Raw genomic sequence first — 288,358 nt, forward strand, 5'->3', positions numbered from 1 at the left:
TACTAGATATGGCATCAACTTAGAAACAAGCTTTACTCTGAGCATATTTGAGAGGGACCTTGTAATTAGGTCATGTGAAGTGGGAAAACCCATGCTAAATGTGAGTGGTGCCTTAGGTTAGCCACCCAGATATGAGGAATTACAAATAAAAACGTTTGGGGGTTTTCCTGTGTGCCTTCACATATCACTGGCAAGTTCGTTTGCCAATTGTTTTTGCCACTGATTCAGCTACTGCTGTGTGATGATATATTGTGTACCCTAATACAATCTGCCTGAAGATCAGAGGATAGAACAAGTCACTAGATTAAACATAGAAGCCAGACAGTGGTGACACACACCTTTAATCCTAGTACTCTGGAGGCAGAGATCTATCTGGGTCTCTGTGAGTTCAAAGCCACCCTGATCTACATGAGATTGACTCAGTCTAGGAGAGAAACAGAGCCAGGCAGTGGTGACACACACCTTTAATCCCAGCACTTGAGATCTCATGCCTTTGCTACCAGTATTTGGGAAGCACACAATGCCTTTAATCCCATCACTAGGGTGAAAGTAATATGTCTGGGCAGAGAAAGGTATATAAGGCATGAGGAGACAGGAACTAAACCGTTTTTTTGGCTGAAAAAGTCCTTTTGGCTAGAGAGCTTTTTCAGCTGAGGACTCAGAGGCTTTCAAACAGAGAATTTATGGAGTCGGCAAGGTGAGATGTGGCAGTGGTTTGTTGCTTTGTCTCTCTGATCTTTCAGCATGTACCTCAATATCTGGATCTGGGTGTTTATTAAGACCAATTAGGAATCATGCATCACTGCTGTTTCTATCCTATGGTGGCATCAGAATTCAGCCTCTTTGGCCTTTCATGACTGATTGGACTGCTAGTATGCAGATAACCATTGTCAGACTAGCCAAATCCTACAATGTTAATCAATCCAATAAATTCCCTTTTAATATTCTGGAGGTTGTTTTCCACTAGAGAAGTCTGCTATGCAGTCCTTCACACAGAACAGTTAAGCAAGGCATTTTTCTAATTGTTTAGTTTTGATTTTTCCAGAGGTGTTTTTATAAAAAGACTATTGTCTTTAAATGAGTAGTTTTTCAGGCTGACTTTTAAATTACCATTATATGGTTGTTTTATCCACGCCATTGCACAAATTAATAGTTTTGTTCTTTATATCAATGAAGAGTATTACCTTGTATGATGTAATTTTGTTTGTTCAGCCAGGTACATATTGAAGAACTTTATTTTGCTTCCAGAATTTAAAAAGCTGTGAGTAAAGCTTCTGTAAACATCCACAAGAAATGTACTGAATATATATATATTATATATATATATATATATATATATATATGTATATCATCTGCATATACAATTGCTGTATTATGTTCACATTTAATTTTTATTTTTCCAACAAAAAGTGTGTTATCATCTTATATGATTTTAAAGCTTGTGTATCTTGTATTGTAGGGTATCTGTCAATGTCCTTGAATTTTACTGATTTGTTCATAATTTCTGTTTCATTTTAATTTAGCCTGAATAGTTTACATACTCAAAATTGACCACAACACTGAACCTTTTATTCCATGATCTGCTTTTATGTCCTTGTGCCTTGCCATGATAACCTACATGATAATTTTTATTGCTTCTTTTATTTTTTGAGATTATAGTATAATTACATTCTTTATCTATTACACTTATAGGAGTGCTGTTCTGATGACTCAGCTCTGACTGATGGCAAAATCTTTGTAATTAGCAGAGTAATGAGAATCACAGGTAAAGGACCTATGCCAGATCTGATCCTTGGCCTTGGTTATATATCTCTTTAAGATCAATGACTCTGTAATGGTGACTTCATAATCACTGGGTTTAAAGCATTGCTGAATATAAGAATCTTACTCCTGCTATTTTTAATTGGGAATATTTCTGTCATATTATGGATATACTCAGTTATTTTTATTCAAGCAACAACTAAATCTAGGTAGGCCTCACATATTAGTAGCCAACTGAGTTGTAGTTATAAAAATTGTAGCTTGGTTATCATTGACATAACAGCTAATATTCACATACAAGTGAATACATGCCATATGTCTCTCTCTGAGACTGGGATACTTCAATTGGAGATTGTTTTCCAGTTCCATTCATTTACCTGCAAATTTCATGGTGTCATTTTTTAACATAATTTCTTTATTGATTCTTTGAGAATTTCACATCATGCACCCCAATTCCACTCACCTCCCAGTCGTCCCATATTCTCTCCTCATCCCTGCAGCACCACCAAAAAAAATGAAAAAAAAATCAAACAAAACAAAACAAAGCAGGCAAGCAAACAAACAAAAACAAGAAAAAGCAAAAACAAAAGCCTCTTCATTTTTCCATCTTTCCTTCTGGTGGCATTAAGGAGCCACGGTGTGTCACACAATATAGCCTCTTGTACAATCGGCTTTACTAGCAAATGTTCATTGCAATGAATCATTGATCTAGTTCAAGGCTCTAGCTCCTTGTACACCATCATCACTGGATCCTCACCAAAACTCCTCTGGGATATCCTGAGGACGCCCAGAGTCATGGAGATCCTGTGGGTCTCATTCCACAAGACTAATCCTTTCAAGAGCTCCCAGAGGTCCTAGACGGGGTAGATGTTAGAGTGGGTCAACCCCGGGCCAGCTGTGGGCTTTCGTGGTAGCTAGGCTGGTCAGTCTGCACCACTGGAGCCGCCTGCCTCAGGCAAGGGGGCTCAGCCAACTCCTCTACACCAATATCATCAGAGTCAGTTCTCTCTCACCTATAGTGAGGGGTGTGGCCATCCGCCAAATGCAGGGACCAACTCTCCCATGAGGGTCTGGGCAGTGTCCAACAAGAGGCAAGGCCAGCTTTCCCAGGGCCAGTAAACGGTGGTGCCAGATCACCATGGCCCTCTGATTTAATCACCCATGGTTCCTATGAGCCCTTGAAGTGACACAGGCTACAGGCATCAAACATAGACCACAGCTGCAGTTAGACATGGCCCTTGCCCCCAGCTCCAGCCTGGACAACATCTTGGCTCTGGGTAGAAGCACTGGGCACTCAGATCATGACAGCTCTGATCGCGGCCTGGCCCCCAGACACCAACAAGGCCACAGGTTTTAGCCCCAGCCCCAGGTTCCCCTGTGACCTTTGGTGACAAAATGAGCCTTGGACTTCAATGCAGAACCTAGCCTGGGTAGGACCACACACCCAGACATGGTCCTTGGCAGCAACCGGGTCTGGATGACATTGTGGCCCAGGTGGAAACATAGGCCACTCAGATGAGCATGGCCCCAACTTCAGCCCTTGTAGACACACCTACATGGCCACAGGTGGCAACCTAGACATTGTGGAGACATCCTTGTATCCTTCGGTCGCAACAGGGGCCATGGATATCTATACAGATTTGACTGTGATAGGACCACAGACCCAGACATGGCCCTTGGTAGCAGCCTGGTCTGGATGTCACCATGGCCCCAGGTGGAAAGCAGGCCTTACACATCAGTCTACTCCTCACAGCCTTCATTTCTTTCATTCTGCCTCCTTCCACAGCACTCAAATCATTCTTCTCTTTGTCTCCCATAATGGGACCCACTTTCCTGGCATAGCAAGTTACCTGGTGGACCTTTGGGTGTCTTCCTGCCAGCCCAGGGCCTGAGAGTCCAGGCTGGCCTGTGGGATGTTATTTTTTTTTTAATGCTGGAGTAATACATTCAATTGTGCAAATGTACCACATATTCTTTATCCCTTCTTCTGTTGAAGGCTTCTAGGCTGTTTCCCATTTCTGGCTATTATGAATAGTAACAATGAACATGGTGTACAAGTGCCTTTGTGGTAAAATGGAGCAACCTGAATATGCCCAAGAGTGGAATAGCTGGATCTTGAGGTAGCAGTCTCCACCTTCCTGAGCAGTTGCCACACTGATTTCCATAGTGACTGTACAAGTTTGTACTCCCACCAGCAATGGAGGACTGTTCCCCTTGCTCCACATCTTCACCAGCATGCACTATCGATTGTTTTATTGATCTTTGCCACTCTTATAGGTATAACATGAAATCTCAAAGTAGTTTTGATTTGCATTTTCCTGAAGACTAAGAATATTAAACATTTTTAAGTGTTTCCCATCCATTTGAGTTTCCTTTTTTGGTAAATTCTCTGTGTAGGTCTGTACCCCATTTTTAAATAGCTTGTTTCATATACATATATTTAAATCTTTGGTTATATATTAGCTCACTATCAGATGTGTAGTTGGTAAGATATGTTCCCACTCTGTAGGCTGCCACTTTGTCCAAATTACAGTGTCCTTTTCTGTGCAGAAGCTTCTCAATTTCACATGGCCCCTTTTATTAATTATTGATCTTATTGCTTGTGTTAATGATGCTCAGAAAGTATTTTCCTGTACCATTAAGTTCAAGGCTTCCATCATGCCCCATAAGTTTGGGTTTGTTATGTATTCATTTTCATTCAATTCTAGGATGTTCCTATTTCTTTATTAATTTCTGTCTTGACCCATTTTTTTCATTCAGAGTGGGTTGTTCAATTTCATTGATTTTGTACACTTTTGTTGCTTCTGTTATTGTTATATGTCTTGAATCCTTGGTGATCAGACAGTATACAGTGTGTTATTTCAATTTTCTTGTATTCATTGAGACTTGCTTTGTGTCTGATTATGGGGGTCAATGTTGGAGAAAGTTCCCTGAGGTTCTGAGAGATATACTTGTTTGTGTTTGGGAGAGATGTCCTGCAGTTACCTGTTCATTCCATTAGGATCTTTGACATTAGTTATCTCCAGAATTTCTGTTTTGTTTTTGACGGATGACTCGTCTATTGGCAAGAGTGGGATATTGGCTGGGTAGTGGTGGCGCACACTTTTAGTCCCAGCACTTGGGAAGCAGAGGCAGATGGGTCTCTGCGAGTTTGAGGCCAGCAGGTTCTACAAAGTGAGTTCCAGGACAGCCAGTATTGTTACACAGAGAAACTCTGTCTCAAAAACAAAACAACAGAACAAAAGAGTGGGATATTGAAATCTCTCCTATCAATGGATATGGGTCAGTATGTCATTTAAACCTCGAGCAGTGTTAACTTTTCAAATACTTCATTCAGATATTTTAAAATGTTTAATCAGGGTATTTATTTATTTATTTATTTATTTATTTATGTCTTTTTTTTCTTTATGGGTCCTTTGCAAATACATTATGGCTTCCATATTTGTGTTTATATGAGATTCCTGTATATGAAATGTGTATATTTATGGTCGATATCTGTTTCTTATGCTTTTTCTTTGGCTCTTTTTCTTTGTTTTATCTTATCCTGGTTCATTTATACCTGTTTTATCTTATGCTTCAGATGCCTATTGGTTTTTTAAGGAGAGTCTGAAAGGGGATGAACTTGAATGGGAGGCAAGGTAGGGAGGCTCTCTGAGGAATTAGGAAAAGGGAAACCATAATCAGAATATATTGAAGGAAAAAAATCTACTTCCAGAAAAAGAAACATAGAAAAATGAAAAGTAGCTAGCACATCCATTTAAATTCACATATATCTATATAACTATATAATTATAGTACACACATTTACGTATATGAAACTTCTGCAGTAGTAAGCGTCCGTGCAACTTTTAGAAACGTTTTTCACATTAGTCATCTCTCTGTGTTTCCTCCTCTACCCTGCCATTCTTTTACTTCCTGTCTCATTTAGCCCTTCTTGTTCCGTTATTCCTCCAAGGGGCAACAGAGCACAGTAGTAGAAATGCCGAACCCCTTTTTGTATGTGTGTTCTGAAAAAAATGTATTGTACATTTATAGCTTGCCGTTTCATTCTTTTAAAGGTTTTGTTTTATTTGATGAACAGATTTTCTTTAATTTATATGTATTTTATTGAGATTTCTCTAAAACCTATTTTCTTTAATGTTTTAGAAATCTTTGCCTCCTCCAGGATCATATATGTGTTCTCTTATGCTTTCCTGCAATAACCTCTGATTTTATATCAATGAACATGAACTATAACTATGTCATGAGTTGGTCCAACACACTGCCCAAAATGTTACTTGGTTTCCTTTTGTATTTCATTAATTCTAGACTGTCTTTATGTTTACAACTTTGCATTATGTCTCATTATTACAATACAAATTCCTTTGTTTGATGTTGTTTCCTAAGGTACCATGATATTATTTTCAGACTCAGACTCCTTTCTAAATACATTTTAATTGAGATAGAATTATGTCATTGAATCTTGCATACCTATTTATTTTTGCCTCCTTCATCTCAGCAATATTTTTACAGATATCACTGAGAAAAATTGTCATATATTCTATATTTTTCAAGATCTCTTAATATCCTGATGCCATTTCATTATATTATCTATTACACTTTCTGTATACTTATTTCTTCTTGTAAATAAAATCTGGAATTCTTTCCTTATATATAGCAATTTTATAAAATGAATTTTTCAACTTTCTTTTTACTTATTTTTTGTGTCTTTCACGTCATGTATCTCGGTCCCATTCATTTCCCTGTCCCTCCATATCCACCCTCTTCCCTTGCAAACCACCCCCCAAATAATAAAATTTAAGATTAAAAAAAGAGAAAGGAAAGAAAAAAAACAAAACAGGGAACTATCTTATCGTGGAAGCTGTAGTGTGACACAGTGAGCCACGAAGTTAACCCTTTTTTCCATAAATCTTTATTTGCAAGTGTTCACTGTAGACAGTCATTGGTCTGGTTTGAGACCTCTGATTTCTGCTACACTATCAATGCTGGGCCCTCACTGGAGCTCCTGTTAGATATCCTGTTTTTGCCCCATGTCGTGGAGAACCCACAGCTTTGGATCTATAGGACCAGCCCCTTCACTGCTCACACAGATCATAGATAGGGTGGCTGCTGGGGTGGGCCAACTCATTACCTGGGTTCTGGGTCTGGGTAGTTGCAGGGTTGGTCAGCCTGCCAGCTCTCTCTGGTCCTCACCACCGGGGTGAGCTCGCCAGAATTGCCTGGGCTAGTTCACCCCTTGCAATGATGAGCAAGGGGTGTGAGTCCAATTCTCATGCTTTCATGCCCTTAGAGTTGGTTCTCCAACACCTGGACCCTCAGGGCCAGTTCTATGGTATACCCAGGCGAGGTGCAGGGGCCACTCTCCCAAGTGCTACAGCTGGTGAGGAGCAAGAACAGCTCTCTCAACTCTTATGACCTCAGGGCCATATCTCTCTCCCATCCACCCCACGCAGCGATGGAGAGGGGCATCTCTCTCCTGCTCATACCGCCATATGGCCGATGAAGGGCAGAGCCAGATCTATAACAGCTCACGTTCTCCTGTGGTTCACCGGCATTCCTGTCAATAATGTTAGCTCTGTTGCTCTCCAGGAAAACTACAGGGCCATTTCCCAGAGTGCGGCAACTGATGGGAGGGAGCATCAGCTCTCTTGCCTACCACAGATGACAAGGGAGGCAATGTAGCACGAATTGTTAGGTCTTTTTTAACAAAAACAAACCTAGAGCCAGGTATTGGGGTGAATGCTGAAAGGCCAGAGAAACAGAACAAGCCACAGCCAATCTCACCTCACCAGTTCCTCAGCTGATCCTGTTTCCTCAGACTGAAAGCCTCTGAGTCCTCATCCAAATGGATCTCAGCTGAACTGCTGCTAAAAGCCTAAAAGCTTAAACAGGCTAAAAAACTTCTGGTTTCTGGTCCTCATGCCTGATATACCTTTCTGCTTCCTGCCATCACTTCCTGGGATTAAAGGCATGTGTCACCATGCCTGGCTGTTTCCAGTGTGGCTTTGAACTCACAGAGATCCAGAGGGATCTCTGCCTCTGGAATGCTAGGATTAAAGGTGTGTGTGCCACCATTCTCTGCCCTCTATATCTAGTGACTGTTCTGTTCTCTGACCCCAGATAAGTTTACCAGGGTGCACAATATTTTGGGGAACACAATACCACCACAAGGCAAATGCCAGCTAAGCTCCTCTCACACACTCGTAGCGGGCTCACCTGCACCCCTGTCTACAGGGTTAAATCTACTGTGCTACCCAGGTGAGGCACAGAGCCTGTTCTCCCGAGTGCTGCAGCTGGTGAGTGGTTGGGTCAGGTCAAACACCAGCTGCAGGTGGAGAGGGGTAAGGGGAGCATGGCATCTTTCCCTCATCCATGCTATCACATGGCGTGTGACCTGTTCTTCCATTTTCACACCCTCAGGGCCAGCTCACCCATGTCACTGCAAACAGGACAAGCTCTACTCTGCTGCCCAGATGAGGTGTAGGACCCTCTCTCCTGAGTGCTTCAGATCAGGGACAAGACCAGTTCTCCGTAGTGTTGCAGCCTGTGAGGGCAGGTCCCACTCTATACAGCCCCATCCTCTTGGCCTTTGGTGGTATAAGGAGTCATGGACATACATCAACAGAGACCGCAGCTGCATCAGAGCCATGAACGCAGACCTGGGCCCCAGCAGATGCCCAGACATCACCATGGCCCTGGGCAGTGATGAAGCCACTTACCTTCTCCCACCACTCTTCACTTCCTTTGTTTCTTCAGATCTGCCTCTCTCCACAGGACATGAACCATTTTCTCTCTCTCTCTCTCTCTCTCTCTCTCTCTCTCTCTCTCTATATATATATATATATATATATATATATATATATATATATATCACACTATACATTTGCTCACCAGAGTAGTGCCCATCTGCTTGGTGTCGGTGGGCCTGGCCGTGTTTTCTTTTAGGGGGATAGGGGGACCACCCCAGGCTTGTGTGGGTCTCCTTGTCCAGCTCAGTCCATCCTGGCACTGGGCAGGATCTTGCTTCCTCATAACAAAGATCATAATAGTGTGCAACTGCACAGCCAACTCCTGGTTGGTGTGGAGATGTTGCTGGAGTCCTCTCATGGGCCAGGACTAAAAAGCCTGGGCTGTGCCTTTGCTTGAGTTCTGCCTGCCCCAGCTGCATGGTGTGACTGGGAGCTGTTGGAGTCCTCTTGCCATAAAATGAATTCATAATTTTAATAAGTTACATATTTCTAGATACAATGCCTCATGTGACTAACAATAGTTTTATTTTAGCTATAGTTCATTTATTTATTCATTGGCAATTATCCTGGCTAGCATATATAGTAGCATGTTTAATAGAGATCATTGAGAAGGTTGCAACAATTTCTTAAATATCTCATCAGCTTTTTAAAAAAGTTTCAAGTAATTCACTGGTAGATAAGATATTTAGTGGTAATGGTTTTTTTTTTTTGTTGTTGTTGTTGTTATAATTTTGTCTGGTAAAAACTTATTATGTAAGTAAAACCCTCTTCCTTGGAGGCTGAATTTTCTTGATTAGGTGTTTGCAGAGCTGGAAACGTTTTGTAGCTATTGACTGTGACTTTCTTAAATATTGTTCTATTGCAAATACCAAAACCATAAAGCATTTAATCATGATACTGAATTATTTTTCAATTAAAGCTACTCAACTTTGCTTTTCTAACATTTACATATATACTCGTGGGTGCTGAGTACCTTCACTTTTTCTCAGTGTAAAATGACCATGTCAAATTTTGAATTAAATCAGCTCAAGACTTGGGGCTAAAGAGATGACACAGAAGTAAAAAAGAATGCTCTGGTAGGGGACCCAAGCTGGGTTTCCAACTACCCATGTCCAGTAACTCCAACTCCTTAAGAGCTGACGCCCTCTTCTGGCCCAACAGGCAGTCGTTTGCTGTGAATACCACCTGTCTTCACTGGGGTTTCTATTGCTGCGAAGAGACACCACGACCACAGCAACTCTTGTAAAGGAAAATATATAACTGGGGCTGGCTTACAGTTAAGTGGTTTAGTCCATTGTCATCATGATGGGAAGTGTGATGGCACCCAGGAAAATGAGGCTGGAGAAGTAGTTGATAGTTCTACATCCAGATCAGCAGGCAGCAGGAAGAGAGAGACACTGGGCCTGGCTTGAACATTTGAAAACCCAACGCCCACACCCAGTGACACACTTCCTCCAACAAGACCACACCTACTCCAACAAGAGCACACTTAATAGTGACAGTCCCTATGAACTTATGGGGGCAATTTTCATTCAAACTATGACACCACCCTTTCATATACACTTTATTTATTCATATATTTATTTATTCATTTATGTTTTTTTTGGGATAGGACCTGATTCAGTTCCAAGTACTCCCATGGTGACTCAAGAACTCCAGTTGTTTCAGGGAATCTGACACCCTCTTCGCACCTTGTCAGGCACCAGGCACACAAATGGTACACATACATCCATGGAGACAACTCAATCAGACACATAAAATACACTTATAATTATTGTTTTGACTTGTATAATCCTGACCCTGGAATTTGTTTTGTAGATCAGGAGGACCTTGAACTCAGAGATCCACCTGCTTCTGCCTCAGGAGTGTTTGACTAAAGGCATGGGCTATTATGCCTGGCATAAATAAATCCTTTATAAGAAAAAAAATATTTCTTTTGTACAATTAGAAATACATTTCCATCACAGTAAGCTTGTAATTGTATGTCTTTGTACATTGCACCACAATTATTCTGTATTTGATATTAACAACCTGCAGGGTCCATCTTGTAGCTTTAATCAATGCATTTTGGGGCATTTACATCAAACAGTGATGATGCGTTAATATTACAGACTTGTTCTCGTGTGAACTTTTCATTAATATTAACCCTGAAAAAAATCAATGGATTTCTCCACTGTAACATGCTCAACAAACACTTTTTCACTACAAATATCTTTATTTTAATATGTCCTAACTTGTCTCTGCAAATTTGTTTAACAGTCAATTCTTTTGTTTTCAATTCATTGTGATCTTTGCTTGTTGTATGATCAACATACCACTAACTGATACATGTTCACTGACATGCTGACCTGTTCACTCTTGGAATACAAAATTGAGACCTTCATTTTTTTCTTTCACATGATTTTTCTATTTATCACTATGTTCTGTCTACCACTTTTGGCATAAGACTTCAACAATGTATCCTTTTATTTTTCAGGTCATTTAGAGTGGCCTTTCAACACTGTGCTGGCTAATTTGTGTCAATTTGACACAAAATGTAGCCATCTGAGAGGAGAAAACTTGGACTGGGAAAATGCCTCCATAAGATCCACTATAGGTAAGCCTGCAGGGCATTTTCTTAATTAGTGATTGATAGGGGATGGTTCAGTCCATTGTGAGTGGTGCAGCCCCAGGGCTGGTGTTTCTGTGTTCCATAATAAAGCAGATTGAGCAAACCAGTAATCAGTACCCTTCCATGGTCTCTGCATCAGTTCTTGCCTCCAGATTGCTGCCCTGCTTGAGTTCCTGTCCTGGCTTCCTTCTGTGATGGACTACAACATGGAAGTATAAACCAAATAGATCCTTTCCTTCCCAGCTTGTTTTTTGGTCATGGTGTTTCATCACAGAAATAGTAACCTTAACCAGAACAAATACCATGCTCCTCTGCAAGATATTCCACACTAAAATTTCTCATCAGTTTATCCAACTGTTTGATTTTTGGTGTTATAGATAAAAATGTATCTGTCCTCAATTAAAAATGTTTAAATTTTGTGTGTAGTGCATATGTATATATAGGTATGTTTGCCCATGATAGAATATATGTATTCAAGATGCTGTCTTCAGAATATGTTCTTTCAATTGTTTTCCCATTTCATCTTTTGAGACACAGTCCATTAGTGAACTTGGAATTACCTTTGACTGGACTGGATGAACACCAGGCTTTTAAGATCAGAATCCCACAGGTCACACTTGTCAGGGAAGCAGGGAGCCTCCCTGGGAATCTTTACCTCCTCCCCCTTTCCCCTAAATCTAATTCCCTAGTCACATCCCCAACTCTGTAGCAGACTACCTGCTGTGGCTTCCCTCATCTGTCTCTGTCTCCAGGGGATGAAAGGGATCATCTTCTTCAACCTTCCTCTCCGCTCATCCTGTTCTCTCAGCCCCCAAATCCAGGAGGCATTCCCTGGGTACCAGTCATCCATGTCTGCCAATGAAGCAAGTAGGACAACAAAGAAGGCAGCTAGCGTTCAAAATATTCATGCTCCCTCCTCTCCTCCATATTCAATTCCCCAGTGTCATTTCCAGCTCTTTAGCAGATTAACTGTTGTAGTCTCTCCTCACTCAATGCCCCCAAAACGGACTATGCAGATCCTGGTGAAATCCCTGCTTGTTTGCTTCCAGCGGATTCCCTAAGCTCCCATTCCTAGCCCATACCCATTTTAAGTAATAGCCTCTAATACCTTGGAGCACATTTCACTAGGGACCCCCAGTAGCCCACCTAGCAAGATCCCAAAAGAATTACCTGCCAGGCAACACACAGCCAACACACCCTCCTAAGAATGGAAGTGTAACAGAACCCAAACAATGAAACTCTTACCCACAAAGGCAAGACTAGATATCCACATCTAGAATTACAGTCTTCCCAAACCCAGATGCACACACAGAAAATAGCATAAAAACATAATTGCTGTGGGATGTTTTGTATGCTGTGAATATGCGTTGCTCTGATTTGTTGATAAATGAAAAGCTGATTGGCCATTAGCCAGGCAGGAAGTATAGGTGGGGTAAACAGACAAGGAGTCAGGAGACACCAGCTGCCACAAACCCTTTGCCCTACCATTGGGTCCTGCCTGCAAGATATGCTAGTGCAACGGTGGCACAGAGTCTGGTTTGATTTAAGGTCCACTCCACTCCACAAGACAGAACCCATGCCCAACCCCACTTGAGTGACCAAGATCCTGACTCTAAACAGTCCAGTGAATTAGGATAAAACCAAATACTACTGGTCTAAACGAACAAAAAATAGCAATAAAATGTCTCCTAGTAACATTCTGCAATACGCATATACTCATAGATCAGATTAGTGCCTTGCTCGGCCATCATCAGAGAGGCTTCTTCCTGTAGTGGGTGGGAACAAATACAGAAGCACAGCCAGACACTGTGCAGAGAATGAGAGCCCTTAAAATACTCAGCCTTATCAAATCCCTTCCCTCGGGGCTCGGGGAACCTGATGGAAGAGGAGAAGAAAGGGTGCCCTTTGCATGTATATTATGGCCTCCAGTTTAATGTTTTTATGGAATTCCTGAGTGTGGGAATGAGTGGGTTTCTGATTTTATATCTGTTTTATTTGTCTTTTCTTTGTCTTGTCCTATTGTGATGTATTAGTTTTTGTTTTATATTTTATCATTATCCTGTACAAGTCTGTCTATTTTTGTAAGTGAGACAGAAAGGGAGTGGCTATGTTGGGAGGCAAGGTAGGGGGAACTGGGAGCTATGGAGTTAAGGGAACCAGAGTCAGGATATACTATATGAGAAAAAAAATGAGCTATTTTCAATAAAAGGTGCAAGAGCACCAAACAAAACTAAAAAAAGAAGATCTTTTATAGCTTAGTTGTGCATGATCCAAGGACCTAAAATGCTGACCACTTAAATCTAAAAACTAACCTAAGGCAATGGATCAGAGTGTGTTGTTTCATACTGGTGAAGATGATATGGATATGCATCTGAGGATGCAAAAAGGAGAAAGTGTGGTGATATATTGTGTACCCTAATAAACTTTTCTGAGGATCAGAGGACAGAGCCAGTCACTAGATTAGACATAGAGGTCAGGCACTGGTGGCACACACCCTTAATCCTATCAGTCAGGAGACAGAGATCTGTCTGAATCTCTGTGAGTTCAAGGTCACACTGGAAACAGAGCAATCCTAGGACTGGGGAGCACACACACCTTTAATCCCAGGATGTCTGGGTAGAGAAAAGTATATAAGGTGCGAGGAAACAGGAACTCACTCTCTTTATACTGAGGATTTCATAGAGGTAAGAACTAGTGGCTGGCTGTTCTGTTTCTCTGATCTTTCAGTTTTTACCCCAATATCTGGCTCCATGTTTTTTTATTAAAAGACCTTTTAAGATTCATGTCCAGGAAGGCGATTCTTTTGAGTTACTACAGACAAGTGGAATCTTGAGCAAAAGTGAGAAAAGGCTAAGTTAATGTCTATTAAGCTTGGCTGATTCTCTGGGCTTTATATGTTGCCAAGGACAATTATAAGAGCCATGCCATATTGCCTGCCTGAGTTAAGTTTCTATGTCCAGTATTGAGCCACTAACCAGAAACTTTTGACATGCCTAGACAAGTCCTGAGTTACTAGAAAATAACTTAACATTTCCTTATCTTTCTGCTACAGTGACCATTAGTAGCAATGTTTTGTGGTTGGCTTGACAATTCAACAGTCCCCTGATCTTTTCCCAAAGAAAGTTTCTTGGTCTGCTTACTATAAAACCCACCTGAGAAAAATAAAATTTTGCAGCTTGATTAGAATACTGTCTTGCTGTCAATTCTTTGTGTCTCTTGTCGCTTTCATTCACCATTCCCCCTTCTAGGGTCTCTACTGAAGATTCTGCTGGCCTGGACAATATGTCCTACCCTTCTGAACCAGGGTGGCCTGGAGTAGTTTGCTAGATGAAACCCTCTGTTTCAAAGTCACCCTTAAAACTGAATCTGCTATAGTTAGCAGTATGAAAAAGCAAGGATATATGAAAAGGCAAGAGTGCCTTACACATGTTCCTTGGAAGCTTTGTGGAACGTAGGGTGAATGGCAGCCAGCGGGCCAGCACTGGCGTAGTTGCCTGCCCATCTTCTGTTTTAAACTCCTATCATCTTTGGTTTTCTAGACTTTTCCCTGTTATGATGAGTATAATAAAATATATCTTTTAGACATACAGAAATATTTTAGTTAGGAATCCCACTATACTCAATAACTGATAACAACAATCCGGTTACATCACTTGCTCAAGATAACCAGACCTGCATGCAGCTGTGTAAGAACTCCCAAACACCTGCTTGACAGTATATAAGCAGAGACAAAGAGCAATACGTCACTCTTCGTCTCTTCAGGATTGCTGGAGACACCCGAGAGAGGCTGTCTTGATCTCCCTGCAGCTGGAAAGTCTCCCCTGGTATCCTGACCTTCACATTGGAGCCTACCCTTAGAAACTGGACCTCACCTTTAGCTAAAATAAGTTGCACAGGTGAGCAGCCTTGGGATGACAGCTTAGAACTGTATTTAGAATCGGAGTATGAACTTTGCATTTTATCTCTCAGAGTAATAAAACTATTCTTTCAATTCCACCCTGTGTTCTCACTGAACCATGTGAGCAACTTACAGTTTTCATCTTCTACTCTTTTCCCTTACTGTCTACAGAGGACAGCCTCCTCAATCACCAGCAAGCCTCTGCTATCCACATGCCTCTGTACCCTAGTTCTGGGGTTACAGACACTGGTGTTACAGAAACTGGTGCCATGACCAGTTTTTATGTAGATTCTGAGGATTGAGCCCAGGTCCTTATGATTGTGCAACAATTACTTAACTCACTGAGCCACCTCCCCAGGCCACTTCATTTGATCACTGTTATCTACTTAAGTTTCTAAAAGTCTTTGGAGCATTTTCATTCAATGTATTTACACTATGGAGTGAAACAATAAACAAACAAATCAAACTAGAAACAAAAAAAAAAAAAGGAAGGCAGGTAAGTTTGGCCTTCTGGGAAATATCTTGAATCTTGAATAGCCATTGGTATCTCTAGCTTGCATAGAGATCACCTCATTACCCTTTGTTGGTGTGCTTGCCACAGGCATTTGTCTTCCCATAGAGAAGGTATATTATAGTGTGAGAGACCCAGAATAAGCATTTCTCTTGGTGATGCTGAATAAAATGTGAATTGTATACCTGGATCTTGAATGAAACCCATCACAGGGAGTTTGGTGTTGAAATTTTGCATCAGTGTTCAAAAGTTTCAAATTGTGTTGCATTTCAACTATTGAATTTCAGGATATTTAACCTATATGAATTTTGACATGTGTAGCTCATTTTAAAATTATGTTTCTCACATATTTTTGTGTTTTTCATATACACCTGTGTGTTTGCATTTCTTGATGACTTCAAGTTCTTAAGAAGCAACAATTCTTTTTTTGAATATTATCCTAAGGAGAATGAATTTTCTTTCAAAGAAAGTTTTTCCCCTGCAAAGGAATCCTACTTGTATAAACAAGAGAATTTTTGGTCAGCAGTTAAATTCACTATGAATTGTCATAAACGACCATGTTTTCTCCATCTCTAGATCATCTCTCAGGTAGCTTTCGCTCCTATTTACTATATTTTTTCACTAACTAAAATTTGTTTTGTCCATGTGGGAACTTCTTTAGATCTTGCTAGAAGTTACATATAAAAGAATAATAGAAGGTCTGAGTAATATTACATTCTTTTTTACCAAGTTTTCAACAATGATTGATAACTTAAGATACATACCTTACAGGATTCTGATTGAGATTTGAAGTTGACTCTAGTATGGGGAACCATCCCTCACCCCCACATTTCCCCAGAGTACTCTTGAGTAGGAGCAGCAGGAAATATTACTTAGAAGAATAGAGGGGAGAGAAACAGATAGAAAATACAGGATAGCCTCAAGAGGGCGTAGATCCTAACCCATTGGGCCTAGACTGTCTTTGCCCTAGGGTATTTGAAGGAATGACAAGGGGTGGAGCAAAAGACCTACCCTGCAGCACAGCCAAGTGCAGACCATTTCAGACACCTGTAATCAGGCCCATGATCAAATCATCCTCTTTATGCAGACCTGCTGGGTAAAGCTACTAGAAAAAAATGAGCTCCAACACTCTAGTTGCTCAACTAGACAGTGAGTGAGCCCTGATGCTCAAAACTTCAAATATCATCAGTATGCTCATATAAATGGCAAATTCTGTCAAAGTAATATAAATCTAACAAAAGGGAAGTAGTTCATGCATTTCATGTATAGTTCCCTCCTAAATCCAAGAGGATTATAGATGTTTTTCCCTTAGAAGCTTCACCCTGTATCTTCAGCCTCCAACAGAAAATTTCAACTTTGCAAATATGACATGAGGATATTGATTTTGAAGTCTGACGCCAAAGCATTTTAAATTTATCAACCTTGTTGTCCTTTAGAACTCAATAGAGTAGCTCTGAGCTGGCAAGTTGTTTTCTAGCTAATATTCAAAGCCATCAAGTGTTCCAAGAGAAAATAAATATTAAAAATTCAGAACTTATTTCCTTCTTTGTCATTTAAAGTCATTTATAGACATTTCATATCACAATGATACCTTTAAAATACTGACAATATGCCCCCTCCAAGAACAGTTAACAGCACCCAACTCACTCACTGTCTAGTTGAGCAACTAGAGTGTTGGAGCTCATTTTTTTCTAGTAGCTTTACCCAGCAGGTCTGCATAAAGAGGATGATTTGATCATGGGCCTGACTACAGGTGTCTGAAATAGTCTGTACTTGGCTGTGCTGCAGGGAAGGTCTTTTGTTCCACCCCTTGTCATTCCTTCAAATACCCTAGGGCAAAGACAGGTAAAAGCATGAGAAAATATTTTTTTATTTGTTGATCACAGTTGTCCAGAAAGTCCCATAACAATACAGGCTATTGATGTTGTCCTTGACTGTCCCCTAGAGGTGAAGATAAGTTTTTAGTGCAGAAGATACCATGATTTTCAGACAGAAGGCACAAAGACTCCTGAGCTGGAACTGTCCTGAATGTCTCCTTCTTGAGCATTAGCTTTCATGGCACCAAAAGGTGTTATACAAACTTCCAAAGGAGGGAAGTGGCCAACAGTCCTGCAGAACTATGACTTCTATGTACCACAACAGTGACCACCAGGGCAGGATAACATTAAAGGTGCAGCAATGGCATGCATATCTACACAGTAACCAACAGCTTTCTAATAGGACATAAGACCTGCACAATAAGAGGTAAATCATGCCTGGTTTTGGAACCTAGCCAACTGATCAGGGATAGTGTAGTCACGAACCTTGGAGGTGAACATATAACTGCCACATTACGAAGCCAGCACAATTTCTAGATATATTCTAAATAGTTTTATAACAAAAGCTAAATGTAGTTCTCACCCCTTGTCAAGGAAAATTCTCATTGCCACAGATGAAAATTACTATAGAAAAACCATACCCAATCAAAATGCAGAGTTTGGGATCTAAGTCCTAACAGATGCATACACTTACAGTACGAATTCCACATCTAAGACTCAAGGGTCATTGTGGAAGAATGCGCAGAAAGATTGTAAGAGCCAGAAGAACAGGAATTTGTTGTGAGATTTTTTTCCTAAGAATTTCAAAAGCTAATACAATAAAGTTTCACCAATGATTGCCTAAACATGAGCTGAATAAGAACAACAATACATGCTAATGTGGTTAGGGGATGGGAAACCCCTGGGCACTCAACCCTACATGAAGAATTACAGGCAACTAAGAAATGCTGAGAGCAGGAGAAAAAAGTCTTCCTCAGAGAAGAGCATAACAATTGATTATCTAATACCAAGTAGTCATCCATGAAAAGAAGTAACATTATACAGACTGAGTAGGTGGTACTTGATGTGGAATAATCCTTTTGGAAACTGTGAATATGCATTACTCTCATTGGTGAATAAAAAGCTGACAGACTGGTAGCTGGGCAGGAAGTTAGGCAGGAAACCCAGTCCAAGAATGATAGGGGAAAAAAGGGCAGAGTCAGGAGAGATGCCAGCCAGCAGCTGAGAAAGCAGGATGTGTAGAAATGAGGTAACAAGCCACAAGTCATGTGACAATACATAGATTAATAGAAATGGGTTACTTTAAATTAAGAGTTAGCTAGTAACAATCCTGAGCTATTGGCCAAGCATTTGTAATTAGTATAAGTTTCTGTGTATTTATTTGGGACCTGACAGTTGGGATAGGAAAACTCCACCTAAATATAGTGCTTCAACATGGGGCTGGAATTTCCACACAAGACCCAACAAAGCTTACAGATGATTCCAAACACAGAGAAACAGAGCCAAGAGTGACTTCCTAGTCTTGTTTCTCTCATGCCTGCTGAGGTACATGGATGCATCTTCTGCAACTGCCAGCACTCCATGAGCTAAGCTGCATGGCAGGTTCCCACATTCTCACAAGGGCTGCAGTACAGAGAGGCATCTTCCAGCTGCACGCTTCATGATGGGTTTAGAGTTTTTGCTCATGCAGACAGAAAAGGTTACAGATGCACAGTTAGGAAAAATTCAGACAAAAAGAGCCTCTGAACAGTTTACAGTGTGTTTAAAAATGTACATAGGCTTGGGAGAGAGAAAAGAAAGAGCATATATCATCATAGATTAAAAATATAGTTTTAAAATAATAAAATAAAGTCCTTAAAAGGGGAGTAAAGTAATATAAAAGGAAAAAAGCCACATAAGGATGAAACATATACAGAGAGTTTGGATACTGTATATTATTGTGTTGTCTTTGAATGTTTTGACTGCTGAGGAAGGAGCAATAGCTGCTAAGAGACATTTGATTGTAAACGCTGCTGGATTAAGCCAACCCATATGTTTAAAAATGTCTTGACTTAAAAATGGAAGTCAAAAGATATGTTACTTTGGGAAAGGGGTTCTGCTTTTATTTCCATAGAAAATAAAAGACTGCAGATTCATTTCAAAGTTAAAAAAAATCAGGTTTGATGTATGTTTTACCTGCTCAAACACATAACAAGAAATCATCTTTGGCTGACTTGTGTGCAATACACAATCTATACTTGTTTTAATGTAGCCATGTATGTTACCTTTAAAAATTTATGTATTTTCAGAGCAAGGGGACAAGACACAATAAAAACAGATGGCCCATGTGATCCAGCATCTAGAACAGCTTTCAGGTTGTTCACGAAGGTAATCCAGGCTCGCAGAGTTCTACAGTCAAGACTTAACAAGTATCTGAATTTTCTCAGGGTCCAAAGATTGCCAATACTTCCAAAAGAAGTAGTCTAGTGAACTACATCCACATTGCCAAAAAATGAATGTCTTTGTTTAGGGAGGCTGATTACAAATTATTATTGGTCATGGGAAAAAAACACAAAGGAGTTAGATTCAAAGATCTCTTTCTGAAGGAAAAAAAGGAGGATAGGATATAGAAATGATAAGATAAAAATACCTTTTTGGTACTTTTAAATCTACTTTAATCCAAAAAAAACAATTATTATTTCAAATATTTTTACATTGGTGTGGATTTTGGTTTATTGATACAAATTTAAAGTTAATTTCATTATACTTTATTTTTTATTCTTGTTTGGAGTATTGTGCCTATGCAACTCATTTAAAAATATAATGTATAATTAAGAAATAGATCTATAATAGTCAAACTTATGTCATGTTAGGTATGCTTTCAAGGTCATACACACATATATTTAAATAGTTGCTCTTCAAACAATTCAAAGACCCACAGAATAAGGCATTTAATATGTTTAATAACCTATGGCTTTTCATGACAGTGAGACACATCTGCTTCTGGAAACACCAATCTACTTTAGAAAAGATAATGGGCATCAAAGAATTTGCTTTCTTTATGGCAAATGCTAGCCTTGTGGACAAAGAAACTGTCTTTGCCTCAATTGCTGGCAATTACTGTACAAACTGGACCAGCAAGACATAAAAAAGTCGATTACTAAACTTTGCCAAGACAAGGTAGGATAGTCCTTTAGAATTCCCTGCTTCACAGGAAAGTCTGCTTGGCCTGTACACCAGAGTTGAATTCCCCAATGTTACAGAACAACTTTGGGTAACTGTCCAGGCAGCAAGATATCCCTGTCATTAAGTAACTTTCCACTCTTCTGGGGTAATTGGCACAGTTGAAGACTAGATAGTTATAGTTATAGTTTTCTTAATTATGATAAAAGATAAATTAGATGTGAAACTTTAGACTCACCAAGATAAGATAAATAATTGAGTATTTTCTCTAACTTTGTCAAATACAAATGGACTGGATATTGTAATTGTAATTCTTAATAACTGTTTTTGTTCTATATAATCTTACTATGATAAAGTTAAAGCCTTCTTTTCAATTACACACAAAGGAGGAAATGCTGTAGAATAATCCATCTGCATACTGTTAATATGTATTACTCTTATTGGTTAATAAAAAGCTGAAAGGCTGGAAGCCAGGCAGGAAGTTAGACGAAAAAACCAAACTGAGGATGATGGGGAAAAGGAGGGTGAAGTCAGGACTGATGCCAGTCATCCACCAAGGACATGTAAAAATGAGGTAACAGCCACAAGCTACATGGCATTACATAGATGAATAGAAATGGGTTAATTTCAATATGATAGTTAGATAGTAACAAGCCTGAGCTATCAGTCAAGCATTTGTAATTAATATAAGTTTTTGTATGTTTTTTTGGGAACCAAGTGGTCAGGACATGAAAACTTCACCTATAGGTACTTATGTATTTAGGAGTGTGTGTGTGTGTGTGTGTGTGTGTGTGTGTGTGTGTGTGTACAAGTAACAAAAAAGAGGCCATACAGAGAATAAGGAAGGGTATATGGTAGAGTTTGGAGGGAAGAAAGGAAAGGATGAAATAATGTATTTATATAACTTCAAAAAATAAGAGTAATATTTTAAAAACATTAAAAAAAAATTATTCAGCATTTTACTGCTGTCACAGACTTAAATGTGTTTTTTCTTAACATGTTAAACATTTTCAAGCAAAGGACCTCTGAAGTTGAGCAGGCACTATAATCCCCATCAAATCTTATTTTGAAGTGAAATGCCTACAAATTTAGGTATTCTCCAAAGGTAGCAAATGGCAATGAAGAGGAAAAATAAAAGAACTAGAAACTAAAGCAAAATGATTTATAGTGCATATTCAATCTTCCTGTTTCAATCAAGCCAAGATTATTGTTATTTTAAATAGGGTTTAGAAGACAGGGGCAGAGAGAGGGAAAGAGGGAGAGAGAGATCATAACAATGATTTGGAAGAAAAAAATGTAAAGAACTGGATACAACATTACTGAAAAACAGAACAAGTTAAGAGAGATTTGTGCTCTTAGCTAATTATGAGTATCTAATTGCAGAAGAATGATTTCATATAAAGTCAAGGAACAAAAGAAAGAACTTGAGGTTACTTCACCTGTCAAAACTGTGTAGTTGTCTCCATGATCTTAGACTCAGAACTCTAGGATTATTGCTTAACTACTTGTGGAAATGCTCAAATTTCTGGGCTTCATTTCATTGGGAGTAACACCTCAGACAATTATTCTGGAATCTCTGAAACTCAAAAATAACATTGCTCTGCAGTGAATTTATACAAAAAATAAACAAACAAAAGAATCAGAGAGTTGAAAGCATGTATCACTGTCAATGTAAAAATCTGTTATTCAAGAAACCCTAAGATATCAGGAAGAGTATATCTTCCATATTTTTACTTATTCTCATATCTCAAAGCCCTATTACCCAATAGGAAGGAGCTTGCTATAACAGAAATGGTACTGCTACCAATCAAAGTGTATAAAATGGGATTATAGGGCTGATAGACAAGAACCTGAAAAATACCTACACCACCCATACATTTTTTTTTCCTGGAAATGTAAAGAACAAAGCTACAGAAATCAAGTTATTTAAAATAGTGAAGAATAAAGAGAGCCATATTAGTGATTAAAATTTATTTGATACTTTTTACAGAGGAAGTTCTTGAAGGTGGTACTGATGGTGCGTTTGATGATACTGATGGCACTTTTGATGGAGGCAGACTCCGGGAACCAGCTAAACTGGGTGGTTGGCTTAAATCTTGTTTTGTTTTCTTGGGTGGTTTGCTTAAATGTTGTTTTGTTTTCTCAGGTGGTTTGCTTGAATCTTGTTTTTCTTTTTCAGGTGTAGGCTTGACCTGCGGCTTTGGTATACTTTCTTTCCATGGATAAAGCAGCCAGCAAAGACAGAACAATAAAATAAGCAAAACAGTGATCAGCACTAGACACAGGTAACAAAACTTTTTCTTCTTCTTTATCTTGGGAGGTGGGCCACTGTCCACACTGCCTCCATAGCCTCTTATCACGCAGTTAGGAGGATCCCACAAGTAGTTGCAGTGGCAGTGGTGTTTATTGTTGCAAATGCCCCTCTTATGACAGAACGTAGGTGAACAATTGCTGTCCAGTACAGATATATGGACGCAACGCCTACCGATGCAGATGTGATCTTGACCACACTCTGTGCCATCTTTCACATCCCCAGTGTCATCGAGCTGGGTCCCACTGTGGTAATCAGTGCCCCAGCAAGACATGCCTTTGACAACAGTGAAGTGCAAAGTGTTGTGACTTTTCATACGGGGAATTACTGACACATTATCACACTGAAGTCTACCACAAAGGGCATCATTGTCTTCACATTTTTTGTACCTGTGTCCCTGAAGACCACAGTGGCCAAAACGATCCCCTTTAGAGTGTACTTCTTTGTAGCACTTTGCATTTGCAGCCTTTGCTTGCTGGCCAAAAATCTTCCTACAGTATTCGTTACGGTCATTGCATCGCTTTTCATAACAATAGGCTGAGACATTACAGGGAATTCCATCTTCCACATAAACATCATCTGGACACATATGGGATGTTCCATTGCACCACTCTGGGAGATCACACATATTAGCCTCTTTTCTACACATCACCCCTGATGGTAAAAATTGGCAGTCTTTACAACAAAGTCCATAGGCGCAGGAGGACCCCAAACTCAGAGTGCAATTTGCCATACAGCAGAGGTCTTTTGCACAACGCCGTAAAGATCCACAGTCACACTGCTCTTCATCTTCAACAACACCATTTCCGCAATACTTCATATTAAAAATATCCGTGGTGTACATGCTTTCCATCAAACAGTGTGTTTCCTTTATGGCATAACGCCAAAAAGAATCGTAACTACAGTTGCTAAATTTGGGTATTGGTGGGTTATCAATGTGCATTATGCATTTTCTGTATCTACACTTACATTCTTCTTCATCATGCCTCATGCCCAAATTATGACCTAAGTGATGAGCCACTCCAAGAGCACGGAGGTTTAGAGTTCTGTTTATGAAAGTAACGATCGCACAGCTACGATATGGGTCACACACACCTCTTGTGTTGCCTATGCCACTCAATCCTCTCAAGTGCCTGTATATGAAAAGATGGGTGGTGTCATGCTTTAACCGAAGGTTTGCGACTTTCCAATGGCAATACAGATTAAGAGATTTCCTTACATCATCTATTACAATAAGGCTTCTCTTATTCCAAACCTCCAAACCAACCAACAGTATATCAATACCAATTACGCGATAAATGGTGTCTACCATACTTATCACAGCATACAGGTCTGATATCATTATTGTCTGATTACTTTCATAGTGTTCATACAAAGTCTTATCCACCACCACTACTAATTCAACAATTCTAGTATGGGTCCACCAGCCTTCAAAACCACTTTGCTTTAGAGTGGAATTTCCAGTTTTTTGTAACTCTACTTGGCATGTTATGTTATCTTGCAGAAGGCTGGAACTCCTTGATTCTGTTTCATTAGTATCCATTTTATATACCAGATGTTCAAATTTGGTAGAAGACTTCTTGGGCATGATTTCATAAATAGTGTTATTTATCTCTAATAGTCCTTGAAAGCCCCCAAAACAAGTGTTCAGGGAAACTAAGGCTTCTGGGTCACCCTCCACATAACCGTGATAGTAGCAGTCATCCTGTATAAAAGGGTAATCTTCAAGCAGAGAACCCTGATCAGAGTAGGTGAACACTGGGAGGTTCCGGATTAAAAAAAGATTCTTGATCTTCATGTGGATAATACGCCTCTGGCCTCCAAGTTTCAAGCTGTAGGAGATCCAACCTGGAGGTTTCATGCCTCTGGATTTCCCCGTTACTTTCAATGGAATCACCACTTCTGTGGGACTGTGGTAGCGCTGATGTCCAGCCTGGGTAAGTCCAGGAAAAGTCAGAAAAATCCCAAACAGTTGTGTCAGAAACAATATCCTTGTGCATATTAGTGATTCAAGCACAGTCATTATAAATGTGTGCCTAAAATGTTGTTCAAAGAAGAATTAAGGTCTGGGAGTCATTGCTTCTGTGAATCCTTCTAGGCTGGCCAGTGTGCGGTGTTAAAAGTTAAGCATCTGTCCTCTGGAAGGGTCAGATCATTAGGTCTGTATCCCTGTAAGTAAAATAAAATAAAAACCAATATGGATGACAGTGCTTATGAAAACATCTTTGGAAGAAAGAGAAAAGCAAGGGTTAAAACTAGTTTGTGGTGTGGTCAAGGAGTAACAAGACATTGTTTGAGAGGCACGTGCCAGGAAACTCAGCACTTTAAGACAAGGAAGGAGATGGACATTTCAAAGATAGATTAAGATATATAGAAAAGACTCAGATCAAAAAAAAAAAAGAAGAAGAAAGAAAAACAAAGGTTGGGAATATAGATCAGTGGTAAAGGACTTGCCTAACATTTTCAAAGTCCTGGTTGCAAATTCTCAGCACCACAAATGAAAATAATATAAAAGAATGGAGGCAGGCAGGCAGTAAGGAGGGAAGGAAAGAAAGGAAATTGATTGGCACTTGTACTTAAATATTGAGAGTCAGAGCCCGAAGAGATGATATCTCAGCCGTTGAGGGCACTCCCCGCTCCTGCAGAGGATCCATCCTGCTTCCGTTCCCAGCACCCACATGAAAGCTCACAGCTGCCTGTCACTCCTGTTCTAGAAGATGTGATGCTTTCTTCCGGTCTCTATGGGCTTCTGTACACATGTGGTGCAGCTACCCTCATGGAGTTATATACGCACATAAATAAATAAAATAGAACAGCCTTAAAAAACAAGAGGCAACATGGGGCGGAAGGCACACAAAAATGAAAACTGGCTGTCAATGCACAGTTACTGCATTTGAGTCACCAGCAAAATGAATTACTTGTACCATTATGTAAGTATATAAACCTTTTGTTCTCAGATAACCCCAACTACATTTTGTCTAATTGGAGTGTTAGTGGCTTTTATTTTCAACTTTAGATGATAAATTACTTGACCATCCTACATAAAAGATTTTAAAAAACTATTCTCATGTCATTTTTAAATATATTTAATACTAGCTATCAAAATCCTCCATATGACACAATATTAAATTTTCATTTTCTTCTGTAACTTCCTCCTCTCATCAGAACTGAAGACAGTGAAAAACATCACTTGTTTTGCTTACACACACACACACACACACACACACACACACACACACACACACAATCTTTAAAATAAACAAACAGAATGTCTATCTGAAACTGAGTGCTGAATAAGGCTCAGCGTAAAAACTCCAAAAAAATCATAGACAAAAGCAAAAAGAAGTTGAGGAAATCTTGTCCATCTTGTCCATCTCAAATGACTAGGAACCCACAATTTCAACAAAGACTTGGTAGGTACTTTAGCACCTTGTCTGGAACTGGAACACATAAGCACTCTTTTTTTCATAGTGGCAAATTCAGAGATTTGACAACCGCAACTAGCTTAATATAAACTCCTCCTATGGATAAATAAAAATAGAGTTTCCAAACATTATGTATGTGATGGTATATAAACTATATGTCAATTTAAAATATAAATGAATTTGATAGAAAACAATTTAGTTGAGTTTCTTTTCTCTTTATTTTTTTTAACAATTAATTATTATTTTCTAAGGTAACAAAATAGTATTAATATCTATGTAAGGGCACGATTGTTAGAGACATGCCTGACACAAAAAGTCATTTGGAATATGTTCCAAAAGGAAAAATACTATCACTCCATGAATCCACTGGAGAATCTTAGCCTGTCCAAAAGTGAGAAAGCTAGTTTTTGTGCTTAAAATAAATATGAGGAACATAGAATCATCTATGAATTATCCCCACTAAAAAAATAAAGTCATCAAAATTCAAGAGTTAATTTCTATTTACATTGGAAAAGAGGAAATAGAGTAAAAATTAAATATTCTTCAAGAATAAAATGATACATTTATTCTCTAAGAATAAAATGGATACATCAAGATATGGTACTTTTTCTTGTTATGACACCTAACTTGTTTCTTTTTAATAGGTCAATGACACTAACAGAGACTCCAAAAAGGCAGAGGGTGGTACAGATTTAGTGTGCAAGTGTATATACAGGGCAAATTAATACAGCTGTGGACTTTTATGGCTCCAGCTAACATAAGCAAATGGTGTAATTATGGCATCAGAGATAAATGCAGTGAAAGAAATGCTTGATAAGTTTGTTTAAATAAGAACAGCTTTGGAATTTTATAAAGCACCCATGTATTAGAGCTGCAGTGACTAAATGCATATGTGGAAATTGCAAGGCCTAGCTAGGCTACTTGAGAATTATTTCCTCTGTTTTGTAGCTTCTAGAACAGGCTTGGTTCTTACTGTTCTGTCTCACATTAGCCACATCCTCAAAGATCTAAATACACTGCTCTCTGGCTTTTGGCAGTCAAGATCCTTTCACTTTATGTGGCTTTGTTTCTGTTACATACACATACAGAGAGGGTGAGAGAGAGAGAGAGAGAGAGAGAGAGAGAGAGAGAGAGAGAGAGAGAGAGAGAGAGAGAGAGAGAGACGTAGCCCTGATGGATAATTTCTGAATTTTCTTTGAAGTCATCCTCGTCTTCTAAGATGTACAGGCTGAGAATTTTCCAAATACTTAAGCTCTGATTTTTGTTTACCTTAGTAATCCCTTTTTTTCTAAATTTACCAGTTCTTCTATTTAATATAAGCAGTCTATAGGAACCAGACTGTTCCTTTGAAACATCATTTGCAGATATCATCAGATACTTATCCAATCACACCACAGGACACTAGATACATTTAAATACAAGATTTCAGCAAGTTTTTTTTGTCACTTTATAACAAGAATTGCCTTTCTTTTACTTTATGTTTATTTGTGTTTTGCCATGAGGGGTCAGCTGTGAGCTGCCATGTGGGTGATGGGAATTGAACCCGGGTCCTCTGGAAGAGCAGTCAGTGCTCTTAACTGCTGAGCCATCTCTCCAGCCTTTTAAGAATTGCCTTTCTATTAGTTTCTAATCTACTGCGACAAACATGCCTTTAAAGGCCCATATACCTCTATCAACAACACTGTTCATGATTGCATTTATTCCCCGAAGAAAAAAATGAAGGTTTCTGTCTAAGACCGCCCCCTTTGTCTTTCTGACATCACCAAATCACAATTGTTAACAGTCAAATTTCTGGCTCGTGCCTCAGAACTCTACTAGCTTCTAACTGTCACCCAATTTCAAATCAACTCCCATGCTTGGTTATGAAACAGCACTGCTTCTCAGTACTGAGATCTCATGGATAACATGAGAATCTCTGACAAAATGCCATTGACTAGGTTACTTAAGATGCAAAACTTTATTTTCTCATGGCTATAGAAACTGGAGAATCTAAGGTAAAGGTGCCAGTGTAGCTGGGCTCTGGTGACAGTATGCTTCCTGTCTAAGAGAAGCCACCTTGACCGAGCTGGGAAGGACGGAAATAAGAGGAGAAAGCGACAGGAACTAGAAGAGAAAATATGGAGGGGAAAGAATCAAAACAAGTCCCCTAGTAGCTTTTCCTAAGGCACAGTAATCCTGAGGGTCCCCCCAACAAGATCTCTTTTTAAACCTAATTCACTACCAACCGCTCATCATATTGGGCAGTAAGGCATTAGCTTATGGATTCTGAAGGACACAGTCCTGCTCCACAGCAATAGACCTGCTATTATTGTAACTCAGTATTTTCCTATGATTCTGGGAAGTTCATAGATTACAATATAAAGAAAAGGAAATCTCAGTTGCCTGTGGTAACAGGTTAACAACACTTGTCTAATGTGCATACAGTCCCTATTTAGAATCCTCAGAACCCAAGTAAAGCATAATAGCACTGTACCTACCAATAAGTGGCTTGATTTCTCTTTTTAAATCTCTCATTTAGAGCAGGAGTTGACACAGAATATGATTTTTTTAGGACTGTTTCTGTTTTATCTACTAGACAGATATTTGAACAACCAGGTTAATTTATGTTTTGTCCCCCAAATGGTAAGCTTAAGGGGATATGAGCATCTGTCTTAATGCAGACATAGCAATCACGTGCACCTATAAAAATTGGGGGATTGGGGCCTCGTGTGTAGTGTTTAGCATGTGTAAGCCCCCGAGATCAACTCTTAGAGGTAAAACATAAAAGAAAATGAAGAGAAGGAAGAGTGTGGAAAGGGAGAAGTGGGGTGGGATGGAGAGAAGACAGAAAAAGGAAAGTAAGGGAAAATGTGTGGATAATTCATTTAAAAAGGCAAAGTCAAAAGAGAATGGGTAAAAGTAATAGGAGCATCATAAGTAATAATGAGCATCATGCTCACTAAGGTACAGGTATCCAACAGATGTTACCAACTTATTATCAAAATATATTCATAACACAGGTGAAACAAATGTAACTGAAATAAAGTGTTCTTACAGTGAACTTGAATTTTTAAGAAAAGGTCCTTCTCCAAATCATAAAATTAAATAAGCATTAAATCGGCTGTCATATAGGAAGTCACTGTTATCTTTTAAATCTTTAAATATGTCATTGTTGACATGTGATATACAACTTAAATATTGTTTGCATATTTATATTCATGTAAGAAAGGAGAAAATCAGTTCAGCAGATAGTCAAACATTCAGAACTGCTTTATGTTTGGCTAAATTGATTGCAAAGCATTGTGGTATATGAAATAATGACATCTAAGATGTGCAGAATTAATTTCCTGGAATTCTTGCTTATAAATTTGCTTTAATTAATATAACAAACTCAACTTTTATGATGAGTCAGTAATATGATAAGTGTGTATTGTAGAATATGATATTCCAGGCTAGTTGCCTAAGCTCTCCATGCAACAGTGTTTTTGTTGTTGTTGTTTTGGTTTGTTTTTTAAGGTTTTATATTTATTTTATTTTGTAGATATTATGAATCAATTTTTTCTTGATTTCTTTCACAAATAGTTTATTGTTGTGAATTTAAAAGTTACTGATATTTGTGCATTAAGTTTTTATCCTGAAACTAATTAATTCATTATTTATCTTGATCAATTTCAATTTCAATCTGATGTTATAAAGGTGATTCAAAATACTCTCACCATAAATGTGATTTATCACACATATAAAATGAGCTCTTTCTTCTATTCTGTTAGTCAGTATATCTTCTTCCAAAACACAAAAATGGTGAAGGAATTAAGAGCTTTGGAAGTGAGATTTCAGGACACAATTTTTATTGGTCATAAAGAATAATTTCAAATGGTCAGCCCTGAAAACATGCCTATAAGTAACATTATAACTATAAATGAGCAAATTATAGTTGGAATTGTATATGTATATACATATACATTTGCATATGTAACAACAATTAATGAAAGAACGAGACATGAGTTTGAAAAAGAGCAAGGATGATTATATAGAAGTGTTTGGAGGGAGAAGAGAGAAGGGAGAAACATCATCAATATCTCAAAGAAAAAAATAATTTCAGCTCTCTTATCATCTTATGTATTTTCAATTACTTCCTACTTTATATCAATGTAGGGAGAAACAAGTAGCTTTTAACTACTAACACAGTGAACAGACCGATGTGGAAAAGACTTCACTGTATTGGGTGATATCTACACTAACCTGACATTTGTCAGACACACCAAGTGACTAGGTCATAGTGCACTGGGTGGTTATTCTAAGGAAACATTATTTTCAAATGAAACAAAACCAAAAATACCATCCTACCCCAAAACTAAAGACAGCGACCAGGAATTGTTGACTCTCAGAAGCAAATTATTAAAATTGCAATTTTTTTCCTGTTTGTTCCATCTTCAACAGGTCTATGCATTTTGCATCCCCTAATAATGAATATTTTCACGTTTCCTCATTATTAATAGGATGAGCATCTGTGTGTGTGTGTGTGTGTGTTTGTGTGTGTGTGTGTGTGTGTGTGTGTGTGTGTGTGTGTGTGTGTGTGTGTCGGGGGAGTGTTATTTAGCATCCCTAAAAATTTACTAAGATTTTTACCAGTGAGAAAGGGGGTACCTCAGACTCTATTGCCTGCTCTTGGTACTCCTTTCCTCCTCATTGCCCCATCCAGCCTTGATATGAGACTTTGTGGCTAGTCTTATGATTTTATTGCATCTTGTTATGCCACATTTGGTTGATATCACTGGGAAGCCTGCTCTTTTCTGAAGGGAAACAGAGTAGTGTATCTGAGGGAGAGGGGAGATGGTGGGGAATGGTAGGAATAGAGGAAGGGGAGGCTGTGATTGGTCTGGATATATTGTATGAGAAAATGATGATGATGATGACAATAATGATGATTACAATAATAATAATAATAATAAAAGAGTGACCAAGAAAAAATAGATTTCTAGTTTTGGATTAATGTGCTGATTCTATCTGGTAAGTATAGTTCTCCTCCCGCATCAAAGAGGCCTATTTTTGCAATAGGTAGAGATTATTAGAGAAATCTACAACGGTCTAAAATTCAAAGAACATCTGACCATGGTGTGCTTGGTCCCACTGAACACATCTACAACAAAATTCTTACACCTAAGGCTCAAGAAAAATAGAAGAGGAACGATCAGAAGAGATAGAGGACCAGGAAACCTGAATTGAGATTGTGTTTCCTATATAAGTCAAAGAAGCTGCACCTATGAAATGTCAATAGTGTGCTCCCCTAAATAAGCCCTGAACAATGGCAACACCAATTGACAGGCCAATGTGGATGGGGGAAATCACAGAAGACCCCGCCCCTAGGTGAAAAGTTACCGGTTAGTTAATGACTTCTGAGGGTAGAAGAATCAGTTTTCTCCAAGAATGAGGTCTCCTACAGGTTATCCAATGCTATGTAGTCACCAATAAATGTGTGCGTGTGTGTGTGTGTGTGTGTGTGTGTGTGTGTGTGTGTGTGTGTGTAACATTAAATGGAATCAGCAGATTGTGCATTGATATATAACGATATATGAAATAATAATAAAGGAAAAGACACCATGAACTTGATAAGGAGGGGGCACAGAATGGAGGAAGGATGCAAATATAACACTAATGAAGTTCTCAAAACTTAGAAAATGTTAAAATATATTTCTACTTTTGACTTAAGCTGCATTTCACAAATGAAGAATGAATATCTTTCACATATATATTTGGTATTCATGTTTATTCTTTATTAATGTGTCTGCTGAAATAGTCTCATTTCAATTGGCATTTTTAAAAATAAAAATGTTAAGAGTTTTCAATATAGATCAAATACAAGTCAGAGATCATTAGTAATAAGAAAATAAGGGCTGGAGAGATGGCTCAGAGGTTAAGAGCACTGGCTGTTCTTCCAGAGGTCATGAGTTCAATTCCCAGCAACCACATGGTGGCTCACAACCATCCATAATGAGATCTGGTGCCCTCTTCTGACATGCAGGTGTATATGCAGACAGAACACTGTATACATAAAAAATAAATAAATCTTTAAAAAAAAAGAAAATAAAACTATTTAATAAAAAAGTTATAGCCATATGTATCATACTAGTTTTAACTGTCAGTTTGGTACAAACCTAGCATCATCTGGGACAAGAGAATCACAAGTGAAGAACTGCCATGTGATAGGCCTGTTGCCATGTCTGTGAGGAGTTTTCCTGATTAATGATTGACAGATGAGGGGCCAGCACACTGTGCGTGCTGCCATCCTTGGACAGGTGGGCTGGGCTACAGAAAAAAGGAAGCTGGCTTCCCTTGATGACAACTGTAACCTACAAGCTAAATAAACCCTTCATTCCCCAACTTGATGTTGGTTAGAATTTTCTCAGAGCAAAAGAAAAGCAAACTCATACACAATATAAATTATAACATTACAGGACTTTAATTGAAAGTTACCTTGCCAAAATTGGAAAACAGCATTTTGTTGACTCAAGGTTATTAGTGCTGTTTTGTAGTCTCAGTACAGAAGTTAAAAACCTGTATTCTAATAGAAGGCCTTAACAAATCTCAATAACGACGTCACTTTCAGAGCTTGAGAAAATATTTGCAATACAACCCTATTGACATATAAGAAACGTGTCCTAGGACTGGGTAGCCCTGTTTACCTATGTCTAAAAGGTCATATTAAGAAGTGGGTCTGACCATATGAGAAGGGGAGGAAGCAGAGAGCTAGGGAGGCCCGCGGAGATCCACAAAGATACCCCCACAAAAGACTGCTGGCCATGGTCGAGAGACGGCAGGAACTGACCTACTCTGGTGATGGGATGGCCAGACACCCTGTTAGTTGTGCCATAAACCCCATCCAAGGAAGGTCTGAGGAATCTGGATGCAGACATCCACAGCTGGGCCCCTGGTGGAGCACTGGGAGTCTAATTAGTGAGAAAGAAGAGGGTTTATATGAGCGAGAATTGTTGAAGCCAAGGTTGGATAAAGCACAGGGACAAATAACCAAATGAATGGAAGCACAGGATCTATGAACCAAAGGCTGAGGGGCCCCCAACTGGATCAGGCCCCCTGAACGGGTGAGACAATCATTTGGCTTGATCTGTTTGGGAGGCAGCTGTGTGTTGGTGCCGGGTCCTGGGCTAGTTGCATGAGTTGGCTGTTTGAATCCTGGGACCTATGCAGGGACGCTTGGCTCGGTCTGGGAGGGGAGACTGGACCTGGCTGGACTGAGTCTACCAGGTCGATCCCAGTCCTCGGGGAGACCTTGATCTGGAGGAGGTGGGAATGGGGGGTGGGGTGGGGGGAGGGGGAGGGGGGCGAGAGTGGGAGAACAGGGGAATCTGTGGCTATTATGTTGAACTAAATGATGTTGTAAAATAAATTTACTTAAAAAAATAAAAAAAAAAGAAGTGGGTCTGAATATCAGTTTACAGTAATGTTGCAGAATTCCCAGCAACTAACACAGGATGTACAGAAAGCACTCTCAAATAATTGCTTGCTTCTTTTCTAACGGTGTGGAAATGCCTACTCACAGTGTATGTAATATGATGATTAATTTTAATTGTCATCTTGACATACTCTGGAGGCACCCAGGAAAGGTATCCAAAAACGGATTGTGTAGATCAGGGTTGCTTGTGGGTTTATCTATTGGGGGGGGAGTTGTCTTGATTATATTTATTTAAGTGGGTAGACTCCTGCCATTCCCTAGACGGGGATCCTGAACTGTGTATGAATGAGGAAATCAAGTTGAGGGCAAGTGTGGGAGTTTGAACATAAGCGTGTCCCATAGGCTCATAAGGAGAAGCATTATTAGAAGACATGGCCTTGTTGCAATAAGTATGGTGTTGTAGGAAGTGTGTTGTTGTGGGGGTGGGCTTTGAGGTCTCCTATATGCTCAAGCCATGCCAAGTGTCCCAGTTCACTTTCTGTTGCCTGCAATGGAGATGTAGGACTCTCAGCTCCTTCTCCTGCACCATGTCTGTCTGCATGCCGCCATGTCCTGCCATCATGATGAGAACGGACTGAACCTCTGAAACTGTAGGCCAGCCCATTAAATGTTTTCCTCTGTAAGAGTTGCTGTGGTCATGGAGTTCCTTCACAGCAATAGAAACCCTAGTTAAGATGGCAAGTATGCATGCAATAATTCATCCTCCTTTCTTATTTATGATGGGTATAATGTGGACAGTTCTTTCAAGCTCTGCCAGCTGTGCCTTTTCTTCAACAATGGGTTGTGACCTGGTGCTATGAGTTAAACCCCCTTCACCCTTGAGTTGATTTGGTTAGGGTATTTTATAGCAGCAAGAGAAACAAAACTGAGGCAGATGGTTTTGGTACTTACACAAGATAACCTACATTAATATTTAGTACAATGAATACTATATTAATGTACTTGATAAAATACTATTATCAAGAGAGCAACAAATGGGTTCTCAACTCTACAGCTCTTTTTAACTATGCAAAGACCTATGAATTATTCTTTTGTGTCTCGAAAAACTTACAATGAAGTACTTCTGAGTGTTTATTTTGCAAGGAAGAATAAATAATTTTCTCAACAAAGTGAATTTGAAGGAAAGCTGATTTTCATTTAAAAGACAGGGATCAAAAGCAACTTGTGGAAGTAAGATTTTGTTTTAGTTTACAGGTTAGAGTCCACAATTGAGGAAACCAAAGCTGGAACTCAAAGCAGGAACCTGAAATCAGAACCATGCAGGAGTGCTACTTTCTGGCTTGCTCCCCATCTCATGGCCAGTGAAAGGAAATGTATCCGCTCAGGACCTCCAAGACCAAGTTCACAGCACAGAAGAGATTCATTTGCCCCAGAGGTACAGAGAGCAGGGAATAAGAGAAAAAGCCAGGAGATAAAGGATGAGGGCGAAGGGAACAAGGGAGGGAGGGGTATTTATTGGGGCAGGGTGGGGAGACTGCATCTGGATCGAGAGGAAACAGATGTGGCCCATAGGCAAATGGTGGTTTATAAAGGTAAAGGGGAAACACTGTGTTAGGATGAGGTGTTTAATTTTAATTGAGAATGTTAATTAGGTGAGCCAAAGGGAGCTATTTTTGCTAGACTTCAATACTTTGATAGCTGGACCTTGGTAGTCAGCCACAGGAAGAGGGATTGGCTAAATAAGGGAATAAACCTTGGTGGCTAGTGTTAGGAATGTAACAGTTTGTTGGCAAGGCAGGAGAATCCTGGAGAAAGGCAGGGCCTACCAGAGCCACATTCGCCACACTGGGGCTGGCCAGAGTCCTTCAGCCAAGTACCTTTCTTGTACAGGCCAGGCTCACCTGTTAGTGGTGGGTCCACCCAGAGTGGGCTGCGTCATCCTACATTAATTAACAACCAAGAAAAATGTCCCACAGACATGCCCACAGGTCAATTCCATCAAAGCAGTCTCTCAGTTGAGTCTCCCTCAGATAATTCTGGACTGTGCCTAGTTGACAGCCCAAGCTGACTAGGAGACACTGAGTACACACCCTGAATATCTAGATATTTCTTAAGCCTTCTAAAACAGCTATTGGGCCTCGTTTTCATCTAACATCTTGTTTTCTATCTCATTTGCTCTCTGTTTCTCAGAAGCCTTGGTCTTTATGTAACAATCTGGGTAGCCACTTCCCTTTTCCTTTGAAATGGATACTTCTTCCTGGCATCTTGATTTTGGCACAAGAAAAAGAGATCTGAAAAATTTTTCCAGATTTAATCATGTAAAATGAATTCTGTTAGTAATGATTTGAATTGGACAGTTGTAAAAGAGAATACTGCGTAGATTGCTCTCTCTATCTCTCTGTCTCTGTCTCTCTCTCTCACACACACACTTTATATCATTATGAGTCACTTCATGCCTTCTTTCATAGAAGACAAACTTTGAACCAGCTTTCTTAGCTGTAGAGGCATGATTATATGAAAAAGAATTGCTATGACTATTACATAATTTTGTTGAAAATTACATAAATTTGTTGAAAAAGAAACTGTTTATCCAATTGGTTTAGATTTATTGAAAATATTCATGCAGAAGAGCTCTCATACCTCATAGTCATACTTTTTGGCATAATTAAAGGAGCAATGCTGCTATATACCAAATAAAACATTTTTCATATTTCTTTAAGTTTTACACAGTGCCTGATTTGGGGTCCAAAGGCACAGGATACCAAGTTCCAATCAGTTATTTACTCATTCCAGACTCCATTGGCTCCTTTCACCCTTGTTTTTGATGATACTAAGAATTCTGATGATCACAGCACAAACGGTTTGTAAGAAAGTCTGTCAATTCCTGTTTCTCTGATTTTATTTCATAACTTCACCGAGATACGCGTTTTTGGAAGAAAGGCCACAAGCATGAAATGGCTTGTCCTGAATATATATATTAGCTGCATTTATACTCTCAATACGCCTAGCACTATTGATCTTGAGATGGTCTTTCTTCAAAGTCTCCACTGTAAATTAGTTTGTCCGTGCTATGCTCTCTGTACAGGTCCCTTTTTACTTGACTCACACTGAGGGAATTGAAGAATTGTGTTTCTCCTCTGACAAACTTTCTTTGTTGTTGTTGTTTTTCGAGACAGGGTTTCTCTGTGTAGCTTTGCACCTTTCCTGGATCTTGCTCTGTAGCCCAGCCTGGCTTCGATCGAACTCACAGAGATCCGCCTGGCTCTGCCTCCAGAGTGCTGGGATTAAAGGCATGCACCACCACCGCCCGGCTCTGAAAAACTTTGAACATGCACATTTTTTTTTCTTTTTTACTTCCTTTTCTAGACTCTCGTATAAAATTAGACAGCACCAGGTTCCTTCGTTTAGCAATGTACGCTTCTTACCTTCATCTGTGGAGTCAAATCGCGTCAGTTTCGGCTATAGCTGCACGTAAACTTTATTCCTCTATCATTCTCAATCTTTTTTTCTTTTCCTTTCTTAGGCTTTTCTGGGGGAATCTCTCTCATCTGAAATATGAATCTCTTAGTGATTCCATTTATTCCATGTTGTACAGGAATCCTTATCAACAAAGTGCTAACGGGACAAAGGAAATTATAATTTTAAAATGAAATTTTAACTATTTAGTGAAACTTTGAGTATTACCAGTGACCTTCATGTGTATTCCTTGTCTCACTCACACTCTTAGGTGAACTAGGAAATGTAGAGACCCTCAATTGGGCAGGGGTGGGGGGGATATCTTCCTCTATGTGAGACAGGTCTGCCAAAGTCACTCCTTCTAACGTTCTGGCTTTATGTTTATGAAGAATACACTGGGATTATTTAAAATGCTTTCCCTCCTTCATGCCCTGATTTGAGCCATGAATGTGTCTGTTTAAAAACTCTTTACCAAGATAACTTGGTGAAGTTCATAGAATTAAAGTCAACAAGCATGAGGGAACACTCATAAGTGGCATCTGCCCTCAGGAGTTTCCTGCTCTCATAGGAGACTATATGTAGCTGCCAACAGCTCATCAGAATTATTCTATTCTTAATAGTTTATGGCTTCAACAACTTCTACTTCAGATAATGTGAATAAAGCTATGACATTCCATTAGTTTATCTATTTCATATTTCAAGGAGCAAGCTTGCTGTTTGATTTCAGTTTTCTGATTGGTCATGCAAGAGCATCCCACTTGATTGTCCATTGCCATTATTACAGTATAAGGAAATACTATGGATAATTTTCCTTATGTTATTGATGTTCCATGGTGACATAGTTTAATCCTTTGTTTATTTATATAATTTTAGAATGCACCCTCCTAGTTAAGAATTTTTGATATTTGTATTTGTTTCTATAAAACCAATTTCTAACATCCAAAATAATCATATATAAATTTAATAGTTGGAATTCCAGATGAGCTTGACCCTGAAACTGTTATTTGGAAAATATTTTAAAATTCAACTTTTTCATATATGTGTGAATATAACATATGCAAATATATGCACATATATACATAGTTTATTGTTGGGCATATTCCCAATTGTACTTAACTAGTATACCTTAGATGCATTACATGTCTGGTAAGGTTTTTTAAAAATTTAATATGCATAAGACTTACATAGAAAATATACTAGTCTCTTTTACTAAGAATACAGTTGAGTGGTGTCATCTCTTAACATTCAGGCATTAGTCATCCTGACAAGGAATATGTCCCATGCCAAGTTTAGATAACAGATATTTGGCTTCTGTGAGACTAATAGAAATTGGTTGTTAGAGACCACCTAAGGATCTGATTTGGGTCAAAATGCCCTCCAGGATTATCAAACAGCATCAAATTCTTTGGTATCACTTATCAAAAGAAGTGCCACAACAGACAAATAAATGTGTTTTCTCACAAGTGGTTGAAAACTGGCCAGTTTGCTCTGTGTGTATGGCTAAAGTACCATAAAACGTTTTTTTTTAGATTTCAAGTGAAGCCAGCAAGCAGCCCAGGAAGGGAGCCAGAAGTTATTTCCACATAACGAATACACTTTCTGCCTTTGAAACCAAAGACTGGCATTTGTAACATGTTTTACAATATTGTCTAAGGCTTTCTTCAAAAGTCTTTTGCAATATTTGAAGTACTGAGATTTGAGGCAGGAGAGTTTGCTTGCTATAATGGCTAGCCAGGACATTTCCCATGGTTTTGATGGTGTCTTTTTTTGCATGGACAGATTTCCTTCTGCTATCAACTCTTACAGATCTAATAGAATTTCTACAGTGCCCTGAATATTAAGTTTGCTATTTTAGCCAAGTATGGTAGTACACACCTGCTGTGGGATAATGCTCTTGTACACTGTAAAGATTTGTTACTTGAATTGGTTTAATAAAATGTTGATTGGTCAATAACTACGCAGGAAGATAGGCAGGTTGACTAGACTAAGAGAATTCTGGGAGGAGAAAGAGCAGAGTCAGGAGTCACCAGCCAGACTCAGAGGAAGCAAGATGAAAATGCTGGACTGAGAAAAGTTACCAAGTCAGATGGCTAAACAGGTAAGAATTATGGGTTAATTTAAGTGTAAGAGCTAGTTAATAATGAGCTAATGGTCGAGGATTTATAATTAATATAAGCTTCTGAGGGATTATTGGAAGGCTGGTGTGGGACAGTGTGGGACACAGAAAAGCCTCTTGCTACACACATATTTGATCTCAGCACTCAGGAGGCAGAGGCAAGAGGATCTCTGTGAGTTCAAGGTGAGCCTGGCCTATAGAAAAAGCACCAAGACAGCAAGGACTACATAGAGAGATCCTGTCTCTAAAAAAATTTGAATTATTCCATACATTATTATAAACTATTTATCATGTAGTACAATAGACCAATAAAAGTTATTCCCCTAGTGTAATTGAAATGTTGGAGCCCTTAATCAGTATCTCTCTATACTTTAGGAATCTCACTAAAAAAAAAAAATCAGCAGAGTGACTGACATATTAATTAGTCTGATGGAATTGTTTTGTGGTATAATCATAAACAAAAACATCAAACATTACCTCACACCCATATTAATATAAAACTTACTAATTGAAAATTAAAGATAAATGCAATCTGCTAGCCATTTATATTTGATGTTCCTATTTAATTTAAATCTATTTTTGTCTAAGGGTTTAAAATATCACAGCCTATTCCAAAACCTTTCTATTACTAGTTTATATAATCACCTTTCCCAGCATTTACAAAGTAAGCTACTATTGGGGGATATTTGATCACACTGAGAACCCTGAGATTGCATTTGCATTAATTAAATAAAATTAACCTTGGGTCATGAGGCTGAGTTAGCAATTAGTTGACAGAAAGTAATCATAGAGGATCAGAGGGCATTCAGGAGAGACAGCGCAACCCAAGAAGTAGAAGGGAGGGATTTGAAGTGGTGCGGCTTTTTCTGGTTTGGCAGAGAGGAAGTAAAAATCTTTTTGGAGAGGTCAGCAAGAAGAGTGGGTTAGCTAGGTGCTACTCTACCTCTCTGAGCTTGCAGGTTTTCACCCCAGCCTTTGACTCTCAAGTCTTATTTATAAATAAAGCAATAGAGATTTAGTTAAAGCTACTATAGTGGCAGTGTCAGGATCAGTGCCTATGGGAACAGAATTCCTGCCAAACTGCAGCCTGAGCGGCTGTGGATATCAATCTGTATAAATAAACACTGACTGGCCAGTAGCCAGACAGGAAGTATAAGCAGGACTAACAGAGAGGAGAATTGAGGGAACAGGAAGATAACGAGAGAGACTGCTGCAGCCGCTGCCAGGACAAGGAAGATGTAAGGTACCAGTAAACCACGAGCCACGTGACAAAGTATAGATTAATAAAAATGGACTAAATATAAGAGTAAGAGCTAGACAATGATAGGCCTGAGCTAATGGCCAAGCAGTTTAAATAATATAAGCATCTGTGTGTTTATTTTATAAGTGGGCTAAGGGACTGCCGCGGCTTGGTGGGACCCCGAGAAAAAATTCCAGCTACACTGGGCAGCCAGATCATTGCCAGAGAAGCAGACTGGTAGCTGTGGAGTTACAAATACTAGCTGAAACAGCAGTAGATTAGGGTGTAGTCACTGTGCAGAAGTTAAAAGAGCAAGCGACCAGGAACACAATGAATTCTGTCACATTAAAATTGGTCTTTTTTTTTTTTTAACAACTTGAAAGGTATATTATATGTTAGTGGCAAGTTAAGTCATATATATATAGTATATGCTTTCTGGAAATTGGTTGATAGAGCCCACCCTACAATCTGGTATGTATAAAAACACTCATGGATAGTCAAATGGTATTATACTTTATCTGATATTTGTTTGTGATTTTGTTTAGAATATGTAATCTACAAACATAAAAGATAAAATACATTTTTCTGTGCATGTTCTAATACACTGACTGGTGTATTTTTAATAGATACAATAAAGAATAGCAGTTAGGAAGATATGAACTTCCTTATCCCAATGAAAGAAAAGTAGCAACATGAAATCATTGCCATGATGAGCAGAAGACAGGGAAAAGGGATCAGCAAAAGTTTACATTTTATTTTGTTTGGAAACACTGAAGTAAATGTTGGCAAGCCAAGACACCAGTTGGAGTAGACTATAAAATTATGCCAATCATGTTAATAGATGCTTCTTTTGGCTCTCTCTGCTATCTTTAAATGTGAATGGGTAACAGGATTTACAAAGAGGTGGCTCAGCGGTTAAGAACACTGACTGATGTTCTAGAGGACTTGGATTCAATTTCCAAGTGGCCCAGTGTCTGATAACTCCAGAATAAAAGGAAGAAGGAAGTATGTGACCTCTGCTCTCCTCTCCTTTTAAGAGGTCATGTAGGAAAGCAAGAAGTACTACCTCCTTTCAGCCACATAGCCCAAGGTCATGGGCAGAGCAAATACTACTACATTAGAACACATCACAGGTTGTTGAGCTAAGTTTGAAGAGTGTAATGCCAAGGCTGGAGAAATGGATGGGGAGTTAAGAGCATATATTGTTCTTGTAGAGGACAGGAGTTCATAGTTCAGTTCCCAGCACACATGTCAGGTCAATTCCAACCACCTCTAATTTCAATCCACCTCTAAAACCCAAATCTACACATATAAATAATTTAAAATAAATAAATATTTAAATTGAAAAAAATGCCTTGAATTCATAGGCAAGAGATTTATTAAAGACTTTCTTAAGTGACAGATGAAGTGTCACTTTCTGAAAATGATGTTAAAATGAACTGTTAGACTTCCATGCTGTGAATGTCATTTCTAATTCCTCCTCTCACTTGTAGGCAAGGTCATTGACCTTGAGTGGTCAGATTATGTTACATGTTGGTGGTCTAATTTTGTAGAACTAATTTGATTAAAATTAGTTGACTTCAAATTATTTACAAGACACATTCGTTTGAGTGAGACTTACTTAATTATGTGAAAGTCATGAAAACCAGAGAGTATCCAGGTGACATCAAGAAGACACACGAGACTGTGTTGAAAATATCAGGACAGTGGCGTTGCTAAGAAACTCAGTGCTGTAACCACAAGGAAATAAATTCCCTCAGTATTAACAAGACTGCAATCAACATGCAATGTCAGAATGAATTGCTACAAGGGGGTTGGTTTCACTTTGCTTTTGACTTGTGAAACGGAACAGGGAACCCAGCCAAGTCTTGATTTACCTCTTCTCATTATAAAGAAACTATAACATATCTAACTATCGTATGCTCTTAAATTTGTGCTAATTTTCTATGCAACAATAGAAAGCTGATGCATCTGGGAACCTATTATCTGGTACAGCTAGTGTGACTCATGGACTCACCACTAAGATCTGTTTCACTACTACTACTCATGGTTATAATCTTCTAAGTGTAAGACATTTATCTCCTTGCAATAAGAAGTAATCAGGGTAGAAATATTTACCTTCTTGTGATAAACTATTACCAATAATACCCTATAATTTGACAATTTTTCTCCTTTTCAGAAAATTTATAGAAATTAGATATAAGTAGATAAAGCATGTTAGTCAGAGTGGACTCTAGATTAAAGTAACTCAAAGGGATGATTGATTATGTAATAAAATATATGGAAGTTTAGGGTGCTTGGGGTCCTGGCTGAAGTTTCCTTTAAAAATCACTGTGTCTCAGTAAAATTTAGGGTCACAATTATGAGTATCACCTATTTTTTATGAGAAAGAGATAAACAACTTTTAGCTAAAAGACACCAAAAGCACAGAAAAAAATTATAGCTCTAAAATATGCATCTTCATTATATTCTAAAGATAAAAGTGTATTTAAATTTAATATTACAGAGAAGTAGTTGGGCTAGATCCAGATGCCTGAAATTTGAACAAATTATTTGACCATCTTTTGAATTTTGTTCAAGGCATAGTTTGAAATTAATAACTTAACCCCATATAATATCACAAAACTACTATGGTATATCCCCAGAAGAATGGTTATTTCTTTTACCTTAGGTCTGTGCTAACAGTACAGGTATGTGTGTGTTAAATTAGCTATGGCCTGCTTATGATGAAAGGTGTCCTCAGGGATGTCCAGGAACAGACTGTAATGTCAGTTTCTATTTACACTGGATCTTTACAGCATCCCATGTGCTTAATAGATGTGATGTCATAAAAGAGGAAAGAATGTTCCATAAGTAAAGGTCTGAGGTTGGCAGTTAGGAGTCACCAACAATGATAAATATTTTACCATTACAGTTATCTTGGAGCATTATAGATTTGCATCTCATGATAAAATTGGCTAAAAGTGTCAGAGTCTACAGCAGATACCACCAAAATTCAGTGGACTATTTTTTCTATGTAGACAAATCTACCCTTACAATTTAATGGAATATTGGGCACTTAATTTTTCATTACAGAAACTTCATAATGATCTGGTCTTTTTTTGTTCACATTTACTGACTAATTACAACAGTGTAATTATTTTTCTAACACCCAATTGTCCTAATGTAAAAAAATACATATTTTTGAAGGGATTGTGCTGTTTAATTACTTAGATGAGAACATCATGTCACATTATCTTTGAAGCATCAATATACCCTGAAACTTATTCTCCTTTTTCAAAAGACTTTTTCAGATATTCAGCTGGGGGTTGATCTGCTAATCGGAAGGTTTGTTTGAAAGATTCTTATATAAAAAGGAATCAAAAACATCTTTAGGCTCGCTCAGTTGATAAAATTATAGGGCCTGTGACTTTACTTCCTATAGAAACTTGTTCTTAAATATTTGTAGGCGAAACAGGACAAAAACAATGATCAGAAAGAGAGTAGTGTCTTAGGAATGAGTCAGGCTTCCATCAAGGACAGAAGGTTTTCAAATATTAACATATGATTATAAGAAACCAAGATGAAAGCAAACAAATAATATTCAGTATTTGGGAATGCAACAAAAAAGTAGTTGGATATCAGTCTGTCAAAGAGACACATATGATTGATGCAAAATGGTGCTCTAAACAGTTTGCTGCCTCAACAAATGTCTGATTTCATAAGATCTGGAAGAGAAAAATTGTTGATTTCTACATATAGATTGACAAACCAAACTGTTTGAAAAAGAAAGCCAAGCCACTTCCTTGCCAATGTTAGGATTATCTTGGCAAAGGAAGTTTGGATGTTTAACATTATCTCAGTTAAGTACTGAAAAATCACTGAAGAAAACTACATAACTGAGTCCCAAGAATTCACCATTGATTTGGTTATTTGGGGTCTTTCTGGAGTAACATTCCACCATTATAACAAATACCTGAAATTCCTGTCTGAAAAGAGGAAAGACATTTATTTTGACTCCTAGTTTTAAAGTTTCAGGTCATAATCAGTTGGTTCTGTTGCTCCTAGGCCAGTGACAAGGCCCCACAGCAGGCAGGAAGGATAGGGTGTAAAAAATCCACCTCAAGGCCACGAATAGACATGACAAAGAGCTATCTCAGCCATCTCAAAGAGACTTTCTCTAAAAAACTAATTCCCATTAGATCCCACCTCACACAATTTCTGTCACCTTCTGTAAGTGCCAAGATGAACTTTTAACATATGGACCTTTGGCAGAGACTTTTAAAATCCAAACTATAGGAAGGTCTATTGTTATTCTATACTAATTCTAGTTTTTCAAAAATATTTCTGCAAAGAATGTCATTGATCAGGTGGCGTTGGAGCATGCCTTTAATCCTAGCACTCAAGAGGCAGAGACAGGTAGATCCCTGTAAGTTTGAGGCCAGCCTGGTCTACAAAGCAAGATCCAGGACAGGAATCAAAAACTACAGAGAGAAACTCTGTCTCGAAAAACCAAACCAAAACAAAACAAACCAAAAAACAAAACAAACAACAAGAACGCCATTGATATTTTAAAAGGATTAAACCAAACCTATTAACTGTTACAGTTGCCTGTCTCAAATATATTAACCTATGAATATAGAACTTAAAAATAATTATAACTTCTAGAATAACTAATAGGATAATTAATGAAAATAGATAAATTAAAAACCAAGGGGTGGGCATTTTAGTTTCTGTAGCTATTGTGGCAAGTTACCACAAATTTAGTGATATTCAAAATATGAATTTATTCTCTCGTATTTCTAGAGCCTCAAACTCTGGGTACAGTGATTGGCAGGATCTTATCCATCCATCATCATGACTCCATGGAAGAGTTGTGCCTTCCTTGCCCATTATCGACAGATTGTCCTTATTCCTTGTTCTACAGCTACATTCTTCTTTCCTGTAGAATATACAGTGCAATCTCCATGTCTCCATGTCTTTAACTAAATCTTCAGAGCAGTGTTTCCATGGAAGGCAACATTCAGGATTCCAAGGATTAGAATATAGATATATTTTGGAGGATTACTGTTCTGATGGAAGCTTCACCTGAGCTCTTGGCATCCATTTACTCAGAGTCTGGGATGATTAGGTGGAAGCTCCACTTCTCTTTCTCCCCAGATCCTCTGTGTTCTGTCTCCTGCCTTCCTGAGAGCCATCCAGGAGTGCTCTGCTTTGCATTGCCCTGTTTATTAAATCTAGATTTATTAATTTTGTTTGATTTGGCTTGTTATATCAGCAGTGGAGGAATGCAGCAACCTGGGATCCAATACTTACTAATTACCATTTAACCCACTAGGATGAGAGAAACAAATTAATCAAAAGAATATATTAACAATATTTTAGCAATGAAGAATTCATTACAGCCTTCTTGCTTCCAGAATTATAACAAATTTGTGTTTCAAAACTATTATGTTGCAATATGTTACAATATAAATAGGGAACTAGTACAATAAAGTACTTCATTTTGAAACTCTAATTATGGAAAATACCTTACAACTCATTTAATATGAGAATGTTATGCTGTTTGAATCTTAGATGGCCTTATAATAAAAAATCTGGTACCAGATGTTGGGGTAAAAGCTGAAGGATCAGAAGAGCAGAGCAAGCCACAGCCACCACCTATTAACCTCACCAATTCCACAAATCCTCTGACTGAAATCCTCTCAGTCTTCCTCCAAAAGGGTCTCAGATGAATTGCTTTAGTTTCTGTTTCCTCACACCTTTCTCTGCCCTGCCTACTGAGTGACAGAATTAAGGGTGTGTGCCACCACTGTCTGGCCTCTATGTCTTAATCTAGTGGCTGGCTCTGTCCTCTGTTGCTCATGCAAGCTTTATTAGGGTACACAATATATCACCATATTGCTATTTCTAAAGTTTTATACCACTCTCTTTCCATTCATATACATAAGTGTTATCAGTAAAGAAAATCAAATTGTAAAAGTAGTCTTCCCCCAGGAAAAGTCCCAAATTAGTTATCTCATACCAAGTGGTCAGCCCTGCAACTATATATATATAACTTTAAATGGTTGTATTTATATATTTAGGAATATATATATATATATATATATATATATATATATATATTTCAAAGAAAGGTCATGAATTTGATACAGCGCTAGAGAGTGAATGGGAACAGTTGGAGAGAAGAAAGAAAAGAGGGAAAGGATGTAATTATGCTTTAATTAGAAATCTAAAAAGCAATGTGAAATAATAAATATTAATATTTATCCTCTATTCTCTAGACAGAAACTTCAGTATATGTTTATATCATATGCCATCAAATTTCATGCAAGATGATTTTTATATTCGTCTAAAAATAGTTCAAATTAAAAAATATGAGGAATTTTATGCTGATATTAGTAGTTTCTTTAAGTGGTTATAATTATAATAAGCTTGACAGAATTCTATACTCTTCAAAGTCCATTTTTATTTATTTAAATATTTAATATTTAGTATACCTGGGAATCGGAAAAATCTTAAGACAGGATGAATGAACATTTCATAATCATTATAGAGTTCTTTCTATAGGTTTTTTATATGTTCAAAAAAGTACCTTTTAGAAGTATTTTACTTGTTTATTCTGCTCTGTATCATATTACACATTCATTTGTTGGTTTTTACTATGTAATGGCATTCATGTTGTTTCTCTTCAAAAGTAGGGTCTTGATTAAAATAGTAAACATATGCATTATTTAATCAGTTGAAAGCAGAAAAACAATATTATATTATAAACACTTATCAAATACATGACAAACACAGTAATCTATATGGAACATTAAATAAAGAAGGTAATAACTCATCAATTCTGCAACCTCATGTTTCTAGCCAGGAACAGCTTTGAAACAACAGGAACTATTTTTGATTCCTTTACCCTTAGTAGCATTATAGATATCTATGGCCCTCACAGGGACAGATCTTAGGGTGATGCTAAGGAGTTAGCACTACTCTATGACTTCAGAGGAATAGTCAGCACACCTTGTACCTCCCTCCACTCAGGTTGCTCCCAACTACCATCACTCTCAGACCACTGTGGCCCCAAGCAGGCTGATGTTTCCAAGTTAGCCTGAGAAACTGTTATATAATGTACTTTGTGTTACAGAAAAAAAAATGCATTAGAAATCCCTAGAACTAAGGGCATCATATTTTCCAAACTCAAATATACCATGATTGCTAATTAAATGACACACAACAATCAGCACAATAATGATAATAATTCAGTTTATGCTTACAGAACATACTTAAATGCATTCAAATTAGCATTTCAATATGATTAAATCAAAATTGGCTTTCCTCGTTTCAGAATGAACTATTGCCTTAGCAATTCCTCATTAGTATAATTCTCATTAAGATACTAGTTTTGAGCTGTGATTACATATTTTGCACTGAGCATAGCTTCATGTTGAGGTTATATTATTACATAATGGGAACACCTGTCAGAAACTGTTAGCTTTAGAATACAGCAAGCTTGCAGAACAGTCATACGTCTTCTACTTTGTCAATAATGTGATGTAATCTTTAAACACAGATTTGTGTAAAGGTTTTAACAATATTTGTATATCTGGAATATGATTACATAAGTACATAAGTACCCTCTTTTTATAATCTTTTATTTTTATCAGTTATAGTTATTCTATAGTTTTCAGCCAATATGAATCATATCTTGTCTTTTTCACTGTCTAAATTGGCACATTTACAAGATAAAACAAAATTTTGGTAAATCTGACTACTACTACCAGGCAAAACTGTTAACAGTATATTTTTTCATTTACAGTATCTACTTGAATTAAAACTTTCCAATGTCTATGGTGATTATAATATAATTTGCCAATTTGTAAGATATAATACTAAGGTACTACCAATTCTATGACCACTGGAAGCAAGGAAATGTATCTTTCCCTTTCTGGAAAAATGATAAAACATTACTGTACCATGGAATATAAAAGGAATATATCTGTGTGTTTTCATTTAAAATAAACTTGAACTGATGTTGATATGTACAGAATACTACTTACCTGCCTTGAAAGTATGACCTCATATGATCTTACATCATAAAACACATTTAAGTAGAAATCTATGATCAAAATTTCCTAGTTTCTCAGGTCAGGAATGAATAGGCTTTTGCATGAAGACTGGAAAGCATGGCAATGAGAATTAAAGACTATGAGTGTAAGCAATGCTTAGCTGCTTCTCAGATGTGAAGCACATCCACATCCAGCCCACATGACCCACTCACATCATCTACATAATATTTGCCTCAGTTTTGATTGAGCCATCTTGTAAAATAAGAGAGCTGAGAAAAGGACAAAGAAGGAATAATAAAAGCAAATATTTTTAATGAAAGATTTTTAGTTAATTTTATAATATTTTTCTTATGTTCCAGCATACAACTTCCTGTCCAAAAATTAGAGTGCTAACCTCCACCTTAATAATTTGGGGGATTATCTTAAATGGCGAAAGTTTTCCCTTCTGTAACATGAATCTTAAAAGGTCTTATTAATTTAAAAAAAAAAAAAACGATCCAGATATTGATGTGAAAGCTTAAAGATCAGAGAGGCAGAGAGCAAACCACTAGTTCTTAACCCTGGGGGTCTTAGTTGAACTGCTGCTTAGTTCCTGTCTCCTCAGCCTTATATACTGTTCTCTACCCAGCCATGTCACTTCCTGGGATTAAAGGTGTGTGGGCTTTCCAAGCAAAGGCATGGGATCTGAAGTGCTGGGATTAAAGGTGTGTGCCACCACTACTTGACTCTGTTCCCAGTGTGGCCTTGAACTCACAGAGATCCAGACAGATCTCTGCCTCCCAAGTGATAGGATTAAGGGTGTGTGCCACCACCATCTGGCCTCTAAGTCTAATCTAGTGGCTGGCTCTGTCCTCTGATCCCCAGATAAGTTTATTAGGGTACACAATATATCACCACATCCATTTATGCACATATTTTTATTAAATTACTTGATCTGTTTTTATCTTCAATCTTTGCTCTTTCTCATACCACTCACAAGTTTTTCTTCTAAACTTTTACCTGTTAATCCATCTGTAACACCCACAAATGAACTCTCTACTATTGTGACCATTTTCCCTCTTATTTTGTTCAATTCTGTCACTTGGCATCTTGACGTAGGTGAAATCTCAGCCAGGAGACTCATTGAAACTATTTATCCAAGCTGCCAAGGGGTCAAGCTATCAATAGCCCTACCCAACTGTGAAGCCTACAGACTACAGCTATGACCATTATGGCAAGATGGCCCCAAAGGCTCAAGGGTTTCCCTTATATCTTGTGGTAACCAGCAACCTTCTACTTAGATTTAAGGCTCACTCAGTAGAAGGGAATGCATTCATGATATAGTAAACTCAGTCTACTACCAGGGCTGGTGAGGCCACAGAACCTAGAGGAAGAGTCCATTACAGCCACTTTCATAAACCGGGATAACGTTTACCTGCATTCTAATGCCCACAGGCACATGTAGCTCTCATCTCTCATCAAAGAAGCATCTTTTTGCAGCAGAAAGAGTCATAACAGAAACCAGTAAGTGTTCAAAATTCAGAGAACAACTTACCATGGGTTGGCTGTCCCCAATTAATACATCTACAGCACAACATATATACCTAAAGCCTCAGAAACATGTTGGAAGAGAGGGCTGAAAGATTTTAAGAGCCAGAGGACTAGTATTGGGGTGAATTCTAAAAGACCAGAGAAGCAGAACAAGCCACATGGAACCTCACCTTGTCAAGTTCTCAGCTGTTCTTGTTTCCTCAGACTGAAAGCCTCTGAGTTCTCATCTGAATGGATCTCAGCTGAACTGCTGTTCAAAAGCCTAAAGGGGTTCTAGTTCCTGGTCCTCATGCCTTATAAACATTTCTTCTTCCTGCCATCACTTCCTAGAATTAAAGGTGTATGTCACCCACCATACCTGGCTGTTTCCAGTGTGGCTTTGAACTCACAGAGAACTGAATGGATCTCTCCCTCCGGAATGCTAAGATTAAAGGCATGTGCTACTACTGCCTAAACCTATGTTTAATATAGTGGCTGTTCTGTTCTCTGATCCCCCAAATAAGTTTATTGGGGTGCACAATATATCAACCACAGACTAGCATGACTTCTGTGAGACTGTCTTCTGTAAAGGACAGGAAGTTCCACCCGGGAGATCTCAACAGTATGGCTACCTAAACAAGACCTGACCAGTGATATTGCCAGTTGCCTTGCCAACATGGATGAGGGAAATCTCACAAGGCCCCACCCCTAGATGAAGAGCTATAAACAATGAATGGCAGCTGAGAGTGGGAGAGTCAGTCTTTTCCAAGATAAGCCTATATTGGCTATGCAATACTACATGCTCAGCAGTAAAAATGTACACAGAGGAACAATGCTAAAATAAACAAAGAGCTAATTTATAGGTAAATTTTTCCTTTTGTTTCTATTTCTCTTTGGTTGTATTCTGCAGAATTAAGAACACTAACTCTAACATGGATAAGGTAAGAACTATGAGCACTTAACTAATGAGCATACTGATGAATTAGAGACTATAAAGGTTAATGCATACAATAAATATTTAACTTTTTTAGAACATCTCATTTTCTTGTGATAATCTAAATGATTGACTTCACCTCAAAACTCAAAATGCTGCATTTGGTTTGTTTGTTTGCTATTTCTGGGGATGTTTTACTATATAGCATGCCATGTTTCAGGGATATTGGCATGTTTTTTCTCTGTCTTTTTTTTTATAAACACCTTTACATTTTATAAGTATGTGAAATAGAATTCATCAATACACTATAAAAGCCATATGCTGTGTTGAAATAATGTATTCCCTACCTACTAGATGTGTTATACTGGTAGGTTATCTGACTTGGTAATTAATGAAATTCTTTTTTTTTTTAATTCATTATGTATACAGTGTTCTGCCTGCATGCCAGAAGAGGGCACCAGATCTCATTATAGATGGTTGTGAGCCACCATGTGGTTGCTGGGAATTGAAATCAGGACCTCTGGAAGAGCAGCCAGTGCTCTTAACCTCTTGAGTCATCTCTCCAGCCCCTGAAATTCTTGCTAAAAGGAAAATTTAGGATATGAAGTTAATAAATACAATGGGTGCTTCTAATGTTTCCCTTATAGCAGTGGCTAAAAAAAATATTGAAAGGTAAAAATAAGCAGTTTAAAATCATAGATTTATGTAAAATTAGCAAAAGAAAGTAACAAGAGGTACACACAGATACAGATAACATGTAATTTAAAACTACATGTTTAGATTGATTGAAGCAGAATATTATATATCTGCCAAGAATAGGACAAAGAATACAATTGTGCATTTTGTTTGAACTATACCTATAATAATTAAGAAGGGAAAATATTTTGCTTGAAACAAAAAAATAAGCAACATTTTTAGCATTAGGCTTGTACCAAAACACTATGCTAATCATGAAGAAAAAATAGATCATAAAACACTCACACTTCAGATAAATATGATTTGTAATTAAATGTACAAAATGGAAAACAAACATCTCAAGTGCTCTTAAAATACCACCACAAGGAGATGCTGTGATTGTATTGATTAGGGCCAACATAATTAAATAATTTCCTATACATGGAAAGTAGTTAAAATCACACACACACACACACACACACACACACACACACACACACACACACCAACAATGGAAATGTTTACTTCAGTATGACACCAAACACCCAGCAGCTTTTATTCTAATGAAATGATTGGTCTATTTGAAGTAATACAGAGTACAAGACCCATTTTGTTTACTTGAGGCAATAAGTTTTTTTTCAATAATGAGAAATATGTCAATCATAAATTTATTTTTTACAAATCATTAAAATAAAATCATTATATTGTTTGAATTGTCTGTATGCTTCAAAATTTAGAAATGCAGAGGTTAGCACTTTCTGTACTTTATGGCTCTTAAGATACGTTCGTAGTCTTGCATTTTTGCATGAACTTATTTATTGCTCACAATTTGTTTCCGGTATTTTCTGGAAAGCAATGCTGTGGGCCACTCCTTGTCCATATGCTGTAGAATTTTCTATTTTTAATTGAACATAAGATTTTTTTCATACACTATATTCTGATTATAGTTCCCTCCCCCAGCTCCTCCCCACGTCCCCTAACCATCCAAATCCACATCCTTTCTGGTTTTCCCTCTCATTAGAAAGCAAGTATCACAAAAGAACTAAATAAATAAATACACAAACAAATGAATAAGTAAATATGATATTAAAGCAAACAAACAAAGGGGGAAAACATAATAGGACGTAACAGGAAAAAAAAATAGAGAGCCAAAGAAAAAGCACAAGAACCATACAGAGATGCCAAGAAACACAAATTCTTACACATAGGAATATCATAAAAGTACAAAACCGGAAATCATTATATATACTCAAAGGACCTGTCAGGAGGAAAAGCAAAACAAAACATAACAAAACAAACAAACAAAGGCCCTTACAAAGTATTATGAGACAAGGCACCTCCAATAATGCCAGCGAGTTCGTTGTGCTGGCTGGGGGAACTGGCCTTAAGAGTCTATTGTGTGTACAGTGAGACACCTTTAGAAAAAAATCAGTTTTTCATTTGCAAAGAGTTTTCATTTGGAGATAGCTTCTGAGTTAGGGAGGGGACCTTGTTCCCTTCTCAGTATTGACATCCCTTGGCAGTGAAGTTTTGTTACACCTAGAGCCCATGTGCCATAAGGAAGGAGAGAGACAACACTTATGGGTTCCAAAGATTTTAATAGTTGACTACATAAGCCTCTGGTCACTGATCAATCAGGGCTTCAGGACAAGGACTTGGGAGCTTTGTTTCTCCTGACAGCCCCATGCAGGGGCAGAAGTGGGGGTCGTAAGCATACAAATCACAAATATTTGTTGCCAAGCAACAGTTACAATTTTTACCAATCAGGATTTAGAGATTAGGGGCTTCCTTTAATGTTCTGTCATTGTCAACCAATATACAATGTAAGTCTTTCAGTTCAACCAATCAGATTCATTTGTTCCTTCTGTCGTTAGGAACAACCATAATGTTTCTAAAGAACTAAAGATGCGTAACAACTATTTCTGTGGTTTAGGGAGGAGGTTGATCAGCCACTGGAAAGTTCTCATCTCTCCGAGGGGTTGGGAACCTGCGCTTTACTTCACCCTGCAGGTAAAATGGAGTCTGAAGTAAAAATGACAGTACTCAGGCCAAGGTGCTTTTACCTGCTCCCTTCAGTTTAAAACACTAAGAATTCTTACAAACCCTTGTTAATCATATAATTTTCATGTTTCTTTCTATTTTTACTTCACTAATTACTGAAGCCTTTGTATTTTAAAACAACACAACCACCCATCTTCTTTATGCAAGATAAGTGTTGGATACAAGTTACCTAGGGCCTGTGCCAAGAGTCTCATTAGATTGAAAGTGAAGTGTTCCCCAGGACAGATTTCGCAATTGATTATACAGCCCTTCATTCAGAGTCACTCAGGTGTTAGTAGAATTTCATTCTTTAAAGTAGTGGCACTGAGCTCTTTCCCCTCCACACCTCTGTCTCTCTGTCTCTCTCTGTCTCTGTCTCTGTCTCTCTCTCTCTCTGTATGTGTGTAAGTCAAGGATTGCTCTTAGACCACAGGATATTTCTCTCTCTCTCCTCCTCTGTGTCTGTGTCTGTGTCTGTGTCTGTCTGTCTCTGTCTGTCTGTCTGTCTTCTGTCTGTCTCTCTCTCTCTCTCTCTCTCTCTCTGTGTGTGTGTGTGTGTGTGTGTGTGTGTGTGTGTGTGTGTGTGTGTGTGTGTGTAAGTCAAGGATTGCTCTTAGACCACAGGCTACACTTAGGTCCTTGTCAACTTCGCCTATGTTGGACATCATTCGGAACTCCTTATTTCTAAGATTTCAGGAAGGCCCAAATATGTTTTAGAGAATTGTCTGAATGGAACACCCCCACTGAGATAATCTGCCTTTTGATTAGCTCTAAGTCAAATGATTGATAATCTGGATGTCAGTGTGAACTCATATTTGTTAATACTTTCCATATTGAGGAGAAGGTGGTTAAGTAAGGGGGCACACACCAGGGCAAAGATACCTTCGAAGCTGTATCAGAACTATGCCAACTACAACTTAGGTAGTGTACTCCATATTACAAAATGTATACATGGGGGGTGAGTGGGAAATCTCCCTTAATAGATGTAACTCCTTTTTACACTAACAGGTTAAAAAGTTACCAGACTAATGAGTCTTTGCAATGAACACTTGCAAATAAAGATATATGGACAAAAGCATTTACTGTGTGACTTACTGTGTCACACTACAGCTTCCATGAGGAGATTTTTTTCTTTTTATCTTTTCTCTTAAATTTTATTGGTGGCGGTTGTGGAGGGTGCTGCAAGGGCAGAGGGCAGATGATACAAAGGGATGGGAAATGAATGGGATCAAGATGCATGAGGTGAAAAATACAAAGAATAAATAAAAAAGAAAAATAAAAAGGTTAAAACCAGACCTTTGTTTTGAGTGATTATAATGGTACCACAAATATGTATAGGAACTATTGCTTCATTTTTTCCCAAATGGTCTGCATTCATTATTCAAAGTAATTGTTTATTTTCAAAAGAGAGATTTGCAATCCTTCTTGAGCTGTTAGAAGTACAGTCTGAACCAGGGTTGGCATAGAAAAAGAAACACCATAACACACTAACCATTGGAGTTAGGGTGCAGATGCTGTATGACAGACTCATATAGCATCTATCTTTACACATTCCATAAATTTAATACTCCTTATTATTTTTGAAGTCCCCAATTGTGCTCACAGTGATTTACCCAGCTGCTTGTAGAACCACAGAATTACTTCTCTGTTGTGGAATGAGAACACTATTGTAGAAAAGAATAAACAGAAGTCTCCAATACGGACTTTTCTCCCTAGCCAGAATACAAATTCACAGTGCTTTAATCTGTGTCAATTATTTGAAAATGAAACCAGACTGAAAGAATTAAAATTTCACTTCCCTTCCAATTCACATATTTAATTAATTCATCAACAGTGGCTTCTAAAACAAAGTTCAGTAAGCTGTGGCATATGACAATACAAGTTATAGTATTTAATTAACTAGCATATCCACTTACACTTGACCATGATATATTTTCCTGGAAGAAAGCAACACAAATTCTTACTCAATAAGCAGCTATGGTGGCCACAAAAATGACCTCATAAAGAAGTACTTTTCCTAAGTCCCTAAACCAGTGCATACAGAAAATTAACAGAGAAAAAACAAACAAGGTCACCAAATAGCAATCTTATTAGTACAGGATAATTACTTTGGTTTATCGTGATGTGTTGAATGTAAGCTGGAAGTATATACCTGAAGGACACATAGAAAGGCACTCTAAGAATAACATTGATCACTATTGCTAACTAAGTAAAGTGTGGAGCCTACAAAGGTGGAAATGATGAATTAAGCCACTCTCTCCAAGAACCTACAGAAAGGAATACACCCTGCAATTTTTTTAAATCTTATTTTTGTGAGATGTACGTTAGACTATAGGATGACAAATTTATGTTAAGCCACTAACTTGGCAGTAATTAGCCACACTAAGGGTAAAAAAATTAATATAATCGCTATTAACCTAGTACATGAATTTCATTTCATGGACCATCAGGAATGAAAATCAAAAGCATTCATTGAAGCAGAAAATACATAACACATGATATTGCCCCAGGTCCAAATCTAGTCTGTCCAATTATGTCACGGCATGTTGGAAGGGATTCTGATGGCTTTGTTATTTTTGCAGACCATCTCCTCTGATGCTCTGTGGAGACCTTGAGAAGCAAAAATAACCAAATACTCTGTATATAATGTTGGAATGTTGGCTAATACAAAGGCACTGCAACACATGATATTTTGCTGTTTGGATTTTGTTTGTCTGCTTTATTTTTATTTCTTGGAGAAGAAGTCTTATCCTGCCTCCTGGCTTGCAATTTTTCTGCTTCAGTCTTCAAAGTGTTGCAATTACAGCTGGGCATTACCATGCAGGTTCTGATGAAATTTTTAATGAGCTAACCATCTAGTATTTTCTGGGACAGTAGAACTCCATGCCACTGAAATGAAGCCAGTACTTAAGAGATACTTTGTATTACTGAAAAACATATGTACCAAATCTGAGGATTCGTATATGGAGTGGAATAACTCTAGCAAATTACAATGAAGCTCAGAATACGAGCTGGCCCAGTAGCTTGTATTTGCTGTGCTATTCAAATCACATCAGCAGCAGATCAAAAAATACTATTGATCGAAAGATATTGTTGAGCTGAAACCAACAAGTCTTTTCTGGAAATGACTGACATGGGGAATATTTTAGACTTCGAGAGTCTTGGGGGTCTCTGCTGTAATTATCAAATGCTTTTGACATACTATCATTATAAAATTCTACCATCATAACATTTGAGTGCATATGCAGCCCTGTTATGATTTTTGCGAAGTGATCATGATGTCAATTTGACTTCTAAATATTTATTCTTATAGCCTTAGATCTGGGCTGCTGTCAACCTTGGTCAGAGGAGCTTCTTTTTGCAGACTCATAATTGGGGCAAGTGCTGAGAGTAAGTGATTGTGAGTGCCTAGCCATAAATAGTACATTCATATCAACCCCTATGTACAGATAATATCATAGAAGAGGAGGCAGAAAGATTGTAAGATGTGGAAAACAGGGAAGATTACTGTAAAATGTCATCTTTAGAGCATGCCATACCTGCTGTACTCAAGAACTCTCAAAACTGTGGTATATGCAAAAGACCTATTCAAGCACGGAAAATTCCCACAAGGGTGGGAAAGACTCATGAAGTTCACTTGTATCTGAGGAGCTATTTGTAGCTGATGGGAAATGGGGTAGATGATTATCTTTCTTTGAGGTTGTGACTAATGATAGGTTCATCATGTTGCAACTGATTGTCCCCCACTATGTGGGAAGCACTAATTAGGTATACTGAGATATACTGCTTTTAAAAAGAGAAAGACAAAGTTAGGAAAGGGATGTACTGGAGGGATCTAGGAGGAGTTAGATGGGGAAAATAGAGGGTGGATACAATAATAATACAATACACTAATAGATGGAATTCTCAAAGGACAAATAAAAATGAAATAAATAAAAATTATCAAGCAAATATAACTGTGTCCCAAAAGAACTTTACAAAAATGGTCCAGAGTCACATATTGCCATGAGCCACATTATACCCACCCCTGATATATAAAAATATCATTGTATGATGCATCTTTGAAAAACTCATACAAAAGAGTTAAGGCACAGGCCAATGAGATTTTGAGATGAGATATCTATATCTTGTAATACGATCTCTAAATTTGAAGACATGATAAAAACTGCTCATGTGGAGTGAATTAACTCTGTGATTCATAACTTAATTGGCTGATTTAATAACTTAATTATTGGCTGAAGTGTTGTGTCATAACAATAAACAATAAACCAGCAGAAGTTGAAGGTGGTATTGGGAGAACCTGCCCAAGCAAATCTAGACAGAATAAGTCAATTATATAAACAGATGACCAGACCTCCCTGCTACCTTATTTTTCTATCTACTTCAAAATATTTAGCCTTGTATGAGATTCCTGTGGCCACTTTATAGAAGAAAAAAAGGATGGAAAATGGGGGAGAAAGGTGAATAATGTGGGAGGGAAAGGACAGAGAAAGAGAAACTGCAGTCAGTTTCAGAGATTTTCTGACACATTTCAGTGATGATCAAGATGCAAGACAGTGGCGAAGGAAAATGTTCCCTTTGGAAACTGCTAAGCAATATACCTTATCACTAGCTTTTGTAGCAAATTTAAATGTAAGTATCATCATGGATTTCTGAAAATATTAACCTGCCAATTGATTGAAAAGTTCTGGAGTATAAGTTTAGGAAATTAAGAATCTAATATATGGAATCTAATAGAACATAGTATGCAGTGTCCAGCATGCCTTGGCCATAGAAACCTGACTAAGGGTAGCATGACAAAGGAATAAAGAGAGGACAGACACACAGACACAGATACACAGAAAAGCTGTGGTCAGGTGGGTTGTGTGCACTCTGACAGAGGAATGACATCAACTATAGCAACAATGGGAACCACAGAGTGAAGGGGTTAGCTAGTCTTAGTAGGCTAAATCTGTAGATGAGCAGTCCCAGGCTATAAAAATCCAGGAGGAGGAAGCTACAGTTGCTAGTTTTCCCATGTGCTGATCAATCAATTATAAATACTCTGTCAGTATTCTCACTTGGACCAAATGATTTTTGTCAGCTCCACACCTGACCTATAGGAAAGTGTATACAGTTTCCTGGGGGTCTAAGGCTCTGGTCCTTGCCAATAATACACATTCACTAAGAGTTTTCTTGCCTTTCCAAGGTATAGAGCACAACCTTGCATCCTTAGTCTTTTGTTGTTGGAGAATCTTGAATGTTGTGTGCCTCATATGAGCTTTGAGCATAAGAGAAAACCCAAACACATTGGTCTTGACCCCATATAGGGTTGAATGACTGAAATGTGGAGACTGTGGAAAACTTGGCAACAGGAAACATTTTCTGAGCACACAACAAGAAGGAATTAATTCCAACTTGAAAATATAATAAATCTGAGGTGTTTCCAAAAGCATGAAGCTATATTACCTGGTTTCAAAGTAGCCTTTATTATAAACACACAGCTTGCGCTCTGAGCATGCCATCAAATAAGACTGCCTAACCACCTCTGTAAGAGTCAAACCTGCTGTATATTATGAACTGTTGTGTATTTATTATATGTGCAATGTTCTCTGCCCTTACAGAAACATAAAAGTTTAAATACAGAAAACAATTACTTTTAATATGTTCATTCTCCAGCATATAAATATCAAATTAATATATCTTTAGGTTGCATTGTGTCAGAACATTTTATTTTAAAATTACTGTTTCAGTTTCTCACTCGAGTTTTATTAAAAAAAAAAAGTAATTTTGGAAATAGCCTGGAACATACTTTTGACATTTTATATTGTGTATTTATGTGATTGGACATTCTCAATATTGATGATTATAAAATCAAAACATATATGAACTTTGAAAAATGTTGAAGACATTTTGTAGTATTAAATGTTAAGCTGCACCTGAGACCATTTCCTAAGTAAAACACCAACAGCACAGACCCTGAGCACAACAATTAATAAATGGGACCTCTTGAAATTGAGAAGCTTTTGCAGGGCAAAAGACACAGTCAATAAGACAAAAAGACAGCCAACAGAATGGGAAAAGATCTTCACCAACCCCACATCTGACAGAGGATTGATCTCCACAATATATAAAGAACTCAAGAAACTAGACATCAAAGTACTGAACAGTCCAATTAAAAAATGGGCTAAAGAGCTAAACAGAGAATTCACAAAACAATAACTACAAATGGCTGAAAGACATTTAAACAAATGCTCAACATCCTTAATCATCAGAGAAATGCAAATCAAAATGACTCTGAGATACCACCTTACACCTGTTAGAATGGCTACGATCAAAAACACCAATGACAACCAATGTTGGAGAGGATGTGGAGCAAAGGGAACACTCCTCCACTGTTGGTGGGAATGTAAACTTGTACAACCACTGTGGAAATCAGTATGGCGGTTTCTCAGAAAATTAGGAATCGAACTACCTCAAGACCCAGCCATCCCACTCTTGGGCATATACCCAAGGAATGCTGATTCATACCATAAAGATACATGCTCAGCTATGTTCATAGCAGCACTATTTGTAATAGCCAGAACCTGGAAACAACCTAGATGCCCATCAACGGAAGAATGGATGAAAAAAAATGTGGTACATATACACAATGGAGTACTACTCAGCAGAGAAAAACAATGAAAGCATGAAATTTGCAGGCAAATGGATGGAACTAGAAAAAATCATCCTGAGTGAGGTAACCAAACCAGAAAGACGGTTATGTATGTACTCACTCATAGTGGATTCTAGATATAAAATAAAGAACAATCAGACCACACACACACACCAAAAAAGCAGGCTGAGCAAGCCAGAGAAAGCAAGCCAGTAAGCAGCATCCTCCATGGCCTCTGCATCAGCTCCTGCCTCCAGGTTCCTGCCCTGTGTGAGTTCCTGTCCTGACTTCCTTCAGTGATGAACAGCAATGTGGCAATGTGAGCCAAATAAACCCTTTCCTCCCCCCCCCAAAAAATGTTAAGCTAAGATTTAATTTTCTATGTAAAAAGAAACAAGTATATTCATCTCATTAGTAGGAAAATTTGTTTTCATCCTTTATAAAAGGTAAAATAAAATAAAATAAAAATTCTGATAAAGTATTGGCTTAAAATGATTTTTAGAGATTTTTTACCAGTAAATATTTGATTTTGCATATGTGTATATTTATGCATTATGTACTTATATAAAAAGCCTAATAAAATATCTCAGGTGAAAAGAGGTCACAAGAGGAAAGAAAAATTTAGAAGTCCTGCTCTAGAGGGTGGAAGAGGAAGAGCTATTGTCTGGTTATTAAATGCCTACCCTTACAAGGTCTCATGCATCAGATGCTCTTTAACAATATAGCAGCAGCATACAGCAGTGGCATCTGAGCAGTAGTAACTCTCAACAGAGATGGCATCTTAGGGAGGTAACTAGATTCTGGTGTCTCTGACCTTACCAATGTATTAACTTATCAACTGAATTGCAGATTAGTGGCCTTAAGGAATGCTGTTCTCAGAGCAAGCTGTCTTTCTCTTTGCTTCCTGGCACTAGGAGATGAGTGGTATTCTTCTACCATACACTGAGACGGACTGCCTTTTGTCCAAATGTAATTTAGCCAAGCTCCCATGAAGAAAATTCTAATCTGTGAAGCACAATGAGCCTTTCTCCTTATTACAATGTTTATTGTGTCACAGTAATGCAAAACTCACTAACACTAGTCATAAAAGGAAAAGGCTGCTTTGCAATATGGTATTTACCTGTTACTGATTCCTTCCTTCCTTATTCCTATTTTTATATCCCTTCATGAATGCTAATTATGTAGAATTTGAAATATATGGGGTGTCCTATAATAAATGAAGCAGATATTAGGCAAATGCAGATTAAGCGAAATATATATTTTAATTGTCATAAGTATTTCAAAAGGAAGCATAAAGAGAGAATTACAAAAGTTGAATTATGTAATAGTAGGACTTCTTGGATTTCTCTCCATCCTTGTTTGAACCAGAAAGAGCATCCTTACCAATGCCATGCCAGCACCTTCCTCTGAGACACTCAGCTTTTAGAATGATGAGAAATAAGGATGTTTGTTTGTTTAGATATCCAGGTTAAGATTTTTGTTATAGCAGCACACACTAGTCTATGCTTTGTTACTAATTACAAACTAACACAGGCATGTTATACAGAACAGAAATTCACTTGCGAACACAGTTCTAGTCCATGGGTAAGGGAGAACAATTACTGGTAGGTGACCTTCTGGATGGCCGAGTCTCAACTCACATAGCATAGATGAGAGTCAGTGAATTTACACACATAAAAAAATCTGTGTATAGTATCTGTCCTTACAAAGCCATTCATCAATCAAGGTTACTCCAACTCAGTGACCTTACACAATCTTAATCAGTTCCTGGAGTCTATACATCTAAACAGTATAGGCATTTCAAGATTTCTTCCTGTGACTAGAGATTAAAATAGAATATATGATGTCGTGTGCAATACACTGAGCTGTCTCCTTAACCACATCAAATACCATATAGCATGTGCTCAGATAAGGCTCATATGTTTCGCAGCAGTTTATTCCCAGTAGTGAACAAAGTGAAAGGCTTATTTGTCTGAAGGAATGAATAGTCCAGGATCAAAGGGCAGCCTTAGTTCTTACTTTCCTACCTATAGACTCCATACATAGCAGTCAATATGTGCTTACAGAGGCAATGGTGAAATGAGTGATTGGAACAAAAAACTGCTTCCTAATTTGTTGCACAGGAAGAAATACATTCCTGGTACTGCAAATCTGGTCCAAAGCATATGGCTAGGGAGATCATGGACTCTATGGGGATCTACTATTCGCATTGTGATAAATGGAGCTCACTAAAAGTAGTTGAACTGCTTCTAAATACTTATGTTTATACCTGTAGACTGGTAAAAGGTTCGGCGTTAGTCAGAGAAGCCTTTTTAGCAATGGATAACAGTCGAAGTAGAGACTTGTAGCTCCTGTTGAGAAAAAGGGACTGTTAAGGGCTCAGTCTTTAATGGAATATCAAGACCACCCACTCTGGGGTCCAGAGTATATTGTAGAAGATGATAGGGGAAGACTGTTAAGAGCTAGAGGACTTGGGAAGAGTATAAATTGTTTTCCTGCATATGACATGGCTGTTGCAGTCATAAACACACAATAATTTGGATACCTGTAAATCTTGCCCCCAAAATATAAATGTAAAATTGGAGTTGGAAGAAGATGAACATCATCTGGAGTGGGAAAAGGACAAGAGAAGGTAATGGCAGAGGGCAATATGATCACAAAATATTGTATATAAGAAACTCTATACTTCTTTTTGCTACATTATCATCTTAGATAGAATTCTCAACGGATAAATAAAAATGCAATAAATAAAAATTATCATCAAGCAAGGATGACTGTATCCCAATAGAACTTTACAATTTTTTTTTTTACAGAATGTAAAAAAAAAAAAAAATCACCTAATCTTTCATACAAAGATAGTAGTTATATTTGCATCCTCAGAATCAGAAGATTCTTCTATGGTAAACTAAATTTAAACATTATTGAGAACTTTACTTTTACAGTTTTGTGAATTTTATTTATCATTTACTCTAAATCTTATAAACACAAGGGATCAGAGGCTAAATAAGGCACAACTCTGGTGTCAGTGAACTCCTTATCTACTGGAAAAACCAGCCAGGGAGCACACAGGAGTAGTAAACATTTAAGAGTTAGCAGATAGGAAGAGATAGCAAAGCACACAGTTGAGCTCAGATGAGGAACTCAAGGGAGGGTCACAGAGGACAGTGGCAGCTGCATTATTAAGATTTAAGATATGAAGAGTCCTCTTTTTTATTTCTTTCAAGTCTTTAAGTAGCAGAGACTGGAAAGGTGAGGAACCCAACTTCTCACAAGACCACTCAATGCCTTGTGAGAGTTCATTACAGGACCCACCGGGATCCGTGACGTAATTTAAAGCAAATTTCAGTAACATAACTAATCGTGGGTGTATATTCCAGATCAAGACCCATGGGAGACAGAGTAGAACCGTATAGGAAGAGGAAGAGCAGAAGCAGAGGCAGTAAGAGGGCAGCTACAACCTCACCACCTACAAAAATAATTCATGTTTCTAGAGAAAGGAACAACTAAGGACTTATTAACGATCACATAATTTATGAGTGTAACAGAAGTGTAAACACCGACACTAGGAGTTTCTGAGAAAACAAATGAACGCGTTTTTAAGGTTAGAAAATAAGGATAACATGATGAGAGGAGTGACAGGCGAGGAGCTCAGTTTCAAAGAAGGGAGCATAAGATAGGTACATTTGCATTGGCTCAGTAGCAATTTTATGAGAATGTTAATTGGATAATCCACCCCCCTATTCTTCCTTCCCCCACACATCTTAGACTCCAGTCTTCTCTTTCCCTGTTACTAAGGCCGTCTACCTTCTACCTCTTGGTGTAAGACTTCTTTGTTGTACAATAGATGACTAAACATTTTCATCTTTGAAATAGTTTTCATGTATTCCTACATGACTGCACTTCAGGAGTCAGAATGGCTGGATTTGTTTTCTGCTTGGGGATAAACAAGGCTACAGCCCAGGCATTAGATATAGTGGGGATCTCATCAGTACATTCTCTGGGAGAAAATATGCCTCCACTGTCCCGGAAGTTGTTGCTGTTGTTATTATTATTGTTGTTGTTTTGGTTTTTTGAGACAGGGTTTCTCTGTGTAGCCCTGGCTGTGATGAAACTCACTCTGTAGACCAGGCTAACCTCAATCTCAGAGATCCATCTACCTCTGCCTCCCAAGTGCTGGGATTAAATGTGTGCACCACCACACTGCACAAGTTATTTCTTTGTGTTTGAAGGTCTGGTCTTCAATGTCATGCCGGAGACTCACTCAAGAACTAGAGGCCATGCATAGTTCTTGAAGCGACTCTTCTTTACCAGATTGTATCTTGCATCAAATGTATCATGCCAGAAGAAGTCCCTACCCTGAGTATGCTGGAATTTTGAGGATTACAACACAATTGACATCTCATCACGTTTGCTGAATTACATCATTCCAGGCAAGTTATGAGTTCTATTCACAATCAGTAAAAACAGATGATATAACGATATATACTAGGAAGGCCTCAGGCAGACCATCCTACAGTTTTTTATCCATAGTCTGTCTTTTGGCTTTCAGACTCATATCTCTTATATGAACAATGCACTCACAACTCTCAAAGCTATAAAGGGTCTTATTTACTGCAACATCAATCCCAAAGCTCCACATCTCCTCTTCTAAACCAGGTCCAGTTACAATTGCGGCTTCTTTCATAATTGGTCAATGACAATTCATAGAACATAATTCTCCATCTGTAGACATACGAAACTAAAAGGACATGTTATTAATCCCCAGGCCAGCAATATAAAACAGTGAGATGAGCATAGACTAATAAATATAAGCAGGGTTGGTTGAACACCAAGTAAAACGAGAGACCCAGAGTGGTTATAGACAGATTAGAAACACATGTGGTCAAATGTTTGGCATTGCTTGATTACTTTTCACACTATGGGGATAACTTCCAGTGGCAGCCAGCTTCACACTCAACAGTTCTCCTCTCTGGGAGAATGCTGTGGGGTGGTCTGTATGTCAAATGTGTGCTCTGATTGGTCAATAAATAAAACACTGATTGGCCGGTGGCCAGGCAGGAAGTATAGGCGGGACTAACAGATAGGAGAATTGAGAGAACCGGAAGGCGGGGAGGCGGGAGGAGGGGAGGGGGGAGGGGGAGGACTGCCAGCTACCGCCATGACAAGCAGCATGTGAAGATCCCGGTAAGCCACGAGCCACGTGGCAAGGTATAGATTCATAGAAATGGATTAATTTAAGAGATTAATTTAAGATGTAAGAACTAGATAGCTAGAAGCCTGAGCCATTAGGCCAAACAGTTTGAATAATATAAGCATCTGTGTGTTTATTTTATAAGTGGGCTGTCAGACTGCCAGGGCTTGGCAGGACCCAGAGAGAAAACTCTCCAGCTACAGGGGAAGGTAACACATTTCTTTGCAGCTGAATAGTTCATCAGCCTGCCTCTTCTTGTAGAATTTTAGGTATCTGACAACTTCTTTTCACTTTGCACATTGACTGCCACTTTCAGTCCAATTATCAGTATTTTCTTTCCTATTTTTAGCAGTTTATCCAAACTTGTATAGATCTTTCTCGAGTTTCAGTGAAGTTTATTCCATTTGACAAAATCCACTTTAGCAGATGCTTTCAAAATAACCTCTTCTCTCTCAGTCTCCTGATGAGAGGGATGAGGGTCAATAGCCTGAAGAACCCCAGAATTCCTATAGTTTAATTAAAGAGATCTGGGAGGCTCACTATTAAATGATTCAAAAGGCTTTTGTGTTATTGAATACTCTAGCTTTGGGGGCTTTTTGTGCTAATTTAACAAAAATTAACATAGTCACATATTGGACTTTCCCTGCCCCATGCCAGGATTTCAGATATGATATGTGAATTTCATCATTTTTTTGTACTTGCATGTTGAGAATTCAGAATTGTAACCCAGAGTCTGGCACATGCAAGGACAGTCATCTACCACTGATGTATAGAGTTTGATCAATCTGTTGTCAGATTAATAGTATAAGAATTTGCAAATTGATTGTGTTAGTTCATTCATGTCACTATGATATACAGCTGACATAAACAACATTAGATAAGTTTTTTGTTGTTGTTGTTCACATTTTCTTCTTTTTCCTTTCTGTTCCTTTTTGCTCATGGTCTCAGAATTTGCAGTCCATGGTTGGCTGGCTCCAGGATGATGTCCTGGTGACAATTCAGAATTTGATACTGATGTGGCAGAGAATGAAGCTCATTTTGTAGTGGCTGATAAACAAATAGATAAACAAAACCTGCAGGACACAAGGCACAACCTCTGTAATGAATGATTCACTGACACAATCCTTCCTATTATCCTTGCATCCTATCTTTTGCCAACTCCAATGAATTCTAGAGTTTGTGATTCTATCAGTGTATTTAGTGAATGGCACATGTCAGAGCCCTAATTATTCATCACTTTATAAGAATGCATCAGCTCTCAACCATCCTTTCAAAACATAACTCTTTTGAGGGGACAAGTACAACCAAAATCCAGTGTTTGTATGAAATATTTCAGAACTAAATTTATCTCAATGTTCATGGGAATGATAGACTTTTATAAGCAAGGGGCCACTAAGGGGAAGGGGATCTTGCTTCCATTCAGTATTCACTTTAATTCAAGGATTGGGTGCAGTGAAAATTCATGTGGGCGAAGTACTCTCAAGCTGACAGCAATCTTATAAAAATATAGTTTCTACCAACTTCTTACTCCCAGGGTCAAGTCATCATGACTGTATCTGCCAGTTTGCATTATGTGGATCTCTCTAACTCATCACTCGGTTGAAGAGGGAAGTATAACACTTTCTTCAAATTGCTAAGGAGTGGTTGTTCCTATGGTTAACATACTACAGTCTCCATGCTTAACAATTCCACATTGCTATAGGGAACTATGTTTAAATTTATGTTTTGATAGTGTATTATACTGAAATATATGGCAATCCACATAAATATTAATTCACATTTTATTTTGATGCATATATGATATAGTTCTTACAATACTGTTACTAACTTGTCCTAAATTTTAAGAAGATTTATATATTAATATCCTATACCAAAGACTTAGAGAAAAAAAACAAAGAAGGTTAAAAATTTATATTTTAATATGAGTGTAATTGAAAGCAACAAAGTAAGCAATTAATTATTTATGAAACCTTATAAATGAGAAGTAGTAGCTTATGTATCATTCTTTATAGGTTTATACATATCATTGCCATTTCCTTGTTAAACAAAATGTATTCCTAGATACAGTTTCATGAAATATTAAATGTGTAACATCATAGGTAGAAGAGAATGCAATAACTATGGTATAGTTAAACAGATGTGTACACACTCTTAAAGCAGTAAAAAGAAAATGTCTAAAAACATCAGCCATCAAATTTGATATTTCACAAACGCTCTTGAATTTTGTATAGATTGAATTTCCTCTCAAAGGTCACTATTTAATGTTAAATCGGATTTTAAATGTGCAATTGTAATTTTATTTAAAGCTACTTTAATGTTTTTCCAGCCTCTAAGTATTCTGAGGGTAAATACCAGTTTGAATACAATGTAGATCCATGGTATGTGAGTAGATGAAAAATTAAGTCTGTGTTTGAGATTCTAAGCCTTAAAAGTGAATATACACTTTGAACACTGTACCAGCAGTGTTCTGGTAGGTCATACCAACTACATTAAAGTAGTTGTTAAATAAAGTGTCTTCCCCATGCTATAAATTAGAAAAAGACATAATAATCCTTTGCACTGTTATTCACCAAGATATCTACAAAGAATCAAGAGAAAAATAAAATAGAACGATGTTCAAGACTGATTTTCTCAGTACCTGTGAAAGTCTATTTCTGAGGTGGAGCCGTTCTCTTACAAGCATGATAAAATGGATTGAGTAAACACTGGCAGCCCTTCCCATGGCTGATGAGAGACATTGCCAACTTTCAGTTCACCACAAGTGAATTAGAATTGCATTAAATTTCACATTGTGATGAAAAATACTTAAGATGCCAAATAGGTATTTGAATATGCTTTATAAGAGGAAAAAAACCATGTAGTCCATGAGAATGTTTTAAAATATGGGGGATAATATTTCCCATGATTTTCTTATATGAAGCCACAGATAACTTGGCTTTCTATTCAGAGAACTTGGGGAAAGAACTTAGCTATGCTAAACAAGAAGGTTTTTCTGTATTCTCAACCTGGGGAAGATGTAAAAGTTTGGTTTAGATTTTTGTATTTTCATGTGTACAGAAAATCTCTTGAGGTCATTTTGATTTTGAACTTATTTCATAGTTTCTCTTCTTTCTAAAATATTTACTTTTTAATTATTTGTGTGCATGCATGCCTGTGCATGCATGTGCTTCTGTGTACATGAGTGCTGGTATCCTTGGGGGCTAGAGGCTTCAGATGCTCCAGAATTGAGATGCAGCAGTTAAGAACGGTCTGATAGGGATGCTGAGAACAGATCTTGTATACTCTTGACAAACAGCAGTACATGCAGTACATGTCACTCAGCTGTCTTTTCAGTCCTTCATAGTTTATTTCTTAAATGATATATAAATAATGCTGATTTGTAGGAAAATATTTATTTGTAATAGCTCAATATAAACCTATTTATTTTTCAGGAAATCAAGCCACCTTCGATTTCTTAGTAGAAGATACTGAAAGGTCTATGAAAGTGTCTTATCTGATGGCCCCCAAAGTTAGCTGTCTCCATGGTAACAGCATTTTTTTAGGACATTTCTGTCTTCTTTTGTTTACTGAATATCTCAGTATATTGCTTCTCAGAAATGTCAGCTATGCTACCAACACTCACTAGAAACATAACTGCAGCTACCACTGCTACAGATTCAATGTCTGTCCCTGAGGCTGACCTTGGTGATAATGTCTGCACCAATTATTATTTATTACCATGTTGAGGACCCCATTGACTATACCAGGACTGCTGCCAAATCACCAGGCTTGTCTCCATCAATCAGCACAATGTTATCTCTGCTCTATGCCCTCAAATGTATATTATAGAAAAATCTCTCTCCTCTCTATTTCTTTCTCTGTCTCTGCTTCTGTCTCTGTCTTTCTCATATTCAGAAACTGTGAGTAAAAGAAAATTAATATCAATCATAAATTATCTCCACTTTCTATTCATATGTATATGATATAGAAATAGATAGATGATAAATGATAGATCAATTGATCGATCGATCAATAAATAGATAGATAGATGCTAGGCAGACACTTTGCCAATTGAATTATATCCCCATTCTTAAATATTATTGTCACTGTTTGAAGCACTTGGGATCAGATCCAAGGCTATATATAAGTTAGGTAAACAAACTGAGCCACTGAGCTATATCCATAGACTCTCAGCTCTAATTATAAATACTGATGTCTTCATCATAAGCTAATTGATATTCTTTCTATTTGAATTCAAATATATATATATGTATATATATATATACATATATATATGCTATTGTTATAAGCAACAAAAAATGCAAAGGGGTATTCAGCTTATAAAGGGGGGATCTAGCTCATGAAGCTTAGAAGTGGGACAGAAAATAAGGTAACAGAGATTATTCCTCAAGAGTTAAGCGAATGATCTGATAGAAAGTAGAACAAAGTGTGCACTTGTAGAGGACAGCCAAGAATACCTGCTGTCAGGATGGTTTAAGCCCAAATAGTAGGAGGGGGAGAAATTATCTTTGCAGATTGTTAAATATCATTGTTAGAGAAAAGCACAATTGCAAATGTCTAAAGAAAGTTAGCTAAGTGTTTTGAAGAACTTAGAAGAAACAAACTTATTATTAACGTTCACAAATTAACTCTGGAATATTTTTTTATATTCACTTATACATAAACATGGACCACTTTTTCTTCTAGAAATGCCTTAAAACATGCTTAAATTTTAAAAGTAATATGGTTTAAGCTGAAATTTTAAAAAGAAAACCCCCCCAAATCACCTTATTGTTTTAAAATACCTTAAATAATAAATGAGTTCCCATTAAATAGAATTATAAGTAGTTCTAGCTTGCATAAAGCATGCATGTGGTTTGGAAACCACCATTTTACTCTAACAGCAATTAAAATTGTGAGCAAATGAGAAAGTAACAGAGCAGGGGATATCACAAGACTAATTAGTGCACCCCAAATCCAACAACCAAGTCAGTCACACCTCAAGACTGGAGAGAAAGCTTGGAGATGACAGAGAGGACTTGTCAGTGGTAACTGCAATGGGAACCATCACCTGCTTAAAAATTTAAGTAGAAATTGAGAAATTGCTGGAGAGTTTGTGTGCACAAGTCTGAGAATTTAACACAATAGGAATCCGGCAGGTTCTCACGTGTTCAGCTCCTGGAGTCTACAAGTCACCACAGTGATCACCAGAGCAAAGCCCCTTCATATTTGTGACCAGGGAATGGGAAAAGGCACCATTTTCTATAGGATAGAACATGTTTTCTGAAAAAGTCTGTTTTCTATACTGAAAACTTAGCCAAGTCTAAATATGATGGGATTTTTTCAAAGTCTAAATGCTATAATTTTGGTCTGAATTGTTCCTGCAAACCTTATGTATTGGAAGATTTGTCGTCAGGACAGCAATAATCAGAAGTATTTGTGAAATTCATAGTTCAGGACACAAGTTTATAAAACACTGAAGCCTAATTATAGGCTAGAAATCCTTCCCTAGTTTCCAAACTTTACCACTTTATCAATGAAACCTGTTTATGGAAATTTCTTTTATTCTTATGTCAAGCCTACTAATTAATAGAATATTCACATTGAACATAATATGATAAACAGGTTCAAGAGCCAGAGAAATCAGACTCATATATGGCAGAGATTAGAATTATTAAAGTGGCTTAGAAATCAATATGGTGACTTCTCAGAAAATTGGGAATCAAATTACCTCAAGACCCAATGTTACCACTCTTGGGCATATACCAAAAGGGATTCAATCATAAGCCAGAACCTGGAAATAACCTAGATACCCCTCAATAGAAGAATGGATAAAGAAAATGTGGTACATATACAAAACAGAGTAATACTCAGACATAAAAAAACCAATGACATCATGAGCAGGCAAATGGATAGAACTAGAAAATATCATCCTGAGTGAGATAACCCAGCCTCAGAAGGACAAACATGGTATGTACTCACTCATAAGTGAATACTAGATGTAAAGCAAAGGATAACCAGACTACAACCCACAGCTCTAGAGAAACTAGCTAACAAGAAGGACTCTTACAGGGAAGCATGAATTGCCCTGGGAAGGGGAAATAGATGAGATCTCCTGAGTATACCAGGGGTGACAGGGGCAATAGAGGGGAGGGGATGGAGGATGAAAACATGAGAAAACAGGATGATTGAGCTGGAACAGGGGGAGTGTGGAAGAGCAATATGAGATGTTTTGCCAGGTGGTGGTGGTGGTGGCAGTGGCAGCGGTGGCGCACACATTTAATCCCAGAACTTGGGAGGCAGAGCCAGGTGGATCTCTGTGAATTCAAGGCCAGCCTGGTCTACAGAGTGAGATCCAGGACAGGCACCAAAACTACACACAGAAACCCTGTCTCGAAAAACCAAAAAAAAGAGAAAAAAAAAGAGAGAGAGAGATGTTTTGATAGAGGGAGACATTATAAGAATCGTGAGAAACCTGGTGTTGGGGAAGTTCCCAGGAATCCACAACAATGACACCAGCTTAGACTACTAGCAATAGTGGAGAGGGTGCCTGATCTTGCCTACTCCAGCAATCAGATTGGTGAATATTCTAACTGTCATCATAGAGCCTTCATCAGTAACTAATGGAAGCAAATGAAGAGATCCACAGCCAAGCGCCAGGAGAAACTCCAGAAGTTCAGTTGAAGAGAGGAAAGAGGGATTCTATGAGTAGGGGGCATCAAGATCACAATGGGGAAATCTGCAGAGACAAACAAACCAAACTAGTGGGAACTCATGAACTTCAGACCAACAGCTGTGAAGCCTCCATGGGACTGGACTAGGCCCTCTGCATAAGCAAGACAGTTGTATAGCTTGGTCTATTTAAGGGGTCTCTGGCAGTAGTATTAATATCTATCCCTGGTGCATAAGCTGGCTTTTTGGAACCTATGGTAAGACACCTTGCACAGCTTTGATGCAGTGGGGGAAGGGCTTGTACCTGCCTCAACTAAATGTACCAGGCTTTGCTGACTCCTCATGGGAGGACTTACCTTTTCAGAGGAGGGGATGTGGGGTGGTTGTGGGGGAATACTGGGGGAATGGTAGGAGTGATGAGAGGGGGATCTGTAGTTGGTATGTAAAATGATTAAAAAATTCTTAAAAAAAAGAATTATCAAAGTGGCAATGTAAAATATTTAATATGATGAGGGCTATAATAAATTAATTAGACTGCATGCAAAATAGGTAATATAAGTAGAGATTAAGAAATTATAAAAATCAAAATATGTTAATAATAAAAAGTATAACAGAAAGGAAAATTAGTTATTTTTGGTTGATTATTGTTTTTTGAGACAAAGTCTAGCTATGTTGTTCTGGCTGACCTGGAATTCACTATACACCAAGCAAACCTTGAACTCATTATACTCTGCCTGTTTTTGCCTTCTGAGCAACGGGATTAAAGGAGTTAAAAAATTGTAGAAACATTTGAACGAGTAATGACCCGAATTATCCAAAATCAATATCAGACACTAAACAACAGATCCAGGAAGCTCAGAGAACACCAAATAGTACAAATGCCAAAACAATTATACCCAAGCACATAATATTCAAATGCAGAATATCAAAAACAAAGAAAAAATATCCTGAAAGGAGCCATAGTTAAAACATAATAGAGAGGAGCAAAATAGAAATTACATCTGACTGCTCAGGATTCATGTGATAGAGTGCAAAGAATCATTAAGGTGTTATGGGAGAGAGAGAGGAGAGAGAGAGAGAGAGAGAGAGAGAGAGAGAGAGAGAGATAGAGAGAGAGAGAGAGAGAGAGAGAAAGGGAAGTTCAATAACCCAAATTCCTTACATCTCAAAAAACTACACTTAACATGTAATTGCACTTAACATGTAGAGGAAAACAGATTTCTCAAGAGACAGAAAGTAAGATTGTAGCCTTCTGTGAGGAGCTACCTTGAAGGAAAAGTTTTCAAAAGGGAAGTAAAAAGGGCAGTAATACAGTTTGATATTAAAATTGGAAGAGCATTTTAAAAAATAAATTAGAGTTTAGTATTCCTGTTCTTAATTCATCCTAATTATGTAAACATTATAAATATAGGCTTAGACATGCTTACATAAAAGTAAAGTTAAAAACAAATTGTGTAAGGAATGGGAGAAAGGAATTGGAACACATTGTTATTCTGAGATGCTCAAATGGTCCACAAAGAAGAATATTATCATTTGAAGTGGAATTTGATGCATTGTAAATATCAGTGCCCACCCCAGAGCAAACATGGAAAAATAGAAACATAAAAATAAAACAAATATAACCAGTGTTCTTCAAATTGAAAAAAGATTGAATCCCATAAAATATTTATGAAAATCTTTAGAAAGTTAAAGTACAATGGAAGACAAGGACAGGAACAAAGAACAAGTAAAACAAACAGAGGTACTAATTTAACCACATCTACATTAAAGATCATTTTGAACCTCAATAATGTGTGCATGTATGCTTATGTGTTTGCACATGTATGTAGGTGCACTTGCGCATGTTGGTATGAGGTATTGACACTAGAGGTCAATGTGTCTTCCTCCATCCTTTTCAATCTTGATATCTTCCTGAATTTGATTGGCTGGACTTGCTGACCAGAAGTCCCAAGGGTGTGTGTATGTGTGTGTGTGTGTGTGTGTGTGTGTGTGTGTGTGAGAGAGAGAGAGAGAGAGAGAGAGAGAGAGAGACAGAGAGACAGAGAGAGACAGAGAGAGAGAGAGAGAGAGAGAGAGAGAGAGAGAGAGAGAGAGAGAGAGAGAGAGAGAGAGAGAGAGAGGTGGAATGGTAGAAGGGATGAGAAGGGGATATTTTGATTCTTACAATTTCTATATCTCTACTATATCTATCATGGATCATGGCAACACTATTTCATAAAGCAGACACTTTCCAGAGAATAAATTTATTAGGAATGATAGAAATCACCAACTAATGATAATGGGATCAGTTTTCCACTTAACAATAATAATCAGTAACATGTATGAAGAGTCAAAAGCTTCAAAGTAGCTGAGACAAGAGTAAATTGTTAAGGAGAACAATGTCTTGGAGCCATAGTTATCAAAAGTGTAGTATTGACAACCTGAGAGACAAAGGGTCAATGAAATATTGAGTTTGAGAATAATGCATGAAGAACACATTTTAAAAAGCATAAAGAACCCAGTTAAGAAAGTGCAGTAGTTTTAACAAGTAGATCTTGAGGTGATTACTTTAAGGGTCAAGTTGACAAGATTAAGGAATTCCTAGAACATTAATAAAAGATTATTTTGGTGAGGTGTTTCCTAAAAACTGCCTTGTTGTTTGGTGGACTGAGTGGATAAGATCTGTCCTGAGTGTGCATGCACCAATCAATTGACTTGGTTTATTGACCAAGTATGCTTTTTGCTTCCCCTTTTCTGAAGGTGGAATACATTTTCCTTCTTCCCTTAGGCATCAGAATTCCAGTTTCTCTAGCCTTTGTCCTGGGGAGTTAAACGTCTAAGGTCTTAAACACCCTCAGATTCCCAGCCTCTGGCCTCAGACTGAGAGTGGTATCAGTTGCCTCCCTTCACACATGGACTGACGCAAACATTTGGAGTATTGGGGTCCCCAGAGCAGGTTGTGATTTTATAACCTCCAGAATTATATGAGCCAGTCTAATCAATCTTCTCTTCACCCATCTGCCTATTAAATCCTATCTATTTATAGCCCTTTGAAATACCTTCACCAATACAGTGGTGGAAGAGCTGGAATCCACATGCAGAAAAATGTAGATCAGAACAGACCTTAAGATCTTTGCAGCAGTTAACTCAAGATATAACTCAAAATGTAAAATTATGCTCTGTGAAAGACACTGTGAAGAGAATAACATCAAATCACATAGTGAGAGAGATTATTTACACAATATAAACCTCACCAGATATTAGTATAAAAAGTACACACAAAGATCTCAAAACTCAACAGGAAGATAACTACCCAATTTCAATATCAGCCAAAGGCCTCAATGGACATTTCGCCAAAATAAGGATGGGAGATAAATAATTGCACATAAAGATGTTCTACATCATGCCACCAGGAAAATGTATAAAATACAACAATGGATATCATTATACAATGCTAAGCATACCCCAAATCTTTCATAGAACCAAAGCTGGCAAATTATGGGATAAGAAGAACCTCCATTCTTTGCTGGTGGAAATAAAAATAAATAATCTCATTTTAGAAGTCAAACTGACAGTTTATTAAAAAGTACCAAACTATTTCATCCACAAAATTCAACAGTCATGATCAATATTTACCTAAGAGAAATGAAAGCTTTTATATCTACCAAATACATAAAGATATCTCTATTGATAATTTGTAAAGCATAGGAATAACCAGGATGAGGTTCAATACACTAATAAGCAAATGGTTGTGTTGTGCCCAAACAGTGCAATATTAGTTAGTTTTAAAAAGTAAAGGAGCTATAGAACCATGGAAATGCATACAGGAGTCCTAAACATACAAATTAATGTGAAGAGTGAAACTCGTGCATGGGATTCCAGAGAGGCAGCACATGGAAATCATGAGAAGTAGAGTGATTGTTACATAGTAAAAGAAATAAGGTATGACTAAGAAAGCATGAGGGATTGTGGACTTATCCAACCACACTATGACATTGTACAAAGGGGTGCATGCCACTGTAAAATTGTCCCCTCACAGATAATGTGAAAAAAATAATAAACTCTAATGTAAACTATGGCATTTGTGTGATAATGATGCTTTAATGCATTTTCATCAATATAAACAAATACATCATTGTATTATGGGATGTCAGTTATAGGGGACATTATGCATTTGTGGCACTAGTAATGCTTAGGACACCTCTAGGCATTCCACTAAGTTTTGCTTTGAGCCTATCTATATCTACTTTAAAATAATGTTGATTATTACATTTACATAGCTCACTTGGAGCAGTACTTGCCACACAAGAATAAAGACTTGAGTTCAATCTCTAGCACTCAAGAAAAAAAATGTCTGGAGCTGTGTACCCTTATAATCCCAGCGCTGGGAAGGTAAAGACAAGCAGATCCTTGTAGGTGATCACTGACCAGCCAACCTAGCCTAAGTCAGTGAACCCATGTTCCTGTCCCAAAGAGCAAGGTAGAACTGGTCTGTATATGCACAAGTATGTGCTCACACATTTGCATTGGTACACACACATAGTTGCATTCAGACACACACGTGCGCGCGCGCGCGCGCGCGCACACACACACACACACAACCCATAAGCATTTTTTAGATAGGCATAACATTTGAGAAATGTAGCTAGAGTTTTCCTGCCTTGCCCACAGTCAGGACAAATCTCTCTCACCAGCCAGTCCCACAGACGCTCAGACCCAACCAAGTAAACACAGAGACTTATATTGCTTACAAACCGTATGGCCGTGACAGGCTTCTTGTTAACTGTTCTTTTATCTTAAATTAGCCCATTTCTATAAATCTATACCTTGCCACGTGGCTGGTAACTTACCGGCATCTTTACATGCTGCTTGTCCTGGCAGTGGCTGCAGTGTCTCTCCCTCCTTCTTCCTGTTTCCCCAATTCTCCTCTCTCTTTGTCCCGCCTATACTTGCTGCCTGGTCACTGGCCATCAGTGTTTTATTTATATAGAGTGATATCCACAGCAGAGAAATCAAAGTATTTTCAGCCAATCTGAAAAATATTAAGGTATATTAAAGAAAGTGATATTTCTTTACCACATTTTGCATGGTTCCATTTATAGGAAATATGCAGAATAGGCCAATTTATGGAAGCAAAAATAGCTTAGTTCTTGTCAGAGGCCAGAGACAGAAAGGAATTAAAATGACTGTCAAAGGGTGTGAGGCTCATTGATAAAGAGTTTAAATGCTAGAAATTCACTAGCAAAAATTATATAGAAATACTTAAGAACTGCTGAATTGTAATTTCAAAGAGTAACTAGTGGTACAAAACCTATCTTTTTTTTTTTTTTTAGTAACTCTGTTATTTTAAAAATTGCATCAATAACAAAATTATCTTCTTCGGTCACTACATTGTTAGTCCTTTTCATGGATAAATTGAAAGATAAGAGCTACAGCTATCAAAAATAATAATGAAAATTTAAATAATTCTACAGGTGCAGAACTTCAGTGAAACTGGAAGCATAGAAAATACATAAAATGAATATAAAATAGATGAATAATTTTATAGATATGACACTGAAGCTCCCTAATAACACAATTTGAACCAGGTAATGGGAAAGTAGGTACTAGTATTGGAAGGTGAACTCAAGTCAGGAGAGGTAGTATGACAAATCAGCTGTTGACTCTTAAAGTCCTCCTAAAAACTCAGATATCTCAGCAAATAAATATCGCTCTCATTGTATTACTTCTAGGCACAAATAAAAAAATAAAATTAAAATATCTTCTTAAAATATTTTTCTTCAACAGCTACCACAATAAGCACAAAATTCATATTATATATTCCCAGTGACTAAATAAATGTTCAAAGCCATTCAGAAAACTACTTACAATAGTACTCAGGGAACAGCTAAAATTCTAACTACTGTGACCATAAATTTCTAGCCGCCATTGTGAGTCACCTGTTTCAGCACATGGGGTTTCAGGATCCTGAGAGATGTGCTTTGCCACCCAGTTCAGGAACATCTGGGCCAGTGGTTTATGTTTAATATGAAAAATACCCCTTGTTATCAAAACAGGCTGAATTAATATGTAGGTCATTTATCACCTTTATCATTACTACATGCAGGCAACTCAATCTTCCCAGGTAGAAGCTACAGCTGACAACAAAAGGTAACCCACTAAACGTTATTGAACTTACACAACTATTTTTATTTATTATTACTTTTTAAAATGTTTATTATTAAGAAATTTTCTATTTATTTTACACACCAACCACAGATACCCCCTCCTCCCTCCTTCCTTCTCCCGTCCCTCAGCCTCCCCCGCTCAAACCATCCCTCCCTTACCACATCCTCCAAAGCAAGTTCTCCCATGGGGAGTCAGCAGAGTCTGGTATATTCAGTTGAGGCAGGTCCAAGCTCCTCCTCCCTGCACCAAGGCTGTGCAAGGTGTCCCACAATTGATAGGCACTGGGCTCCAAAAAGCTGGCTCATGCACCAGGAACAGGTCCCGATCCCACTGCGTTCCTGGGGTCCCCTAAACAGTTCAAACCAAGCAATTGTCTCTCCTATCCAAAGGGTCTAGTCCACTCCCATGAGGGCTCCATAGCTATTGGTCCACAGTCCACTAGTTTGGCTGGCTGTCTCTGTACATTCTCCCATCATGATCTAGATGTCCCTTGCTCATAGATTCCCTCCTCTCTCTCATCGATCGGACTCCTGGAGCTTGGCTTGGCACCCTGCCGTGGATCTCTGTATCTGCTTCCATCAGTTACTGGATGAAAGCTCTACAATGACAGTTGGGTATTCACTAATCTGATTACTGGAGTAGGCTGAACTTACACAACTATTTACTCTCTCCAGATACTTATTTATCTTATATCCTCTATTAAGTCCTCCAGTAAGTTAGAAGCCTGTGATATACACTTGTGTTTAAGAGTGAATCTCTGGCCTTGTTGGCAGAATAGGATATAAATTAAAATCTCTAATATCTATGATAAATTCTGTGATATTATTTGTAATTACAGAGTTTAGACAAAGGCATTCTTTTTTTTAAAGATTTTATTTATTTATTATGTATACAGTATTCTGCCTGCATGTGTCCTTGCAGGCCAGAAGAGGGCACCAGATCACATTATAGATGGTTATGAGCCACCATGTGGTTACTGGGAATTGAGCTCTGGACCTCTGGAAGAGCAGTCAGTGCTCTTAACCTCTGAGCTATCTCTCCAGCCTGACAAAGGCATTCTAAACCTGTTGAAAAAGTAGACGTATGTGATGTTTCACAATAATTAAAATTCCCATTTTTCATTTACAGTAACAAATAGTTATTGTTTAAACTGCTACACATTCACCCTTTAAGTGAAAGCAATTGCCATTCAAAACCACATGTATATTGTATATGCTAAAATGAAACCAGTGTCATTTTACAAAGTTTGATCACAAACTTTTCATTTGTTTAAGTAGTTACATTATCCTTGACATAATGTGCTGTGTGTTTACAGGTGCATAAAATAGTTGGAAAATCACTTGAAGGTTGATACCATAGTAGTTTTTAATTAACACATTGACAGATATCTCTTAAGTGATAAATAACAGGAACCATGGAGATGGTCCAGCAAGTAAAAGCAGCAGCATATAAGCCTAATAGCCTGAGTTCCAGTGCCATACACAAATAAAGTCAGATGAGATCAAGATTACAACTGTGATACTCTAACATAAGGGAATAACCTATAGCTCTGATATAATGACTTAAGGAATTATACATCAAAATAATGCACCTAATGAGTTAAACATCAAAATAATATAGTGAGAAAATTGATTAAAGTTGTTGTGTTTTGTCAGAAATATTTTTAGATGAAGAAACTAAAGTATAGAGGCTATGACTTTTTGAATTTCAAAATGAAGAGAAGGTTCAGTATTCAAATTCAGATTTAGTTCTGAAAACTGTATCTTCAAGTTTTCTAAAATGATGTTTCTGTGGACCGCTATATAGCAGTTACAAGTGGATATAAAGATCTGAGAGGTAGAAAAAGAATCTAAACTTAAGATAATCATTAGTTTCCACTGTAACAAACTATCCTAAACTTACTGGCCTGAAGTTTCATGAGGAGGACAAATTGAGTGTAAATAAAGTTTTGTTGTCATTTTTGTTTTTGCTCATTTGTTTGTTTTCTAAGTCAGATGTGGTGACGTGCATCTAAGTCACAAGCCTTCTACAGAAAGATGGGAAGCAGAAACAGGAGAATTACTCAGAGGCTCATGGTCCAGCAGCCAAATACTCGAGAAAATGGCGGAAATAAGAACAACCCTGTCTCAAGTAAGGTAAAAAGAGAGAACTAACTCTGGAAAGATTGTGCTTTAATCTCCACAGGCATGTTGTACCATATGCACACTATATGCACACTTGCAAGCGCAACACACACACACACACACACACACACACACGCACGCACGCACACACACACGCACACACAGTGAGGGAGAATAAGTAGAACAGTGAAAAAGAAACACATAGGAAAATTATATTGCCAAACATAAGAAATTAAAGTTACTATAATATCTGACTGGAAAAAATACTTTTCAAGAAAGGTATTACATATTTCATCTGAAAGGAAATACATTAAAATATACATGGTTAAAATAAAACATAATGTAGTGACAGGAAAAATTTAGCTAAATGAACACAACAGGTTGTATTTATATAAATATGTAACAATAATAATTAAAGAAAAAATATCATAAATTTGAAAATGAGTGTGGGGGACACAAGAAGAGCTGTAGGCAGGAGGGTTAAATGGTTTAAATGCAGTACTATTGAACGAAATTCACAAAAATATTTTAAATATTAAAATGTTATTTCCATAGGACAATATAAAACACAATTGGTATTTTCATAGCATCTTTAAATAAAATATCTGTTTTAAATTAGTATTAAAAAGGCTAACTATAAAATATTTTAAGGATAATTCAAATGTAGGAAAAGTAAAAAAAAATACATGTTTTACCTTCAAGAATAAAAATGTTACATTTGAATGATTAGGATTTTAAAACTATTACCATTTTTTCATTGTTATAAATATTTACACAGCATGAGGTTTAGTCATATTATGTGACTTTTTTTTTTTTAAGTAAATTTATTTTACAACATCATTTAGTTCAACATAATAGCCACAGATTCCCTTTCTCCCACTCTCGCCCCCCCCCCCCCCCCCCCCCCCCCATTCCCCCTCCTCCAGATCAGTCTCCCCGAGACCGGATCGACCTGAGACTCAGTCCAGCCAGACCAGTCCCCCCCCCAGACCGAGCCAAGTGTCCTGCATATGTCCAGATTCAAACACAATCATGCAACAAGCCAGACACCAACACACTGCCTAAAAGATCAAAATGACTGTCTCACCGTTCAGCTGAGTCATGATGGAACAATGAAAGACGGTCGAGGAAAGAATAGATCTAGCTGGATAAAAAAAAAGAACAACGAATAGGAGACCATGGTAAATGAGAAAGCAGAGAGTAGAGGAGATCCATATTATGTGACCTGGAGAAATATGAAGCAATGTCTATTTACCCACACAGAACACTAATAGAACAAAAAAATGATTCCACCCAGGTTTAGCTAAGTGAACCAGTGAGTTTATCGGAGTTTCCTTCAGGAGTATGGATATCTCTGAATTAAGAGAAAGCCCAGCCCATCATGAGTGAGAATTCAGGAAAACTGCATCCCTAGAACTCCCTGTGTTGGTAGAAGGGTTCTTGGCATGTTGAAGTCTTCTCTTCCTCCTTTTCCTTCTCCTTCTTCTTCTTTTCCATGTTCACAAAACTTTATTGTCACAACTAATTATATACTTAACATCAAAAAAAAAAAAAGAGAGCTTTATTTTAAATTCTCCACTTTCTTAAATGCATGAAGTCTTTCATTAAGCACTCTATTCACTTTGGGGAGTGCACAGTGGCCAGAGCCAGCACACACTACCAAACCCTGACACCACATGGATTGTGAAGACTGAAGAACTGGGGATTTTATAAATTATCTTATACAGGTACAAGAATGTGATCTTAATATTAAACATACTAATAAGGCATTAATGTATTTTGTCCTTTCTACTTGAATATAGTCCTTAATCCCCTCTCTACAGTATAAAACTATTCTATTTTATTTGCTATAAAATGGTATTTCTTTGAAACTAGTCAAAAGACTGAGAATATTCTCATTCCTAAACGATATTCTATTTTACCTACTTTTAAAGTAGACAAAGGACTTTTCATTATTTTCTGTCTTTCATCATTCCTACAATCTCTAAGACACAGTAATATTAATAATGAAGTAACTTAAAACATTTGAATGAAATAGTTTAGAGCCTTAATTTAAACATAATAGTCTATTCAGCAATTTGAAAGTATTTATTACATTCAAAATTGTATTTTTCTGGTTTACTTGGAACTTTTTTACATTTTTATGTGCTTACCAAACTGAATAAATAATTTTGTGCTTAAATTCAATAACTTATTCTGCAAATTTATTTTTTCATTATTTTTGTTTCTTCTTTTCTTTTTAGTGCAAGATGTCAATATACAGATCATGTGGGCTAGAAGCTCTACATAGACCAGGTTTGTCTTTGTTTTGCTTCTGCCTTTCAACTTCTTAGAGTCCAGGCATACACCATGCCAGAATTCTCAGCTTTCTTTCTGTTCAGGAAGACCTGTCTCCTTAATATAAGATCTACTTTGTAATGAAATCCCCTTTTCCTGTGATAAGTTGCTAAATTCTTTTGCCTAATTTTTATTTTTTAGATTATTGGATTAAAACATCTGGATGAAAGCTAAGGGTAACTTATTATTACTTATAAGTGTATGAATTATATGAGGGTTTGACTATATTTATTTTCACTTCAAAATGGCCTATAACCTAGTAAGACTCATCACATTAATATTCTTAATTCTTCAACTCACTGAGTTATTTTATCATATATTGTATACTTCCTACATCCTAAACTTCCATCATTTCTTTCTTATTCAAGTCTAATTTTGTGATTTTATTTCATCTACACTTAAGCGTCTTGTTGTTTGTTTGTTTTTCTCTCGGAAGTTGAATCTCTGTGCTATGAAATGTTTCTTCTATTGTGTCTTCTTTATCACTAAATTGACTTGAGTTTATTATTAAGCTGGCCTTTAATTTTCCTTCTGAAGTTATTATTTGGCCAATCAGCATTACTAAATTGAGAAAGCATGTAGGACTGCAATGAAGTTAATTTTCATTGAGTTCTTGTTATTTGTTCAAATACTGTCTCGAAAAACAAATGTATTTTGCTAGCATGAGGTCTGTTTGTACAGAGGGATCTCTCTGGATGTTTGTTATTTCTCTATTAGCATTAAATTTGACTGTAGGAGTAAACAAGCAAAGGAAGTCTAGTTTCTGCAAAATGGTGTTTATGGTGCAGGAGCAAATGGGCTGCCAGCCCCTGCTGGGTGTTGGGATAAAGGCCCTTTGTTCCAGATCTCAAGTCATATTCTCAACCTTAGTGATCTAGGACTAAGTCCATTTCCTCCTTAGTCACTTATGCAAAATATCCTTCTCAGGGTTTAGGAATTTATGCGAACTCTTTTAGCATAAACTGTTGTTACATACAAACATAAGTAAATATGTAAGTACAACCTGCTCTGTCTATATAATGTTGATTGGATATGTGTTTTCAGGGCTGCCCATTTGTTATTCGATAACCAGTTTGTGTGCTCTTTCCTGGGGGAAGACAATTTCTCCCACTCTCAGCATCCTAAATTGACTACAGAACAAGGAGGGTTATATGGGAGAGTTTAGAAGGAGGAAAGGGAAGAGGGAAACGATGTAATTATATCATAATCTAAAAAAAAGAGAAAACACTTAGACAAACTAAATGGATACAGTAACTTTTATCTACATATTTCTGTGTGTGTATATACACATACACAAATCTTATAGTAGAATATACTAATACTAACAATATTAATACTAATAATGATGCCATGAATTTGAGACATAATGAAAAGGGAACTACTATTAGCTGATAAAAAAAAAACATTCTAAAAAATTATTCAAAACTGCTAGGATAGTCATCTTGAACACCAGAATGCAGAAAGTTCATTTCATTTGTTTAAATAGCTGCTGGAATTATTTTCTTCTTCATTCTCCATGTTTGGAGAATATATGCTTCATGACTCTACAAAGATTAACTTTTCCAAGTAGTAGATCTTATTTTTCAAGGAAGTTTTCAGAGATGCAACAGAGGCACTGTAGAACTCTGACCTAGAAACCAGGCAGATAACTCTAATCTTGTACTCCATGGTTTGAGTTTTAACCCTTAATTACAAATCAAGTTAACTATCATTAATTCTATCAATATTGTGCTGGTTGGTTTTTTGCCAACTGGACACAAACTTAAACATATCAGGGAAAGGAAATCTCACATTAAGATTTACTTCCAGAAGATTGATTCATGAGCAAAATCATGAGGCATTTTCTTTAGTAATGATTGATGTGGTTGACCTGAGACCACTGTGGGTGGCACCATACCTTTGGGCATGTGGTCTGGGTAGTATAATAAAGAAAGCCCGTAAACATATTTCCTTCATGGTCCCTGACTCTGCTTTAGTCTCAGTGATTAAGTGTGGTAGGACTTAAAGAATTGTTCTCTTTAACCATAACTAAAATAAGAAAAATTATAATGTAGATATCTTTTATTATGCTTTTCCTAAAGCTGTAATTGTTAACAGTTAGAATAACTAACTGAAAGGCATGCATGTGGTGTAATCTTTTAACAGATTCGTTAAAGCCTCTAGTTAATTGAGAATGGTGTCTTCCCAGTGAGAGTGAGATGGCTCAGCAGATAAAGGCGTTTGTTGCCAAGCTAGATGATCAAGTGTGATCTCAAACTCACAAGGTGAAATGACAGGATTGACTCTCTACAAATTATCTTATGACCTCCAAACAAAGCATAAGCATACCCATACATACATACATACGTACATACATACATACATATATGCATGTATACATACATACAAATGTAATACAGGTATAAAAAAGAGCGGTGTGAACATATGATTACTTCTTCTAGTTTATGATTTAAATTTAAAAAGTCACATGAAAAATGTCTTCTAAAGTAAAGATATAAATTGAGAAAACTCTTGACTGGATGAGAATAATATGATCTATTAAATAGAAGAGCTGCAATAAAAATATTACTGCAACTTCTTTTAGCATATTGGCACATGGTAACTTGTCTTTGTCCAGTTACATGAAGTGTGGCAGAGGCACCTAAATTGTGAGCTACACTTCGAATTCAATTATGAAAAATATTGTGAGACAGGTTAAGAATACATTCTTAATACGCAGCTTGGCTGTTGAAAAAGTTAAGAGTTGAAAGCAGAGCTTTCAGAATAAATTCCCGGTGGACTTCTGAAAAAGCCAGAATAGATGAACACTTTGATACTGGCCAACAGCAAACAGAGATTCTCTATTTCACACAGAAACACACGCACATGTGTGCACGCTCGCGCGCGCGCGCGCGCGCACACACACACGCGCACACACACACATACACTAGTGCTAGTTGAATGGGAAGAAGAAAGAGGGAGAAAGAATGGAGCACGGAGGAAACAGACTGAGCTCTGAATTGATGCAAGAGGAGATAAATCAATTAGTACTATATGCTAGCTCCCCCCCCCTTTAAAATCACCATGAAGCTTGGAAATCTGGGGCGCCCACAGGAGGTGGGGGTGGGGTGTCTCTATGATGTCTCTCCAGGAGACTTCATCCCTTTCTCTTTTCAGAAGTCTCATCAGCGCTGAAGTCGATTAACTGGCTGCAAGCTGGCCAGGCTCATGAGATGCTTCTAGAAGAAACTGATTCTGTTCCGCATGTGCACCGCATACCCAGCTTCCCAAGCTCTTCTCAAGGATGTGGGTTCACTCTAGCATTACAGTGTAAGCTGTCTTCACTAAATTGTGCCTTTTCCGTCAGGGAGGGAGCATCCCCGTGGAGTTCTGCCCCCTACTCCTGGGAACCGCTGGCTGAATCCCCATTTTCAGCCCAGAGGCTTCCTTCTCCATTCCCTCCAGGAACCTAGTAGGCTCTGCACCAATTCTACACTGCCCCTTCCTTTTTTAAGGGGCGAAAGGCTGAGCACTCCCTTGCATGGTAAGTGGTCTGTCACTCTGTCCCGCTGTGCAGCCGTGATTGGCGGGAAGGACAAGTCCTCTGGCCCCGCCCCCGCCTGTGTTTGCCGCGCTTGGTGGGGTTTTTTTGCAAAGGTGGAGAGCGAGATTCCGGCGCTTGGACCTGATGGAACAGCATTCCCAATTCTGACTGCTGTTATTCGTCCTCCACCAGTGAGTCAGAGCCAAAAGAAGGCTAGTCCTTTCCTGCTGAAAGAGCTTTGGGGAACTGTTGCTCAGGACCTAGGCACTCCTGACGCATCTTCTCAGTCTCACTCCTTTCTATGGCTTCGCTGTGAAATCACACGCACGTTTGTAGCTCTGTGAACCCCTCGGCTCTGTGCTCAGAGGAGGGGTCCAGGAAAACATCAAGTGTTGGAAAGAGAGGGCTTCAGGGTACTGCGGGAGCTGTCTGAGGTGCTGAAACCTTCCAAGCGTTTGTCTCCACCAGCCCCAGAAGGGGTTAGATGGCACGTTTTCATTTCTGCCTTTCTGGTCCCTCATGCCTTGGATAAGATTCTTTCCAGGATCGTGAATATCGCTCCGTATCATGGCCCACGTGAGACACTTTCGGACACTAGTTTCTGGATTTTACTTCTGGGAAGCCGCACTGCTACTGAGGTAAGTCCACTTACATTAACAGTCAGTCTCGTTAAGAGCTCAATAAGCCAGTGCACTTAGCTGCAACCACTTGTTAATGAGGAAGCTGATAAATGTGTGATTATGTACTGACTTACTGAAACTGTCGCTTAAATCACATTTTTCTGTTTAAAAGAGCCTCTATTGAGACCTCTAGAAACGTGTAATTTCCTGTTATTTTCACTGACTCTGTGTATTTAAGTAATTGAACCCTTCCTACATTACTGTTTAAAACCTAATGTTTTCAAAAATATACATATTTTTCCTCCTCCTATGTTTCTCTTAGAGTATTCTTTGGAATGGTGAATTGTGTGTTTTGAATGTTAATTTCTTTTAAAAAGTTACAAAACATTAAGAATTCAAAAATGAGGCATCATTAAATTAGAAAGAAAAATATAAAACATAGGTACTTACAGATCAGAGAAATGTCATTTTTAATATGTGCAGAAATTGAGTTAAAAGGGGACTTTAAGATACTACTTTGCAATGACCTAATTCAATACATGAAGGCAAAATCATTAATAAAACATCAGATATATTCCATGCCTACAGTTGTCTTTTGGAAGCAAGCAGCATAAAAGGCCTATCAACTTGTAAAATTGTTGTTATATGACATTTTTTTTACTATGTCCCAATCACGTTAGCTAAGCTTTCTACTTTATGGTTACTTAGAAGAGACTAGGAGAAGCTATGTAAGAGTTCAGATAATTGAGATTCCATTGTTAGTCCAATGCTGTATGAAAGCAAGATTGTTCATATAGATTTTTTAAACTAGCAACAATAATTTTAGGTTACTATTGTCACATAATTACTGTGGGATTTTCTCTTAATGGCTGAAAACCTTTTCAAGCATTCCAAACTTAAATAACTAGAACAACTGTGTTAGTTAAGCATATACTGATTTCCATCTGGTGTAAGAATTCTTTCTTGTGCTAGTAAATCTAGTTTTATTCTTTTGGCCACCTTAAAAGGTATGACTATCATGAGCTGCCTTACAGGAAGTCATACTGTTCTGGCATGCCTGTATGTAATAGTTGACATGGATGAGAAGAAAATTACATTTTGTCCAAATGTCGACTGCCTTCTATATTGAGAGCTTGAAACATTTCAGATCACAGTATTTTCAGTGAAAAGGGTTTTAATATGATTTTATAAATTTCTGTAATTTTCAATTTTTCAGAGGTTTTCTATGTAGGGAACATATCAAGAGTATGTAGAGCTTTCATGTATATGAAAATGTCATGGAAAGTGGCACAAAGTTCAGATTACAATAAACTGATCATTTTTCCATGATATTTTCTACTACAATCATTTGTAAATTTTGTATTAAAATATTATGCATTTTTAAAAAGCAAGAGTATTTATTTGATGTAAATTGTAGGTCAATAGTTAAGACATATTAGTCATTTAACTAAAATTTGTGTAATGACAATTCATCACAATATTTTTATTGTAACTAGATATATAAATTCTTCATCATTGGGTGCTCAGATTTGTGATATTTTTATTGAAATTTACAAACAGCTAATTTGATAATTATAATTTATCTTCAATAACATTAAATAATTAAAATATTTAAAAGAAGAATCTAATCATAAATTCTTAGAAAAAGACTTCCTACCAATAAAGAGCTAATTTCATACTTCTATTGTTCATCAATTTTCTTTCTTTTAAAGATCTGGGAAAACTATCCTAAATAGAAATTAGATGAGATTAGGTCATTGTTCTGTGAAAACTTTAATAACATACAAAAAACAGGTATTTTCACTCTTAGTGGTTGGCCTTAAAAGAATATTTCCATAGGAATGAAAGATTACCTTATTGAAAATGATGTATAATGTCTTCATGTAAATTATTCTTTGTTAACTAAATCTACTTGTATCCTATTACTAGAAAGGGAAAAGTGAAGCTATTTATTTGAAATACGTACCTTGTTACTGTTAGCTATAGTCACTTCACAGTCCTATTGAGCAGCAGCAATCATTATGATAACATAATTATATATTAGCAAACTCTTTCCAGGGCAATATAAAAGCAAGAGCATCAATCAAACAGCAAAATAGTTTATAGTGTTCTGATTCAATTAATTTTACAGGTTTTTAAGATTTTAAGAGTTTTGTTTAAATAGTATACATATTTCTAAAATAAACATATACATAAAATTTAGATAAAGTTTTCATAAAGGGAACATACCCAGGTGAATAAATCACAGACCAATAATTAGAAATATCAGTCAATACCACATAGGTGCACACACCAGCCACCACCTCCATCTCCCCCTTCAAAGACATCACCTTTTCCAAAAGTAATTGCTATCCTAATTTATGCCACAAATATGTTTTTCTTGCTTTTGCACATTATAAATAAAGAATAATTTTTATCCAATTCACTTTTTCAGAACACTATGCTTGTATGATTATCCATGGTGCTGTACGTAGCAGGAACTTACTCTAATTAAAGTATGTTTGTACCTTGTATGACCACATGACAATCAACTTATTCATGTCTCTCTTAATGAACTCACGAGCTACATTCATGGACTAGTTTGGGTTAATATAAATTTACCATGAATATCCTTGAATATCTTGTCATGTGATGTGATGTGTGTGTGTGTGTGTGTCTGTCTGTCTGTCTGTCTGTGTGTGTGTACTGTGTATGCCAGCCCTAAGATTTTTCTCTACAAGAATTGCTGGGTCATAGGGCAGGCATGAATCTGGTTAGACAAGTATATTAAACTTTGGTAGATGCTGTCATGTTCCCAAAGCAATTGTTCCTAATTCTATTCCTAGAAGTGACATCTGAATTCCTCTTGTTTACTAATATACAATTAGATTAATGATAAAATATTATAAGAATATCTAATGTTTTTCTTATTAACTATTGCAAGACTACAGTTTTTATATGATTTCTGCATTTAGTAATTAAGTTTAATAAAGCCAGTCAAAATTATCAAAACAAAATATTTATTACCACAATGCAATTAGAACTATCTATGAGGAAGACATGTCAGGTTTGGGATATTTTAAAGAAAATTTTAAAGAAGATGAATCTTTAAAAAAGTTTATGTTTCAAAACTGTATAGGCATAGAATATTAATTTTTAAGTATTGAAGGTGTCTTTTCATTTTGCTAAAATATTGCTGTTTTATTAAGCACTTTTTCATGAGTTTTAGTTTTTATCTTAATAAAACCAGGAACAAAACATCACTGTTTGGCTCTCTTTGAAATGCAGATAGGAGATGATTAAGAAGGACTTGCAGAATATATGCCCAAAGCATAAAACCAGAAACAAATTTTTCTTTAACATGGCGGACCACAGACTACACCATTTAACATTGTTTCTTTACAGAGGACCAACAGAGGCTTGCTACTTGAATAAATCATAACATTTGGTGGCTAAACCTGACTGTGTAAACTTCAGAGATCAATGCTAATGAGAAGTAAACATGTCTTATTGTATCACTTTGAAGTCTACCAAAATGTTATGTCATTTAAAATTTTTGGTTTTGATTTTTTATTATGCCCTAGAAGATGAGAACAATATTTTAAAGTGGCTTTTTGGGGAAATCTGTTTTCTTATGTAACACACTGAAAAGTATTATAAAAACTTATGGCTTGTTACATGAGGTTACATAGTCTCAATAATTTTTGTAGTTTTAGGGAATTACACCTCACATACATGAGTCTTCTGCTTTTGAATGAAAAAAATTATATAGAGATGAATCATAGCTCAGAATTCCAGTCTATCTATGTTGAAGATTACAGAGCAGATTATAAAACATCCCTTTCTTCTATAAAATTAATTCCTTTTTATTCACACAACTCTCTACCAAGGTATGTCAATCAACATTTGTGTTCCTATACATAAAATGTTAAGAATTTCAGTAGGATTCATTCACCAAATTCTGTACGTGTGTTTGTGCGCCAAGCATGGCTAGTTATGCTTCATTGGGGAAATATTACCTTCCCAAGCATAACTTAAAGCACAGAAGAGAGAGTGAGACCAAGTATCAAGAAATGTACAAACTGAGTTTTCTGGAACTTGAGTCAGGGAAGCTAGTGATAGTCTGGTAGTTATTATGGGTCAGTCATGTCAAATACTCGCTCAATGATTAGCAAAGAATATTTTCAACAATAGGTAGTTGTACAGTTATGCAGTGCATATTTAAGGAATGGTGATTGACAAAGTTACTAGAAGAAATCATAGTTATGTTCTATGATCATATTCTTATGCTTAATTATTAACAACACATAACAATTAAGCTTATTTATACATAATACAACTTAGAGATGGAGAGATGACTCAGGGCAAGGTGCTTGTTGCTAGGCCATATGACCCAAGTTATAATCACAGAAACAACATGATAAAATGGGAGAATGGACTCCTAAAAGTCTTCTGACTTCCACAAATGTGCTGTGGAATGTACATTCTCCAGTACACAAATACTTACAGAAACATAGACACACACACAAGTCGATAAACATAAATAATAATAAGCCCTCACTAGTAGGGAAATAATTCAATGGAATGGAATATGGATAAAATTGGAAGCAATCGACTTAATTATAACTCAGTAGTTACTATTGTAGGGATAGTGTTAGACTGGAATTTGGATCAAAATAGCTATGTATCTCTCTCCTCGAGAGACAGAGTTTCCTTCAAAATTATAAGCACTGACTGGGTGCAGTGTCATTCATGTGGCCTCAGCTACTCAAGAAGCTGCAGTAGGTAGGAGAGTTACTTGAAACAAGAGAGTTCATTTATGGTCAGCCAAATTAACATAACAAGACCCAGTGTAAAAACATGCATGTAATCTTAAAGTTGATAATAGAATCTACTATATCATGGTGGCAAAATCCAGTAATTGGAGCTACTCAGAAGTCTTAAGAAAGAAAGACTAAAAATTCAAGGCCTTCCTGGGCCACAGAGCATGACCCTATCTCAAAACTAACTAACTAACTAACTAAACAAACAAACAAATGTAAAATAAATAAATATATATATCGGGGACATAGCTCGCTAGTAGAACACTTCTATAGTAAGCATAGACCCTATGTTCAATCTTCAGTACAGAAATTTTAAAAAAAGAAAAGGATGTAAATACTGATATTAGTGAATTTTCAAGAAAAAAGTCTTTGCATGTATGCTTGCTTTATAGTTTAGAAACTACATTTGTTTTTTTTTCTTCAAAAGTTTGACTTAAATATCAGAATCCCATGAAATGTTTGGGTCATTTTTAGACAGGGATCACTGAAGTGGCCTAGAATGTTTGAAGTTGAGATTCAATCTTTGTGTCTTGCCACCCCTCAGGTATGTAGAGATGTGCAGTAATTTAACTGCTACTGATGTATATTTTAGCAGTGTATATAAAAAGAATACAAAAGAACATGCATAAAACTGTATAAACAATACAAGTACAGGGCAGAAAGATGGCTCAGCAGTTAAAAAGGCAAGAGCTCCAGACTCAGGTCCATGCACCTGCACTTGTGTGTGCGCGTGTGTGTGTGTGTATGTGTGTGTGTGTGTGTGTGTGTGTATGTGTGTGTGTGTGTGTGTGCATGTGTGTGTGTGTGTGTGCGTGTGCATGTGTGTACACACACATATACTTACATACAGCTTTTCCTCATACTGAGTTGCCTCATCCAGCCTTAACATGGGGCTTTGTGCCTACTCTCGTTGTAACTTGTTATGCAGTGTTCAGTTGATAACCCTGAGAGGCCACCTCTTTTCTGAAGGGAAATAAAGAAGTGGATCTGGTGTAGAGAGGTGCCCAGGGAGAACTGGGAGGCCAGGGAGGGAAAACTGTGGTCAGTATGTAATGTATGAGAGAAAAATTTAAAAAAAAAAAGACAAAAACAAGAAAGAATAAAAAATACATGTATGTTCAATCAGGGTGGAACACAGAGCATGGTGCAATCAAGAAGCTTTTAGCTTTGATCTCTTATATCATGTGAAATACATAATAGATCCCCACTGCTTCTCCCACCAAGCTTCTCTCTAATTCTTCTCCATATGATTTTCTTTCTATTTAGACTACCAATGCTCACTGAAAACAACTGCTACAGGCACATGTCTGCATAGAACTGTGATGTGATTATTCATTGGTTGTCTTTGCTTTGTTGCCTCTCATTCAAGAATGGTACAGCTTGTAGCCTTGTTTTGCTTGGAGAAGTAGCCAGGAAAGGAGAATAATGAGCTGCCCCATCTGGTCTTGGATTGGATGTGGGAAATCTATGAAAGAACCAACCAAGTGTGTGTATCTATTGAGCGGTTCAGACGCAGAGGTGAACCTATGCTGAAACTGCATGCCAACAAGATGAGTTTTCCAAAATTAGGGTTTTAATCCTCACATGCCATCATTAGAAGAAACTGATCTGTAGATGTGGCCCCAACAAGGAATATTTCTGAAATGCAAAATCTCCATGCTAGACATTCCTTTGGTGAAAGTAAGAGAACTGGTAACTCACAGTCAATTTAATCCACAGTAGTAGCCTTGGGGGTGCAGTTAAAAATGACATAAAAGCTAGGTTTATTAGTTCTATTACAGGGTTAACGGATGGAAGAATTTCAAAGGCAGTTGGTGAGGGCATGCAACCATGTGTATCTCCCACTTCAAATATAGCAAACCTTGAGGTAGTTCTGAAAGCATCACAAACTTACGGCTGGAGTAGTATATTAGGCTTGCCATGAGGGTAACGGGGCCATTCAACTTCTACCTAACGCTGGGAAGATCTGACAAAGGTTTACAATGGAGGGCCATTCCTGAAGATTCAAAAGTTCTCCACATTTAGACTTCTTTACTAGGAAATAATAAAATGTATTTGTTAAATAATTTAGTAATAAAAATTAAAAGGTGATTCTCTGACTGCTATCCAAAGTAAGCTGGCTTTCCCTATATACGTACATGCAAATATTAGACTCTGAGTTTAGGTTTTACTTACTTATTTTTGTTCTTCAGATATTTTACATTTTAGATGAAGTTCCTGCTGTATCTGAGTCACAATTTGAACAGGACCAGTTTCCAATCTGTTGTTCCATGCAGGAAGCTCAAGCACTCTAGGATAATATTGCTTTGGAAATTTTCCCTGGACCCCTCTATGATTCAAATTAAAATGTGTAGAATAATGTCTGCATTTTCTTTCTAGGGTGCAAAGCATTTGAACAAAACCTACATTTTGACAGTCAGTCACTTTACACACAAAGAATCACTATCATATTTGTGTTTTAGTTTCATTAAATTTTCTTTCACCTTAAAAATTATAGGTCCCTTGAGAATGGGCTCATTCCTGAACAATGCTTTACCTCCATAACATTTAATTCAATATTATACATGGAGTAGAAACTCAACAAACAATAAAAGATCCTGAGATGACATCTCCTTATCTACCATATGACATAAAGAGCAAGTTTTGTATTCAGTATCTCATATAAGACATATAATCAAACAAATTGCCATTAGAAAATATTACTTATTGTGAGATGAGGTTAAAAGAAATACATATAAACATTGGAAACATCTAAACTCTAGTAATGGATTTGTTTGTTTTTATTCCATGGGGACTTGGAATTTTGTTATGTAATGCAATACAAATTATTTTACAATTGTTCTATTATTATTATTAATTCTTTCTCAAATATTTTTATTATTGCTTTTTAAGTATCATTTTCTATATATTATTCTAATCATACTCCATGAAACTATGATGCTATAGACACATTGTATATCTCTTACTCATGTACTCTATGTGCTTATACTCATGTATTAATACTAACAGTTTAAGTCCCAGTACAAGTAAAAAAATTCTGCCTAGCTTCTTTGGGCTACTGATACGCCATAGTATAATGATTGCCACCCTGTTGTGATAGTTCTTATGCTAAAGTTGTACAGTTATATCACCTGGAGTCATAACTGAGAAATAAAACATACATTTGCTTGTTTTGGATTACTACATCTTTGCAGCTTTGACAATAAACAAATTGTGTAATTTAACTACCAACTTTGTTTAACATAAAGTAGTTCTAAAAACTCCCTAACTGTCATGGTAGAACTCTCACCCAATGACTGATAGATGCAGATGCAGAGATCCACGGCCAGGTCCCAGGTGGAGCTCCGGGAGTCCAACTGGCGAGAAAAAGGAGGGATTGTGTGAGCGACAGATGTTGAGGACATGATTGGAAAAAGCACAGGGACAAATAGTCAAACTAGTGGAAACACATGAACTATGAACCAACAGCTGAGAATCCCCCAACTGGATCAGGCCCTCTGGATAAGTGAGACAGTTGATTAGCTTGAACTGTTTGGGAGGCCCCCAGGCAGTGGGACTGGAACCTGTCCTTAGTACATGAGCTGGCTTTTTGGAGCCTGGGGCCTAAACTGGGACACTTTTCTCAGCCTGGGTGAAGGGAGGAAGGGATTGGACCTGCCTTGACTGAATCTACCAGGCTGAGCTGAATCCCCAGGGGAGTCCTTGCCTTGGGGGAGATGGGAATGGGGGGGGTTAGGGGGGAGGGAGGGGCAGGAGGGAGGGAGGAGGGAGGACGGGTGGCTGATATGTGAAATTAAATTATAAAATTAAAAAAAAAATAACAATAATAATAAAAATAATATTCTCCAAAAAAAGTGACAGGGATTAGCACCTTCTCTTTTCATAAAAATATGGTTTTTAGAAGCTGTTAGGTGTTCTACAAATACATTTTAAGTGACAGTTGCCCCCACAAATGTCACTATTGGATGACTGTCATAGTTGTATCTACATATGATTACGAAGGAACATTAGGGACATCGTAACTTACTGTATTTCTTTTTTATAAGTTAGACTTTTGGTTTTCATATTGACATTAAGCACATGTGAAATCTCATGTGTAAAGTTATAATGTCCTTATAAAGCAGAACCCCAGTAGTTAGTGTTGGTGTTTGCCCTAGAAAGCCCCCTGTTAGGTAAATACAGAAAATAAAGTATATCTATTACAAAAATTTTACAACTTATCCATAGAAAATTCTAGCAAGAGAAAAACTAGAAGAAAATATGAATTATCAGTAGCATGTGAAGAATCAGCAATGATGTTTGACTTGCAAAAAATTTCTTGTTCAGACTTTCCTAATAAGACTTCAAGTGTGAGCCTGGAAGAAGATAAACAATCAGAACACAGTGAAATGACATCCCATTCCTCCATGAAATGAGTGGGAGAAAATGTGAGTTCCATCTCTTTGCCTGGCTAAATTCTCCTCATTTTATGTGATCTTCTCTATGAAACCACCTCTGATCTCATCCCTAGTCTCAGTGAGAACATCTCTTCCATGTGCCAATGCCATGTGTCTCATGGCATGGTGGATGTTTGAGTATGACCCGTACTCAAAGTGTAAACTCTTTCAGAACAAAGACAGTGGTATATTCCTCGTCTCTCTCCATGGCTTACATGGATGTCTTGCACACAAACAGGTCTCTGTGACTTCTGGTAAGAAGTCCTGTGTTTTGTTTACTTTTCCTAAAAGTAAATTAACAGTTTCAAAAAGACTACTCTCTTCAAGCATGGCCATAGACAATGTTATCTTTCTCTTCCACCATTCAAGAGAAAATTTGTTGAGGGATTTAGAGTAATAATTTCCTTCATTCATATTCTTAAGTGATACTATTTACTACTACTGGGTGTGTCGCTCTCCATTCTTTCACCGAAAAGAACTTCCAGAAAATGTGTTGGCTTTTTCTCTTCCCCACCATTCCCTTACCTGTGCCTACCTTGTTCCTGCTGAGGACCGTCTCAGCCTGCCCTTCTCTATTACATGAAGCCTCTTGTGATAGTTTCCCTCTCAAGTCCCAGTCAAGCATAAACCACAGTCTCATTCACGGGATAGATCTTTACATCAATTTTGACTATTTGTCCTTTAGTGTCATTGGTCTTTGTGTTTGTGAGTGAATGTATGCATGTATTGAAGAGCAGAGGACGATGGGTGTCGTGTCAGCCATCACCTACCTTATATTTCGAGGGAGAGTTGTTGTTTTGTAATTGAACCAGAGTTCAAAGATTAACTGGGTTGGCCGGTCAGTGAACCTTGAGGTCTTGTCTCTGTTTCTATACTATTGGGATTGCAGATGTCTGCCACCGCACCTGGCCTTTTTATACGGAAGGGTTCTAGGAATTCAGACTCACACCCTTGTACTCGGATGTCACATGATTTACTGACTGCGCTATTGCCCTAAGCCCTCGTTAACTTTTATTCATGCATCTGCACTGGAAAGAAGAAACACAACCCAGAGACCACCCTAAACACAAGCCAGGTACTAATCAATTGTTAATTAACATATTGAAGGTCACACTTAAATTTCTGTCTTCTCTGTTACAGCTCTCCGTCACTGGCCTGTATCCAAGTCCCTAGATAAAGTGAGAAATGCTGACAGCATAGGATGTTTGTTTCTTCTTTTAATCTATTTATTTATACACATATAAAGATTTAGTTCCAAGAGACTATATTTATTTATTGTCAATAATCACTGAAAATTTAACCGTGGATAACTACCAAAAGTAGTAATCGTTACAAATGTTGAAAAAAGCAAGAAACATTCTTTTTGAGTGTATAAACAAACAGAAAGTCTTTCTAAAGAAAAAGGAAATTTAAGTGGACGCAGAGCTCCAGATGGGCCTGAGAAGGAAGCAAAGAGGGAGGACCATTTCAAGTGGAATCTGCTTCATTAGCATGGACGTTTCAGAAAAAAAAAAAAAAAAAAAAAAAAGGAGGGTTAGTTAGCATCACAGTGACATTTTAACCACAGGGGCCCCCATTTTCTTTTAAATAAATGCATACATTATGCTATTTTTGGACTACCTTCTCCTGCAATATCTGTAGGATATCAGCAAGTGCTTTTTAAAATAATGTTTTCTCTATTACAAAATGTTTTATTTGCCTTCCTTGATTGTAAGGGAAGATCATATTCCGAAAAGCTAATTCATCTGCATTTGTTTGCTATATGTATTTGTTGAGTCCTACCACTTAAAATCTGTTTACTTTGTGCATATGAAGTTTAAGGAGTGAACTTAAATTATTGGTCATTTAAAAAAAAAATCAAGAAAAGGGAGCTGCATTATGGCTGAGCCAGTCTAGTGCTTCCTGAGCAGTGAAGAGGACCCTAGTTCTATCGATAGGGAGCTATTGTAAAACCATGTGCTGTTGTTTGATCATAATCCCAGCACTAGGGAGGAAGAGACGTATGAATTCAAGGACTTATTATCCAGATAATCTAACTAAATTGATGAGATCCAAGACCCGGTGATAGACCCTGTTTCAAAAACACACTATGGCATTTGATGGGGCAACATCCAACATTTTCCTGTGGAATTTGCAGGTAAGTATACACATGTACACCCATAGAAACCTGCATGCAAATAGACTTACAATACACATCACACACACACACACACAATTACACATAGGCTTATGGATTTTCATAATGTTAAAAAAATGATTATTTTCTTGACCAGAGTTAAAAATTAGAAATACGTCAGGTAATCCTAATTCTGAGAACTTTTAAGTAGTGTTACTTTATAAACTACTTACTTGCTAATAATAACTCTAAGATGCATTGAATGGTCTATCTACTATTCATTCAATGACCCTTTAATGAGAGATTTCTCTTTTGTCTGCTGACTTACTAGAGAACCCTCCCTGGTGCAGCACATCCTGCTGTCTAATACAAATACATGGACTTCTTTGTGTCCTTTTTTGCCTCTTATTTCATGTAGTGGGAAAAATAGAAGCAGCAAGGATTATATAGATTAGACTCTTGTACATCTTACTCTTCTTCAAGTCGTTGCTTTGTAAGGATCTTAAGATACTTGAAACGACTTTTGAATCCTTCTTTTCTCCCTTAAGCCCTTGGGATTTAGGGTGTCTCTTTCTTCCTGAAAATCTTACACCGTGAGCATCATCAAAGACAGAGATTCTACTGCAGATCTCTGCTGGTATCTTCAAGATTATAGGAGACTTGAATCTTATTTCTAGCCCAAATATTTCTCCTTAACTCACATAATATAAAACTCAAATTTTACTTTACTTAAAAAACTCGACGTTCTTATCCTTTTCTCTGCATGTTTCATGTTTTCATATACGTCACACACAGCTGAGCCAATATTGGAAAAGTTTAATGGATATAAAAATATATCAAAGACCCAGAGAAAAATTAAGATCTAAGCTCTGAAAGCAGTATAAAATAGTAAGCTTTCCTTGGAGACAGCTATCTCATTTTAGACTTTTTTTTTTTCAAAAATAGCAAGTTTTACATTTTGTCTGCTCTCTGAATTCATTTGTGAGTACACATCCAAACAAGAAACGTGGAGACAATAATCTAGGTCAAACTTCCTTTCTTGTTTTGAAAGGCTCAGTGACCTTTCTATGGACTGAGTGATTGTTTCAACAATGCTACCTTTAAAGTATAATGTATACAGCTGTGTGAATCTATAGAACATGTTTTTTACATTGACATGATCAAAATGTGAAAAATCTTTCTTTAGCAGAAATTTACTGAGCATTGTAGCAATGACTCCATATTTTTGACATAAATAACCTGCCTTCTAAAAACTATTTTATAACTAACATCCACTGTAGCCATAGAGCTATTTAATTATAGCAAAAAATCATTATTTTAGTTCATATGGGATTAATTTTAAGGAATTCAAGGTGCTGAATAATATCAATTTAGGGAAGTTATATTTCTGTCACTTTTAAAGACAATATCTTTTTAGGAACCCATAGTCTGGAATTCTCCATGCTGACCAGGATATCCTAAGACTTATAGAGACCCACTTGTCTCTGCCTCTGAAGTACTGGAATTAAAGGTATACACCACCACACCCTGTAGCTAGAGTTTTCCTGCCTTGCCCACAGTCAGGACAAATCTTTGTCACCCGCCAGTCCCACAGCCGCTCAGACCCAACCAAGTAAACACAGAGACATATATTGCTTACAAACTGTATGGCCGTGGCAGGCTTCTTGCTAACTGTTCTTATAGCTTAAATTAATCCATTTCTATAAATCTATACCTTGCCACGTGGCTGGTGGCTTACCGGCGACTTCACATGCTGTTGGTCATGGCGGCAGCTGGCAGTGTCTCTCTGCCTCAGCCTTCCACTTCCCAGAATTCTCCTCTCTCCTTGTCCCACCTACTTCCTGCCTGACCACTGGCCAATCAGTGTTTTATTTATTGACCAATCAGAGCAATTTGACATACAGACCATCCCACAGCAACACCCAATTTTCTATCAAAATTTTTTTAGTGGGAAAAAAATCAGAGTATGTGGAGGGTAAGGAATATGATCAAAATGTAGTTTATGAACATTTTTAATTAAAAATAAATAAAAAAGAAAATCTAAGGATGCATGAACATCAAGACTAGCATGGTGCCTTTTACAAACCCTTCTAGTCTTTTCTTTTGCTGTCCTTGACATAGCATTGCTTCCTGAGATGTAGGATAAACCAGAATAGAAGAAGAGGCCCCATTTCAGAAACAATCCCAAAGCTCAGATGTTCCCATTTTCCAGTCAAGTATCAACTTCTAGCCAGTACAATAAATACAGAAATTGCATATTCACTTTTTTTGGAAGTACCTTAATGTACTAGAGTACTAGGTCTAGAGATTCTGCCTTGTGAAACTCAGTCTTTACCTAGAGAAAGAAGGATTTATGGATCCATAGGAAGCATGATTAGGTTGAGGTTCAGGTATCTCTCTCAGGAAAAAAAATAACTAAAGAAAATTGAGAAGAACGTGATTTCACCATTAGAAAGGGGTAAACTGAGTCTTAGAGGAATTGAAGTATGATTGATGCAATAAAATATTCTAAAATTAAAGAGGGAACCACATATATAAAGTAGAAGGAAAAACTTTATAGCTAATTGTATATGGGAAGCAGAGAGTAACATAGGATAACACACACATACACACACACACACACACACACACACATGCAACAGTAAATGATAGCACCCTAACAAAAGTAGTATATAAATAAAAGTAACAGTTGTGAAAGAAGGCTTGTAAATTAAGTTACACACACACACACACACACACGCACACGCACACGCACACACACACACACACACACACGCACACGCACGCACTCATGCACACACACATAGAAGGGGACTGAGAAAGAGAATTGACATCCACGACTTCCCTGGTTACTGGAAAACCTCACAAGTGATTATAGATCTGAAAGTATGCATGATTGGATAGCTAGTATTCTGAGGCAGAGCTTACAGCACTTTCATACTTAACAGTATACATTCAATTGCTGTAAGTGAAAAGCCTGGTGGTTCATGTAGAACCCTGGGTTATGGACTCTTCTAGTCCCATGTGACATCATATACACTGGGGGCTGAACTATGGGCATTAGCATAGCATACCTGCAATCCATCACGGCATGTAGATGAGAAAAAAATGAAAAGAGCCAAAAGAGAGAGTTCTTGATAGCTTTATTTTACTCTTAATTTCTATTTATTTTATTGTATTGTTTTTTTTTTGTTGAGAAATTTTTTATTCATTTTACATACCAATCACAGACCCTCCTCTTCCCTCTTTGCAACCTTCCAGTCTTCCCTCACCCATCCAGCCCCCATTTCCTCCTACAAGAAGGTAGTGGTAGAGGCAGGAAATGTATAGAACCACTCAGAATTTTCCCCAGTTCTGTCATGCAACTAAAACTGTATAGGATATGTAAGAAAAACTTACTAGATTAGAAATGGAAGGTTTGAGTCCGTTGTCTGTGGAGAAGAAGTCCACAAATTGGGGAAATGCTTTGCAATAGCAGGTAGGAAGATGAGGGGGGGCAAAGAGTCTGACAAAGGTGAAGACGGGCTGTGAGAGCCAGAGCTGAAAGGGTCGACTTTTGAAGCACAAGTAAACAAAGTCTTTGGAACTAAAACGGATGTTAGACTAGGTGCATCATGGCCTATAGAGAAGCGAGAGGTTCTAATTTTATAACTAAGACAGTTGAATGGCCAGTTGTTCTTGGGAAGGAGGAGGTCAGGTTATCAGCAGAGAGAAAGATGAATAGTAGTAAAGCAGATGAGTGACGGCTGCTCAACTAGCTACAGATGTAGCTCTGCTCCCTCTGCAGCACTGTGGTGAGGAACTGCTTACCCGGGCCAGCATTGCTGCACCTGCTTCATGGCCTCCTTCGTGGCCACTACAAAGGAGGAGGCTGAGGGTCAGAGGGGAAGGTCCGCATTAGGCCCTATGAATTTGGGTGGCAAAGCCATGAGTAGAGCTCGTGCCACCTGATTAACACCAACTGCTTGTTTTTCCTAATGAATGTCACCTGAGGCTATCCTAACAAAGGACAACAATAACAACAAAGGACAACCCTTCACTCTGTCAAAGATGATAGGCAGTCCAGGTGTGTGGCGCACCTCTAGTATCAGAATGTGGGAGGCTGGCAGAAAGATGGTCAGTCCGGACTGTGGAATAAGACTATTTCACAAAGAAAAACAAGATCAACATCAAAACAAAACAAATTAAAAAGGAGGGGCTTAAAATCTGACAGCGTTAATTAGAATCAAGTGTTTTGATTACTCTTTCTACTGGAAAACATGATATCCTGTTTCTAAATTTTTACTTTCTCTATACTATTGCATACCTGTGCATGAAAGCATGAAATATATGTGGGGCTATATTTTCACTCATAATCTTGAGTTATTTTTTGTTTAGTGTTTGTTTTGTTTGCATCTTGACATGAACAACCTATTATTGTAAAGCAGTCTGTATGAGGTGGGTAGATGACATGCTTTATTAAATAAAAACAAAATCTCTTAATGCTAAAGTAGATAATTTCTATAATATAGGGCTAAACACTTTCCTATCACCCCAGAAATTATGCATGTAGATCAAAATTTAAAAATCAGATGAGGGAGTAGAAGCAGGGGTGTAGATGAGGTCCTGGAAAAAAAAGGAGGTGGGAAGATGTGGAAGTTCGTTACTAACACTGTATGCTAAATTTAAGTATAAAGTGATTATTAGCTTGTAGTATAATGTGAGCATCCTTGATTGTGACTTTTTATTTCACTTTTACTTCTTAAAAGGAATGTAGTCCAATAAAAACCTTGAATTCTAGTATAATTTTAATTGTTGAGAAACTTAGTAATACCATATCAATTGTTACATATATGTCTTTGGCATTTTTAATTATAAATTCTTTTGTGGTATTATTGGATTAATGGCTTGTCTATTTCATTTTTCCTCCTTCAAAGAATATGATAATGAGGTAGATGTGAGACTGCCTGAACCACAGGAAGAAGTATCTTCAGTCTGTCTTAAACACACTCTAAATACAGCACTTTTACTGCAATGTACCATTCACATAAACATTCATAGTCACACAAATGGGAATATCTATGAAAATCTGAGTGTCAGTGTTCTGTTGACTCAGTGCTATTTACAAGACACATTTTGAGTATGATTCCATTTTAAATTCTCTGCACATCTCTTTCCTACATTAGGGATTTCAGAGACGAGTGCTTTGCTTTAAAGTATCCTGCTTTTATATCTTGAATTTTACTGCACTGAGAATTTATTTTTAAGATGTACTTTAAGAATATACATTGGTGTAAATTTAGTAGAAACAGGAATCAGTAAATTTAAAATAAAATAGTACTATTTCTGCTGTGTGTATTTCCTTGGTGAATTTCACTAATGGTTAAAATATAAGTAAAAAGTCATCCCGGATAGTCCAGGTCACTCCTGATTGGTGAGGTTAAGAATGTTTTTCTTTTGCAGTAGTTTTTGGTGTTTTGTATATGATCGACTTGGGTCATACTAAGAAGAAATTTACATTTTTTAAACAAATTGTGTATGTTTTAAGTCTCAGGGGTATGCTTTTAGATAAAATTCAAAACAAAGACATCGCTCTCAGACAATTGCTCACTGATGATTTTATGTAGCAGTTTTGACATTAGCCATTCAAAATGTTATTGAAACCATCTTCTAAGATCTTGTTTTGTAAAAAAAAAATACCCCATTTAATATGTACTAAAGAACAAAATTCTCTTGAGTTACACCTTGAGCAACCTACCCTTTATCAAACAGAATCTTAGAAGGTTTTTTGAAACTACAGCAAATAGTGTATTAGTGCTCTTTGTCCATCTCATTCCCCATGAAGAAAGTTACAAGAAGTTTCCAGTCTTCTGGAGACTATAATGGTACACTATATTACATATCATTAATGAACAGTGGTGACTGACAGAGCTATACGGCATAAGCTGTGTGCTGTAAGTGACAGGTCAAGAAGGAATCCTCTGGTTCAACTAAGCAAAGGAAATTTGAAGTAGTATGCCATTTAAGTAAAATAATTAATAAGATTCTAGTAAGCAAAATTCATAACCTAGATCCCAGTGATCAGGCCACACTCTGAACTGTGAGTAGTTGCTATTATAGTTTCAGTGGACCTTGTCCATATTCCATATTCCAGATGCAGAGTGTATCCTCTGTTCCTTTTTAAGATGCAACATTCATGAAGGTGGCGAAAACTTTGTGTATAGTGTGAAATTAGGTATATGTGCACATGTGTCTTAGCTGTGTGTGATAAATGAATGCAAATAGAATAAGCAGCTTTGAGAACTAAGATGAAGAGATGAGAGATCCAAATCTAAAGGAAGAAGTTTTTGTGTGTGTATGCCAAAAGGTAAAGAAAACTAAAATCCTTTCTCCCCAAAGGAAGAGAAAAGTCATGGTAATTATTAACAATATTCTACAATATGCAAGTCATCCTAAGAAGTCAGCAGTATTTCACACTTTTTTTAAAAATAAAAGTTAATGTTGACACACATTTCTCTGACCTTTTGGTAGGATATGAAATAAATCTGCCATTTTGTAGGTTTGAAGTTGTAGCAGCTAATGCAATAATTGTCACTATCCTAAATATGTATTCATAATTTTTGGTGCAATCACCATAAGCATTTAATTCAAAACCATCCCAAACTGTTTATTTGAATTTAATTTTGCTTTTTCAATAATCTTTTAGGAAATGCCTGGTTTGGTTGGTTGTCAGTACAGAAATCCAAATACTTCAAATAAATCTAAACTATTTTTCAGTATTGCCCTGGTCCTCTCCCTAGCATGATTAAAGAACCTGAATTGAAGCTTCTTTTCAGGTCATATTCCACACTTACAAAAGTGTACCTCAATATAAATAAGTTGGGGATTTTTATATTTTTTTCAAGACAAGGAAATTATTTATTAGTGGTGGCGTAACACTGCCTTGCCTGTCTATTGTGTTGGTTTTCTCTCAGAGAGAGGGGGGATGGGGAGGGTGTGGGAGAGTTCTACAGAAAATCTGGTCATTCTCCCTCTTCTAACCCACATCTACCACAGTAAAGATAAGGGAGACTTCTGTTTGAGCAGTTTAAGAGAAGAATCCAAGCCCACAGAGTTCAGCTCTTCTCCCTTATTTTCCACGAGCTTCTGAGTAAAGTGGGGTGTGCATGCCTCAGATAAACCACAGAATATCCCCTTAAAACAGCCAGAGCAATTACATCCATCCTGTGTTTTAGCACATACATTTCAAATAAAGTTATCTTTTACCCACTTACTCATCAATTTTTGATGTCAATTTTTTTTAGCCAATTTTAATGACATCTACTCTCTGTTGAAATGACACTGTCTGGTTACCACCAAATTTGAGAAAACTATTGAATGCTAAATGTGTTTATCTTGTATAAACTGCTCATTTATATACTCTATCCACTCTTCCATGGAAACTGTTTTCTAAATGATTTTAATTACTTCATATAGCTCAAATATTAATGTGCTGCTAGATATCTACTTTGCAAGTGACCTACTAAATTTCTTTTTGATGAAGCGTGATTTCTTAAAAAGACACACATTTTCAACATTTGAACTATTGTAATGACGTTACCTTCATTTGTGTCATGTGCCCTTTGTGTCGTGTGCTCGCCAATGTTTTCTCAAGTCCATTCAGTTTGACTTCCACCGATTTCCTAACAGTGCACCATTCAGCCGACACTGACCTCTATATTGAAGAATAGAGTGGTTAATTTTCAGTCTTCATCTACTTGGACTGTAACAGCTCTTCCTGATCTGACTCATTGCTTCCTCCTCTTTAATGTCTTTGTTTTCACTGGCTTCCAGGATACCTTCCTACACTGGTTGTTGACCTTCTACCTCACGTGTTCACCTTGGCTTGCTGGGCTGTTTTTGCCTCTAGCCTTCCATTTCTTCTGTCTTCTGTTTTGTTTAATCTTTTCATGACATTATTCAGTCTCAAGACTTCAAATACATTTATAACATAATATGATATAACATAATATAATAAATATCAATGTGGTAAAGTTCATGAATCCAGCAAGTGCCTTGACAAATATCATCTTCAAAATGAAGTTTATTTCTGGCTTATAATGCTCTGGTTGACTACAATATGAATTCTATGAGGTAGGCGATTTGTGCTCATTTTATTTATTGTAGAATCCAGAGTCCCTCAAACAGTACTTAGCATATTGAATATTTTCTAGGAATATTTTAAGGTGAAAATAAATAAGTGTAGGTATTAAAAACCCTTTTCACTTAAGACTTTTCAATTTTTCTTGTTTGTAAAAGTCTATTCTACAAATCTTAAGCAAACTCTGCTCTGTTTATAATCCTTTATTTTGAAATTCTTCCAAAGAATAATTTGTATATGGATTAAAATATCAAAAAATTAAAGAAAAACACCTTCATAGCATTCCTTGGTCCTGCATCCTATATGTTTGTGTTCCTAAAGAGGTGTATTTTCAAACGTTTGCTTTAACTCTGATGATTATTTTCATGCATTTAAATAACTTCTTATTGTTCATTATTGGTTCACATTTTGCTTGCCTTTAATTTTATAATTATTTTCTGTCTTTATTGAATAATTGTGCTGGGTAGGTTTTTATGTCAATTTGACACAGATTACACAGAATCCTTTCAGAAGAAGGAACCTCATTTGTGAAAATGCCTCCACCAGAATGGCCAGTGAGCAAGCCTGTGGTATATTTTCTTGAGTTATGGTGTGTGTTTTAGAAAATTATTGTGGTACAGCTGTAATAATCTTCTTCCCAGGGGTCCAGAAGAGAAGCTACAAATGGCATGAATTATTTTTGGGAAAAGAATCTAAGTACACCGAGCTCTTTTGTCCATCTACTTTATTCCTCTGGGATAAAATTGTATTTACACAGCTTCAGTTCTGTTCTCATGCCTAGCTTCTTGCTTGCCTGATTTCTCTCTACCTTTATCTGCTGTCCCCTCTAAGTTCTATCTTAATTCTCTCATCTTAGTTCTGCCCCATCTTGGTCTTTCTCATCTCATTCTTCCTCATCTGGTTTTTCCTCATCTTCCATCTCATTCTTCTAGTTCTCCATCTAGTTCTCCAGTCAAAATCCTCTCTGTCTCTGAAGTTTACAGTTATATAACCATGCAATAGCAGTGCTCTAGCTAAAACAATGTCACCAGTCTTGATATATATATATGAGATTTTCTAGTCATTTGACATATCAGCCACGCGATTCCCCTGTCCTCCCTCCTCCCACTCCCCAGATTTCCCCTTTAATCAACCCCCATTCCCACTTCCTCCAACCAGGCTTGAATTCTTACAGGGTCAAAAAGGTAGACAAGAGTTTTCCTCAGGCAGTGATCATCAGGCTTTCCTTTAACAACCCAAAAGGGGAGTGGTAAAGGAGGAGGTCAACTAAGCGCTAAAATTGGGAAAAGGGAATTTATATGTTCAAACTACATTGCTAGAGGTGGTTAGGAGGAGATTATAATGTTAGTATAAATACCCCTAAGGCTGTATAAGAAAGGAGGGTCTGAGCTTCATTTACCTTAATTCAGGAGATCGTTTGGCCTTGGACGCTTGATGGGTATTTTAGATAAAATACACTGTTACAAGTTCTTGGAAGCATACATAGCATACAAGAAAATCGTTGCAGAAATTGGTTAATATATATACAAAAGCTAAATATGACCAAGACTTCTTAAGCCATGGCTTGACCTTCAGAAAAGTCCTTGACCTTTCCAAGTAGTAGCTTTTGTGATCGTAGCTCAATTCCATTACATTTTCCTGCAGCTTGCAGCAGTGTGAGGCCTTATTTCACAGGAGCGATGTTATCCCTGTGTGGATAATCCTACATGGTCTAGGAAAGCAGGTTGCACAAGCCACTAGGAGCAAGTCAGTAGAAGCATTTTTTCGCCACCTCTGCATCAGCAGCCCTGACTTTAGGTTTCTGCCTTGAGCGTATGCCCTGTCTTCCCGGATGCTGGACAGATTACAAGCTGTAAGATGAAATGAATCTCCCCATTCCCTGTTTGCTTTGGTCACGGTATTTCAGAACAGCAATAGAAATTCTAATTAAGACACCACTCTTTCAGTATGCAGTGCTTTTCTCTTATACTCCAACCTGTCATTTTTCTTTGAAGTATAGTTGGTTTTTTTCCCTGAAATATGTATGTCAATATACTCCTTAGCAAATGGTTTTCGTGAGGCTTTTTGAGTTGATACTGTCTATGGAAATCACAATCTAGTTTTCTAAGTTAGGTAAGCTCCTTCGTTGATTCTTTTCCTTGGTCTGTATTGGAGAAATTATTTTGGCCACTCCACGTAGTTAAAAGGATATTTATTTAATGGCATAACTCACAAATTAAGTAATGGGTAGGTCGCAGGGTCTGGGGAAGGTGTAATGCAGTCCAGCGGTGTTCTCCGGAGCTCTGCACAGTCAGTCTCCACCAGTCAGCATTCCGGCACCGAGAGAGCACCCCCGAGAGAGCGCTGACCCATCCAGCTCCGGCGCCTCCCCTCGCCCCGCCTCGTAGGCGTGACAGTTGCCAGAGTCTCAATGGGGGTTGGAACTTCCAGAACCAAGCTGGAATGGCTACCCACTACATCTCCCCCTTTTTGTCTAAATAAGAAGGTTCTAAACTAATACAAGACTATATACAAAGACTATATACAAGACTATATACAAAGGAATGGTTATCAAATATTGTCCAGAAATAATGAGAGATAATGACCTAGATAAGATGTAACTACAACCAATGCAAACAATATCAAGCAAGAAACACATACTAAAATCCAGAGAAGTATAGAGCATAGGTAAACAGCATGTTATAAAGATCATTCAAAGGTGTCCTATCCTAAAGAACCTGAATCTAATACTTAATATGTTCTATCTAAGATATTATATATACTAAGTTGTAACTATAACTGCTAGAAGCCCTCCAGCAACAAATGGTGCCCAACGGCTCGAGTTTCCACCTTAAACCTGAGAATGTTTAATAACCAATTCTAAACAGAGCCAAAACCAGGTTCCTGCTTCTGGTCTCATACAGGCAGCTAGACGCCGCAAAACACGGGTTTGAACACTGGCGGGTTCCTGGCGTGTGCGTTTGACCGGCAGTATGGCGGAAATGAGGCGTCTGCCAGCGGCACATTAAGCTGTGTGGTAGATTTAGTCTTTACTATTATTTTAAAAAAAAAAAAAAGGTTTCTGGGCTACACGCTGCTTTGATAAAAGCTTAGACCCACTATTTCTGAGACTTGATGACTCCCAGAGCTGGCGGAAAATGTACCACTGCCATGTTGGGAAGCTGAAGTGGGCGGAGCCAGCAGCCACAGCGCCGTTTCAGTCTTAGAATGGTTCAGTTTAAAGCAATAGGCTCAAGGCTCAAGGTAATATAAAACATAAGCCACGTAACGATGGCTACCACACAGAGAATCTGGATTATGTTGTCTTTGATATTCGTAACTGAAGAAAAACATTTGATTGCAAAAGCTGTTGAGTTATGCCAAAATGTATATTTTAAAGGTACCTTGACTTCAAAATTTGGATTTAAGGATATGTTGCTTTGGAAAAGAGGTTCTGCTTTTGTTTCCACAGAAAGCCAGAAGCTGTGGATTTGTTCCAGATTAAGATACATCAGGTTTCACCAGCCAAGACCCCCTGAAAGGTCTCCGATGACACCATGGCCAGATGATCCAACATCCAGAGCGGTTTCAAGGCAACTGGTTCAAACAATACAGCCTCACGGACTACCCCATAGGTCTAAAATTTTCTTTGCATCCCCATAAGATACAGCGCCCCCTCCAGCAGGAAGTAGTAAGAGATGCTACGCCCAAATTCCCAAATATACCAAGCTGGCTTTAGAGGTGGAATTGGCTCACTCCCCTCTAAACCCAGACATATTGCTTTAAAAAAAAAAATGGTTAAGCGATTCTTGTGTCCCAAATCAGAAGAGCCCTCTGGTGTGGGACAGAGAAAACCAATATTTTTATTTAAAACAGGTTGATTATAAATGTGATCTCTTTCTAAAAAAGAAAAGGGGATATGATATAGATATTTAGGAGGATATAGAGATGATAAGATAAAAGGATAGATTAATGAACCTACTTTTAAAGAATAACTTGTTTAAAATGTTTTACATTGGTATAAATTTTAGTTTGTTGATACAAACTTGAAGTTAATATTGTTATACTGTGTATATATATATATTTCTATTCTTGTTTGAGGTATTATGTTTATGTAACTCATTTAAAATTGTAATGGATAATTAAAAAATAGATTAATAATTAGTCATCTATGATAATCATATCTGTAGCCATGTTAGTTAAGTCTTCTAGGTATACATAGATATATTTCAGATAGATAGGTAATCTTCAAACACTTCATAGACCTAGAAAATATGGCATTTAAATAACTTAAAATTCTGTTGACGTGAGACACAATTGCTCCTGGCTGCACCAATTGATCCTGAGAAAATGTTGGGCTTCTAAGACATTTCCATTTGGAAGTTTGTCTTTTTGGCACAAAATGGCCTACTGGGCAAAGAACTGCCCTTGCCTTGATGGCTGACAGTACAAATGCAATGCTGTCCTTTCTGGACAAGCGGGACACAAGGAAAGAGACCACTGTACTCTGCCAAGACAGGGTAAGATGGTCTTTCAGAAATCCTGCTTCTGAAAATGGTCTGTCAGATACTCTAGGCCTGTAGCCAGTTTGAATGCACCAACAATGCTGAGAAACATTAGGTGACTGTCCAGGCTGCCAGTTGTCTTGGTCTACTTTTGCAAGATTCCCAAAAGTTGCTTGCATCCATCTACCATTTCTCAGGTACCATTATGTTCCTTCTCAGGTCTTTGATGTGGTTGAAGGCTAGATGGTTGTAATTTCCTCAGTTATGATAAAAGATAAGTTAGATATAAAACCTTAAACTCACAAATATAAGATAGATAGGACATCTTCTTTAATATTGTAACTGTAATTCTTGCTCGATAATTGTTTTGTTATATGTACTTTTACCATGTTAAAGTTAAAACTTTCCTTTTTAAAAAAAGAAGAAAAGGGGAAGTGCTGTGGATATCACTCTATATAAATAAAAACACTGATGGCCAGTGACCAGGCAGGAAGTATAGGCGGGACAAAGAGAGAGGAGAATTGGGGAAACAGGAAGAAGGAGGGGGAGAGACACTGCAGCCACCGCCAGGACAAGCAGCATGTAGAGACTCTGGTAAGCCACCAGCCACGTGGCAAGGTATAGATTTATAGAAATGGGTTAATTTAAGATATAAGAACAGTTAGCAAGAAGCCTGCCACGGCCATACAGTTTATAAGTGATATAAGCGTCTGAGTGATTATTTTATACGTGGATTGTGGGACTGCGGGGCTTGGGGAACCTGGAGAGAAGCCCTCCAGCAACAGGTCTGCTTTCTCAGTTTACTCTAACACAGTCCAAAAGCTTTTTCCAGAGGGAGCTTTCACAGGGAACTGATAGATGACTTGTGTTATGGCTGCTTAATTGTTTCTCCACCTGATTTAAAGATTGTACAGAATTCTTGTATAAAAGTACTGAGCAAAAATAATTTTCAAACATATAAAGTTTAGCTTATTATCTTGTAACACCCACAAATGATAGTTAAAAAGATAAAGGCCATTCTTGTTTCAGTCTTTTGGATTTTTCTTTAAAAAAGTGTATTTTTTGCTTATATGATTGTTCTTTCTACATGGATTTTTATTTCATTTATATATTTTCTATTTACTTTTCTTTTATTAAAATAGATTTTTTTCATACAATATATTCTGATTGTAGTTTTCCTTCCCCCAACTTCTTTCGGATCCCCCTTCCTTCCCACCTAATCCACATCCTTTTTGTCTCTCCTTAGGGAAAAAAACAGGAATATAAAGAATAATAATAAAACAAAGTGAAATAAAGAAAGATAAAACAAACAAAACCACTAACATAAATAGGATAAAACATACAAACAAACAGAAGAAATACACAAGAAAGACATGTAGAAGCAGAGACACACATGTTAGTATATTTGTAGGAATCCCAGAAAACCATGAAACTGGAAGCCATGATACATACACAAAGGGCCTGCAGGATTAAAAACCAACCAACACACAACAACAAAAACATTGTGAGGAAAAGAATCTCCAAAGATGCAGCGGAGTTTGTTTGATATTGCCTATCTACTGCTAGTCATGGATCTTTCCTTTAAGAGTGGTTTATGTCCTTAGTGAGCTTCTGTTTTGAGAGAACTAATTTGTCATTTGCAAGATCTTTTGTGAGGATCTCTTTATTTTTAATGTTTGACAGTTTTACTAAAAGTAAGTGAACATTGTTCTCCATTAGCTCAACCTACTCTGAACGTAAATGAACTACTTTTACTCTAAAAAAAAATACGTATTTTATCTATTTCTTTATATTATCTACATGATAAGATGTACACATTCAGGGATAGATTATTTTCTGCTTTTTGTCTTCAGGAACTTGAAGGTGATTGTTCTTTGTGAGTCTTTTCTGTTGTTTTCTTAGATAAACTTACACCTCCAGTCACTTAATATTAATATTATTATTATTAGTTTTTGAGACAGGGTTTCTCTGTGTAGCTTTGCACTTTTCCTGGAACTCACTAGGTAGCCCAGACTGTCCTCGAACTCACAGAGATCTTCCTGGCTCTGCCTCCCGAGTGCTGACTTAGTATTATTTTAACGTGCATTTTAAAACAAAGGATTATTCATGCTTATTCTCAATGTAGTTCAAATATTTTATTTAACTATTTACTTGCTTTTAGAGCTTTTAAATTACTTGAAATTTACTTGTATCTGTGGTGTGAAGTAAGAGATCAATTATACCACCCTTTCCTATAGAGAGCTGAGTTTTCACAGCACCGTTAATTTCGAGTAGCCATTCCCTATATGTAGAATATCCTTCTCTCTATCCCATATTTGGCTCACAATTCAGTTCCTTATAAAACATTCCTTGAACATCTTATCAAATATAAACTCTCATAAATTTTCCATTTTATCACATTGATAGCTTTTCTTTGAGTCTTAGATTACTCTCCAATTTTCCTCTTCATTTATCTGTCTGCTTCATCCATTATAATGTACAGTCCCAGGCCATGAAGACTTTACTTTCTATTGCATGCAGAGTTTACATTAAAAGTGTTGATACCAGCCAGGCGGTGGTGGCGCACGCCTTTAATCCCAGCACTCGGGAGGCAGAGGCAGGCGGATCTCTGTGAGTTCGAGGCCAGCCTGGTCTCCAAAGCAAGTTCCAGGAAAGGCGCAAAGCTACACAGAGAAACCCTGTCTCGAAAAACCAAAAAAGTGTTGATACCGCATAGTACAATAATGTAAATATAGGCATATTTTTGAATATACACAAATGAATTATACATAAGAAGCCATATACATATATGCTATTTCAGCCAGATACATTTATGTTATTTACATCATGTGGAAACACAAACATTTTTGTTATCTTACCTATATAATCTTTGAATTTTTTGTATTTGTGTGTGTGTTTGTGTGCCTGTGGGTGTAGAGGCCTGAGGGAAGATGTAATATGTATGTATGACTCTAAAACTCTATACTTTATGTACTTTATGTTCCCCGCCTCTGTCTCTCTGTCTCTCTGTCTCTCTGTCTCTCTCCCTCTCTCTCACCCTCCCTCCCTCCCTCCTTCCTCTCTGTGTATGTATGTAACCACATCTGTGAATGTAGGCGTGTTCACACCACAACACTTCTACCACACTTACTTAGATCTCAGGAAGTAACTGTGAGTGTTGGTTCTTGCTTTTCACCTTGTTTGAGGCAAGGTTTCTTTGTTGTTTGCCCAAAAACTTCTAGGATGCTCTTGCATGCTTCCCATATCCCCATAGAAGCACTGGGATTATTCATACTCATTCTATGGCATCTAGCTTTGACTGAGATTCTGGGGATTCAAACTCATATCTTTACATCTGCATGGTTAAAACTATTACCAACTGAGCCCTCTCCTGAGGCCCCCACCACTGTGGAGACAGGGTCTTTGATTAAACAAGGATTGCAATGATTCTGCAGTGCCAGCTGGTATGTAGGCCCAAGGGGTATCTAGTTCTATTTTGTCAGCATTGAGATCATAGGCTTGTGTGTGTGGTGGTATTCAAACTCAAGTCCTAATGCTTGCACAGTAAATACAGACTAAGTCATTTTCCAAGTCCTCACATTCTAAGCGTTCATAGTTTTTTTTCTGTTTAGTTTAGTTTAAGAGTTTTGAAAATTTGTTTTATTCTGTAGGGAGGGTATTAAATATAATTTGAAAGTCTCACACATAAAACATTTAGTTTAATCGTATACTTTTGCAGAGCTATAGATTTAAGTTTATAATTTGATTTTGGCTTATGCTTTTCATTGTGAGGATTGAAACAAAGTATTTTTAGATTTTATAAATATGCTCTTCCATTGGTATCTCCAGCCTGTATTTATAAACTTTAATTTCATTATTGTAAAAATCCAATTAAAATTAATAAACTTCTTAGACAAAGAAAAATATAACTTCAAAAATGTTTACATGAAATAAGAACATGAGCCATAAACTTGAGTAGAAATCTCAAGAGGGAAGATAACATAACATTCAGACTTTCTGTCCTATCCTTCCAAATGTTCAGTGATGTTCTAACTCAAATAGCAGATGTTTTTATTGGTCTCTGAGACAGTACTAATTTTAGCATTTGAGTAATCATATTTTCAGAAGCATATTTGCAAGAACTGTGGTGATATTTTATTTGTGCACCCCAATAAAACTTATCTGGGGATCAGAGGAAAAAGCCAGTCACTATATTAAACCTAGAGGTCAGGCAGTGGTAGCACATGCCTTTAATCCTAGCATTCGAGAGGTGGAAGATTTATTCAGATCTCTGAGAGTTCAAGTCTACACTGGGAACAAAGCCAGGCATGGCGGCTGGCATTAGTTAACCACCGAGGTTTGGTAGTCTGTACAGACAGGAAGTGATAGAGCTGGATGGAAAGAGGAAGTGATGTAGCTGGGGGGGAGAGAGGAAGTAAGATGGCAGGACACAGAAAAGTATATAGATGTGAGTATACAGGAAGTAGTCCTCTCTGGAGGCTGAAGCCTTGGTAAGGTGAGGTTGGCTCTGGTTTGTCCTATTCCTCTGATCTCTCAGGTTTCACCCCAATATCTGACTCTGGGTTTTTTATTAATAAGACCATTTAGCAATTCGTCTTACAAAAAACTATATCTTTATTTGAGCAGTTCTCCTATAGACTAGTTGTTTGATTAAAAATATATATGTAACACCAAATCATATGATATAGTAAAGATTTATTTTCAATCTATGCCTCAACCTATTATGCTTACAAAGAAGTGTCTTGGTAATTGTTCATTACCCTTAATGTAAGTGGCTTAAAATAGCAACACATTTCTTTAGCCTCATAGTTTCTGTGGGTCAAGGTTGTTAAACTATTTAATCAGGTGTCTTAGCTTAATTTCTCTTGAAATTACATCAAATCATCAGCCACAACCATAGTCACAGGGTATCTTGGCTCTGGGTAAGACTCCATCTGGGGAGTTGCTAAGATCTCTGGGAGCAACTCTTAATTTCTTTCATCTAACTTATTCAGTATCTCTACAGCAGGATCCCCTGCTTTCCCAGAGAGAGTAATCCATCACTCTGTAGGGTAGAAGTAACAATACATTTCATGACTTAATCAAAATACTGTATGCCATCTTTCAGTCACTAATCCAGTCAACATTAAGATGGAGTAAATTAGGACAGCCAGTAAAAAGAATGACATGTCAAAAGTTACTTTTTAAAAAAAAAATACTATAATTATTAAAAAATTCCTCTTCTTCACATAAGGTAGAAATAAATTTTAATTTCTGTGGAAGCTCTTTATGAATCTCCTAGATTCTTCTCTTCCTTATGCCTGAGTAATTTAGTACTCATCACGTTCTCCAGCCTCTCTTGGCATTGTGCTGACACCTTTGCTCTACTCCAACTTCACTGACCTTTTTGGCCCTCTGGTATTTCTTATGTGTCTTTACATCTAGATGGACCGGTACATTTTTTTTCTTGTCATCTGTCCTTTAAAGCATTTTTCTGTCTAAAAATTCTGAACTACAGCCACCCTCCTTACATATATTCAGAGATTTATACAGAAAGATTCACTTTGAATTATTTAAGATATACTACAGAAGCAAAACCCATTTAAATCCATTTATTGAAAAAAATTCAATCTAAACTCAAAAATGTTTTTATATGAAGATTCAATCATTGAGTTATAGCAGATTCAATGTCATGAATGAGAATTTATAAAAAGGTGAGTAGAAAAGAATGTTAGTTAATGCCCATTTCGGCAGACCTCTTTTGAATGTGACTTTCAATCTTTCTTGCTGAAGCAGTTTCAACTACAAATTGCATTAATGGCCAGGGATGAGTCAATCTGATTATTTTTCTGCTTATGTTACTCATCTATTACTGAGATTTCTCTGCATTTTCTCTACTCAGGTTTCAAGATACCACTGTAGGCACCCAGGACATTTTACATGAATTAGCTTTAGTTGATTTCTCTTGATTTCAACCAAAGAGTCATGGTGCTAAATGCAAACAGACAACTATCATAATTTCTTGATGTTTTAATATGTTTTGCCATTTGTTTCATTAAACTTTTCTGAGGAGAAACATGTGTATTGCTTTTAAGTTACTGTTTTCATACTGGTAAAAGAATGTCTGGCTTGCCCAAGGCCCAACAACTAGTTAGTGACAGGAATGGAACACATAGAAGGCTCCTGGCTGTGCATCTGGAGCCTTTAATCACTGTTCCACGAGGCCTTCTGTTCAATTATCCCAGGCACTCAATACATAATAAGAACTGTTAAGCCGATTCTGAGCAATTTCTATGTACTCTGAAACATTTAATTAGTTTTCTTTAAAATAAATAAGTCATTAGGAAACTACAAATTAGTGAGTTAATTAGCTGTGTTATGGCCTTTTGATTCTTTCAGCTGAAATCAGCCCATGCCCAAACTACCAAGTATCCTATTCATTACCCATGAGATAATCAGCCTTCATGAAGCTACAGGCGTCAAGAAGAATGTGAAGTATAGAACTATTAAAATGCTTAGTAAAAATAAGTGATTGTATGATAAAGATATATTTTGTATATAAATGAATATTGTACAATTGGACTTTTTTTTTGTTTGTTTGTTTGTTTTGGTTTTTTTTTTTTTTTTTGGATTTTCGAGACAGGGTTTCTCTGTGTAGCTTTGTGCCTTTCCTGGGACTCACTTGGTAGCCTAGGCTGGCCTCGAACTCACAGCGATCCGCCTGGCTCTGCCTCCCGAGTGCTGGGATTAAAGGCGTGCGCCACCACCGCCCGGCTATGGACTTGTTACACTGTAGCTCAGTGGTACAGTGCTTTTCAAGCATGCTTGAGACGTTGGGCTTTATCTTCAACATAAATAATAATAATAATAAAATAGTAATGAAATTATAGTTTTCTTTCTCATGCCTGTTTTATGACACACTGCACATACATCAAGATTATTTGTAAATAGTCCTTGGAAATCTTAGTACATAGTGTGTCTGCATTTCAATATGCTTAGTTTCAGGGTATCTTCAGCAATGAATCCTTTAGTTACTGCTTCTGTCTGAGTTCTCCAGTTATCCTCCTTATTTTTCTATTTCATAGCTGTTCAGGTTCCTGGCAGTAATTCTCACTCTGTCCTCTTGTTGTCATTTTATTATCCTTCCATGTTGCCTTTTATACATTTTTTAATTCTGTTTTCCAAATGACTGATCCTCTTATTAGTTGTGCCTAATCTGTTGTTAAGACATTTGAGCTCTTAAACTTAATTTGCCTTAAAATTGTATCTTTTTAATTTGGTTGGTAAATAAAAGTAAACCTCTTGCTGGAATTATACAGTATACAGTATGGTGATATTATTATCCTGATTTTTATCATTAGCCTTTCTCTTAATCATACATATGCACCTCTTTAGATAGTTAGATAGATAGATAGATAGATAGATAGATAGATAGATAGATAGATAGATAGATAGATGATAGATAGACAGATAGGTAGATAATTGAAGACCTAGGGTGTTGGTTCATTATTTCTCCCTACATGGTTGTTACATTGTTACATGCTTTTACTTACAATGGTAGTTTGTCAGTATCTAGGATCACTGTATTCCAATATAATCTCAGAAATAGATGATTCCAAGGAAACTTTAAATACTTCTAGGATCTCTGTATTTCTGTTTATTTTACCAACAGTTATAATTCTCTGAGATCTTTAGTTTTTATTAATCTACACCTTTGATGAGTCTAGGATGTAACTGTCACATTAAGCTTACAAAACATCCAAAATCTGAACACTGTTGTTAAGTTCTCAGTTGTTGCTCCTAAAATTTATTGCTTTACACAATGGAAATACAAACCTTGTTGCCACATTCGCTTCCATAAGTTTTTTTAGCCATGACATTTTTCATTGTGTATTTTTTTTTTGTTCCCCAAGAAAAGATTTTTGTTCTCTTTTTGTTAAAAAAGAAATAACAGCATGGTTTCAACACCGAAAGAAATAATGCTATGAAGCTGGTATGTAGCTGGTAGAAGAGACAAGATTTTCTTATTAGCTAAGAACAAAAGATGCATCTTTATACTCATTTACATTACTTTGGAAAAAAAGTTTACTTTGATTTAAAATATGAGTTGGTGGTTTTTGTGTGTGAATAATCTGAGGATCATTGCAAACTCCTTTGTAGATGTGATCTTTTCATCTGTAATGTATAGTTAATGATACCTACCAAGGTTTCTGTGATTCCATTACAGAAATTCTGTGCCTAAGAAACCTGCAGGCTGTTGTCATTTCTTTTGGCAGTGTAGAATTCCCCACACTCATAAGATTGGCAGACAGGACTGAGATCATTTAAAAACAATACTCATTTTATTGATACATTGCCCAGTAGCAAGAATCAAGATCCCTGTAGTCCATTTATTTTTATTTATTTGTGATCTTGCACAGGTGTTTCAAATTAGTCTTGTTTTTATTTTTTCACTTTGGTCTTCTTGTTAATGGTTAATATAAAATATGAAAAATAAAATATTTACTTATAATGTCTTAATTACAATGAGATATAATTTTTGGTTTGGAATTATCAAAATGTCACTTATTTTAGAATAGACTAGGTTCTTTTTAGTTCTTCCTTCACCGATGCATAAAGAAATGGATAATATGCTGATGTCTTCTATCTGGATCTTATTTTTCAAACTGGGGTGTGTTTTATTCTCATTCAGACAGTGCCACACAGTAACAACTGGACTTTCTGTTCTCAAGGAGTGATAACCTGACAAGACTGGCTAATGGAGATGTAGAAGGCACAGTGAACTCTTTCTGTTTCACACTCCACATTTCTGCTTAGAACCTGAACATTCATTTGTTCCTCACAGGTCACCTTGTGCAAGTCAGCTCATAAAAATATATGCACTGAAGCTTGTGGCCACACATGCAAAGAATTCTGTTATATCTACATTACTTTTCCCCCACTATAAATTTCAGATTTCCTCTTAGGTTGTGAACATCCATTTAGCAAGGATAGATAAAAGAGAGTATGATGAAAAGTCATTTAAAAGTATTTATATTGTGTTATTGTTTTGTCCACCAGAAAAACTCTGTTTATATTATTCAAAGTTCTTGACAATTTTGATGTTTAGTTAAATTAATTAAGTGAATAGATTCTTCCAACATTTAAAAGGCTCCACTAGGGAGCCCACTAGTGTCATTCTGCCAAATGGACATACTATCAATCAGTCTTGTAAATTTAAAAAATAATGTAACTTTCAGTCCTTATCCAAGAAGTTTCTTTGTGCACTAGGTGATAGTTAACAGAAGCTAACAAATAATAAAAGTACAGAGGATGTGTCAGTGGAATGCTCATTCACAAATGGGACATGTGTATCACTTCTCCTTCACAAGGCTCATGGGCTATCTCAGAAGAGAGGATAGAAAGATTATAAGAGCTAGAGGTCATAGAGGACCAGAATGAAATGATGACTTCTGAACACAGCAGTATTGCTGTATCCATGAAGGCACAGAAACTATGGTTGCCTGAAGAAGACCTACACAAATTCAAGCCAGTCAACATTCTAGCATGAAAGGGGCAGAGACTCATGAACCCCCTACATAACGGAGGAGCTATGGATAATTAATGGTTTTTGGGGGTGGCGTAGCCAGTTTTCTCTAAGGATGTGGTCACTGATGTGCTGACTATGCTTAGATGATAGTTCCACTACCATGAGTGTACGGGCAGCACTGACTGGACTTGGTGGCTATTTACATAAAAAGAAGACACGGAGTTGAGATGAGATTCAAAGGTTGATTGTAAATCTGAGAGGCATTGGGGGATGATTGGGGGTGAATATAGACAAAATATATTATATTGAAATTCTCAAAGAATTATACTTAAAGAGCTTCTGAACTTTCTACTACTGTGTCTTTGTACAAGTAGTATGTAAAAAACTTACGTTTAAAAATAAAATTGAAGGCAATGTGTTTGAGGCCACACATAATTTCCAAATGAAGTTAATAGTAAGTGAGATTCTCAGTACATCACAGAAATGAGCAGCAGCCAAGCGTGGGAGGGAAGCTAATTAACACAGATTTTTGAGAAGATTCATAAGTAAGAGAGTCAAGTTTGCTTCTCTTGAAAGTACTGATCATGATAATTTTGCCCACAGCCATAGTAACTTGCTGTAAATACCTTAGCTTTGTGTACTGAGAGGTTTGAACAAAAAGTGGCCTTGATGATCGAGTTTATTTTCAGAAGAGCTATCTTAAATTAATCCTGTAAATTTTCTCGTTGCCTAGTTCTATCTTGAGGTTTTAAAAATAAAAAATATATATTCATATATATGTATATATACATATATATGAATGCACAGATGATGTTGACACTTTAAAAGAGAGAAATTTAGGATTAATTATGTAGAGCCTTATGTGTGTTTTTTCTCTGACAGCTAATGTTAATATGGTACCAAGCTCACATACAACTGTGTAAGAAGAAAATTTTAAGAACATGTAAGAGCAAGAATTAGAGTTGACAAAAAAAAAATCTCATTGCACGTGAAGTCTCTACAATTTTTAGAAAAAAAAAAGAGATATTTCATAGGCAATGATTCAATGGCATTTTTTGAGAAAAAATTCCTTTTCACTCAAAATTAAATTTATCAAAATAAAACCAGACACTTCTGTCCAATTCTGTGGCTCTGCATTAGCCCATTAAGGAAATGGTAATCAACTGTTGGTAAATGATGTCATATAAACAACAGAAGCTTAGTTCTTATAGTGCTACCATCTGAAAAGTCCAAGATTATGCCACACAAATATGTGTCTGGTGAAGTTCTGCTGGATCAAGGACCACTGTCTTCTCACTGGGACCTCATATTTGGAGGTGCTAAAGCAACCTCTGGGACCTCTCTAACCATGCCTTTGCTACCTGATTCTAGGCAGCTGCCCAAGGTTCCATGTTCTATCACCATCAGCTTGGAATTAAAATTCTAACATAGAAATTGAAGGCAGATACACATACTCAAGTCATTAACTGGAAGTAAAACCTGGGGTATTTCTCTGCCCAGGATTTTTGTATATTTTATAGTCATCAATCTGAAAATCTTGCTTTGTGAGTTTTATTATGAAATATAAACAAGTTTTTAGTTTACTTATTTATTAGTTCGTTTTACACCCCAGCCACACTTTCCTCTCCCTCCTCACCTGTCAGTCCCTCCTCTGAACCCACCACTCTGTTCCCACCCACCCACCCACTCCTCCTCCATTTCTGTTCAGGAAAGGGCAAGTCTTCTGTGGATATTAACAAAACATGGCATACCAAGTTCTAGTAAGACTAAGCACCTCCCCATATATTAAAGCTGGTTAAGATGTCCCAGCACAATGAGTAGCATACCAAAAGCCAGTAAAAGAGTCAAAGAAAGCCCCTGCTTCCACTGATAGGAGTCCCACAAGAGGACCAAGCTACACAACTGTAACATACATGCAGAGTGCCTAGGTCAGTCCCATGCAGGCTCCCTGGTTGTCAGTTCAGTCTCTGTCAGCTCCTAGGAACCCAAGTTAGTTGATTCTATGGGTTTTCCTGGGTTGTCTTTGACCCCTCTGACTCCTACAATCTTTTCCCCTCTCTTCTGCAGGATTCTCCCAGCTCCTCCTAATGTTTAGCTGTGGGTCTGCATCTGTTTCCATCAGTTGCTGGATGAAGCCTCTCTGATGACAATTGGGCTAGGAACCAATCTATGAATATAGCAGAATATCATTAGGCATCATTTCATTGCTATGTTTTCCCTCCAGTCACGCTTGGTTCTATCCTAGGTCTCTAGGTCATCCAGCCTGTGGGGAATCTTGGTGCTCCAGGCAGTGTCAGGGATTGGCTTACTCTCCTGACATGGGTTTTAGCCTAGACTAGTCACTGGTTGGCTACTCCCTCAATCTCTAGGCCACCCTGACCCCAGCACATCCCATAGGCAGGACAGACTGTAAGTCGAAGGTTATGTGACTGGGTTGGCTTCCCACTCCTTCCACTTGAAGTCTTGCCTGGTCACAGGAGATGGCCAAGTGAGGCTACATATCTGCTATTGCTAGGAGTCTTAGCTGGGGTCATCCTTGTAGATTCCTAAGAGATTCTCTTGCTCCAGGTTTTTACCTGGCCCTAAAATGACCCTCTCTGTTCAGTAATCTCTTACGATACTTTCCCCCTCACCCCTCAACCTGATCACTCATGTTTCCATCCCACCTGCCTGAAGTCCAAACACAAAATGCTTCCTATTTCTCCTTCCCAAGGAGATCTGGACATCCCTCCCCTTGAACCCTCTTTGTTACCTAGCCTCTCTGGGTGTGTGGATCGCAGCATAGTCATCCTTTATTTTATAGCTAATAATCCACTTATGAGTGAGTACATACCATGTTTATCTTTTTGGGTCTGGGTTACCTCACTCAGGATGATTTTTTCTAATTCCATCCATTTGCCTTCAAATTTCATGATATCACTTTTTAACAGCTGAGTATACTCCATTGTGTAAGTGTACCACAGTTTCTTTATCCATTCTTCAGTTGAGGGGCATCTTGATTGGTTCCAGGTTCTGGCTATTACAAATAAAGCTGTCACGAACATAGTTGAGCAAGTGTCCTCCCAGAGAAGCATTAGGTCATACTTCAAAAACCTACACTCCACAAAACTGGAAAATCTAAAAGTATTTGACAAATTTTTGATAGACACCATTTACCAAAGTTAAATCAAGATCAAATAAACAATTTAAAGTAGACCTACAACCCCTAAGGAAATAGAAACATTGATTAAAAAGTGTCCCAATCAAAACCAAGCCAGGGCCAGACAATTTTAATACATAATTACACCAGACTTTTAATGAAGAGCTAATACCAATACTTCTCAAATTATTTCACAAAATAGAAAGAGAAGGAATATTACCAAACTCTTTTTATAAGGCCATAGTTACCCTGATACCCAAACCACATAAAGACTCAACAAAGAAAGAGAATTACAGACCAGTTTTACTCATAAATATTGGTGAAAAAATTATCAATAAAATATTAGCAAACCACTGAGCCATCGCTGCCAGGCGGATCTCTGTGAGTTCGAGGCCAGCCTGGTCTCCAAAACAAGTTCCAGGAAAGGCGCAAAGTATCACAGAGAAACCCTGTCTCAAAAAAAAACAAAAAACAAAAAAAAAAAAATAGCAAACAAAATCCAAGAACACATCAAAAACGTCATCCACCATGATCAAGTAGGCTTCATCCTAGAGATTCAGGGATGATTCAACATACAAAAATCTGTCAATGTATTCCATCATATAAACAAAATGAAAGAAAAAAAACATGCGAACATCTCATTAGATGCTGAAAAAGTCCTTGACAAAAATCAAGCACTATTTTATATTAAAAGCCTTGGAGATGTCAGAGATACAAGGGACATACCTAAACATAGTAAAAGCAATATATAGCAAACTGATTGCCAACATCAGATTAAATGGAGAGAAATTCAAAGCAATCCCACTAAAAGTCAGGATGAGACAAAGTTGTCCATTCTCTATATACCTATTCAATATATTACTTTAAGTTCTAGCTATAGCAATAAGACAATTGAAGGAAACAAAGGGATACAAATTGGAAAGGAAGAATCAAAGTATCACTAGTTGCAAATGATACAACAATATATATATATATAAGTGACCCCAAATATTCTACCAGGGAACTCCTACAGGTAATAAACACCTCTAGTCAAGTAGTTGGATACAAGTTTAACTAAAAAAAACATCAGTAGTGTTCCCATGTACAAATGATAAATGGGATGAGAAAATAATCAAGGAATCAACACACTTTACAATAGCTTCAAATAGTATATCATGGTGTGACTCAACGAAGCAAGTGAGGTATTTTTTTCTTTTAGTACAAATGATCTGCAGGTAACAGATCTTTTCCTTCACTCCTTCTCAATTCCTAGTGCCTACTTACTTCCCACGGAATCCAAAGATAGCAGTGCATGGCACTTTGAACATTTCAAAGACTCAGAGAAGAGTTATATACACTCTAGTGTTCTTTAAAATTTTTCATTTAAATTTTTATACATTATATTTTGATGTATTATTTTCCCTCTTCCAAGTCTTTTCAGACCCTCTCTGCCTTCTTACTCACCCAACTTCATGTTCTCTCTCTCAGAAAAAGTAAATGAAAACAAAGAACAAAAATTTAAAGTCAAAACATACAAACTAAAGAGAAAGAAAACCAATAAGTCATAAAATGGCAAAACAAACAAACAAACAAAAAACAGAAAAATGAAGCCCATTTTATATTGGCCAGATGCATGGGGCCTGCCCAGAAGTGCGGTTGAAACCTCAGGTGGCACTCCATTAGAGAAAACTGATTTTCCCTGTTCCAGAAGATATCAATTATAAAGAGCTTCTTGACTAGGTGTGGGAATTGTGTCAGCTTCCAATTCATAATGTTGTGACTATCTGTTTTGAAAATGTGCGTGTCTTATGCATACTGCCATACTCTATGGGTGTTCATATGTGTATCAGACTCTGTTGCCTTGAAGCCATTCATCACCTCTGGCCATTACAATCTTTCCACCTCCTGTTTCCCCCAGATTCCTGAGCCTTGAGGAGAGGGATTTGATAAAAAAAAAAAAAAATTGGATTGAATGATCCAAAGTTTCTGACTCAACTGAATGTTGTCTAGTTATGGGTCTCTGTCAATTGCCATCTACTCCAAGAAGAAGTTTATTTGATGAGGCCTGAGCAAGACACTAATCTATTGTTATAGCAATATGCCATGAGGAATAATTTTGTTGTTATATTTCTTTAGTAGAATAGTAGTAGTAGGTTTTCCACCTAGTCCCATGACCTATCTATCTATTTTTAGGTGCTTAGCCATTTCAACAGTGTTGGCATGGGTTCCCTCTTACAGACTAGGCCTTAAATCCAATTTAAAAAGTGGTTGGTTGTACTGATAACATTCATACCACTGTTTTATCAATACATTTTTGTAGGCAGGTCTCTGATGTAGGTCACGGGGTTTGTAGCTGGCTAAAATTGATGATTAGTTTTCTCCAATGGTAGTGTACAAAGTACTTTTGAATGCGATGAATGCTATTTAGCATGGGTGAAACTGCTAGTTGGGGTTCAGATTGATTTCTTCACATTCAATGAAACTAACAGTTTGTGTCTTCAGCAGTGGGGCTCCACCATTATAGACAGTAATCAGTAGCCTTGGCAATGGACTGAGAGCTTTTTGAGGGGTCTCTGGCACCCCTTTGATCAATGAAATAACCCATTTCTGGCACTGGTGTTTAGGTGCCATAAAATGTCTATTTGGGACATTATCTCCCCCATTATGTGAATATTGGGAGGGACAATTAATATTTAAGGACTTTTTGAAAATCCATATTGAAACCTAATACTCTATAATGTTTCTAAAATATATACATATACACACATATATTATATATAATGCATATGTATTTTAGGAGTCACTACTTACTATTCTTAATGTAGTGAATCATATCTAGTAAATTATGCTCAAAATAAAAATTAGTTATATATATATATGCATATGCAACTATTTAAGTGTATTGTGACATATATTACATTTTATAAGTATTTATGTATTAAGTGTTTGGTCATTTTATTTTATTTTTTTTTTTTTTTGAGACAGGGTTTCTCTGTGTAGCTTTGTGCCATTCCTGGAACTCACTTTGTAGACCAGGGTAGCCTCGAACTCACAAAGATCCAACTGCCTCTGCCTACCGAGCACTGGGATTAAAGGCATGCGCCGCCGCCACCACCACCCGGCTGGTCATTTTATTTTTAATGAACATTTTCCTATGTAAAAGATTTATGAAATCTTACATTTTTAAAAATAATTCATCATCTCTTCTGATCTGTCTCTATCCCAACCCTGTGTGCATTTCATGTATTCATCATAAATTAGTAATTAACTTAGATAAATAATTGTATTAAATATTATGTGCTATATCAATGGAATCATGATTATTGTTTAATTTTATTTAGGATAAAATTAATGTTTACCCTACATAATAATGTAATATTTGACAATAAAATCCTTTTTTGCTTTTTAGAGAAAATAGATAGTTTTGATGGATTTTCTGATGTGCACAGAAAAAAGTGCACAGAAACATCTAAGATTATTTTGCAGAAATACATCCTTCATATTTCATACTAGACTATAGGAGACTAATGCAATATTTTCTCTTCAAATTGTTTTGAATATTAATTTTATAGACAATGAATGCCTTTATTTGGGATAACAGAATGCTGGTAATTTAAGTGATATGTATAAGTATGAGCATATATATATCTAACTTAATATATTTCTCTATTTATATCTGTTCTTCTTTTAAATTCTCTCAGGCATAATGCAGAGTCTTTGCCAGGCTTCAGTAATTGTTGCTTAATAAATAATTTATTGAAGTTCTTCTCACAAAATTCTTGTCCTTAACAAAAATAGATTTTTTACATGTTAGCATTCCTGGTGATCTCATGTTATGATATTTTATGGAATAAAGCTGAAAACACAAAATTCTGGGGCATATTCAAGAGCATATTTCAAGTTTAATTTTAGGGGGATAACTCAAATTAAATTTCATAAAAACACAATTATTGCAATATTTGACTTTTTGAAATGGGACATAAACTTAAACAAGATGCCTTATTTACATGTGTGAAATCCATTGTTTTTACTATATAGACTAATAGAACAAAATATCAAAAGAAACAAAATATTAAAGTATTTTAAATAATGAATTATTAACAGACAAAATGATCAAGGCTCATCTTAACATTGAAATAATAATAATTATACTTTCTCTTTTTAATGCTCCCAAAAGAGCATTTGAGATATTAAAAGCAGGTAGGTAGTGTTTGCTAACAGAATTTGAAATATTTAACCAGGAATTTGGGAGTGATAGTAGTATAGTGCATCTGTATGCTTTTTTTTATTCACTTTTTAAATTTATTTATTAAATTTAATTTTACATATCAGCCACGGATTCCCTTGTTCTCCCCCTCCCACCAACCCCACACCCGCCTTCCCCCAGCCCACCCCCCATTCCCATCTCCTCCAGGGCAAAGACTCCTTTGAGGATTGAGTTCAACCTGGTAGATTCAGTGCAGGCAGGTCCAGTCCCTCCTCCCAGGCTGAGCCAAGTGTCCCTGTATAAGCCCCAGGTTCCAAACTGCCAGTTCATGCACTGAGGACAGGACCCAGTCCCATTGTCTGGGTGCCTCCCAAGCAGATCAAGCTAATCAACTGTCTTATTTATCCGGAGGGCCTGATCTAGTTGGAGGCTCCTCAGCAATGCGAGTTACTTCCTGTTTACCCAGGTTTATATGCCTGTATGCTTTGTAGTCGACTCATAGATGAACTGTTGAGATAGCAGGGAGCTGTCTTGCTTCTGTTCAGATCATCAGCATACACACAAAAAACCTGCAGGTAGAACACACAGTTCACCACTCTGAACTGTAGCTTCTATATCTTGTTGATGTTTACATATCAGAACAAAATATTCACAGGTAGAAATATACTACATTAGCCAAATAAAATCTGTTTCATCATATTTATTCTTCAATGCATTTTCTTACTATAGATGTCTGGTTTTAAGTCATGTGATCACATACTCTAGACAATCAAGGTATCAAATGTCATTAGTATTCTAATACTAACTTATACTTGAGTTTGGAGAGATTTTTAAAGAAAAAATTTACATAGATGAGATCTTCATAGCCACTATTAAAACATTTCAGTATGTGAGTCTTCAGATTAATTCAAATGTCAAAGTACCATGATAATATGTTACAAAGAATAAATAATTGTTTGTTATGAGATGAAAGATGTATCTCTGGATCTAATAATATATTTTAAGACTGACATTGCATTGTAGTATTTTCAAAAGTTATTTTAGAAATAAGTCAACAAAAATATTAGGAAAACAGATGGATTTTTTTGAAAGATAAGTACAATGGAATAGTACTAAAATTTTATTTTTTAATCCACTAAAGAAATATAATTACTTTTGTCAAAAAATGAAGAAGACAGTATAAATTTTGATTTCACATCTTAGTAATATAACTTTCCATGATGCTATGTAATATTATTTTATGTATCTGGAAAGAACATGCAGTGAAATTTTCAAACACCCAAATATCAACAGCAGTTATTTTTATATAAAGAACCTCTTCTCATTTTCTGGTAGAGATATACATTGCTTGTGGAGGTATAGATGATAGCTGGGGAACTAGATGATAGATGATAGCTAGATAGATGATACATATTGCTTTTAATTCTGCCACTAGATTATAAATCAACTACTTACTAAGATGTGTTTAATTAATAGCTTTTGACTTCTCAATTTGAAAACTCAAAAGCATTACCAATGCCCTTTCTTTTAATATCAAATTTTGATGTTAGTTATGAGCTTCTAAAGTCTTAAAAATGGTATTAAGGAATTATCTGAGGTCATAAGTAAAAAATAAAATTATTCAGAAGAGAAAGGAACAGTAAGGTGGAGACATATGTGGGTTGGATCTTTAGAGAGAAAAAAATAAGACCAATGTGACAAGAGGTCTAGGAGATACAGTTTGGGAATGGGGGAGAACATAGGATCATAGGGACCTCTATCAACTCTCATGTCTAGAAACACTGGAAGAAAACTGTAATCTAACTTTTTCAAAACTCTGGCAGTTAATCAGAAGCTTGTAGCATAGCAATCTAGGAAGTTACTTAATTACTACAAACATCTAACTCTGTAAGAAGAATGAAACGTGTGACATTATAGCTTTCTGAGTTCCTAGCCAAACTTCTGAAGCTCTGTGGGAGCACTATAAAGCAAGAGCAGTCAATCCCAAGGAGCAGAATGGAGTTTCAAACTTCAATGCCTCAATCTCAGAGAGCTGTTGCTATTTTTCACACTTCAATGGGAAAATGCATTGGCACAGACCCTTTTATTTAATGTAACTTGCAACTCACCCATTGCAAAATGCCTTTTTCCTAGAGACGTTTATCAAAAGTATATATATATATATATATATATATATATATATATATATATATATGATGTTTAGTTTGACAAGTACCTGAGGCAATGTATATGTATTTAGTTTGACAAGTACCTGAGGCAATGTATAACCATGAGAACAAATAATAGACCAATATTAATTCTTAAAAGGAAAATCGGTGGATTTATCTGTTCATAGGGTCTAGGAAAACTTTTGTATGCTCCTAGACATCTATGGTCACATGTGTGTATGAGATTGTGAGTATACCATGTATGAGTGCTCAGAAAAGACCTAACAAGGCTTTCTGAACTCTATCTGGCTCACAAACACATTGGAGAGTTAGTCTAAGAATTTATAGATACCACTTCTTTTCTGAATAAGGAGATATCCCTATGATGTCAAATGAAGATTAATGCAAATATTGTGGATTTAGTCCATCAGTCAGCCTTACAAAATACAGTTAAAAAAAAAAGTGTGGTGGTGAAGAGTGAATATTTCCAAAACTGTCACATTAAGCCACTTTACTTGTCTAGTTTTCATTACAAAATTATAAAATATGTAAAGAAACAAAAAAAAAACATATCTCGGACAAAGACAAAAACTAACCAACTGAAACTTGGTAAGGAAGCAAAGTCGCAGGAATTGCTAAGTAAAGCCTTTAAATTAGTTACTTAAAACACATTAAAAGAAATATGTTGTTGTTTGTTTTACTCTTTGCTCTTTTGGGGGGGGGGCCCACCACCCAGCTCCCAAATAAATTGCACATGGAGGCTTATTCTTACTTATAAATGCCTGGCCATAGCTTGGCTTGTTTCTTGCCAGATTTTCTTAACTTAAAATTATCCTTTCTATCTTTGGTCTTGGGGCTTATATCTTTATTCCTATAAAACTTCTTTTCTTCCTACACCATGTCTGGCTGTGTAGCTGGGTGGCTGGCCCTTGGAGTCCTCCTCCTTCTCTGGCTACTTCTTCCCCACCCTGATTTCTCATTCTATACATTCTCTCTGCCTGCTAGTCACACCTATCTTTTCTCCTGCCTTGCTATTGTCTATTCAGTTCTCTGTTGGACCATCAGGTGTTTGAGACAGGCAAAGTAACACAGTTTTGCAGAGTTAAATGCAGCATAAGCAAAAGTAACACACCTTTAAATACTATTCTACAACAGAAATTGAGGAAACTCTGTTCCAAGAACTAAAAAGAAAAATCTCAAAATAAAAATACAACCAAATTGAAAATATTACCAGAGAAATGGTAATTATAAAAGAAAGGAACTAAGGAAGAACAATTCTGGGATAACAGGACCCCAAGAAAGACACAGGGATCACCCAATGACAGAGAAATGGATGAGATCTACATGAACAACCTGTATGTGAGGGGGCAGGTAATGAAGGGCAAGGTTGAGGGAAAGAGAGCTTAGGGGAGTGGGAGATCCCAGATGGATCAAGAACAGAGAGGGAGAACAAGGAATAAGAGACCATGATAAATGAAGACCACATGAGAATAGGAAGAGGCAAAGTGCTAGCGAGGTCCCCAGAAATCCACAAAGATAACTCCACAATAGACTACTGGCAATGGTCGAGAGACAGCCCAAACTGACCTACTCTGGTGATAGGATGGCCAAACACCCTAATTGTTGTGATAGAAACCTCATCCAATGACTGAGGGAACCGGATGCAGAGATCCACAGCCAGGCTCCAGGTGGAGCTCCAGGAATCCAATTAGCAAGAAAGAGGAGGGATTGTATGAACGATAATTGTTGAGACCAAGATTGGAAAAAGCACAGGGACAAATAGCCAAATGAATGGAAACACATCAACTATGAACTAATAGCCAAGGAGCCCCCAACTGGATCAGGCCATCTGGATAAGTGGGACAGTTGATTGGCTTGATCTGTTTGGGAGGCATCCAGACAGTGGGACCGGGACCTGTCCTCAGTGCATGAGCTGGCTGTTTGGAACCTGTGGCTTATATAGGGACACTTGGCTCAGCCCAGGAGGAGGGGACTGAACCTGCCTGGACTGAATCTACCAGGTTGAATTGAATCCTCATGGGAGTCTTTGCCCTGGAGGAGGAGATGGGAATGGGGGGTGCCCTTCGGGAAAGGTGGGGGGGGGGGCAGAGGGGGAGAACAAGGGAATCCGTGGCTATATGTGAAATTAAATAAATTATAAAATAAAATAAAAAGCATAAAAAATAAATAAAGAGTTCACTAGAATGCTGGCATCCACTTTCTCTGGATGTCATGGCAAAGGACTACAAGGCAGACCTTAGAACCACCTCACCCTTCTGAAAGACAGTTGTGATATTAGTGCAGTAGACTCAAACACAAGATGCTGTTTGGTCCTCACTCTTTCCCAAAGATCAAGGAGAAGTTTCCTTCATCAGCTTCATCAGCTCTTGTAGCTTTTGGCTGTTGTCCAGAGGCCTTGATAATGGTACTTCAATGCCTTCCTTTATTTCAAATTATCTTTGCTTTTCTGTCTCAGATGCTGTCTACCTCACCCTCCCTTTTATGAAGAAACTTGTTGTACCAAGACCTGACCTACATTATCTCCTCCATCCATAGCATGATATGAGGGATTTCAGTTCAGCCATGTAGTTTTTTTTTAAGTTTTTATAACTTTTATTAAAAATAGATTCTTTTCTACTTTTTTAATTAGAGTAAAGCAGTATTATTGACTTTTGCAGGTAATCTAGTTGATAGGAAAATGTAGAAGTTTATGTGTAGTCGGAAGGTTTCTTGGGTCCCGCACAACATACAGAATGACATCCTACAGCATTTATGTTCTTATACCTAAATAGAGGGATTTGTCAAAGGTCAAAGGACATAAAGGGAATGGCTGTGATATAGCAGTGTGTACTTATGGGAGTTCCAACACTGCATTTCTGCTCTGTGTTCTTATGCTTACAATATGAACAAATGTTATTATTGCAGCATAAGAACAGTCAAAATTGGAGAGTAAAATTCTAGAAACATTGATGAGTTAGCAGCTTTTCTCTCTTCATTTATTATATTTTTTATATTAGAAACATTCATTTATTATATTTTTTATATTAGAAACATTCTACATGATCACAGAAACAGGGAATAAAGTTGAGAAATGATAACTAGAGATAAGGATTATAAAATAATCTTAGAGTGGATATAAAAGGAAAGGGAAGGCTTCCATTTGCAGAAAAAGCAAGAATGGCAAAATGAAGGCCACCGAGTAAGAAAGAGACCAGAGAACACAGAACAAGGTGGAAACACTATACAGGTGATTTTAGACACCGCAGTGATACAGTGTTTCCATAGACATTGCTCTCATTGTCACTGAAATTGCATTTTGCTGCTAATCAGAATCACTACTTGCATCTATGTGGTACATACTTGATGGTGGTGCTCCAAGGCTGTTGGTTACTATGCACTGAAGTTCTGCCAGGAGAAATACAAGACATTTAACAAGTTCACTGTGATAAGACCTGGTGATGGCCAAAATGGTTCAAAGTTTGGCAATATTCTACATTGCTTGGCAGAGCTGAGAGACTATAAAAATGGTAGCTCTGAGGAAATAACACCAACTTGAGTCCATGATGTCCAGACACTATGTGTATTCACGGGTCACCTATATTTCTTCAAGTTTTGAGGATTAAGGAATCTTTTACACTCAGCTAGCCAACCCCAGTGAGGTAAATGAGAAGGGCAACAGCTCATTCACACTATGAGGTTCTAGAAAAGGACAATTACCTGAAAGGGAAAAAGTTTGAATAAGACATGGTGCCCATGGCTATAGTCCCAGTACTCAGGATGCTGAGGTAGAAAAATTCTAAGTTTATTGTCACCCAGGATAGGATCGTGAAGTCCTGTTTCAAAATGAAGTTCAAAATACAAATACAGGCTCTATCCATTTACTAGCTAGGTTCCCAAACCAAATTTATGGTAGGTTTTTCTACATTGACACATATTTTAGGTCTTTTCTCCTTTTTAAAAAAGTTTATTCAATGTGTCTTGCCATCATGCATCTTGATCCCATTCATTTTCTCATCCCTTTGCATCTGCCCTCTGACCCTGCAACCCCCTCCCCAAATTTTAAGAGAAAAAAAGGAAAACATTAAAACTGTCATCATGGAAGCTGCTGTGTGACATGATGAGTCACACAGTAAACCCCTTTGTCCACATATCTTTACTTGCAAGCATTCATGGCAAAGAGTCATTGGTCTGGTTCACGGCCTCTGGTTTCTACTACACTGTCTATGTTGGGCCCTCACTGAGACTCTTCTTGGATATCCAGTTGTTGCCCTCTGTTGTGGAGATCCTGCAGCTTTGGTTCTGCAGGTCAGGCCTCTTCACATGGTCTAGCAGATCATAGATGGTATGGATGTTGGGGTGGGCAAAGTCATAATCCTGGTTCTGGGCCTAGGCAGCTGCAGGGTTGGTCTGCCAGCCAGTACTCCCCTGTCCTCACCACCAGGGGGAGCTCTACAGCATTGCCCTGGCTAGTTCACCTCTTGCAGCAATGAAATAGGGGTGGGGCTAGTTTTCTTGCTCACACACTCTCAGGGTCAGCTCTCCCCACCTTCACCACCAGGGCCATCTCTACTATGCTGCCCAGGTGAGGTACAGGGGCCGCTTCTGAATGCTGCAGCTGGTGAGGGACATGGAAAGCCCTCCAGCTCTTCTGATCCCAAGACCAGGTCCTCCACCCTTCTCAGGCGCTGATCGAGGGGAGGCATCTCTCTTCTACCCATGCCACTTCACGTCAGATGAGCAATGCGGACAGCTCTCCCTTGCTCGAAATCTTGGGGCTCAGTCAACCACACCCCTGACAACAAGGTCAGCTCTGCTGTGCTGCCTAGGCGAGGAGTAGGGCCCGCTTCTCTGAGTGCTGCAGCTGGCAAGGGGGGGAGGTTCATCTCACTTGTCTGTCACAGGCAGTAGTAGAGGACATCTCTCTCACCCACACCACCAGGTGACAAATGAGTAGTGGAGACAGCTACCCCATGCTTACATCTTCGGGGTTGACTCATCCACACCTCCACCAATAGGGTTGGTCCGACTGTGTTGCGCAGGTGAGGTGCAGGGCCTGGTCTCCTGAGAGTTGCAGCTGGTGGGGATCCGGACAGCCCTTCTTCTCCTCTTAGGACCGCAGGGTCAGCTCTCCCTCCTGCTTCAGGCATTGATGGGTGGGGGTGGGGGAGGTGAGGGATCTTAACAAAATGTATACAACAGATAAGCAGCATACAAGCGCAAATAAGTGCATTTAATGGAAGTGTGATTAATAGAGGAATCATTCTAACTGAATAAAGAACATTGTTATTTATACATTTTATAGTCATTTTGTTACCGCTGAGCAAAATGCACAAAAACTAAAAGGTGGGAGTTTTTGTCTCAATAAAAGTAAATTACATACCAAAGCGACACTTTCGTATTTTTTATTCCTCAAGCACTAAGGATACTTTCAGCCAAAATGGCAATCTGACATCAAGTCTGAGTAAACAGATTTGGAAAGCTTAAAAATTTGGAAATAGATTTTTGTTCCCAGGTTTAGTACAACATAACGCCACCTCGAACAAATGGAGGAATAGCTGTGCGATTTTACAAACAAGGATTGATCATAAATCCATAAACATTTGTCTTGTATTACTCACTGTGTGATATTTACATTTCTTTCACATTGCGCTTTTCCAGGAGGCAATGTCCGATTTCTGTTTGTAAAGTCTCTCACTTTGTTCTCATTTGCAGTTTGGTTGCCACAAAGGAAACAAACAGTGCGAGATCTCGAAGTGCTCCAATGTCACCTTCCGATTTTCTGGACAAGCTGATGGGGAGGACGTCAGGGTATGATGCGAGGATCCGGCCTAACTTCAAAGGTAGCTGCTCTGTTGACTTCCTCGGGTGCAGGGTGCTTAAAGAAGTTAGGTTTTCAAATCGATTCCACCAGAAACTGGAACACTTACTTCAAATAGTCTTTGGTGTGCTGTATTAATAAGAATTGTGCTTGCAAAAGAAAAGCCCGTTTTCGTGTTCGGAGATAGCATAATGTGCCCACTGTGGACAAACAGTACTATTCTGTCCTAAATAGTTATTTGTTATTTGTTTGGTTTTGATTTTTCTGAGACAAGACCTTGTTATGTATTCCATGTAGCCCAAGCCAGCAACAAGCTCATGGCCGTTCTTTTGCCTCAGTCTCAACAATGTATTATAGGTGTACACCGCCATGCCTGGGTTCTAAACAGCTGTATTTCTTATATCAACTTTTTATTACAGGAGTGTGTGTGTGTGTGTGTGTGTGTGTGTGTGTGTGTGTGTGTGTGTGTATTAATGCCTATCTATCTGTTATCTCGCCGTCTGGAACAAAAAAAAGCTTGACATCTAGAGTTTAGGTTTTATTTATTTCTATCTATGTCTCTGAAAACCAGAAGCAACTAGAAAAAAGTAGTAAATTCCTTTTTTTTTATATTAAGGATGGGAATTACATGGACATAGTTTTTGAGCTCTGGTTTGCCTGGAGACCTTTGTTGTAAAATTAATAGGCACTTGTTATAGCAGTTTATGTTTCAGAAAACACTCATTATAAAATGCATATGCTTGCATCCTGATGGCTTGTCCACTATGGGCATCTTCTATCGATATGGTTAATTTATCATAATTAATGGACTCGAACCCCTCCTTTGCTCTAGAGATCTTTCTTTCTGTTGAACTGTTTTCATGGGCTATACGACGTCATAAAAGCATGTTATGTTTGTACCATTTCTACATTGTATAGCTTCACTGCACTAAAATTCTAAAATTTAAAATGATAGGAGAAATCATATTTATTAATATTTTTATTTATACCAAACCACCAAATTTTCTATGAGTGGTAGAATGCAATTTAGTTCAGAACAGTAGAGTTGATTTGTACTTCTCCCCCAACCCTTTCTCCTTCTTTTCACTCTGTCATTTTTTAAGTATATTTTCTCTCTTGAAAATAAAATTGGAAAGGAAAGGCTTTCCAAACCAGACCTTTGCTTGGTGTTGAGTGTTGACTTTTGTCATGTACAATGGCTTGGCTGTGAAATATTCCTGACAGACACAGGTGATTGAGTACTTGGGCTCCAGCTTGTGGGATGTGATATAACTTCCAGCTGGTAATATCTAGCTGGAGGAAACCTTGCAAGAATTGAAAAATATAGCCTGGCCTAAGCTTTCTGCTTCACTGCAGACTGTGAGGAAGTGAGGAAGTCATGCTTTTAGTGACTGCCACCTGGACCAAGCTAGTCCCAGCCACCATGCTTTCCTTGCCAGAATAAACTATATACCCTAAAACTGTGAGCCAAATAAATCCTCCTTCCCTTCCTTGCATGGTTTCCGTAACAATGAAAGTTCCTAATATACCCTGATTGCTAATGCAGGGAAGAAGGCTTTTAGTCTTAGGCACTGAAAAGTATTGTGATTGTCAACAAAGTTCTTTACAATGTTTCAAAGTTCCCCAAACTACCAGTAGGAGGCTTGTATCAAGGAAATGAGGAAGAAGGATGCTTCTGGGGTCCTTTTCATCATTCCTGCTCCATTCAGTCTTCAATTGTATTCATACTTTATTTTATCTGTCAATCATCCTTAACAGCCTTTTACTTCTTCGGCCATTAAACGAATTATGAACTTCCTCCCATTTTCTTTGGTACATTAATTATTTCTCACTTTTATTTGGCACTATCAACTTCTCTAGACAGAATGAAAACTGTTTTCAAGTCTTTATTGAAATAAAATTTGTCTGGTATCATTTGAAACTTAAAGATCTTAATACTACAATTGAATAGCAAATAAAAGTTTAATCATATTATAATAACACTATATTCAACTAAAATATTCTAGCAGCCACCTTTGGAATTTGCTTCTTTTCATTGTTACTAATTTTGGTCCCTTCCATTGGCCTTTCATGATCTTTAATATAAACTGAACTTCAACAGAGAGTGCTATGTCAATCACTCAATTCTGAAATCCTCAGAAATATTTATTTTATACTTGTTGCTCTCTTAGTCTATCTCTAATGTACATTCTTTTTATAAATAGAAATAACATGATTTGTTTTCACAGTATCCTTGTGTTTTCTTTCTACTTGCATTATTTCTCTATATTAATACCTTTCTGAACATATTACAAATCAATTAACACTGCTAGTGTCTATCTGACTATATTTACACATATGTAAATATACATAGATAATATTTTATATGTATATATATATAATCTGCATGATAACATTTAATGTATTGTCCCTATATATTTTAATATAAGATCAATATTTTAAGGATTTTATTTTCTTATTTTAACTATTCCTATGCACCAAGACACTATTTTTTCTTGCTACTTTGGGGAATTGTTTTCTATTTGCCTGTCTACATATTGTAAAGTCATTGTGACAGAGTCTGTTGAGCAAGAACTTTTATAAAATCATAAATGTCTACTTCTTCAAAGTATATTTTACTTTTGTTCTTTTTTTACTTTTAAAACGTATGTTTTGATTGAAATAGAATTACATCATTTTCCCATTACCTTTCATCCTTCCAGCCCCTCACAGATACTTATCACTTCTGAGCATCCCCCCACTTTCAACATGATAGACTCTTTTTCTTTCATTGTTGTGTTGCACATAGATTTGTACAAATACACTAACATTTAAATTACTGTTATTGCATGTAGATACACACACATGCACAAATATATAAATACAAATATAAAAACAAATAAAGTCTGTTATTGCTGATTGTGTATATATGGTTCCAAGGCCTGCGACTCTACATTTGACAAACATAAAGCAAGCTCACCCCAGGGAAATTCTGATTCTCCTCCCAGCAGCCATTAGTTCCCTCTAGTCCTTTGTGTAGGGGTGAGGCCACAAGAAATTCCCCTTTCTCGTTGTCATATCCATTGATATTCTAGGAAAAAAAAACAGTTTCACAGATAATGTGTTGGTCCTCTGACAATCTTTTTATCTTTTCCTCTATAATATTTCCCGATCCCTAGATGGAGGAGCTGTGATTTAGATATATTTGTTCGAATTGGCTCCTCACAGTCTTTTGATGTACTTTAAATGACTATTTATATAGTAATTATGTCATTTTAATTTCAAAACATTCTCTAACTAGCAAAATAACAAGTTCAATAAAAAAAAACTCACCTTTTTTCATTAAACTATTTCTATGTGAGTTGGTGATCTGAAATTATGACAATTCTTTATTAGAAGTGAGACCATTAGCGTTGACAACCACTGAAACTAGCAACATAACAAGAAGATACCATCTCCATCTAATTTCCAAATTCCCACTCATACTTCATCAGCTATTTAAATAATGATGGTTCCCTAACAATGCTATCAAGTTTACAATCACTGCCTCCTTTATTCTGAAACAGTGTTTCATTTTTTAAATTGAAAAGAGATATTTTTCATACACTATGCTCTCATTAGTTTCCTCCCTCTCAATTGCTTCCATATCCTTCCAATCTCCCTACTTATCCAAATCCATACCCTTTCTTTCTCTCTCATTAGAAAACAAACAGACATATAAAAAGATCTTGGCATTAAAATATTTTTTCAGTTACCTCGAAGAATATAAATTAACTACCTTGTATTTGTCAAGTATTTCCTCAACTTTTTTTTAAAAATAGTACATCTTGGCTGAAATTTTATAGGTTGCATCCTATCATACGTAGGTCATGTTGATATTTATCATTACTGATAACTTTCACATGGAGTGCTTACATTGTTACCCTTTAAAATGTATCTACATATAGGAGCTATATCAAACACACATGTACAAGCACTGCATACAGACATGTTTGCAAGTTTCTATTTTTACTTCCTTAAGTGTCATCACTGAAGACCATGACTTTACATGATACTTACAATACTATAAAGTTTATTTCAGTTTCTCAGTTTTCGTATTTTAACTTTCTCATCTGAAAGCAGAAACCTGACTCCCATTACCTTCCATATAATTATTTATTTGATCAAAATGTAACGAATTCTGGTGCTACATCGTTTCCTTTGTTCCCCCCTTGGTTGCACTCTAAAATCCTGCTTAGTTGTGTCATCCTGAGAAGAGTGTCATTTAAATTCCCCCTCTATATGCTAGGAACACACAGGACACACACCCTACCCTTTCCTGGGTCTTACATGCCTCACCAGTTTCTCATTGTGCTAACACACTTCTCATTTGATCTCTACCTAACATGTCATCTCTTTCAGACTTTCTCTACAGCAGTGCTTCTCTCCTGCAGTAGGTTACCAAAACTCTCAGATACCCTGGCACAGAACCTGTCTTACAATGCCCACCCGAAAAAACAATTAGAACTGCATTTCTGTGAAGCAATAGAATACACAGAATTCTATTTTTATTCTTAAAGTGTAAATTATAAATCTTTATTTGTAGTCATCAAGAATATTTTGCTCATTAAAAACCAGGACTGTTCTCTCAAGTGACATGTATGTGCATTTAACTAAAATAAAAACAAATGTTTAAGTTTGGTTATTTTTCATGTTTAATTATACTGTCTTTAAGAAGAGCAAAGCTTTGGTACAGAACTCTGCTGAAAATTCCTTAGAGTCATTCTTATGAAAATTTGGGTTGTTTGGTTGTTTGCTCTACATTGGCCTAATGAACACTTTCTCCAGTGTGATTAAAAATAACATCATCACCAAGTGTCTGAATTGCACTTTGATATTCTGCTTTTCCTTCATTTCTAAACTTAAAAGCCATGTTCTATGTCTTTAAGGGACATTTAAAAGAAAAATTGCCGCTGAGAACATCTGCAAGTACTGTCATTTGCTTTTCAGGCCAAGGATGTCGACTGTAATGAACAATTTAGAAGCACAGTTTGCCATATGGATGCTGTAGCAGTTATTTGCTCTGTTGCTAAACATAGTGGTGTATTGGATGGATATAACAGCTTTTGCATTGGCACGGAGAAGTAACAGATTGGCCAAGGACTGTTAAACAGGTGCTGTCTGTGATAGCAAGTAGATTTACAATCTTCTCAGAGTTTCATACTCCATGAAAGTTTTCAATAGATATAATAATACTTAAGATAAAAAAAAAAATGCTCCAAAATTGCTGGCTTATAGGACCTGTACCAACCAGCCTTATGGGTAGAACAGTTTCTTTAAAGCACCACAGTGCTGTATCCATCTCCTTCTTTAATTCTGTCTCTATGCTCACTCTACTCTGCTGGTTTCATTCTATATTATTCTCATACCATTACAAAAATCTTCTATATCCTATTCTTCAAACCTTTTGTCTATCATTAAAATTAGGGATTCCACAACAGTGCAAGGATACCTCCTTGTTCTATTTATTTTTGGTTGTGTTGATGAAATGTCAAGAACTAAAACAACTTGGGAATTAAAGTATTCATTGGCATACAGGCACAGTCCAAAATAAAGGGAAGCCAGGGCAGGAACTTGGAGACAGGAACCAAAACAAAGTATGTGCAGGAATACACTTACTCGCTCACTCAGCTTGCTTTTTCATATAACCTAGGACACCTGTCCAGGGAAGACATCATCTAAATTGGTCCTCCTGTATCAATCATTAATCAAGAAAATTAATTAATTAATTAAAGGCTTACCGTAGGCCAATCTGATCAAGGCAATTCCTCAATTAAGGTTTCCTTTTCCAAGGTGCCTCTAGCTTGTGTCAAGGTAACAAAATTTAATCAACGCATTCATATAATCACATTATCAAAAGTCTGTAAATGCCCCAAGGTGATTATGAAGTACATATCAAACACTTGGATATCATAAGAGTCCTGGATCTAAAACAATGACCTTTATAACCAAATTGATGTTTAATTTAGTATTTCAAAATGATATAAAAATCAATATTATTTACATATGAGCATGTCTTTTGAATGTGCATGTGCTGTACTTTTTAAAAATGTAATTAGGATTTGATGCTTGAATTCATGTGTCCTTTCTTCTGTGGGAAAGAATGCACAAACTAATAAGTAGTTGATTAAACATCAAATAGCCCTTGTGTGCAAAAAAAAAAAAAATACATCTGACATGACAGAGTATAAGGTTTAGAGCTGAGGCCACTGGGAGTTCCTTTATCTTCATGTTAAATGTGAAAATGAGTGTCTACTTTTGGAAACAGCTTTCTGTGTCTTGTTGGATTCATGTTGGAGTGGCACAGGCTGCCATTTGTAGAGCTATAACTGGTTATTTTTCTTTTTGTCTTTGCTCTTCTGTAGAAACATGTTAGTTTCCTTGTGACATTTTTTTGACCTTTATATTCAAACCTCTGTTCAACATAGGATAGCATTACCACATTTTATGGAAATAAACAACAAGTTCAGTGCTTTTCCTCCTAATATGGTATTGACAAAGCCCCTTTTGAACCTTCTTGGGATACTGAAAATAGGACCTGAAGCATTTGTTCTCAAAAAAAATGCTGCAGTAGAAGTTATTCGATTATTTTGCCCTGATTTTATTTTCTCTGCTACTGTTCATACCTTCATGGATAAAAATCACTTTTAAAAGAAGGCACTAAAAATAGAGAATACTTCTTTTACTCAATGCCTAGTGAAAATCAAGCTTTTACAGTAAAGTTCCTTCTTGATAAAACAAGGAAGGCAAGTCACCTCCTTCTGTTTAGTTTATCTCAGTTTCAACAGATGAATGGGCTGTTGGTCCTGTTAGCGCTCCCTTCTCTGTCTTGCCCAGAGTACACGTATCTGCATATTATTTTGCATCTCCATCTGTATTTTATTTTTAAAGTGAATTAAACTAACACTAGTGAATTTGTGGTTGTCTTTTCTAAATGAAAATCCAGAAAGCATAACATAACTAATCTGAAACGAAAGAATGATCCTGAGACTTGCATTGTTGTAAGCAGCAGAAGAAAACAGCAGTGTTTGACTGTTAAGTGGAATCACAGGAAACAGTCTGCAAGTGTGAGATGCTCCTTTCAGTTTGTAAGGACACTGTCCACCCTGTGTGTATTGTCCAAGCCTATCACTTTAGACTTACATGAAGTGAAGGAAACACTTAACCTCTAACACTTATTTGTGACTTCACACTTCCTTTTGATGCAGTAGAAAGAAATGATAGTGCAGATTCAGTTTTCTCTTGCCACCACAGTCTTTTGGCATTTACCTCGAGTTATCTCAAAATGATTTTTTTTTTGTTCATTTGTTTGATTTTTTCAGTTTTATGTTTGAGATTATAATGAAATTAAAGTATTTCTCCCTTCCCTTTCCTCCCCTGAACCCTTCCATATACCCCTCCATGCTACTTAAATTTGTGTCTTTATTAACTAATCGCATTATATTCATTTATGTATATGCATATACATATATAGTCCTAAATATAACCTGTTCAATCATATACTATTACTTGTATGTATGTTTTCCAGGTTGACTTTTTAGCACTGGACAACCATTTATTGTTCCCTCCTCTGGAGATGACTACCTCTCCCACTCCCAGCTTTACACGCATGCTTATAGTTTTGTTGTGTAGGGTTGAGGTCTCATGGGATTTTCCCTGTTCACCTTGGGGATTGCATTAGTGCTTCCTTATTCAGCTCACATGTGGAGAGTCCTGTTGGCAAGATTTTATGGATTTTGCTTCTGACATGACTAGTAGACACAGTCTCACAGCAAACTCCCTGGTCCGCTGGCTCTTGCCATCTTTCAACCTCCTGTTCTGCAAGTTCCCTGAGCTATAGGTATGAGAGTGCTTTGGAAATGTATACAATATGACTGGGCTTCAAAGCTCAGCATTCAATTGGCTTGGATTTTATAAATAAGAAATTTAATGTTGTAGGTATATGTTTTTATATTCACACAGAAGATAAAGATTGAGTGCTTTTTATACATACCCCAAACACAAAATCATATTACCCATACATAGTTAGAATTTTATATTTATGTCCCATTGCTTTCTAAAATTACTATAGCAATATAAATATTCTCCAAGTTAATCTTTAATATATCCACAAGTTCTGAATATGGCATTATCATCCCTAGCAGACACAATTTTAGAAAGAAAAAAAAAACATTTACAAAGATCACAAATCATCATTTTGCAATTTTCCATGGCAATGCTGGAAAATGGAGGAATAATATCAAAACTTATAAGCAAAACATTATTTCCAGCTTAAATTTTTGTAACAAAACCTAACTGCAAATTAAGTATGAGAGTAATACAACAATGCATCTGCAGGTAAGGAAGCTTTAAAGCATTATAGTCTCATGCACTTTTTCAAAAATTAACAGAACATCTTCAATTAAAATGAAGAAATGAGCCTACAAAGAAGAAATGGTACTGTGAAAGAGCATCCCACAAAACAAGGCAGTGGGAACATTTCTTAATGCACCTTTGGCAACTTGCACATTTTTAAACAGGCTGACTGCTTTGTTATAGAAAAAATATTCTGGATTATATGTCCAAGAAAAATGAAACTACTGCAGTATCTGTAGAGTTGAATACATAGATAGGTAATTAAGTATTTCAGACCTTGTGGTCAATTAATGACACACATGGAGGAAGCTATGTGGAATACATAACATAATTTTCAGTCTCAGAAAAAGGATCTGTAAGAAATGAAATGAAATTATAGGTATTTTCTAGCTTAGTCTGTTTTCCCAACTCTTTGTAAAAGTCTAAATGGCCCACTTTTCCTTTGAACATTGCTCTTCTGTAAGTACAAACATGTTTCCTTATGCAGTACACAAACCTTTATGTTCAAACTCCTGATCAACTAGGTATGCTAATACCACATTTAGAACTTGTGCATAAATAAATAATATACTTGGATAATATTTTCATTGCTACAATAGTTAGAAAATTTATATATCATAAAATGAAAATTTAACTTTGTACAGGTAATGGGTTATAAAAATAATTTTGTGTTTGGGGTATAGACAGACATATGAAGAAGAGAATCTATCCTTAGCTTCTGTGTGAACATCAGAATGTACATTTACAGCATTAAATATCTTATTTAGATAACTTTTGGTGAATACATAAAGAATCTTTCTCTTTTTGTTGTTATTATTAGTGTGTGTGTGTGTGTGTGTGTGTGTGTGTGTGTGTGTGTGTGTGTGTACAGGTATGCATGTCTTCTACTCAAAAGTAGGAATCAGAAGTGGGTATTAAGTGTCTTCCTTATATAATTATGTACTTTATTGCCTTGAGAGAAAGTCTCTCACTGAACTGTGTTTGCTGTTTAGACTAGGATGACCAGAAAGCTCCTAAAACCCACTAGTCTCCACTCATCAATGCTGGGACTGCAGACACACACATGCATGTCTAGGTGTTTTTATTTGGGTACTTAGGATTGGAACTCAGGTCCTCACCTTTGCACAGCACATGCTTTTACCTACAGAGCCATTCCCCAAGCTTCCAAAAAAATCTGTTTAAAGAGTTAATGATTTTTTTTTCTATAAAGAGAAAGGGAAAGATAAGCCTAGAGGCTATTTTCTTATACTAAACCTTGAAAATAAATTTACACTTAAGTATTAGCTGAGGAAATGAAATAAATTATTCTCATATGTTAGTTTGTATATTTTTTCTTATGTGATGTAGATAAATTTTAAAGCAAAGAAATTTAGCCTATATAACAAAATATTTAATTTATATAACTACTGGTCTAATTACAGCACTTGGGCCAGATAATTGAATGTTTGGAATATCATGTAAAGAATATTAGGGAAAAGATCATACTGTAAAAAAAAAGAAAGAAAGAAAAAAAAAAAAAACATGATTTTTAAAATTGGACCTGACCATGCTACTTACTGCACCTAAAATTTTCCCTATGGCATTTGATCTCTTGGATATCTTAGTGTACAAATGGTAGAATATTGCCTACTCTTGGACTATTTTGAAGTAATATCCTGTACTGAGCAGGAAGAAATACTCAAGAGTTAACTGATCCCAGATCTTCTAACTCTGTTACATTAGTGTCTCTCTGAATCTTCCATTTGCTGTACACTGGTTTCAGACATTTTGTGGAAAAGTGTGTAAATGGACCCAATAAAAATAAGATTCCTTGCATTTATAGTGACTGCAATCAGGCATTTAGAAGGGACTGTATAATGGTTGAGTGAGGAATCTCCTCTTTGAATAAAACATTGGCAGAAATCATCAGAACTAGCTTTCAGAATCCTAAAAATAAAGCATAAGCTTGTAACAGTCTGGGAAGTGTTTATTCAAGAAAAACCGGTGGAATTCTTTAACATCAAAAGGCATTTAAATTTGGTTTCACGCCTTGGTTTGTAGTAGCCTGAAATGCATCACCACTCTAGCAGTTTCCACGAGGAGAACAACGCTGGAGCACTCTAGACAGGGCGCCCTGAGAGAATTGCCACTGTGTGACCTGTCTGGAGCTTCACAACAGAAGTTATTTGATAATTGACTTGTCTCAGAACACATCTGGGGAAAAGTCCTGACTCTCTGGACATTTATTGAAAACAATCAGAAACTGGTTTTGCTCTCTATTGTTCCAAACTGCAAGTAAGCAAGCGTCTGCTCAAGATAATAAAGAGATTTGGGGTGTGAGGCGCTTATGAAACTTTGAAACGCTCTCCTGTGTTCTGACAACGGTGGAGGTTATATAGGGGCGGGTTGTTATCTGCAAACCCAACGAATGCTCAAAAGGAGACCATTCTGGTTGAGCTTGGGCCCTGTGCTGAGAAGAGAAAGGTAAGGTAGAGAGCATCATATCGTCACGAGCATAGAAGGTGTGACTCCAAAGAAAATGAAACTCCCTAACTGAGCGGATAATTATAGGCTCAAGGAACTCAAGAAACCACTGTCCAATTATTCTGGCCTCAAAGCTCACAGAAAAAAAATTTCAGTAACTAGATTACAGTTAAATCACTGTAACTCACTGAGCAACAAAGAATAAAACCTAAAGACAATAAAAAGTGTGGATTGGAGGTAAATGTGTGTATGGAGCTGGAGGTGTACCATCATACATTATCTAGCCATATACTACCATAGCTGACTTAATACTTCTAATTTTTAACAAAATTTTAGGAGACATACTGAAACAGAAAACATCATCCTAAGAAAATGACAAAAAAAAAGTCTTTAAAGTGACTCATAGACTATATTCCTCATACAGTCACAAAACAGTTAAAAATTCGAGATTAAGAAAATTGACTCTGCCTTCCCCTTTCCTTACCTGTAAAAAGCCTGAGATCAGCCAGAATTGGCTCCATTTGGTCTTTGTTGGTCAGGAAAATAGACCTTCATGTACATTCAATCTCTGTATGAGAGATCAGCCAGAATTGGCTCCATTTGGTCTTTGTGGGGCATGAAAATAGACTTTCATATACATTCAGTCTCTGTATTCATTAGAATACATTTTTATATACTAGACAGTGTTGCTGCTCAAAGGCCATCACCAACCCTGAGATTTTTCACCCACACTCCCAGAATAACTGCCTGCAGGGCTACACGTCTATAAACACACACAAAAAACACCTCTATTCTTTTTGTAAATAACTAAAAGCACAGAATCACTTGAAAATATTTTAGGTGTGCATCTATCAGCCTTTATAGTATTCTTCTCTTTTTTGCAGGTCCTCCAGTGAATGTCACATGCAACATATTCATAAACAGCTTTGGCTCCATTGCAGAAACGACCATGGTAAGCCTGTCCACTCAGTAACAAGTTTCACACTGGACTGATTTGTAATTACCTTAGTGAAATTTAAACTTAATTGGATATAATGAAATTTTAATAAATGAAATTATTGGAATGACTAAATTACTGTCAACTGTAGATGATAATGTCTATCTAGAAATTGTATATTGGAAAACAAAAAAAAAGGATTAAAAATAAGGTTGGATTTTTCTAATTCAACATAATAGTGTTAAATTTCCATGTAAAATAAAATTACAAATTTCCATATCAAAATATAAATGAAATATAAACATTGATATTAATTATTTTCATGTTAATTATTTTTTTATTATTTTTTTTCAAAAATAAAAAAAAAAAATTAAAATTAAAATGCTACCAGATTATTTCCAGTACTCAACAATAGTCACCAATGCAAACTAGTAAACACCTTGATATTTAATTATTCTTCATGCTTACAGTCTACTTATACCATACTTTTATGTATCCTACTAAATTCCCTTTTCAAATGAATGAAGCACTTTCCCAAACATAATAAAGATCTAAAAAAAGCTTAGTCCTAGAGGTACGGGCTTCTAATCCCAGCTACTCAGGAGTCTGAGCCAAGAAGATCATTGGTTCAAGTGCTGTATGGGCTACAGAGTGAGTTACAGACTAGCCTAGGAAATTTACTTAGACAACTATCAAATGAAAAAGGGAAGGAGAAGCAGAGAGCTGTGGCTTCATGCCAGGTGCATCCCCTAGCTTTGAAGATGTTGTTTCAGACTTCAATGTCAAAATCAAAACAAACCCAAGACTAAGATAATCTATGCAAACTATAATTACTGTGTTTTCATTTACCTTTGCTGTCTTACTAAGGTAAGTACATAAAATGAAGTTAATAAGGCCCCAGAAAAGAGAGCTGAAGCTGGGTGGTGGTGGCACATGTCTTTAATCCTAGCACTTGGGAGGCAGAGACAGGCGGATCTCTATGAGTTCAAGGCCAGCCTGAGCTACTGAGTGAGTTCCAGGAAAGGCTCTAAAGCTACACTGAGAAACTCTGTCTCAAAAAACCAAAAAAAGAGAGAGAAGAGTTAATCATTATATACCAACTTTGTTTTGAATTATTTAACATTAATTAAATATTATGTTGCATATTCTTATTTGATCTATTGTACTAGTTTAGAAATTTAACTGATATAAATAGGCAAAAATAGGTCATTGAATCATTGAATAACTAAAATAATCTATCAGTCAACATTTAAAACAAAAGTGTGATGGTTCTTAAATTACCTAGTTATACTGTATTCCTAAATTTAGCAAGAATAATTTGCATTAATATTAACTAAGTAGAATTAACTAAACTATCATATAAAATACTTAAAAGACTAATATTCCCAAATCTGTTATAAAAATTACATCATTTACGTATTTCAGACTCATACAACAATGAAATTTCTTATGAAATATAATGACAAAAATTGCTAATTTAATGTGGAAATTATTTTCACTGACAATTGTTTAAGTTTTATACAGAAAGGAAAGGAATTCATCTCAACAGAAAGAACCATTCAGAAATCATTTTCTTCAGCTTGCTGCTATACTTATCATTAAACAATATTTCAATGGTTCCCTTCTAATGCAGTATAGTGATAGGAAAAGCATTGGCAAAGAATAATGGGGCTCAAACTTCAGTGCGTGATAAAGACTCATAGAATCATCTTTAACACAGCATATAAATACATATGACTGTGTATTAATCCAAACACGGAAAATGATACAATTTCTTATATAATCACAGCGTGGTTCTGTCAAGAGTTTATGTCTACACTCGAGAGGCAGAAGCAGGCAGATCTCTGTGAGTTCGAGGCCAGCCTGGACTACAGAGTGAGTTCCAGAAAAGGCGCAAAACTACACCAAGAAACTCTGTCTTGAAAAACAAAACAAACAAAAAAAAAGTTTATGTCTAAAGTAATTATAATTGTTTAAGACTAGCATATTCTACAGTCTTATTGGATGTCTGGCTCTGATTTCTGATTCATCTCCTGTATATATTTATGCTTCATCTAAATCATCAAAGAAAACTACAACTGGCCTTTTCCTGTGTCATTCCTGAAGTTATATTTAAGTTCCCCTGACAACTCTCTCATTTTAGTGTCTTCTATATATACAGACAGTAGTCCTGAAAATGCATTTCCTTTTATTTCTCCTGTGCAAGACTGATTCCAGAAAACACCTCCCATAGCAATAGTTAGAAAAATTTGCCATCTTAGTAAAGTAAGGCAACAGAGCTTGAATAACACAGAGGAACTCTGATTTTCAGGTTCCTAGAGGATTCTGTTCTTTGTGATGATTCTCCAGCCTGTCACTGAACTGTCCATTCATTCCTACAATATGACTATGCTGACTAAATTTGTTAATATTTTGCATTTCAAAGTATTGTACACATTAGACATAACAAACATGACTCAGATTTATGTCCTTCTTACAGCATAGCAAAAATTTCCATTTCTACATATTGCTTAGTAAATGTTAGCTCTATAGGCAATTTTAGCAAATGTCCCTTGCTTTTTGACAGTTTTGAGCAAGTATAAGTAAAGATTAATAAAGACTCCAGAAATTATGTGTAGCTGAAGTTTTCCTGTGTCCTGCCCGACTGGCGTTCAGGACAAATGTCTCTTACCCACCAGTCTGGCAGTTGCTCGGACCCAAGTAAACACACAGGAGCTTATATTATTACTAACTGTATGGCCATTAGCTCAAGCTTATTACTGAATAGCTCTTACACTTAAATTCTTATTTATATTTAGTCACGTGGCTTGGTACCTTATCTCAGTTGTGCGTTCACATCTTGCTTCCTCTGTGCCTGGCTGGCAACTTCTGACTCAACCTTCCTCTTCCCAGAATTCTCCTTGTCTGCTTATACCACCTGTACTTCTTGCTTGACTATTTGGCCAATCAGCATTTCATTTATCAACCAATCAGAGCAACACATTCACAGCATACAGAGTGACATCACCCCTCAATTATGTGCTCATTAAATACTTCACATTGATGTCTTTCTTTTTAATTCTTCCATATTACTAAATATGTGATGTCATTTTTCTCATCCAATTGCTCAGATTAGATACTGTAAAAGTTTCATACTATCAGCTTCTACAACTGAAATATGATTTCCATTTGTCAAAGGAATAGAGGAAAGTAGAACTTGCTAGTATATTTTGATCTGAAACATCATAAGTTATAATGCTTCCAATTGATAAATTTGTTATATTTTATTCATTATGACATCTTCATTACTCTCCAAATAAATTGCATTCTGATGTTTAGTAGTTTTTTAAACAAATTTTATGCTTATATATGTTAACATGTTTTTAAATTAACTCTATGCTAAAAATGTGGTAGTATTTTTATTACATTTTATTTATTGATTTTGTATTCTGTGTGTCCGTGTGTGTACTTGCCTGTACATGTTCACACATACCATGTGTAGAGGTGAGAGGACCACGTGTGGGTGTTGTTTTTTTCCCTTCACCATGTGACCTGTGAGGATTGAGCTTTGGTTGTCAGAGTTATGCACCAAGCCATCTTTCCAGCCCTATATTTTTTAAATATATTCACATTATTCCAGTTCTGTTTTTATATATAACCTAATTCAACTAAGATTACCAATTCAAATTAAAAGAATGTAATTGTAGATTGCTCAAAAATTAATTCATTAATATCTTTGTGACTGAAAATTCATAGATTAATGTGACTAAATAATTATCCTATATGCATGTAATTAACAACCTTATGAACTGTCTTCATATGTTCTTATTACCCTTTGCTGGAGAGAGCTTTTCAACTATTGAATCTACCCATTTCAATAGACAGTATTATTCTCAAATGAAGATAGCATTATTCTTCCTGTAGAAGACATTCTATTTTTTAAGCCTTTTAAAATTTCACAATTTCTTTTTGGATCAACGTATAGTGTTGTATAATATTCATGTGTTGGGGAGTACTTGGTATAGGTGTGGAATACACATCTGTCACATCTGTCCTGTGCTTTGGTCTAGAGCTGAAAACATTTCACGATTATTTCCATAAAGCAAAAATTAAGACCACTGAGTCAAATGATGTATATTCATGCAATCAGTGTTTGAGTTGTAAACAAGGCTTACACGCTAAGATGAAATACTTCTATCGTGAACTTTGTATTTAACTAATACATATGGAAGTAGTCATTTGGATATGTATCTTATTAGTATCTCAAAGGGTTATAATGGCTTAAAGACATATCCAAGAAAACAGTTGCCACCCATCTTTTAACACATGTTAGAGAACTAGAAATTTCTCTGCTATGTACTGAAAATCAGCATTTACTCTTGAAATATTGTATTCTGTCAACATTCATAGAGTAAATACATTTTACAAAGTAAAAATAAAAACTCAGATTCTGTTTTGATAGCTTCACAGTTGCCTTTCTATGCATAGATGTATAACAGGGATTTGAAGAAAATCATGAGTTCATTGCACTTTCAGAGAACCGTCAAACTGTTAAGTGTTTAAATATTTTACACAAAAGCTAGGTTCAATTTTTTGTTGCTGCAATGAGCATGTACTTTCAGGTACTACTTTAGATTATCTAGTAATTAGATTGGAGATTTTAAAGCAATATGGCATAAAAATTTATAGTCTGCTCACATATGTTAATACAATCTTTGAACTACTCAATCTTCTCAAAAATATTTTAATCAAATAGTTTTAGACATACCAAGATGCACTGATAATAAGATAAGAACTAATATGCTTATCACCATATTATAAAATTAAGCATGATAGATAGATTATAGCTATTTCAGTCTAAAGAGTGACTTCCCTGCAAACTGAAAGGAAGCCTTTGATTTCAAGACATAAGCTTCATGGTGCATGTATGAAAATATAAACCAAACAATTATACCAAACTATCCACATGTAACCAGTTTTATTTTGTTTGCTCAAGTTTATGTCTTGGGAGATGATCCAAACTTATACACAAATTAATATTGTTCAGTCTTTGTTTTATTAAGTGTTCCACATTATATTTACTAATTCTACGTTTTGTGAAACAACCAAATATTTGTTTCTAGTACTATCACAACTACAAAAGAACACTGTATTTAAAAATCAACCATTGTTCATTATATATATAAAGATTATATATATATATGAATAAATATGTGTTTTTTTTATTTTGAAGAACACAGTGACTATGACAATTCTTATAAAGAAAACACTTCAGCTATGTTCATAGCACATATTTAAAAAACAAACAACTAGATAAAAAAAATGAAAAAAAAAAAACAAAAAATCAAAAAAAACAAGAAAGAAAAGCACAAATGAAACTAGAAAAAACATCTATGATAACAAAAAAAACATTATTATTATCATCATTGGATTCTAATATAAAATGAACAATAGACCACAAAAAACATAAAGTATATAATATAGCATGGGTCCTAGGACGACTGTCATTATAATTTCGTTTTACTCATTATTGAAAAAATAGCAAATGAATGAAACACATGAACTATGACCAAGACTGACTCAGCTGATCACTTAAAGTAACATTGATTATCATTGAATAAGACAATCTTCATATAATTTTTGAAAAAATATGGCATGTCTTAGTCTACTTTACTAGTCTTCAAGAAATCAAGATTTCTAAGAAATAAAGGCTAGTGCTGTTATTTCAGAGTTTCAGAGCATGGTAGCATGTAGGCAGACAAGGTACTGGAGAGGCAGCTGAGAGTCCCACATCTTGCAGGCAGCAGGAAGTTGACTGACACACAGGGCAGTATACTGAGCATAGGAAACCTCAAATCCCACCCCTACAATGACACACTTCCTCTATCAAGGCCATACCCACTCTAACAAAGCCATACTTCCTAATAGTGTCACTCCCTATGAGATTATGGGGGGGCAACTACATTCAAACTACCACACATGGATGAAAACAATGCAAGACCCTGAAACAGAAAATGGTTATGAAATTGCATCTCCTAAAAATGTTAGAGAAGCTATTCCAGAAAGACAAATATGGTATGTACTCACTCATAGGAGGATACTAGATGTGGAACAGACTGGACTGCTACTCACATCACCAGTGAGGCTACCTGGAAAATAGGACCCCAAGAAAGACACGGGGATCACTCAATGACGGAGAAATGGATGAGATCTACATGAACAGCCTGGACATGAGTGGGAGCAATGAAGGGCGAGGGTCGAGGGAAAGAGAGCGGGAGATTCCAGCTGGATCAAGAACAGAGAGGGAGAACAAGAAATAGGAGACCATGGTAAATGAAGACCACATGAGAAAAGGAAGAAACAAAGTGTTAAAGAGGCCCACAGAAATCCACAATGGCAACAAGTTGCGGCGCGCTCCTCGGCCAGCGAGGAAGAACGACCACCACGCGAGGATTCTTCTCAGATCACACTTTATTGGAGCACCTCTTGGTTAAGGGAGAGCGGAAGGTGAGGGGCCCCAAGGACTAAACTGCAGCTGCTTATATGAGGACCAGGCAAACGTGCCGTACTGTGATTGGGTCCCGCCAGAATGCGAACACGGGGAGCCACGGGATAGGCTGAGGACATAAGGCCAATTACCATACTTGTGCATCATAGCCAAATATGGAGTTGTTTACAGCTAGGCTACCAGGAAGCCAGCGCCATCTTTGAATAGCGTCTCCCTACAACAGGTATCTTTACCTGCCGAGCCACTTTGTTTTGATGTATTGACACTGTGTTTTCCTCAGTGATATCCCCCGATTGAATGAAGTGATTGTGTGAGTTCTCCTTTATTTTGTTAATATCATAGAGTGCATTGACTGGGTTCCAAATGGCAAATATTCAAAATAATTGAATTCTTTGCATGACCCTTACTTTACCATAATTTACTATATTTTTGTAATTGCTGTATTTAACTTTCTAAAGTTAATTTTAGGATTTTTTTTTATCAGTTTTAACTTGGAATTCTGAATTATAATTTTATTATCTCACATACTTAGAAAAAGTTATTTGTTGTTAGTATGATGCTTATTTCCAAACTATCTAGATGTGCTTGTTCTTCCTCTATTGGCTGAGATACTTACTATAAAGTGCTGGAGTCCCGCCTTAGCTCAGGTTCATGTCATGAGATGGCGAAGGGGCATTAGAGTGAAGAAATGAATTTTCCGACCACCAGATGAGTTACATATAAGAGGGTGGCCCGAGTACTCCAACCGTTTTTATTTATACATCGAAAACAAGCATGTTTTTCCATAAAGACAAACAAGTTTTTCTCATCCTCCAACATTAACTGCCAGCAAAAACAAATCTGTCAAATGTGGGTTTTCCCCCAACTTTTACATCAAAATGTCTTTAGACCAAAACCAACACTTACCATTTTGTTAACTTGGCCAAATATTGAGCCTGGTACATCCTGTCTTTACAAAACTAAAAGGTGATTGACATAGGCACACCTTTTCAAGAATAACAATCTCATTCAAAACATATTTACAGAAATAGGAGTGACCCACCTCCGATCCTGTCAGCACCGAATTAGAACAGCTCCCGGGGTCTGAAGTGACAGCTGGCATCCCCAAACAAGAAACCTGAGAAGCATCAGCTCCCAAAGAATTTTAGAGGAAGATATTTGAGAAAAAGATGTGGTTTCTGGGAATGATCATATCTGTCCTACACATGATGGACAAAATGACACCAAAACCACCAAGAAAATCATCAATATTAGGAGAGAAGAGAGCATGCAGGCTGTGCAGTAATATTAGTATTCTGTACGGTCCCCAAAGTCCACTGGTCCTCGCCGAGTGAGACTGTCTTCGTGGGCTTTTGCCTCATCTGGAGACCCATGGGACTCATACACTGCTCCAAAACTAGGTCACACGACTCCCAACAGTAAAGCTTATTTCTCTCATAAGTACATGGTCTGTTCCAGCAGTTTTACCTGTCCAAAGGCATTTAACAACCTCCGTTTCTTGACCCCATGTAGGCCTATTTAGACTTTCCCTTATATTTTTTGTTGTGATCCTAGCTTTGAGTGGCAGAGCCATCTCTTCAGTCCTGCTTAGACTTTTCCATTGCATCAGCTTAACCATAGCTTTCGCTGTCAAGGAATACTTCCATTCCCAGGACCTTTGTTTTTTTTTTTTTTTTTTTGTTTTTTTTTTTTTTTTTTTTTTTTTTGGTTTTTCGAGACAGGGTTTCTCTGTGTAGCTTTGCGCCTTTCCTGGAACTCACTTGGTAGACCAGGCTGGCCTCGAACTCACAGAGATCCGCCTGGCTCTGCCTCCCGAGTGCTGGGATTAAAGGCGTGCGCCACCACCGCCCGGCATTCCCAGGACCTTTGTAATGACTTCTCTGTATTTTTCTTATGCATGGCTTGGTGTTTGGGGTCTTTCTCTTAATTAGTAGAAATAAGGGTATGTTTGTAATTGTTATGCTGGATATTTTTTCTGCTGTCTGAACTTATGGTTAATATTTATCTTTTTAAAATTTTATATCTTTATTTTAGTCTATGAATGTTTTTTCTGCATGTATGTCTGTTCACAGTATGTCTGCCAGGTCTCTGTGGAGCTCAGAGAGGGCATCAGATATCCTGGAATAGGAGTTATAAATGGCTGTGAGCCACTATGTGTGTGCTGCTGGGAATCGAACCCAGGTCCTCTGCTAGAGCAACCAGTGTTCTTAACCGCAGAGCCATTGCTCCAGCCCCCAGTGTTTATCTTTGAAGAACAATCATGCTAATTTTTGCATATTTGTTGTGTCAAAAAGCTTGCTGTACTGTGTTCTCCCTACTTGTAATTTCCCATGGTTTTTAATCTCTATTTTCTGTTGCTTTTAACCCTTTAATTTCTGCATTTAATTAGCATTGTCAAAAAAAATTGCAGAAAATTCCTAATTGTTTTTATCTAACCTACATTTCCTGTTAAATCATTTTATATTCCTTCCTTGAAATTTATTCATTGGCTTTCTGTAACTAAAAGTTTTCCTGGTGCCACCCAGCTCGAGGTCGGGATAAATCTCTCTCACCCAGTCCCACAGCTGCTCGAACCTAAATAACACACACAAGCTTATATTAATTAAAACTGCTCAGCCATTAGCTCAGACTTACTACTGACTAGCTCTTACACTTAAAGTCGGGCCATTTCTGTTAATCTGTGTGTTGTCACATTTTCCTTGTGTGCTTTACCTGTGTGCCATTACATGCTGGTCCCTGGATGGCAAGCTGGCGTCTCCTGATTCAGCCTTCCTTTCCCAGAATTCTCCTTGTCTGCTTATCCTGCCTATACTTCCTGCCAGGCTATTGGCCAATCAGCGTTTTATTAAACACTGTATAAACCAGTGTACAAAAGCATTATCCCACAGCAGCTTTCATTAAGGCCATTCACTCATAGTCATTGAGGACACATCGCATGCTGCTTTGTAAGATTTATTGATGGTGCATGATCCTGGTCCAGAGTTGTCAAATAAACATCAATGAAATAATATTGTTCTACTCAATTTACATTTCAATGTTTTTATTTTTCTTTATAATAATGTGTATAAATTTATACTTAAACTTTTGTGACCACAGGATCTGTAAGGCAATGGTTCTCTCTGCAGACATTCTTTGCTATATTACTTACTATAAGCTAATATAATGCTCATTACGAAGTATCTCCTAAACTCATGCTGTTGCATGGGGACAGGTAATTTTTGTATTCTGGCTGACAAAACATATTTCGCCCCAAAGATAGTTTGCTATAATATGCTTGACATGGGTGAATAAAGGATCAATATACTTTTATCATTTCATGTATTTCTACAGTTCTTATTCTCAGTCACCATCTTAAATCAATGCTGTGACTCATGAAATATGAGTCAAATGTTTCATTTCCCAATAAAATAAATGTGCACTAATAATGTCTAAATGCACTTGTCTTTCTCCATCTATCTTCCCATATACTTTGATATTTCCTCCAAAAGAATTTGGTTTTTAAGCTATCTTGATGCAATAATCATTACTTAATTTTCAATGAAGAAATAAATATGTTCAGAAATTAAAGACTCTGCAGGTTTTATGGTGATACAAGAATGCTTTTTAAATCTAAGACATTAAAACAAAATTACCTAATAAATTCACTGTAACGTATTTTTCATGACAATGGAAAAGAAAGAAAGGTGTCCAATTTAAAAGAAGTCTTTTTTTTTTTTTTTTTTTTTTTTTGTTCTTTTGTAACTTTTGCCAGAAATGACTTCTTGGTTCTTCACATCCATTGCCAATGAGTTAAGTTCCCATAAAGGCATTCTCACTTTTTATGAGTGCCATTACAGCATTCAGAGAGCAATCCTGTGTTACATTTACAGATTAAATAACTCATTTCACTTCTTTGGGGAATTGCCTGGAAGCAGATGGAGAGCCTTTTAATATTAACATTGGATCTGTTAACATCTTGACCTCACTGTAATTACTTTTATAGTAGTAAAGCCAACCCAAATATAGTAATATCTTTGGTCTGAAATACTTTTAAATCCATGCTTGAATAACCAGTGATAAGCAGTATGAATGTGTTCTGAACTGTTGTTTTGAAGCATCAAAAAGAAATGGGCTCATTTATGGGAACAGTTGAAAAAAATAGGTGTATGAGATTGTTACACACCTTAGTGACCCCCATCAAATTTATGAATATATCTCAACTTGATATATTCACCCACAAGACATTCTTTAAACCATCATCTCTCAAAAAGAGATTCTCTGAAGATCTTTCTCTGATGTGAAATTTTCTGTAAAGAATATTGCAAAACCCACAACTGTTTAGAGAGAATGTATAGTGTTGTTAAACAAACAAATTCTTTAAAAGCATTTTTTTAATTATAGGGAAAAAAATGTGCCAAAGACAAAAGATGTTGATTACTGAGAGAAAGTGTAAAGAGTAGGGCAATTTCAGATCCTTATCTCTGACATCTGTCTTTTAGACCATTTGTCTTTCTAAAGTTTCTTTATGATCTGTAGATTAGAAAGTTAATTACATAGTGTTTATAGATTTGAAAGATTTGTGCTGAATTCTTTAGTGTTAAATGTAAAGGGACAGATACATGTCACTTAATTTAATTCATCTGTCTCTAATCTGAATTTGCAATGAAGGTATTGTCTATATGTAGATCTCTTTAGAGGTGGGCTTGGCACGTAACTATTATCTACTACATCAATTAAACACCTTCTGCATGATGACCAAATTCAGCAAAGATGACAAGATCTCATGAACAGTTCCTGGCATCCATCTTAAACTGCTTTCTTAGAGATGGTGAGATACTGAAGTAATATACTGCAAAAATCATTTCAACTCCCAAAGATAAAGTAGGAAATAAGATTGGAGATTATATTCTTTAAAATGAGTGATAATAGTCAAAATTTGTCAGTTTGCATATCAATTAGTTGCATTTGTCAAACAATTTCAATTGTTCCTCAGCTGCTCACTGGTCTGGCAGAGGTAGAAGGTAAAGTTAACACTGAAGCGCTGTTGCACCAGTTGACGGAACTTTTTTCAGTTGTGACCTGATAGTCTGTCTTTAAAATGAAAGTCCAGTTAACTTTGTATCAGAAGGGCTCAACATAAGCCTAGGTGACAGAAACCTGGGTCTATGTTCACTATGCCCTCTCAAGTACAGCAGGTATAGGTTAAGAGGTAAGTAATACCTATTACTTAAAACACCAATGGAAAAATGGGAGTTTCCTACTGGACATGATCTCCCTCTCACTCTCCTTCTTTTTATCTCTCTGAAGAGGAACTTAATACATGGAAATTAGGTTTATAATGAAAGAAAAAAAATTGCTTTCAAATTCTTCAAGGAGACTTGATATTATAAACCCTTTGCCTATGGAGAACATGAAAAAAAATTAGGTTCAGTAACACAGTAGTACTGTAATCAAGACAATCCTTTCAAAGGTATTCTTTAGTTGTTGTGGAACATTGCCAACACTCCAGAGAGTAGCTAAATCATAAGACAAATAATTCTGTCACAAAGTAATATTAAAGGACTCAATCAACAAAAATGAGCGTATTAACACATGTCTATCAATATTAAAGAGATACATCAAGTATTCACAAGCAAATCCTTGGCAACCTTCACTCGTGACCTCATTTACTTTATCAGTTGAGTTGAATGGAACATTATTTTTATCCGTGAGACAGGAAATGCACCTGGAAATTTTCCCCAGACCTTTGAACAATGACATATTCTCCCCTGGCTCTCTGTCCTTCTCTGTGTCTCCCTCCCTCTCTTCCCCCCTTCTTCTCTCTCTCTCTACTCACTTTTGTTCTTCCAAAGAAGCTTTGCTTTTGGACTCTCTACCAGAGCTATCCGCAAAAGCAAGCAGAATCCATTTGAGCCAATAAGAGAGATTTAACCCAGTCCTCCAGTAGAACTCTCCTTGTTGCCTTAGGTTGTGTTTTCACTTTCCCCCTGATTTTTACTTATTTCTGGTGCACACCAGCTCCTCTTGTGCTCTTTACACACTGAATTTTTTCATGATCATTCGCTGAATCACAATATACCAAATGTTTCCAATTAACATTTTGTGAAACAGCTTCAAGAAACAGCTTCAACGGGCTAAAAACTCCAACTCTAAATATATTTGACTCTTTATCCCATTGTAACTAGATATAAAGGTAATTGCTATCCTTCATCCAATGCAGCATAAGATTAAAATTACTAATCAATACTTGACAGTAGACATTAAAAAGAAATATATTTTTGCATCTCTGCTTTGCTTCAGTTTCCCTAAGATGGTGACTGACAAGCACTGTTTTTTTTATTATGCTTCCCTACAGAGGCCTTTATGTAGCTTTCTCCTTAAATTACTTCCCCATAAAATTTTAACACTTCATTTACAACATGTGTTTACTTATCTACTATGAATATTTTTTAAGAGCAAGATTTTCCTCAACCACTAAGAATTTTATTTGTGCTCCCCTGAGAATAACATTGTACTTCTTGACATTGAATATGTGAAAGTCCAGATTTGATAATTGTAGTTATTTATTTTTATGTTCATTGCACAAAATTCATGGCCTCATACATGCTAGGAAAATGTTCTATCCTACCTACATTTTCAGCTCCCAAATAACATATTTGTACTATGTTCAGGAGTACAGTTAATACCAACTCATCTATCTGTGTTCAGTGGTACATGGGATGAGCACACAGATATTGTGAGAAGGAAATAATACGTTATTTCTCCATATATTTGCAAAATATTAATGCACGTAGACTGAAAACCAAATTACATTCTCTCTTTTGTTATTATAGTGATGTATCTTTTCCAGATGGTATTTTTCAAACTTTGTAAGTGTGCATGTGTGCAAATTGACATTTGTATTAACTGTAGATACATTCTAACTACTTTCAGGCTTATTCCCATATTGATGCAAGAAAAAGTTTTATTTCACTTACAATCTGTGATAGTTTATCCTTTTATTTCACTCATGTAAGCATTATTAAATTACATTTTTATATATTTGGTAAAAATTACTCTCAAAATATTCCCTGCAAAGATCATTCTTTGTTTTTTCTACCAATTGCAACAAAATTGGTATGAGTAACTTTCTATTTTTTTTTTATTTTTGAGAATTTCATTCATGTATGCAATGAAATGTAATCATACCTATTCCTTCATTCCCTCTCCACCACCCTCTCACACTCCCCTCTCAACTTCATGGCTTTTTCTTCTTTTTTTGACAACTCACTAAATCTAGTTTGTGATTCCTCTATGTGAATGAGTGTGGAGCCATGCACTAGAGTATGAAAAATTATCAGTTGCCATATCTTCAATAAAGAATTACTCTCATACCCCCAGCAACTATTCACTGCCAGTAGTTCTTCAGGATGGGGTAGATCCTGGAGATGATCTATACCATCTATGCCAGGATTTTGTCTGTTTTGGTCTTACACAGGTAACCGCAGTTGCTATGATGGCCACTCCATTCCTAGAAGACAGCACAACACCCTGCCCCATCATCCAGCTCTTACATTTTTCTTGATCTCCTCTTCTGGAATACTCCTGAGCCTTGGAATCAGTGGTGGGTGGGATTAGTAAAGATTCTGTGTTCATGGATGAGCATGAAGTCTCTTATTCATTGCACTGTTATCAGTTACATATCTCTCCACTGACTGCTGTCCACAGTGTAAGAAGTTGGATTAAAATCATCCTCTGAGTGACTCCAGAAATGAGAAGAGTAAGCGTAACAAAGGAGAGATGGTAATCTAAAGAGATAAAGAAAGGAATTACACAAAGAATCATAAAAAAAATGGCAACAAAACAGCAGCTCCTAACTTCTCTCCTGTAGGGAGGGGAAGCTGATGCCACAAAAACAGGGAATCCAGGTAGTCCTGGTGACAACTGTCTATCGTTCCCAGCTACAGGATGACTCTCCAGTTCTCATAAACCCTGAATGCTGTGGAATGATTTGATGTGATGGTGACTTCTACAAATCAGATAAGAATTGTTGAAAACAAACCTGCTCTGTTTCTCTCTGTCTCTCAGAGAACTCTAACCTAGTGCTGTCTTGAGAGGGGGGCCTATTGCTTCAGACTGAGTTGCTCCGAGAAGCTGAAAACAAGCTATAACACAGAAACATGAAGCTAATCTACTATATTTACTGAGTTTCAGAGACAGTAGAGGAGAGGGAGAAGGCTGAATACACACTCGCTGGTCGATTTAGGCAGCAGGGAGCTGATGAACACATGGCATTTTGGTTAGTGATAAGAACTGAAACCCAAAGTTTAGAATCACTGCAGATATGGAACCCCCTAAGCCCCAGCCATGGACAGTGGGTCACTTGGTTTCTGTTGCTGCCTTCTGTCATGGGTAATCAGCTGCAGGTGGGACTTCCAGCCTTAGGACCACTGTAACATTTTATTCACCACTCTCCTTTTCATAGTGCTGTTTGTTCTTTATTTAAAAAAGCTACCTTTTTTTCTTAAGTTGTAAATTTTGCTAAGAAACTACTATAGATTGATCTGGGACATGCATGTCTGGCCTGGGATGCCTTAAAGCTTTATTTAGAAGCTCTTTGAATAAATAGAAAATAAACTCACCTATTGGTAAAATTTTTAGTTTAATAATGACCTGGATCTACTGTTTGTAGACCCTCATATTAACTCAACTGTTCAGAACAAGTAGAATTTTTTTCTAATGAACTATTTATATATCAAGTCTACTGACCCTATTACTGAATATCTACCATCGAATGCTCTAAGTTTGTGTGTTATGAATACCTTTCGGAGGCAGTTCCCCTATGGTCACCATGTTTATTTGACCTGGGACTACATATGACAGAACGTTATCTATGGCATTAGCAAGCACAGCCATAACTAGTTGGTTAATGAGTTTGTTTGCCTTTGTGATATCCGGCATTGAAGCGAGGCGGTGTGCAAACTTGGAGAGTGAGTTGCTTCTGACTATCTCTCCAATATGGGTGCTACCATCTTTGAGATTTGGGAGCTCATTTTGATGGTATCACATTCCAGACGCATTAATTTCTGTCTTCTTGAAAAAAAGTGATAAAATGTTATAAGACAGACTTTACAAGGCATCATCTATGTGCTATAAAAATGAAATTTTACAACAAACTAATGGGAAGATAACAATATTCTTCCTTAGTAAGCTGATAAGCTAAAATTGAATCAGTGGGCTCAGTGTTTATGTGCATATTGACAAGGGGCTCACTTAATTCATTTGCTGTTAGAAGGATGCATTGTTCAGTGCTTTAATATAAGAAAAACGATTTGAATTATTTAATTTGTATTATGTCTGAATTTCTGCCTACATTCATTTCATCTCAAAACAAAGAAGCAAAAGAAAACATATAAAACAAAGGAGACATTGTTTTCCTTTTAAATTTTTTCATGGCTTTAGAAGTATTATCCACTATAAAAGCTGAGTAGCTGTTTGATTCTGAATGCAGGCTATCTATTTTCTCAATCTTCTCTCCTTTATGGGCCTTCTATTTCTCATTACTTAGCAGGGCTAAATTATTTGCCCTTGACAATTCTTAGTACCTTGATCATAGAGGAATATGTTCTAAAACTTAATTCATTCTGAAGAATTCAGCCCTTGAAGATAGTTTTATTGCCTTCACTCTTCAAATCTCATTTCTCAAAATAGCTTATTAACGCACTGAACAATGCATTCTTCTACCTCCAAATGAATTAGGTGAGGCCTTTGTCAACATGCACATAGACATGGAACCCACAGATCCAATTTCAGTTTATCATTTTCCTCACAAAGAATAGTATTGTTACCATCCCATTTCTGCATTGAAATAAAAGAGGTTAAGATATTTTGTATTTTGTCACACTTGGATTTTCACCATTGTTCTGTTATTATTTTTTAAATCACTGCTTACATAAGAATGCTAGAGACTGTATTCATCTTACCAATCATTCTGTGTACCCTGAGAAAAATAAATGCTTTCATTGAAAGCTGAAGAAACATCCTGAGGTATAAGTTTACTCAATATGGCTTAAAATCATTTCTTCTTGGAAGTCTCAAAAACACTGTAAGGAGATATCATTCTAGAATCTTCAGCAAAGAGTGCTGAAACACGTTGTCATCACTACAAAAGAAAGAATTTCTCAACAGAATATTGCTCCCAAGTGAGAAAAAAAAAGTGATCCTCTGTAGGCAAGAAAAAGATGCTGCAGGGCCTTTTCCACATGATGTCAATAAAGGTCACACAGTAGTATTCTGTGAGTGGGATGGACGCAATACCTGACAGGAAATAATCTGCTTTCACACAGGACACCTTGCTTCTGAGACACCATCGCTTGCAAAAGGCAGTACATTGTGTAGCATGCTGAGTCCGTCTTTAGCCTGAAGGGAAATGACAAGGTCTCAGGTTTAATGCTTGCCTGTCATGTGGCATTAGTAAAGCAACTTAATGCTTGCAGTCTGCGGGAATTCAATCAGTTAAAATAACTTTCCTCTTATGAAAGGAGCCAAGTGCAAACACCAACCTAATTTTAGAGGGAAATGAATATAATCGTACCTTTGGAAATAGGCCAGGACAAAACCGTGATTTGGAAATGGAATAATGGTACTTAAATGTTTGTCAGAGTTTTAACATCAGTGTCAGCTAAACCCATTCTCGGATTTACATTCAATTATACTAACATTCCCACATTGTATTCAACTAAAAGATGACACAGATTACCAGATACAAGTATGAAAAATGGAAACATATCAAAGGTTGGCAATATGTCTTTACATTCATTCAACTGATACCTAATATTCAACTCTAAAATATGTCATATATATATATGACATATATATATATATATATATATATATATTAAGAAAAGAAAATATCCATGAATTTGAGAGTTAGCAAGGTGGGGTACATGGGAGAAGATTGAGGGAGAATCGGGAAAGGGCAAATACAGTGATATTTTAAATTAAAAAAATATAAAAAAAGTCTACATGTTCTCAAATAAAGAAAATATAGAATTATTAATGCTAATGGTGTTCTCCACGTAGAAGATATAATATATAATGATTCATTACATTTCCCTTTTAGTTCTGAATTTTTGTCAATTGTTTATATACTGTTTAGGCAGCAGTAAATTGTAAGAAAAAAAATTAACTTTCAGTTAATTTGCCTCAGAAACTGCAAGTACTTTATCTGTTATTCTCCAGAACTATGTAAGTAAGACTGCAGCATTCAATAACAGTTTCTAAAAGGAGCGAATTCCTCGGCATCTGTATGGTACAGTGAGCAGCGTCCTCACAGCTTGGCCAATGTCCAAATCAATAAAGAGTTTCTAAAGAATTATCCAAATTGCTCAGAAGGAAACAAATGCAAAACAACTTAATTTTGTCTTGAACAATGTTCAACCCTCTAAAACTTTTGAAAATGGAACATCTATTGATGAATCTTCACCTCATGATAGTGCATAGTAAATGGTGTATAGCAAACAAGCTCCCATTAATTATAAAGTTCCCCTGGACAACATATGACTTAGAATTTAGAAATATAAATAATAGTTTATATTTTTAAAATGAAGAATTCATAGAGTTCAAAACTATTTAAAAATATTCAATATAATCATGAGAATATTTTAATTGTGTGTCCAAAATTTTATTTACAACAAAAATTGTTTGCCAATAACATCTATTCCTTTGTTCATGTTTACTAAACTGTGTTTTCCCCAAAAAACAAAGCTGTTGACTTAAAAGAACATTGAAGTTGCAAAAGAAAGTGTAAATAGTATACCAAAATAATAGATTATGTTTTGAAAATATGCACATGTATACCAAAATCTAGACTGTTTGTGTGTGTGTATGTGTGTGTGTGTGTGTGTGTGTGTGTGTGTCTACATGTATGTATGAAACCCAAGATTAATTTTGGTATTGTCTCTCAGGTTCTGCCTATGTTGATTTTAGATTCCAATTCTCTAATCAACCTTCTGAGTGGAGTAGTCTGGCTGGCCAGTGAGGCCCTCATGATCTACCTGTCTCCCCTGAGGCTCTGGAATTACAAGTGTGTGACACCAAGCTACCTCTAAAATAATGTGGGTTTGGGGGACAGAGCTCAGATTCTCATGCTTATGCTTACAAATGCCTGAATCTATCTCTGTAGACCTAGACAAATACCTTTAAAGTAGAATATTTTGACATGAAGAAGCTTGGTTTGCATAATTATCTTTGCTAATTTTTATTTTACATAGATTCAAAAGAAATCCTCCATGGTTAGTTATTGGTGAAACGTTAATCTTAAGTGATTAGTTAAATCATTTGATTTAATATGATTAACATGATATTAATTCAACCTAATTACTCAAAATGAATAGTGACACTGTGACTGTTATACATTGCCACCATTAAAGGTGTTGGTGATACAAGATAGATCAAGCTGGTAGTTGTTTCCATGCTTAAATAGAATCCCAAATCTTCTATGCGAGATTATGCTATGAAGCAGGTAGATTCACTTTTGAAGTAAGTACATTCTATCAGTTCATAATACTGTTTTCATCTTTTATGATGATTCTGGTTAATGATAGAATATATACAAATCTATGTACATATATACATACTTATAAATGTTTATGTATATTGTGAGAGCATGTCCTATAAATATAGGTAATTGAATAAATGTAATTGAATATATAATATATATAATTGAAGTGATTATAATTTTATATATATATATAATTTAATATTGAAGGTCTTCAAAATGATGTTCAATGAGAACATTGTTCATGTTTAAAGTACCAAGTGCCTTTTGGCCTCTTCAAAAAGTTGCTCTCTATTCGTTGGAAGGAATTTTCAGAATTCTTAGACTGGTGAAGGACATTCTTCTAGCACTGATAGAAAACAAGACGTGCTCTAAAGATTTTAATGACTTTTATGATTTGAGTTATATATTCTAGTTGGGAAAGATGTTTGTTTAACAGAAGCCCAAAAATAACAAGCAGATCATGCTCACATAAGTAAAACACATATTGCAAATGAATGTCATGCATGGATGGTTGTCTTCATTTTAGTATGTATTTGTGATTCTGAACAAGTAATAATACAGTTAAGTAAAACAATTCATTCTAAGTTGGAGTGAGTAAAATTCCAGATACAGATTTGGGTTTTTAAAGGGAAGTTGCAGTAGTAGCAGATTTCCATGTCTACAATTCTTAAACCAGGAGGACTCCTGCTCTGTTTTCTTATTTGGTGCAACATAAAATGAAGTGGTGGATAGAAGCATAGTACAAGAAGTTGAACTGTTTTAATTCCTAACCACCCGTCTGTTGACACAATTGGCTGTGAGAAAGTAGTCTGCCTGTTTACCCTGGCCAACATAAAGAAGGAAAGTGTGCAAATAAAAAGGAATTGAATAAGAATGTAAATAGGCATCTGTGGAAGAAGAGGACAGCGGAAATAGTGGAACTTGTGGGTTCCTACTATGCACACATTAAGAGAGTGCCTTTCACATCAAAACCGAGGAGCAACAGTGATTATTATTTTTTCATTGATATCCAGCAGCTACTAAAAACACTGCCTGTGTGCCAGTGTTTCTCTACAAAACTAAGATTGCCCAAATTAAATGAACTCCATTTATTGAAACAAACATCCAAATTTGAAAAGAAGGTGTAAGGATTGAGGCATGTTCTTAGTCTGTGGTTTCCAATCTTAAATACACAAAGAGGCTGCAGAATGATACAAAGGATATATTTCTGTCAGTTTAACACATTTTATGTTCTAACCAATATTTCTTATTTTATTTTCAGAATTGGTACAAAATTATATTCCTTAATAGCTTTTGGTAATTTAAAAACTATTGTGACTTTTTCAAAGAGAATAAACGTATGGATAATGAAGAGGAACTCAGGAGGAGTTTTGAAATAACCTTTCAAAGACTCCAAATAGTTTGTATAAAATGACTTTATTCCCTATTGGTTTAGTAACTGAGGAATGAATGAGGCTTTTGCAATAGGCCATTATTTCAGAATCAGTGGTCCCAGACGACTACCCTCCCTGTGGATGCTCCTGGAGCAGATGTTGCAGACGACATGGGGGATATTACAGAGACAGGGCTAGAAGCAATTACACCACCATTGAGTATTAGTGCTCCATGCTTTGTGATACACAGAACTTATTCAGCACAGTACTTCAGAATTGGAAAAGTCTAGAAAACTATAGTAGCTGAGTATTTGGGAGAGTTGTATTTATTCTTCATTTTTTGACAAATTAATTTTCTGGTCACTTTTTAACTTAGCCAGCAGGCTTGGATGAGACTCCTTAAGAAAGGAAGAATTCTAGATTATTTTTAATATGCCTATGAATTTTAAACTTTTGTTCAAATCATATATCCTTTCTAATTAAAATCAGAAATCCATTGATATTTATATCAGAAACATCTTAAAATAATACAAACCTATACATATATGCATATTAAAAATTACTTTGTCACTATGACAAAAATCTGTATAATCCCAAGGCAGACTAAATATCAGCATGGAGGGGGATTATGGATGCAAAGTCCCATCCCTAGCTGAGAAGCAACTGGCAGTTCATAGATACTTGGAGAGAGAGTTTTCTTTAAGACTATAAGTAGCTCACAGTAAGTGGAAACTCTCCAGTGGAAGGCCACACACATAAGAACATATGGGCAACATGAACTGGAATTCATGGGTTTAAGAATAAAAAGAGGACACAAAGTTTGGTATGTAGGGATGGAGGATAAATCTGGGGGAGTTGGAAGAGGGGGTTAATATATTCAAAATAAATTTCACCAAATTTTTAAAGAATTTATATATTCCTATTGCTAAATGCCAAACATTTAGTGGTGCTTATATTCTTTTTTGAGATGATCAAGTACAGCCACAAGAAGAGACAGAGGAAGATGCATGGACCATCTAGCAGGCAGAGGGGGGAAAGTCTGGTATGTAAGCTTAGTTGAAGTTGGAGGGAAGTAGTGTTGGTACCCAAATACTGATCAGATTGTGTCTTCAATATTCAAGGCAAAACCTGAATTTGACTTGTCTAAATAACAAAGTCCAAGAGTTATAAAGTCTCTTTCTATGGCTTGCTTACCATGTTTGATATTAAATAAATAAAGAAACGATTGAATTGTTGGTTTCTCTGTACAGCTCCAGTATTTCCCAGATAACTGAGACTTTCCTCAGGCAGATGCTTAAATCATGTATAATGAAGTCAATAGATTCACCCATTTCAAAACTGTAAGGAGAAAACTAATAATAAAACTCCACATCATGTGGCATGGTCAGGTACACCTGTAGTTTTTTCACATGAGATGTGGAGGCATAAGGATTAAAGATCTCAAGATCATCCTTGGCTGAAGAGAGAGTGGGAGGCCAACAAATATTATTGGAAAATGTCACTAGAAATGTCACTTAAAACATTGCTGGGATTAGCCATTATCATTCTTTTAATACTCACAAATCATCTTTTATTATTCTTAAATGACTTATTTTATTGGACTTGTCATATTAAACAAAGTTTAATATTAAACAAAATTAAATATTAAATAAGTGTTTCATGCCAGGTACTGTGACACAAACATTTAATACCAGGAGGCAAAGACAGGTGCATCTCTATGAGTTCTGGGCCAACATAGTCTACATAGTAAGTTCCAAGCCTACTTACGAAGGCTGTGTAGTGAGACCTTGCCTCAAAAGAACAAAAATAAAAACGTGATTTATAACTCTAAAAGTATACATTATTGTTTTTGTATGACAGACAGCTTTCAGAAAAGAACATAACTTTCAATCTTGTTAGATATTTAGAAGAAATGTTTCTAAAAATAAGTGGAGAAAGTGTTCAGCTTCAAATGTCTACCCACTTTCTAACATTTTAATATGACAAACCAGGAAAGTAAAATTTGAAGGGAAAAACAAAGTGTGATGAGCGGTCATCCTCTGTGGCCTTTTATCAGAAGACTTGAGAGTCACCGAGAATACAGTCAAAACAGTAAAACACCGTTTTCTCCACCATCTACATATTCTGCATAGTACCCCATGTTGCAATTGGTGAAGCTACAGTGACAGACGTTGGTACACTGTAGTTATTAAAGCCTACTTCTCCTCTCTCTCTCTCTCTCTCTCTCTCTCTCTCTCTCTCTCTCTCTCAGGATTACAGAGTGAATATTTTTCTTCGTCAGAAATGGAATGATCCTCGTCTTGCATACAGTGAATATCCTGATGATTCATTGGACCTGGACCCGTCCATGTTGGATTCCATTTGGAAACCAGACTTGTTCTTTGCTAATGAGAAGGGGGCTAACTTCCATGAAGTCACTACAGATAACAAACTGCTAAGAATTTTCAAAAATGGAAATGTCCTTTACTCAATAAGGTAAGCAGAGACTTAAAAAGCCAGTTTTGGTAAAATTAGATTTGGTTTTTGTTTGTTTTGTTTATCTCTATTGAGATAGTTTTCAAATTTGGGGGAAACTTATTATTCCACTTGAGTTGTGCTAATATATGATATTGCAAATGTATCTAATCAATAACAACAATCATAAGTACCTAATCCAGGGAAAATATGAATTCCAAAAATCTATCTGAACAAGTCAGTGATGATTATTAAAATAAACAAGTTGGCAGGATTCGCAAAGGCAATTGATAGGCACCTGGGTCACATATCAAGACTCTAGAACTCATTTGACTTTGGTAGGTCATTAAATATCACATAGGTACAGGTTCAGTAGACAGGGAAAACAGCTATTCACAGAGATAGACTTAATCAGCTTCACATTTTAAGACTCTTCCAAAATATATGAATTATTGTTGAAAAAATTATTCTACAGTTATTTTCTTAGCTGTGATAAACAACAGGTCAAGGACAGAACTCATGCCATCTTTCACACATGAGAAATATGCCATGATTAAACTGACATGCTGTGTTGAAATATTTGTATCAACAGTATCATGTTCTTAACTATAAATGAAATTAGACTTCACATTTAGGCTTTAAACCTAAAATTAATTCCCTTTCTGTCTTAGTTTTGTTCTTATTCATTGTTCTTTTTGCAAGGAATAGAGGTATTTCATTTTCATCTTATCTTTCCAATATCAAAGTGTCTCTACTTTTACCAAGTAGTAGAATAAGCACAAAAAGTGAATTTTTAATCTTAGTGGCATGATGATTTTAAAAACTTTTCTGCCAAGGGATTTTCCAAGTTATGTTGTTCTGTATTGCTTCTCATCTCTTCATCCTATTGTACTCTGATGCCTTTTTATATTTTCCTCTTTTATGTGCCTATATTTCCCTTTAATAGATTTCTTTTGCATCCTGAAAGTGTTTTCCATTAGCTGTCAATTTGTTCAGATTTCTGAACACCTGCAAATCAGTGAAATTCATGATATAAAGAAAGTGCTAGGGCTTGTCCCTAATTAAGACAAATCCTACATAGAAGAATAGCTTCATGGTGACCTCAGTTCTGGACAAGAGAGTTCTGAAATCTTTTTGGAAATTGTCAGAATAAATAATCAGAAAAATAAGAGTTTAACTTCTGGGAAATTGTGTCCAGAAAAAAATATTTCCTTACTCTACCTAAACACAACTAAAAGCACTGGACACACAATACGTTTAAGAAGATGTAAGAAATACTCAGAAGTGGATGAAGTAGACAAGCTCACTGTGGGCTCAGAAACCTGAGGACCAGGCAGCGTTGATGATTCCTGACATTTTCTTCTGGCCTTATGCATGGCAGACTTGGAGGTGAAGAAGCTGTCGACCCAGAAGCATCAACAGGTGCTGACAAAACAAATCCCAGCTAAAGCTTAGTTTTTCCTTCTAGTCTGCTTAGGAAAACAGCATCGTAACAAGAGGAAAACATGAACCAACTTCAAGAGTCCAGCCAAATACTGAACAATGACAAAAAGGTCACACAACCTCAGTCCAGCTTCAAAGCCAGCATGCTCAGGATGCGAGCCTAGGCTTTCAATCCAGAGAGGCCACAATGAGATATATCATCGCATGAGTCACAGTCAGAAAATCAGTCAGCTCACCTTTCAATGTGACAGCCTGTGATCACCCTCCTAGGCTAAAGCATCAGGAAAGATTCTCATATAAAAAATCTCTCTTCCATCAGAAACAAGTCCTTCCTCTGTGTGTTGGTAGTGTCCCATGAATTTCATGGATACTCAAGACTTTCAAATCATCTTGCAGTAATAAAGCCAGTCCATCCATGGTGTAGGTGTGAACCTATTCCCTCACAGATCAATATGAGATTGGTTAGAAGACCTTGACTTCTACTTATACATGGAAGTATAGCAACCTTATAGTTTCAGAGACATCTGGTTAAAAAAGAAAGTTAAAATAAGATCCAATGTCCAACAAAATAATATAAATATGTCTATAGTTTAGTCAAAATTCATTCATCACATAAAGGAACAGAAAAATCACAGAAGAGGGGAAATGAATGCCAAATATATAGCAGGGACATTAAATATTGGATGGGCCTTTGTCATGGTAAAAATTCCTCATTGAGCAGTTGCAAATAGGCTTGGCCTAGATAAAAGATACAAAGTATCAGCAAAGAAGTAGAACTTTAACATTAGACACCCAATATCTTTCAAAAATGAAGATGAAATGAAAGCCCTCATGGATGAAACAAACTGGGTGAATTTATCAGAAATAAATCTATTCCGAGAGTGTAGCTAAGGAAGTTTTCTAACTGAAAGAAATAGTGAAGGAAGGGACGATAAAATTTCAACAAGAAAAAAAAAGCAGCAGAAACTGGGTAAATACAGTAGGTCTTTTTTTCTTCTTATCTGGAGCTTACTAAATTACTTTCAACAGTTGAGCTCAAGTTATAACTGATGCAGAAAGAAAATGAAACTAAAAAATGAGACATATATAGAAAATACGCTTTAACAAGTCAATGGTGATTCTTAAACATTAATCAGGTTGTCATTTTTCTAACAAATAGAATTAATGATGCTGATACTATTTAGTGTTGGCAACTACGGACTCAGTAGGCATATATTGGTGCTATTATTAATTGGCAATGTGGTTTATTAAAATGTGACAAGATTTATGTGTTCCACAATTCAGTAATTTTATTTCTAGGGACCTAAATTACATATGTAATGTGTGTATATAAAATCTGCATACAAAGGTACTTCTTGTGATAACACAAAGTATCTTACATGTTCATTAATAAGCAGTTAGGATGTCTGACTGCTCTTCTAGATGTCCCAGGTTCAATTCTGAGCACTAACATGGTGGCTCACAATAACCTATAACTATAGTTCCTATGGATCCAACAACCTCGTCTAGCACCAGACACATATGTAATTCCCAAATCTACATGTAGGCCAACATTCATACCTATAAAATTATAAAATGAATTTTAAGAAATAATATGACTGAACCCAATGATAGGTTCATGATATTAAATATTTTATATAAGGTACACATGAATATATTGAATAACATCAGCCTACAACATACATTTATGTTTAAGAGAAATGCTTTATGCTTATTTTGTTTTGAGATAATTCTGCTTGTGTAAGGAACAGATTATATATATATATATATATATATATATATATATATATATATATATATAGTGCTAGGAGGATGGAAACATTCAGATCTGGGGCCTTGCTAGTTAGTTGGCAAAGTCTACATAGTGATTTTTAGGCCAAAAGAAGAAGGAGAACAAAGGTAAGAGTAAGAGAGAATGGAAGCTGAGGTTTCAAAAAGAGCAACCAACTAAGAGTGTCCTTTGGCCTCCACACAACTATACACACAAGTACACATTCAGTCACAAACAGGCACAAACACGTACAAACACACCAATTAAATAAATAATTAAAAGCAAATTAAAGTAAGGAGTCCGAAATTGTCTTTTATCGAGTGGCATTGTAACCATTGCACGATTGCCACACAATGCACTACTAATTTGTTTGTGACTCACTTGTTTGTGATAAGGATGGGGTCAAGGGTCTATAGCACTGGCAGTTGTGTAAATATGCAGTGCATGGGTCATGCACACTAGATGTGCAATAAGCTGTACCATCTATTAATTGGCTTACTCAAGTATGTCCTGTGATGTATACACAATGACAAAATCATTCTGTGATACCTTTCTTAAAATCTATCACCATTTAAGCAGCACATGCCTATGTGCATGGATCTATGAAAGAACTTTGGAGGGAAACACATAAATTTATTAAAAATGATCAATTACAGAAATGAGAGGTAGAATTTATGCCGCAATAAAAAACTATCAATTTTACCCTAAGTAAATTTATGTTGTTTGGATTTTTAAAAATGAGTTATGTATTACTTAGAAAATAAATACATACAGTATGTGACAGATTCCATTAGTTCGTTATCAACATCCTGACCCCTCTGTGTTGCAGACTCATGGTGATTATCAAGAAATCCATGATAAGGAACACATGGCACAAGTGTAATTCTTCCCTGCTAATTCAAAGGTTGTATTTGTGCTTCTGCTGGTGTCCTTCCGTGGCAGAGTGCTAGTTCAGAATGTGAAAATTCCCGAGTGCAATGTCAAGACACATACATGCACACCTTTGTCAATGGTAGCATTCTGTTTTCTGCTAAAAGTGTTAACCTCTCCAGATAGCTTTCTTGTGGCACAGGCTATTAAAAAAACAACGTGTCACCAGAGCTCTTGAGATGGCTCAGCAGGGAAGGATGCCTGCTGCCAAGCCTAGCAGCCTGAATTCAATTCCCAAGGTGGAAAGAGATAACTGATTCCTGTGAGTTTCCCTTCATTCATGTGCTATGGGATGCCCATTTACACATGCACCCATGCACATGCACAAATTAATTAATGAGTTAATTAATGATAATAAAAATGTTAAGTAAAGTTTCTTTATAATATATAACACCAGGGATCATGGAACAATCATTTTTTTTTTTTTTTGCAAAATTAGAGTGTGCTGATTATTTCATTTGACAGAATTGAAATTGTGTGTGTGTGTGTGTGTGTGTGTGTGTGTGTGTGTGTGTGTGTGTGTAATGTATCCAATAAGATTATGGGCATTTATTTATTGGCGTCAGCAAATGGGGCTACCAAGATGTCTCAGTGGGTTGAAGCACATTCCACAGCAACTGATGACATGAGTCTGATTCCTAGGACCCATATGCTGAGAGAAAAGGACCAGCTCCTGAAAGCTGTCATCTGACCTCCACATGTGTGTCACAATGTGCAGGGAACCCACCCCCAAAAATACGCTGAAAGTTAAAAATGTTAATTAATAAGTGAGAGCTAAGCTCTCACACATTCCCACATTATTAAAATGAAAGAGTCCTCTTTGTGGGGAGGAACTTCCGAATAACAATATGATATCTTGAAATCGTATAACAATGAAATCTGTCCATTTGGGATTCATCCAATAAAACAGATCTATTGTATACTTTTAAGACCAAAACAACTCCTCCAGTTAAAATACATTATGCTAAAAATATCAACTTTTATTTAAAAGAGAATTTCTATATAATGAGCAAGACCTTATTACTGTGTCCCTCGTAAATGCTGAAGTATTCTGTTTGAAAATAGAGGAATAATGATCCTTTTTTTCTGTTTTGTAAATGGTGTCATCCATTATAGATAGCTTGTATTTCTTCTAATATTTGGAGAAAGGGCTATGGAAAGATTCAGAATGCGTCTTTTATCTTTCAGTATGAATGCAGACGAAACAGATGGTCTTTTGGTTCATAGTCATTCCTGTATCCTGGATCAAATGATCAAACAAAAAATAATTTTTGTGAGTTGATTTTGGATATATCACAGGACTTTGAAATCTTCAAATGCTCCAAATCTTCAGTTTCTTTGTTAGAAAAACAACTGAACTGGGAAACAAATCTTGTTCAGTTTGCAAACGGAGCATCTGTGCTGTTTCATGTGAGATCTGGCTTCCTTGCCTGTTTGAAGAAGGCAGAAGGTCCAGGCAAGTGCAAGTAAGTGAACTTGGGCAATCGCCTGCATTTCCTCTTTAAACCTCACTAAGATAATCAGTTGAACTGAGTGACAGAGAAAGATGGCTCTGGTGCACAGGAAGCTGAAACCGTCAGACAATAAATCAGCAACAGACACATGGGGAGAACATCGTCTAGGAAGCTCAGAAATGAATGTGAGAACTAACTTGGACAGAGATGGTAGAAGACAAGACAAAGTGGAAAAATAACAGAAGACAGAAAACCATTAAGATCTTGAAAGTTTTCGGAATTTTAGGCAAGAAGGACCTCAAAAAAAAAAAAAAAACTGCAAGATAGCAAAGAACTAAAATGAAAAAAAAGAAGAAAAAAAGAAAAGGAGAGTGGATTTAAACTTTCAGGAGCATCAGTGAACCTCCTGTGATTTCATCACCTGTGCTCTTCAATCAAGGACTTCTTTTCTTGCTTTTAGACTTGGGCAGAAGCAGGATAGAAAACATCAAGGGGTGTTTCCAAGGGTTCCAGAAGCAAAGATATAGACATCATCTGCAATTCTCAAAAAACATCAAATCAAGAACACGAGAATGTAATGAGGTTGTAAAGGAAATAGTTACATGCCTTGATGAACACTAACATTCTGAAAGTCATAATGAAACATCTGTTGCGCAGTACACAGGTAAATGTATTTCAGGTGGAACTTAGCTGCCCTAGAGAAAAGAGCCATAGATGCTGGCAGTTGTATTGGCATATCATCCTATAGCTATGAACAGTATGCAATAAACAATCTCACTCCAGTTGTATTCCAAATAACTTTTAGTGTCTCAGTCTCAGAAACAGCCATTTGAGAATATCTTGTCATTTTTTTAATGGCAGAGACCAGTGAAACAAGCAAAGAGAAAGAGAAAACAAAAATAAAAGAAACATTAACAAAGACATGACTGAAGAAAGGCCAAAAAAGAGTATTTTTACAATCTCTGGACAAACACAATTGCATGTATAAAATGATACTTCTAGAAATGAAAAAGAAAATAAAGACATTAATACAGTATAACAGCAATCAGTGGGAAAAATTAGGTAAGATAGAGGAAACTTCCAAGAAAGTAGAATAAAAGCACACACACACACACACACACACACACACACACACACACACACACACTCAAATGGCAGAAGAATGTAAAAATCTGAGCATCAGTAAAGAAGCCCAAGCATAAGTTGAAAGGCGGAGCAGACAAAAAGGAGAAATTTCTATTGAAACAGCCCATACAGACGCCCTGCTGTATTCAACCACTAAGAAGGATTAAGTGGCAGTGAGAATGAGTAGAATCTGAAGCAGCCATAAGAATACAAAAGTGTTAAGATGGTTAACATGAGACACTTATTAATATCACGGAAAAAAAAACACTATGCAATAGCAGTAATTATGTGATTACCAACCATTACACAAACATTAATCACAGACTCCTAACATGTAATTGTGTGATATTTGTTTAACTACAAGTATATTTTGGGCTTGGTGGGAAGTTAAGTATGCATAGAATATGTTATGAGACTGTTTTAAAAAAAATCTAATATTTTCCTTACAAGCTATTACACAGACAATTTCAAGTGCTAAATAGCACATGCAATCATTTTATAATAGCATAGCTATATTAACATAAATAATCAAAAAATAGCTGAAGAAAGTAACACTGAGGAATTAGAACTGAGGTATAAGTGGGTGAAATAAAGATGTGAACTTGAAATATATTCTTAGATTGGTTTATTTTAAGTGTATAAATATTTTGCCTGTATATACATATAAGCATCACACTGTGTGTCAGGGACCTACAGAAGTCAAAAGGGTGCATCAGATCCCCTGGAGTTATGGATGGCTACAAGTTTCCATGTAGATTCTGGAAACCAAACACAGGTCCTTGAAAGAGCACCAAGTGCTCTTAATCACTGAGCCAACGCTCCGGCTTTGGTGTGACTGGTTTTTATGATTTATAGAACTATTTAAAATTTTAAATCATATCTATGGATTATGCTAAAAACAGTTAAATAAATTGCCTTTTGGATGAGGGGTTTGGAGTCAGACATTTGCCTCAAGATTAAGTTTCAAATTGTATTTTATCCTGCTTATAAAGTTAACCTCTATCTGTTTTATGGTTCCTGAAAACACAAAATTCCTGAGTCAGAAATAATAGAATTTATGATTAGGGGAAAGCAGGCAGCAAGAATACTTCTCCCATCTTCACAAGTCTCCCTGGACCAATGCAATGGGTTTGGATGAATATATGTGTACAGCCAGTTATGTGACAACTCTGGAAGACAGAGTTGGAGAACACACTATTTTTAAAAGCAAACTTGCAAACAAGCCTTCTCTTTTTCCAAGTGAACAGTGTGTTCCCATGTCAGAATGTTAGCAGAGTCTTTAATCCTTAGACATGGTACAAGAAAATTCTGGCATGGGTCTCAGTTTTGGTATGCACAGCAGGAGATGTGGGGAAGACTTAAGGCCCTGGGAAGACTGACTACATCTTCCAGCCCTGATCTGGGCTATCCTGGTTACTAGCTATGATTTGAGACAAGGCTCTTTCCTTCAAAAAAAAAAGAAAGAAAGAAACCATTATTTTCCTTCTATATATGAAAACAATAATAGCAACTAAATCAAGCCCCAAATAATGAATGGGAACCATTTAGCATGATGTCAGGCATACAATAGGCACTAAAGCTTTCACTTTTATCTTTCTAAAAGAGAAGGCAAACAGAGCCAACCAAAGGATGATCCTCATCAGAAGGCATTGAAGCACGTCAGAGCCAGTTCAACATTAAATACTGGCTACTCCAACAGCACACTGGCAGTTTTGCTACTGATACCACACACGCCTCATTCTTTTAAAATCAGACCACAAGAACATTTTTTCTCCAGAGGTGTTGCATGCACCTCTGTGACCACAATTTCCACTTTAATTTGAGCCAGATAAAATTTCTATTTCTGTGAAATTTAATTGTGCAAGCCGTTAAAGTATACCTGCATAATATATATTTATTTTTGGTCACTGACAAGATGTTAATGGATGTAAACAAAAAAAGGGACTTATGTCAACTCATGCTTCCTAAAATGTTGTTCATTCATTGCAGTCTATTTATAATGCTGAAAAATACATTGTTTGGGAATATAGCATGTCTAGAAACAAGCATTTTTTTTTTAAGATTCATAGTTTGTTCACGTAAACTTCCCACAGGGATCATCAATTATGCTATTGCTTTTGTGATAGGTTTTTAATGATCAGTTGACAAAAAATTCCTCCCAGATTTAATTCATAGTAACAGTTTTTGATCTCTGTCCTGGTGTTCCTATACTTGGATCTATTCTCAGTTATTTATTCCCTATGAAATTGTTCATTATCACATACAAACCACTCAATTATGTAAAATCACTAGGGAAATTTCTTATGCTTCCTGCAGCCTAATCACATCTTCCTAACTATTGTAAAAAGATTATATGTCATACTATACTTATATGTCTTACTTCACATTTAAGAACTAAGTGTATGTATTTTTATCAGTTCTTGTATTACTATAATATATAAAACTAAAATGACCCAATGCATTTGAGTGACAGTCTTCTTAAAGGTTAAGACCTTGGAATCTAGGTTAGACATACTCTCATCAAGTTGTAAATTCTGCCTTGCCCATTTCTGTTACATAATATCAGGTTAGTTATGTTAACTCTTAAGTTTTCTCACTTAAAGAGGGTGAATATTATTTACCTGTCTTTTGAATTTGTTCTACAGAGCAATGAGTTATTATCTACAAAATATTTGGACTCCTTCCTACTACAAAATAAGTGCCATAAATGTGTTAGTATAGTATTACAGAAACACTTACAAGGCTCCTTACATTATTGAGCAAGAGACACTGTCTTTATGTAGGCAAATTACAAAATTTTGGAAAATATTGTAATATGTATTTGAACAAAACATGTTATTATGCAATACATTATCTATTAATAAAACATAAACATTTATTTTGAGTTAAAAAGCTATGGTGAGGTCAAAAAACATGTTTAATTTCAGACATTGGGAGAGACACAACTCTATAAGCAATGTTGCTTTAAAAATGGATAATAATTAAATTTTAATGAGGCCAATGATTTTCAAAGATGAGTCAGCCTTTTGAAAGTCACTATTTCAGTAATCCAAGACTTCTTAGGGGTCAGTAAGAAGCGCATATCCTGTTTACGTATCTTGTCTCGAAAGAGGACTCGGTGTCCTCCTTAAACAAGTAGTTATTCAAGTCCCAAACAGAACATGAGTCATTGCCTCTTTACTTAGTTAACTTTGATGTGGTCAGAACACAGGTCAGAACACATCTTTAATTTGCATGTCTTATTTTGATAAACAAATTCAATATTGCAACCAGCAGACACTTGTTTTCAATCAGTGTTTTGTTTAATCAATATTTTACATTAAATAAAAGAAAACAAAGTCAAAAATAGGTTTTTATAGACTGTGATTTGCAACAGGTTTTTTTGCAAACAGTTTTTGCTTAGTCAAAGAATTCCTTTGAACTTTTTTTTTTTTTTTTTTTTTTTTTTTTTTTTTTTTTTGCGCTGTTGGAATTATGTAACAGCTCCTGTCTTAAGCCAGAGAAATAGCCAGGATATAAATTTGACAACACATGCATGGTGAGAGTGTGGAGAAGAATCTGAAAACACTTTTTACTTCCTCACAAAAGGTCAAAGCATTCTGCAAGTCAGTGCTGGAAACTGGCTGGCAAGAGCCTTGGATATTTGGAAAATGAGTATGTGTGCATTTCAGAATGCACATATGCCTTCTCTCCCTATAAACCCTTTCACAAGGCAGGGAACATCTTGTCCACCAAGTTTTAAAATTGTCTTTTGAAGAGAGTATGTTGTAAATACACTCTTACTTAGTATTACTTAGCTAGGAAGACCAGAAAAAAGTATTGCTTTGAATATGGAGATCTCTGATTATTTTAGTTTGCTAAGGACTCTAACTTGAATGAATTACCCAATGATCCTTCTGGGACTCTTAAAAATCCAGCAGTCCCATTTGTCTGTCCATTCATGTCTCCCAAACACTTCTCATTGGACCTATGTCAGCCAGATATTCACTAGAGACTATATATCATTGTAACTTTATGTCTAGGGTGTACATAAAAATGCCGTTTCAGAGAATATAGCTGTATTTGTTAGATTGCTAGTTATTTTTTGTCAAAGTAAAAATAATTCCCATGTATTATTTAATTAATTCATCTTTATGCCCATACATTAGAATTTTGAGGCGGAGAATATGGGGGAGTCAACAGTCAATCATTTAAATTTAGTAAGCATTCAGTACTTCCTATGTTTCAGGCACTTATCAAAGAATATTCCACACACAACTCATGATTGCACACCTCAGTTCTCCTGTAGACACCATTGTCATCTTCATTTTAGAGATGGAAAAGGTGTTGTTTAGGGAGTTTGGAGTTATATGCCTCTGGTCGCAAAGCTTAGGCAAACTAACCACATGGCATGCTCACTAGTACAATGGATGTCAGTGAAGAAATTAATCAAAGTGGCTGAGTGAGGTTTCTCCAAAAAGAACTTGGAAGAATATTGACCATGCATCTGGACCTCCCTCTCTTCCTCTCTCCCAAGTTTCATAAGCCATAAATTCTTGGTAAAACTTAAGATACATCAGTAATATATTTTAATATATATGTATATATGTGTGTGTTAATATATGTACAATATAAAATGCATGTGTATACACACATGCATATATATATATATATATATATATATATATATAATGGATCATACAAAACATACTTCTTAAGTCTCTGGGGGTGCAAGAGTTCTCTTTGCAAGGGCAGGATGCTGGTGTAGAACTCCTGCATTTCCTTTATGTGAATAAAAAATCAGAAACTGGTTTCGTGAGCATGAAATTATGTAACGATTCTATAGAACTATTTCCTGGCTCCTGTGGGACCTGGTAGAATGTTCAAGCCAGAGGCAGGAGCCTCTGCTCACTCTAACAAACATTCGAGTTCGTCAGATTTGCTGTGCTCAACGCCTCTCTATCCACTGACACCTTGCCAGAGAGAGCTGCAAAAAATGACCAGATTTGTCGTACAGGATTATTCTTCTACGCCTCGTTTTTCCAAATTTAGAATTTCATTTTTCCAGAATACACTGACCTCTTAAGTTACAGTAATAGGATTTTAAATGAAATGTGCCTTTTGCCACTTGGTAATTCTATAGACTCCACACTCAGATTTATCTTCTGGGAACCATTTTTGGAAGGAAAGGTCTCTTCTAGGCATTTCTACTATGTTCTAAGTAAAAAAAAAATTAATAAACAGATTAAAAAGTTAATGTACAGAATGTTATACTTGTAATGATACTTCACTATCTTTCCTGCCAAAAAACAGATTAATTTGTAAATACGTAGTTATTTCAGAATAAATAACATTCTTAAGCTGAAAAAAAATCAGCAGTACAGTTTTCAACACTGTCAACATAAAAAATGTTTTCTCTAGGCAATAGAATATTCATGTGTCGGTGTAAAAGAGTTGCCTTTAAAAGAATTCCTTTCATCCTTTCAGGTTAACATTAACACTGTCCTGTCCAATGGATCTCAAGAATTTTCCAATGGACGTACAAACATGTATAATGCAACTAGAAAGCTGTAAGTATGAGCAACTGACTTCTTCCTGAGCATTTTTTTAAATGGAGGGGATGTACGTTTTAGTGGCTAGACAGATCATTTATTTTGTAACTCTCTGGACACATGTTTATTGAGTAAATAAAAGTAAAATGGGCACATCAATAGAAACAAACTGCCATCTATATTTGCTGAAAGCCTTCAAAGGTCTATTTTCTGCATGTTACCTCATAGTTGCAACAAAAACTTACTTCTTCCCATGTTTTCAGGTGTGAAAATGATCCTGTAGAGTGTCTGGGTAATGTGTATGGAAACTAGCCGCCTGGGTCCACACCTTATATTTTCCATTAATCAGTGTTTGATATTTTTGCTGAATTTGCTGTGTGTGTCACATCAGGAGAAAGGACTTTTGAATGCATCAGATACTCGCTAGAGCTTTCAGATTTCCTCCAAATGTCATCTTGGTAAATGGACCCATGCACATCATTGATTAATGCTAACATAAAACGAGGCGCCAGGTGCATGTTTCATGAAACATTTTTATAATAATATAAATGATATAATGGTATGTGAATAATAAATATATATGTAGTAATTAGTATATAAATAGTAAAATGGTTTACAGTATTTAATCAAAAGGAACTAGTAGTAAATATAGAATTTATTTCTATAGGTATGTAATATATATTAAAGAAAACTCTACTTTGAAATCTCTACTGAAGAAAACTGAAAAATTTATCTGCAGACTTCATAGTCTTACAGGAGAGTCTTGTAGTGAGGTAGAGTTGTCACTAGATGGCGTACAAAACTCATGGGGGAACATGGCCCAACCCCTGCATCCCCACCCTGTTTTTCTTCAGGACCTATAAATATCTGTTTCTCTGCTAATAACTCTTGACTTTAAATGTGAAATGGTTTATTCTGTAAGTGTCTCTTAAATATTAAACACAGGTATGAATAAAATGTCAAAGCAGTTGAAAACAAAGCAATCTAAAATTGGGATATCCAGATATTTAGTAATGTAAGTGGGGGCTGAGTAATGAAAAATGACTAGCAGCACATTCACTGGACTCTGTGCAACAAAGAAAAGCAACCCGAGGACAGTTGACTGTGTTAGTCAATGTTAGGACATAGAGAAACAACACTCACACACACATACACACACACACACACACACACACACACACAAATTGGTAAAACAGATCACAGGACAAAACAGTTCATCAGCACCATGGTTACTGAAAGCTTTTCAGAGGTCAGAGGGAAACTGTTCATACTTTAAGGAGCAAAGAAATTATTTGGTAATTATTTGTTTATTTACTTATTTATTTATTTATTTATTGCATATGTGTGCATGCCTATGCCTGTGCGAACACATGTGTGCAGGTGAATATGTACATGTGGAGGCTAGAGACATCAGGTGTCTTCTTCATTTGTTTCTCTACTTCATTGCTTACGTATTTTTAGCTAGGAGCTCACTAACTTGGCTACTGGGAATCCAAACAAAAAAAACGCTAGGGATCTTCCTGTCTCTACCTCCCAGTGCTTGAAGTCACACTCAAATTCTTATGGGTGTGTGAGGATTGAAATCAGGTCCTCGTGTTTGGATCACAAGCACTTTGACAATGGAGCCATGTGCTAACACCAGATGCTTTTCCTCAAAGATTGTTTTACCAAGATTATGCAATAAGTTTTCATACTATTCCAAGAATAGGAATAGAAAATGGGGAAAAAACAAGACAGTGTCGTTAAGTAATTTTAGGTATTTGGGAGGCTGAGGTCTGAAGATTATGAGTTCAAGGCAATCCTGAGCTACTTAGAGAGTCCCTTTTAAAAGTAAGAACGTAAGAGAGAACTTAGGACATCACTCAGTGGGAGACAGAGCACTTGCTTAGCATGTTCAAGGAGGTCCTGGAGGAAAATCCCAATTATCTCCCCCACGAATAAAACAAGAAAATATAAAAAGGAGGAACAAAGGGAATGAATGTGGAGGGAACAGGAGTCAATAGAGGTGATGCATATAGTGTGAATGTAAACATTCTGGGTACCTGTGAGTAAGAGCTAAAACAATCATATAAGTAGTATAATGTCAAGCACATTAAGAAATAATTGGAATATATGAAAATGAAATATTCATAGACCTGTTAATAAATGCAATATTAACATGTTTGTGGTTTGCGATATTTAGGTCTACAGTCAAAGGGAGTTAGGACTGAAGATAAATTATTAAGAAAACATGTGAATGCTGGCTCAAGAAATCAGATGAATTTACTGAAAGAAAGCAAAATCACTACAAGAACTGCACCCTTAAGAAAGCCTTTCATTTATATATTATTAGGAAGAAATTCTAGAGAAATGTTGCCACAGATGACAAGTTAAACTTAATGTAGCTCAGTCTTAGGAGGTATATTAGACAACTACAATGAATGGAATTTAAAGAACGGGAAACAGAACCAGTGTTATTGTTGAACAACCACCGTGATGGGAATGACGAGAGTCAAAGCTAAATTCTACAAACCTGAAGGAGCTGGGGTGATGAGCGAGCAGGAGCAAAGAGCGAAGTCTGGTAGTCTATGAATGTTCGTTGATAAAGAGATGAACAAAACCACAGCATTTGAGGGATAGCTGAGTTGTAGAGCTCAGAGCCACTGTGGCTGTGTGCACAAGACCTGCACAAAAGCCAGAAAGTTAAAAATTCCAGCTTGGATGGGAGAAGGGCCATCAAGATCTCAAGCCTAACTGGAGAGCTAATAGTCCTTGAGGGTTTCCGAGAGGACAATAGTCAATAATTCTTTGAAAAGTAGTCACAAGTGGGTTGCCCTTTCCTCAGTGGGTGACCATATCCTCAGACACACGTGGGCAGCAATGATTAGACTCAGTGGGTCAATGGTAATACTTCTTTCAAATATTGAAGTTGAGAGAGAAATGTGTTTAGCATTCAAAGGGTAACTGGAGAAGAAGAAGGGGGTGAAAACAAAACACATTATATACATGCAGGAAATATTCAAACAGGAAATAAAATATTATTAAAATAAATAAGGAAAGCTAATCACACTATTTTGTGGGACCCAGGAGCTGGCACACAGGTCTTTTCACATATCTGGCTTCTTCAGAACATTTCCAGAGATATCGAAAGCCGAATACAGGAAAACATAGCTTCTTGCCGCTTCCTGTATTTGATTTCTAGCTTTCTATTCACAGCATAATACATTTGTAAATTTGTCTTTCCTGCTGGCAATGACAGTTGTCTGTCAAAGACGACAGGATCCTTAATTATCATCACAGCAGCAAAACTTAAATTCTGTGCTTCATATCCACAGAATAACACAGACAACACAGGGAAGGAAAAGACATTATGGATGTGTAATATCTACATAAATGCCAATTGGTAACAGAAAAGTAAAATGAAGAAACAAAAGAAAGCCACTGACAAAAAAATCAGTCCTGAAAACATACATATAAGGTACAAGTAACATTATATGGATCCAACAATTTATATTTAGGAATGCACACACACACACACACACACACACACACACACACACGCACGCACGCACGCACGCACACACGCACGCACATGCACACATGAACATATACACATATACATGTGACAACAATTAATGAAAAAAAGAGGCCAGGAATTTGAGGGGCATATGGGAGTGCTTGGAAGGAGGAAAAGGAAGAGAAAAATATTGAAAATATATTACAATCTCAAACAAAATTACACAGAGTAGTAAAGAAATAGAATTTTTTCTCAAACAAATCACTATATATATATATATATATATATATATATATTTGAAAAGGTGAAAGGGGCTTGAGGATCAATTTAGAGAAACCACTAAAAAAATAAAAAACCTTTGAAATATACTTTAATAGGATTTGGGGATAGACATGTCTAAAAATAGACGATGCTTTTGTGCAGCTTTAGGATAGAGCTTCTAAATGTGGAAGGGTTTTATTATTGACATTGTCAGGTAGATTTTATAGCTGGGTCTGATATACAGATTCCTTATTCGGGATCCTATGCTGTTTCGTTATAAAAATAATAGAGCTTGTGATTTTATTTTTACAGTTATATCCTAATAATTTCTACTGCTATCCAAACTCATAATTTAGGAGTTTGGATTAGGTTCAGAATAAGATTGTGCTTTTCGTTTGCTTACTCAGACACAGCTGGTTCTCATTTCCAGAGTATTTGTTACTTAATCTCTGTAGTTATGATGTGAGTCAGGAGGAAAAAGCTCTCTCAAGACAAAAGTATTAATGGGTGAATGTGTTACTTGTAAAATAAATTCCAATTTGAACTTTAATGATCCCACCCCTCACAAAAGCTGTGACTTTTGTGACCTCTTTACTTCATATCTTTATAAATTGGATTTTCCAGTTACCAAATTTTCTGAACATAAGGCAATACAATAAAAACAGAATGCAGCCACTGGCTTATAAAGTGATGATGTCACAAATAGTATTATGATGTTAAATATTTCAAATATATTACTTGCTTTAATCATAACCACAACTTAATGAAATAAGGTTATGTAGTAATATTTTGCTTGTGCTCCAACAAATAAAGTTTGCCTGGAGATCAGAGTGTGGAGCTAGCCACTAGTTAACCATAAAGGACAGGCAGTGGTGGCACATGCCTTTAATCCCAGCACTTGGGATCTCCTGCCTTTGATCCTAGTACTTGGGAGGCACGCAGCTTTAATCTCAGCACTAGGGAGGCGGAGACAGGAAGAGATATGGCTGGGCAGAGAAAGGAATATAAGACAGAAGGAAACAGGAGTTCAGCACCCCCTTTTCCAGGCTGAGGAGTTGGTGAGGTAAGAGGTAAGTTTGGCTAGCACCTTTGTCTCACTGATCTTTCAGCATTTACCCCTATATCTGACTCTGGGTTTTTATTATTAAAACCAATTAGGATTCACACTATAGGTTTATTTTTATCTTAAAGATAAGCCTACAATGCTTAAAGATCTTGTCTTTTCCAATGGCATAAAACAATGAAATAAACCGAGCAAACAATGACTTAGAAACTCTCAAAGACATGATGCAAACATCAGTCACGTTTACATCTATCTGGTGAGTTCTATTTGTAAATTGTCACAATGATAGTCTTCTCCACAAACTATCCATACCCAATACTGTAAGAAAGGGTTGGTTTGAGCTGGGCAGTGGTGGCACATGCCTTTAATCCCAGCACTTGGGAGGTAGAGCCAAGTGGATCTTTGTGAGTTCGAGGCCAGCCTGGTCTACAGAGCGAGATCCAGGAAAGGTGCAAAGCTACACAGAGAAACCCCGTCTCGGGGGGGGGGGGAGGAAAAGAAAGGGTTGGTGTGTATTTTTCCTCTCTTCCTGACTATTTTCCCAAGTGTTAAATTGGCCTCAATCCCCAAGTCAGGGGCCCCCTCCTGGTGGCATCAGCCTGCAGCAAACCACATTTGATGGGAACTATATTCCATGTAGCTCACTGGAATAAACACTAAGTCTCTACCCTTTCCTTTAGTTAAAAAAATCGTCTTATTGGGCTAGCCGGTCATCCAGATATGGCTAATCATCCAGAGACATGAACCGCACACCATTACACATTTCCCAAAGGAAAAGCCTTAGAAAACTTGGCAACAATATGCTACAGATATTTCTCTTATGTTACTCTTGAGAGAAAATGCCATTTTCACCAGCTGAAGGCCACTTAAACTATCATCAATGACTGGTGATCAAATCATCTTGAAATCCTAAGAATATTATGACATGTCAAATATCTGTCTAAAAATTAAGTGTCTCTATAGTCAGCGATCCAGGAGAGTTGATAACAAGACTATGGTGTCATATTAGTATAACATGGCTTTACCCTTATTATCCCAAACTAGGTTCCTACTGGTTATCACTTCTTTCTGCCTTACCATCTGCAATTTCTTTTAATGTTGTTGGGATTCAGTACTTAGCTCTGCTATCACTAATTCAGCACTTAATAAATTTAATAAATAAAATATACTAAACCCTATGCAGTTATTTTTCACCTTTCTCAGATGTAACATCATATCTTCTATCTGACCTGTAGGCCATCCCCCTTTCTCAGAATATTATATTTCCTCAGAGATAGAGATGAAAATGCTTGATATCTGTATACTTTTACACGGTCACTTCTGCCCACTCCTTTTTCCATGTTTACTTCTCTGCTCCCCAATCACTTGCTACATTGTATTCCTTCACAATGTCTTATCTGAAATGTTTACATTTTTTACTCAATCCTCTCCATGCAGTTAGGAGACTGTCTTTCTTGCTCACCAGTGTTTGTCTCTATAATCCCAGTGAAGTTAAGATAATGCTCCTCTTTTCAGTCGTTAATATGAAAACGTCTTGCACAGGGCAGCAGAGTGGAGTCCAATTGAGTTCATGTTGAACTGCAGGATTCTTACAAATAAGAATACCTTGTTCCACTTCCTTCCTTATCCCTGTTACCTAGGAAACTCTGCAAATGTGAACTCGCATCATTTTCCTGGTGCTCCTTGCAATTCCCCTAATGCTGCACCAAGGCCTTCTCCACAATGTGATTTTCAGTTCTCCACCCTCAGGAAATTTCCCTTTTCCTTTTGATATTTTTAATGTCTATTTGACTTTATAAAGTTGTATTTTTAGTGTGTGTGTGTGTGTGTGTGTGTGTGTGTGTGTGTGTGTGTGTGTGTGTGTGTACAAATGCAGATGTCCTTAGAGGCCAGAAAAGGGAATCAAATCCGTTAGAGCTGGCTGGCATTGCAGGCATCCAGTATAGGTGCTGGGAACCAAACTTAGGTCCTCAAGAAGAGCAGCAAGTATTCTGAAGCACTGAGCCATCTGTCCAGCTCCTAAAATTTTTATTTATTATTATTGTGTGTGTTTGTCATGATGTGTGTGAGGCACATGATTTTGATCACTCTGCACTAGAAAACCGATAAGGGAGCTCATCCCTAAGAGAGGCTAGTTTTCCTTTGTCTAGAAGTCATTAGTTGCCTTTAATTCCTTGTCTAAGGGTAGGGCCTCACAAATATTTCTCTCTTCCATGTTAATGTGCCCATTGCTATTGTCATTGTTCTGGTCTTGTTTCTACAGCCATTTCTAGGACTGACTGTTTCACTTAATACATGTGGGTACTCTGATTTTTAAAATCCTTCCTTTCACTCCTCACCAATGTTCCCTCAAGACATACACAAAGGAGCTATGAAATAGATGTATCCACTGGGGCTAGGTTCCCCACGATCGGTTGATTTCTGTATTGTGTCCGGTTGTGATTTTTTGTGATGGTCTCCATTTGCTGTAAAAAGAGGCTTTGATGAAGGCTGGTAGCTACACTTACCCAGGAGAGGTTCTTGTGCAAATAAAAAAAATGGCTTTGATTGTAGTAAAGCACATGCCTTGATTCATTTTGTACTGCTAAAACACAATACTGCATAGTGGGTAATTTCAAATAGACAGAAACGTATTGTCTCCAAGCCCAAGGTCAAGATATCAATATCCAACAGGATCTTCTTTCTGTGTCTTTCCATGCTCAAAAACAAAAGGGTCAAGATACAAAGGCATGCTGAATGTCTTTCTTAGAGCAGTAGTAATACCACCTATGAGGATAGAGATCTCATAGTCTGATTATTTTTGAAATATTCATCTCTCAATATTGTTGCAAAGACAAGTGGCTTCATGCATTGCATTTTAGAGCTTAGAATTTTCCAGTCAAGAATCACACAGAAACAGGGCCAAGGAGAGGGTAACGTGCCTGCTTGGTGACCTAAGGTCAGTATCAGTGATCCATGCAAAGGTAGAAAAAGATAGCTAATTCCACAAAATTGCCCTAGAACACCAAAGATCACCTGAAATTTAAATCACTACTGTCTTTTTTCCCCTGTGATTCTTGAGTCCGCTCTTCTTCTCTGTTCAAAGGTGTCACCATTTATTCCCATTTTTAGTTAATTCTCCAGGTAACTTCAGTGCCCCTAACTCTATTATTTTTTTCTACTCAAACAAATAGCCTCATGCAAGCAGCCTCTTTCAAAGTTTGGGTAACATTCTCCCCCGACATGACTGCACAGTACAATCACAAATACCCCTTAAGCCAAGGACTCCACTGGCAACTGCCAGAGGAATTCAATGGGGGAAAAAACCCACACAGATGCCTGCAAGTCTTTTGTTAAGAATTACATGACTTTTCTTAATTCATTTATTTTTCAGAGGCTGTGTGTCTCTTTTGTAAGACAAGCGAGCTACACTAGATGCTACAAAGGTCATCTCCAATCTCAGAGTCCATAAAATATTTAGATGAATCTGATAGCTACAACTTAAGAGGTGTATCACATTATGGATCAAAAAGAAAATAAAAACCAACCAGTAAACAAATACCCTATGAGATGTTTGTAATGAAAATTAAGAGGAAACCAGAAGAGTAAAAGCAAATGAAAATAAATAATGTTGAAATTTTGGAGACAATAGTCTATTTTTTACAGGCACACAAAAGTGTGACTGAAGAGTGACATTTTAATAAGTTAATGGGGTAAACTTAAGAAGCATTTGAGTATCCACTGAGGTCCTCATTCAGGAACTGTGAAAACAGATAGCAATGTCTTTGGCTACTTGCTGTCTCCTTGTCCCATTAGGCAACCATGTCCTAACACCCCCATCACTAGGCTCTTCCTAGTCGTTTGACAGGAGTTGTCTTCACATTCCAGAGAATTTCAGAGTCTCTGAAGTATTTACGGAATGCCTGCACAATTTTATGTACTCTTAGTAGTACCAAATGTCCGAGTCTTCAAAATATATCCAACATGGTACATCTAGTTCTTAGAGATTTGTTTGTTTCTCTCAGGTTGGGTAAAGCTTGCTATGAAAATGCAGGGCAGAAATGAGAAAAATATAATAAGATAAACATTCAGCATATTGTTAGACCTTGAAAGGTATAAAGGAGTTCCATGCCATTTTAGAATCGACAGAACTCTGAAAGAACTGTATATTTAACATAAGAATTATACTGTGCAAGTCCACAAATACTTTCTACAATATGTCTTTGTATATAAATATAATGAAATTAAACTGTCTATAGATGATACAATATTTTATAGGGACAGAGATTGTTTTCCTTAAGTCAGAGTCTCATAATTCTTTCTCACAGTCATTTTGAACTCAAGAAATTTATGTGAGAATATTCGGGACATAAGAAAATAAAATATTCTCTTTCAATGTAGTTAAGATGCTCATTTATATTTAAACTTCTCTTTTGTAGACAAATTGCTAAATGGTCTTATTAAATAAAAACCCGGAGCCAGATATTGGGGTGAAAACCTGAGAGATCAGAGGAATAGAAAAGCCACAGCTAACCTTGCCTCACCAACTCGGCAGCTTCCAAGGATACCTGCTTCCTGTATACACACGCCTATTTGCCTTGCTGTTCTGCCATCTGATTTGCTCTCTCTGTCCAGCTACATCACTTCCTCTTCCTGCCTAGCTCTGCCACTTCCTGACTGTCTGTACAGACCTCCATACCTCCATGGTTAACTAGTGTTGAAATTTAATGCATGTGCCACCATGCCTGTCTCCGTTTCCAATGTGACCTTGAACTCCCTGAGATCCAGACAGATCCCTGCCTCTCAAATGATAGGATTAAAGGCATGTACTACCATTGCCTGACTTCTATGTTTCACATAGTGACTAGCTTTTTCCTCTGATCTCCAAGCAAGCTTTATTTATTAGCGTACAAATAAAATATCACCACAAACTTCCATCTTTAATGTAAATACAATTTCTATTTCTATCTTCTTCATGAAATGTAAGCATAATGTATCCCCTAGATATAAAATCTTTACACCCAAGATTAAGTTTTTGTATTTACCTGTTGTAAATCATCATATAATTAGGAATTAGTGGACAGGAACTCTCCTCTTCTCTCTCTCTCTCTCTCTCTCTCTCTCTCTCTCTCTCTCTCTCTCTCTCTCTTTTCTCTCTCTCTCATACACACACACACACACACACACACAAATATCATGTAGATGTACATTATAACAAAATTGGATAAGTAAATAGGTGTGTTAATGATTTGGCATGTGTTAACTCTCTAGAATAATGCTGGCACAATTTAAACCAAGTACTGTTTTGAACTTCTGGTTCAGCTGCATTTTTAATGGTTAATTAAGACTCATTTCAACAACTAAGTCTTCCTGGTGTGACATTTTCAGTGATGTGAAAATGGACTTCCCTAGGGGTGTTTTATTACCCGAGTAATTCTCACAGTGATGTGTTTTAAACTCCTATTTTTTTCAATCATTACCTATTTTGATGTGTAACTTAATTATTTTGAGTAAAACAGAATTTTACTTCTAATTTACTTGAATATTTTGTGACACAATAGTTATTTTTACTATAATTACAGCTCACATTATATGCCTTGGGTGGAAGTCATCATCTATGTTTTGTCTTTGGCAATACTCTTTATTTGGTTAGAGTTTTAATAAGAATGGGAAAGTATTAATTGTAAGTGCTTTTATAACTGAAGGTTTTTTTAATGTGGCAAATTACAGAACACTAAGTAATTTCCACTAAAATCTAGATTTTTATTGTACTATGTATTAAATGTCAGTTTCAGTGTCTGGAATCTGACCAATACTATGCTGCTTACTTCTCCTTAGACTTCTCCAAATGCGTTATAAAGCTAGGCATTTTATAATACTCCAGTTTGTAGAGTAATTATGTTACACTTTTATAATTGTATTTTCTATTTTTTAATCTATTCAATCATTTTAAAATTAAATTGTATAGCACTATGAATACTATTTCAGGACACTCTTTAAATACTTTCTGAAATTCATCTCCTTTTTAGCATAAAAAAATCTTCTCTTGAGCTATCTTAGATTATGTCTTTGAGAAGTGAATAGCGATATCGTGAAACATCAAACATAAGAAATCTCAAAAAGATAAATGCAGCTCATTTCTAGTTGCTGCTCCAAACACTTTGAACCACTAGGTACTGGCACACTGATTAGGCTCCTGGTGGATCTCTTTGGTGTAGTACAAGGCCTCCGAGACAAGGTTTTTCATGAATTTGAATAGTCCTGAAGCTTTGACCTTCTACAATCACACAGAATTGCTTTCCCACTATGTGAGGTTTACTCAAGAGAAGTAGGCAGGCAGTGTCCTTCTGTAACCAGCCCTCCTGCAAAAAACCAGCTAACCACCACACCTTTTTCTCATTAACTTGGTCTAGCTCAAGGTCAGGTCCTTTTCCAATTTTAATGGAGATCTCCTGGAAGAACTTTTAACACTGTATGTTCAATGTGTATCAATCTTATGAAACCTTGAGAAATGTGAACAAAATGATTTGTCTGATTGGCATTTAAGAAGACTACAACTCTCTATATTTCCACCTTTATGCCAAACAGCAAGGAAAAAGCTAAAGTAACTCTAGTCTTCAAAGGATTTGTTAAGATAAGTTTGAAGTCAGTTATACCAGAAGGCTTCAGAGAAGGTAAGAGATACTTAATTTAGCAGACTTTCCAATTTAAATGAAACCACATGTGACACTATGAGTTATGGAAAAGGATTTCAAATCAAATGCACAAATCATTAAAAAAAAAAACTTAGTTAAATGCGTTTTGACATAGCAATTGTTCCTTGTCAAGTCCATAAAAGTGACTTGAGTAATATTTCTCCCAGCAAAAATCAGCCTGTGCCAGGAGTGGGTATTTTCTTCCCTTTGTTTTTTAAAATCCAGATGCTGATTAAGAACACAAGAATTTGCAAACTAGGTCAAACTAGAAATACTTTTCTGTCTCTCTCCTAAAAACATTTGAGACAGCGAGGCCAAATGCTTTTCTGAATTACTTTTAAAATTAAATGTGATTTTATAATTCATCAATGAATCTCTAAGCTCCAATTGAATTTAAATATATTCTTAGCCCAGAGTCTCCATTTGAATAAGCATATTTCTATTTTATATATGTTAGTAATATCATAAAACTTTATTTCATTTTCATAGCACAGTGTTTCAAATGCACATGTAATTAAACCTATAATGTTGTAAATAAATCATTATGTGCAGAGTAATTTACAAAAAGTTATTGTTTTTTTTAATTTTATAATTTGATTTAATTTTACATATCAGCCACGGATTCCCCTGTTGTCCCTCCTCCCCCCACCCTGCCCTCCCTCCAGCCCACTCCCCATTCCCATCTCCTCCAGGGCAAGGATTCCCCTGGGGATTGAGCTCAACCTGGTGGACTCAGTCCAGGCAGGTCCAGTCCCCTCCTCCCAGGCTGAGCAAAGTGTCCCTGCATAGGCCCCAAATTCCAAACAGCCAGTTCATGCACTAAGGACAGGTCCCGGTCCCATTGCCTGGGTGCCTCCCAAACAGTTCAAGCTAATCAACTGTCTCACTTATCCAGAGGGACTGATCCAGTTGGGGGCTCCTCAGCTATTGGTTCATAGTTCATGTGTTTCCACTAGTTTGGCTATTTGTCCCTGTGCTTTTTCCTATCTTGGTCTCAACAATTCTCGCTCATACAATCCCTCCTCTTTCTTGCTGATTGGATTCCTGGAGCTCCACCTGGGGCCTGGCCATGGACCTCTGCATCTGCTTCCATCAGTCATTGGATGAGAGTTCTACCATGACATTTAGGGTGTTTGGCCATCCGATCACCAGAGTAGGTCAGTTCGGGCTTCTCTCGACCATTGCCAGTAGTCTATTGTGGAGGTATCTTTGTGGATTTCTGGGGACCTCTCTAGCACTTTGCTTCTTTCTATTCCCATGGGTCTTCATTTATCATGGTCTCTTTTTCCTTGTTCTCCCTCTATGTTCTTGATCCAGCTAGGATCTCCTGCTCCCTAAGCTCTCTTTCCCTCGACACTTGCCCTTCATTACCCCCCTTAATGTCCAGTTGGCTCATGTAGATCTTATTCATTTCTCTGTCATTGGGCAATCCCTGTGTCTTTCTTAGAGTCCTCTTTTCTAGATAGCCTCCATGGAGTTGTGAGTAGCAGTCTAGTCATCTTTGTTTTACATCTAGTATCCTCCTATGTTTGTCTTTCTGAGTCTGGGTTACCTCACTCAGGATGATTTTTTTCTAGATCCAAAAAGTTATTGTTTTAACCCAGAAGTTTAATAGCATAGATTATACTTCTATTTTAAATAAATAATAGCATAGATTATACTTCTATTTTAAATTTTGTTTTATAGTCACAAATATTTACTATATTATTATTATTACTACTATAATTATTATTATTGCCTCTGTGTATGTGCATACATGTTTATCTATGCAGGTACAAACATGCCATGGTGCAGGTCTCGAGGTGAGAAGACGACCTTTGGAAGCTAGTGCTTGGCTTTTACCTTGGATTCCAGGGATAAAAATCAAATCCTCAGAGAACTGAATTACTTCTACTCACTGTGCATCTGGACCTAGACTGTATTCTGATTTTCTAGGAATATAGAAAATTTCCGTTATCATTTATTAGAAATTTTCCAAGCTGATTTAAAGTGTAACTTTTACCTTATGTCTCCCTTCATCGTTCTGATTCTGAGTTCTGTTTTCTGTAGCAGTTCTCTACTTGATCATTTTTTAAAGACTATAGCCTTATTTGTCTAGATTTTCATTTCTGGCAGGTCTACACTGTTCTCCCAACTGTCGATGTAGTTTGTGTTTTTATACTTCAGATTAACTACCAGTTGAAGAGCACAGTAAATTTTTCATTTAAGTTGTGCTGAAGTTGTGGATCAGTTTTGGTATAGAAGTTTCACAACAGTGTGAACCTCTGCACAAGGCCATAACATTTCACTGTTCGTACCTTTCTGTCTTTCCATCTAAATTTTACTTTTCTTCGTAAGCACATGTTTATGTCAACTTTAAATGATGTGGTGATATTTAAAGTCTTCATTTACTCAAGATACTACACTGAAAATATTTTGTCTTATTTCTTTAGGAATAAGAGGAGGGGAATAACCTATAGTAGATAGGAGAAAAGACCATAAATGGGATGAAAGGTGAATTCCCTGAAATAATATTGGAAAATAGAAAATTTTCTAGTGTTTAATGAGAAGTGTTCAGAAGTGAAAAAAATATGGAAAGATATCTGTTGGGATGGTCAAGGACTTCCCCTGAAGTAGTATGGTGGTCAGGAGAGTCAGAAGGACTCTTGATAAGATGGCGAAAGCTTCAGAAAGTTAGAGGGAATTGGAAATGAAAGTGTGTAAGGTTTCTCTTCAGATTTTCTAAGAGTCATTCTGAGATCTCCCTGCCGCGTGGCCCGGGCCAACACCAGCAGTCATCTAAATGACCTACGTCAATGTGGCATGTTGAGTTAGATTAGGTGAATAGATGAAAATGTATGGGTGGGATCTTCACTGAGTGAGTGGGAAAACAAATAAACAAAGAGACAAACTAACCAACAGTTCTTTAAAAAATGTGTTTTGATTTATTACTGTTGTGTTCCTTGGAAATAGTCTAGACTCTAGATGGTTCCATTGAGTACCATAAACTCTGAGCTAGTAATTTCAATTCTTAGCTCATCTACCAAGGGATTTAAAATAAAGAGCTTCCATATCCTGTTGTTTGGAAAGGATAAAAATTATCTTAGAACAATGACTGAAAACTAATTCACTGGCAATAAGGATTTTTTAGAGGTTATGGCTGAAATTGTTTCCCTGTTGATATGGTAACAAATGAGAACATTCAAAGCACAACAGTGCCAGTAGAAATCAATGACCACGAATTTTACCCATCTCAGATGTTATTGGATGCTAGGGCCCAGCCATAGAAGAACGATCGTGTATCCTGTAGCAAGGTTAGAAAAAAACAGCCATACCACATGTATCCAAGAAGCTCTAGCTCTCTACATCTGCTAAGGGACCTAATCCTTTTGCTCTTAGGAGAAGACCTTATCATCCATATGTGGATTACTTTTAAAAGCAAAAGAAGTACAAAGAAAACATTTACGCTATTGTTCTCATATAATATTATTAACTAAAAAGGTTTTATATTGGTTGATAAATAAAGTAGCTCTAATCCTATTTTAAATCATTTCCAAAGTTAAAATTAAATCACAATCATTTGGATTCAAAGTTGCAATATTTGTTACGAAATTTAAATTTCTCGTTGTCTATTGATTCTGCTGGATGAACTATTATTTTTTTCCATTGAGAAAAATAACATCTTGTTGATTAGGAAAAGGAAAAACCAAAGAAATTCCGAAAGATTGAAAAGGCTTCCTTTAACACTTTAGAATTTTTCCCCTTTTATTGAAAATAGCTTTCTTTTCTCACATAAGATATTCTAATTAGGGTTTCCCCTCCTCTACTACCAGTTCCTCCCTTCCTCCTCTCCCATCGGAACCCAACTCTTTTTGTTTTTCATTAAAAAACAAACAGGATGCTAAGAGACAATATAAAATAAAATAAAAAGACAAAACAAACAAAATAAAAACCTAGGAGAAGGCACCTGTAACAGATATAAATACAGAGACCCACTCATTCACAAACTGAAACACTAAACTGAAGTGCATATATATATATAATATATATATATATATTATATATATATATATATATAGTAGTATTGTGCTCCCCAAAATATTGTGCAACCTAATAAACTTATCTGGGGTCAGAGACAGAACAGCCTAGATACAAAGGCTAGAAAATGGTGACACTCACACCTTTAATCCTAGCATTCCAGAGGTAGAAATCCCTCTGGATCTCTGTGAGTTCAAGGCCACATTGGAATCAGACAGGCATGATGACACATGCCTTTAATCCCAAGAAGTGAGCCTTTAATCCCAGGGAGTGAGGCAGAGAGCAGAAAAATATATAAGGTGTGAGGACCAGAAACTAGAGGCATTTGGCTGGTTGAGCTTTCAGGCTTGGAGCAGCAGTTCAGCTGAGAGCCATTGGGATGAGGACACAGAGGCTTCCAGTCTGAGGAAACAGGATCAGCTGAGAATTTGGCCAGGTGAGGTTAGCTGTGGCTTGTTCTGCTTCTCTGATCCTCCAGTGGTCACCCCAATAACCGGCCTCAGGTTTGATTTTATTAATAAGACTTTTTAAGATTCACGGTACATATATATATATATATATATGTATAACCTGTAGGGTAAAAAGAGAGAGAGAGAAAAAAAACACAAAACAAACAAATCAACCAACAAAAAAGGCCGAAAACAGCCACGATACTATGATACAAGGAACCTCCAAAGATGCCCTGTTGAGTTCATTGTCTGTTGGTCATCTACTGCTAGGCATGCAGCCCACCCTTAAGAGTGGTTTGTCGATCCATGTGTTAAAGATCCAGAACTTGGCCAGCATGGTGGTATGTGCTTTTGATCCCAGAACTCTGTGAGTTCAAGGCCAGCCTAGTCTACACCGTGAGAACCTGCCTCAATAAATAAAAAAGAACACAAAGGAAAAAATGAGAGTAGTTTGTTTCCCCAGTGAGAATCACTTGATGAAAACCTTTTTTTTTTTTTTTTATTTGCAAGTGATTATCAATTGGAGATAGTTTCTGGCTCAGGGATGGGACACATGTCCACTTCTCCCTTCAACTCTAGGACCTCATCTGGTGCTCACCCTGCAGACCTTGTGCATGCTTCCTCAGTCCCTGTGAGTTCATATGTGCATGGATCATGCTGATTTAGAAGGTCTTGTTTTCTTGGTGTCCTCGGTATCCTCTGGCTCTTACACTCTTTCCACTTCCTCTTCCGCAGGGTTCTATGAGCCCTGAGGAGAGGGATTTGAAAGAGACATCCTGTTTAGGCCTGACTGTCTCCTACTTTCTGCATAATGTCTGGTTGTGGGTTTCTGTGTTTGTTCCCATCTGTTACATAAGGAAGCTTCTCTGATGATGTCTGAGCAAGACACTGGTCTATGGGTATAATGAGTATAATAGAATGTTTTATTGGAGTTTTTATTTTTCTATGTTCTTTTAGTAGAATAGCAGTATTTGATTTTACCTAGTCCCTGAGCTATCTAGTCTCAGGTTCTTGGTTGTTCAAGTAGTTTGCAGAAAATAATTTCTCCAAACATCTAATTTTGGCTTGAAATTTCAGAATCTGTTATTCACAACAACTATTATCAGTTTCCATCCCATGGTATATATCCATATCATGCACATTTTTAAAATCAGACTGTCAAGGACCTAGGAAACACTATTAGTAGATCATTTCACTTTTCAAGTAAAAATGATATGCACCCACCCAAATCAAGAAAAAAGAACTTAGTTCAGTTTGTCCCTTCATCGACTAACACTGTTCCTTGAAACCTTGTATTTACAGTATGCAGATGAGTGCTGTGTACAGGATTCCAACTTGGCCACACAGATTTCAAAGATATTTACATAAAGATCAAACTTTAGTAAATTAGTGCTTGTTACTAATCTGAGGATCAAGGACACCTTTGAAACATTGCTTTGACCAGGAAGTATTTACTACTTCATCAGCCATGGGCATAGTTAAATGAAAATGGCGTTCTTTCCCAAGGGATATGGCACTTAGGAACACAGTAACTTCCAGCACAGCCTGGTGCCACTGCTTGTATTGTGTTAAAACATTATCTACCACTGTTTCAACATCAGGGAAAATGTTAGAACAATGGGAAATACAAATAATATGTCATTATGACCATGAAAGTTCTTTGAACCTTGTGATTTGTATGAAAGGATCTGGCTGGTGTTGTAGTGATGTACTGTGTCCCCAATATATTGTGCACCCTAATAAAGTTTATCTGAAGATCAGAGGAAAAAGCTAGCCACTATAGTACACATAGAGGTCAGGCAATGGTAGCACACGCCTTTAATCCTATCACTCGGGAAGGCAGATATCTGTCTGGATCTCTGTGAGTTCAAGGCCACACTGGGAACAGAGCCAGGCGTGGTGGTACATACCTTTAATCCCAGTAGTAACCATAAAGGTCTAGAGGTCTGTACAGACAGACAGGAAGTGACAGATCTGGGCAGGAAGAGGAAGTGATGTAGCAGGGAGGAGAGAGGAAATGAGATGGCAAAATAGGTGTGGATATAAAAGAAGTAGGTCTCTATGGCTTAGGATCTCCAAGTGGTGAGAACATGGCTGGCTTCGTTCTGCTTTTCTGATAAGCTTTATTAGGGTGCACAATGTATTGGGGACACAATATATCACCACAACACACCACCAGCCAGATCCTTTCATACAAATCATGATAATCATCAGTATAAAGCACTATTTTATAAATTCACTTCATTTCTCTAAAGATACCAATTTCCTAATGTTACTTATAGATTTTTTTTAAAAAGTCAGTTTTTCAACTCAGAATCTAACCTGACATAAACATCTATTGATTTGTTGTCCGTTTCAGATACTTCTTTATGCAAACTAGAACTGAGTGAAAAGAGCTACTACTAATATCTATTACAAGCCAAGGGTGTTTTTAATTTTCTTCAATCAAACTTGCTTTTCCATTTTCCTGAAATTCTCTTTCTTTTGTGTTCTTCGTTTGGGGGCCATTCTTTGCTATCAAGGTCCAACTCAAATGGAGCACAATGACTGACTGACAGTTGGTACTCAATAAATACTTGTTGAAAAGCAAGAATTGAGACATCCATTTACAGGTTCACCACAGTCTTCAAACGAAGTTGTTGGACATGTTCAGGTTAAAATCGTTGTTCATTGGGTAAATTATTTTTTCATTGTGATATTATTATGCAATATAAGGCAAATAAGTTTATCACCTTGCTCTCATTACCCAATCTGTTTTCCTTAATATTCTTAAGCTTCTATAAAAATTTGTTAGCCAAAAGAAAAGGATATAAAAACAATTTGAACCCTGTGGAAGAGAATCTATTAAAGTTTGTTTGAAGGTTTACTGAGGCAATGATGCCATTAAGTTTCCTTCAAAGACATAAGTTACTCAGAATAAAGGAAATGTTCTTTAAACAGGGTCATCTTATTATTTACCATCCACTTTCAAGCTTGAACCTGCTGTGAGTTGTAAATAAATATGGTAATGTGGCTGTAAAATGTACATTCATCATCACTTGATGTGAATAGTTCTTCACCACATAACAAGCTATATGTGTTCCTATAAACTGGATGAGAGAAAAATTAGAGCTTGGCTTCAATGGAATTTCAGACAGCTAGTTTCCATTTCCAGAAGATTTTACAAAGCCTTTATTATGTCAAAACAGAAAAAGGTTTAGTTTATCTTTTCATTCATCTATCTAAATTGGGGCAAACAATTTCAGATACTTTGTCTTCTGTGATTCTTTGTATGAATTGTAAGATATATGTCTCATCTGACAGCAGATAAAATTGGAGCTTCTTTTACTGTCTTTAGATCACTGAGAAATGTGCATCTGTGTTGTCTTTAAGCAGAGTGTGATATATAATGCACATATTAAGGGATTTATGAATAAGAGTGAATCATTCTTGCTTGGCTGTGATGACACATGCCTTTAATCCCAGCACCCAGGGAGGCAGAGGTAGGCCGATCTCTGTGAATTTGAGGCCAGCCTGGTCTACAAAGTGAGTTCCAGGACAGCCAGAGCTACCTAGAGAAATCCTGTCTCGAAAACAAAACAAAACAGCAACAAAAAGAGTAAATCATTATTTTATTACCAATCCAATCATTATTAATTTCATGTTTCACTGAAAGATATTCTAGGATAAATAAACCAACCATTATGTCTGGAACAGTAGTTCTCAACTGGTTGGTAGTGACACTTTTGAGGTTGTATATCAGATATCCTTGTGTGTCAGATAGGCATTGTGATTCATAACAATAGCAAAATTACAGTTATGAAGTACCAATGAAAATAATTTTATGATTGAAGTCAACACAACATGAGGAATTGTAATAAAGGGTTCCAGCATTATGAAAGTTGAGAACCACTTGTAGTTAAATATCTATTTTTGAACCAAAATTCAGACATGGCACCTTTCAATCTGTAGGACCATACAGATGGTACCAAATATTTCTTGCTCCATAATGAACCGAGACTCGAGACACTGATGGTGCCTGTGAAAACTTGTTAGCCAAATCCTAGGGCATCTAAGCAGATTTGACCATTGACACTTGCCACCATGGTCTCCTCTACCCATAGAGTACACGCCCTATGGCCTCTGCAATTAGACCAGATTCCACTATTTCTGGAACATTCTGAAAGAGAGTGGAGAGTGATGAGCTCCCCTCTTACCCATTGTCTAACTTACACAAAAGCTGTGCCAAATCACTGCATGAATATTTGCTAGAAACACCCCTGTACACAGCTCCAGAGATAGGAACAATTTACTGATTTAACCAGTTGACTTAATTCAGGAGTCACATCATGTTTCCTTTCTCCTTCTAAATCTATGGAATTGACTGATGAGAACAGAAACAGCCCTCTTCACATCCACTTAGATTCCACCACGACAAATAACACTGAAGCATACATTTCCATAATTTTCATTCAGCTGGGAAAAAGATAAAATTCTGCTTATATTAAGCCCCTCCAAAGCAAAATCTGATACTTTAACTTAATAAACACTTGTGACTTATTGAAAAACTCATTTGTAAGTCTATACTGAGCTCATAACCATGTGTCAAACTACTCGAAGTGTATGTTTTATCAAATAGAACAAGCTTGCATTTTCAAATTATTTTGTCCATGTTGGGACTTGGGACCCAGAAGCAGATTATATAAACTGCGATGATTAAAGCAAGAAAGGCATCAGGCATTAATAGTTTCCCCAGAGATATTTATACTTTAATTCACTTTCTAAACAGGGACTATTTGGCTTTATTGAGTAGTCCTTGAAATTAAAGGTAGTGGAATAATGTAAAAAATTGATGAATTAATCCAAGAGCTTTCCATCCTCATGAGAGAATAAATACTAGCATCCATGTTGTGTTCTTCCAGCGGACTTCATTTTCTTACATCACTGTTGATAGACTTTGGGAAGTGGAATCTGAAATACACTATTCAGATGATAGACTCTAGGTTTTAATGAACCTCTCATTCCATGTGACTATGCAGGAAAGTTCTTATTGCTTCTATTTGAATGTCTTCCTTTGGCTACTAACATTTCTATAACATTTTGTCTAGTTGGGTACACAATGAATGATCTCATTTTTGAATGGCAAGATGAGGCACCAGTACAAGTGGCCGAAGGACTCACTTTGCCTCAATTTCTGTTGAAAGAAGAAAAAGATTTGCGATACTGCACTAAACACTACAATACAGGTAGGGACTGAGTATTTTTCTCTATGATTATGGTTTCTGATCTTACAATATACAGATTGTTAAAATTATAATGTGTTAATTTTAACTTCTTTAGCTCATGAAGTATAAAATTAACTATTTCAAAATTTATGTATGCTTTCACTCACTGATTCTTGTTGTATTTGAATTATATGAGTCCAAAGAAATACTTGATGCTCAGTTACACTTGAAAATTCTTTATGGAACAACACGTATATGGGTAATTTCATGTTTCTAAACATGTTTCTTTATTTCCATAGGAAAATAATTTAAACTGTTTTTGGAAGTAAACACTGTATATGTTAACAAAAAGGACTTGCCTTAAATATGTTATCATTGGCCATATTTTCATGCATTCAAAAACATTTTTCCTATTTTCTATTTATTCTAATATTTTTATTAATTTCTATTTTCAGTTACTTCTTGGACTGATAGAGGAACCTTGTGTCTTGAATAGATACCATATTTAACAACTAGCACTGAGAGTTAACAAACTCAATGTGGTATTTGTACCCTTATGAAGTCTATTCACTTCTAACTGTTGTGGGCTATTCTTATAAACCTATTCCAACTATAAATGCCATGAATCTACCCCACAAGCCAAACTTCCCCCCAGAGAGATGTGTATATGGCCTGATGCTGGCATGCTAATATCAACTGTTATTCTTTCTATGTTATTATTGTAAAGTAGGATTTCATTGTGACCTCGGCATTTCCCAGAATTGGGAGCTCTGTGTTCCTCCCACATAGTCCCCAGTCTCCCTTATCTTCGTTACTAACTCACAATATCTAAGTTTTTAATTACCATTTTCAACTCACAGATGAAGATGTCATCTAACTTATGAGCAAGTTCGAGGTGAACATCTAAGCATAAAATTAAAGAACTGACAAGCCAATGGCGGTGCCCTTGCCCATTTCTCTAAGTACAGAGAAACTGATAACTTCTTTTAGAATATATTGAAAAGATTTCTAGAGGTAGTATATGGAAGTACATTAGTTTCCTCAGACTGTAATCACAGACTACCATAAATTTCATAGATTAAAACAACAGAATTTTATTCTTGCAAAGCTCTAGAAGCTAAATATAAAAAAAAAATCAGGTATCAGCAAAGGTATGTTTACTCTGAAGGCTCCAAGGAATGTTCCTTCCCTGACATTTTCTTAGTTTTCTATTTTTTTTTTTTTTTGTTTTTGTTTTTCGAGACAGGGTTTCTCTGTGTAGTTTTGCGCCTTTCCTGGAACTCACTTGGTAGCCCAGGCTGGCCTCGAACTCACAAAGATCCTCCTGCCTCTGCCTCCCGAGTGCTGGGATTAAAGGCGTGCGCCACCACCGCCCGGCTTTCTTAGTTTTCTATTTTTGACAGCTCTTGGCATTAGTTGACTTATAAATACATCACTTTAGTCTCTTTCTCCATAATCACGTGCTGAACTCTGCATGCATCCCTTTCTCTGCAGCCAAATATCTCTCATCATACAACGACACTGGTGATATTAGAATAGGGTCCCATTAATACAGATAAAGAATTAATTTTAACCTGATTGTATCTTCAAGTCAATTTTTGTAAATAAAGTTAAACTCACAGATTCTCCAAGGATGTGATTTTTAGAAGGACACATTCAACATAGAACATAGATGACACTGTAGACGTCATCTGGGGGAGAATTTTGATGATACAGGGTCAGGAGACTCATCTTAGCAGAAAGTACATTCGCATACTTTTATATTTCAGCTTACATTTATGAGTGCTTGCATCAAGCAATTAATTGGGTAGGAGTTTTCTAGAAGACTTAGTTGTCTAATATTTGTACAATATAAAAGATGAAAGTATGCCCAAAGTATCACTGCTCAAAAATAGAAATATCTGGTAATGTCTTCATTCACATATGTGACTAATTTGTATCATACTTTAAACTCCCTTTTATATTATGCCCCCAACATACAAGACTTCTATTTCAATTGTTTTCCAATGTAAGCTCATGTATCGCACATTCCTTCTGCAAGTAAAAGAAAAAAAGTATATGCAAAAATCCTCAGTTATAAATGTCCAGTTTTCCAAGGAAATAAAATTAGTGAAGTTATTAGTTCTTTCAATATAGATGAACTGCATACCTGGGGGCAATGGCACATGCTTTGAATCCCAGCACTTGGTAGGCAAAGGCAAGGTGACCCCCATGACTTTCAGGCCAGCCTGGTCTAAATAGCAAGTCCCAAGCCAATCAGCAATCAGGTCTACATAGTAAGACTATATCTAAAAAAAAAAAAAAAAAAAAAAAAAAAAAAAAAAAAAAACTACAGCAACAACAAAACCTAAATTGCACAAATCTAAACGTTTACCTACTTCAGGATCATGTGATCTGTTTCATGTGAATTCCTCTAAATCTTCCTCTTTTCCTGCTATTGCTAAACGTGTCCATTTTGTTCTGCGTGAGTGGTAGTTTCCTCTCTTGACTGTGGCTCAACGTTACATTTTTTCTCTTCACAACCACATAAAAAATGCACATGTGCACAAACGCAGAAATAGTACACATACCTACATATATATTTATATGTCCCTTTAGGTACAATCATAATACTTGCACATGTGTTTGACTTCATTTTCCAGGCTAGCTATATTTATAAAGTGCTTTTAAAATAAATACACAGTGAAAGCTTGTGTTTTCCTTGAGAATTATATGAAACCTGGAGAACAAATGCTAAGTAAGTGACTTCCACTTTTGTCGTGAGATTACTTATTGGATTAATATTCGTATAGAAATACTTCAATTAATTTTGCTCTATTTCATCTTCTTTACAGCAAGTATTTTAAATTTTATACTTAATAATGCTTTAAAAATAAAAATATTTTCAGATACAGCAGGAATCTTTAATCATTCCATCGCTAAGTTGACTGAAGGATCATGTATAGGTTGCACAAGGTTCTGACTGCTAGATATTAAAAAGTGGACTCCTCTGTCCCCAGAGCTTGCAAGCTATTATTGAAATGTTAAAGTTCTGACATCACTTCTCTTCTCCTCCAGAAGCTGTACCCTTTGTGCATTTCTACCTTCACTTATGTGCTTGTTACATTAACAGGAGCTCTGCCTGGGACACTCCCCTCACCACACATCAGTTTTCCCAGTCATGGTCTTTAATATCTTTTTCCTGTGGTCATATCAGAGAATGATACTTAAGGAGCATATGAACTTTCTGACATCACCTTACTCAAAATAATAGACAACAAAACCAAGAATCAAATCACTTAGAAGACCATTTATTTGGATAATTGATAACAAAGCAGTCAAAATAAATGAACAGAAGTAAAACCAATGGATAGATAGAAATATTAATGTAATGTTGAGTCAAACATCCATAACCTGTATTTGCAGAAACAGAGGTATATAACAGAGGTGCAAAGGCATACATTTATAGAATGAATATAACTCATTTATTTTCAATGTGTTCTAAGACTATCTCAAAAGTTATTGATGGAAAATTATATATATTTAGTTTTTTGTAGTATTGTTTATGAAACCACTCATCTCCATTTGCATTTATCTCTTAGCGCTTAAAGGAAATGTAAAGATCTCTGAAACAAACAGCAGCCGACTAAATAAGTACATGGAAGCTCCAGAAACAGAAAATATAGATAACCTTTGCATACTAAACACGCATTGTTCTATACACCTCCAGACAAGTGTTAGAAACCGAAAAAAATAAATCTGTGAGGACTTTGGCAAGTAGGAAAAGCTATTTGAACATGAAAATAGAATTATGTACTATTTCCTGGAAGAGTTCACTCCCTTGTCACACTGTTTCCAGATGCAAGCAGGAAAAAAATAAATATCTAAAAGACAAAACCCAATTTGAATGTGTCTCTTCATTTTAGTAGAAATTCTTACAGTAAAATTATTATGAAAATTAAGTCATATTTGATGGCAGAACAAAACCTGACTTTTAATTGTTGTTGGTTTTTTTTTTTATGAAAAACTAGGGAAGTTTACATGCATAGAAGTACGGTTCCATCTTGAGCGACAAATGGGCTACTACTTGATCCAGATGTACATTCCCAGCCTTCTGATTGTTATTCTATCTTGGGTCTCATTCTGGATTAATATGGATGCAGCCCCAGCTAGGGTAGCTTTGGGCATCACCACTGTGCTTACTATGACCACACAGAGTTCTGGATCCCGGGCTTCCTTACCAAAGGTAAGTGTCCTGAGGGGACATGCATGTAATGCGTGCATAAAAATGTTGTTGTTAGATTGGTCAAAAATTCATTCAGCATATTAATTATTGATTTTTAAAGCACCAATTCTTGCAAAATGAAGCTATTGAAGGAAAATATTCAGTAAATCAGTGATATCTGCTGCATAATGTGTAATGGTTTCCTGTTACTTAAATGTCAACAGTCATCATATGCACCATGGAATTTTTCTCTATCTGTATATTTAAATACTTAAAATATATTGAAAAAATGTTTAAATTTATGTACATGGTAATTTTAAATGCTGGCATAATGCATAGATATTCACACATGGAGAACTTTTTCATACTATTTACTTTACATTTAGAACATAAATTGAGACACTGAGAGCTGTATGCATTGATAATGTATTACAAAATTGCTTCCAGGAAAACATTATAGTAATTACTCCCCATCAAGAACTGTAGCTGATTCCATAGTGTTACAGTCTGGTTTCCATTACCTTGTGACCCTACCTCCTGGCTCCTGGCAGCTGTAGGTCAATAGGAAAGAGTGCTTACCCAAGTCTATAATTCGAGTGCATTCTAATTGTCCAGAATTAAACCGTTTGCTCTGTAAAGTTTGTAAAAGTTTCAATACCTCTCTCAGTAAGATACACTGAAAGATAAGTATGAGCTTCTGCTTATCTGTGTAGCCAGATAGAAATAGAAAATTATTTTCTTATAAGATGATTTCTACTAAGTGTCTATTATCTAAAGCTGTGGTTCTCAACCTTCCTAATGTTGTGACCCTTTAATACAGTCCTTCATGTTGTGCTGACCCACAACCATAGTTATTTTATTGCTACTTCATAACTATAATTTTGCTAGTAATAGGAAATACGATCTAGTTACAGATCATTATATATACACACATATATATGATATGCAGAATATCGATATGAAACTCCCAACGGAGTCATGACCCACAGGTTGGGAACCACAGATCTAAAGAAAGCCTCTCAAGTTTCCGACACAATAATCTATTATTTTTCTTAAAATGATGAACTTCACCATAATAAAGTAATATTAGTTTATCATGAACATTTGATGTTGTACCTGCTACCTGAGGTAAATTATAAATGTATGCCCAGCCCCCTTAGTGTTTTTTATGAATGAATTCTGGTTCAATTAATTAAGTTAAAATATGTGAGTAAATACACTTTGGTCACAAGATAATTATTGCAAATGTTACATAAGATAGAAAGAATTTGGTGTTGAATGAAGTTCACCTTTCTCAAGAAGAATTGATGATTGTCTTTCAAAATAATATCTTCCTTTAATAACACTTTATTATAATTTTTAAATAGTCAAAATCAATTTGCATTTTTATAATATACACCCCATGTGAAAATTACAAACTTGCTTATTTGTTTAACCTGATTTTCAATGCTTATGAGTTTGTGCATGAATATTCTAAGGAGTCTAGGTGATAGTAGAAACTCCATGGTCAAATTATAATGGAAATTTATTCATATTTGTCTTATACCTGAGCTAACTGGAAATGAAATCTTATTTGATCCATAAGTTAGTCAGAAAAAAGACAGAATATGCGCCATTTTAGGAATTTACAGGTTTTGTGAGGTGAGGAAGAGAAATATTCATGACACAGAATGGGACAGGATTGAGAGAGTTGAAAGGTGTGAGTAGAAAAATCAGAAATAAAGAAATCAAAAAATTAAGATGGTAAAATAGGGATACAAGTTTAAGAAAAATGGAAAGGCCAGTCTGAGACAGCTTCATACTCTATATAAAAATAAAATAGGGATTGTTTAAAGGCATCAATTTCATCAGGATTTCAGAGAAAAAAGAAAAAATTTTCAGTTGGAAGTTCAATTCTATATATTCATTTACATAGACCACTCATTCTGATAATAGAGAAACTGTCCAGCAAGAAATTTAATTTCTACCTACAGAAAGAATTCAAGGGTAGTTATGTCATAAGACAAGACAAGGTTGACAAATTATCTTTGACATGTTATAGATAAAGAACAAGAGATTTAGCATATTTAGTTAGACATACTAAAATTCAGAAGGGCCAATTCTGAACATCTGTGTAAACAACAATCACTAACATACTGGATTAGTCTACTCAAAAGAACAGAAGATCTCTTGAAATTAGAATTCTGATTTGGGGAGAGGGTTGTTTGTATATTTGTTTGAGGGCTAGTAAAGTAGATAGATACTGAGAATTCACCTGTACATTTAAAAACAGTCACTTAAAAGAACAGATTCCCATCTACTGTTTGAAATCTCCAAGAGCTCACAAAAGTCAACCTTGGCACTGTGTTATCCACCGTTTTCCTACTGCTACATCCTAGGAAGTAGAAAACAAATTTAATTTAGGACTTACAATAACAATAGATTATTAAATAACAGGAAGAAACAATATATCATTAACTTATGATAAATGCTTAGTGTTTAACAGAGATTCTATGCTAGTACATCTCCAGTATGATAGAAGAAGCTTGGAAATTAGTCAAGACTCAGACAAAAGAATCTTGGAATATATTTAGGCAGTTCCTTGAAATTCCTCTCTAATGTGATCAATTGGATTGGACTTTGTAATGCCATGCTAAGTCAAGCACATCATATGCCAAAGCAAGAAGGCACATGTGGTCCATTCATCAGAATTTGAAACTATTTTGCACTTTGGCAGTACATACATCAATTGGTCAGAAGAGGTGTCATGTAAATTCTCTTGACAGCAAAGCTTCAAGATAGTTTACGTTTATAAGTGCTTCCTTGCACCTTGGGATTACTGTAAATGAGCAAAAGAAAAAATGGTAATTATTATGGGGTCAAGTCATGGACAGCATTATAGTTCTTTGTAATAATTAGATTTATCAACAACAGTAGGGCAACCTGAAGAAATTTTTATCATTCTCACTCTGTATGAGTATGAGAAAGGAGGAGCCAAACTCAAGTGGAAAGAACTGAAAGACACTTGGGATAGTCCATTGTAAATGGTGGCCAGCCAGCAGCAGACGTAAGGATAGTAAATAGATTTGGAAAGTAGTCATGGCTGAGAATTCTAGAGGTGAAATGAGGTGTACTTATGAATGGCACATTGCAGAGTCAAAGAAAGGCAGAAGTCAAGGGTGGAATATGGACATACAAGAGGCAAGTTGTTTCCAACACAGGATGAAGGAGGAGAGAGTGGTTTGAGGTTCCTTTTTCCCTTTGATACATTCATAAGGCTGATACATGGAACTGCCAAAGTCTGAGAGCTCCGGAGATTCTGAGCAGGAAAGCTGGGCCTCTGACTTTTAAGAATAAACTACAGAAATGGGAAAAAACAAAATAAGACTGTGACTGATCTTCTTCCTCCAGCTAAAGACTGGTCCAAGTTACTCAAAGACTTCATTCTTCCTTCTTATTTTCCCTGGGTCCATCTCCAGTCATGTAAAATATAGGTCCATTTGCTTAAAGGTGGAATTTACTTACTCAAAAATGTTCAAATTCAAATCTCAACATTGTGTTATCTGTTTTCAAATATGGAAAAGCAATCATCCCTAAGAGGAATTGATGTAAATAATGAGTGGAAGAAGAGTTAGTCATGCATGATTTTAACTTACTATCTAGTTCAGATAGCAACATCTAAAAACATCTATTTTCTAAAGACTAATGATTAACCTTAGGTACTTTTCTGCCATACACTTGTATCCATCACAGTACAACCTCAGCAAGGGTCTGAAAATACCTAGATTGAAAGAAAGTTCATTCAAACTCTGTCTCTCAACACTAAGTAATCTAAGATTCTTGGCCCTATGTGTTTGTTATCTAGGTCTTACTTCTTTGAAATTATTCTGCATAACAAATGAAAACAAAATCATAGTGGCTTACTGACATTTTTTTCTTGCACATAAAATTATGAATTATCTTGGTCTCTTCCAGGCTGAATGAAAGTGGCCTTCAGTTTAGACTGTGGAGTGGTTTGGTTTGCTCCTTATGTCTCATCCTGTAGTAACTATGGTTACCGGCCATATGCCCCACCCTCCCAACTGGGGAGTGCATGAATACTAGAAATGAAGCAGGTACAAGAAAATCTTTGGGGTCAACATTGGCATAGAATCAAGTTCTGTTCTCATCCCACAAAATTATAAAAGTTCCATGGCCAAACCCAAAGTCAATAGGATGGGTAATGTATTCCATGCCCATGGAAGCTTTGGGGAAGAAAAAAAGGAGAGAAGTGGTTACAAGCAAATAATGCTGTCTGCTAAAACTCTGTGTCTTTTCTTAGACTACACTCTAGTTCATTCATATAAGTTTTAGGAAAGTATACAAAAGGTGAGAAGGAATGGAGATAAAGAGGTGGGAAATTCATAGGGAGATTCTATGTAGATCTCTCCATTCTATCCCTACCCCTCCAGCTATCTTATTTACAAAAAGCTGCTACATATAAAGGACAAAAAACACTTGAAAGTCTAATGACAGTAAATTAATTAAATTTATCATAGAGGCCCAGAAGCCCATGGTCAAATATATTGCAAATCGCAGACTAAAGGTATAGCATGAATCTTAAAGAGTCTTATTAATGAAATCAAACCTGAGCCAAGTATTGGGGTGAAATGCTGGATGGTCAGAGAGACAGAACAAGCCACAGCTAACCTCACCTGGCCAAATTCTCAGCTGGTCTTGTTTCCTCAGACTGGAAGCCTCTGTGTCCTCATATCCCAATGGCTCTCAGCTGAACTGCTGCTCCAAAGCCTGAAAGCTTAACCAGCCAAATGCCTCTAGTTTCTGGTCTTCACGCCTTATATATTTTTCTGCTCCCTGCCTCACTCCCTGGGATTAAAGGCGTGAGTAACCATGCTTGGCGGTATCCTTGAACACATGGATCTCTGCTTCTGGAATGCTAGGATTAAAGGCATGTGCTACCACTGCCTATCCTCTATGTATAATATTGTAGCTGTTCTGTCTCTGACCCCAGATAAGTTTATTAGGGTGCACAATATTTTGGGGAACACAATACCACCTCATTTAAGGGTATTTAAGGGTTGAGGGACAGTACCTTGAACATAGTATTTCAGTTACTTTCCTCCTCCTCCTCCTCCTCCTCCTCCTCCTCTTCCTCCTCCTCCTCCTCCTCTTCTTCTTCCTTTAGTTTAATTTGCTTGTGAAACCTATCAGAAGTAGCTTTATAAGAGGACAAAGCACCCTTTACACATTTCCATCCTCAGAACCTAACGTTGTCTGTGTGTGTCTTGAGTACCACATGCACATTTAAACAACATGAGCTTTTCAATTATTTACTCAATACTTGGCTTTAAAAAGCAATCAGCCAAGCCATTTTCATCTTTCTGGTTTAGCATAAAAACCCAGTTGCATTAAACTTCACCTGCTTCTCTCTGTTTCACTCCAGAGTACGACAAAATTAATGAAAAAGAATTTAAAGCTTCCAGTTATCTTTCTTGCTGTATAAGGAAAACAGTAGTTCTTGAAAAATATAAAAACAGTTTTACTACCAACTACAGAAGTAACTATAGCTTATATAAACTGGAAGTGGATCCTTATGTTTTCTTAATACTTGATTATATTGTCACACAGATTATTTGTAGGTGATTTAAACTGAAAGAATAAAAGATAAAAGATGGAAGAAGGTATATTTACTTTTGGTTTCTTAAAATTAATTAACAAACACTCTTAATGGTCTAGAAAATACTCAGTGGATTTAAACAGTAAGTTTTATGTTCCTGGCAATATAAATGGACTGCGGGAGCATATAGTAATCAGACCATCTTATTATTATAGCAATGGAAAGCTACTCCAGCCAGCAGGGTTTTGTCCTTTCTATTTAAATACAAAATATAATTAACTGATAGTACTTTAATCAAGTCTGGAAAAAATACAACACATTTGGGTTCATTTTTGCTATATTATTGTACCATAACAACCTAAACTTCATTATCATCTTATCATAGGACATTTGAATGTGAACAAAATACTCAAGTCGTTACTTGCAGTTTTTACTTTAATAATATAAATATTCCTTACACGCTAATTTTGGCAAAAGAAAACTGAACAGAAAGTGAAAGGATCATTTTACCCAAACCTTATTCATTAAATACCCATTATATAATGCATATTAAGCTAAAATATTTTATTAATAATATAACAATATCTTACAAATATAATTTCTAAGCATGGATGGGACCTATAAAAAGATGAAGTGATGGGTATTTCTGGTTGTCCTTTCATCTTGTTACAATTACTAGGCTTATTGAGTGTTAAGTATAAAATTTAGCATCTAATAAACATTTTCTCTCTACTTGACATATAGTCAGACCTGCTTTATATTTTTTCAACTTATTTATTTTTATTTTGAGATTATAATTACAGAACTCTCCCCTTACCCTTTCCCCCCATATACCTGTGTTCCCCACTATCTTTCAAATTCATGGCCTTTTTTAATTGATTGCTATTACATGAATATATGCATATACACATATGTATAAATTTTCTAAGTTTAAGAGAAATTCCAAAGTTTACATTTTCATAGCAGCATCATACAAGGATTCATGATAAAGCTATATTTAAAAAAGCAAAAACTACATATGCAATTTTGAGACTAAAAATCTCCTTTACTACATACTGTACTACACACACATATATGTGTGTATATACATATGTATACACACACAGACACACATATGATAGATAGATAGATAGATAGATCGATAGATAAAGAGATAGAGAGATATACCCCAGACCATATTTATGAACTTCCTAAAACATAAAAAGAGACAACTGTACTTTTGTTGAGGGAAAGAGCTCAACCTCAAAAATGCATCCTTAAAGGGCCCTCATAGGCATCATCTGTCTCCAAGATTCTAGTTTGAAGTCATAAATTACACTCTTAGACACCTGAGCAAAAAGAGTGAGAATGAAAATGGTCATAATAAGTAGGCAGCTAGGGTGCAAAATCTTCAACACGTAAAACAGGAGCAAGGAGTCACACGCTAAATTTAACTTCAAATGAATAGGTCAAACGCTAATAGATTATGCATGCCAGGAAGTCTAAGTACATCCTCTCAGGAAACCTCTCTAGTGACGTCTAGATTGATTTTTGCGTTTTCTTGTAAATGTTAGAAAACGTTAGTCACACTCGATAGAAGATGTGGAAGTAAAGCTCTGGGAACTGAATCTGGAAGCAGAGGTAGCTGTGACCTTCACAGTCCTTTCATTTTTCCCTGGTTGCACTTTTCTGAGGTGACTGGAAGGATGACCTCTAGTCACTAGAAATAATGCAACTCAGGTCAAAAGGCTTCTCCACTGCATTTTAACCCTTAAAGTAAAAATCTTCACGAGAGTGATCAAAGTTGCATGAGAAACATTGTGCATTTACTATGGGTCTGCATATAATCAGAGTAAATGCAACATCACTGAGAGTCACCCTCCAGGGCGATGGGTTAAAAACCCCAGAATGTCAAAGCTCTGAATGTCTCTCATTGTCATCACTGGCTAGTGCCTGGTGCTCTCCTTCAATGTTTTCAAAACCAACTCCATTTGCTTTAGCCTATGACTTTAACACACTGTTTGCTCTTTCTCTTTTTTGTAATTATTTCATCTCTGGTACTAGATAACATCCAAATGCATTTCAGGTTAATATTTCTCCTATAAACTTTACAAATGTAAAGTTTTTCATGCAAGCTCTCCCATCACAGTGAATAAACTAAACAATAAAGTAAAATTCATAAAGAACAGCAATTTAAAAACTCAGGAAAGAAAACAACACATAAGCAGACAAATTCCCAGCATGTTTTGAGAAACACATTTTGCTGTATGCCTCAGCCACTTGGCTTATTCCACAGTCAAACTTATTCATCATGGTTCACTTGACATTTCTGGAACTGGGGAAATCTACAAAGATGGATTGCCACTAAAGGAAGAACAGATTACCTTACCCAAAGGCATACACTGAAATGTTCTGTTATATATATATATTTCTTTTTTAAGAAAAGCAAATATAGATGGAAGAAAAAATTGACAAAGCAATCACTCTTAAATGACCCATGGACATTTGCCTTATAGACAGATGTCTACATGCAGGCTTAGGCCGCGTTCTACTTAATTTCATCTTCTTAAATTGAAGGTTTATCTAAATTTATATATGTGGAAATGACAGGTGAACACCAGTCTGAGTAATAATTAGCGAGCCACATCCAACATATCTTCATCCACTAATACATTGTATCTATGAGCTACTGGCCTCATAGCAATGCTTTTGACCAACTTAGTTGATTTCTGTAAAGGCGTTAACCTAGGTAGGCCTCTCAGCCTTAGCATATGGTTCCATTTCTACAATGCAATTCCTCCAATGTGCTTGTCAGACAACAAAACCCAAAATATTGCTCTTGAGTGATAATATCAAAATCTTGCAGAGGGATACTGCACCTGTGAATTGTTGTCCAGTGACAGATATAACCTAGCGCTCATGATCAGAGGGAACAAATGAAATTATTTCAGGATTAAATCCATAAATAAGTGATCACCTGGGAGAGGAATGAGCATGATAGTAAAGTCATCTATTCTAAGTTTGTCCTTTCTCTCCCTCTGTCTCTCCTTTCCTCCCTTTTAACTCTTTCTCCTTCCCTCCTTCACTCCTGTCCTCTCTCACCTCTTCCTATTCTCCTCTATTTCCTCTCCATCCTCTCTGAAACTGTGTGGCTCAAAGTTGTCCTTCGCCTTTACTCTCTGTCTCGAGGCAGATTTTGTACCTCTTTATAACTGATTTCCTGTGCTTTCTCTGACAGCATGGATTTAGAATACTCAGCTATGTTTCAGACCTTTCTGCCACCACAATTGGTATCTTTTTCCTGGAAGGCATTGTGCTTGGCTCTTCAGTGAATCTTTGCTTACATTATCACCTTAAAGTATTCAAATATCCTCACTCCTGAACTGGTGGGGCTGCTTGCATTTGTTTCAAAATGAAAACTGTCAAAAGTCCTTTTCTGACTCCCTCTGTCTCAGGGTAATGCTGTGCCGCTCCCCCTGGGTTTCCCCCGCCAGGTACCTGGAAAGCTTGGCAGTTTTTGTTTTGTTTTGTTTTAAGTTGAGGCTGACTCTGAGCAGTTCTGGTTGCTGAACTTTAACCAAAATGACCCCGTGCCCCCTCAAGCCTGTACCATTAATCACGCAAGCTGACAACCACAAGTGCCCTGCATTTCCTCCACCACTGTGCCACAAGAAAGTCACAGTGACAGCACAGATCCAGGACCACATTTCAACAGAAGTGGACATGGCACACGTTAGTTCCAGCCAGTGAGACTTTGATGCTCTCGATTAACATAGTGCATCATAGGCAGATTCTTATCAAGCCAACTTCCATTATTCTGTGTTTTAAGTGTGAAACATAGAGAAATCCGTACTTAGGTAAGCTCCCCAAATATGACTTCTCTCCAAGACCAAGGTGACTTGGCTCTGTCTATGATATCCATGGAACTCATCAATAATGATACAATTCAGTCATATATTTTTATGTTATTTGTAATGTCAATTTTCTCTATTTTCTGATTATGACATTAAACAATATAAGAAATGCACAGTATTTCTGAAATATGAACATAAGTCTACAGAATATATGTTATAAACTTTTAAAATACTTACTAATTCTTTGAGAATTTCCTACAATGAACGTTGACCAAATTCACTCCTCATTCATTCCCTTAACTCCTCCCACATCCATCCCTATCTCCGACCCCATTCAACCTCATGCCTGATTTTTTTCTATTTCTCTTTTGTTTTTTGAGATTATAATATAATCATATCATTTCTCCATGTCCCTTTTCTTCACATGCCCCTGTTCCCTTTCTTCTCTCTAACCACACCCACATATTCTTCCTTGCTCTCTTTCAAGATCTTAAACCCTACACAAAAGGCTACTAATAGTTAAAGAATACTGAAAGTAGAAGAAACAGTTTGCATAACAATTTTTTTACCAATCCACTGAGACCAGTTTGTGCTGGCCACATACTCCTGGGTGTAGGATAATTACTAGAGTGTGGTCAACCTACCAGTAACAATCAATTTAATGAAAACTGACTCTCTCTACCCCAGAAGTCCTCAACTATACTTAGTGCCACAATTAGGTTAGAGGTTCATGAATCATTCCTGCTTCTCACTAGAATGTTGACTGGCTTGATTTTATGCAGGCAACCACAGTTGTTAAGAGTTCCTAAGTACAGTGCTTCTGTCATGCTCAGAGAACACTATTCCATTCTGATCCTCCCAGGCTTTTAACTCTTCCAATCTCTTGGGACCCTCTTCCACAATCGTCCACCAGCCTTGGGGACTGGTAATATAGATGTCCCATTTATGGTTAAACACTCCACTGATACTAAAAGTAAGTTATCAAGCTGACTATGCCTCCCTATATTAACATAAATTCAATAGAAAACGTGCTCCTAGTTCCCAGCTAGATCAAAAGCCTTGCTTCATTTTATGTAATCATGGGCATTCTTCACTGCATTTTGAAGGATAAAATGTTTCTCTGATTTTAACAGTTTTAATTTTCCTGGTCAAAAGACACTTTATTTCTCTCTAGTAAATACCTAGACCCTATCTCCTTTCTCACACTATCTGGTAAAGAGGGAATAGTCTGGGTTTAAGATCAAAGCAAACACACATGGAGGAACTTTGACTCTTAATTATTGGGGAAAAATTAAAGTTTTGACACAAATTAAATTCCAAAGTACAGTGTTGTTCTTAATTTGTAGTGATAATTTAATTAGTCAAAAGGGGAGGTAATAGAATAGTAGTCGTGCTCATGGTCTCCAGAAGTAGACCAATTATAGTCTACTATAATAGGTTAATTAAATTGCAATCTTAACCTTTGCCATTTGGTAGCTTTGTGATTTTTAGCAGGCATTTCACTAGGTCTCAATACCACCTCTACAATGAGGAGCCTTGCCTCTAGCTGTGAAAGAAGTAGAAGAAGATAGTGAAGAGTGCTATTCTGTTCTGACCATTTAGTAAAAGATTTCCTGAGAAAGTAGCTTATGCTGACATCTGAGGGACAAACAGGAGTGATTCAAAAGGGATAGTACAGACAAAGGTAAAGCCAAGTCAAAAGCTGCTGAGGCATGAAGAAAGGACTTCTTACTTTCAGTTTCCAAAAATTCAAAGAAGGAAATGGTAGCTAGAACATAATAAGAAAGTGACAAACACCATTGATTAAAATATCTCAAGAGAGGTCCTCATCTGGTGTGGCCTCCTTTGCCCAGTCATCCTTCCATCATTCCATATTTCCTTCCTGGGAGTTCTCTTGTTATCCTATTACTTACATAGTTTTATTATGTGTTCCTTACTTAATTGCTTCAATGTAAGTTCCATTAATCATTTCTATTTCTATAATCCAAAAAAATAGAATTTGGTTAAAATCATTGGCATTTAATAAATATTGGATAAAAGTGGTAAAAACAAAATGGATAATTTCTGTAAAAAAAAAAAAAAAAAAAAAAAAAAAAAAAAAAAAAGGTAAGCTAGAGCCTAATAGCAAAGGGTTTTATGTGCCCTGAAACAGATTGGATGGGCATTTTCACAATATCAGTCATACTGATCCATGAACACAGGAACTCTTTCCATCTTCTGATATCTTCTTTTTTTTAATTTCTTTAATTTAAATTCTATAATTTCTTTCTTCAGTTTCTAAAACTTTTTATTATACAAGTCTTTCACTTACTTGTTAGAGTCATCCCAAGATACTTTTTCTAGCTATTACGATAGGCATTATTTCCCTGATATCCTTTTCATTCTGTTTGACATTTATATATAGGAAGGCTATTAATTTTTGCATGTTAATTTTGTATCCTAATACTTTACTGAAAGTATGTATCAGCTTTAGAAGTTTTCTGGTGGAGTTTTTAGGATCTTTTATGTATATAAAATTGCATCATCTGTAAATAAAGACGATTTGACTTCTTTCTTTCCTATTTGTATCCTCTTGATAATGTTTCAAATACAGAATATTTTTATCTTTCTTTTTTCTTGTATTTGAGTTAATTCCTAACTTGGAAACAATAACAAAATATATTCAAGTCCTACAATTTTATGATTAATCCATAAAATTTGTAAAAAATAATATCTTGGAAATTCTTAGTGAATAGATACTTTTCATTTATTTTTTCTAACTGATTTATAATTCATATTCAGAATCAGAAAACTAACAATCAATTTTGTTTTTCAGGCAATAGCAACCAATGTTAACTTTCTTACTATTTTTTCTCTTGCTCTTCTTTCCTGCCCAGGTTTCCTATGTCAAAGCTATTGATATTTGGATGGCAGTGTGCCTCCTTTTTGTGTTCTCAGCACTTCTGGAGTATGCAGCAGTGAATTTTGTATCAAGACAACACAAAGAACTTTTGAGATTTCGACGAAAGAGAAAGAATAAGGTAAGCGATTACTTTTATTGAGTTTAATGGGATATCAATTTGCAGTGGATAGTGATTTGTTATGTTTAATGCAAATGTCTAGGAGAAAATTTGGATTAGAGACTAAATGAAATGATATTCTCTCACTTTTGTACTTTTAAAAACTGTGTAAAGATCGGTTCAGGGAGAAATTGTAGTATTGAGTTATACTTATGTAGCATGCCTGATGACATGATATACTTTACGAAGGTCATTAATATATTTCCAGGAGCAACACTGTTTATGCTTAATCTGATAAATATTCCATCTCCTACTTGCAATGCTATAGTATTCCCGATAGCATCACTTAATACAGACATCAGATTTAATTATGAAAATTGTTCTTTTTCTGAGCTAATAGGTTGTTTCCGTAAATTACATGGAAGTATTAATATCATGATGAGTTCATGCAGTATAATCTCCTTCTTATGCACATTTTCATATTTAAACATTTTTGTTCTGAAGCCCTGTGGTAAAGAAAACAAATGCTATTGTTGCCTTGCTAATATCTGATCCAAGATAGACCCATAAGTAAATGCATTTAGAGCATCATTAGGAAGTCATAGAAAGTTGTGGACGCAACATGCTGGCTGAATTTGGTTGTGCATAATGTGTTTGTTACTCGGTTAAAATATGTTATGGTATCTTTCTTCATATAACAGAAAATCTCTCTCAACAGTAGATCTGTTGGTTACTTATTACAGTCCAAATGTGCCAACTGACAACTTAAAGGGAAACCTTCCTTCAGCACAACACTGCCAGAGTCATAGAAAAGTATTGCCACAGTTCTACAGACTGAGACAGTTAACCAAAACATCACTCTGAAGGACCATGGTCTCCCTTATACAATATGAAGTTTTAATGATTTTTAAGGGCTCAATAATTTGTGAATTATTTACTACTTAAATATTTAGTAGCTATTTTTAAAGCAAAAGCAGTTAAACTATCAGCTTAGGTACACATAGTACTAAATATGTTCTAAGGCAACTGACTTCCAAAACTTATTAAAGCCCAGTAAACATCCACAAATGGCTGCAAGAAAGGAGCACTAGCCCCAAGACAGTATTATATTGACATAAAACAATGCTCGATTTTTCATTGCAAAGTTTCCACGAAAACAAAAACATGCCATTCATATGTTGAAACATATTGTGATAAGGAGATTAATTTTCATATTGCCCTTCCACCCTCCCCTGGTCCTTGGTCAATTATGTTTTTGTCCTCTTCTTACTCCCCTTCTCCCTCCTCCTACCCTTCCTCACCCTTCTATACCTCCTCCCTCTTCTATTCCTCCTCCCTGTCCTGTTCAAGCTCCTCTTCCTGCTCTTCTTTCTCTACCACCTCTGTCTCCTCCCTCTCTTCTTCCTTTACCAGCTTTTTCCCCTCCTTCTATCTTTCCACTGTTATCCCCACCCTGGCCCCTTCCTCTCTTTCTCCTCATCAATTCCATCACACAGACTTCTGCTGCCCTTTCTCTCCTGATTCTTAGACTGATGGAAACACTGCAACAGAACCACGGCTTTCCTGGCCAAAGCACATGCCTTTCTGTTAGTGACTCAGATTTTCCTGATCATTGTTTGTTATAACTGGAGCAATGCTCGGTTTCCTTATCATTAGTATTCGATTTTTGCATTTTTCTTTTCCATTCCTTTACTTCCCTTTTCTCTCCTATCTACTGTAGCATGCTTCAACCACAGGCCACCTAGACTAGAAATGAGAAGCATCATGCATACGCTGTCTAACAGGAAATGACTGCTATCTTATACTCACTCTACACTAAAATCACTGGATAACGAACCCGACCACAAATTTAGATATTAAATTCTGGTTCCTCATTTCGAGAAAAATCTTTTGACTGAAGTGCCTCTTTATTCAATTTTACCACAAGTAGGAGTGAGATAAAAATATTTGATGTACTTGATTGTCTGTTATTCTTGAGCTCACAGCAAAGATGCAAGATTAATATGCTCAGAGACAAGTGTGCCAGGAAAAGTTAGAGAGAAATACTAGAATTATAATGGGTTATAATTCTCTCATCACTACTTGAAATATCCAAGCAGCATATGTGACTAAGGGTAATTAAAATTTAATGCAGAACAAAGCCACTTGTGTTTTCGATTCAATACTTTTGGATAGATACTTTGCACCTGTGAACATCAATGAATTGATACGTATGTATGCTAAAATGGTGTATGTGATTGAAATCAATTGTGTAATTATACGTGACTTGCTTCTCTGGTTTCTCAACTCCTCTTGGTCCACTTTACCTTCCCGCAGACAGAAGCTTTTGCACTGGAGAAGTTTTACCGTTTCTCAGACACGGTAAATGGACTTTCTTAACTCTAAGTAGAGGAATGTGATCATCTATAAAAAGCAGACAGCATATTCTGCTCCGAGGCAGTGTTTGGTGGGGAAACACAGCCCCTTTCTGACTTAAAGCTAAGCAAACAGCATTTCTCTTCAGCTAGGGACAATCATCTTTCCTAAGAGCTACACTCTTGTCTTTCCTCAATCAATAAAGGCTAAGTTATGATTCATTTTGTTTGCAGCTCAATATAACTGGTCAAAGTGATTTTAAGCACACATATTTTAAAAATATCCTATATATCTGGTAGTAATCTTCACAGGGGGAAATTATAGAAATGGAGAATATTAACTTAAAAATAAATTGGAGCTGGGTGTGGTGGAACACACATTTAAGCCTGGCGCTAGGAAGGCAGAGGTAGGCATAGGCAGGCAGATGTCTGTGAGTTTGAGCCAGCCTAACCTACACAGCAAATTCCAGACCAGGCAGGGCTATAAAGTGAGATTAGAGTCAATAAATAAATAAATAAATAAATAGCAATAAATATGTAAGGAAATAAATATAAAATGCATTTAGACACACAATTCTAAGAGCAGCTGTACAAGCAACCTGAAAATGAGGTCCAAAATGCTTTTGTGCAGTCTGTGTATCTTTAGAATCTGTTCATTATAAGATTATATACAGAAATTAAAAATTTTGTTTTAATGAGCACATCTTTTCAAATTTGTAAATGAAAATACATAAAGATATCAATCACCAAGACACACATCCATGCATGATGTGTAAATATCTAGGAAGGATATCTAGATTATTGGTCCATGTGTGATTTATAAATGTACCAAAGCCAAGAATTTGGCTCATGAAATTGCATTACAAATAGACTAGTTTGCTAAGCTGACACTTTTGGATAAATCATGTTTTTAAAGTAGCTCCCAAGATGGATTCAGCTATGCATTCTTAACAACCCCAGTTGAGAATCTAGCAAATGAAACAACTTTAAATGAACAGTTTTCAGCATCTCTACTTTCTTACAGACTATATTGATGCAGTACTACTTTAAAGTACTGTATTGGCTAGTTTTATGTCCACTTGACGCAAACTAGAGTCATCCGAAAGTAGATAATCTCAACTGAGAAAATGCCACCATAAGATGCAGCTCTAGGGCATTTTCTTAACTAGTGATCAGTGGAGGAGGGCCTAGCCCATTATGGATGATGCTATCATGGAGCTGGTGGTTCTATAAGCAAGCAGGCTGAGCAAGCTATGAGGAAAAAGCCAGTAAGAAGCACCCCTCCATGGCCTCTGCATCAGCTCCTGCTTCCAGGTTCCTGCCCTGTTTAAGTTTCTGTCCTGACTTCCTTCAAAGCTAGTCTATGATGTGGAAATGTAATCCAAGTAAAGTCTTTCCTCCCCAACTTGCTTTTGGTCATGCTGTTTTACCATAGCAATAGAAACTCTAACTAAGGCAAGTGCTTACTAAGTTCTCCTAGAATCTATAATCACTTAGCTAGTTTACTTTGTTAATCAAATTTATACGTTATTTCCCAACCCCAATATTTCTTGGTTTTATCTTTGAAAATGTCATATGATTTATTGACTATAGTTATCCTATTAGCAATATTTTAAATTCATGATATCTGAATAGTCAGATGTAGTGATTTCAATAGAGATTCATATACAAGCATGCATATTATAACATACAATAAATAATATATACCCATATAAAATCTGTTTTCAAAAACTCGCATATATCATTAGTAACTAAAAAGATTTCAGAAACTATTTAATGAAAGCTGCACATTCTATTAATTATGACTTTATAAGGATTTCTAATGAAAATACACCCTTATCTCACAATCAGTTTTCAACAGGAAAACAATATGGTAATGTAAACACATCCTTTAGAAAAGTATGAACTTCCTATTTTTAACAAGTAGGATAAACATTGCACAAATGTGGAAATGGTAACTTTGACTTCTGTAAAGTATCTTTCTCAAACTAATGACCGTCTGAGCTGACCAAATTCTTTATCATCTTAAACTACATATTCTGCTTTGACAGGTTCTGAGCAATCAAAGTCTTAAAATCCACATAATCACAATAAGACCAACGAATACAGTGTGTCTATTTTCACAAGCAATAATTTGCATGAGTGTCACTCCATATGCTAATTTGGAAGAGTAGCCAAAGTAAACAAAATTGCCTCTTTTATAGAAAGTTTGTTACAAGAGATCTTACATTAGTGCAGATGGAATTCCTAGAAATGTTGTTTTTATAACTTACTATAGTTTTGGCTAGAACTTAATATGTAACCTTTGGAATGGCACGTCTCTCCTATTAGAGGAACAAAAGAACCCTTTGCCTATTTGGAAGAGTAAAAGTTGGCTCTTGCATCTAAATTTCCCCACCCCACACTGTCATAGCCTGCTGTGTGCTAACTCCCACTGCGCCATGTCATAGATGCTATCTCCAGTGCTGAATGTGTGTGGGTGTATGCATGATATGAAAATTTTTTGGTTAGAGGTTATTCTTGCCATGTATGGAGAGATACACAGACACTGTAGTATTTCTGAACATGCATTAGCTGTTGAGCGCTTTGAGTGACATTGGACTGCTTCAACGCATTTCATGTAGCTTACTCCACATTCCAGCGATGATTCAATGCTTTGCTAAGAGAAAATTCATCTGCACAATATTCTAGAACTTCTGTCTTCCTAAGCATTATCTGCATATGCAAATAAAATAGAAATGAACTAGTATTATACTCAAGAAATGATGAGTAAATCTGTGTTAAGCTAGGCCAACAGTTGTCATTATAAAAATACAAATATAATTAACTGCATTATATTGAAAATTGGTGTAATACCTTAAAATTACTTTTTCTGCAAATTTATTTGTTGTCTTACTTTAAAGTAGTGCAAAATAACTTTTAAAACTAATAGTAAACTGTTTTTTGTCTTGTGTTTTGTCATTTCTACCGTCTTAAAACAAATATAAACTATATGTGTAGTGTGTTGGTGAAAAGATGAAACCTCATGGCTGAAACTTTATGGTACCCACATACATGAAGTCATTTGATATGTTCCATTCTAGATTTGTTGATACTATATTCTAGACTTAACATATTCTTTAAATAGGTATGACTTACAATTTTTATGTATACCTTTAAAAAGTGATTTCTTGATAATTCAAACCCAGAAAGAACTCTTTTCTAAAGACTTACTCTTATGAGGCACTGAAATTGTACCTCCTCAAGTAGAATAAAGATTATAAGATTTTGATTATTTTCTCAAAACAGCCATTTAGAATTTATGCTAAGCAAACTACTCCTTTGAGGTGTATGCAGTTTGAATACTATTCATGAAAATAATATTTGATAAAGTAATGTAGGACTGGCAAAACAGCTCCGCAAGTAAGGGCACTTGCTATGAAAATGGATGAAGGCCTGACCTGAGTTCTGTTCTTAGAACCAAGGTGGGGAGGAGAGAACTGACTCCCCCAATTGCCTCTACTCTCCACACCTGGCGCACACACACACACACACACACACACACACACACACATCTACACACTCAAGCACACATAGAATTATAGATCAACACATAAAAAATTAAAAGGAAAGAATCAAGTAGTGTAATCCCTTCTTACTTGAAATTAAAATACATTATAATTGCCTCTATCTCAAAGTTAATTAAAATATGCATGCTGCTTTTCTACATATCACCAATTCTAATCTCATAACTCTCAATAAGTAACTACTATTCACCGTAATAATTCAAAATATTACACCAGAAGTAAGGATATATTTTTAAAAAACATTCTATGGACTTCTAATCATTCCCTTAAAATATCTATATTCTATTTTCATAATTCATCTAGATCCTGAACTTTCATCTTTAAAAACTTAAAATGCTTCAATACATTAAGCATGCACTCAGCTCTGAGGCTAAGTCATTTCTAATAAATGCCAAGCACTCCTTCAACTAGTGTTCAAAGAATTTCATATTGACATTTGACTTTCAACTATGAAATAGTTTGATTGACTATACTTCTATTTCTTAAGATTTATTTTTTGAAACAGCACAGAAACATGTACAGGTACATTGGATAATATCTTATACTAATTTAAAAAATATTACCATCTTTTATCTGATCCCAGACTTCTCTAAACAAATGTTTCCTCAGCAAAATAAGCAATTATTGTATTTACTAACAATTTTTTTTAAAATCCACACATTCAAAAACCAACTAAATGGAAGTTAACTTAATTGCCTTTCTCTACTACTTATGCATTTGACAATAATTTGTAAAAATTAGTTAAAGAAGTAGACATTTACAGTTATCTATTCATTAAGTGTGTAAAAAATATTTGAAACATATCTACTAGAAAAACATTAAGGTGGACAATATATATGTAATCTAAGTATAATCTTACTACATTTCACTATATCTTACTACAATTCACATAATCCATATTTCCAAGTGTCTTGGGTGCTAAATGTTTTGTGATTGCTCAGTGGCAATTTTCATTGATTTTGATTCATCATTTTAAAGACCCAGAATGAGATAAAAGTTCATTCTGACTGTTCTGACCTCACAGGTATGGGGATATACCATTGTGATGACAGAGACAGGGAGATTTTGCCAAAGGACTACATCTGGGCTACCACTTTGAGTCTACCTCTCCCATTTCAATCAGCAGCATGCAGTCATATGAGTCGGCCCACATACAGTGAAAAGGCACTTAGAATTTTCACAATGTAGCTCTGGTGTATAATTACTAAAATATTTTTCTCTGTTCCCAATTTAAAATGTTTTTTAAAGTCTTCTTATGAAAAGAAATTATACAATAACTAAGTGGCATTTAAAATTTTTCATTGTCTTACTTTGAAACTGGCTTAAGGAATAATAAGGGAGTTTGTCTCCAGGTAAATTAAACTAATGTCTTCATTTCCCTTTTTTAAACAGTCATGTTTTATAGCTTATTTTTAGCCCATTCTATTCAATCTTTGTTCTATATAATTTGTGTTTTAAACATGCAGTAATTTTACGATCACTAGATAATAGCTAATATACACAGAGCCTTTTAGTCAAATATTCATATGATTTTTAATTACTTGCTTTTGTGACATGCAGCTCATTAGAATATACATTGAAGCTATTTCAAAATATGAAGTATACTCAATAAATATTTGAAAGGTAATTAGAATAGAACTGTCAAGATCAACAGAAACATTTACAAACACTAGATACTTTTATGTCTCAGTTATTCAAAACCAAAATTAATTTTATAATAAATTACTGTATCACATCATATTCTAATTCAATAACCTAATAATAATAACCTTCTAAGGCAGATTCACCATTGTTTTATTATTTAGGATCAGCCTTTCAGGAAAATTGCAAGAAATCACTTCAGAAATTCTTTTGACTCTTTTGTGGTAGTAGAAAAATACCTTTGGAAGATATTTTCTAAACTATGACTTCCCACTAGTTAAGCAAGTGATTTGTCCTGTCTTAGCGGGACAAAATTATGACGTTCAGAGGACATTTGGCAGCTCAGTAGGAGATTCCATTTGGGGCTCATTGCCAGATAAACTGCCTTTATATGAATTTGATATAAACCACCCAAGTCACCTCTCTGAAAATTCCTGAAATAAACAATTTCCCTAAATATAGGCTACTTATTTTATAAGGGACTATTGATTGGAATTCTCTTTTCACATGATCCCCTTATACAAATATCTCAGAACAAACTGTGGGCCGATGCCATTCTGGTTGCTTCAGTCTTGGGGCTGCTTTTATCAGAGTTCATGAGAATTCCCATAGCTATCATTGAAATGTGCCATCTTTGCCCACAGCAACGAGAGTTTTAGTTCTCTGTACCCTGTCAGTCCCTTTAAAATTCCATTATTTGTATTTTCCCAGAAACTGTAGTCTACGTGCATTTTAATAATAGATACCACCACAACTGGTAGATTCTAAGGCTGTGAGCCTCGAGTCTCTCAGTTTGTTCTTGCTTCCATTTCAAATATAATTTATCTTCTAGTTACTTTATACAGAGAGGCCAATAAAAGTTCAAAATAGACCCAACAGAGTTCAGTCGTTGGTTTTCTCATAGTTGAGTCCAGACAAGATGGCAATTTTTCCTTCAATTCATGTGGATTGCATCTATTGGCTTTAGACTCAGTTACTCCTAGATGTAGGCCAATGATGCTGAATCCGGAGTCTGGATTAATTGGTTTCTACTACCCAATCATATGTGCTTCCAAAGCTTCCAAAACTGTCTGACTTTGGTCCTTGAAGAGAAAAATTATCACTCATCATTAACTGATTAACTTTAACTGTAATTCCCTACAAAATGTTCATCAGCTTTCTGCAATAAGCTGGAGAATGAAGGTTCTCTGGAAGGAAAAGAAACATTAACTGTATCTCTCCCACATAAATGTATACTGTGTTTGGCTTTATTATTAGAGTGAGATAAAAAAAAAATATCAGAAACACCAGTCAAATCATAACTACTTCCTCTGTCCTGACAGAACTCTCAAGAAGTTTCACCACATCCAGAGTGTGAAGATGAGTGTAGGAATTCTTTACTGAACACAAATAATAGCCAGCCTGCCAAGATCTGTCTAGTTTGTTCAAAGGCCAGACAGACTGTTCTAGCAAAGCTTATTAGGATTACTACCCTGCCTCCAATCACTTAATCAGAGATGAGAATTCCAAGTATCATCTCTCAGTCCATAGTGTTTGATATTTACTTCAGATGAAGATTTGGATAATTGCAATGGTCCCATTCTAATATATCCAATTAAAACTATCCTAAAAAAAATGGTTTAACATTAGTCTCGGACCAGAAACAGCAAAGTTCTATTCTTTCAATTGCACATGGAGTCAAAGTCCCCTCTGTACTCTTTCTTCCTACCTAGACTCTTCTTGACCACTGAAACCTCCCACCATAGCCAACCACTTTGCCTCCCCCTCTGCTGCTCCACCAGCTTCTCTTCCTCTTCTCTTATTGCCTTCTTCCTCCTTTCTAATTAGTATCATACATTTTCCACTAATTTCCAGTATCTCAAAAAGCTGTGCTCACTGTCCTTGACCTTTCCATTTTAAATATTGATTTATCTTGAATTCCTAGTCGGAGTTGGGCAACATAATCCTGACCTTCAAAACAGTCTTTATGTGTCAACAGCCTTAACTTCATTTGTCCAATTAGATCTATTTGAAGGGATGGGATGAATTAAAGAACTTATTTCAGTGTCTTTATCTCCATTATCCACTATTATCATTGCTTCTAATGTCTGATATAAATAAATCTAGTAGACTTGCTTAAGTGTGGTAGCTTCTAAAGTTAGGCCCATTTCCAGACTCCCAGAGGTGCCCGGAAATCATGCACAGGAATCCTACCCATTCTCACTGCTGCTTTTAGTTTCTTAGCAGCCATATGTTACATGCTAATGGTCTTTCACTTAAATAGTCAAGAGATATTTTCCTCCCACTAGTTTACCCAGCATGATCTTTACAGGAATAAATGTGCCCACGAATCTACATGTCCTCCCACTTTCTGTAAAGGAAGACCTCCCCTACCCATGGTCATTCTAGAGAGTTTAGATGAGAGAATGTGATTTGATCATCAAGGCCAGTAATTTATGAATAACAACACTGCAAGTTGGAATTCATCATTTCTACCAAACATTCTGATGACAATGTGGCCAGCCTACACTGCCTACTGAATTTAATAAATCTACACTTCTACAGGAGTGTTCCACTTCACAGAAGTGAGAAACAATTTCTCTTCTCAGGATCAATTAACAGCACCACAGACATACCCTACTCAAAAACTGGCTACTGATCACTAAGGTCAGTAATTCATGAATAAGAACACTGCAAGTTGGAACTCAGTATTTCTACCATTCTTATGCTGCATCATCTAGAAGTGTATCATTAGCTCCTACATTAATTAACCTGAAGATTCATGAAAGCATGGATCACACAGAGCTCTGCTAGCTCTACAAAATGACCCAAAAGATTACACCACAACTATTTTGCCCAATTTGTAGCTCCTGGCAACGTATGGCTACCAAACACTAAAAATGTACTCTGAATTTATAGATGAAATAAATACAAAGTACACACCAGATTCCCAAAGACTTAGTATTAAGAAGGTGAAAATTTTCAATTTATACATTGTACAAATGAAGAAATATTACTTTCGACATACTGAATGCAAACTTTTTAATTAAAATTAACTACTTATCTCCTATAACTTGCTAACACGCGGCTCATATATTTTTATTGGGCACAAAATACTATAAATCCTAGTTTCAAATGATGCCTGCCAGGGGTTATAGCTGTAATCAAGGCTAAACAAAATATGCTTTCAAGCTTTCACCTTGAACCAGGTCAGAAAACAAACTGCTTTCTCCCCTTGCTGCTACTACCAGTGGGTTCCAATCTCATGAGGATGGTTAATTAAGAAGTCGCTGGATCTTGAGGCACAACCTCTTCAGTTTTTATCTCATTGCTCTTCCACATAATACTTCCCTGGGGGATAAATCTGTGCCATCCATGTTCCTGTAATAAGACTCAGGCCCGACAGTTTTCAGCACATGTTTTTGCTTCTTTAAACCCAGAGCAGATCAGCATCCAATTTCCCTTAGAGCATATCAGAAGAAAAATGTCTAGGCATATTGAGTAAAAACTATTCTAAAACGTGTCTTCTGTGTCCACTGCTGAAGTGTGCATTGAATTGCACTTTCTCAACACCAGCAATCGTTCAACTAAGTTGAGCCCCATCATCGTCTTAGAGGAGTCTGAGCTGTTTCTCCAGAGCACAGCTTCTCTGCCCCCCTCACTCGCATAGATGAGAGCATAAAGGTCAAGGGGTACGTGATCGCCTTTACACACCGAAGTCATACAGGTTGTTTCGAACCAGATTTTTGTACCGTCCATCACACTGGCTGAAGTTGTACAGACCTATATCCAGCCCCCTTGACCCTTCCCTGCTGGTTCAGTTCCTCACAGTGAATGAGACTTACTCTGTTCGCCATTTAGCTTAAGTTTATGTTTTCAAGAAAATGATGCCTTAGAAACCAGGGTTGTTCTCAGAATGTCCTAACAGCTCAGGACTGATGTCAATCCACTACACACAGAGAGTTATATAAAAATACACAATAGAAAAGAAAAAGGTTGTTCATTCATTATGTTTCATTTTTCAATAAAAAAAAAAAAAAACCTTTACTTGAGAAGAGCAGTTTTGGTCTCAAAGACTTTAAAATAAATAGTCCAGAATGAATGGTAAGAAATGTAGTCAATGAATTGTTTTGTTAAACATATATTGTAAAATCGTGAAATCTTAGTATTTTGATAATGAACTTTCCAATTTAATATGCCAATATAAGCAAATACTCATGGAGAAAGTTATTTTGTCAGTTTTAATGATGTATTTTAAACATGTGGGTTGACATAATTTAAATACTATATTATATTTCAAAATTAAATGACCTGCACACATAATTTAAGTTACTGAGATAACATGTTTCCATTCAGGGATGCAAATACCTGCATAATTTATTAAATCCTAAAAATAATAATATACAATTTACATACTAACAAATGAATTTATATACATATCTTTTTAAAGACAGACAATTTCAAAGCATACAATAAATTTGCCATAAAATTGTTTTGGAGGAGTCAAAACATGGCCACATAAATGAACATATTTCCTAAAGTCCTGAAAAAAATGACTTCCATTTTCATTTTTCTTGCCAAATTACAACAGTAGTCACAGGTAACATGGAAGGAAGCTTTATTTCAAGGTGATTTTAGTTGTCGTATTTTAATTGCTTCCACTCAAATCCAATTGCTTAATGAATCTTAGAATTGAAATGTTTCCAGTAATTATATGCTTTTGTCTTTCAGGTGGAATTGCCTCACCTTCATAATTCTAGAAAACTGCTTCATACATTACTGAGTCAACCTTTCTCATTTTCTCACTTTTTCAATCCATAATTATTTCCATTTCTCACTTTCATATTTTATAATATGCACTTTATTGAGCAGCTACATTTGTAGACCCAATGCAGTTTTCAAGTTGAACCAAATGTTATTTTATTTCTTAAACTAATACAAAAAAAACTATCATAGAATATTTATACCTATAAAATATATTAATTAGTACCTTTAAACTTCTAGTTTTACTAGCAAAAAAAGACCCTTGTTATCAGTAACCATTTATTCTCACATTCTAAAGTATTCATTTATTTTACTATATATTAGTTAATAACATATTTCTCTATCATAAAGATGTTATAATTGTTAATTTTACTTTGAATTTTATAGTTTTTAATTAAACGTTTTATGTGTATGTATGTGTGTTTGTGAGTTTATTTGTACCGTGTGCTTGCAGTACCTATGGAAGCCAGAAGAGGGCAGTGAATGGCCCGGGGCCAGAGTTACATGCAGTTATGAGCCACTATGTGGGTGTTGGTTGGGATCCAAACACACATCTGTCAGAGCAGCAAGTACACTTAACCACTAAGCCATTTGGCCAGCCCCAAATTTAGTTTTTTTTTATGTAAATATATGGAAATTTCTCTTTCATTTACCATATTTAGAACTAATAGCATAATTTCAAACATTATTTATGAATTTTAACTTTATAACATGTTTATTATTTACAATTGATCTTAGCCAAAGAGGCAAAAAGTGATAATAAGTTTACTGTTTGAACATGGAGTAAACCTCTTTCAAATTCTATTCATAATTCACCAAACCACAGTATTTGTGAAGTAGCTGTCCACCCATTACAGCATGTTCTTATCTTGCAGCTCTTGCAAACAGGATAGTATAAAACAGAGACACAGTATAAAAGATAACACAAAGCAAGCAGCATTTTCTGATAGGCTGTATCTTCCAAGGAAGTAACTAGAGTTGTAAGAAATAAGCATTAAAAGGTTGTCTCCAGGAGAGAGAAAAACTCAGTCAATGATTCTGATGTGTATTTCCCTTTTGTTGGGTATTTGTACACTTAAACTCATAATCAAAAAATTCTAAGATACATATATTTAAAATAAAATCTCTCAATAGCTTTTTCTTACTCTCATATAGATACTTGAGACATGTAAACACCACAGAATTTTCATCTCTCTATTCAAACTTCATTTAGGAGTGTCATATTAATGAGCATTCCTCCATGAGGTAGCAAGATAAGGACAACCTCAAATCAACTCATCATCATGTGCTTCAGCTATCTGTCCTTCATATTAAAGCAAACATATGTCATGATAAGGGCTAAGCCGTGATTCTGAAGTCCCGCACTGCATGCCCTGTTTCCTTACTAAAACTTCTCCTGGTGTTTTCTATCAACAGGAAGATGAGGTGAGGGAGAGCCGGTTCAGCTTCACAGCTTATGGGATGGGGCCATGTCTGCAAGCAAAAGATGGTGTGCTTCCCAAAGGCCCCAACCACGCTGTCCAGGTCATGCCAAAGAGCCCTGACGAAATGAGGAAGGTCTTCATCGACCGGGCCAAGAAGATTGACACCATCTCCCGAGCCTGCTTTCCACTGGCGTTTCTGATTTTTAACATTTTCTACTGGGTTATCTACAAAATTCTTAGGCATGAGGACATTCATCAGCAGCAGGATTAAGTCTCTGAAGGCATTACAAAAACACTGTAGTCAGAAGGGAGTTTCCCTGCCATCAGAGTGGGTGTGTGTCCGTGTGATATGCAAGTGATAGCCAAGGCATCAAAGCAGCACATGGGGAAAGAGTTTATTTTGATTTTCTATGTAACATAATGAGAAAGATTGGTTCTTTTAAGGGATACAAAATACACATTGTGGGGTCCTGTTTCATATTCCCGCAAGATGATCTGTTTCCTCCATAGTGTCAATGTATGTTGTGTATGTTATACTAGCACATACAGTAAATAGGATAACTACTTTGGCATTTCTTGATTTTTAATCCAATTATAGCAAATAATGTGGAATCAAGATTTGCACAGTAAAATTCATGAAACAAGTATAACAAAATGATGAGGACAATAAAAAGTAATAGTTTGAGGTATATAGTATATTTAAAAATGAAAGTAACAAAATCATTCAGTGGCAAGTTCACTTCAGTTAGAACATAGGAATATTGTATAAACAACATACAGTAACAAAATATTAAATTGGATGATCAAAATAAAAGCCACTGTTTAGGATACTAAATATGTCTCTCTGGAAATTTAAAATAAACAGCTTAAGCAATCATATTATATAAAAATTCTATGTATCTTTGCATCTCTAAGAATGAAGATAAAGATACTGAAGACAGGCTTTGTAAATAAGTGTTACATTCATTTTTAATTAGTGCCAAACACTTAAATTTTTAAGCCAACATGGTTTTTGTTGTTGTTGTTAAATTTAATAGTAGCTTGTCTGGATGTTTGGTGATTTCATGTAATTAAACAAAATTCAATAAGATTTTTCTATTTAGTTTAGAATGAGACTTTAAATATTAATTATACTAAAGTACTTACATTTTGATATAAACAAATTCAAGGAAAAGTAAAAATAGATTCATGAAAGAATTTTAATAAGAACCATTTTCTCATGAAAGTTACATGCGCAGCAAATACCATGGGTTTTAGTCCTAAATGAGTGAAACGGATCAACTGTATCCAGGGAGATTGCTTTAATCTTTATGGGTTAATGAATTAAAAATGTAGTCATTCACAAGTTGTGAGAAATTTAAAAACAATTTTGCTTGTAATTTATCCTTGGCCCATGGCATTTTCTCAGCTGCCATGCCCTAGTCTTTCAGTCCCACAGCAGTTACTAGGAGAAAGTGTGTAACAGAATTCTTGGCAAAATTAATCCAAGCTCTGATTCATTTACTCATTTTCTTAATTATGACTGCCATTCATATCATATTTGAAAAACTTTTAGAGTGATTTTAGATATTTTAATTATTGATTAGTCTATAACATTATATAAAGTGAAAACATCAAGAATTTTAAAAAAATCTCAGATGTGTTGTAGAAAAATCAACTGTTTTTTAACCAAATGGTACTATTTTCTGACCTTCAACCACTCAGAAAACTCAAAGCAGAAACTGCCATCTAAAACTAAAAACTTTTCAATGTCTCTGTAGTTTGATGAACCCAATAATAGATTTTAAAATTAACTGTTTTTTAAAAAAAAATCATGCTAAGCAGTGTTTGCTAGTAAAAAGCAAAATATCGCTTTTATAAGTAATTTACACAAGGTAAGAACATTGTGTTTGTGATTACATGCAGTCAACAAGTAAAATAGTTTGTTATTGTGTGCTTCCTTTGCTTAAAAAATACACATCTAAAAGTTAAACATACATATCATCCTTTGCCAGCTATGACCCATAACCATGGAAATATATTCATGTATTAAATATTAGAACAAGATATGTTGTTTATGCTGAGAGTTAGCCAGAGGGTTTGAAGTAATGATGAACTACACCCCTTCAATGTTGGCAAAATGCTTGCTTACATTTTTCTGTGCTTTATATATCTTATTTCAAAAGTTTCCTGACATTACTTAAATTGAATAAATCCTGCCAGAAGCAAACAGAAAAAAATAATGATCACAAACACTCATATGCCCCAAAGAAAACCACAGGTGTGACTAGCCATCATATTTGAGGTCATTAAATGTCTGGGTTTTTTATCTCTAAAGTTGAAAGGTAATATATGAACCATGAGAAAATTTGTTGAGAATGACATTAGTTCTATAAAAATATTGCTATCTCAAAAGTACATATTCTTTATCTTTCCTTATAAATAATTCTTCTTTCTATTACACTTACCCTGTCTTCCAACACAAACACTGAAAATAGCCTTCTCTTATGAGGTAATCCTTACAAGGCAAACAGGGATGAATCAAAGGGACTTAAAGGAATGTGTACCCTGTAATGAACCAATGAGATATTACAGAACCTTTACAACTGGAATAATAACAACATCCTGAAGTATTTGCCTCAAAAGGCCTCTGTCAAATGAGATTTTTTTTTCCCTTAGTACTGAGGATTGGAAGCAGAGCCTGTCAAATGTTAGGGAAAAAATTACTAAGCCCCAACTCGAGTCCAAAGACAGAATCTTTTAAATGAAAATCAGAAAAATATCAATGGTAAGAAATAATATAAATACCATATACACTAACTGCCATTCACTTAAGATGGAACTCCAGTGCCAACTCTCTAAAATACTCTGAATTAGCCATATTAGAAGCTATGAGGAGGTTGTACATGATATTTATTTTATTTAATATTAAAATTTATGCATTTTAACTTGAAATATTTGGTTCCACAGTACACGTATATTTAGGTAATCTGTTTTCTTTTTAGTGTAGATATACACAACTTTTTCTTTTCTTTTTTTTTTTCTTCCGGGGTCTAGCCTCGGCTCAGGGTCAGGTCCTAAGAAGGGGTGTTGGTGCAAGGAAAAATTTTGACATCCGGGTAATTTGCCCTCACGTGACCCTGAAAAGCTTGAGCCATCTTTAATTATTCTTCGACAGAGTGTTTTTCTACCAGACTTACATGAACAGCTTTATAATTGGCTCCTATTTTTGACTTTTAGGAAACACACCATGTTTTACAAAATACATCATAATCATTATAAAACCCGCCATTGTTCTCTTTTATGCTTCCCCAAATACACCTCCCCACCCCTACATAACCTTTTTCTAGACATAGAGTTCAGCATTTTTGCAGGCTTAACTAAATATCAAGCCAGACACATTCTGTTCTCACAGCACTTCTGTCAGATACTTGCGGTTACAAAGTTAAAAAGTGGTGGACATGGGTACAATGCTTTAAGGACAGCAATATTCAAACCCAATCTTTTATGTCTGAAAGATATGTCTTTGTACAGATTTCTTTTCTATAGGAGGGTCCCATATCTCAATCTCTCTACAAAAGGTAGACTTTGATAAGGCACTGTGTCTATCCTACCATATTTACTTCTTCCACCAATATAAACTCCTATGTATAGTAAAGAAGGATCCATTCATCCCCCATTTTGCATTGTATTTTTTCCTCTTGTAGCATACCAGATCCTACCAATGATTCTATGCTTGGTATCCAGGGAACTTACTCTCAACAGTTGACACTATGAATATTCCTGAGGCATTTTTCCTACTTTGTGCATACATGCCTTACTCTTCTTTCCAGAACTGTAAGACATGGTTAATATTCCAAGTGTTGTTTTTTCATATGTACCTATTACTTCCTGCCACTACAGTTCTATGAGTCTTCTTCTCCACATGGTGGTCCTATCTACCTTTTCCTTAGAAGAATTATTAAAAGCAAGATCCGTTAATTGTAACTGCCTCTATTGAATCAAAGGGGTTCCCAGGATTAGGAGTTGTAATTAGTAATTCCAGATTTAAAAAAAAAAAATTAAAAGTGTCAGCCTCTTGCTGATACTAAGAAAAAAAATTCTAAAAACAAACAAACAAAAAAAATAGAATATCCAGTGGAAATGACAGCTACTGTGTGCATGATTAACAAAGTAAAACTAAAAATCACCAAAGGAATCAACAATGTGATAAGAGAAAAAAGAGCCTACAAGCTGCATAAACTCAACAAAGCCCTGTGTGGTTGAGGGTTCCTACCAAGTGACACACGATCTCCACAGGTCTTGCCTCGTGAAGATCCACTGGACAGGCATGCATATGCTGATCAAGACTAGGCTTCATGGCTTCTGACACTTTCCCAGTCACTACAAGATCTAGATCTTTCTTTATGACTTATGGTAGCTATCAGAACCACTGCAGAAATGGGACAGAGATGTTTGACTCCATTTCAATTCTCTCCAAAAGTTTTTCCATAACACATACCCAAAAAGCTAATCCAGCTCTCAGCTGTGCTACACACAGAGAGTATCATGAATGGCTTAAATATTTACCTTATGCCATAATGAATTCTTATTGTATGGATATAGTCTAATAAACTTAATTTTAAACTTTGAATTATAAATGCATGAGAATCCATATATACCTATTACATGATCACATGCATTGATTTTATGAATATCCAGTATCTATATAAGATATTGGAAGTTATGAAAATTGTAAAAAGTAAACTATATTCTTGACAGAAGGTGGTGAGTTCTTAGCTACTCTAATAATTTTGTAACTAAACAGACTATTTGGATATAATTAGGTGTATCTTTCATGTAGTTTTAAAATTACATTCATCTCATTTTCTGAAAACATCGTCTTCTATTCTTATTGTGATATAACTTAACTGCTAGTTAATTGGAAGAATAGAATATAGTCACTAAATTTCCTTTTATTTATAAAATGTACACTCCATGAAACTGACCTATGAGAATATGAGAGGTAAGAAAAGTAAAATAAGAAATATGTTTAGGGATGGAGAGATGGCTCAGAGGTTAAGAGCACTGGCTGCTCTTCCAGAGGTCCTGAGTTCAATTCCCAGCAACCACATGGTGGCTCACAACCATCTGTAATGAGATCTGGTGCCCCTCTTCTGACCTGTAGTCATACATGCTGTATACAAAATAAATAAATAAATCTTTAAAAAAAATATGTTTAATATCAAAATTTTGAAAATGGAAGCACTTCAATGCAATCCACTCCAAAATAGATTTCATACATTTTACAGCGTATACAACATCATAAACTCTATATTAGTAGCATATGCTCTGTCTTTCTCAGACAAATTGGTCAGTATTTATTGATACTAAAAAGACAAAGACAATAAGACAGTGGACATTTTGATCAGCATATTAGGAACACATTAGTATGATTTCTAACCATGTGGCAATTTAATTTGACAATCAACCCAAGGCAATTATAATCAATGAAAGTACAACCTATAAACATAAGAAGTATTTTACCACAGTGAGGAGATTGTTATAGTAGTGATTAAAAAACTTTTATCTCATCTTTGAAATTTCAAGGCTCTTTTAATTAATACCTACCAATCGAGCACAGTTATAACATATATTCCTGGCCTGTTAATTTGTATTCATTTTTAACAAGATGGTTCTGATTGTATTGCCTATTGACTTTAAGGCTGAGCAACGAGCTGCTTTAGAGGTATCAATCCTTTTTGTTCTGTGGCTTTGAGGAGACTGTAAACTTGCAGTAAATTGCTGGCTTTGGGGCATTTGGGGGAAAGAATGTAGTTATCAAAACTGCACAATATTTTAAATGTCACATTTGAAGTCCTATAAAACTGGACCCAAGATTGTCTAGCCTGCACCAATAAATCCATAGAAGTTCCCAAGTGCAGTGTTTTTCAAATAATTTTAAGAAGACCGTCTTAGCTGAATGTATGTGAAAAATGAATGGGTAGTGGAAAGTATTGACACAAAGTTTAGAATTCTATGAAAGACTTACATGCTGAATATAACAACTGAGTCATATTCTCATCAATGCCTTCAGAATTCATTACTGCATTTTCTTTGGGGTCTTACAATTCTATCAATAACACTACATTACTTCCCTTAGGAATGTGGCTCAATGGAAGAGTGCTTGCCTGGCACCTATAAGATCCAGGGTTCAATCCAACACTACTGATCATAATAATACACTGTTTAAACTGTCTCCTAGCTCTCATATATAGAGAGAGGGCAGCAGCCTCTTCCATTGTAGCATAATCTGTGTAAGCAAAGATTAGCTGTAATCCCAAAATGATGTTTCCTTTCTTAGAGGAAAATTCCACTTCATTCCAATTAGAGTTCACTGTACAGTTCCTAATACCCACTGCCACTGTTTTTGACCATTCAATATCCTATTACTATTAATTCATTTAAGAAATTCACTGCAACACTTTGACAAATAGTAAGATGTATTCCGTCATGCAAAATAGTGAATTATTAAATTGTTTATTTAGTAAAAAAATTGGCAAAAGTTCAATGTAAATTATTTGCAGTAACTTAGTCTCTACCTCCAACTTAGCAATTATTTTAAATTAATAATGTATGAAATATATTTAAGATATAAAGATATGTAAAATCCTGGAAAGAAATACAATTTTTTTTAAAAAAAACTATGAAACAAACATAATGATTTTTATTTAGAATAAAGGAGTAATTAAAATATAATGATCAATTATGTTTTTATTTTAAGCAAAAATATCTTCAGAGAATACCAGTTCCACACAGAGTGTCTATCCAAGCTTGTTAATGTACTGGAGGGGTAAGGAACTCTGAATTAAATGCCAAAAAAGGATTCAGATGTAAAACTGTACTTGAACTTGTTTGAATAATTTTGCATTTCTCTACTGTTTCATCTTTATGAATTATGCAAAGGCTTTTCCTTAAGCTTACATTTAAATGTATGATGAGTGATGATACTTGGGGAAAAAAGTGGTGAAGCATCTTGACATTTTAGGGTTATTATGGAATGTAGTGTGGGAAACAAAATAAAAAGAAATCATGTCATATATTTTTTGATGAAATCTCTTTACACAATGTGTAGTGACTTCATAATATTAGTGAGAAAAATATTCTAAAAGACTATTCCACAGAAAAGTATTGCTATTTTATTATGCTAATTATTTTTCTGTACATCTAAAGTGTATCTTCCTGAGTGGGATACTTGAGTCTGTTGTTCTGTCTAGATTGATGTCACATTTTTCAGGACATTGAGCTTTAAATGTATTAAAATGTGATGCACGGTTTTATCAAGTTGCTTTTTGTTATATTACATTCAGTTTCATTTTGCAGCTAACAAACTCTCTAATCAATCATTAACCTATGAACAATGTATGGTCTTCCTCATGTAACTGCAGATAATTTAATAAAAATTATAATAAAAATGAATGTTTTTTTCAAGACTGTGATTCTCTTTTTGTCTAATTATCTATAGAGAAATTCTTTAAAAGAATTATATTATCTTATGTTTAAAAACCATACTATACTTCTCCCATTAGAAACTATTACATCTGGGGTTTTAAAGCCTAGGATATATCACTCAAGGAAGATTGATAACTGTCAGGGTGCTTCCTTTTTTTTAATAACAAAGAATAAAAGACCTTGCATAAATGTCTAGCTTGAGAGCCCTTTCCCTAAAAAATGTTTATTGGCTAAATCATTTCCAGTTGATTTGCTCACAGACATTATTTCAAGATAGAGTTTTTGGTAATTTTTTATTTTTTTAATCTTCAAATTTATCTTTCGCTTGTTCTTCACACAATGAGATTTGAGTGTCCTGATAGCACAATGCTGGTAGTGCAATACAAACAGTACAATATCCAATGACAGAAACGTTCACGTATCAGATCATTTAAAACTGTTATTGTGGGGTATATATAGGATTACAACACGTCTCTTACTGTTGCAGAACCTAAAAATTATTTTTAACAACCTTTTCCATAACCTTATAGATTTACTGCACAAGATTCAGTAAAATTTGTAGATTGGAAATTCTTTGCTAAATTGATACATCTTTCCTCAATAAGTTGGTCTTCATTAACTGTTATAATGGCTCTCATCTTAATATCAGAAAAATCTCTTGAGTGAAACAGCCAAGGCATTGGGCAAAATCATCTCAAAGAATAAGGGCTAGAGGTATCTATCAATAAAATATATAAGCAAAAAATACAAATGAATTGTGATTATACTAACAACATAGAGAAATTTACTTGTGGACTAGGATTTTTCAAGTCAACTTTATTACTATAATTTAAAACTGCCATCATTATCCTGACTATGTTTACCATTTTCATTAACACCAAACATTTAGTTTGCTCATACTTTCTCTCAGTTGACTTTTGCCAACAATTGTTTCCTTCATTAATCAAATGACTTTTGAATTTTGTTTCCTCTTCATTACGCTCTATAAATCAGTGTGGCCAATTACTCATTCATGGCATCTTAAACCAGAATGAACGTATGGGTGTAGAACTGTGGTATGCTAGAAATACTTACCTATTTATAGTGTCTCCTGTTTGAAACCACACACTGTGCTATCCAGCTGGTTCTTGTCAACTACTCTACTAACCTCTGAAAATTCACTCGAGTAAACCAAGCTAGCATGTTATCTAGAAAATCAGCCCATGTGTAAACTAAAGCACTGAAGGTAAACTTCATCCAAGAATATTTACAACAGGAATAAACACTCCTCAGCATAAAACTGGGTTCCCTTCTGAGTATGACAAGGACAATTGGGGACTAGTGCATAGGCAGAGGTCAATGGGTAGAAAATTACCGAGGAAATATCAGTATCAGAGATAGCCTAGCCAAACTGACTCAGCCACATTCTTGATGAAGGCAGGGTGAAGGGAAAGATATGATGGGTGAGGAAATGAAGTTTTACCAGATATCAAGGGTAGTTGGATTTAAAACATAAATAACCTGCCAGAATCCTTACTAAACATGAATTACATAGTCCAAGAACAGATTATTAAGTTAGAGAGTACTCACAAAGGGTTCAGAGAAGAAAATGACCAAACTTTGGTCAAGGAAAGAGTTTTATGTCCCTCAGTGATCTGCTTATATAGTACAAGGTTTTGTTTTTTTTTTTTCTGAAAAATATGTTATCCACATAATGAATAACTAAAACTTGAATGCCATATACTCACCACTGAGCAGCGTTCTACTTCCTGATCTCGTAAACAAAACCTGTTCTCAAACCATTCATAATAGATTCATTTTTTCTATGTCAATGGCATGCTGCTTTTCTTTGAGGAAGGAAAGAAATATAAAATTCTTCCAAATAAAATACTACAAAAATTGGATGGGTATGGTATTATTGACACAAATTTACTCACCCATGCCTAAATAATCATTTATTTGTGTGGCTTGATCTCATTCTTATTTCCAAGAATCAAACACATAATGCAAATGCATGCACATATGTGTAGCCGGAAGGTTTCTCAGGTCCCGCTTGACCCCTCAGTCCTGCATTTTTCCTGTCCCAACCAGCCCTGTGGTCCCTCAGCTGCTTAAAAAATAATCATTCAGATGCTTAATATTAATTACCAATTGTATGACCCATGGTAGGCTTCTTGCTAGCTAGCTCTTGTAACTTAACCCATTTCTATTAATCTATAAATTGCCATGTGACCTAGCATTACCAGCCTGCTGACATCTTGTTGCTCCCTTGGCAGCCACTAGAATCTCTCCTTCCTCTCCTTTCTTCTCTCCATGTAGTTGCTTGGATTTCCTGCCTGTCTCTAACCTGCCTTGCCATAGGCCAATGCAGCTTTATTTATCAACCAATCAGAGCAACACATATTCACAGCATACAGAAAGACATCCCATAGCACGTATGTCTACATACTTAGGTAACACAGAGAAGGAGAGGGAAGCAATCTAGAGAATCAGAGAGAGCAAGATCATTTCTTCATTTTCAAATTGACCTCACTTGAAACCTATATCCTGTGGACGTTGTTGCTTAAAATGGAAACATGTATTAAGAATCAAAAAAGATGGGATAAAAGTAGCAAACAGAGTTCTTATATTGTCAAACTTTCTGACATAGAAAAAGGAGCTCAAAGCTTAAGTTCTACGTGTCAAAAAGCTCCTTAAAATAGATGAAATCCCTTGAAAGATGTAACTGCATTCCATCATATTTTATTTCATAAATAGCAGATTCAATGTAAGAAGCATAACTGTTTTCATTTCTTGGTGTCTCTTTTGTCTTCTTAGAGTTTTAAATACATATACTGTATTAGTCCATGCAAACCTCGATGAAACAGGAAGGCTCCTACTTTCAGAAGCAAGGCAGAGAATAAAATAACATCTCAAGGAACTGCACAACACAGGAAAACAAAACAGAACAAAAATCCAAAGACATTTAATTTGCTTTTACTGCTAGGGCTTTCACAAGTAATCAATAGTCCCTGATCAAGACATAATTGTTTTATAAAATGATGGGATTTGAATTGATACTTTATCTAAAGCCAATCCAGTATTAGATTTGCATTTTTTTTCTTTCAAGGGCCAAGAAAAACTACAAGAAGTGGTAGTAGAAACGTCCATATAATTGACTTTAAATCACATCCTTCTTCATTTACTGATGTGGGATTAGTTGCTTGCAATAGCTTGTTTACACTGTGAAAGTTAAATAGTGAAAGATTGGAATGACTCATGAAGACGCTGTTATTTTAAGTGACAAAGAAATGTGCAGAAGAACATCATCTCCGAATAACTAACAGACATTGCAATGTATTATAAAATCAAATATAAAGATGAATTAATGATGTGGTAGTATTTAATGTTGTTAATATAGTTCCACTAATTGCTCTGTTATTACCAACCACATCTGCCTTTCAATGCACTATATTCTACGTTCTTTTCTTAATTGAATTTATTACTTGTGTATGTATGTGTGCATGTACACAGTCAAGAGCATGGGGAAATATGGTAGTATTTTATAGTAGTGTATGAGTGTTCAGAGGACTACTTTTAAGATTAAGTATCTCTTTCCATCATTGTTTCCAGGTCTTAAATTCATGACCTCAAACTTGTGGAGAAAGTACCTTTACTCACTAAGCCATTTCTCAAACCAATTTTATGTTCTTAAAATGTAAAATATTATGATCTCACATGCACACTGTCATTGCATGTTTAAGCCCCCATGTTATCAAAATATTTGATTCTCATGATTCAGAACTATAAGGAGAGTAAGAGCTGGTATTGTTGTCTATTGTAATGTTATTATCTACTCTCTATGTTACTTAGTGAAGTGGCTGAAACTCCTGGAACATTTTAGCTAAGCGTTACAGCCACCAACTTGGTTCTTATTAAAAGGTTTTCACCACGTTAGTAAATATTACAGGTAGTGATAAGATGTTTCCTACACCTGCACAACTTTAGCTTCAAGCAAGCAAGTTATCTGAAGTGTATGAAGAGCAATTTACACATTTAGGATAGTAGATTTGCATATCTGTAATATGAAATTTTAGATCACATGCCTAAAGTGACTAGATTTGCAAATACAAAACACTGCTTTAATATCTTGCAAATTTACAAGGAACCTAAACCACAAGATGACTCAGTGGTATGGAAATGATAAATAACATTAAAAAAAATCCAACAAGTCTAATTTCACTGATGACTGATGACAGTGGTGTGCCATAAAGGACATATATTAAAGTAAAAAAAAAATAACATATGCAATGAGTCAGATAATTCTACAGTGTTAACAATATTACTAAATAACAATGTTAACTAATGTTACTAAGTAATAGTTTTGGGTAGTAACCAACTTAAAGGTCTTGTTTTACAAGTAATAAAATGGAACCTAAAGAAATGAAACAATTTTGATCAATATTTGCAGTCACTAACTATTAATGTCAATATACATTCTTGATCTTCACATTGTAGTAAGAAGGATTAGAGACTATAAAATAATTTAAAAAAAAACTTGAACATTTCCTATAGTACTGATTTACCATGAAGTATAAGAAAAATGTACAGTGAAAAATTTAAAGTTCAGAGAAGTGTAAATTATAAAAGAAAAAGAATCCCAATGGTTCAGTGGAAAATCTGCCAAGCCATTAATTTCTCTTCCAATTGCTTTTCAGTTCTGGTGTGTGTGTGTGTGTGTGTGTGTGTGTGTGTGTGTGTGTGTGTGTAATAAACTATGGTCAAGAAAATGCGCAAAGATCTGGTCACCTTGTGTAACCTAACATTAAACCATGTTCCACTTCTCTGTGCTTTATTCATGGTTTTCTAAAGTTGACCAATGCCAAAAATTGGAAACACTAGATGAAGTTAACTTTATTTTAAAAGAGAAGTAGAATAAACAAAGATAATTCATATGTAGTTTCTCCAACATTCCAGCATGAGAAATTTTCATCTTAAAATATTGACTTAATTGGTTTAATTTCTTTGAACAAGTTAAATCACCACTAATACTACAGAAAATGCAATCCAGGTTTGTAAAATATGTATGATAAATAATCATATATCTACATATATATAATACTAAGATATGTTATCAAAATAATCAGTTTTAGTTCCAGCTATGTAATACTATTTATTTTATTTTGTTTTGGGGTTTAAAATCTCTACTGCCAGAGGCTGAAAGATTTCTCAGTTAGTAAAGGATTCCCACACAAGCATGAAAAACTGACTTTGAGTCCCCAACACTCAGGCATAGCAGTGAGTGCCTATAATCCCCACACTGGGGAAACAGAGGCAGAAGAATCTCTGTGACCTGGTAGCCAGTCAGTCTAGCTGAATTGATGACATCCAGGTTCAATGGAGGACTTTGTCTTAAGAACTAATGTGAAGAGCGATCGAGAAAGACATCTGATATCAACATCTGGCCTCCACGTACATGTTCACATACATGAACATGTACACACATACACCACACAGATAGTTTTCATCTCTAAGTCATAAATATCTTTTTTAAAAAATGTGTCGGGTGTAGTAGCACACACCATTAATCCCCACACTCAGGAGGCAGAGACAGGAGGATCGCTATGAATTCAAGGCCAACATGGTTTATATATGGAGTTCAAATCATGTGTATATATGCATTTGCATGTGTGTGTCGGAGGGGGGGGTGTACTTGTGTGCAGTTTGCCACAGAGGCCATAAGAGAGTATCAGATCCCCTGAGTTATAAGCACTAGTGGCTGTGAGTCACCAGACATGGGTGCCAGGAATTGATTTCAGGTCCTTTGAAAGATTAGCAAGTACTCTTAACCACTTAGTCACCTCTCCAGACCCATAAAACATGGTTTTAAAAAGTAAATAACTTGCAAACTTCATCATAACAGAAAAACATAGAAATTGACATCAGCCATGAAAAGCCATGTTGAGTTTGCGAAGATGCATCTCCTAAAGAAAGAGAGGTCAGGAAATCACTTGAAATAAAATGTTGTTTATGAATTAATTTGAGCATTTCAGAGTTGTTCACCTTAAACATGTACGTATTTACTTAAGTATATGTTTGTTCTTTAAGAGGCTGACATTACTTTTATTTATTATTTGATATTTGGTATGAAAGCTGAAGCCATTTCACTTTCAGTTTCAGTATATTTACTAATAAAATATTCCTACAATGTTGTTGCAGTCATTTTTCAAAACCTGAAAAGCAAACACAAAATCAAAAAGACAGTGATGGTTAAAATAAGCCACGTAGGTTTTACAACAGAAAGTGTTTTCATATGACTACTGACAAGTTAGGAACTATTATAAATTCAGCAAGACAAGGGTTCAATTAAAAGTCAGCCAAATATGCTCCGCTCCTTCGCCCCTTGCACATTTACCCTGCCCTTGTCATCTCGGGGTTTTAAAGTTTACATGACACTAATTAGGTCCAAGGACCCTGCTCAGGAGACGTTTAGTGGAAACAGAAAAAATGCTAAGCAAAGAAAAATCTCACACTGAATGAGACAGTGAGTCTGCAGAAAGCCATCTAAACTCAGGGAGGAGTGTCTCTTGTTAACTCTAAACAAGGTTGCTTCTCTCCAGTCTTCTCTAATGGGAAAACAATTTAAAAGCCAAGAAAGAACATGTGTGTTCCTTAGATACTAAAGACTAATGGTTTCTACAATCTCCATCAATGGAGGAATTAAAAGAAAAAAGTTTAGGGATAAGAATCAGGACCAACTGAAAATTCACATGTTCATTCTGAACTATAACTTTAGTATTACATAATACATATTTCCTTTGTTTACACTGTACAACCATTAAAATTGCATTTCTCATGGAAGGGATATTTATTATTAAGTAGAACCAATCATTATTTTATTCTTTAAACCTGAACAGCAATAATTATGGTCATTTTATAAATAAATCAATGGAATCTCCCCACCTAATAATTGCTGGTTATTATGAAAACAGATAATGTTAGGGTGTTAGCTTAGCTTCCTTAGTTATTGTTTTAAGCTAACTGTAAATATTTTTGCCTGGATATAACACCAAGCTAGTTTACGGCATGTGAATTTTCCTAGTCCCCAAGTCCTTCCATATTAGAGAAAGTTGCACTATTATTTTTAATAAATCAAGTTTATCACTAGTGTGCATCAAACACTTCTCAACATTCAGGAGTTATGGCCTCCCACACACATACCTTTAGGTAGGGAAATTTAGAGTAAAAGGAACTATAAATCAAAATAAGAGTAAATATTTAATGTGGTTTGAACGATTGCTAAAATACAAAATTTCCTATAAAGTATCACAAAAAAATATTATAAGGCAGACTTTAACTGACTTCTAAATGTTGCTCATATTGTTGCCAAAACTTAAATTTTCACATACTGTTGCCACGATAAGGCTGGAGTTGTTTTATTCTTTTCTGTTACCTCAATTCCTTCTAATTCTATTGCCCTGGAGTTTAATTGGTGAGACATGAAGAAAACAAGTAAGAGCTTTACCAACATTTGCATTATGTTCCCTTGGCAACAGGATAAACTTGGAAGCCACCTGCAGTATCTTGACCATTATGATCCTTTTGTAATAGCGCATTTTACTGGGACACATGTAACTTAAAATTTGAACAAACAATGCGTGAATGTGGCTACTTGGATAAATATTGCATACATCTGAGGTTGATTCTGAGGTCACAGTAAATTGTATCACAATCCAATATATTAAAACCAATGAGAAGATGGATCATGCTGAAAATATGTCAGCAATTTAGTGGGAATTGATACTTCGCATATACTAAGATAGCACAATGAAGCAGGGAGATGGAGGTCAGATTGATGTTATGTGTGGACTTAAAACATGTATATAGTTTCAACCACATAATAAATCTTCACATCATAAAACAATCAATTGAAAATAGAAAAATGTTATTTACTGTGGGGCAAAAGCAAAGTAATACAGAAATGTTTCTCAACAGTATTACATAACAATGTAAGTAATCTTTTAGAAGAATTGCTCTTCATGCCCAAAGCTGTGTTACAGCAATTCAGCCCTATGACTCATACCTTCTGACATAAACAAAAGACTAGTTAATGTGCATATTCCTCTGAAAGTCACCATGACTTGCCATGATATTAGCATATGCTACATTATGCAATTTTACAAACATCTCATTGCTGTGGGATAATTCTTCTACCAATCATTATACTCTGAGGTTGCCAGCATCCCAGGCAACCAAGAGCTTAATACAAATATGTAACAAGATTTCAATTCTTTTACTGTATACAGCTGTGATGATGGATATTGGAGACCTAATTAGGAGGCAAAAGGCAGGTAGTAGATTATAGAATCCTGTGCTTCTAAACATGACCACTGAGAACAGAAAGTGGATTCTGTCATGTTTTGAAGAGCAGTCCAGAAATGTTGTTGAGACCATCAGTATTGGAACCTCACCATCTTAATCAGATAGCTAGGGTGGGAGAAAGAGAAACAAGTGGAAGACATCTAATAATAACAGATGGCACAGACATTGTCCACAAAATCTTACCTGTTGCTTTCACTTCTTAAAAATAAATAATAAAAAGATGGTTTTATAAATATTGTAAAAATTTTACATCAATATCTAAAAAATATCATAGAATGATACTTATTAAAATGAAATAAAAAAAGATCATTTTATGCCACACTCAGACTACCAGGATCAAAGGCACACTTGGATTAGTTAAGGTGATGTTTGCTATGAAAATATGGACAAAATTATGAATCATTGTAGCTACAGGAATATCAACTTCAAGAAAGTGATAAATCCATGATTCATTAACTTATCCTCTTCTTAAAATATGCACTTGACCAACAATCCCTTGAGAAGCAGTTGTGGAATGAGTAGTGAATAGAGTATTCATTGCAAAGCTGGTATTTCTAGAAACTGTGACGTCAATCAAGACCTACAGCAAACACCAGCAATAACTGACTATGTGATCACATTCTCATGGCTCTGTACACGGTTTCATCACTAAGGTACTCATAAGCAGTCTGCATGTAATCAGCTGCTGCTAAGATTAGTGACAGTGTCTTTGCTTTCTTGACCTTGCTTTCCCAGATACTGTCCCAAGATTTCAGTTCCAATTCTCAAGAAACAAGGTAGCTAGCTAGCTCCCAAGCTGCAATACCCAAAGTTGTGCTCTGGACTCCAAACACATAAACACACATTTTCACACTCGTGAACATGCACACATGAAAATCCGCAAATAAGTAAATGAATAAACGAGATTATAATTATCATGTATTAAAATTACCTCATTTTTAGTATGTAAGCATTATAAATACAACATGTTTAAAATTCAATCAAAGTATATGACTGGAGAATGGGTAGTTTTGTTCTTTAAACTTTTAAAATTTAGTGTTAACATAAAAATCTTAGAAAACTGTCAAAATTTGTATTTTACTTTTCTCTTCAAATATATAATACAGTAAAAACTGACAATATTTGAAAAGATAAGATTTAAATACTACAAGGCAATCTGAATGTAACTCTTTTTTTTTTTTTTTTTTTTTGGTTTTTAGAGACAGGGTTTTTTCTGTGGTGCCTGTCCTGGATCTCTGGACCTCGCTCTGTAGACCAGGCTGGCCTCAAACTCACAAAGATCTGCCTGGCTCCTCCTCTTGAGTGCTGTGATTAAAGGCATGCACCACCACACCTGGCCTGAACTTAACTCTTTATAGTAGTTGTAAACATGGAAATCTATAAGTACCAAATTTAAGTACTTAATTCATATGAATTCACATCAAATTTAAGAAAACCAACTACAAAAACAAAACTATGGAAAACTATCATAAAACAGCACTGTTTGCAAGTTAATCCAATGCAATTTGCTCATTTCTTAAAGTAGGTTTGGGTTAAAATTTAAGAATCAAAGAGAACATAAAGGCATGGGATGGTTGAGCTTAGAACAGAGACAGAGTGGAAGAGCAATGATAGAGATACCATTATAGAGGGAGACATCATGGGGATAGGGAGAAATAGGGTGCTAGGGAAGTTCCCAGGAATCAACAAGGATGAGCCCACCTTAGACTACTAGCAATAGCAGAGAGGGTGCCTGAACTAGCCTACCCAGGTAATCAGATTGGTGAATACCTTAAATGTCATCATAGAGACTCTATCCAGTAACTGATGGAAGCAGATGCAGAGATCCACAGCCAAGCAGCAGGCCAAGCTCCAGGAATCCAGTTGAAGAGAGAGAAGAGGGATTCTATGAGCAAGGGGCATCAAGACCATGATGGGGAAATGTACAGAGACAACCAAACTAAACTAGTGGGAACTCATGAACTGTGGACCAATAGCTGTGGAGCCTCCATGGGACTGGACTAGGCCCTCTGCATAGTGAGACAGTTATGTAGCTTGATCTGCTAAAGGAGCCCCTGGCAGTGGCAACAGGACCCATCCCTTGGGCATGAGCAGGCTTTTTGGAGCCCACTGCCTATGGTGGGACACCTTACACAGCCTTGGTGCAGGGGAAGGGGCTTGGACCTGCCTCAACTAAGTGTATCAGGCTCTGTTGAATCCCCACAGGAGGCCTTGCCTTGGTGGAGGTGGGAATGGGGGTGGGATGGGGGGGAAAGGCTGTGGGGGAAGGAGGGAAGGGAGGGGATTGACCTGTGGTTGGTATATGAAATGAATGAAAAAATTCTTAATAATAAAAAAGAAGAGGATATAAAATGGGGGGCTGGATTTGGATGGAGTTAGGAGGTGAAAATGATCAAAATGCATTGTTTGTATCTATGAAATTCTCAAGCAATAAAAATATTACATTTAAATAAACACAACCTGGCTCAAAAAAAAGACTCAGAGACTTTGTATGGTGTTCATAAAACAATACAATATTATTATACACACCATATTTGTCCTTAAACATACCATGTTTACCTTCCAAAGGAATTGCTAAACAGCCAAACCTAGCAGACATTGCTGTTTTGAATTTCATCACTCTGTCTATGGCAGTCATATTCAATTTTAGCTTTCTTCTCATACCACATTATGTGTTATTCTCAGTAAACTTCACCCTCTCAAAGCTTCAACAATTACCCATGCTATAACAAATCTCTATTCGGTATTAAGAACCCAATTCACATATGTTTCAAATTTTTAATGGCTCCCTTATAAATACACAAAGAAAATCATTCCTAAAACCAGTTACCATAACTAAAACCGTAATTTTCCATATTTCTTATCTATCAAACAAAACATCAGAAAATGGTGTACTTTTCGGTTATTTGAAACTTCTCACTTTCCCCATCAACCTCTAAATTCCATTGATGGGTGTCTGTTCCTCTTGATGTTTCTGCTACTCAGTTCCTAACCTTTTCACATATGGATTCCAAACTGTTTTCCCTATCTCGGGTTTTAACTGCAGGCCTAGGGCCTGGCTCTAGAAAATGGGTCATTGAAGCACTCCAGTTAAATGTCCTTGCTTAAAAAAAAATACTCAGGAAGCCTTTCATCATCTGCAAATTAGCAGCAGCCACATGCCTCACAGTGAATGCACACACGTTCCTTTTAATCCAGATACATTAAATTACTTGCAATGTTCTAAACATTACCCTATTTCAAGGGGCCCTTCACACAGCATTTACTTTAATATGTGTGGTTAACACTATGTTACCACCTAATAGTATTCTATTCCCTTCAGAAAATACTATAAAATACATTATAGAAACATACCAATTATGACAAAGTTTTGCCCTATGGTCTGTTTCTGATTTCCAAAATGTCCCTTGTAAGTGGTTACTATAGGAGTTGTGGTGCTGTCATTTATTCACGTGACTCCCCAAATTTACCTCAGAACTTTTGAAATCACTAACACTCCATTTTTGAAATTTTTAAATTTGTATGAATAACATATGGAAGCGAATAAAGATTCAATAAACATTTTAATGGTTGAAATAGCGAACCTGTTAGAGAGAAGCACTGCAAACCATGAGAAATGGCAAAAGCATAAGACAAAACGTCAACCTCAATCTTATAGTCACTATTACAGAAATCCATTCTGCAAGTATAAAGACGAGAATGAAATGTCCATGCTGCTGCCAATACTCTTCCTTCATCAACTTGATTCAATATGAGAAAGGATTAGAGAGGCTGCAATTATAAAAATACCTTTGTTTAATTTCCTAACAGAATGAAGATCATATTTGAAGTCAGTTCTAGCATACCAAACTAGGAAATCAGCCAGGCTCATAGTGTGTCCACAATGCTCAACACTGGTGACGGATATTTGTTTTATTTTCATGAGGCATTCTGTTACTAAGATGTGGCCCATGAACTGTAAGCTTCCAAGGTTAACTATCTTATACATGCTGACAAATTATTGTATAATTAATTGTGATTCCAATTGAAATCTAAATTGGTATATTTTGTACAACATGAGAAAGTCTTATGCCAACAATAGTTCATATATACATATATGTATATTAAAGTTAAAATTAAACAAAATTGAAGTTTCATGTTCTGTACTATAAAATTCTTGTTCAAGTACTATAACATTGATCTTTGGATGTTTTGGGTTTATGCTTTTCTTTCGTAAAACATCATAATACTTCAAATGACAACTAGGGTTACAAATATATTAATATATATAGTAGTTCCCCTTATAAATGAGGAATATGTTCTAAGACCTCTAGTGGAAGTCCAATCACAGACGACACAAAAACTTGAACAGATGTCTGATCTTTTTTCCTTTACTAAGTGAAGAACTTCCACCTTTTCACTTAAAGGGAGTCCTTTACTGCACCCCTTGGCAGCCCAAATTAACTGTCACAACCAGGTTGCTTTAATGATGTTATCACTAAAATCAGGGATTTCTTGAAGAGAATACTGTGATACTACACACAATAGTCAATCCCACAAAAAATGACTAAAAGTAACTAACTGGTAAGTAGCATATACACTGTGGATATGGTGTTCACAGAGTGATTCTGATCTCATGTAATTTGAAATAGAACATAAGATCAAATCATGCTGTGCCTAGAATGAGTCATGCTATGTAGAAAACAAAGGGGGGGGACAATATTTAAAACATTTAAATTCTCTCTTCCTGGTGGTCCAGTGTGGGTAATTAAAATGGTGGAAACCACACCCACGAAGAGAGGACCTCTCACTTCTCAGGATCCAACTATAAGATATGAAAATGAGCCGGGCGGTGGTGGCGCACGCCTTTAATCCCAGCACTCGGGAGGCAGAGGCAGGTGGATCTCTGTGAGTTCGAGGCCAGCCTGGGCTACCAAGTGAGTTCCAGGAAAAGGCGCAAAGCTACACAGAGAAACCATGTCTTGAAAAACAAAAAAAAAAAAAAAAAAAAAAAGATATGAAAATGATGTACCTGTCCCCGTTCCACAAGCCAGGAAATGAACTGGCACTTGGACAAACTTTACAACTTGAAATTGGTACCTGAGGACCAACAGAAAAACATGTGGACAGACAGACACAAAAGAAACAGAATAAAATCAAGAGGAACAAAGATATCGGTACAAATGGACAAGAGACCAGAAGAAAATGTGAAATCCAAGTGGTCCCCGGCTGATACAGTAAACACTCGTGAATGAAAGCATCCAAGAAGACAGAAACAAGTGGAAGGAAACCGCAATTCTCACAGAATGTTCTGTAGAGACATTTATCATTGAGACAGCTTTCTGCCTGCTTCAGCCTGACTCATTCTTCCTGGTTCCTACTGAGATGGACGAAGGTCTCACCTAAGGTTATTTCAGTGCCCACGTACACCCACTGTGGCTTACGCACAAAAGGAAGTATTAAACCACAAAACCTGTTCCAAGGAACAGACTGGGACATTTTAACCCACTTTTTTCTTGCTGTTTTGTTTGTCCTGAACTTCTTGGCATGAATCTAGGAGTTTGATAATATTTGCCTCTTTGCTTCCAGCCTTTGCCCTTTCCTGGGCTCTGACATACCATAAACTTCTCTGTGTAAATCTGAGTCTTCGTTCTCCCAGGAGCTGACCAATATGCTTCCAACAGTTCTATTCAGAATGTGAGCAAACTGAGATATCTGGCAGAGAAGATGGTGTGTGAACATTTCTCAAGAAACAAAATTATTGCCGAAGCTAGTGGAACTAACTACCACATAACATTAAGACAGGACAGCAAACCATGTCCAGCACAACTAAGAGCCAAAGTCAACAATGCACTTCCCTTGACAAGAAATGAAAGAAGGAAAAGAAATAAGGGACATAAGATTTGTAAAAACAGGAAGAAACACGGCCATGACTAAGAAATAACTGTCTACATTAAAAACAGACTATATAGACAAGCTATTAAAAGTAACCTGGGCAGCTACTGATTCAGAATTACATACATGCAAATCTACATGTCAACAAAATCCCTCTCAGGGCTCTGCTTACAGTCCAATTCAGTCTGTCATTACCTAGTGTTCATCCTTGGACCTTCTCTACATGAATTTTTAACTTTTTTTTTTACTTTGATTTAAAAAAAAAAGATGCAAGGAATTTTAGTATCAAAAGCCCCAAATTTATATAATTTGTTCTCATTCTATGTGATTTGGGGGAGGGGGAGGGTTCTGGTCTAAATCTAATGGGAAACTTGTACATATGTATTCTTCATATAACATGAAACACCCAAATACCACGCCAATTTACAAAAGCATACTTTCACATGGCTATATTTAGTTTAGGAATGCCATTCCATCTAATCATTCTCTCCTGCACCTTACTTCTCAGAGCAAACAAAGAGGAGTAAGTGGGAAGTGCAGAGTCAGCATACTATAAATGCAGTCTTCAGGTCGGTCCGTGGCACTCGCTAACATGTATACTGTAACCTCACACTGCTTTGTTTGTTTTCTTTAGTGTTTCCTTTGGGGCTGCCTTTTTTTGTTCCATTTTTGCAGTGGCAATACTGAATGAAACCTTGGCCAGTCTTGACAGAGCCCCTGCTAAAGTGCGGGACCAACCTTCCCCGCTAACTTCCGGCTCTGCTATCACGTGATCAAGACCAGAAGCTTTGCTTTTCTCCTTGCATCTTTGCAGCCTTGCCAACACAGCGGGGTAACGTGGAGAGGACAGCAGGAACATTGCGTTCTCCATGGGTTTCATTTCTCTAAACCTGTTCCTTTTCTATTAAATGTGTTCTTTGACCTCAAGTTGTATCAGGATTGAAGAGGAAGAATAGAAACGTAAAGAAAGACTCAATATCCACCTATTAAAGTATAGGATAATGTTTTTATACCACAATCAGATTAGAGACTTAGATCAGAAGGCTTTACCAAGAGAAGGATATTCGGAATACTTTAAGCTTCCTCCAAATATAAGAAGGTCAAATCTGGTCAAATCGACTGTTAAGATTCACCTAATCCAGAGCTATTAAAAAACACACACACACACACACACACACACACACACACACAAAAGGTGGCAGAATGTCCTTCCTGCAGCCCAAATTATGCCTCTCAAATCTAAGGATTATTTTGAGCTAAAGGAACATATAAAGTATCAGATACAAGAGAGGCCTTTTAATCTCCTTTGTTCTTCCTGCGAGTGGCAGTTCAAGCTTCGCCTGTGAACTGTTTTCCCTGTACCAGGGGAAGAGGAAGAATTCTCAGCAATGTCACAGGAAGAAACTTCTCCACAGAGCTTGTTAAAATAATCCCAACTCCCTTGGTCTCTCCACGGCCTATTTCCCCACACCTGCTCTTCTTTTTTGTTTGTTTGTTTGTTTGTTTGTTTTGTTTTGTTTTGTTTTGTTTTTGTTTTTCGAGACAGGGTTTCTCTGTGTAGCCTTGTGCCTTACCTGGATCTTGCTCTGTAAACCAGGCTGGCCTCAAACTCACAAAGATCCTCCTGCCTCTGCCTCCCGAGTGCTGGGATTAAAGGCGTGTGCCACCACCGCCTGGCCCAACACCTGCTCTTCTGTGTTCACTCAAAAACAAAGCCTTGGAGGCTTTGCCATATCTTTGGGTCTTTCCTTTCTTATGAAAAAGGGTGGTTGTGTCACACAAAACTTAAACAAAATGTGTATGTTTTTCTTCTACTTGTCCTATGTCAACATAATTCTCTAGGCCATTTGCTAACCTCAAAGGGTAAAGTTAAAGTTTCTACCCTCCTACAACATCTTACTGAAAGAAAATCTTTGCTATAAGGAACAAGAGAAAAACCTATCCTTCTCTCTCCCCTGGAGAACTGTGGAAGTTTCAGGAAGAAATGAGATAAGAATAGACTGGTGAGAAATGCTTGCCTCTGCTTAGGGTGAATTCTCAGTCAGAGTGTGCAGGTTACATGGGAAGCTGGAAACCCGGTTTTGTGTCCCACTCCCCATGGAAAATTGTCGGTGGTACTGTTGTCTGCTGAGTACCATGACCACACGTGCACAGGGCTCCACAGACAAGTAAAACTGAAACTATGGCATGAAGAAACAAAAAGAGGTCATAAAAAGGAAGTTATCCCAGTGCGCCTTTGACGTCAACAAAATATTTAAAGCATCCAGACTATTTAGGAGGCAAGCAGGAAGGTGGACAGCATGAGGTAGCTTTAGGGAGTAAGGGGCATCTCAGTAGCAGGCAGGGAATGGCCACAAAACAGTTTGTGAGGTGGAGATACCACACCTAGAAATGGGAACACTGCCCTGAGTGTGATGAGAAGTCACTGAACTCTGTTTCAGCAGAGTAACAGTTACTTCGCTACATTGCCTTCAGACTCCTGGAACTGCACTGTGACAATCTACCATCAACAGCCTGGATCAAGTCATGCTTAGAGTGTTTGACTTTGACATTGTCAAGTCACCTCATGTTTATATGCTTTCATGGGAACTTACTCCCTCTCTCAATTGGCCAGTGTGTTCTAATTCTTCCAGTCAGTTTAAATAGAGGCACCTTTTTCCAAATGCCAGATGCAACGTAGTTCAATCATGGCAGCCTCTTCTGAGAGATTAAATTTTTCTTTTCTAAGTTTCCCAAATCCCTGCAGCTGTTGTTACTATTCTACCTTCATGTTTATGGCAGAGCATTACAATTTGTAGATCTTGTTGCCTGTCTATACTGGATGATCTCCCTAAAGACAAGAATTCAATCATTTTGCTATACTACTAGCATTTACTACAGTTCTTTATTGGTAAAAATCCCACTACAGTTCTTTGTTCTGTTTTACCTTTAATAAAATTTAAATTGTGATGTATTTGCATGATATACGTGTGTGTGTGTGTGTGTGTGTGTGTGTGTGTGTGTGTGTGTGTGTGAAAATATGTATGCCCATGTAGAAGCATGTGGAGGCCACAGGAGGAGGTCAGGTGACCTGCTCTATCATTCTCTGTCTTAGTTTGACTCAGGGTCCCTCACTAATCTGGAGCTGGATGGCAGCAAGCTTCAGGAATTGCTCTGGTCTCACATTCCTCTGCTAACCCACAGACTACGAAGATTATCTGTGCACATGGAGCTACACCTGGTTCATTTCATGAGCACTGGGGACTCAAACGCATCCTCTCATGGTTGTACAACAAGCATTCTTCCCAAGCGAGCCACCTCCCCAGTCATCTCTAACACTGATTATGTGTTTACTAGAATTTTCTACATACCACCACCCTTTATATGAATAGCATGAATAGCATTTGAAACAGTGTCTAGCCTACAAGTAATATTAAAACATTCTTGAAAAAGGAAATAGAAGACATATAAGTAGACAAGCAAGCCACATGGAAAATTGGGTGAACTTTATTTAAAGGAGGAAAATATGTCTTAAACGTTTTAGTTTCTGATCAAGTATTATATTTTTTAAAAATTTATGAATATCAAATTTGTGCTTATAGTTATATAAACTTCATACCTACATTTACACATTTACAGCTGTGGCCTCTGCATCAACTCCTGCCCCCAGGTTCCTGCCCTATTTGACTTCCTCTCCTGACTTCCTTTGATGATGAACAGTGATATGGAAGTGTCAACCAAACAAACCTTTTCTCCCCTGAGTTGTTTTGGTCATGGCATTTCATCACAGCAATAATAACTCGAAGACAGTTAGTGTCTTTACAATAATAGTAACTTAGAGAGGAGCTTATTGTAATTCCAGGTATCTGTTTTACTTCCTAACAGGTTCTAATTTCATCTCCATGCAAGACCTTTTAAGATTCATTCATTCCCACTGTAGAAAATCCATCTTGCTGCCTTAGCCCTCCCTGATGTGGTTGTACTTAAGAAATATCACATGGATTGAAAGGGCAATTTCAATTTCACAAGAGCTCAGCCTTCTTTCTCTTCATGTGACTTCTCTTTCTTATAATTTCATAGGTTAATTTTTCTGTTGTGGATAGAATAAACTGAGGATCACATTAGAATACCTAGAATATACTGTCTATCTTCATTTCCCTTTATAGTTGATTAAATGTTTCTAAATGAACTGTTTTAATCTTCTGTTGCGGAACTTAAATACTAAATTAGAACAATTTTTAATCTTTACCACACTTGCTGCTTCCCCTAAAACAGAGGTTAGAAAACAATGTCAGGGTCTGATGAAACCCAGAGATAAAGATACCCATAGACAGTTATGTGGTGGTATCTTGTTCCCCAAAATATTGTGAACCCTAATAAACTTATCTAGAGTCAGTTCTGTGGATATCACTCTGTATAAATAAAATGCTGATTGGCCAGTAGCCAGGCAGGAAGTATAGGTGGGATAAGCAGAGAAGAGAATTCTGGGAACAGGAAGGCTGAGTCAGGAGATGTTGCCAGCCACTGCCATGAGTACCAACATGTAAGATACTGGTAAGTCACGAGCCTTGTGGCAAGCTATAGATTTATAGAAATGGGTTAATTTAAGATAGAAGAACTAGATAACAAGAATCCTGAGCTATTAGGCCAAACAGTTTAAATAATATAAGAGTCTGTGTGTTTATTTTATAAGTGGGCTTCAGATCTGCCGGGGCTTGGCGGGTTTCTGAGTTTCTGGAGTTTCTCTCCAGCTATAGGTCAGAGACGGAACAGCCACAATATTAAACATAGAAGTTAGGCAGTGGTAGCACACGCCTTTAATCCTAGCATTCCAGAGGCAGAAATCCATGTGTTCAAGGACACAGACAGGCATGGTGACTCATCATGCCTTTAATCCCAGAAAGCAAGCCTTTAATCCCAAGGAGTGGTGGTAGAAAGCAGAAAGGTATATATGGCATGAGGACCAGAAACTAGAAGCATTTGGCCTGGTTAAGCATTCAGGTTTTTGAGCAGCAGTTCAGCTAAGACCCATTCTGGATGAGGACTCAGAGGCCTCCAGTCTGAGGAAACAAGACCAGCTGAAGATTTGGTGAGGTGAGATAGCTGTGGCTTGTTCTGGTTCTCTGATTTCCCAGTTCACCCCAATACCTGGCTTGGGTAAGATTCATGCTACACAGTTACACACACACACACACACACACACACACACACTCACACATACACACACACAAAAAAAACACACATATACACACAACACACACACAACACACATACACACAGAGAGAGAATTTTTTAAAAACTGTGGAAGTCTAATTAACAGATTTGTTTTTTAAGAAAAATTTCTCAATATTTTAGCAGCTTTCTGTTGCAAAAGCCTCTTCAGATAAAGTTCTTATATCAACTTGCTCTTCATAGAATAATTTATATTTTTAATTATTGACAGTGGTTAAATATGTTTTGTCTTAGAAAATTTTTAACCAATATTCTTTCTTATGGATTTTCTCATACAGATTTTAAGAATACAATTCAAGATCAAAATCTTACTCTGATTTAGCATTACACTTGAAAGCCAAAAGGAACTGGACTCTATGTACCATTCTATAATAAAAATTTTAAGAACAGTTTTATGTGTGTTACAACCCACTATTAAACATTAAACTGAGTCTTTTACTAGAAATTAAAAAATGTGAAAAAATAATAAAATAAAAAATGTGAATGTAAGTCATGTGAAAACATTACTGTGCAGAAGAATGGGCTACCATAAAATATGCTTGTCCAGAGAATTATTTTGAACAAAAGGCAATTAAATAACAGTCAGAAAAAAGGAGGAGGCACCTGAACCTCCTCCTTTTTTCACTAATAGAAGGTGATTAAATTCTTCCATCAGCTCTCATGTGCCAACCTTTCTATACCAGGAGATAAAAAACACTTTCTAAACCAGATGTACGGAACGGAATCAAGACTGAAAATATTTGTAATAAAGTTGAAACCAATTCTTACTTTACTCTAGACTCCCTGAACATTGTAGTTACTTGTTCACAATTGCCTCTTTCTGTTCACCTTAGAATATGATTATTCAACTCTAATTATTTCTTTGAATCTTTTCTTACTGTAGAGCTCCCACAAGCACGTAACAACCCATACGTCTCTCTTCTATTAATCTGTTTCATACTCACTTAATTTTCAGACCTACATGGAAATAGTGAGAAAATGGGGGTAGAAGTTTGTCTCCTCTACAAATGTAATCTGAGAAGCAAGAACTAATCTCATCCTCCTCTGGATATCTGTGGACCACTACATACAACATAATGGCATTTTACTTATGAACAAGTCTTGATCAGGGCTCTCCATAAACTATAACCCAATAACGCTTCGGTCTGCTATATTTCTACACACTGTGAAAGCAAATGAGGGAAGGTCCCAAGGTGTCCTGTCAAAATGTACAAAAAGATATTTCATCTTTTTATTTTCCCTCTTCCCGAACTTGGGACTTAATGAAATGTCAGTTACACACCCTTTAAATCTTAGGTTGAATATAAGCTCTTCTCCTTCATCATTTTGGGTTAAAATTAGTACCTTCATTTTTGTCTGTACGTGTATCTGTGTCCTTAGGACATATTATTCTGAAATTGAAGTAATTTGCAGAGATAGTTGGTAGAGGCCCCGTTCTGAAGAAGTTGGAGCGAAAAAAAATGGAGAAATGATGAAAACACACAACTGAAACTCGAAATTCTCAAAACATAAATGAATAAATAAACAAATTGAGAAGCGAATGTGCCTGGGTTATGGAAACTGTTACAAGTTTATTACCCTTAGGAGTACTTCCTTTCTTAGTTTCCCTAGATGAAACAGTTGTCCTAGCTGCTCTGTAACTATAACAAATGTACTGGATAGTGTGAATTCCAAAGCAACTGACCTTAAAAAAAAAAAAATGAGAAGTATTTATAAACCTTCAAGTTACACTGAAAACCTGGCATGAAATAAATCTGATGGTGGTCCTGGTTATTACTAACTAGGACAGAAAGCATCTTTACAGATATTATTTCAGAATTCCACACAACTAAAAATTTAGTTGTACTAGTATTGCCTAAACAAAAGGCCACATTTAAAACTATGTTAACCATGGATACTTCAGAATTGCAAAGATCTTTAAAATTGATCCAATAGGTACCGTTAAATATGAATAAAGCAAATTGTTCCTCACAACTCGCAGTGACAGTTGTTAAAAGTAAGCAGAGCTTCACACTAGCAAAAGTTAGTGAAAGTGTGACTTAATGATTGTGACAGGGAAAGAGCCCAGTGACAGGGGAGCCAGTTCTGAAGTGTGCAGGGGGCTGAGCACTGTAAGGGAAGATGAGTAGGGAAGGTGAGTAGAGGAAGGTTGGAGCAGACTCAAGAGAGTAAAAAAAGAAGGAGATCACGGGTTGGTCCAAGTGAATACCATGAGACATTTTGTATCCACTAACTGGCACTTCCGGGTAGATTAAAGAAAAATCTGAGATGAAACAATTGTATCAAAATCCAAAGAAAGACAAGCTTTGGACCAAGATGGGGTTTCAGACAGAAGGTGGGTTTGAATGCCTCCTCTACATGTGGGGCAGGTTTTGTTTATAGCAAGAGAAAAGAGGGGTCTGCAGAAACAGCATGGCAGGCTGCGTTCGGTGTTTGGATTTGAAGGTGCTAAGGACGCGCCATCTTAAAATAATCCAAACTGGGATAATGGTTACTTAAACCTGAAGATGCTTAAGGAACTAGAACTTCAGAAAGCACCATTTGACCTGTATTTTCCTATGTGTATCATGGCATAAAGATTTTCTTAGGAGAGAGATGTCCTTTTCACACCAAAGCTGTAAAACAGCTTTGATCACAGACTGCAGTGAACTCCAATTAGCAAAATCACTAAAGTGACATTTGTAGCTGAAGTTTTTTGTTGTTGGTGGTGGTGGTTTTTGTTTTTTTGAGGCAGGGTTTCTCTGTGTAGCTTTGCACCTTTCCTGGAACTCACTCTGTAGACCAGGCTGGCCTAGAACTCACAGAGATCCTCCTGGCTCTGCCTCCCGAGTGCTGGGATTAAAGGCTTGCACCACCTGAAGTTTTCTCCAGTCTGCCTGGCCCATGGTCCCCCAGCCACTCGGACCCAACTGAATAAATACACAGAGACTTACATTGCTTACAAACTGTATGGCCATGGCAGGTTTCTTGTTATCTAGTTCTTCTATCTTAAATTAACCCATTTCTATAAATCTATAGATTTACGAACCTTGCCACATGGCTCATGGCGTACCAGTATCTTACATATTGGTACTTATTGTGGCGACTAGCAGCATCTCTCTGCCTCAACCTTCCACTTCCCAGAATTCTCCTCTCTCTTTGTCCCGCCTAAGTTCCTGCCTGGCTACTGGCCAATCAGCATTTTATTTATACAGAGCAATATCCACAGCAGACACTGATCGTCCAGTAGTGTCTATTCTTTTCCTTCACAGTATAGCTCTCAACAGCAATCCTACAATAACTGTAGCCCAGTCATTCATTTGTCCTTTCACTCCTGCCTTATTCTGGTGGCTGTCAAATACACCCAAATGTGGTGTGCTTCAGCAGTTTCTTCAGGCTTTCCTTTCCTAAAGACACTGCTATGTAAATTAGATCATGAGCTCTCAGATTAGGGATGCACAACTTACATTTCAAAAGTCAAATATGCATAGCTAAAAAGCATTTTATTTGGCTTCATTACTTATCAATGAAATGCAAATGAAAACCACTGTGAATGCAACGATGAAAGTTGCTAAAATCAAATGTCAGACAGAATCTTAGGCTGGAGAGCAATCAAAAGCCTCCCATGCTGCTGGATGGAATGTAAATTGGTACAAACCACTTGTTAAAAGATTTTGCAGTTCTTATGAAGTTAAACATACCCTTACATTATGACCTAGCAATTTTGCCCCTATATATTTACACAAGAGATATGAAAACATAAATCTATGATCCCTGGCCCTAGAATGTTTGCAACAGCTTTATTTACAAAAACCAAAACCCACAGACAACTCAAATGCTCATGAACATTGGCATTCCATAAATAAATGTTGGCATATTAATTCACTGGACAACCTATTAACAGTGTAAAGAAATGAATTTCTGTCGCACTCAATAACATAGAAAAATATCCCAAGAATTGTGGTTAAGGAAAAGCTAGACTTAAAACAGTGATTTAGCAAATGAATCCATTGATGCACAGGTCTACAATAGGAAAATCTGTGGCTAAAGTCATAATATTCACATCCTCTGGCTGGGAAAACTGTCATGGTTGAGGGGTTCTTCAGAGTGATGATTAAGATCAACTCCTGATAAGGTATATGTATGTTGTTAAAACTCATAAACCCTCAATGGTTTTACAGATTGCCAATATTTCTTTCGAATAAACATAAAGAAGCTGTCAATAAATAGGGCGGTGTGTGATTTGTGCTTGTGTCAATTTGTACCATGACTACAAAACACCCAAAATAAAATTCTAAGAAAGACGAATTTCCCGTAAACTAGAAATACGTTAACTGCGCATTTGGCCTGGTGTCAAATCTGTTTTATAAGCAGAACATTCTTGTGCTGGCACACATTCTATCAAGTGATTATGACCAAGCTCATTGCAATAGTTAAAGCAATGTCCACAGATTTCACCAAACTTTCAATAGTAGACAGTGTCATCTCTAAGATCTAGCCTCATCTCATGCTTTCAAGTTATGATTACTGGAACTAACTAATCAGAAGCAGTCTAAAAGTAATTCACAAAATTGATTCCTGTTACTCAAAAATCTCTCATAGACAGGAAAATGGGAGTTTCTGGGACGCAGCCTAGAACATCATTATCTGTTGGGTTTGGTTGATACTTGCTTGCTTTAAACTTGTTCTAATGAACAATGGCATATAAAACAAACCATATTTGGCAAGGAACTGCAAGAAAGCCCAAGAAAATCCTCATGGATTTAGTCTTAGGCACATTGCCTGAGTGATTAGAGGGAAAGAAGCCAATATCCTAGTTTGAATAGTCTTATCATATCATTATTTATGAGAATTCAGCATTACTTTGGAAAAAGCCAAAGACTCAGTTTGTAACTTGTTTTGCCAGGTAATAATGTATATGTATTATTTTAAAGGTCCGTGTATACTGACTCCCATAAGCTGACTGATTTTTGTTTCTTGTGTGATGTATTTTAAGAGAAGCAATGTAACAAGAAAGAACACATGAGTAGTAACAGCACAGCAAGATGAGTGTGTAAGGTCTGGCTCCCCAGAAGCAGCCACTAAGGTGGAAATGACAGCAATTGATTCATTCAAGCAGAAATCTTGAAGGTGGTAGGTAAGGAGATAGCAAGTCAGAAATAAAGGAGAAAGGTGGTCACAAGCATGAGTTCACCGTAGGCAGCCTTCTGCTTGATGCAGCCAAGGAGATGAAGGTACACCTCAGAGGCATTGGGAACGTTACCCTTTTATGGCCAACAGTCGCTCAGGAGCAGTTTGCTAGAAGATCAATCAGGTGGTAGAGACCTTCTGGGGAGATCTTTTATTGCTCTGTGGACACACTAGCTTCAGTGGGCCTGGGCAAGTCTCATAACATGAGCTTTGGTACTGGGGAAGCTGACACAGAAGATTGCTGCAAGTTCAAAGCCAGGCTAGTCAGTGTTGGGGGTGGGAGGCAGGAAGGGAAGGGGGTGAAAAATGAGCTACGTTGGCAGAGTTCTTGCCTAATGTGCACAAAACCCTAGGTTTAAGACTTGGAACTTAAAAAATTCTGTGTAGATGAGCCTGCTTGTATTCACAGAACTCAAGATGTAGAGACAGGAAGATAAGAAATTCAAGTTACATAGTCAGTTTGAGGCCAAACTGGGCTACATGAAGCCCTGCCCCATATATTCTACAAAAACTCTTATAACCTATGTATAATATGCATATGTAAGTGTGTGTAAATCTTTCTTTTTTTTCTGATGAACAGAAAGTATTCTACAATGTGTATCTTCTGCAATGTGCATACCACTGGTATGTATTTCTTTTGGATACAATATTAACTCACAAAAACCAGTAGCCCTCCTATATATAAATGACAAGCAGACTGAGAAAAAAATCAGGGAAACAACATCTTTCACAATAGCCTCAGAAATATAGAATGTCTCGAGGTAAATCTAACCAAACAAGTGGAAAATATGTATGAGAAAAACTTTGAAAGGCTCAAATTGAAGAATATATCAACACATGAAAAGATCTTCCATGATCATTGATTAGTAGGATTAGTGCAATAAAAATGGCTATCCTACCAAAGGTAATCTACAGACTCAACTACATCCTCATTAGAGTTCCAACACAATGCCTCAAAGATCTTGAAAGGACAATCTTCAGCTTAATATGGAAACACATACACACATACACAGATACACACATGGAAAATAAACAACAAACAAACAAGCAAAAAAAAAAAAAAAAAACCAGATAACTAAAACAATTCTGAATAGTAAAAGAACTGATAGAGGTATCACTCACTATTCCAGACTGTAGCTGGAAGATTTCCTATGTCCCACCTGGTCCTGCAGCCTCTCATACCCATTTAAACACACAGAGGCTTATATCAATTACCCATTGCATGGCCATGGTCTATGGCTCAATTTTCTTACTAGCTAGCTCTTGTAACTAAACTCAGCCCATTTTTATTAACCTATATGTTGCCACATATTCCATGGCTTTACCTGTGTGCCATTACATGCTGCTCCCTGGACAGCGGGATTGCATCTCCTCCACCTCTGCCTTTCTTCTTCCTGTCTCTCTCCTGGATTTCCTGCCAGCCCCTAAGCTGCCTTGCCATAGGCCAAACAGCTTTATTTATCAACCAATTAGAGTTTTGGTACAAAACAGACACACTGATCAATGTAGTCAAACTGAAGACCCCAGCATAAATCTGCATACCTAAAGGACACCAGATTATTGATAAAGAAAGCAGAAAAACACATTGGAAAAAAAAAAGACATCTTCAACACTTTGAGCTGGTTCAAACTGGATAGCTTTAGGTAAAAAAAAAAAAATCCAAATAGATAAATACTTATCGCCCTGCACAAAACTCAACTCAAAATGAATCAAAAACTTCAACATAAAACCAGATACACTGAGAGAAGAGAAAGTGGGGAATAGCTTTGAACTCACTGGCATAAGAAAAGATTTTTCAACATGACACCATTAGTACAAGCACTAAGATCAACAATTAATAATTGGGACATTATGAAAATAAAAAGCTTCTATATGGCAAAAAGACATCATCATCTGGACAAAGTGGTAGCCTACAGGATGTGAAATAATTTTTATAAACTCGACATTAGATAGATGGCTAATATCCAAAATATATAAAGAACTCAAAAATTAATATGAGGAAAACAATTAATCCAATTAAAATGGGGTACAGATCTAAATAGAACTCTCCTAAGAGGAAACTCAAATAGCTGAGCAACACTTAAAGAAATGTTCAACATCCTTAGCCATCAAGGAAATGAAAATCAAAACTATTTTGAGATTTTATCTTACACTTGTCAGAATGATGAAGCTCAATGAAATAAGTGATAGCTCAGGCTAGTGAGGATGTAAGGGAAACCCACATCTATTGCTGGTAGGAGTGCAAACTTGTACAGTCACTATGGAAGTCGGTGTGGCAGTTCCTTAGGAAAATAGATCCAGCTATACCACTCTCCACTCTCGGTCATATGAAATTCTCAGGGATGGAGCTAGGAAAAATCCTGAGTGAGGCAACCCAGACTCAGAAACACAAGCATGGCTTATATTTGCTTATATGTGAATGTTAGCTGTTAAGCCAGGGATAACCAAGCTATAATCTATAGAACAGCAGAGGTTAAGTGTAGAGTTAGAAACTAGGAGAGGACAGATACATCTCCATAAGAAAGGGGGAAAGATAGTTATGGAAGATGGGGTTTGGTACAATATGAAGATCAAGAGGGGCAGGTTAGAGAGGAGGGGGAGGGGGGGGATATGGGAAGAGACAGCTAAAATTAAACATCATTTGAGGGGCCACATGGAAACCTAATACAGTAGAAGCTTCCTAAAATATATGCCTATATGAAGGCAATCTAATTGAGATTCCTCAATAATGGGGGATGTAGAGCCCCAACTAGAAACCTCTTGTCATCAAATGAAGCTTGCTGTAGCAGTACTGCTTTACATTTCATTGAGTTGTTAGTAAAAGGGGTCCCATGGAGATCCGTAAATAATCTGGACTGTTGCCAAGACTGTAGGTTTGCCTCATTATTAAAGACAACATCAACACAACTCATTGAACATGCAGAAGTCCAGCTGGTGCCAACACAGAACCTTTGTTCCTACTATGTCTTTGGTAAAGGAAGGTACTCTGGATGCTACCCAAGAAGAAGCATAAACAGCAATCCAGACACAAACCCGTCAATCTACAATGGTATCCTGCCTACGAGCTATCCTAGTGGAAGGGTAGCACAAAGTTTGTGGGTTAACTGAAACCATTATCCATCTTATCTGACTTAAGGCCTACTCCACAAGATGGAAACCATACCTGATACTGCTTGGGTGATGAACAAATGGAGACTAGGTAGCCCAGAGACATAGTACCATACACTACTATTCTAAAATAGAAAAACATGTTGCAATAAGATGACTCCTAATGACCTTCTGCTATACTCAGAGATCAGTGCCTTGTTCAGCCATCATCAGAGAACCTTTGTTCTGCAGCAGATGAAACAAATACAGAGACCCACATCAAGACACGCAGAGTTAGAGACCTTGGAACACTCAGCCCTAAACAGGATTTCTCCATCAAATCCCTCCCCTCAAGGCTCAGAGAACTTTGAGAAAGAGGAGAGGAGGAGAGTGTAGGGAATGGAGAACATCAAGAAAATAAGGCCTTTAAAAATCAATATGATCAGCACACAAATGAACTCACAGAGACTGAGGAAGCATCCACAGGGCCTGCACATGTCTTCATCAGATGAGGCTCCTGAACTGAAGGAGAAGTGGACATGTGCCGCCTTTCCTGACCCAGACATCGTCTCCAGTTGATAACCACTTGTAAATGAAAATTTAGTTCCTCCCAAGGGAGACTCACTTGAGAAACAAACTACTCTTAACAGTCGACTACATGTCCAATAGTAGATGACCAACAGAAAATTAACTCAATGGCATCTTTGGGGTTCCTTATCTCATAATGTCATGCCATGGTTTTCCTTTGTTTCTTCTTTCCTTTTTAATTTCATCATATTATTTTTTATTTTTATTAGATTTATATATGTTTTTCTTCTCCTTTTATATGTGTGTGTGTGTGTGTGTGTGTGTGTGTTATGGCTTCCAGTTTTTATGAAGTTTCTGAGTTGCGGGGGTGTTTATCCACCAACCCCACAGCTCCCCAGAGTTTTCTTGAGTGCAAGCAGCAGGAAATAGTAGATAGAAGGATTTAGATTGTGGAGATAAACAGATAGAAAATAAAGGATAGCCTCGAGAGGGCCTGGAACCTATTCCAATGGGCCCTGACTGTCTCTGCCCCAGGATATTTATAGAGATGCCACGGGGTGGAGCAAAAGACCTCCCTGTAGCACAGCCAAGTGCAGACCATCTCAGACACCTGCACTCAGGCCTGTGGTCCTAATCGTCCTCTCTATAGTGGACCTGCTGGGTAAAGCCACAAGGAACCTGAAAACAGGCTCCCTCACTGAGTGTAAGAATGAGTGGGACTCTTTCTTGTGCCTTCTCTTGGGCTCTTTTCCTTCTGATTTTTGTTTTGTTTTGAACAATTACAGTGTATTAGTTTGGAGTTTATCTCTTTATATCATATTTTAGGGTTTTTTTCATTATTATCCCTTAAAAGCCTGTTTGCTTTCTAATGAAAGATAGAAAGGGAGTGGATCTAGACGGGATGAGAGGTGAGGAGGAAATGGAAGGAATAGAGAGAGGAGAAACTGTAACTAGGATATGTTATGTGAGAAAAAAAAATCTATTTTCAATAAAATAAAAAATTAATTTTTAAGCTTATTTTAGAAGTACAGAAAGATTGCCACAGTAGAGAGAGTTTCCATATTTCCTATACCCACCTTCCCCTGCTGTTGAGAGCTAATGCTAGGATAATACATTAGAATTAATATCCCAGTATTGACACATTATTTTTAAAAAAGCCAATACATTATTCAGATATTTTAGTTTTAACATACTGTTCTTTTTCTGTTCGAAGATCCCATCAAAGTTACTACAGAACTTTCAACTGCCATGTCTCATTAGACATCTTATGGCTGTGACAGCCTGTTAGCATTTCTTTCCTAAGGTCCTTGAGAGTTTAAAGAAGTACTAGGCAGGTATTTTGCATATTTTCTTCATTAGTCACTCTTACAAAAATCATTAGATATAGCCAGGGGGTACACTTCCCTTAGTCTCAGCCTTAAATATGCAAAAAGAGTGCCATTAATTCACCAATAGGAAGCCTATCAGTAAGGGGCTTCTTGCATGTTGAAGTTTGGGTATTTTTCTAGGATTCCTGGTGTGAGAACAGTATCTTGGTAGTTGTGGAGCTTTTAAAAAATACCTTTTCAGACCAATGTCTTTGTAAACCGTGTGGATGAAAATGGCTGTAAAGACAGTTCTGAGACTTTAGGTGTCAACATTGAGTTAGCGTTACATGCCGTTCTGAATTAAAAGCTTGACTATATGGGAGTCTCTCATCTAATGAGAACTCTCCATTGTAGCCAGTAGTGATAACAGTGATTCTCTCTCTCTGTCTCTCTGTCTCTGTCTCTGTCTCTGTCTCTCTCTCTCTCCACATTTTTCCACAAGAAAAAAATTAAAATTTATGTATAATGAATATTCACAGTCTCTGTTTCACTGTAGGGTCAGCTGCACAGAAAACTTAGTTCAAGTATCATTTTCATCAACCTATTTTTTTTTTTTTTTTTTGTCAGAGCTGAGGACCGAACTCAGGGCCTTGTGCTTGCTAGGCAAGTGCTCTACCACTGAGCTAAATCCCCAACCCCCCAACCTATTTTTTAGTCATCTGGAGCCTCTCTGTTTTCTCTTCCCTGATTAAGTCTCCTAGTAAACCATTAATGATCATGTCTTAAAGAAACCAATTTCAATTTACCCTGCACGGTAACAAAGTTAGATCCTAAGTACATGTAGTTAAACTTTAAAAGAAAGGAACAAGTGGCTATACAAAGCTACCTTTCACAGGGATTGTGATCTGTAAGGACCTTGTCATTACAACTGTAAGCCATTATATTGGGGATAAAGTTCACACATTGTATGGGGTTGCTTTTACTGTCGTTTTTTTAATGACTATGCCATTTGTTTTTCAATGTTTTGTAAATGAGGATTTTATGATTTTGTAAGCCAGCCGCTATTTTTAGTCCTGTGGCTTTTTCAGATAGATTACACAGGCGGGACATCTTATGCAATCAATAGACACGATCCATGGCTAAGAAGGAGAAAAGTAGAAAAATGATGTACCTTGGCGTATAATTCAATGTATTCTGCAATTTCATTTAGTTCTGTTTTGTGAGTTCCAGAATTTGTACACTTTTTATCTTACCCTCAGGAAGACATGGAAATCATCATTTTTTGGGGGGGAAATAGGTTTTATGCAGTGTCTTTTACTTTGAATGCATGGGAAGCAATGAATTGTGTAAAAGCTTATGTTTCTTTATGCCTTTGACAGACAAGTAGTGTAAGGCTAATCAGCTATGTGCTTTCAAAATAATATCATCTAATGTTAGAGCATCAACATAAAATCAAGAAAACAATTAGCTCTTTATATTGAAAATACTTACAAATTCAATAATAATAATAATTTCTGTAGAAATCTAGTGAGGTGGTGTGTGGGTGTGGGTATGTGCGTGTGAGTGTGTGTGCATGTGTGTGACTGTGTATGTGGTATCCTGTGCATTGATTTTTAATTACATCCAGCTTAGTTTGAAGTGGGTCTCCAAAGATACAAAGTCATCACTTAAGCTCAGACACCTGAATGGAAGGTCACAAATTAAGTGCTCCATAAAGCTAGAAGGCAGAGTTTGAGTCCTATACTTATAACTCATATCACAATTTTTCTCCTTTTTTAAACAAATGTTTCACTAAGTTGCATTTTTCAGTGAATCCGGGGAGGGGGGAAATCAGGAAAATTGAAAATGACCATTGAAACACCAAAATAATAATTGATTCAGTCAAACAGTTCAAGAGAACAAATTCTTTTTGGAAGGAAGCTGCATTGTAGTGTCATAGTATCCTTCACAAATATGATAATTACACTAACTGATGGGTTTCATTTTCTGTCTTATACAAAAAACTTTTTTCATAAATTTGAGAATTTCATGCATACATACAATATATTTGTATTTACCCTCAACTGTTGCTCCTAACTCCTCTTTTTGTTTGGATTATTTTTTTTCTTTGTTTGTTTATCTTTATAACCCATGGATTTCTATTTCTATTGCACACAGTAACTTGTGAGAATTGGGGAGCAGGGGTTACCCGCTGCGGTGTGGTTGAGCTCTCAGGAGCCATTGCTGCCCATTTCTCCAGAAGCATCAGCTGTCAATGGCTCCTCAGATTTGGAGCAAGAGTCTCCCAGGTCCCGTGCTAGACTGGTGACTAGCTGGATCTTGTAAGGCAACCACAGCTGCTGTGAATCCATGATGTAGCACCCCACTCATTTCCGGAAAACACTGCCTCACTCCAGTCCTCCCTGACTTCTGGCTCTTACGGTCTTTCTGCCTTATCTTCCCCAATAATTCCTAATCATTGTGGGGAGAGATATGATACAGATGTGGCTGAGGCTGAACACTCAGTGGAGTTCTAGTTCTCTGTACTTTGAACAATTATGAATGTGTTCATTTACTGCCATCCACTGCACAAACAAATTCCTCTGATGAGCTCTGAAAGCTACATTAGTCTATGGGTACAGAAATATGAAACTAAGGACAGATGTCCATAGTGGCATGCAGGCAGACATGGTGCTGGCTACATCTTGGTCAGAAGGTAACAGGAAGTGGACTATGACACTGGGTGGTATCTTGAGCATAGGAGAATGCACAGCCCACCCCTGCAGTGACACACTTCCTTCAACAAGGACACACATCCTAATAGTGCCATTCCCTATGAGGTTATGGGAGCAGATTACTTTCAAACTACTACATTCCACTTCCTGGCCCCCATAAGCTTGTAACAATATCATAATGCAAAATGCATTTAGTCCAACTTTAAAAGTCCCCATAGTCTATCACAGTCTCCGCAATGTTTAAAAGTCCAAAGTTTAAAGACTCTTCTGAGATTCATGCAATCTCTTAACTGTAATCCCCTATAAAATCAAAATCAAAGAACAGATCACATATGTCCAACAAATAATGGCACTAGATATACATTACCATTTCGAAAGGTAAATAATGGAGAATAGTGAGGCAATACTGGACCAAAGCAAGACCAAAAATCAGGTTGGCAAATTCCAAACTCTGCAGCTCCATGTCTGATGTCAAAATGCTCTTCAGATTTCCAACTCTGTTCAGTTTTGTTGACTACAAAACACTTCTTTCTCTCGGGCTGGTTCCACTCCCTGTTAGCAGCTTTCTTCAACATGTATCACATAACTCTGGAATCTCTAACATCTTGAGGTCTCCAAGGCAATCCAGGTTTCAACTTCATAGTTTCATGAAGTGAACTCTCTAGGCTTCAACTCAGAGACACCCCTAACACCTGCCTACCCTCAGTGCTTTCTGTAGGCATGGAGGCAAATTCGATAGCCTGTTCTTCTATCCTTAACTCTAAAGCCAGAACCACATAGCCAAAGCTATCGAATTCTGCTATTTACTGGGGCTGGAAATGGCCCACCTCATTCAATTACCTCTTGACCAGCTTTCTGTTTTTCAGTGCCTAAACTTGCTTGCCCTGGCCTCAAACTCAGGGATCCACCATCCTCTGCCTTCCCAGTGCTGGGATTAAAAATGAGCATCAACGCACATAGCTCTAAGCTTTTTTTTTTATTAATTCAAATCTCTTCACTTTAGTCTCTGGCAGACTCTTCAGACAAGGTCAAAAGTCAGCCACCAAACATCTTTCACCAAAATATCACAAGACTGGTCTCTATGTCACATATTAACACTCTCCTCCTCTGAAACCTCTTGAGTGAGGTTCTTAGCACCCACACAGTTCTTAGCACCATCGTCTTTCTTGTTTCTACTAGTATGGTCCATTAAGCAGTACTTAAAGCATTTGGCTGTTTTGATAACCCTAAGCACCAAAGTCCAAATTCCTCCGAACAAAAACATGGTCAGGCCCATCACAGCAATACCCCAGTCCCTGATACCAACTCCTGTCTTAGTTATGGTTTCTACTGATGTGAAGAGACATGATGACCACGGCTACTCTTATAAGGAAAACATGTAATTGGGGTGGCTCGCTTACAGTTCAGAGGTTCAGCTCATTATCATTGCAGTGGGGAGCATGGCGGCATGCAGGCAGACATGATGCTGGCTACATCTTGATCAGAAGGCAACAGTAAGTGGACTATCTGTTACACTGAGCAAAGCTTGAGCAAAATATACCTCAAAGCCTATGCCCACAGTGACATACTTCCTCCAACAAGGCTATACCTACTTCAACAAGGCCACACCTCCTAATAGTGCCATTTCCTATGAAGTTATGGGGGACCAATTATACTCAAACTACCACAGCATCTCAGCAACTCATTAAATAACCTGGAAAGATTAACAGCCACTGAAGAAAACACTGGAGAACATTACCAATGTCAGGCTAACCTTTATTTGTTCTTCGGCAAGTAGATATTAAAGGTTTCCTGGAAAGTTGAATGACATAACTAGGCAACTTTTGTTTTTAGTAGACTTCTCATCCTCTCCCATTCATAACTTATTACCAGATCCCTAAGCTCAAGCCCCTGTTTCTTTGCATAGCTCCAAATGCTACTGAAACTCCAACCACCTGGCCCTTGTTGGAAGTCTCACACTTTGTTTATGGCTCTGATGCTTATGTGCAATAATGAATGCAAAATCCCCTTTATCTAGATAGTCTGTCTATTTTCAGCTCATTATAGGACACATTTGCCAACACTGTCGTAAATGTTCAGAGCAAGTATTGTTATAGAAGAGAGAACATGGAACTTGTTTAAAGTGCTTCCTTTTTAGAATGTTCTACCAAAGGCTTTCCAAATCGTCTCTGCTCCAACATAATCACAAAATGCCAGGCTAAGGTATCATATTCTTCAGATACTTAATTTTCTATTTCAAGTGGGAGTAATATGGGTAAGCACAAATATTCAGAGTATTATTATAACTATAAATATACAATAGATGAACAAATATGCAAATCCCTTGGTCAGTTTCTTTCTTGTTCCCATTAAAGTGCTATCTTAGTCGAAATTTTAATAAATAAAAGTGTTGTGTCACTCATAACTTTATGAAGTTCAGAGTCAGCATTTCTAGAGTTGAACCAACCACAGAAAGAGAGGAGAAAGTGAAATTACAAGGTTTTATTTGATTCCATCTCTTATATTATATAGCACATTTAGGCTGATAAAAATCCTATTTTTTTCCCCCAAAGGTCTAAGAAAGAACATTTAACAGTTTTCTATATTTGCTAAAGCTACACTATGTTCTATAAACTGCTTGACATACCACACCCCAAATTTGTTGCTTCTTGTTTCTGGCAGTTGGGAGTCTAAAATAAAGATGTTAGCAGGGCCACATTCATTCAGAAACACAGAGTGGATCCCTTCCTTGCCTCCATCTGATTTCTGGTGGTTTGCTGGCAGCCCTTTTCATTTCTGGCCTTACAATTGTTGTGTCTTAGTCTGTATTGTCTAGGCCACATGGTATTTTCCTTGTTTTATCTTGATACTGCTCTCTTCTTACAAAAACAATTGTCCTGGTGAGTTCAGAGCCTACCCGATTCTAGTATGAACTGACCAAAGCATTACTGACAGTCTCAGTGAACTCTTATTTCTAAATAAAGTCCTCAACATATTTGTGTGCAGAGGGGAAGACACAATCTAACACATAGCGTCTCATCATTTATGTCAATTATACATTACATGCATAATAATTTGGTTTTCTAGAACTATTCTAAAAAGTGGCATTATATTTCCATCACTGATCTCCATTCAGCCAATTTGAGTCTGGGGGAGAGAGAGGTCCTTATCTAGATGAGAAATCACTACTTACAATTAATACATAGTAATGCATCCTGTAAGACAAACGAGTACAAAATGTAGTGGAATCAGTGGTGTTCTTCTTAGCTTGAAGTGATTTTTACTTGCTAATTGTTCTAATGTTTTTTTAATAAGTTCCATTAGTTCAGTAAGATAGTCTAACAATTTAATTTCTAATTGTTTGAATATTTTACATTTTTCCTATAATGAGACATTACTTCAGTAAGACATTCTTAAAGGGAAGGAATTCCTAAAAGAGCATAGCATAAAACATCTAAGATCTACACCCTAAGCCATCTGCCTACTACTCTAGATGACATATTATACACAGGTCATTTTGTAGAATACCTTATTTTTCCTCCATCATTAGTTTGACAAACATCTACCAAATCACTACCTGTCAATTACTATTCTATGATAAGGATATGAAGCAGATAGAACATAGTCCTCCTCTCAAGGAGTTTATAGACTGGGAGGGAGGAAGAGGAAAAAGCCAGGATAAAAAAAACCATCACAATTTATAAAGAAGAAAGCAAATTGCTGTCAGAAATGCAAGGAAAGTTTCTATGTGTCTCCGTTTTCTGCTGGCTCTCACACAGGAAGAAAACAGCTGAAGTCTGTGTCTTCAAGGATGAGATAATGTAAACAAAGAAGAGTTTTGAGTAGGAGTTCCGTTGAGGCGGGAGGAATCACCACCACTGCCAGGTCAGTCTATTCCAAAAGAATGAAACAATGTTTCAAGAAGAAAAAGCAGAAAAAAGAAAAAAAAATGGAGACTAGGTTTGGTGATTGAATGAATTACGTTTTAAAGTTGAGAAATAGCGGGCCAGTACCATGATGGCATTGGAGGCAGAGTGTTGACATTTCTCAAAGAGTGTTGACATTTCTAAATCTGTACCTGATTTCTAGGTACATAACAAAGTCCTATTGGCTAAACAGAGAGGTGACAGAGGTTAAGGGCAACTGAAGGGAGGGAGAGAAGAGGGAACTGTCAGTTAGGTTACATTCTAAGTAAGTTCCAAGATTCTAAGAAAATGTCATTAGCAGATCATTTTCATTAAGGTTAACAAAGCAGGGAAGCAAATAACTATAAACTACTGGTTTAATACATTGGCACATAGCCATACAATAAAACAATTGTCTAATTATTTTTTAAGTGCATTATAAAGTTGTAAGTCTCAATTGTTTGGGCATTAAGACTATTAGATTCTCCTAAAAATTATGGAGAACACAAAAGGCCTTATTACTGTGACTTATTCACAGCATTAACCGCAGATCTGATCTTCCTGTTCAAATTCTGTGAGTCAACTCAGATTCCTCTGTCCTGTTCCCTGGGAACGAGGCATTGAGTAATGACTTCTTAGATGTGTGGATCAGAATGAAGTCATGAGCCAGCTGTGTCTTTCATAAAATAGCAAAGACACAAAAACCAAAGTTGCACCTTGACAATTCCAAGCTAAGTTGTTTTAAAATCTGAATATAAATAATAGAAACTTTTTGAGATGATTAAAATGTCCTGATGAGATTTTTAAATAAATTTCTCCATGAGAACTTAGGGATGGGAAATTATAAAGACCCTCATGGCTTTGCTAGTTCAGTATGCAATGCTAACTGCAATGTCAGCCCTTTCCCAGTTTACTCTTTGGTGTGATTAAACTGAGTGAAATTTAGCTACAGTTAAGTTTGTAGAGTGGGAGAGTCTTGGTATAATAATCATGATCCTAAGGCTGGCATTTTATAGTCACCTGTGTTTGGCTCCCTCAGCATTCATTCTAACTGTAAGCTAGGATTCCTTTGACACCTCCATTGACATAACTCTCCCGAGTTACATGAGGCAAATGTAATGCTAATTTGGTATTAAACAACAAAATACTTCCTAGGTAGAAAACTAATGTCTATTCTTCTAATCCTATCCCCTGAGATGACACAGAAAAACCCCAGTTCTTTTTCCTCATGTTTTTCTTCAGTACTTAGAAGTATTTTCCCAAATAGCCACATTTTTCAGCCCAAATATTCACAGAATCTCCATCATAAGACTTCACATCTCTTTACTATCGTTATCATTTTTTTCTTCTGGATATATTTGGCTATGTGTCAGATCTGAACACAAAATTCCAATATGTGTGTTGTGGAGTAATGAGTGGGACCGACTGATTCTATCATTACAGCTGAATAGAGGCTCTGTCTTTTCTAGAGACTTTGTTATCTTCCTCCATTTTCTGTGTTGAAATATTTGGGTAGTTTATTTTTTTTTTTTACTTAGTTTTTGAATTTTATTCCTTACTCCTTAAAATCTATCCCTTGCTACAGCGTAACAACCCAAGACTACTTCTGGCTCTCGAGAGTCTTCCTCTGAAAGCTTACCTGCCCTCACCAGTCCTGTGAGAAACTTCCCTCCTTGGATTTGATGGGAATTCATTTGGTGTTTCAATAGCAGGACATCTGAGACCCTGAAACTTATCAAAAATAGATTTATTGGGCTCACAGTTCTGGAAGATGGGAAGTCCAAAGGAATGCTGCTGGTATCTGAAAGCAGACTTGATGAGTCTTGATATAACACAAGAACAAAGTAGGATATTCAAGACAAAACAGGGAGTTATGCCGAATGCCTTGATTTTATCAGGAATCCATTGCTGTGATGAGGACTCACTACTTGAATCAAGGCATTCAGCCGTTGAAAAAGACAGAATATTTGTGACCAAATCACTACCAGAAGGCTTCACTGCCTGATATTGGTATGATGGCAGTTCATTTGCAACCTGAATTGTAGAAAGGTGCTGCTTTTGAAATGATAAGTTCACAATTAAGTTTCATTTGTCCTGTGGGATTGTGGCTGACTGGAGGATAAATTTAATATAAACAATACAATAATACCCAGATATGTGTGATTCCTCCAACATAATAGGGAAAATATACATAAATATTGTATTGTCCATGATAGGCACATTTTAAAAGGACTCAGAAAATTCATTAACCAACTTATCTATTTTTGATGTGATGATAGTTCTGAGGGGTAAATGTTACTTAGTTGCCAGAAATATACTAATCTGGTGAATAAAGTGTACTCTATCTTCTTTAAGCCAAATGCATTTATTTGGATTTTCCAGCTCTTTCTGTATAAACCAGTCAAGATGTAAAATAATGCATTGTTCTTGTTTAAAAAAAAATGCTACCCTGAAACGATGCTTGTTCAATCTCTGTCCCTCATACAGTTCAGAATCCGGATGCATGGCTTTCCTGCCAGAAGTGAATCCTGGCTTCTATTTATTTTCATATCCTGTTGCCTCCAGAGATCCATGGAGAGAAAGTGCTATATTCGCAATCCCTAAGGACTGTGGCTTTCCTAGTCAGCTGCTTATTTAATTAAAAAGATGGGAGAGAAGTCCATTTGTTTGGAGCTACACAAATGTTCTTACACAGGATTTTCTCCCTTATTATTCCTCCTTTAACTTTCTGATATATGGAGACCTTTAACTCCACTTTAATCTCAGCTGATGACAGTATGAGCCGTGGTCCTGTAACTGACAACATTGGCAAGGAAGGTAAACTATAACAACCATTCTTAATTTCTCTCCCACTTGCACTGTAAAGGAAAGGATTTCACAAGTCTACATGATCAAACCCAGCCCGTCAGTGGAAGCTGAATAGTACAAATAACACACGTGGTGCTGAGATCATAGCTGACATGCGTAGGATTCCAGGGGAGAGACGATAAACTACTGGATCAATATGCTCAATCTGACAGCTTTACTTCCTATTTCAATTCACACTCTTTCTCCTAAAGAGTTTTCTCATCTCACAGCTGAAGTAGACAGAATCTTTAAAACACACTATAAGAATATTTGCAGTATCAAAAATTTTCTTTTTCATTCCTTTTTAACAGTATCTTGTTATGTAAAACTGGAAACTAAAATAACTGACTAACCCATAAAACACTTTACATTATTGTAGATATAGTTATTTCTAAAATACAAATGTCACAGGGATATAGTACTACAAAAAATAGAAGTAATGATAATTAAAATACCATTAAGAGTAGAACTTACAATAAATATTAATATGAAATGTGAAAATATTTCATATACAATACAGATGTGTTTTACATGTACATATAGTATTTCATGTAATTTTAGCATACATTACTAAAGTATGATACACGGAGTTCATATTATAATAAGGTCTAGAATGCATAACCCATATTTTAATTATGTGAAACAATTTTTAAATTTAAATATATTTTGATCATATTCTTTCCCTCCCCCAAGTCCATTCAGATCTTCTCCCCCTCCCTACCCAGCCAACTTTATGTTCTTCATCAAAAAACAAACAAAAACCAAATACAACAACAAAATCTCCTGGAACAAAAAAATCAAAATACCCCCCCCCCACAACACAACAAAAAACACACACACACACACACCAAAAAAAAAAAAAAACTGTGGAGTTCATCTTATATTAGTCAACTAGGCCTGAACATGGGGCTTGTCCTGGAGTGGTTGACATTCTCAGTGTCACTCTGTTGGAGAAAAACTTGTAACAAGTAGTATTAAACATAACAAAAAAAATGAGCATTTTGTGCAAGATATGCCTGAGGACCCATGGTCTAGACTCTATACATTATCTATTTAAAGCATGTGCTTCCTCATGAAGCACGTCCTACTCATCTCCTTTCTTTACACAAGGACAGAGGAGTGTATTCAGCCAAAAGCAATGACGTAATGGATGGCACAGTAAGGCACTGTGTTTTCACATTTTATATTACCCTATTATTCCCCAAAGAAAAAAAGACAGTTCAGGAAAGCATTCCCCAGACTTTCCAATTTGGCACTAGGCTTCATTATACCTTGAAAATTATTCTTAGCATAGAATATTGAAATTATTTGTTATTTCAGAGCATGAGATTTTCGGAATGACAAGTTTCAATTTGGATTTGGATTTTAACTTTGTAGCAGTTAACCCACAAGGCAAATAGTAAGCGTAGAAGTATTGAAAATGCCACCATGAAAAACTATGTAAAGGATCATCTTAACAACAAGATTTCTTTTGGTTCCTCTTAGAACATTAATAGTATTAAAATAGAAATAATTTCATAATAATCAAATCAATAATTAGTATCATAATTCCTGCTATAACTGTGTATGAGAAGAAGATAAAAAGAAACCCTCAACTAGAAGTTGCAAAGTAAGTGTTAATTGTTGATATTGCTTTCTACTTTATTGAAAAATCTCTACATGCACTGATAACAGATTCCTTTGATAATAAGCATATAAGGAGTCAAGTGTTGGATCACTATAAAAAATCCCTAGCAGTTACTTACAATGCACATCTATTGTACAGTAGCTAACATACAAATAACTCTAGGCACTGTGGTAAAAGAGGGTTCCAAATCAGAAGATGCGATTTAGGCCTTAGAGAATTATGTCTAGAGGCTTATGTTGTAGCTTAGCTGTAGGAGGGCCTTCCTACCATATTCAAAGCTTTGAGTTCAGCCCTCTACTGCACAAAACTCGGTGTGGTGGTACACATCAGCACTTAGGAAATGGAAGCACAAGGATCAGAAGTTCAGGGTCATCATTGGATGCATTAGGAGTTTGGACTCAGCCTAATGAGAGACTGATTCAAAGACAGCAAGAAATGGAAAGCACACCGGTTTTAAAATTATTCAATACTAAGCTTCCCCCAACCGCGATGCTTTAACCAATAAGGTGTCCCTATATTAACTACCACCCATTACAGCAAAAAGCTTCTCTGACAGCTGCCTAGTTCTTTCTTGCCTCCCCCTTTATCTTTTCCTTCTAGCTATATGCATTCATTTGTGACACCTGCCAATCTGCAGAACCAGTCTCTATAAGGAACCACCTGTGACCAGACTAGGCAATGATCCAGAGTGGGCAACAGCAACCGAAAACTAGACCACCCATTCAACAAACATGAGACCAGATATCTATGCCAAGGAGCATTCCAAATGCCATAAGTGCAGATGCCTAGATTCTAGAGCAAAAACACAAATATGAACAACCAAGACAATGTGCCTCCTCCAGACACCAGCAATCCTCTGGAATAGGCCATGAGAAAAGCAATTTGGCTGAAGCACACAAGGACTTCAAAATGGCAGTCGTAAATGTGTTCAAGACGGTTAAGGAGGTTATAAATACATGTGTTAGTAAAGACGATGAAAACACAAACAGTTGAATGGAATAATGAAAACAATTCAAGACATGAAAGTAGAATATAACAAAAAAATAGAACCACTAAAGAAAAACCAAACTTAAATAACTGGAAAGGGATGTAAAAAAATCTCAGAGGTAAGCCTCACCAACCGATTGAAAGACATGAAAGAAAGATTTCAGGTCTTGAAGACAATGTAGAAGAAATGGAAAGCTGAGTCAAAGCAAATGTTAAATCTAGAAAAAAAATCCAGGGACAAAATATCTAAGAAATGTAGAATACTTGAAAAGAACAAAAACACAAAGAATAGGTAGAGAGGAAGAAGAAGAAATCTGGGCCAAAGAACAGAAGATACTTTTTTTTAACTAAAAATGAAAATATGTCCAATCTAAAAAGGAGATGACTGTTAGGTACAGGGAGCTTGCAGACCACAAAACAGACAGGACAAGAAGAGAAATTCCCTATGACACATAGTAAAACACTAAAAATATAATAAATTCAGAAATGCTATTAAAAGCTACAAGAGAAAAGGACTAAGTCATATATCAAGGAAGACCCATTAAAGTAATAGCTGATATTTTTTCAACGAAGACTCTGAAAGCCTGAAGAAGCATGTTCAACAGCTCTGAGAGACCACAAATTCTATCTCAAATTACTATGCCCAGAAAAATGCTTAATCACAATGCACAGATTTAAAAAAAAATCTACACTAACACTAATTTTAAGCAGATTTCCCCACCAAACAATGTCTGCCAAAGGCACTAGAGAGATAACATGAGTCTGAAGATGTTAGCTACACCCCAAAAGACACAAGAATAAATAATCCCAGAACAGTAACTCAAAAGAGGTGTGAAAACTCCGCAGAACAAGAAAATAATATCAACCAATGAATACTGTTCATTAATAACTCTCAGTATTACAGTTCTCAATTCCCCATAAAACAAAAAGACTAACAGATTGGATCAGAAAACAGGATTCATTTTTCTGCTGCATCCAAGAAGTACACCTCATCATCAAGGACAGATACCATATTAGAATAGAAGGATAGAAATAGGTATTCCAAACAGATGGATGCAAGAAACAAGCAGGTGTAACAAGTGTAATGCATGACAAAATAGACTTCAAACCAAAACTAATTAGAAGAGATAGAGAATGACAGTACATACCCATCAAAGGAAATACACCAAGAGGATATAGGGATTCTAAATATTTATATATAAAACACAGGGCACCTAAGCTCATATAGGAAATGCTACTACAGCTAAAATCACACATTGACCCTAACACAGTGATAGTGGATGACTTCAATATCCTACTATCACTAATAGACAGTTCTTGTAGACAAAAACTAAAAAGAGAAACATTGGAGATAAACGTTATAAATTGAATTAGCATATCTACAGAATATTCCACCCAAACACTAAAGAATGTACTTTCTTCTCAGCGTCTCATGAAACTTTCTCCAAAATTAGTCACAACAACTATGTTGCTGGGTTCTTCCTGAGGGTCCCTGACTTCCCTAGTGATGGCTTTTGACCATGCTTAAAGCACTAGGCATGATTCCCCTCCTGTGGAACAAGCCTCAAAGCCAACCAAGAGAGTAGAAGTGACTGAGTGCTCTCTCTGCCAGAGATGGAGCATCTCTATCAACACTCCCTTCCCAAGACTCAGAGAACAAAGTGATGCAGGAATTGGAAAGATAATGAAGCTGGAAGTTGGGAATGGGTGCTGTGACACCATCTTCTAAGCACACCATGGCTGTCAAACACATGAACTCATAGCAGCTGTGGCTATCTGCACACTATCTGCAGGACAGCCAACCAGTTAAAAAATTCTCATGGCTACTGGGTAGGGGTAGCTGAGGGGATATTGCCAGTTGATGGCTGCTGGAAGAAGCCATCATTTCATTTAGGAGCATGGCCACTGGTAGGTACCTATGTTCCAGTGGATGATGCCAGGTCTATGTAGATAGTGGCACTAATTAGACTGGATGAGTTACAAATTTAAAGTAAATGAATAGATAATACAAATAGAGAACATAAATTAGAAAAGATAATTGGAGAGTCTTGCAGCCAATTGGAGGTATGATCAAAGACATATTGCATACATTTATAAAGTTTTCAAAAATATAGCATGATTTAACAATATGGTTATCTAATGCCTCAATGCTTGATTAGTAGTATCAAGGCCATTTATAAAGTATTTTGCATTATTATAGCTGATAGTAACTCAATTTTTACATTATAGCAGAAATTAATATAATTTGATTCCATGTTTTCATTGAATAGTTATATGTAACATTGGTATTTTTCTGAGTCTAAAATGTTTTGGTAGTAAGCCATTATGAATACTGGCTGGAGTTCCTGCGTTATTGAGGTTGGAGTTACATTAGGAAACATTCATATTATGGAAGGAATTCTTCATAATAATTACAATTATTTCAGATTTATTTATTTTATTATTTTATATGTCTGAGTATTTTGCCTGCATGTATGTATGTGTACTATGCAATGGGAGTTAAAAGCTGTTGTGTGCCACCATGTTAGTGCTAGGAACCTAGCCCATGTCCTCTGCAAGAGGACACAAGTGATCTCAGATGCTGAGCCAACTCTCCAGCCCAATATATACATTTTTTTTTAGGTCAAATGTTTTTATGTTAATTCATGACATACGTCCTTCACAATAATTTTGCTAACCCGACATAATTACTTCAAAAAAAGAATATTGTGTCATTGTTCTTTAAAGTATCGTGTGTGTAAATGTAGAGGACTTTGCTTACAGAGAGAAATGACAACATTCAGTGTAATTGTGAAGGAAACATCATGTTTCCTCTGTGCAACAATAAGCTTGTCGAGTCTCAGAGCTTCTTGCACTTGACACGTGACCTTTAGGTTTGTTTTGCACGGTCTGCACCTTTCTTGTTCTGGTCGTATTAGTTTTGTTTTGAAATGAAATACATTAATTACCGCTATTCTTTGTATGTCTAATCTTGGACACTGCTTCCAGAAGAGTCACGTTTTGAAGTGGTTCAAAATCTTAGAACCCTGAAAGGTAAAGGAAGTTGTTTTATGCCAAACATGATAAAAGCTTAGTTAAAAGGAAATAAACGTTGAATGAAGGTTGGACAGACTTAGTTTTCTTTGTGTTCATCTCAAGCATACCTTGGAAGCCTATTAACTATGTTAACTTGCATAACAAATGTCATCACACACTCATGCCTCTGGAAGCTTCTGTGTTCTTGTAGGCAGAATTACACTTTTAAAACTTCAAGAGAGAGAAAGTATGACTGTATAAAAGCACTTATGGGAAGGAACTTTCTATACTTCTCCAACAATCAGTCTTATTTTTCTCACTTGTCCTGGCAGGCCACTCATCCTTGCTGTTCTCTTGCCCACCTTTGCCTCTGTCAATTGAGTTATTGATTTTTCTCTTCTAGCCTCACATTTGCATTCCATTCCCCTTAACCCTGTTTCTGCCAGAGAATTCTTGGGACAAGTTATGGCTCTTTTCTCTCTCTTCTTGTTAGCATGTAACCATTGTTCCTAACCACCCATCCTCAGTTCTCTTTCAGCACCATGAAGACTTCTTCTAATTCCATTTCAGAATCCTCCATAGCTTTCATATAGGAAGGCTAACCACTCGAAGGGCTGATTTTATTCTAAGTTATGGGAGTGTCAAAAGAATTTCTCTTCATAACTCTTTACAGTGTGTGTGTTGTGTGTGTGTACAGAAGTGAGTGTCCCATGTGGCACATGGGGTCAGAAGATAACTTGTGGGAGTCAGCTCACTACTTCTCAGGTGAGTCCTGGTGATTTGGGTTGTCAGATTTGGTAGCAAGCACCAATACCCAATCAGCCATGTTGCCATCCATGTCTTCATAATAATTCTTGTGGAATCTTTGAATTATTTTTCCTACTGTTCTAATTTTTATTGGGCTATTTTCTTTCTTCCTTGTACTTGCTTTTTATTTTTTACAAGTATTCTTTTTATATTCCCTAAGATGCTATAAAAGAAAGGGAATATCTATGAGTTCCATGGCTTTGGATAAAACCAACCCAAGACTGGAAGATTAATTGAAAGGATTGAAACATATACCTCTAAAGCTTGAAAACTAAAATCTATACATATGAGAAAAATGCAATATTTGACCTTTTGTTTCCGGGTTACTTCATTCAGGATGATTGCTCTAGCTCTACCCACTTACCGTAATTGCAAATTCCATAATTCCCTTTTTCTTAACAGATGAATGATGTTTCACTGTGTAAATATACCATATTTTAATTATCCATCCATCAGCTTATAGACATCAAGGCTAGTTTCACCTTCTGGTGTTGTGAATAGAGCAGCAAGGAGCTTGCTTGAGCATGTATCTCTGTAATAAGACCTTGAGTCCTTTTGGTGTACGCCCAAGAATGATGTAGCAGGATCTTGAGGTAGGTCAATTTTCAGTTTTTGTGGAACTTTCATGCTGAATTTTATACTGTCTGAATCAGTTTGCACTCTTGTCAATAATGAATAAGTGTTCCTCTATCCCTGTAATATATACAAATGTAACATTATGTGATGTAAAGGTTATGGGAGTGACCAACCTCTTTTTGATTGATTTAAAGCCCACTCCATGACCTAGAATCTATACACGATGCTGCAAAAGGGCCAAGAATCTGAGATTAGGGGAAAACTTACTATTATTATCATTGTAAATAAACACAGCAATACAATGATCCCGAATGGTATACTGCTATACCCATAGATCAATACATTGCTCAGTTGTTATTAGAGAAGCTCCTTCTTCAGTGCATGATAGTTATACAGAGACCCTCAACTGAACAATGTGTAGAGAGTGACAGATTTTGGAGCCCTTTGTCCTAAATGAGATATCAATATCAAACCAATCTCCTAAAAGCTAAAGACTATATGTGAAGACCCTCAGAGGTGGTAGATGACTCCAAGAAAACAGTTCTTCCATATTCAACAGGATCAATACACACATTAACACACAGGACCTGCACAAATTCAAACGAGACTAAATTCAGCACTGAGAAGGGGAGAAAATGCCAGATCCCTAACCAACAAGCTGTATGCAGTTGATGCCTACTGGATAAGGAAAAATTAGTTTTCTCCAATGAAATAACACTGATTATATCAACCACACACCAAGCAGGCCCATGTTCAATAGTAGTTGGCTACCACAAAATGGACTCCATAGTTTTGTGTTTGTTTGGTTTTTGTCTTTTGTGGGATTTATGTTTAGTTTGTTTTGTTGTGGTATTTTTTGTGTTTTGTTTGTTTTGATTTTAGATTTTTAATTTTTAGAGAGA

The 288,358-nt window shown here is 36.6% G+C and overlaps 2 protein-coding genes across 4 annotated transcripts; one reads left to right on the forward strand and one right to left on the reverse strand.

The window, feature by feature from the left end:
• Nucleotides 1-22,465: 22,465 nt before the first annotated feature.
• Adam29 (ADAM metallopeptidase domain 29) lies at nucleotides 22,466-43,237 on the reverse strand. 2 transcript variants are annotated; one of them, XM_037211746.1, is made up of 3 exons: nucleotides 43,114-43,237; nucleotides 42,069-42,177; nucleotides 22,466-24,989 (listed from the first exon to the last, which is right to left on the reverse strand). In XM_037211746.1, the coding sequence occupies exon 3, from the start codon at nucleotides 24,841-24,843 to the stop codon at nucleotides 22,480-22,482; it is 2,364 nt and encodes a 787-aa protein (XP_037067641.1). In that variant the 5' UTR covers nucleotides 24,844-24,989; nucleotides 42,069-42,177; nucleotides 43,114-43,237; the 3' UTR covers nucleotides 22,466-22,479. The 2 variants fall into 2 exon arrangements, with proteins under 2 accessions (XP_037067641.1, XP_028716453.1); XM_028860620.2 differs by lacking the exon at nucleotides 42,069-42,177.
• A 42,667-nt stretch (nucleotides 43,238-85,904) lies between these two features.
• Glra3 (glycine receptor alpha 3) lies at nucleotides 85,905-236,701 on the forward strand. Of its 2 annotated transcripts, XM_028860621.2 has the most exons (10): nucleotides 85,905-86,891; nucleotides 135,523-135,650; nucleotides 147,349-147,416; nucleotides 170,033-170,256; nucleotides 182,425-182,507; nucleotides 203,537-203,674; nucleotides 207,664-207,878; nucleotides 220,163-220,306; nucleotides 222,602-222,646; nucleotides 234,006-236,701. In XM_028860621.2, the coding sequence occupies exons 1-10, from the start codon at nucleotides 86,821-86,823 to the stop codon at nucleotides 234,282-234,284; spliced, it is 1,395 nt and encodes a 464-aa protein (XP_028716454.1). In that variant the 5' UTR covers nucleotides 85,905-86,820; the 3' UTR covers nucleotides 234,285-236,701. The 2 variants fall into 2 exon arrangements, with proteins under 2 accessions (XP_028716454.1, XP_028716455.1); XM_028860622.2 differs by lacking the exon at nucleotides 222,602-222,646 and having other exon boundaries at nucleotides 85,906-86,891.
• The last annotated feature ends 51,657 nt before the right edge of the window (nucleotides 236,702-288,358 follow it).

Source organism: Peromyscus leucopus, chromosome 17 (assembly GCF_004664715.2).
Source record: "Peromyscus leucopus breed LL Stock chromosome 17, UCI_PerLeu_2.1, whole genome shotgun sequence".
Taxonomy (NCBI): Eukaryota; Metazoa; Chordata; class Mammalia; order Rodentia; family Cricetidae; genus Peromyscus; species Peromyscus leucopus.

Excerpts from the sequence above, each read along its gene's own strand:
- Adam29 (XM_028860620.2), bottom strand. The coding sequence starts at position 24,843 with ATGACTGTGCTTGAATCACTAATATGCACAAGGATATTGTTTCTGACA.
- Glra3 (XM_028860621.2), top strand. The coding sequence starts at position 86,821 with ATGGCCCACGTGAGACACTTTCGGACACTAGTTTCTGGATTTTACTTC. Across the intron at positions 135,651-147,348 it reads GATCCGGCCTAACTTCAAAG|GTCCTCCAGTGAATGTCACA; the intron begins GTAGCTGCTCTG and ends TCTTTTTTGCAG. Across the intron at positions 207,879-220,162 it reads CCCGGGCTTCCTTACCAAAG|GTTTCCTATGTCAAAGCTAT; the intron begins GTAAGTGTCCTG and ends TTTCCTGCCCAG.